The sequence below is a fragment of the Medicago truncatula genome, chromosome 5, assembly GCF_003473485.1.
Source record: "Medicago truncatula cultivar Jemalong A17 chromosome 5, MtrunA17r5.0-ANR, whole genome shotgun sequence".
Taxonomy (NCBI): domain Eukaryota; kingdom Viridiplantae; phylum Streptophyta; class Magnoliopsida; order Fabales; family Fabaceae; genus Medicago; species Medicago truncatula.
In genome coordinates, this window is record NC_053046.1 from 2299242 (window position 1) to 2581477 (window position 282236).

Here is a 282236-nt window from a genome sequence, read left to right on the forward strand (position 1 = left end):
GTACTCCAAAATAACATCAGGCAAAAGATTAAGGTAGGAGGATATTACACATCCACTTGAATCTACAAATTGTTGATTGATAATTATGTGGTTCGACTCAAATGATCAATGAACTTCGGTTATAAGGAGTAAGGACAAATCGTTCAGGAGAATCGGAATTCAAATCTTGACTGAAACAATCAATGGTCTTGCTTTAGTTAATTCTTTGTCAAACTACAGATTACCAAAGTCTCTTCCGATGAGAATTGAGGGTTAAAACAAACAAAAAATTGTTGTAATAAAACCACCTTAAAAAATCATTGGAATGTGATCAAATTTTGATGAACGCGCATCCAAACACACGCCTATATGTATTTTGAGTTCAAAAGCATTTACTTTTACATTTTAAAATTGCAAAAGGGCAAACCAATCATACTGGTTAAAGCAATTTGTGGTATTTCAAATCATGTGTAGCACACTGGTATAGCTGTTTCACAAGAAAGAATATTGTGCACCTGTTTTGGTTCTTCTGAGCTCTTCAGAATTTTCAGAACAAATTTGACTCCCAAAAGACTTAGATAATTCCCTCAAGTGGCGCTTGATCATCCTTTAAACATGGGACAATCTAAAAGATTAAGTTCAAATGTAAATGTCCTGCTATGAACTCTTCATTTTCTCTGTTATTGAATAGGAATCCTGAAATTAACAAGTGAAAACACACATGACAAATTAAAAGGGAAATTAGTTTTACATTGATGATATTTAGTGAAAATTTATCATTTTACGGCTATTTTTAACTTGGAGTTACAAAAGTAGCTTGTTTGACAATATCTCGAATTCCCATTCCATGCATGCATTTGATATTATCAATGCCCTAGTCGAATCCATACGAAACAAGCACGGAATCTATATAAATGGTGATGAATACACATGAACATGTATATCATCACCATTCTCAAAAACGTTTTAATCTACAATCAATTGAATCTATCTTAAAAAAATTAGTCACCATTTTCTGGTCAGCTTTTAAAAATGACAAAATGGATAGAAAATCATAATAGAAATTTAAGTATTTCATGAATTCGTCAATTTTCATAACCTCAAACGTTATACATTAACCACCACTGGTCAACATATAATGTTACCACATACTTTTGTTACATATTACATTATTCATTCCGTGTTTCATATGCAAAAATTATTCCAAGCAAATGGGAGGACACATTTCCTTCGACGAAATGTAAATTAATGAAGCATATGACATAACAAATCCAAATAAATTTCCTATTTTAATCAGATATATAGAAACAAAATGAAAATTGTTACAGTACCTGGGAAATGGAAGTCGATTTCCAACAACCCGATTGGATTCAGAAATATTGAAAAGAAAAAGGATAAAATAGATGGCAAATAAAAAAACCATATTTTGTCAACAAACAAAAAAAAAATCATAAAAAATTGTAAAAAAAAAAAACAGTAATTTTGGGGTTGAAATAAAATAAAGGGGTTTTTTTGAAAGAAAAAATAAAATAAAAGGTTGTCTAATAAAGTAAAATAAGTTTAAAGTTTAAATTAATTTTGCTCAAAAAAAAAAAGTTTAAAGTAATTTTACACTCATATCGATATAGAGAAAATACCACAATCGATGTGTTTTCAAACACATTAAATAACAAGGCGACAAATTATGTATAAAATAACTTTACAGCGTGCATATCAATTAAAATCATCGAAAAATTATTACGGTTGGTTCCTTCGCAAAGATGCCATGGTGAAATTCTTGTTTTTTTCTTCAAATAAATTTGGACCGATAAGATTATAATATTAGGAGTATTGATATTTAAACATTTAAAATGTGACAACTTATAAAATCACACTCAAAACAACTCTAAGATTTTTATAATAATTTCCCTTTTCTCTCACTTAACCAAATTAACACTTGGTTTTATAAATTGTCCAATCAGTTGTACAATTTTAGATGTTCAAATATCTATACCGAGAAGAATAACAAGAGGCAAAATAATTTCAGTTCAATTAGTGCTTGCAAGAAATCCAAACATGTAATGTTTGGTATACATGGCTCCTACACTTCGATCAAACCTACAATCACCACGTAAATGGGGAAGTGTTTTACAGAGGTTATAAATAGGTAGCTCACAAACAGAGATAGTAACCTGACATTTTATTCTTTAGTTTTGAATGTTATTGCTTTGAGATTAGGCCGTGCAATAATAGATACCACAACCCGTGAATAGAAGTGAAAGCATACAAACTTGCAATTACCTTCAGCAAAATCAACCAGCAAAAAAATCAGGTGTTTAGAATCTAAACATGTAACACAGTAAAAGTTGTAGTTATGAACATATGTACACTCAATGATTGACTTTTGGTACCGACCTTTCATTTCACAATTTTAGGAAAGCAGATTTATCTCAAATGTTGTTCTCTGTTGCGTACTTTTTCTTAAATAAGAAACTACATTTCTGTTACAAACTTTAATAACCCAAAATTGACTTAGCTGCTTAACTTAAGCTACAGTATTTGCCGGGTTATAAAAGAATGGAATCATGCCAAGCTACAAGATACTCTTATTCATTAGACAATTTTTGCTTCTTCCATTTGTAAGCAGCTTCCATGATCTTGAGATTGGTTGTATGCGTTTCCTCAGGGAATAGATAGTCGATAAATTCTTCGATTCTGCAAAATCAAATTGAGAAGAATGAAGTAGGAAAAAAAACAAAAAGAAAAACTAAATTGTTTTATTAACAAATTTAACACAGGATATCATAGTCAACAAGCCAAGCCTAATGCTAATGATACCCAGAAACTAGCAGTGACCAAATTGCAAACAAGGCCATATAAACTAACCCTTGGAAACCACTCAAAGACAAACAATGAGTTAGTTACATACCTAGAAGAACCATCTTCAGTAGAAACTTGTCTTCTCTTCTTGAGCTTCTTGGGCAGCTTAGACTGGACTAAGCTGACATCACCTAGCTCCCCAGATGAAGCCTCCAAGTTGAGCCATTTCTCTAATAGCATTGCCCTTTCTTCTTTTAAATCCGGAGCTGATGATCTGAAGTGGTTTAGAGCATCCTCAAACACCTCTAAACAGGCCCAAAACAAAATATGAAGAGAATCAGAAAATTATTACGTTGCAGTTCAAACAAAACATACAATCATGATTTATAGCGTGAGCATAAAGCTGTGATCACATACTTCTCGCACGCTGAAGGCACTGCTCCTTTTGTTCTTGTTCCGATAATTCTAAACTCTCATCTATAGCTGTTGCTTCAAACTCTGCATAGCTCTGCCATACCTTCAAGTGCTTTGTTCGATCAAGAAGCCTTTCATAAAGCGCTCTTGCTCTCTCAAATTCACACTCGGCAGTTTCAAAATCAATGTATGCCTGTTATATATTCACAATTTTACAGTTAGGTTATGACCAGCATGCATAGATGGTTCATAGATATGGTATGCATCAGAAGATGACAACAAAGGAGAAAGAGAAATCACATTAAGGCACGGCACAACTATATTAGAAGCTTCCATAGGATAGAAATGCTATGGGAGGAGGGGTGGGAGTGAATTGGTAATAAGTGCTGAGTTGGCAAGTTCATTAGGCCATGCAGCATTAGTGGGGAGGGTGAAGGATAGGAAACTAGTAGAGGTAAGAGTTGAGATATTGACATCTATTTTGGTGATAGCCTGATATTTGGCTCTTGTACAGTAAATAAATAAATAAATAAATTTTATGTGTACCTTCCACAACAACTCAGGCATGTCCAATGCTGGTTGGGCAATTGCAAGCTCAAATATTGCTCTAGCTCGTTCAGTCTCAGCTAAAGATCTCTCTAGTTCTGCATACTTGCTCCATGCATAGCAATTTTCAGGTGACCACTCCAAATACTTTTCATATAGTTTTCTGCATCTATCTATATTACCAAGCTGCAGTTCTATCTCTATATACTTCTTAAATATCTGTTGACAAAGATAAAAGGCATATGTGAAGTTAACTAGGCAGCAATGAAAATAAGCAGTATAATACTTTCATCTAGATAGATATTAGTATGTTACCTTATCTTTAGGAGCCTTTCCAATAGCATTCCCTAATATTTGACGAGCACCTGTGAGATTCAGCTGACGTATTTCAAACTGGGCTGCTAGAAGCCATATCTTTGCAAATGAGAACTTCTGGTGAGGTATCTGGTTGAGACACTCCCTAAAGAAATGAAAGTAGTGTCAATACTTAGTAGGATAATACTGCAATGATAAATATAATAATTTTTTCAAGTTAATTTAGTAAAAGATGGCAATAGAGCTGGACCAGAAAAGGTTAAACTATAAAGTCAATGGACAAAGATAAGAAATCAGAGTCAAATGTGATTGTAGAATCTAGAGTAAAAAAGTAGTACAGAAAATATATCTTGAATACCCGTGATGGCAATAGAACTCAACCAGAAAAGGTAAAAAAAAACAGCAAGTCAATCTCTGAATCAAATGCGGCTGAAGAATCAAGAGCAAAGAAGTTGTGCAGGAATCTTACATTCAAGTCTAAAACCTAGTCCAAGTCTAAAACCTCTCCAATCTCCTCCTAGTCTTAATATGCACTATCCACTATTCTATCCATCAAACTGTTGATAGATTTTTTATTTTGAAAACTCGGTATCAAACTGTTGATAGATGGTCAACAAAACTTGATAATATGTTAATTTCTTTAGAAAATTAATTACTAACATGTGTGGAGCAACAGAAATTAATAATATGTTGATTTCTTTAGAAAATTTATTACTAACATGTGTGGAGCGAAGTTCAACAGAGAGGGCAACTAGGATGATGAGCACTAAGCCACATATCAAGCACTCAGAATGATAAACATGCTGACATTCTGTTAACACCTTCACCATTTCATTATCTCGGAAAATACTCAAACATATGCAGTATTCCTTCTTAGTCTCAAAACCAGTACCATCAAAACCATAAAGTTTCAAATCAATCCCAATGCTCCCAGCCAATGCAAACCAAGCCCAATTTATCAATTCAAGAAAACCAATGTACTATGGAATCCCACCACTTACGTTTTTTGGGAAAACAATTATAGGGTCTATTTTTATGGATCACGCTACAGTTATGACTAAAGCCCACAAGAAATGTATCTTACCACGTTGAGCATCTATCTTTACTTAATAGGTGAAATAAAAATAGGAATTGGAGAATGAATAATAGGGTCTCATCTTAATATTTTACTAGAGGAAAACATAACTCAAACATAAAGTCAAGGTTTTAAATTTTGGAGTCACCGCTCTAAGTTGAGAGCCTTACCTAACTAACTACTACTTGAGGGTTAATCAAAGACAAATAAAAAACAGCTAATGTGTTATATATTAGAGTAAAAACCAATATTTTATCTACACTATAAATTAGCCACTACCCATCTTTTTCTTCTGAAAATATGCACAGATTATAAATCATCTTAGCACATATCAACTCCGAGCATGAATTATTAATTCAATCGGCATTCAACAAGCAAAAACCAGAAGCAATTATAGAAAAAACCAACACCGGTCTCCAACTCTATTTGACACCTTTCATTCCAAATGAACACTCCAGTATCCACACTCCTAAATTTGATTGATTAAAGGGATCGCATAATAAAAGGCTCCAATATCAAAAAAGCACAGCAAAAATAGGTCCACAAGTACAGCAAAACTCAAAAAGCATTGCTTAACAAAGAAAGCAATCACAGTGACCAACTGAATCACAAATTGAGAGAAATTTAACAAATAAAAAAACACTTAATAAAGAAAGCAGTTGCAACTTTGATATCTACCTTGTAAGAACGCTAGACCTTAAGGTACATCACTAGCACTTCAACTTTGGATCAATTATAGTTCACAAATCTAATTTAGAACAAATAAAAAAACACTTAATAAAGAAAGCAGTTGCAACTTTGATATCTACCTTGTAAGAACGCTAGACCTTAAGGTACATCACTAGCACTTCAACTTTGGATCAATTATAGTTCACAAATCTAATTTAAAACTAGTATAACTGAACTATAACAAAATTTTACATAATAGCCAAGAATTGCTAACAATCAAGTTGAAATAACAGTAGCACATATTCTCTTAACATCAACCAGGTACCTATAGTCATTATTAATATGTAATAAAAATTAAAAGTGAGCGTAATTAAACCATTCTAAAATAGGCTATTTTAATATATGCAAAATCATTTAGCCCAGAAAAGAAGATCATAAAGCTCTTGCATCAAATAAAGAGGAGGCAAAAACAAAACCACTGCTCTAAAAACAGTATCCCAGCCTAAGAACCGTGAATGAATCAAAACCCACAACCTCATTGGTATAAAAACCCGTAAGGGCTTGAGAATGATCTGGCAAGCGGTTATTTGGGCTTTGTGGAGAGCGAGGAATGATTGTATTTTCAATGCCGGTATCATTAGATGGGACGAAGTGGTGGACGAGATTAAGGTTTTGTCTTGGAGGTGGCTGTTGGGAAGGTTCAAAGGACCGGCTTGTATGTTTTACGAGTGGGAATGGAGCCCTTCCGATTGTATGATGAGATGATTCTCTGAAGGGAGCTGCTCTTGGCCTGTTGGTGCGGTGCCTGTGCTGGGTGTCTGTGTTTGGTGCTGTTCGCTTTTGCTGGTTTGGTTTTTCTATACTGCTGCTGTTTGGTTCAGCCCTGCTGTTTGTGTGTTGCGGTTCTGGTTTTTCTTTCCTGCTGATGTTTGGTTGCTGTGCGTGTGTTGCTGGTTTTTTCTGTGGTGCTGTTTGGCGGTGGGGAGGTCTGTTGTAGCAGCAGTTTGGTTGGCCTTTCGAGGTTTTCGTGGTTGTGAGGGTGGCTGTTTTAGGTGTTGACGCAGGGGTATGCATGCGGTTTGTCATATGTATATTCCCGCGTCATTACTCTTTGGGTTGGTTCTTTTGTTTAGGGGTGGTTTTTTAAGGGGTTTTTGTTCGAGCCGGTGTTTTGTTAGGCAACCGATTTCCCCTTCGAGCCGCGCTTGTTGGTTATAATATTTTGCCGTTTCAAAAAAAAAAAAAGTGATTTTCAGTGAACAATATACTTACTATTAGACTAGCAAGATTTCCAGGAAAGATACCCCCGTAAAAAATATGCTTGCAATACAGGAAAAGCATGGATAGAAAGTACTACAAATCCAACAAAACAGAGATTTAAACACAATGCTTGGAAGTTCACAAAAGGCTGCTTACTTGTACACGTCTCTTGTTCGCTCCATGTCTCCAGCATCGAGTTCTTCATAGAGTGCATAATTAATCCTAAGTTATACACAGACAAATAATAAATACCACAAAAAAATGCAAAATCAATAAATAATAAATAAACAAACAGATAACAAAACAGAATTCAAATCAAACATACCACAAATAAATATAGCGCTGCCAGTATCGCTTCTCCTCAGCAGGAGGAACATTGGCTATAGCTCTCTCATAAACCTCCCTAGTTCTTTCCTTATTCCCAACACTCTCTTCCAATCTTATATAATCAAACCATGAATCATAATTCAACGGATTTTTCCTCACTTCATCTTCATACTGAAACCTTCTCTTCCCAACAATAGCATCCTCAATCCCTTCCCTATCACCATACTGTTTCTCAAATGCCACAAACTTCCGATACAAATCCTCAGCCCTCCCCTTCGGAATATGATCAAGTGCAAATTTATAAATACACCTCGCCCGCTCAGCCTCCTTACACCTTTCCTCAAACTCCGCAAAAGCCACAAAAAGCAGCTCAGCTTCCTCATCATCCGCAAGCTTCTCCACCGCTCTTTCATAAACATTCCTCGCCTTAGGAACCTCGCCATTCTTCATCTCAAACTTCGCATAACGTATCCAAGCACCAACCCTAGGATGACACAATACAAATCTCTCGAAAATCCCTCTAGCTCGTTCAATCTCATTATATCTCAGCTCAAATTTTATATAAGATAGCCATCCTTGCTGATCCGGCATCCATTTCATCCATCTCTCAAAAACCTGTCTCGCCCCCGCAACATTGCCAAGCATCTCCTCCATATGAATATACTTATACCACAACTGATCCACTCGTGGCAAAAGAGTAACAGCGCGATCCCAAACATTCCTCGCATGGTTAATAAACTTATTCTTCATCTCAACTTCAGCATACTTCAACCACAAAGTATGATTCTTATAATCAACTTCCAATGCTCGTTCCCAAACCGAACGTGCACGTGTAAAATCTTTCTGCGACTCTTCCCACTGTGCATACTTAATCCAAACACTGACATTCCACCGAACTCTCCGGATTAAATCCTCGAATTCCTTTCTTTTCCGGAGACGATACTCGCCGAGTTCTGTTGAATCGGTGATTTTCTGCTTTGGAGGACGGATCTCAGCTTCTTGACGCTCCCTAGCTTCGCGGAGAATCTGCTCCGCTGTGATTTGAATTGGAGCGGGGGTTTTGTTCTTAACCCTAGTTGGACGTGGAAGCTTGACTTCGGTATCTTTTCGAGTGAGGTAACCTAGGGTTGGGTCTGCATCTTTGGAAGAAGACATGGCTAGGGTAGAAAGACGATACAGGAAAAGAAGAAGAATGTGTTTTTGTTGAAGGTGTAAATCTGATTCAAAGAGGTTTATTGATGGGTTTTTGGGCTAAAAAAATATGTAAAGGTTAATTGGGCTTTTACTCAAACTTAACGAGAGACCTAATTCTTTAGATTATTACTTTTCCCAACCTATGCCACCCACACTCACGCGCCCTGCAAAAATGACCAACATACCCTTTGGATTACGTAATCGGAAAAATACGAAATACAGTCCAGATTACGTAATCTGGACAACTTCGATATATAAAAGAAAGTTCACCCCTCCCATTTTATAGTTTCACTTTTCACTTTCTCTCTCTCTCACTTATCCCAAAATTCGAATTGCACAAATCGGTTCAAATTTTGAGTTTTTTTTGCTCAAAATCACCGCATTTCAAGCCTTATCAAACATCAAATTCCTTATGCATGCAACGAGTTGGTTGTGTTTGAGACAAAGGAGTGGGAGTATAAACCTCATGCTCTGATGTTTCAGAGACTGAAAGGTCAAGAACATCAATCAATGCAACATCTAACAAAATTATTCATGAGACTCCTAATCTAACAACTTAAACATTAAACAGTTCTTTTGGTTTGTGATTTGGTTGAAGTTAACCAATTATTTTGATCACCCCTACCTGTAAGTTACGTTTAACATATTAATTCTATCTTCATTTATCTCCTCTAATAATGTCTTCGACATGTTGCATGGGCGTATGCTTGTTGCTATGAAGCAATGTGGAGACAAATTACTGTGCAAAATCGAAGCTTTGGATGATATAATTGTTTGTTGTGTAATGATAAAGAAAACATGTTTTCATGAATTTTCAAGTCCCCTCAACGAATATAAAATTCAGTTTTAAATAGTTTTTTAAACCAACTTTAGTAATATGTGTAATATTTTTATTTTATTTTGTATTGTTTTATAGTTCATGATAACTCTTAAAAGTCTATATTATCAAAATTAAAGAAAAAAATATGCATTACAAGTTTGATTATATTAAAATATACTACAACCTTTATTAAAAGTAGGTGAATATAGATTTTGACCCAATAAGGATAGAGAATGTAATTTAGCGTGTGTATGGTTGTGCGATGGATAAAATTGATTTTGATAGAATTGATTTCGATTAGAAGTGAGTTGAGTGAAGAGTGATTTATGCTTGGATATCTTTACTATAGAAGTGATTTACATGAAAAATATTATTTGGCTATTTTGTGTCAAAATTGATTTTGGTTGTGTAAACGACCAAAATGTTTTTTTTTTACATGTGTGCATTTAAAATATATTTCATTTATTATTTATTTTTTTACAAATTTCATTTCCATTTTAGTTAGTTCCGCAATTTTATGTTTCATTATTAAATTTATACAATTTAACACAAAAAGTTTTTTTTTTCCAAAAATTGATTATTAAAAAAACTATCGGTAACTAGTAAAATTCATTTTTACTTTATCTAATTTACTAAATAAAATATAGTCAGATAAATTCATTAAGTCACCTTTTTTTATTATATAAATAACTGATAGAATACAAAAATATAAAAGTAAGTAGTAATCGATTATTTTTTAATAGCAAAATAAAAAGGACAAAGTCTTCTTCTCAACCCTATAACCCGTAGGGTATTAAAAAATGTACAAAATGAATATATGTATATAGTTTCAACAATATATATCTTACTTTTAGTTTTTTTTGAAAAGCATTGTTAATATTCGTCGTTTCTGTGGTGATACAACAACCGTCATGAAATGAGGTGAAGAGTTAACTTTAGTGTCGCAGCTCGGTGAAGTGAATGTGAAGGAACACAACGCAAAACATAAAGGTTTGGATGCAAACTTTTTAAGATTTATTTTAACCAATCCATTTTATTTACTAAATAAAATGTTGTCAAATAAACTCATTAAGTCGCCTCTTTTTATTATATAAATAATTGAAATAATATAAAAGTAAGAAGTAATCGATTGAATATAATCGACTCTTTTTTAATAGCAAAACAAAAAGGCCAAAATATTACTCTCAACCATATAACCTCTAGATAAGGGAACTTGCAACATGTAACAATATAAACGCAGCAGGAAGAAGAGGGTAGAATTGCCGACTATCATGTGATATCAATAAACTTGATTTTAGCTAACGCAAAAGCTACCAAGAGTAACTTTGAGTAGAATCGATTTTAAAAATGAAGAATCACGTTGTTAACTGATTGTCAAACATCTTTTTAATACCACAAAATCACGTTTAAAGGTGATAACGTGTGTTTATGGTTCTAAACGCAAAACCAAACATGGGCTTAATCTTCTCTTACTAGAGAGAAATGTTATTTTCTCTAATATGTTTGGCATACAATAATATGAAAGTTTGTATTTTATTATAAAGAGTAGTGTAATTTAAACATCTCTTGGAGGTTGAAAAAAGTTGTATACTTTACATTTTACCATATACATCCTAGTAGTCAAATAAAGAGATCAAGCATTATAATTATTATTGATCAATTTTTGTTTACTAACTTGGTTATAATATAAACGAAGTTGAGAGGAAAATTTATAAGTAATTTATATGAGATTGATGACGAAAATAAGAGAAAAATATTGAAATATAGTTTATCAGAACTATTTACAATTGTGTCACACAATGTTGTCAATCTGAAATTACATATATTTAAGCATTTTAAACATTTGAAACATACAAGAATTAAAAGACAGACAATTATACACGGGTACTATTATTTTCAAGACTTCCTTGTTTCAAAATTTTAATTATACAACTTTTGTACATTTAGTATTCAATTTTGATTGAAATGCTATGATAGATAAAAACTCATAGGTAGAATCTTCTTAGCATTATCCTAAAGAAATACAGAAATAAGTAGAGTATAAGTCAGATAATATAGTATTGAAAAGAAATTTGTTAAGAAACGTTAGAAAAATAAACATACATTGGTTGGTGGGAAACCAACAGACAGACCAATGACTATGCACCTAACATTTTGTTTAGCTATCTGTACACAAAATTGTTGTTATGTTAAATTAAAATAGTTTACATTATTACATGCAGGTACCTCATTGCGAAGTTAAAATGCCAAATAAGACGGGAGGCTTCATCTCGTTCTTTCGACTGATTTTGATTTGATCATCTTGATTCATTCTTAGAAGGCTAAAAAAAATGTTAAGTTTAAACTAACTGTCCATATTGTAAAGAGAATTTAATGATGTATATCACTACATCTGAATATAGGTGGTTGAACTTTCAACCCTAATTCATAAAACGCAATGTCAGTCCTTCTAGTCCATACATCCAAACCCATGATTTTCGCATGGTAAAATTTAACAGCATACCGAAACAAAATAGCAAGATCCATGAACTTCATTAATCAACATCGAGGATCATTGTTAAGATTTGGAGTAAGTATATAGTCTTACTCTTGGATTCAATATATCATTCATATATATATCGTTTGTTATATCTTGTTTTATTTATGATGATTAAATCTCGTATTTTCACATTTTTCTTGTTGTTGCGTTACATTCCAAAAGAAAAGAATGAAAATAGTTGGGTGGTTGAAGTAGGTTGTGCAACTATTTATTTTTCGATTGAAACCAATGTTAAACTTCAAATTTTCATGTTATGAAGTTCTCATAACTGCTACGTTGACAAAGCAAATTATTGAATGAGAAATAAAAATAAGATCACTAGGATTCTGAATTGTATATGTATTAAATAGGATTTCAGTTTTATTTTTATTATCTCATTTAAAATAGCATTTATAGAGAATAAATTTTCAGACTTCTAATTTTAGTTGATTGTACAAAATTAAATTCATTCTTCTATTTATACTCCTTATGTAATCAATTTCAGTATCAAGTGAATAAACAATCCTTTTTCTATACAAATTCTTTAGATGAATACGTGTTTTAAAAAAACTAATGCTCTCTATTTCAAAATATATTTGTTTGCAACTAATTGAAAAAGAAGAAATATGTCACTTAATCATTTGGTTAAATCTAGATGATAGAACTTTGTAATAATAAAACAACAAAAGAACACATGTATTATGTTGTGAATTCGTTGAGAAAACCACACCAACAAAACTTGATGCGTGGAGTAAATTAATACCAAGTAATCAAATCAAGCGGGTAGCAAATAATCCAAACAAAACAGCAAGAGATAAAAAGGAAGAGAGAGAGAGAGAAAGAACACAAGATATTTGTTTACCTAGTTCGGTCTAATGATGACCTAGTCTGGGGGGGAGAGCAGCTCTCCGATCCACTATAATGATATGAGTTTCTTTATAAAGAGATAATGAGTTTCAAGAATCAGTCTTCAAACCTAATTCTACCCAAGTCTCAGCCTCTTCCCGTGACCAAGAGACTCAATCCTAATAGTGTTTTGTTCAAGGTGAATCAAAACAATCCCAACCCTAGAGTTGTTGCCAAGAGAGATTCTCTATAAACCCTAGTTTGTATGTTGGTTTCTAAACCTTGTTTTTCTACACACTTTTATCATATGATACAAGGCTGTATTTATAGTGGAAAGTAAACCCTTAAAAAACTAAAACAAATCTAACTGAAAATACGTTTTATATCTTCAGCGCGACCATCGTGGCACGACACGGCTTTATCATGGTACGATTTTTCCAGTAGCTTCCTCAGAATCTTGCTTCAACAGTCGTGGCGCGATGCTTCTCCATCGTGGCACGATACTCCAGATTTCTGATTTTAAGTTAACTCTCACATATTACAATCACATTTTATTAAAATAATTTTTGTAGCATAATATCATGCGAAAACGTCATCTGTATACATGGAGAAAATGTTCGCTATGCCTTTTTGTGTCGCACACTTTCAATAGAATATGTTAAAATGAGTATAAAAACTGGGTCAAGTTAAAATGATATTGTTTCTGAACAAAAAATGGAACGAGTGAGTATGCCTCTCTCACCCTCTTTCTCTCCATTCATAGATGTTTGTTTCTTAAGATATTTTCATAAACTTCGTAAAAAAATCGATACTTATAAAAGAATTTAATTAACTCTAGATGAATCTATTAGTTGTCTTTAAGAGAATTGAATTTGTTAAAATTGAAGAATGTCATGTAATATATATAAGGTTAAATATGTTTATAGTCCCTACAAAATTACAAGCTTTTAAGTTTAATCCCTATAAAAAATTTATTCACTTTTAGTCCTATTTACATTTCATATGAACTATTTTGAAGGACTAAAATAATAGATATAATACACTAATATGACTAACCATATCTATCATTTGACATGAAAATATTATTGAGAGAAAAAAAATTATCTAATTTGACACGTTTCGTTTCTTAAATTATTACCGGTTGTATCAATTGTGTGCAACAATGTTTTGGTATATGATATAATATTAGATTATTGTTGCTTTGATGCAAAGAAGTGCAAAAAGCTCTCAATCATCCTGGTCGGCTATATATGGGTTAAATATGTGTTTAGTCCTTACAAAGTCACAAATTTTTTAGTTTAGTTTTATAAAATTTTAATGGTAATTTTAGTCTTCCACAATATTATGGTGTAGTTTGTAAGAATAGTGCCTAATAGACACTTAGTAGTGGGGTAGGGTGTTGAATTTTATTAAACAAAACTACACTATTATAGTGAGTAAAAGTTAAATAAGTGTTAAATTATTAGATGGAAAAAAGAGAAGATGATGTGGAGTGCAAAAAAAGTTAAATAGTTTTGTTTAATAAAATTCAACACCCTATCCCACCATTTTTATTTGATATTCTTATTTTCTTTTATGTTTTTGTTTTTGTGATTATATATTAATATCAATTATTGATTGAAATTAAATTAAAATAATTAAGAGTTAAATAATATTTTTTTAATTTTATATTCTTAATTATTGTTATTTTCTTGCAAGTAATAAAGACGAGATACAAAGATAGTCATTATTAAAACAAATTAAATTACAAAAAACTTAAAATACAATACAATACATTAAACACACAACACACCTAAAATGAAATACACATAACTTAATTAGTACAATAGACTCAACTCACAAACAATCTATTTAATCATGAAACATTCTGAACCTTGCTCATATGTGTTTGACTAGATATGCTTGCAATTCACGATGTACATCTGAACCACACATCACAGATCTAGCATGCACATTATTCGCAAAATACAGGTAGCACCTCAGTTGAAAATGGCTCCGGTGTACTAGATCCACTTGCCTTAGATTCGTTCTGAGATCTGTAAGTATTGGGATTTGGGTAGTTGAAAGGGTGATTAGTAGAATTTTGGATGTTAAAAAGGGTTATTGTTGAGATCTATTTCATTAAAAAGATGTTTAGAGCTACAAACAAGGGTTTATTGGAGGCTAAATAGCAAAATTAAAGGGAAAATAATTGATTATTTTTTTTTTGTGTCTAAATCAAATGAACCAAATCTCTATTTATAGACAAAAAAAAAATTATGAATTTTGGTGAAAAATTGATTTACTTTGAAATAATTGACACCAAATAATTAGGATGAGATAAAAATTTGAAAAATCAAAGCAACCAATAAGATTTTGCCAAATGTTTCATGTGGCCTCCACTTCCTCCTCATTCAACATGTTGAATTTTTTCAACCCCAAATAATCCACCTCACTTTCAACACTCCATTACATCCATTCAACAACTCTATTGTAACTAATCTAATATTATGTAAAAAAACAAAAACAACAATGTGTTTTTCTATTTAAAATAATCTAATGTCAAAATTCACACATCTTAAATAAAGATTCGAACTCGTGTCCAACACACAACATATTTCCACAACATCATATTTACTGCACATATGAGAAATAAGATAGAGTGTGTTTGTTTCAACGATCAAAATTAAATATAGTGATTACCTAATTGATGAAGTTAAAAAATTCAAAACTAAAGTGTGGATGAAGAATCAGTAGATGAGGGAATTAAATTATAAGTTGTTGAGGATTCACGTCATAATAAAGATGACGACATGTATTCATTGAAAAACAAAACCCATAAAATCCTAAATCCAATATGAGGTTGTTGGTAAAACAACTACATCACAACATCCATATGCAATAGTCGAAGAACTAACGGTAAAAAGTTATAATGATTCAAGTTTTGATATTGAAGAACTAAGTTGAATTGTACTGCACAATCTTGCGTGCACCATCTCTTCATTTTTCTCTATCTAGGTGATTTTCTTCAACATGTGAGCAAAGAATTGTAAAAAAAATTGTCGGAAATCAGATTGATAAAGGTGTTGTCCTGTCGAAAACATGACAGTGCCAATTATCTTCTCCATAAAAAAATGACATGTTTTGGTCTTTATAAAATTAAAATTCATGTAACTATACTTAATTTTTTTTTCCAGAGACAAGTTAAAAATTCATTAGGTATGATTGCATACATGGATACAAAACAGGATCAAATAACTTAAATATTAAAGCTAACTGTTAATTGTTTGCCATTAATATCTTGAGTCAAATATAAGAAAAAAATAAATATAAATTTTCAAGTTAAAGGGGCATTTTGCACATAAGTGTAAAACTTCATGTGATGTATTTGTAAAACGTCATGTTGACTAACAGAAGAATTTGACGGATGAGGTAAATTGATCAACGTTGTGTAATTTCAAGAAGGTAATTGAAATTTTGTTAAAGGCAGGATGTAATTGACGAAATTTAAAATTTCTGGGAATAATTGCCTATTTTTTTTTTTTGGTCAAGTAGCCTAGTGGCTAGAGCTCACACAATTTAATTGTGGAGAAATGGAGTGTCCGGGGTTCGAACCCCGGCTCCTGCATATAATTGCCTATTTACTAGGCAAATATATAACCACACTTGTTCATTCAAATAAAATTAAAAAAGTTTTGCTAACGAGTGCACATTCTTTAATTTTTTTTAATTAATACTAGTAAGATATTTATTGAGAAAGTCAAACAATTCAATTTTCAATACATTTAATTCATTAATTTATACAAAATAATTACTATTTAAGATTGCTAAAAAGTATCTTTTTGAAAAATAAAACAAGAGTTAAATAAGTTTTTCGTCTCTAAAAATACAGCGAATTTTGGTTTTAATCCCTAAAAAGTTAAATAGAGTATTTTCGTCCTCATAAATTTTTTTATTTTGTTTATGGTTCCTAATGATCAATTTATTATAATATGAATGTCAAGATTATGAGTCTTTTATGTTATGTTTGTTTATTATGTTCAACTTTTCTATGTTCATATTATGTTAAAAAAATGTCAAGAACACGTCAAATTTTTTTTTTGTTAAGGACAAAACACAAAACAAAAAAATTTATGAGGATGAAAACACCTGGTCTTATTTGATATTTTTGCATCGACAAAAAAATTATTTTATCCAAGAATCGAATTGGGATGATCTAGAATTAAAAAAGAAATAATTTTGTTGAGCGAGATAGGAATTATAGACGGGTCGGATCAAACCCGACAATAAAGCCGGTTGAAATGAGTATTGTATGTATATTGCCACATATGACTTCACCTTTACCAATCGCTATTGTGTTGTGTTGTAAGAGCGCGTGTTGTTGCTTCTCCAACCTTTTCTTTCCAAACCGACTTTTGTTCATGTAAGTCCTTTCCTTTCAATTCTCACCATTTATTTCTCTAATTCCATATCTCTATTGCTTAATTATAATCAATGTTAATTCAACTAACTTGTTTTTGTTTTAATTTATTTATTTGATTTATCCATGGACAGTTTTAATTTTTGTATTGATAGCTAAATATGGAAAATACTTAATTGTTAAAGTTAAGGCATGGATGAAGAATTAGTTGATGACAGAATTCAGTTAGAGGCTGTTGAGGATTCACAGCGTCAGAACAAAGACGACGTCCTCGTAAAATCCCAATATGATGGTAAAAATGTAGTTGAAGCAGCAGATACATCACAACATCAATATGAAACAGTTGAAGAATTAACAGTGAAAAGTTACAATGGTTTTAGTTTTGATATTGGTACTTCTACTACACAAGTTCAACATAAACATTGGCAAAATCTTTATCAGATTGGAAATAATTCAGGGAATGTGAATTCAATTAGTGATATTGGGTTGATTAATAGTGGGCCTGCGGCTACGTCTAGTGCTTGGGAGGATGTTGGATCCACCTCGTTTCCGGAGTTATTAGCTAGAAAATCGCATAGTGATGGTCAGAGTAATGTTGTTGAACATTTGGCGGCTGCGGAAAGTAAAGAGGGAGTAGGACCCGCAGGTGATGTTCGTCGAGGAATACGGACAAAGATGATATCCAAATCAGGGTTTGCTGAGTATTTTATTAAAAATACGTTGAAGAGTAAGGGTGTTGTACGTAAAGGTCCAGCTTCGGATCGCGTATATGTCCAACCTAGAGAGCAAAATCAGACAAAGACGGGCGGTGATGCAAATCAGAATTGGGGTAAGATTGGCGTTGGCGCATATAAGAATCAGATGAAGACGAGCATTGATACAGAGCAGAAACAAATAAAGACTGGTACTGGTGCTCAGTCAAACTGTAATGTATCAGTGAACCGTGGTTCCAAGACTGCAAAGTTTCCGATTCACAGTGATGCTGCAGTGCCTAAATCTAGCATGACTGAATGTGACGGTGTAACATTGAGAGAATGGTTAAAATCTGGCCAGCGCAAATCAGGCAAAGTGGAAAGTTTGAATATATTTAGGAAAATTGTGGATTTGGTGGATGACTCGCACTCTCGGGGATTTGCGTTGCATAACCTTTGTCCATCTTACATTAAATTTCTACCATCGAATCAGGTCATGTACATTGGGTTACCTACTCAAAAACAGACGGCAGGTAAAAGGGTGTCTGAGCAAGTAACATCTTCTGTTGATATGGGGTCCAAGAAACAAAAATTTGACGAGAGTGGGAGGGTTACTGGGAGTGACTTGTGTCCTGAGACTGCTAATCATCATGAAGTTCAAACTCCTTCAGTTGGATCACAAGATTATCGTAATGGATATGAGGAAGATAACCAATTTTCTGTGTATAATTTTGGGAGAATGTCTAGCATCCCTCGTGTATCTAATTCAGGTCAATTGTCATCTACTTGTAATTCTTTATGTGAAAGATGGGAAAATAAGTGGTATGCGAGTCCTGAGGGAGGTTGCACAACATCATCAAACATCTACTGCCTCGGTGTCCTCCTTTTTGAGGTGTGTAGATCAGTTCATGATACCTTTGTTCATTATTTAAATGCAGTTTTCTTATGTTACCTGATAATATGTTTTTACACAGAATGAGATATGTTTTTACACAAAACTTGTATAGTATGTGTTTTTACATAGAGCTTGTGTAGTACAGTTGAAGACCTGCTTCTGTCTATATATGTTTGAGGTCAACATGGCTTTGAGGTCTTCTAATGTGTTTTTACATTAGCGTTGTTTGGAAATTTATGAGGTTGATTTTTGTCCCTTTGGTTTTTCCCTATACTGAGTGTTAGCTTTCTGACATCCTCCCAGTAAGACTCCAATTCAGATATGACGTACATTTCTTGGTAACGTGACTGCCTCGTTTCAGGTTGATTAGAAGACCCATGTGGGTGTTTAGTATAGATCTTTCTAGTCAATAAAATTAACTAATTGGTATAAATGGAAGTAACTTAATGTGCAATAAGGTTTGACAAACCTTTCAATGAATTAAATTATTTGATGTTGTTCTCAATCATTCTCACTGGAACAGTAAACATCAAGTCAGAAGCTTATTTATTTATTTTCATTTCTCAGTTACTAGGTCATTTTGACTCTGAAAGGGCGCATATTGCAGCAATGTCTGATCTTCATCATAGGATTCTTCCTCCAGCTTTCCTATCAGAAAATCCTAAGGAAGCTGGATTTTGTCTCTGGCTGCTGCATCCTGAACCATCATCACGTCCAACAACAGGGTACTATTGAAATATTTTCTAGTGTAATTAACATGTGATTTAATTCAATTAAAACTATATGTAAAAATTAGTCATTAACATCCGATCTACAAATTTATCATTTGTTTCTTTTATAAAATTGTAAACATGGAACAATGTCTATTTAAATCATGGCATACCCTTATGTTGGTGGTCATAGGTATTGTTGAGAGACTCACATTAGATAGCAATATGGCCTGAATTATAAGTGGGGCAACTCTCCACATTTCCATTTAAGGAGACTATTGAAGTTTTATTTATGCAGACACATGGATTCTTTTTTCCTTTTCATAATTATTAACTAAAATGTGTACTTCTGGCAAGCTGCTATTATATAGATGAAATCTTTGTTCTCTAAGATTTCTGCTTCTCTATTTGATATTACTAACTGCCGAAATGAGCTTTATTAAATAATATGCATGCGATTGATTTAATGATTCAGATAATTTTTTATTTAAATGTTCTTCTCTTTCAGTCTCTGAAATATTTTGGCATATTTTTGAACTATATGCTGTTAATTCTATAATTTGGACCACAAATGTCATACCTTATTGATATGATTTCCCAAAGCTTTAACTTCTGTTGATATGTTTCCCTAAAGTTAAAACTTTTGTCACATAACACAGGGAAATCCTACAATCTGAAGTGATTAATGGATTACAGGAGTTGTGTAATGAGGAATTGTCATCATGTATAGACCAAGAAGATGCAGAATCAGAATTGTTATTGCATTTCCTCATCTCATCGAAAGAGCAGAAGCAGGGTGATGCCTCCAAGTTGGTTGAACAATTAGAGTGCTTGGAATCAGATATAGGAGAGGCAGAGAGGAGGCATGGCTTAAGAAAATCCTTGGTTTCATCTGGCTGGCAGAACAATTACTCTTGTCAGAAAGTGATTTCGCCTCTTCAAAAGGAATTTTTGAGTGTAGAAAGACCGCCCACAGTGTCCCCAATCTCCAATACAAATGAACTGAGATTGATGAAAAATATAGGCCATCTTGAAAGTGCTTACTTTTCCATGAGATCCAAAGTTCAGATTTCCGAAACAGATGCCACAGATCACCCAGATAAAGATATACTAAGAACTCGCGAGAACTGGTCTGTGACCCAAAAAGGCGAGGAGCAGCATAATAGTAAAGATGCTTTAGGAACCTTCTTTGATGGTTTGTGCAAGTATGCACGTTACAGCAAGCTTGAAGTGCGGGGTATACTAAGAAATGCAGATTTTAACAATCCTGCAAATGTTATATGCTCTCTGAGCTTTGACCGGGATGAAGATTACTTTGCTTCTGCTGGGATATCTAAGAAAATAAAAATCTTTGACTTCAATACACTTTGCAATGACTCTGTTGATATCCATTATCCTGCTGTTGAGATGTCAAACAGATCAAAGCTTAGCTGTGTTTGCTGGAATAGCTATATTAAGAACTATCTTGCTTCTACAGACTACGACGGTGTAGTGAAGGTATACTTGCAGACACCACCTGAATTATTGTTTTATCATTGAGAAAGACATTCTTTGCAGTATCCCTCAGTGATATATGTGGAATTAATGTATCTGATTCAAAACAAAATGGTTTACTTTAGAGGGTCTACTCATCTTTTACTTGAATATTTGGGTTATAACGCTGCCCCTAAATGGAGAGAATAGTTGTAATTTTCTCAAGAGTGGCTGGTCTTGTTTAGAACTTCGCATGCTAACATCAAATTTTGCATCATTTGATTAGTGGCAAGTTGTTAGTACATTGACTTATGATATTGGCTTCTATGATTCTTAGAAGTTACACATAGGATTATATTATTTATGTCACTGTGTGTAACTTTCTCCTGTCTGTTTGAGTGGATTGCTTTCTTAACTTTTGTAAAATAGTACTCTGAAACATTTGTATTGGTACTGGACATGCATATCTGTTATACTATGCATAAATGAAGTTATTTATGAATTTAGTATGCTGGGAATAATTTTGTTATATCATTTGATACAATTCATTCATTGGATACAATTTGGGGGTTAAAAGCATTTTGCTTGTGGACATCGATATACTTTATAGTTACAAAATTCTCATTAATCATCATGTACCAGTAAAAAATGGGGACTTCTATAAACTTGCATTTATTTTTTGAAAACAAAAGAATAGATTAACCGTCTAGGTTGAAATTCCTGTTCTTTTTCTTCTAAGATGTTCTCAAATAATGTCATTTTATTCTGTGACTTTGTGCTATTGTACCAATATCATACATGGAATATATCTACTTTCTTGAACCAAACATGTGCTTCCTACATTGTTGTAGGCCAGCCAAGCTTGTGCGTGGCATGATTATTTAGCATGAAAATATAGAGTTGCGATCATCATTTGTTTGCTTAAATTCAGAAGGGCATTAGTTCACATGATTGTACCCTATGTTGACCAATCATCATTTGTAAAATTGCGAATATAACTATATATAATTAATTGTCATACTCTGATTACCAGAATTATTCATGGTATGAATATTTCGATGCATTTTCAGTTATGGGATGCTAGTACAGGTCAAGAATTTTCTCAATACAGTGAACATGAAAAGAGGGCTTGGTCTGTTGACTTTTCTCCGGTATGCCCTACAAAATTTGCCAGTGGAAGTGATGATTGTACTGTCAAGCTGTGGAGCATTAGTGAGGTAAACCCTCTCCCATGCACTGATGCACACACTCACACACCGGCACACATGCATGTAAGCATGCAATGTGCAGATTTCACCTGACAAAAACCAATAGCCCACAAAAAACTAGGGTTACAATGTAGTTGTATGTTGCTTCTACTGAGTTTTTTTCTTGGTATTTATGACATTATACCACTGCTATCAAAAGTGGAATATGGTGGCCAGCCAAAAAATAACATGACCCAGCTGTCTGTTGTGGATATAATAGGTGTTGTGCCTGTGGCAGCGGGCACAAAATCCGCCATGCCATAGCGCCGTGGTGGATGAAAATTTGACAACACAACATGAACTTCAAAAGTTTTGATAACCACCATTCTCTGAAACACCGGTACTCCAATTTGCAAAACGTACCCGTACCGGGTACTCCGCGGGTACTGGTACGCGTATGGTACTCGCACTGTACGCACCCATGATGTACCAATTTTTTTTTGTTTTTTGTTTTTAAACCTTGGTACGGTTACGGTACGGCAGTGGTACTCTCAGGGTAGGCATAACCGTTTATTTTTCTTGAGAAAATGAGGTTTTTCATTTAAAATTAAATGTGAAGGAAAAGGAAATAATGCAACCTGGAACTGCAACTATTGCAATATATCATACAAGGGTTCTTATTTTAGAATAAGATGTCATTTGCTCCGAGAAAAGAAAAAGGGATAGCTATTTGTCCTAAAGTGACGAATAAATATCTTGCTGAGATGAAAGAACTTGACAGAATTGCTAATGAAAAAGCAAATCCAGCACAAGTTCCTTTTCCTACTGGAACTACAAGTTTGAATCCGCCAGTTGAGCAATATAATTTCCTCATGCTATGTTATTTTAATTTTTTTTTATCCTAACGTACCCGTACCTTTGTTTTTTGACAAATGCCGTATCCCGTACCCGCACCCGTGCAACACAGCCACCATTCATATGCATCAAAAACACGATTTGAAAATTCCTCCCTGTAAAGAAAAGAAAACCAATTAAAAAGAAGACGTAAAAGCTGGCGACCTGATAAAAGGGGCTATTAGGAAGAAGAAAAGAGTATAAAAACAGAAAGAACATGGACAGAACATGCAAGTTCGAGTGTTGGACAGGCAAGGTCGAGAGCTATAATTTCATGACGCAGTAGATAAAAGTGGTTGTTGTACAGTATGGATAATTTGTAATTAGCAAGTTAAAAGAGTGGATTCCATCCTATATACTCCAAATTGGAGGGGAAGAAAAATTAGGGAAGAGGAGGAAATGGGATGGAATGGATCCCATCATATACCACTCCATTCCATTCATTTTTAAAAAAAAATCTAAACAATGGAATCACATTCCATACCACTCCATTCCATTTCATTTCATTTCACCCTATTACATCAATTGAAACAAAGCCTGAGAAAAATTCAGTCTTTGTCTTTCCATCAGCAGAGTGACAGATATTTAATGGCCATGAAGCATAAATTTGCATCAGTGTATTTTCCCTTCAGCTCAAACATACAATATAGTTTCTTAGCAATAACCATTGAAGAGCTAATATAGTGCAAATTTTTAACAGAGAAACTCTTTGGGCACAATCCGGAATGTTGCTAATGTCTGCTGTGTTCAATTTTCTGCTCATTCCTCTCATTTGCTGGCCTTTGGATCTGCGAATTACTCAACTTACTGTTATGATCTTCGCAATCTAAGAAGTCCCTGGTGCGTATTGGCTGGCCATCGTAAAGCGGTAAGCTATGTCAAATTCTTAGACTCTGAAACACTTGTTTCTGCATCTACTGATAATTCATTGAAGATCTGGGATCTCAATAAAACCTCTTCGGTTGGTACATCCACCAGTGCTCGCAGCCTAACCCTGTCTGGACATACTAATGAAAAGGTATGATTTTAAATTTTCTAACACTGAATGAAATTTATGTTTGTGAAACTTGTAAGGTTTGTTTGTCAGAGCCTTTTAAACTTCCATTAGAGAACTTTCCTTATTTGGGCGTTAAATGGGGCTTCAGATTGTTTCCTTATCTGAATGGCTAGTCAAATTTATGAAATGTGCACTCCTTCGTTTGTGATGAACAGCTACTTTGGTTCAGTTTGGAATTGGATTAGATTCTAGCTATAGGAACTTTTCATTGAAATAAGTATTTAGTTTATAGCTTATAGGTGTTTATGGAGAATATAAACCAGAGAACTTTTGAAAAAAATTGAGGTGCAGAAGTTGAAATCCACTCATGAAAGAAGCTATTACTTAGAATGCTCACGCCTATTAGTTAGAATACCCATGGTTATTGCAAGATAGTTTCAAACAATTTTTTCTTTCTTTTTTTTAAAATGTAAAATAACCTTTTCTTTTTTTACGAGAACTCGTAGAAAAGTTTATTCAAGTTAGCTCTATATCTGGATCAGAAATTTGACCTTTGTTTCTTTTTTGTGTTATTATTCCGACCAATGTTTGTTTATGGTTCTATCAAATTGGTTGACTGAAATCCTCCACCTCGCTTTGACAGAATTTTGTGGGTTTGTCTGTTGCTGATGGATATATTGCATGCGGTTCAGAATCAAACGAGGTATATATTACTTTGCAGCAATGTTTATCTGTTTAATGTTACTAATTAAAAAGGATTTAGAGCATGTTATTACAATTAGCAGTTTTAGTTAATTGCACTAATGTAAAATTGTAACTATTGACAAACTCTAATACATGAGTTCGCAAATCCTACCATGCGGTAATTTTGTGACGATATCTTTGACTTGCAATCTTACGTTTGCAATATTCAATGAAAACTTTCATTTTGAAAGGAGTTATACTGAAAGCCTATTTAGAAGGACTATACCAAGATGAAGGCCTGAGTTTTATGTAGAAGTCATATTCAAGGTTGTTTAAGAGCAAGATCTAGATCATGAGATCTTAAGATCTCACGCGTTTTTCTCTCTCCACCGCGCCGGAACGGTACGAAAATCGTTAGGGATGCCGGAGCGGTGAGCGTGCAGAGGAAGATCTTAAAATCGTGGAAGCGGCACTTTCCCTCGTGCTGGTTTCAACATTCTTGATCCGGTTTTCACATCTTGACCCGACTGACACGGAATTTGATCCGTTTTTATCGCATGACAGATACATTGAACTTACACTTTTTTTGGGACTCGGTGGGTTTTAAGTGAGAAATTACTCCCCACCCAACTTGGGAATTTCTCATCCTTTTTTTGGGACTTGCTTTTATTTTATTTTTGTTTCTTTTTTGTTTTCGACAAAAGGTATTTTTTTTAATATATTCCCTTCTCCCATTTAAAGGTAATCAATCCATCTTTACAATTATCATTCCGTGGTGCAAATTAATAAAATTAATAAAAAGATTCTGTTATTTTTGTTTAGAAGTCTCAGAAGTATGATTTTTATTTTGTTAACAACTCATATGGTTAAATCAACAAAAAAATTATGTTAAGGTTATTTTTCTTTGTTATTCCTATAATTTTGTGTATTTGGTGGGATCTTACGATCCGTGTTACGATCCTGCGATTTACACTTTTTCAATACCCAAACGATCTTTGATGGAATCCCGAGTTTGACAACCATGGTCATATTCATTGGAATTGCATTTATATTTTCTCGCAGGTTTACACCTACTATAAGTCGCTTCCCATGCCAATTACTTCACACAAGTTTGGATCTATTGATCCCATCTCTGGTAAAGAGACTGATGATGACCATGGTCAGTTTGTTTCAAGTGTGTGCTGGAGAGGGAAATCAAACACGCTTCTTGCTGCCAATTCAAGTGGATGTATAAAAGTGTTACAGATGGTTTAAGGAAAGTTTTCCCTTGACGATGGCTCTCCTACATTTTTGCCCCAGTCGCTCGGGCCATTCAACTTGCTGGGGATTGTAAGAAACCCTTTATACATCTCAAGTTTTGGTTTAAAATTTGACACAGGAAGGTACAATCTCCACAATACTTGAATGGAGAAATAGATTTGCAATCTAAATCCTGGCCTTCTTGAAGTTGGATTCATCGCAATGAGCATAAGCAAGGTCAGACTTTAAACCAGAATTCCACACTGTCATTATGTCATATTTAACAAAGGCTTGTTATACATAATTTTTCCTGGTATCAAATATGGAAAAGATTGAGACTTCGTAGTTGGAGCGACATATGCTCAAATGTCTGCAAAGTGCTTGGCTTAGCCTATGGAAATTGTACTGTGGTCCTTTTCATTTTTTTTTTATTCATAAAGGACTAGCAATTGCAGTTTTGTAGGAAAAAAATGATTGTTTGTAATTGTAAAATGTTAAAATAGCTTCGCCACCATAAAAAGAGAAGCATTTAGTTTCAGTTGTAACGCCTCTCTCTATTTTTTTTCCTTTTTTTTTTTTTTTGTCTCTAGGGGCGCACTCTGCACTCAATGGTTGTATATAACTACATATAACTGTAACATACCTGGATGTTATTGGTTTTAGGTTGCTATTCAAATGCATGTAAATCAAGCACAGTTTTTCTTTATAGCATAAACTATGTATTGTTTTGATTTAATCTATTTTGTTGACATCTCGTCATTGTTTTGCCATTTAAGACAAATTTTGCTGTGTTATTGAACTTTTTGTGTCATTCTCTATAACTGCATTGCCAATCAATGATTCTAAATTGCCTTTTTTCTTTTCTTTTCCGAGCATAGTTCATGTTCTAGCACTTAACTTGATGAGCCGACCTAGGTTGCTTTGTTGGCATAGTGAAGCAAATAGTACTTCGTCCGTCTTATTAAGTGTTGTTATAAGTTTTTTTTGAAAGAAAGTGTTGTTATAAGTTATAATTTGTCAATTATACCTTTCTTAATTAGTCAAATTCTTTTTCAGAATAACTAACTAATTTTATTTGGAAAATTTGAGTTTGTTATTTTTTTTTAAAACAAATTTTTGTTACCTATGATAATGATCTATCATACTCCTATCTATTTGGGTAATTCAAAGTTTTTTTTTTTAACAATTTTTGTTATTTCAAACAAACTTTAATTTGTTACATATAATAATGGATGTAGAAATTCTATAAATAACATTGTTAAACAATTTAAGTGCAAATTGGAAGAACAATTTTGATGAACAAAATTTGTTTGCTATGAAAGAGATAAATTGTGCAAAAATGGAGTTTGTTAGAGAGAGAATATCAATTGTTTGTTAGAGAAGAAATATTTGGAATCAAAACAAAAGGGGTTTTGAAGCTTCTTCTATCATTCTCGGTATCAACAAATTACCTCCTCGTATTACATATTAGGAATTTATTGTTGGATTAAAATGAGTGTATAATATAAAAAAACTTCAAAGATCTCCTTCCTTAAATTTCACGCTACTATTCTAGAAAGACGGTTAAATAAAAACGAATGGACTAGATTATCACACATTTGTTAGGACGAACACTTAACAAACTCACCATATCGTAAATACAATCCGTATGTCGCTTTTGGTACAAGTTTGGCTTTTATGCGAAAAAATTATTTTTCAATAAATTGATTCTAAAAAATTGATTTGAGCTAAAAGTGACTTTAAGATAAAATGATTTATGTTTACAATCAGTTATATATATATATATATAGAACATATCTAGTGAGAATGAGTTTGTTATGTGAGAATATGAGAATGTTTTATCAGCCATTAGATTAAAAATAGATGGTTGAGATTAAATAATAACATTCAAATGCTCATGTGTCTCTCCATAGTCTATTATATTTCCAAAATCCATTTCTCTTTCTTCTTCATCGTGACTGGTAATTTCTTTTCACCTTCTCACTCTTTGGAATCCAATCTTTGATTATGTTCTCTTTCCTTCATCTTCACCATGTATTCTTCTTTAATTAATTTAGGTCATATTGATTTTTTATTTTTTTAAATTTCCAGCAAACCAGCAAAAGAAGAGGAAACATCAACCAATTGCATCAATAACACAGGAAGTATTCATCTCTAAACAAATGAAATCTGAAAACAGACGAAAATCCCAATTTTTATGATTTCAATCCAACGCTAAACCAGTAAGGGATCATAAAAGGGGTTGTCTCCAACATGATTTCCAATTTCCATTTTTTTTCCAAAGAAATTGTGTTTATATAGATCCAAACAAACAAACATAATTGACCGTGAATGGGTGTAGGAAGGTGGCGGCGGCACCTCAAATCAGTGGTAGAAAGGTGGAGACGGCGGACTTTGCGCCGGTGAAGGTTGGGGTCGCCGGAGAAGAGGGTTGCCGACAGTATGGGTGTAGGAAAGTGGTGGTGGCACCTCGAATCACTGGTGGAAGGTGGATACGGCGGACTTTGCGCCGGTGAAGGTTGGGGTCGCCGGAGAAGAACATAGTTGTTGAGGGGGGAAGAAGAAACAGTATCTCCCTCCAGAAGGAAGAAGAAAAATCTCAGGAAGAAGAAAAGCTAACTAATAGAATGAAAAACGTAAAAAGAATTGAGTGAGATTTGGTTAACATGCTCACTTTTAATCTCAACCTTTACTTTTTAATCTAATGACTGATAAAACATTCTCACATTCTTACATAACAAACTCATTCTCACTAGATATGTCTATATATATATATATATATATATAGGATCCATTGACACCAGGTGTCAACAGATTCATTGACACCAAATCTTAAACGTTCATTTCTCTTAATCTAAAGGTCAATAATTATTCATCAAAATCTTAATGTGGGCATTTAATATTTCCCTTTCGTAAAAATCATCTTCTTTCCTAAACGAGACTTGTCTACCAGCACCATATTCTACTTTTTTTTTTTTTTTTACAAAAGCACCATATTCTACTGTGTTTGTGTTCTTCCTCTCAATATCATACAATTGTCGTTTTTAATTTTAATAATTGAATATCCCCTTCTTCAAAAATAATAATAATTGAAAATCTAATTCATAATAAGCATATACTATTTGTCCTAATTAGTTACACCACCATTACCTTTCAAACCCAGTATTCTTCATTTTTTTCCATCGAAAAAAATGGTGAATCATAGAAGATTTTGGATTGGAGATGATTTAGGAATTTGATATTCAATTTGGGGATATTAAATTTTGGTTCAGGGACCAAAGTGACCAAATAGAATTCATATGTCGTTTTTGGTACACTTAGTGTGCTTTTGGTTTTTACGCGAAAAAGTTAATTTTCAATGAATTGATTTTTTTTTTGGGTAGAAACAATGAATTGATTTTATAAAATTGAATTGAGCCAAAAGTGAGTTTAAGGTAAAATGGTTTATGTTTATATATATTCATGTGAAAGAGAGTTGATTGATATATTCAAAACAAAAAAATAAAATCAATGCTAGAGGTAAAAGTTATAAATTATGGCTCTAAGAATAAATTCTAAAAACAAAATCAATTTAGTTGTGAGTAACTAAACAAGTCACAATCAATTTGCTAATAATTTTTAAAATTCTATTTTACTAGGTATTAAAGTGGAACCAAACATGTGATTAGCAAATGTACATAAAAATAACTTTTGTAAAGGTAAGGTCCTAAAATAGTATCCATTTACTAGTAATGACTAACTTTTGACTAAGAAAAAAAGCATTGATAAAATTCTTCATATCGACGAGCAATTCAACAAGTTCCATCTCCATAGCAGCAGCAGCATGAAAGGACTATACGACACTAACATGTACCTCAGAAGAAGAAGAAGAAGAAGATGAGGAAGGGAATCCAGGGAGAGAGTCTATCACTGCTTGAATAACAATCTCTCCTGGGAGAGTCGTAACGGATGTCTATCCAGAACAATGTTATATACAAAAGAATGTTACAATGAGATATATCAAGAACAATATTATATATCAAGCTCTCAATGTTACAATACAAAAGAATTCAATCTCTCTCTCTCACGTGAATATTTTTCATAATTTATATTCAATGTCTTTCGATATGAATATTTATATTTTTTTCTGGTCCTTTTATTACTTTATTTATTTCAGTCATATATTCCAGAATTCTCTAGTCCTTTTATTTAACTTTATTTTAAAATTTAAATATACAATATGGAATTCTCCGATCCTTTTATTTTTAATTAACAAATATTTTTATTTGTTTAACTCTTACCAAAACTTTCTTGAGTATATAAACTTATTTAAGTTTGAGGAATAATTTTTAAAAGGGTCACAATTCAAACCCCCTTTCCACTATCATCTTCATCATTGTTATTTCCACTTTCTCCAAAGACATAATCAAATAATCTAGAACTTCTTGGTGGTTCTATTTTTGGTAGTCATATGAAGAATTTGTTGATGAGTCATGGTGGTAATTCACCAACAAAATCACAATCACAACAACATATACAATCAAAGTTCTAACATCAAAGTCCCAATTTTTTCTCTCTAAAGTTTCATCTAGTATTTGTTACCTAAATACTCAAATTAAGAGTGTCAATTTAAAATTACATTGAACTTAATAAATAAAAGATTTTTTTTTTTTTGTGGTGATTTGAACCCAGACCTTGTATTCTTGTGCTTTTTTTTAATATGAGATTCGATTCCTTTTCTCCGGTGATTTTTGTTCTCGGCGTGAAAAGGTCCAAAAACGATCACGGTGGCTGCTGATACCGTTTTGTAACGGCCGCAATCCCGGTACCGGTCCTGTTTTTGAAACCTTGGATAAACCCTTAACCTAGTTCCCCATCATCAAGTCTATTTTTTTTTGTAGTCCACTTAAAATTTAATCTATAATTAATCTGTGAATTGATGAAAACGTTGTTAATTGATAATGTTGGAATGAAATTGAAGGTGTAATGGGAAGTAAAGATGGAGGAGATCCATTCAAAGGAGTGGATTGGAAAGCCGTTGGCGGTGAGATGCAGCAAAACCCTAATGTCAAACCAACTATTGCAAAACGACTCCCCAAGAAAGTTAGGAACATACCAGACCACTATTTCCTTCCCAGATATCCATTATCACACACTTTGTTGTTCTGTGGTGCTTGTATTGCCGCTGGAGTTGGTGCCGGTATGCTAGTAGAATCCTGGATCGACAAGAAAGTTAAGAGTGTGTTTGGATGGGGGAATGTTTTGAGGGAATGTAATATTTTGAGGGAATTCAACTACTTTAAAGGTGAATTCTATTGTTTGAATTCACCTCAAAGTAGTTGAATTCTCTCAAAACATTACATTCCCTCAAAACATTTTCCATCCAAACACACTCTAAAGGTACCAATATCTATGCTTTTTGCTCCGAAATTGATTGATATTGTTTTGTTTAAGGGACCAAATTGTTGTTTCACAAATTTGAGGGGCTAATTTATCAAACTTTAAATTCTTATTTAGTTTAAGGGACTAAATATGCATGTTTTGGCTCTAATGCTAATTACTAAGACTAATTTTAGAATGTGTTTAGATTGATAGAAAGAATTAAAACGAAAGGGATAGGAAAAATAAGTAGTATTGTATGTGTATCCTATTGTGATTGACAAATAAAGTAGAACATGATAGAATACACTCTTTCTTTTTTCTTTTTTAAATTAAAAAGCTTCCTTCTTGTAAACCAGTTCTAATTTTCTGCTATTGTTAGGGTACTATCAAAATTGGTTTGGTACCATACTCGCTGCTTTCATGGAAACTACCTCGACCTCGTGAACTTTTCCATCATTGTTCATCCACATTAGTCTGTAATAAATGAAATAAGCCAACCAAAAATGGATTGGCACCCCGAAGCCTTAGTAATACTAGACAGGATTGTTTAGGTGTTGCAATAATTTGATAGTTTTTTGCATATTACTTTTTATGCAGACGATGCTTCACTGATAAAGTTCTTCGCATAATATTGTAGTTCTTTGCATCGTTTGTACGGTAATATGAAAAGCATTATATTTTAGTTCCTAAAAATTTAATGGTTATTTTCCTTGCATATTGATAAAGTTATCTGCATAAGAAATGTTCAAAAAGAAGAAGAGTAGACGAAAACAAATCCCCTTTGCAAGATATGATAATAAAATTAACCCAAGAAAGAGTCTGAGCTCATTGATTGAACTACCATGCATTTTACTATTCTGCCCTAATGTTTGAATCTTGTGTCCTCGATATGAGAATTTTAAGAAGTTCTGGACATCTTTTATAATACATAAATAATTTCTATTCACTTTACCCATTCAAACACTAAATAAATAAAAAAGTTTAGTTGTTTGAAAACCAGTGGTTTTATTCTTGGTTGTTTTTAAAATTTGAGATTATATATTGTCATTTTCTTTTACTTTTGTATTGCAGTGTCACATGACTGCCTCTCCAGTCTCCAGCACTCAAGTCACAAATTCATTTGCACTCAAACTTATCTACAGTTATTAGTTTAACAAATAAGGGTGATACAAAAGTTTTTGTTCTTTCTTAGACTCCGTTGATCGGGTGGTAGGTTATTAATTGACATATTTCCTCCTTTAAAGGCAACTAGATGTGACATGATTTATGGTATACATTCATTCCTATTCGATTATTTTATGACCCTTATTCATTTTGCTGATTATGATAATTGAAAAGGTTAGAATTTGAGTATCAAAATCTGCATTTATGATTACTACCTGGTCGTCTACGTTTACTCTATTAGTTAGATCTATCATATTGTAGATAGGATTCTAGGAGTGGGACAGTCATGACATGAGGTTAGCTTTTGAATTTTCAGAAACATATACATGGTTTAGGTTTAGACTTTAGAATGCTTTACATACTTCAGTAAAAGAAAATTCATTCCAGTTTAGATTTGCTTTTCCCCATGATATATACATTATCAAGTAAAATTTGTAATCATTTATTTTAATCAGTTTTAGAAGCCCAAACCTGATACATCAAAACTGTAAGAACTAATGTAATGAATTTGACCTTTTTATAAAAAGTAAATTTGAGATAACATTCTTGTTGTGCAAAGCACTGCGATGCAAGGGTGCTTATACTTGAAGACTATACTATTTTATGCAAATTGAGGATAATTAATCATGTTTAGTTATTTTAATTTTAAATAAATCAACTTGCCATAATTGTCTAAGAAACATGGATGTGTGCTTCGTGTACTCATGCAATGTACGGATAAATTATGAGTGAAAATATAATAGTTCTACGGTACACCCGCAAATTAAGGTGTACCGGTACTCCTACTTCAAAAATCTTTAAATTAATTATTATTTTTTATGGAATAAAGAGCTATTTGTTGATATTTATATTTTAGAAAATGTCATTTTGTAAGAAAAAAACGTCATTTCATTGTTTATAAAAATCATACTAATTTTTTTTACATTTTATTGTAAAAAATAATCAAAATTCTCTATTACGAGTACTAAAAATTCAGAAAAATTAAATTTTATTTCGTCGACGTTTTTGGTTAATAAGATTTAATTAGTATAATTATAGGTGATGGAAAACAATTTTTCTCTTCAAAAAATAACACATTTAACTATTAATTTGTTGATTGGGTGTACCAATACACTCAAATTTTTGGATATACCATAAAATTTGCTAATATAATATATTATGTATTGTTTAAAAGTATATATATCAAGCTTCAAATAATACTTAAGACAAAGCTGCACAAAAAAAAAAAAAAAACTAGTTCTTCCGGCAAACTTAATCGTTTTTTTCTTTTTGAAAAGTTCTCAATCAATACTTGAAGTATCATTCTCTCCAATTTAGTCCCTTCCCGTGGGCTCGAAAAGGTAATCTAGAATCTATTATTTTTTAAAATGCTAACAAATAAGGGAATAATTTTTGGTTGGTCATAACCATAAATTTTGATCACACCTATAAAAAAAAAATACATCATTTAGTTATTTTAATAAGATTCATCTCTTTTTACCTCTTTTCTTTTATTTATGCGAGTATGTTTAGATAATTTAGATTTTGTGACCACTTGCATGTTAAGGACTTTTGTTAAGAAACATAATATAATATTAGGGTGGCATTTAATTTGGGAAAGGCTAGTTTTTTCCCACCATGGGAAAGCTTTTTCTGACCATTGGATCTAATAAAGAACACATCTTTATCATGAACTCTCAGTATCAAATCTCCCTCACTTTTTCTCTCCACCTCCTCCCAACAACAAACTTCCTTCCACACCATCGGTGGCACCTACTCTTCCACCACCACCACCCCCTTCCCCAATAAATGGATCAACCCAATAAATCCATTTCTCTTGTGGGTGACGCCATCCATTGAAATGGAATTTCAAAGGCCACTCATTTGGATCAAACACATAAGACAATGATGATGGGTTAAAACCAAAAGGTCATGGTTCATAAATGGAATTTGAAATGGGTTTTAGAAAATGAGCCATTCTAAGAGTTGCTTCACTGTGACCAGTTGGTGAGATCATGAAATCTTCCCTCACCTCCATCAATGGCTGCTCATTCATCATGGATACCACTCTGTTCTTGAAAAAGCTTCAACCTTTACTGAGAAACAAGGATGAATGAGATATTTATTGGGTTGATCCATTTATTGGGGAACGGGGTGGTGGTGGTGGAAGAGTAGGTGCCACCGATGGTGTGGAAGGAAGTTTGTTGTTGGGAGGAGGTGGGGAGAAAAAGTGAGGGAGATTTGATACTGAGAGTTCATGATAAAGATGTGTTCTTTATTAGATCCAATGGTCAGAAAAAGCTTTCCTATGGTGGGAAAAAACTAGCCTTTCCCAAATTAAATGCCACCTAATACTAGTAGTATTTTATTGAAGATTGTATAGTCAACTTTTTAAAAGTTCGATTATCCTCTTTTGAACACAAAACTTTTCTTTTATGTTTCTTAGCAAATCTCCTTATGATACTTGTCGGCATGACTCATTTTTTAAATATTTGGATTTTTTTTTCCAACAACGATTAAAAAATTGTTTAAATATGCATTTCGTCCATGTAATTTAGGCGTGTTTTGATTTTCGTCCTTATAAAAAAAAAATTAAAAAATCCCTGTAAAAAAAAGTTGTTTTAAAAAGGTCCCTGACCCCACTTTTTTGCTGACATGGGATGGTTTTGGCCACATGGCAGTTGTTGACTGTGCAAATTTTGCCACGTGACAGTCCACGTCATTTAAAATAAAATAAAAATTAATTCTGAATTTTTTTTTAAATTAAAAAAAATCATGAAAAAATTCCAATTTTTTTTAAAGATGAATAAAAAATTGGAAATTATTTTTTAAATCTGGAAATTAGTTTTTCGAAAAAAAAATGTAATATATAATTTTCAAAAATTTAATTTTCACTTTTTTTGTTAAATTTTTTAATTTTAACAGTATTTTTTTCCAAATTATTTTTTATGATAATTAAATTTATTTTCATATTTTTTAATTTAAAAAAAGAATTTTCAGAATTTTGATTTTTTTTAATTATGTGGCATGCCACGTGGCCAAATCATAACTGAAGTGGGGCCAGGGACCTTTTTAAAACAAAAAGGTTTTTACAGGGATGTTTTCAAATTTTTTTTTTTACAAGGACGAAAATCAAAACGCGCTCAAATTACAGGGACAAATTGCATATTTAAGCCTTAAAAAATATATGGTTACACACAAATTTATTTAAAATTTAGTCATAATATTAAAATTGTCCTGTCCATATACATTTTCTAAAAACTTTTTTCATCTCTCACTCTAAATCTCAACCTCTCTCACATAAATATTCATGGATATGTGTCTAAATTGGAGAGAATATGGATATTGAAAATTTAATTTCAAAACTGAGATAGGCGTAACAAGTTTTTTAAGGGACGTGACCAGACAAATTTAAATATTTCATATTGAAAATGTGAAATTATTAAGATATAAGAGAATTTGTTGAAGTGTAATTTCTACATTTACATTTATACTTCCATAGAAAATATTCATTTATATGTAAAATTCTTAAGTAGATGCACCCGAAGTAGTCTTTTAAGATCATGAAAGCAATGCAAGAAACCATAAAGTAAACAAACCAAAATTAAATTTATTGGTTTATTGTAAGATTAAAAATATAGGTAAATTCCACTAACTTGTTGATTCAAAAGAAAATCAGAATAAACATTGTGATGTGTGAAGCATAATTTGTTTGCAGTGAGAATACGAGGAAGAAGTAGCATTGTTGAGAAAGAGATAGAAGGGTCATCATGTTGTGTACTATAAATGTCACCCTATTTGTATAGCCATGTTATTATAAACACAGTATTTAAAGACTAATTTTACCAAGGTCTGAGGAATATGTTGAACATGCAATATTCCTTGAGTCCCTTAATTACTTATATAAAGTACTTGAATCCCTTAATTACATGTTGGTTGTGATACATTCTGAAGAGAGATTATGACAGCAAATCTTTGTCTACCAATCCCTGCCCACACCCGTTGAGATCAAAGAGGTTAGTCTCTAGTCTAGCCGAGAGTTGGGGGCTTTGGTCAAAAGAAGAACATACCTTAGATCTGCCAAAAACAGTATGCAGGAAAGACTATAAAAGATGAAGAATAAATTTTCTTGGAGAATTCAATCTATGAATTATAGTATCATGCCCTTTACAATCAATAACTGGAAAATGATGAAATTACAAATCATGTACATCATACATAAGACAGATGTTATGAAGCACAAACTCAGACACGAACACGTCGACATTGATAATAATTTGAGAAAAAAACATATTCAATACAATTATATGTGTTGTGTCGGTGTCAGACATGATACATGTCCGACACCAAGGAACGCCTAATCTAAAGAGTATATTTGCTTCATACTCCCTTGATTATACACAAATAATAAGTAATTTCTAGAGTACATAAAATTTGTCATTTTAATCCCAAAAAGTATATAAAATTCAGTTACCTTAGTCCAAAAAATCTTAATCAAGAGAGACTAAAGTGACAAATTTCATATAATCTAGTGACTAAATATTTTATTTAAATTATTTTGATTTAGGGATTGTTTTTTTGGTGGTCGCCGGGGTTTGAATCCCAAACCTTACATATATCATTGTTCATACCAACTGAGTTAAGTTCACGAGGACCGATTTAGAGATTGTGTGATACTTCAATGACTGAAATTGAGAGTTTCTTGTTTTATTACATGCTCACAAAGGGGTTAAGTGGGATAAAGCTAAATAAACGTGTTTGGATTTTTAATCTAATCAAAATATTTTGATTTCTCATTGTCTCAACCGTGTTTTATCCACTTGGGTGTTAAAAAATGTTAACCGGTTGCCTTCAGATATTTATAGCTCTTAATTATAGTAGAGATTAGAATTTGTTAGTTAGTTAGACAAAGTTAGTTACAATTAACAGAAACAGTTATGCTTAACAAAAGTTTTGCATTGATCAAAATTAATAATATTTACTTCATTTTGTGGGCCCACGGGTTTGTTTTTAAGAATTTAGTAGTATAAAGTGAAAGGAGTTAAACTTTCTTATTAGTTTGCACTCTCAATTAGTCTTCTGTTATTCTGTTCCATTTCCATAGAAGTCATAGAAACGTCCAATCCACATTGTGCTATTTTTCTTGATTCACCACTGATCTGGTATGTCATCTTCACCTTCAACTATTCTTCTTTTCCTCTTCTGTCATATGAATGTTCTTGTTTTTGATTGCCATGCAAGAAATACAATCTTGACTATTTTTACTTCATTGCTCACTTGAGTATGGAATTCAATAAGCATTGATTTGGAATTCTATTAGATGTTCTCTTATGGCAATGTCTTTATTTTGGTCTTTTTTCTAAATGAGTATGATAATGGTTGTGATGAAAATTTGTTCATTAAGCCAGTTATTTTACAATCTTTGTTTTTATATTCAATTTGTCCACTGAACATGACAATGCAAATTAGATAAAGAGATTTCTAAGCATCTGTTTAAATCTTGTTTTTATGGCAATGTCTTTATTTTGGTCTTTTTTCTTAATGAGTATGATAATGGTTGATGATAATTTGTTCATTAAGCCTGCTGTAATACAATCATGTTTAATATCCAATTTGTCCATTGAACATGAAAATGCAAATTAGATGATGAGATTTCTAAGCATCTGTATACCATATCAAAAGATATATGTAAATAAGTTGGTTGTGTAATTTTAAGACTATTAGAAGAGTGCTTGATTGTGTGTTTTTCCTCATTACGTTGTATGATCTTAAGCTTACTTTTCATTATACAGTGAATATTGTGTGATTTCAGGAACATATAGGAGTGTGCTTAATTAGTGTTTAACATGAATTTTTCAAAAAAGTAATGATAACTGAGTAGCTGTTACTTAATTATCTAAGCTATGAATTTTTCAGCGCATAATGGCCAACTTGGAAACCTTGCTTGAATTCAAGCCAACCGGAAAAGTCAAGAAGAGTGGTAAGACTGTTATGGGAGTTTATGCTGACCAAGAAGTTCTCGATAATCTGCGTGATCTGTGTCTTGGAAATTGTCATTCGTGTAAGTAAATTAATCTTCTTATTATCATGCATATCCTTGTGATATTTATAATGTTTGAGTCTTGATTAATCTTTTTTCTATTCTTGTGCATATATATTGTTTCAGTTGCGCCATGCACTGATATAGGGGAAGCCGAGCATTTCTTGAAGAATAGTGGTAAGGGTTATTATGATCCGATCGCAGTTGATATTAGCTTGGCAGAACAAGATGGATATAAGTTTATCAAACTTCTTAAAGCTGATCAATTCAGGAACGTGAAGGTTTATGGTACGTATTGTAGTGCATTTTGTGGTATATGTTTGCATAATTTACCAAATTTTTCCTCATTGTGCTATATGTTCTTAACCTTACCTCTATTATACAATGATTGTGAGATTTTAGGACTATAGAGTAGTGCAATTAATTAGTGTTGACATAAATGAATTTTTCAAAACAAGAAAAGTAATGATAACTGAGCAGATGCTACTTGATTATCTAATTGCTAAGAATTTTTGAGAGGCATAAAGCATGGTACTTGATTTACCAAGTGTTTCCATATTTTGATAAATGCTCTTAACCTTAACTCTAGTATACAATCATGTGTGTGATTTTAGGACTATAGAGATTTTTGAACTAAAGTGGAGTGCTTAGTTACTACTGTTAACATAATGAATTTTTGCAGTGACGCATGGTGCAGATTTTGCAAAAACAAGGCTAGATGAAGTTCAGAAACACATGTGGGGTAATGCTTTGCTTGTCCAATGGCCTAAAACCGAGGCTGGGAGCTCCTCACAAGCAGCTAATTTAGGTGTTCTAGAGCCTAAGAATGTGTGTCCTAAAACCCAAGCTGTGAGCACCTCAGAAACAGTTGATTTTGGTGTTCTAGAGCCTAAGAATGTTCCTTCTGAAACCCAAACTGGGAGCTCCTCACAAGCTGATTTGAGTGTTTTAAAGGATCCTACATACAATGATCCTGAAGATGCTATTGTTTCATCTGATCTTCAACTGGGATTACCAGAAGATGATGATGTTTCAACTAAACTTCAGTTGGGATTCACAGCCAAGAGAAAGAGAGACACTAATGATCCAGAAGAGTAGTGTTTAATCTCAACCCTGAAGTTCATTTTCCTTGTATTTCCTTTTTAGATATTTCAGTTTTTGTTTCCTTTGAAGTTTCAAATTGATAACTTTTGAAAAGAATTCTTGCAGTGAGTGCATGAGATCACCATCTTTTCATTGGTGTAAACTAGTTTATTTCTTTGGATATATTTTTTATCACGTCTGTGTCACTAAGCTCGGTAGTGTTAAAATGTTCACTTCAATTTGCGAATGTACGGTAATACTAGATTGATGCTCTCATATTTTATAGCTAGAACACATTATAACCTACAATGTAGGAGATTTAATTTGAACTCGATGAGAATGCTTTGTTTTTTTCAAGAAGAACTCGATGAGAATGTTAGTACTAGTTTTGATTAATTCTATTTTGTATGGAGTTCTATGTAAAAGGAAGATGGTAAGAGCGGAATTGCACACACTAAGTTTAAAGAAGAGCGGTATTTTACTATATGAACATTACTTATAATATGATATGATAAATGTTAAATAGTGCCTCCTAGACACTCTTTTAAAAATGTTAATTGATAAATTTTTATGAAAATCTGTATATTTAACATATTGAAAATTGAAGTATTTGATTTATTTTTTAAATTAATTTCTTAATTTGCAATCTTTAAAAAGTATCCTGAAAACTCTTTTTAGCAAGATCGTTATGATATAAATACATTACTCGTGTGTGGAAAATGATATAGGTAAGACATAATAAACACACACCTCAAAAACATTCACACACGTATAGCAACAAAGAACATAGGAAAAAGATTTTCACTTCATTAATACATAATATTAATATAATATAGGCAAAATTATTTAGAGGTCTTTTATCTTATTTATACGTAATATTTTGGTCATTCATCTTTATTTTTTTTCCCTCTCTAGTCCTTTATTGCAAAACATACACAAATAATTTTTTTTCTTCATTTTATATTCAAAAAATGTTGAATTGTCATGCCACTTATGATAATCCTATTTTTTTTTTTTTAAATTATACCAGAAAAAGGATGAACATCATCATCATCTTCAAACCCACAAAAACCTAATTATCAAAAGAGTATGATATTTGTACAACTCTTTGATGCAACTTTTATGATAACTTTGATTCTCTCTCTTTCGATTGGTCACAAATCCAAATTGTATTGGCTAAAGATTAAAACCCATAAAACCTTAAAAAACATGCATCAAAGTGTTTCCGAATCACAATAGTAACATAAATAATTGTTATTTAGCTAAGGGAAATATAAATAATTCTATTACATCATTATTATACAAAGAAACGTAACAATGTCGGAGTACGTGGCAATGAAATTAAACTGTTAGTGTGAAGACATACTTCAAAATGGCCCACATCAATGTCTCCAATCTTTGTCAATTGCCTGGTATTCACATTGTAACCAAAATGAATGTTTTTAATGTCTGGAGATGTATTTCCTATTTGATTTTGACACTGAGGTACACGAAAGATAATTTGATTGTTGATCCACAAGCAAAATCTCACAAGATGGATATAAACCTCATGACCACAAGTAGCCACATAATCAAATGGTCCCATCTCATGATAAAGAGACAATTTTCCTGAATCAAAATTCAAAATGTAGATTTGAAATGTTCTATTAAAATCATTAGACATAATGCAAGAGAGGCGATTACCCAACATTAAACAATTTTTAGCCAGAATATTCAACTCATTGGGAAGTGGATATTCTCGCATAATAATTTCCTTGTCAACATTCATCACAATCACTTCCTTTTCTGTTATCCAGTAAAGATCATTGTCTCCACTATAGAGTGGCCGGCATAAAAAAAGTTGTCGAAAGGGAGCTTCTTTTCTAACTATCTCATTCCATGTATAATCTTTTCCAATTCTTAGCACATAAAAAACATACCAGAAAGCATCCGAACCCTCAACAAAATCTACAAGGAAAAGCTTGAATTCGGAAGTGCCAGGAACCCGTGCTATAGTACATTGCATACTAAATATCATAGGTTGTCGAGATATGGGAAAATCAGGAATCCTAAGCCAACACTTGAGGATAGGATTCATGACAAAAATTTGTTCATAAATATTGCAGAACAGCAATATACCATTACAAGTATCGATTATATCTCCCATTATTGAAGGTATTCCTAAATCAGTCCTTTCAAATTGGTCGTTCACATAATCTTTAAATTCCAAGAAATAAGAATTGTCCGGTTCCATGCAATTTTCAACATAAAGACCAAGTTTAGAATGTGCATGGCGTTCGTATGCTTCAGCAAAATGGGAGCTGCCAATAGTAGCAGCCCACAGTTTGTTTACATACCTTGCAGAGTTAAGCAGGCAATTAAGAGGAACAAAAGTAAAGATATGAAACCTCAAGTCTTCAAGTAGAAGCAACTTTGAAATCATTTTACAACTCTTAGTACTATTTGAGTTTTGGTTCTTGTTCTTCTTGACTTGATGACGTGAGTTAGAATCTGAATCACATAATTGACAACTGCATATAGTATAATCAGAGCAAATATATTAGTTAAACCGTCAATTATAAAAGTAAGAGTTCTTTTTCTAATAAAAACCATCAAATCATCATATTTTCTTATCCATAGTAGTCAATCTCGGATGGCGGTGTACGACCCCAGAATAGGATAGCATGATAGCATATAGTGGTCACCGATATTTGATTATTTTTTGAACAAATTAGATGAAAAATGCTATAAAGTATAAACAAACTTATATATTTCTCAACAAAAAAACTTATATTTAATATAAAATTATAAAACTCAAATCTCATGAGACATTCATAAATCAAAACACCAAAAAACAAAAGATAGAGGAACAAATAAAATAAATCATAAAATAAGAGAAACCATAAAACAAGAGAAAACTGAGGAGAAAAAAAAAAAAACTAATTTGGTTTTAAAACCCCAAAATGCCCTAAAAATCAATTTAGAAATTTGGAAACCATACAAAGTGTATTAAAAAAGGGACAAGTTAAAAAATTTCAACTAAAATCAAATAGCTGCTGAAGCGACAGCTATCTGTCCCGCCCCGCTATGCCGCTATAGCAGCTGAAGGCGGCCGCGCTAACTGATTCCACACCACTACCACGAATTGCGGAGCGGTTCGCAACCGCTATACTATTATGATCATATCATGGACTCAGTTGACAAATATCATATACCATAGAGACTAAATTGAAGAAAATGGTATAGGTTAACGACTGAAAAGGGATTTCATGTACATGATCAGATAAAGCAAAGAAGGAAATTGTTAGTATTTTTGTTTTGTTCCCTAATTGGATTAATAATACTAATAATTGTCGACAAAAATTGAGAATCATCATGATATATATTAAGATAAAATATACAAGAGAGATAAACAACAACATTGAAGAAGAGTGATAACTAGGTGATACCTTCCATGATCGCTGGCGTCCCAAACCTTAACCTCGGTACTCGCTATGTCGTTCATCGTTGCTTTCTTTTGAAGACTTAGGGCAATGACCTCTTTTGTGTTGTTTTATTGTTTATTTTATTTTTTTGTTTTGTTGTTTGCGTTTGGTTTCAATCCCATTTACTATAAAACCTTTTTATTAAAATCACATGAATTTAGAAAATGGATATTTGCATTAAAGTTGTTAGTAATCACTATTGATTTTACAATTTTATCCTTTAAGAGAGAGTTAATTTATGTTTGTTATTTATTATTAATTGAAGAAAAAGATGGGGTAAAGAAATAGTTAACGTAATTGAAAATAACAACAAAGGGTCTTATAAAAAATGGCAATCCCCGTGAGCTTAGCTTAGTTGGTAGGGATATTGCATATTATATGCAGGAGCCGGGGTTCGAACCCCAGACACTCCACTTCTCCACAATTAAATTGTGTCTGTCAGCTATAGCCACTAGGCTACTTGACAAAAAAAAAAAAAGGATAATTTTTTTTTTCTTTCAAAAAATCTTATAAGTAGGGACGGAGGTAATATTTTTTTATAGTTATGTTAATGGCTTAAAATACCAACATTAATGTAATATATTGTTATCTTTGTTTAAAACCAATCAACGTTTGACCAAAAAAAGAAACCAATCAACCGTTATTTAATATTAAATTAAATATAATATTCAAATCTCATGAAAATTCATAAATCAAAACAACAAAAAAAACAAAGGAACAAATAGAGAAATCAAAAAACAAGAGGGACAAATAAGACTTTTATCAAATTACCCTTATTAAGTATTGCATATTCACCATTAACATAAATGCCAAGTAATATTAACTTAGGAGTGATGTAAGTAGTATTAATTAAAGGGTACAGTTGAAAAAAAAAAATATTAATATTGCATTGAAAATCGATAGGGACAAATTTCTTTTGTAAAAAGGTTGATTTTTGTGGAATGGAGGGAGTAATGTTTAAAGGTCTTCCAATTGATGTCTAATATTTGTCTTATCTTAGAACAGAAAAACAAATTATCCATCGAGATGTGAAATCATCCAAAGCTAAAGTCGCTGATTTTGGATTTGCTAAGCTTGGTTTGGTCCTGTAAACAACGACCATACACACATTTCTACCAAAGTGAAGGGAACAGTCGGCTATTTGGACCCTCCTGAGTATATGAAAACATACCATCTCACTCCAAAAAGTGATGTTTACTCATTTGGAATTTTGCTTTTAGAAATTCTGACGGTGGAGCTGAAAAAAAGTGCTGAAGAGCGAGTTACATTAAGATGGGTAAGCTCACAATTTTGATGTTCCTTACATATATTTTCTTTATAACAGCCAAGTGATCCTGTAAGTTAAGACTAATTTCTGCCCGTCACTTCAGAAAAATAGATAATTTTTGTCGTTATTCTCGTTGGGAATAATTTGATATGAGAGAAAATTGTGATTGGAATAGATTTTGTAAGTTAGGCTCACAAAACTGACATGTAAAGGGATGATTATCCAAGACTTATAATCAAGACTACTTCATATCTCTAGTCAATGTGGGACTCTATGCACACCCTCTCACGCCTAGGACCGTACATTTCGAACATGGACAAATATGGATGGGGACGTGGGGTAACAAAAATCTTGATCCAAAAAGATCTATGATAGGCTTTGATCCTATCCTAAAATTTGGGCTTAGGGTCTAACTCAAAACCCTATAAAATCGATCTGTAAGGGAGGACTATCCAAACCATAATAAGAGATCTAGGAGTGAGTTTGATACACAGTAAAATTTCTCAAAGCTGCAAAATTGGTTTAAAAATGAGGATGGTCCAAGCCTTATAAGTTACAAGCACTACTTAGGTCATATCTCTAGTAGAAGTGAGGTTTTCAACATAAGTAATTGTAATTTCCCATTTGAAGAACTGTAGTTAATTACAAATTGTTCTCTTTGGACGTGTTTACGGGCATTAGCAACATGGGCAATATTTACTGAAAAGCATTATATATATGCAGAATTTTCTAGTGAACTAGTAATCGTGGGATGGGGTTAATCTTCTTGCTTCTCAGTAATGACTGCAGTCTGCAGTAGTAATAGATGAAAAACTTGGTTGTTGTTCCTCTTCATTCTTAAGCACTCAAACTAAATGATTCTGATCTTTTTGCAGGTCTTCAGGAAATATAATGAAGGAAGTGTGGTGGCACTGCTTGATCCTTTAATGCAAGAAGCTGTAAAAACTGATGTTGCTGTGAAGATGTTTGATTTGGCATTTAATTGTGCAGCACCAGTAAGATCAGATAGACCTGACATGAAAACAGTGGGTGAGCAATTATGGGCAATAAGGCAGATTACCTCAAGAGTATTAGTAGCACAACTTCAAGGAGAGAATGATTGGTGAATTTGACCATTATAATGATATTCTCAAGTTGGTTCTTTTTTAATTTTGCTTTTGAAAAAACAAAAAAAAAAAGAAGATATTTTCAGGCATTTTGACATGTTAATTTTCATTTGGGGTTTTAATCTAGATGGATTTCTTAAGTTAATTCAACCATAAACTGCAAAAGTCATTTTGAAGTTTAGATTGTGGGAGATTTTTTACTTAGAAAATAGCAACATGTTGACTCTGTTCCACTAGTGTGTTTATCTCTACCCCTTGACTCTATTCTACTTGTTGAAATATTTTCCTTGTAAAGTAGAATGTGGATTTTGGTTCCTTTGGATCAGTCCATGAAAATTCCTCAATCGAAATAAAATTATGGCTTGAATAGGTTATACAAGTAATCACTGTTGTCAATATTATGTTTTGTTTGTATAAAACATGTTTTGTTTTTGTTTGATCCTCTAAAAGTTTTCTTGTCATCTTATGTCAATATTATTTTAATCACTGTTGTCAATATTTTTGAATTAAGTGATAATGTGATTAACAAAGATCATCCCATTACCACATGAACCACCATGTGGCACTCAACGAATTCTAATGAATAATGACATCTCCTTTTCACTGTATAGTACCAAACGTTGAATTCGTTAACTACAATTTGCATGACTATTTGACTAAGAATTCGTGTTGTTTTATACTAGTAATAGTTTCAACAACTCCAATTTATGTAAACATTTTTGTGCATATCCAAAGTACGATGCCTTCAATGCTGTTACTATAGCAAAAGTACAATGCTGTTAAGTGCTCTTTTTCAAAGGACCTTTTTTTTACGGCGAGTTTTAGCATGGGGCAATTGTGAAATTGCCCCAACTTAGATCAATTTTATTTTATTTGCTATTATTTGTATAATCTTATATATGCTCAAAAAAAAAAAAAACATATTCAATTATAATTTGACTCAAATTAATTTATTTATGAATATGTTATTTTTTAATCTTCTGTTTAAAAATCTAATACATCCAACCCATTCTTAATAATCTTTTTAATTTGAAAACATAGTCTTAATATTATTTTTTTAATTTGAAAACATAGACTTGATTAGTTATGGTATAAAAAAAAATGTCGTAAATATAAATATATATATATATATATATATATATATATATATATATATATATATATATATATATATATATATATTTACTACATTATTTATAAATAAATCAATTTAGTTTGTATCTAACTTTGTAATATTAATCCCTACAACAAAACTTTGTAATACTAATTAGGGTTGAATAATTTTTTGGTCCTTATAAATATAGTAAATTTTTTTGAAGAAGTTAAATTAGCCCACTCAAATTGACATAGGGAGAATCAAACATGAGACCTTGAGAAAAAACACACTCCAAGATCCCAAGCCAAAGTGATATGTTTTTGTCCCTCTAAATTAGCTCACCCAAAGTGACATGTTTTTGTCCCTCTACAAAAACACAGCACACAGTTTTAATATTAATTAAAAGGGGACTAAAAATTTTGGTCTCTATAAATATGACGAAATTTATTTTTAGTTCTATAAAAATGACATGTTTTTGTCTCTCCAAAATATTTTAGTCCTTATTAAATTAAAATTAAAATTAAAATTGATATATTATAATTAAATAGAGCTATAAATTGGAATATAAAATTGTAGGATGTACAACTAATAGCAAATAAAACAAAATTGATTTAAGATGGAGCAATTTAACAATTGCCCCATGCTAAAACCCGTCTTTTTTACAGCCTTATGCTATTTCTAAATAATCCACTTTCTATTTTGGGTCATCTGAAAATAATATTTCTATTTTGGATATCGAATGGATAAAAGTAATAAAATATCACAACAATTTCATTTAGATGTTTCTTTTTTGATAAAAAAAATAAAAGTCAACTAATACCACTTGGAGGAAAAATGAATGAAGAATTTCTAGTCACACTTCTAAAAGTCCCAGTTACACCTAAAAATAACCAAAATACATTTAAAATGAAATATAATTCAAGAATCTTTTAAATCATTTTTCTCCTTCCCATAACGCATATTCATCTAAAACTAAGTTTATATAGCCTACGTAAACTCAGTTTACATATTCATATTCTAAATTAACAAGGAAAATTTCAGTATTATCATCAAATTTAATTAAATTTGGGTGTAACCAATTTTTTTTAGGGTGTGATTAGAAACTTCAAATGAAAGTTAACTTCTAAACTAAATAAAATACATTTCATCATTTCACTTTATTTTACAATTGAAACTATAAGTTATAACATCACTTTGCCTTTGTTCTATTGGTTTTCCATCTATACGAACATAGCCTTGTTGTTCTGTGTGGGAGGGAGGCATTCATAAATAATATTTGGTATAATGAGCTTAATACCGTGCAGCAATAATTTACAAGCCAAAGAGCTCATTGTGTAACAATTTGATTTTCCTTTTGGAAATGTGAGTATAATAATTCGGACCTTTGAATTCCATCAAATTATGAGGGAAAAAAACCATAATCTTTTCTAGAATGTGTAAGCTTAATTAAGCTTGCTGGTCTTGCTCAGATGCCAGAAAGAATTTTTTCTAGAAAAGTTTGCGAAAATCTTAATCTTTTCCACCTGCTTTTAACCGGAAAAGGATGCATACCCAATATATGTTCCGGTGTAAAATCATGCCGTGTTAATATGGCCACCACGGGCGATCTCTGTGGTCACCATGAACAAAATAAAACTTAGTTTAGTGAACTGCAAAACAAAAATAATAATAACAGTGCATTGCATTTAAAAAGGATTTCTTTACAGGAAAAAACTAACGAAAACCTTGGGATTTCTTTACAAGAATTGTATAACAACATATAAATTTAGCACCCTAGTTAACTTTCTGAATAAAAATTGAAAAGCTGCAACATGAAATAAGCAAATTACTTACACCGGGTATCACGAGCAAGTGTCTTAAACCGACCTCTCGAAAAAGTATAAGTGCCTTTGCCAGTGACATTGTTTCCACAACAGTGTAAGGCGAAGCATTAGTTTCTAAATAAGGCAAACCTTTGGCTTTCATTATAAGGTCATATACATTTGCATTGAAAACATTTGCTACACTCTTGGAGACCACAAGCACCATCATTATTAAGGGAAGCAATAACAGGTTATTGGTCAGTTCTAGCATAATTACACACAGAGAAACTGTCGTCCTCATAGATCCACCAAGAAGAGAAGCGGCGCCAAGTACAGCATAAAGGCCATTGCTAAGATTGGTCCGTTCTCCAACCAATATTCCAACCAGGCGCCCATACGATGGATGCACCAGTCACGATAATTGGCACAAACAGACCGGCTGGGGCAACAATTCCACAGCTAAAGATACTTAAAAAGAGACCTATGATAAAAAAAACCAACATTGACGAAAGCTCGAATTCATTGTCAGTGTGCATGCTAAATAGGTTTCTGATAGCATCGTCATTTGTGTTAAAAATGAGACTGGCAAGGCCATTGTAGTGATTAGGAGGGCATTGGAATTTCTTGTAGATTAGCTCGATTTATATGATTTTTTTTTTTATTTTAACATAAGATGACGTGTCTAATTTAATGATTTTAATTGGTTAACAGTGTAAAATACTTTTACACCGTAAGTCTATTATAATTAATCTAATACAATAAATATAACATTTTTCAAAAAAAATATAACAAATATAATATAAATTTTTATTTTTTTTAATGTTACCAATAAAATAACATTGCTATGGTAAAATTTGCTTAAGATATAATTGAAAGTCTGAAGCATTATACTTTCTGTATACACCATCTCATCACTATTATAAGTAAAATTTACATTTTAAATTCATTCAATTTTTTCTTTTTGAATGGCAAAATTATTATATATAAGGGGATTAAATCGCAAGTATCACACCAAGAAAAGAAAGAAAAAAATACCAAAAACCCCCCAAAGAAAAACCACCAACACCCTCAAAATGCTGAAACCCCTAACAGTAGCTCCTCAAAGAAACCAACACCGCCAATGAGTGATCAATTAGACATCCGATAGTGATAATGCTTCCAACGCACAGCTTCGACCACCACTCAAGTTTCGGTAACTCGAGGAGACATCACAACAGCCTAAAAAGGGAAAAATAGAAAAATATAAAAATAATCAATTAAAAAGGGGAAACTAATTAAATACCATTCCTTTTCAAAAAAGAAAACGCGATTTTTTCAGTGATTAAATACAATTACATAATGATAGGAAAAAATTACTGTAAACAATAATATATAAATAAAGCCACTGTATTGTATTTGCCGCTATCATTTAGTTGAAAGTTTGCTCTCTAACTTGATGACCTAAGTTTGATACTCTTGTGTATCCATTATGGTTGTCTCTTTCAAAGTCTCAAAAACTGGAACTAGGTTTCGCCCCAAACCCAAACCTATCCCCATTCCTCTTCAACCTTCTCAGGATAACCAATCTCAGGTAATCAAAAGTTTTTGAATACTAAGTCTTGCTATTTTTTTTATTTTTATTTTTATTAAAGTTTGCGTTTTTCTTGTTATGTTTAATATATTATGGTGTTTCTAATAGTCGTCGTTTTTTTTTTTTATCTATGTGATTTTAGATGAAATAAGGCTATGAACATATAAAAATTGAATTTTTTTATTGTTTTTGTTTTACTTGGCACTCAAGTTAGGGTTTAGGTTTTTACTGATTGTTAAGTTTCATTATTCTTTTGTTGTTGTCGTCAATACAGAGTGATGTTGTTAAAGCCGGTGAAAACATTGATCGGACGCTTAGCTCATCTGAAAAACTTTCAGCAATAGGTTAGTCATTAGAGTTTATTGGTTTCTTAATTTGTGTTTAAATCATTCAATCCTCCTGAGTGTTGTTTAGACATGACAGGCAAGGAAGCTTCTTTTACGCTGAACCTGTACCCGGATGGTTATTCTATTGGAAAACCCTGCAAGGTTTGTCGAAAACCTATTGACACACACCGACATAGATAATAATTTGAGAAAATGATGTAAGTCAATGTAATCGGGGCACACATAATTTGAGGAGTGTCCGTGCTTTATAGTCAAAAACTAGTATAAATATTTTGCTATTGTGGAATCTTTTAGCTCACCAGTTAAGTTTCTATGTTGTGTGATCTATGAATTTTCAGTATGATGCTGCAAATCAGTCGTTACCGAAGTCGTTACTTCCGTATGATAGGTCATCTGAAGCCCTTTTCTCGGTAATTCTCTTGAAATTTAATAATTGTCTTTTGTTCTTTCAGTCTAAACTTTTCCGTTCTAAAACATTATAATTTAGACAATTTTTATGCTACAAGCCGTTTTTATGCGACAGTTTCTGACGAACATTTACTTCAACATATCATATGAAGTGGGACTCAGAAACAAAAAACGAAACAGCTCTTTATTTACAAAACAAGTATTATTTTTGTCACTTCACATTTGGAATATCTTAAGCTGCCTGCTTAAAAAATTCCAATGGAATGGAAAACGGTTTTCTGCAAAACTATAGGTATACAAAGGACTCATAAACTAGAAGATATATAATGCAAACCGTAGTTTAAGTTTCAGTTCAGCTTTTCCATGTAACAGCTAACTAGAATATGTTACTAAGATATAAAAGTATGCTGTCATGTGCAATGATCATGCATAACACAGAGAAAAGGAAAAAACTAGTTCAGTTATAGTAGTTAAGAAGAAAAACATGTACATGTCTCTCATACTTTCCAATGCCAAAAATGTGAAAACTGAAACCTGGTAGCGATTTATTATTTTACTGGTCCAGAAAATAAATAAATACGCAAAAAAACGTCTTTAATACTGCTCTACCATGTAGGGAAAGTACTCTATTTGGCTGATATGCTGTACTCCTTTCAACAAATCGACCCCATGTATCCCACCGCAAACCAACATCAAGTTACTGATACCTATCAGCATAAGAAAGATCTTCAACAAAGAAAACACCAATGTTTTCTTAATTGTTTATCATTTTTTATTTGTCTGCATATGTTAAGTATTTCGTGTATGTACTCACCTTCCTATTTCTGTCATTGTGTGTTTGGAGGCCATTGAGTCAGGTCATTTGCCTGGGGATATTCTGGATGATATACCTGCCAAGTATGTTGACGGAGCACTTATATGCGAGGTGAATCTTATTTATTTTTGGCAAGAAACTTTAAAAGACAACATTTAAATATCTATCTAATGTTTTGTTAAAATTTTAAAAAATAATATAAGATTGCACAAATTTTCCACTGGCATTTAATTTCTTTTGTAGTGTTGACTATTTCAGTTATGCAACACTCCTTGTGCCAGAGGAGCTCTTTCTTATTGACATCTCTTTCTTTTAATTTTGTTTTTCTTCTTTTGATTGTCAACAACTTTAATTTGTCATTTTGTACTCTTAGCATTTTTTTTCTATGCAAATTACTTCTTATTTACCAAATTTTATCACCATTCTATAAATACTATTAATGTTGCATACTGTTTATAAGGTTGAGCTTTGTATCAATTCTGTAACACTCCAGGTGCGTGATTATCGAAGATGCTCTTCTAAAAAGCGAGCTGGCATTGTGTCCGTGGAAAGTTCTCCTACTGTGAATAAAGTATGCCTCAAGATGTCGTTGGAAAATATTGTGAAGGACATCCCATCTTTTACTGATAAGTCTTGGACATACGGAGATATAATGGTGAGTATAGTCACCAATCATGAATGACTAATTCGTATAATTTATTATTTTATTGAGTATTGATCTCACTTAACTATATCCTCATTGATAATAGGAAGTTGAATCAAATATAGTGAAAGCATTACAACCAAACCTTCATCTAGATCCTACTCCAAAGTTGGATCGACTGTGTGAAAATCGACTTCCAACAAAGGTATACAAAAGTTAGATTCTCCTCTGATGTATTTATTGTGTGTGATGTATGCATCCTAATGATTTTGAACTTGTGTTTCAGCTCAATTTGCAGAGGAAGCGATTGAGGAATATCCCAGAGTTTGCTGTCGCTTCTAGTAATAATATCCATGGGATAAAAGTATACATAGATAGAGTGCAAGAGAACACAAAAAGCAGGTTGAATGATTCAAGAATCACTACATCAAATGCTATTGTGAAACAGACTCTTAAAAATTTAGCAGTGCAAAATCTTAATCCAAGCATTGCCAAGAGATCTAAGAAGAACATCCCATCTCTTACTGACAAGTCTCAGACATATGGTGATACATTGGTAAGTGCAATTCACCAATCATGAATTACCAATTCGTATAATTTATTATTTTATAGGGTATCAATCTCGCTTGACTATGTTCTCATTGATAACAGGAAGTTGAATCAAAGATACCGAAAGCATTACAGCCAAACCTTCATCTAGGTCCTACTCCAAAGTTAGATCGACTGTGTGAAAGTCGACTTCCAACACAGGTATAAACAAGTCAGATTTTCCCCTACTGAATTTATTGTGTGTGATTTATGCATCCTAATGATTTGACGTTGTGTTGCAGCTCAATTTTCAGAGAAAGCGATTGAGAATTATTCCAGAGTTGGCCGTCACTTCTAGTAATAAAATCCCTGGGAAAAAAGAATGCATAGATGGTGTGCATGAGAACTCAGATAGCAGGTTCGGTGAGTCGAGAATCACTACATCAAATGCTATTGTGAAACAGACTCTTGAAAATCCAGTAATGCAAAATCTTAATCCAAGCATTGCCATGGGATCTAAGAATATTGTACCATATTCTTCCATTCCAGGCGTTTCTATGATGTCCCATCAATCAAAATATCCAATGGTCGTCGGAACTCCAAGAAGCTTGCAGGAGCACGGTTCAATTTCTGGTATAAAATCATCTGGGGCTTCTGCTGTACAATATGCCATGCATTCATACGCGGATAATCCGAATGCGAGTGTCTCTCTTCATGTAAAAAGAGAGAGTCCAGATAGACAATCATCACGTTTACCGAATATTGCAAAAAGAATGAGGTCTGCTTCCACAGGGGTTGATGCAATGCAGCAAATAGGCTCACATGGTGACGCTCTTCAAGGATCGGATATGAATTGGCAGGATAGATTATTACAGCAACAAGCAATAGCCAGAGGTATTCAATATATTGGGGGTGGCATTCAGAAGTTTCCCCAGCAGGTTTTTGATGGGGGTTTAAATCAAGAGACAGGGGCTATTCAATTTTCTTCTGGTCAGCAAGGCATGAGGTTAGTTGATAAGGTAGACCAATTTGAAATGGAAAGAAAAGATGGTGCAAGGATAAACCGCATTAAAAGTGAGTTCGAAATGTATGCAAGAAATTTATGGCTTCAGCAAAGAATGCCACAACATGCATCCATGAGACCTAATTTCCCACAGAAAGAAGCAAAAAAGGAGGATCAGCTTCAGAAAAGGAAACAAATACAGAGTCCTCGGTTATCTAGTGGGACATTACCTCACTCGCTATTATCTTCAAAATCTGGTGAATTTTCTAATGGTTCAGTTGGACCAAGTTTTGGACCATCTTCAGTGAACAATGCATCAGGAGCATTACAAAAAGAGAAGGCAGCAATGGCTTCACGTACTGCTGCTGTTGGAACTCCATCTTTGACTTATATTGCTAATGATTCTACTCAAAGGCAACAACAGGCACACCTAGCTGCAAAACGGGGATCTAATTCCTTTCCCAAGACCCCATCAATGAGTGGAGTTGCTTCTCCTGATAGTGTTTTTACTGACGTCCTATTCAATGCAAATAGTCCCTCAGTTGGAACCTCAGCTTTTTCTAAGCAAGGTCTTCAAAATATGTTTGAAAGGTTCTCAAAAATCGATATGGTGACAACGAGGTATACTGCTTACATATTAAAACAGCATCTCAACTCAATATTGTTTTTCGTATCCCATGTTTATGATTTCCATTGATTTTTTAAAAGAAAAAAGTAAATTCAAGTATTCTATGGCGGTGATGGAAGGCTTTGACTAGCATTTTAATAAGACAATGTTGTATGGGACAGTTTGGGTTGGGAGGTAGAAAGCCAACACAAGAATAAACTCAATGTAGTATGGATGAGAGTGTTGCATTGGATGACTGTAAATATTAGACGAGGGGAGACGAAATAGGATTGGAGAATGATAACATTAGAGAGAGTTGGGGAGCACCTTTTTTATTTTTAGAAAAAATGATTGAATCTCAACTTTGTTGGTTTAGTTATGTGTGGAGGAGATTCATAGGTTGTATAGTAGGAGAATTGATTATGGAGTGCAGCCTAATCGCTAGAGGCAGAGGAAGACCAAGAAAAACTATAGGCTAAAACTATTAAGAAAGATTTATATTTCAATGGTTTAGTTATTGACGTGATCGATCCATCTAGCCACTCACCTAATGGGATACTGCGTGGTTGTTGTTGTTGTTGTAGCCTTTGCTTCCACTATTGATTCAAAAGTGTTGGGTTCTTATGTTTTCAAATTTCATGATTTTTTTTTTTTACTCTTCTTACATATAACATATGGACTTTTTTTTTGGAATAATATAACCTATGGACTTTTATCAGACATAAACTTCACTCCAAGATGGAAAATCCAGATCCGCCCATTGAAAAGCAGAACACGTATGCACCACAGCATGTGGCATTTCATCTTGCAAATGCAACTAATAACGAGGGATTGATAGATGAGTCCAGTTCTTTGTCAAAGTCACTTATAGTTGGTAGTATGAATGAATGCAAAATGAGAGTGTTAAGCTTCATTTGGAATGAGCGTGTAGTTAAAGGTTTGTTGCAATTTTTGCTCAATCTCTTATTCTTGGCAATATAGTTCTTTCTCTTCCATGTCTGACACTCATTTTCTTCTATAGGACATGTTGTTAATTTAGTTCCCAGGTTCCGAACTAGGATGATAATGGCTGAAAGTCCATCTGGTGGCACAGTAGCTTGGCATTATGGAAACATAGATGAAAGTGATTTCAAAGGCGCAGAAGAGTATCTCCCTACATTATCGAATACTGTAAGATTCATGGCATACATTTTTTTGTGTTATATGTAATTGAGTATTTACATCTGAAGTTAGTTGAACACAAAAGTTTGAGCTGTCATTTACCTTTTTCCATGTGGTCCTCTGTTAAGTTATCCAAACATTAATTTGCTATCTATATTTCTCATAGCATTTATTCTTGACATTGTGGCTTTGACACCTCGAGAAATCCTTTGCCATTTTATCTCATTGTGACCATCAGTTTCATTTCTCCATCTACATTTTGGCCATAATATTTACTTTCACTTCGTCAGCATCCATTTCTTGTTAAAAGGCATAGTTTATTCCCACTTTTTTATTTTGGATACACAGTTTTTGTATGTATCATTTCCTATTATTGTCTCAGCATTAACATGGTGGTGTGTCGGTCATTGTCGACCATGAACTATGAAAGCTATTATAGCACACATATTTGAATTTCTTGTCTTCAAATATATAATAGAAAGGAGTTTCTGCAATTTTATTGCACTGATTTATGTAACCAATTTGTGGACAGCCTTTTGCGGATTTACTTGCTGACCAGTACAGTTCACAGGTATGTTACTCTTTCCGAGAATGAAACATATGCAGGATAAATCTGTCAAATTGTTCTCAGTAGTAAAATATTTGCCTCTTGTAGATGGAACGTGAAGGATATGTTAAGGAAGATGACAGAATCCAACTAAGACCAAACCTTGTGAACCTTCCGTTGGAGCAATATGGAGGACCAATTCCTGAAGGCCCTTGGGCCTTGCAGATGTCCCAAGAATTTCTCTCTGGTGTCTTAATTGAAAACCCTCAGGCCTTGCATATGTCAGAAATTCTCTCTGGTGTCTCAGTTGAAAACCCTCGGGCCTTGCAGATGTCCCAATCATTTTTCTCTGGTGTCTCAATGGCTCAAAGACCACATCGACTAGACTCACAACAACAAGCTGTTCAGAAGAAGCATCAGCTTCAACAAAATCAACACTCGCTCCTTCAACAGCCAAATCCACCGTTCCAGAGATCTTTGCTCAGTGCAAATCAGCTGTCGCATTTAAAAAGGGTTGGACAGAATTCAAACATGCCATTAGGTAATCGCTAGTTTCACCGCCACGGCTCTACCATGGGAGTTCCATTGTTGAGCCAACAAACACATCAGCAAGCAAGCCCTCGGCAGATGAGTCAACGAACTCCGATGAGTCCGCAACAAATGAGGAGCAATTCATGGCATGAGTACTGGTAACCCTGAAGCTTGTCCAGCAAGTTCTCAGTTGAGCTCTGAGGCACTAGGGTCTGTTGGTAGCATAACCAATAGCCCCTATGGACATGCAAGGTGTTAGTAAGAGCAATTCTGTCAACAATGCACAGTGAAACTGCCCAGCCTAGTAGAAAGTTCAAAGTAAATGGATGAAATGACTTGATTATATACACATAAATAAAGCATGTGTTGGGGGAATTAGTTTATGGTGATCTAGAACCAACTCAAGAAGGAATCACATATATTCTGTCGGTTGTATATTGCTTTCTTAATTTTCCCCTACCCTTGTTGATCATCACAGGAATTTTCGGGATATTTAGTTCAAAGCTTAGCACGGGTTATTTGTACTCTGTAGAGCGAACTAAGCATCTTTTGATCATACTAGTAATGCACACAAGTAGTTCAGTAACTTTGCTCACATGTTCAATTTTTAGTTATCTCTTGAATGATTATATAAGTTTAGTTAAGTTGTAAACTTTGTAGCACGGGTATCAATTGCAGTGAAAGCTTGCGATATAAAACACATAATCATAACTTTTAATGAACAAACTGAGCTTGAGTTAGCTTATGATGCTTTCAGAAATGTTCATAAATAGAATCTTTATGCCTGGTTTTTTAACTAAAAAAGCTTTGACTAAGTTTACATACTATACACCAAATCCCGAATTTCGATTGTATACACCCGAACGACTAAGCGGGCAAGATCTGTGAGAAAACCAGTAAAGCATTATAATGTATTTATATCTTAAATAGCTCCATATTGAACTTTTTTTCTGATTGATTTTCATGCTATCCACTACACACTTCGAATCTAACTTGAAGGTCACATTGATTAAAATAAGTCAATAGTCTAGGGAATATCATATAGAAGGGGAACTATTCAAAATCAACAGTTCCTTTTCATGAAGTAGGTGAGTGTTTTTAAATATCATATTATTGTGAGAATTATAGATTCTAAAGTCTTTATGATTATAGTAGTATTGTTGAATGTGAACCTCAATTAAAAGAATATTAAGTTGTAGAATCAATGAAATTTTCTTCCGAAAAATATTAGGAATACCATCCATGTTGCTATTTTAATTTAACGTCATATGGTTGTTTCAATTCTTTCGTTGTGAATCGTTTACCATACATATACATATAATTGATCTTTGGTGTCATCTTGCAACTAATAAAAAGGGATTCATAAATGAGTCTAGTTCTTTCTCTTTGTCAAAGTCACCTATAGTTGGTAGTATGAACGAATGCAGAATGAGAGTGTTAAGCTTCATTTGGAATCAACGTGCAGTTCAAGGTTTGTTGCAATTTTTGCTCAATCTCTTGTTCTTGGCAATATAGTTCTTTCTCTTCCATGTCTGACACTCTTTTCTTCTATATATAGAAAATGTTAATTTAGTTCCCAGTGGCTATGCATTATGGAAATATAGATGAAAGTGATTTCACAGGCGCACAAGAGTATATCCCTACATTATCGAATACTGTAAGATTCATAGCATACATTTTTTGTGTTATATGTATATTGAGTATTTGCATCTGAATTGAGTTGAACGCAAAAGTTTGAGCTGTCATTTACCTTTTTCCATGTGGTCCTCTGTTAAGTTATCCACACATTAATTTGCTATCTATATTTCTCATCGAGTCATTGCTTTTCTTCTTGACTTTGTGGCTTTGACACACCTTCAGGAATAACAAAAAAGTCAGACCAACCTCCTAAACGAGGCTATTTTCTTTATATATAGTATATATAATTATTGTGACTTTTAAATTATAACATTTCATTAATAATAATATCAGTAATACAATGATGGATAATAAAATAAATGTTGGGATTAACCGTTAACACTTAACACAATTTCTTCGGCTAAAGCATGAGCTACCACATCTGCTTATCGTCTGTTGAACTCCACCCGAGAGTTTGTGAATTGTGAAATTCTTATATTTTTTGACAACACCATATAGGAAAATTATTGGGAAAATTGTTTAAGGATATATAATTAGAATAAAAAAAGTCATCCCAAATCTCTTATCCCATTTAATAAGATATTTTTATTAATATTTTAAATAATATTATTTAAGGATAAAATAGTAAATAAAATAGTTTAAATAAAGAGTAAAATAAGTAAGAAAAAAGCTAGTGTAAACTCATTTTTTTTAAAGAGGCGGTGTAAGCTTACGTATTCTCTTTATATATACGAGTTTGAGACAGAAATATTGTCTACTCTTTTTATTGCATAATATGTATAAATTACAAATAATAATTTTATAAATTTTTAATTTTGATTAAAATTATAGGTAGATATATTTTAAACTTTCATATTATAACAAACTATACTTATCTTTTTTCAATGACACAAAACCAAGAACCGAATATTTATAAAAATCAAAACTAAATTCTTCAAATAAAAAAATCAAAACTAATATGGGTTGACAATAATATAACGAATACAATAGAAATTCTTATCTTTTTGAATTACACCAATAATATAACATTTTTATAGCTAAATTTATTTAAAAGTATAATTAAAAGTAAAAAAGACACTCTAAAACATGTATTCTCTTTGTATATAGTATAAATACAAAGTAACTTGAGAACATGTGGTTCCGGTGGCAATTAATGCGTAGTCAGACAAAAAAATTATGGTTAAATAAGTAAACAGTCCCCCTTAATATATCATCATTTGATTTTAGTCCCTTAAAATATTCATCTATGAAATTAGTCCATGTTCTCAATGTAGAGCAGAGATTAATTTAATGGATAAAAAATTTTAAAGGGACCAAAAGACTAAGGAATATGTTAGAGGAACTAAAATAAAATGTTGGTCTATTTAGGAGGACTATTTACTTATTTAACCCAAAAAATTAAATCATTTACCTGAAAATCTATCTTAATTGGATTCCCTCAGTATGGTTTCTAAGAGCATGTGTTTCTCAATGCAGGTAGACCGAAAGGGAGAAGAGATAGTAACTTGTGAGGTGTAGCTGTGTGTAACGAGTGTTTATGCAAGATTTTCTTACAAGCTTAATAGACCAATCAGTGTTTTTGGATAATGAAGAATATATATAAATAAGACTATACGTGAAGAATTAGTTGCTGTACTAGTGATAAAAAATTGTAGTGAATTTTTTGGAAGTAGTTTCTTGAACTCTCAATGTTGAATTCCTTTGTCTGTTTTCTTTTAGTATTTTGTTTTTATATTAAACAATCCTCACATAATGATTATTTCAAATAGTTGATAAATTATTTTCTATCTTTATGAAGAATTGTAAAACATGAAGAGATTGAGAATATGATATAGCTTGAGGAGGCAAGTATAAAGAATTCATTGTAAGTTGATCAACTTGGTGAAGAATTCTTCAGACAAATGAACTGAATGGATGGTTGAGTGTGTGAACCAAGATGAATATCTTGTCATTTTTGTATTCCTTAATCTCTTTAGTTTAATGTATATGTTCTGTCAGCGTAAATTAATTGTATACCGACATTCAATATGAATCAACTACTTCTTCACGTCATATATACCATTAAAGTGGGGTGTAGTGGAGTGATTTGACGGAATACACAGTTGGTATCGAATGACAAGTGCAAATTTATTTTGCTGTTTCAACGAGGAAATCCTAATAAAGAATGTAACATAATTAAACATGGCAAAAAGAAACAAAGGAAAATAGGGAAGTAACCTCCAAATATGAAAAATATCCACCCAAAATACAATTGCAAAAAAAAAAAATAACAACTTCTGAAAGCACAGGAAATATCCAATAAAAATTAAATATAATACAACCAGCGACAAAACTAGAACTTCTAAGTAACCTTCCCATAAAAGCTACATTTTCTGGTTCTCATTTACATTAACAAAATACATGCCCCGTGTAAATTAAAATCCTGAGGAAATCTGTTTGATTCTAAATGGTCTAATAGCCTGTTTGGTTTGGCGGTATATGTGCTAAACTACGTCTCAAAGAGCAATAGCCGTGAAAAGACAGAAGCTAGAAATCATGGCTTTCACGTCAATGTGATTTTCTGCCGCGATTTCTCATATTGCGCCACACCAAACACTCACTAAGCCTCTAAGGACTAGTAATTCTGCTAAAGAACATAAAGTAACAACCAATCTTCCACCCCAAGTGCTAAAAGACATAAAAGTCCTTAATCTGAGACATGACCATATGTTGTTCTTACATAAGGACTCAAAGGGCTCAATGCTAATGGTGACAAGCTTCCTCTTCTATTCCTTTGATTGCTCACATATGGACTCAAAGGACTCAATGGAAATGGTGACAATCTACCTCGTATCTTCAAAGAACTATCCATATCCGAAGCATGGCAGCATCTTCTGGCGTATGACCTTGAAGGACTCATTGGAGGTGTTGAAATGAACCCTTTTTGCATCCTCACAATGCTGTTGTTAGTACTATTGACACGTCTTATTCGTGTTGGACTCGAAGAAGAATTCATCGTTAGTTGTGATTTTTTTGTCTTTAACCTGTTAAATGGTGATTGGTCTCTTGTTTTCAGATTTAAACTAGGCTTAGAATCGGAGACATTGCCTCCATGTATTTTTTTTCTAACTGAGCTTGAAGTTGACACTGATGCTGACTGATTCCCTTTGTTAATATTGGATTTCCTCTCAGATTCTGAGACTTTTGGAGGCCTTCTTTTAACTGGGGTTATAAAACTTGATGTCAATGATGACTGGTTCACCTTATTTGTCCTTGAAACCCGACCAGATAATGTTGGTGGTAATGATTTTGTTGCTTGCAGTTTAGGCGTTCCTGTTTCAATCAATTCAATACATAATCAGTTCATGACATTCACCACCATTAATCTAAGTATCAAAAGCACCATGACACGACGTAAAAATAACACTTAATCCTAAGCATTTCCACGTTTCCAAAATCTATTGCTTTTCTAACGCTGTGTCTTGTGTCTGACACATGACACATGTTGGTCTCTAACTAATACCGACACATATAAGTATATTCAATGAATTCCTTTTTCTCAAGTTTTTATTGGTGTCGACATGTTGGTGTCATATCTAGTATCCATACTTCTCAGTTTCTAATCTCTTATTGGCACGAGGACTATTAGTAATAAGCATAATAATGCATAGCATAAAAGGCCATTCGAAAACTATATATATATATATATATATATATATATATATATATATATATATATATATATATATATATATATATATATATAGCAGGTGAAAAATTGAGATAACAATAAAATTAAACTGACCTTGGTCTTTCTTTGGCTTCATTTGTGATGGTTTCTTTATTGTAACTTTCTTCTTTGATGGGGCATCATAAAAAATAGACTGTGTGTCACCAGAAATTGATTTTGGATAGGTTACCAGATCTTTAATTATGGATGCATCAATATCTTCAAAAACTGTGCTTTGGTCATCACTTTCTTCGCTACGAACAGTAGCCACATCCTTTGTTGGCTCAGACTCACTACCCTTATTATCTATAGTTGGAATAGTAATATTACTCATATTCTGATTATTAATCTTCCCTTTTTCAACAACTTTATAAGCAAACATTTCATAAGGTATTTGTGAAACAAATGACATATTATATGTCCTCTCCATTGGAAAACTCTTGAGAAAAATTCCTTCAATGTCACAACAATCTACAGGTGGGTTCTGAAGTTCAAGCTGATTTAGTTCAGGATTGATCAAAACATACTCAGTGTTCATTGAAAGAAACTTTTTGATGTAGCGCAAAATCCTACAAATAGACGAGAAACTAGGACGCTGAGACGGATCAGTTTGCCAACATTTTTTGATCAAACTCACAAGATATTTTGGCGAACGATATGGAAACAAAGGTCTCTCTCCTGCTTTGATATTTTGGTTGGTTCTAATCCCTTGAAGATGATTGTCCTCAAAAGGAATTTTCCCTGTCAACAACTCAAAACATATCATACCAAAGCTATATGCATCGGCTTTCTCTGAGTACTTACAAGAGGTAAAAGCATTTTTCATTTGTTCTAGCTCAGTTAAAACCTCAGGTGCATACCAAATTATAGGGTTAATCTCTTCACCAATTGGATTATGTGTCGGTGAGGATCTAGAAGCATTATAAATTTCACCATTTTCAACAGATGACAACCCAAATCCAACAACTTTTGCTTGAAAATAACCTTCTTGTGAGTTTCTAGCTCTTAGTAGGATATTACATGGATTAAGGTTTCCATGGTAAATGTTTTTGGAGTGGAGATATTCAATGCCTCTAGCCATTTGAAGCATGAGATCAACCACTACAGGTATAGAGAACAAAATCTGTCTCCTTGGACCACAATTCTCTCTCATGTATGTCCACAAATCCTTGTTCATCAACTCCGTCACGAGAGAAAACTCTTTCTTCTCTTCGTCATAAAAACCACATAGATATTGCAATATGTTTGGGTGAGAAAGTGATAACAAATTGGAAATCTCATTTTCATAAGCTTCTCTCTCCCCAAGAAAATGCCTCAGAGCAAAACTTTGTCCTAACCATTGAATTTCCTTAAATTCCTTCCCCCTTCCCAATCTTCTCCTCACTTGGTAATCTTTGGATCCTAACAAAACACCAATTGGCCACAATACTTTATCATTACTGTTTTTGTGATTAGTTTTATCTGAATTACCATTCATCAATTTCTTCAACAACATATCTGCAAAATGTTGATCATTCTTTGAATAAGTGAGTTTGGAAGAACCTTTTTTCTCTCTGAGTGCTTCTATGAGCCTCCACCTATCTTCTCTCCAAGCATTCTCCAATTGCTTGCAAATTTCTTTTGGAACCAAATATTGTTTGCCAAATCTCCACTGAAAAAGTTTTGGATCATTCCATTCCACATCATATTTTCTTGCAAGCATCAATTTCTTCTTCGAATTCTCATCCTGATCCAACCCTGACATCTCCCCGGCATTTTCAATCGCTTCAATAACCGCAGGGAAATAGCAAAGCAAGTTGTGAATGTGAAACTCAACACATTCTCTGTTCTGAGAAAGTGTGAGTGCTTTTCCTGACCAATCTTTTGAATCCAAACAATGCTTAATGTATAGTTCGCCTTCTTTGAAAACCCTTGATAGCTCTCTAAGAGGACATTCAAGAGGCTTCCATTTTGTAGTTCTGTCTTCAAGCTTCAGATTCTGCCTTATCTCATCTGCGATTGTATCGAATGCTAGAGTAAATATGTCGTGGAGCAAACAACATTGTCGTTGATTGATTTGAATTTCGTCGCTTAAAACCATTAGCGCTTTTAGACTTCCAAGAACCTCACCAATGTGCCGGAGCTGTTCCATTCCGGCACTTTCAATTTGTTGAAAATCAAAACAAAAACCTAAAATCACCAAGCAAAACCAAAATCAACAAAAAGCATCAATATATAAACATGAAAACACACAGTGTATATGTATATTTTTAATGTGATCATGAATTTGACTCAAAGTTAGACACGGTTAACGTTTTAAATAAAAGTATGCAACTTTTGTGTTACCGCGACGTATCAAAGCATTTAATATATCTATGATGATTGCAATGTAGTTACGATTAAGGCCGCATTTGACTGCAATTCTATACAATTTCAATAATTACAATTGCGACCGCAATCTAAAACCTTGGACGTGATGATAATGAAAAAAATTATGAATCCATGAAATAGTACCTGGTGTGTGAAATCTTTCGTTCGATATGTGACCAATTCGAAAAGTGTTTAATAACCTTGATGATTGTAGAAGATTTGGGAATCTCAAAGAGAAGATACCAAATTGAAGCCAATCTAATAAAGGAAAAAGCCATTGAATTGAAGCGTGAGATAAAAGAAAAGAAAATAATTGAAATCATCACAAAATAATATAAAAACCAAATACATAAAAAAATATTACCCTTTGTTAGATGGTAAATTAAAGAAGGAAGAAAAGAAGAAGAATGTAAGAGAATTAAGGGGGAGAGGAGAGGGATTAAGATTTAGAACTTGTTTGGATTGCAAGGTGGTATGACGAAGAATTTGACAAGTTAAGCTGTACAAGTCAAAATATATAAACAAACATTTAAGATAAAAAGGAAAACGGAAAATTTGTGGCAGGTTTGTTGAGGAATTGGAATATGTTACTAGAATAATAATTTAATAATTAATGTTGATGTAGCCAGCAAACAAGGATAATGAGGCAGTTTTGTTTTTGTTTCATAACGTTGTTGCATGGAGAAATGCAAATGGGGGTTGCATTTCTCCGTTGTTCCCGCAAGTTTGGTAGAAATCACATTGATTCATATATATATATAATGCCATGCATAATAAAATGTGGATGTGGTGGTCGTTGACTCATTGAAAAAGAAAAAAAAAATTAGAATTTTGATGCTACTTTTTCATTTAACGCCAGCTTAGACAAACCGCCAACAGATATGCACTTTCTCCCTCTCAAATCTCAACTACGTCGCTTTCATGCTCATATTGTCTAACTAACAAGAGAAACATTAAGCCAAGATAATTTGAATGAAATAGGGAAATATCTCTTTCTGCTTGGTTAGGGGCCCAAGATTTGAATTTAAATTTGAGAAAATAACAATATTAAATCTATTGTGTTTTTACACAACTCAAATTATTAGTGTCTGCAGTTATGCAAAAAAAATATTCAGTTCACACGAAAAAAACATCAAGAGAAATATTTATGTACTGTTACAAAACAAATGTACTTCTCTAAAATAGGGGTTATCGAAAAGCAATTTGGAGATTTCGAGACAATATTATTTGAATAAAAAATAAAATCATATATTGTTCGGTTTGGATAATTTCTTTTTAAAATTCGATCGGTTTTCTATTGATCCAAATTACTATTGCAAAAATTTACATTAATATTATATACTTTCGGCAAAATAACATATTTGATACAAAATGTAACATATAGTAAACTAAAAAAAAAAATATTGATACAAAATAACATTTATACTTTACTATTTCTAAACAAATGTACTTCTTTAAATTAGGGTGCTCGAAGTACATTTTAGAGGTTTTTAGACAAAATATCATCTGAATAAAAAATTAAATCACATATTGTTCGGTTTGTATAATTTCTTTTTAAAATTGCATCTATTTTTCAGTTGGTCCAAATTACAACGGTAAAAAGTTATATTAAGACTAATATAATAATATTATAAAGTTTCAACAAAGATACACATTTGATGCTGATCTGAAGTGATTAGAAGAACGACTTCCGTGTGCAATGTAATTTGTTTGGAAATGAGGTGGTATCCTGTAAAAGGCACTCTGACGTTCAAGTCAGTACATGAGGAAAAAGAAGAAGTTTAAGGTAGAATAATCCTATCTTGGAGGATGTTGAGAGTCCTCTTTTATAGTGAGAAAGTGGGGATCCCCAAAGTAAAGAGTGAAGAGTCGTTGAAATGTGGTCACAGAAGACGGAATTTGTAACCATCAACGTTGGTAGTTGTTCCCTATGAAGTGCGGGAAGCGTTATGAATTGTAGGAATTCTAAGCTCCTATTTGTCGGAGTTCCGAGTTCTTAACAGAGGGTGAAGATAGTACTAAGGACCAAATGTGTATTTTTTGGGGCCCAACATATGAGAATAACAAGCACTGCACATATATTTCTCTTGACATTTCATATTACCACCCTTCAAGTTTGCAGAAGACTCTACGCAATGCTTAAGTTAACTTTAGTTCTCTAGGTGTGTTTGGTTTGCAAAACAGCAAGTACTGGACAGAACAGTACAAGATAGAACAGTACAACACAAGGCAGAACAACACAGGATAAATTTTTTATGGCATTGAGTAATTTTTTGTTTTGTACGATTTTTGAGGGACAAAATGTTATTTTGGTATTTTAGACAACTTGTACGTGGGACAAAAAGTTGTGCTGTGGTTTGGTGAGGGACAAAAATATGAGTTTTTGTCCTGTCACTTGCCTCCAGTTTGTCCTATACCTTAAACAGTTTTACAAATCAAACACTGAACAACTAGAGTTGTCCTGTCCTGTCCTTCATTTTTTAGCAAATCAAACGCACCCTAATATATGTTTAGCCGGTGATTACCGAACAATACTACAAGTACAAAATTATTCAAATTTTATATGAGTAGTATTTTTTTTAAAGAATTACGTATGTAATAATGTTTAACGTCGATAAAAAAAGTGTTCAAAATCGTACTAAACTCTATCTACTCCGATTGTGGAGGTGCATTTGAATTTAGCACCATTGTTTCTAGCGTGACCATACTAAAATAAAATAAAGGTGATTTATTCTTGAATATTTTTTATTTTATTTCTCATTTATTAAGATTCTTTTAATTAAAGCAAATGGTAAATTGTGCCCTTAAGAACATATATTAAGAAACTCATTATATAAATAAACGTATCAAAAATCATACGTTTGACTTTTTAAAAATTAAAATGTTAAGTTTTTCGATATAAAATTGTTGTTTTTTTATTCCTTAACATGTAGCTTTAGAGAATAAGTTAACATAATTATGATCAAAGATGGGTTAATTAATGATATGGGTTCATTTTCTCTGTAAAAAAACACTATAAAGCGGTCAAAGATGATTAATATGTGGGACTGATTTCTGACTATGGTCACAATTTGTGAATGAAACAATATTGATTTAGCTGGATAAGACGTGTCAAATGGGGACCAAACCAAATCACCATGTTGACACTTGCACAAACAAAGGCAAGAAATCATTGGACATATGCTACGTGTACGGCTAAGATTTAATGTTCAGGGGACCTCAAAATAATAGAAAATCCTCCGTATTTTTGGCTTTTTCCGGTTTTGTGTACGGGTTAGGGTGTGTCATGTGTAACGAGTTGATCATTACCTTGTGACATGTTTCTTATTGAAAGAGCAAATTAATTAAGGCATCAATTTTAATAGATACAGTGTAGGGGACCAAATCTGGTTGAGAATGTGAATACTGTAAAAAAAAAAACCAACACTGCTTAAGTAGTAAGCACCAAGTGGGTTTGATTATACGTTAGAGTTTAAAAAATCTTAGTTGTATTGTAGATAAGACAATTATGCAGGCCAGGGTTTTTTCTCAGAATATATCAAACATCCCATCCTCGATCTACAAGAAAGTGACATTACATATCAAATGTGGCACCGATGTAGACATGCCACAATAGGATCATTAACTATCATAACTTTGCACATGATGACTTTAATCTGTGGTGTAAAACATATGTTTTGCAATGAGAGATTGCATAGATTTGTCTCAATGAACAAAGAAAAAGACGTATGTGTCGAGATTGTAAAAAGCATGTTTGCTAAGTGTGTGGATCATGGTCCATGCATGCAGGATGAGGTGTACAACTGCGTTCATGGATGGTATTGAATGTATATATCACCTATATGGAGGTTATTACTACATAAACTGAGATATTTGTGTGGTGCTGAGTCCCCATCAGCGGAACATATCTTTGCATAGAGTATTTTTTTTGCCTAGAGAACCTAATGAAAGCTATCTTCCAACAGGTGTTTTCACTAAAATTTGAGTAATGCATGGAACCAATTATCTCTTATATTAGGAATCTTTGAAGTAGTGCATGAAAGCTATTTCTTTTTTCCTTAATTAAAAATTCTTAAAGAGTATGTTTAAGTTTTGCTTGCGAGTTTGGAGGGAAAAGGAAGGGAGAGTTTTGAAAATAAGGAAGAAGCGAGACTTTGGAAGGTTTGTTTTTCTTCGTAACATAAAATTATCCTCATTTTGTAAACTAAAAAATTGTGTTAGACGAAGGTTTTTAGAGTTTTGGAGGTTTAATATTAACTATTTAAAATTAATCTATGTTGTTATAATATTCTTCAAATAAAAAATACATTAATCATAGTCATTAATTTATCATTCTATAAAAAAAAGGGACTTCTATGGTACACCCGTATAGTATCCACCAACAAATATTTTTTTAAATTGCTATGGATGCTGGAATTTGAAAATAGTTGCAGTATTTGAATTCAGTATTTTACAACAAGATCGATCAAGATTTTAATTTTTATGTTTAGCACAATTATAATAGATAGATATTGTTCTTGGACAAATATAAATATCTTTGTAATCGTTTGTTAAGTTCGAAGATCTTCTCAGGTTTGGATTGCGGAACTATACCCCTCAACATAAATGTATCTTGTATATAAAAAAAGATATTGCTCTTGTCATTAATTTTTTTTTTCCATTTTTAAAAATTATATATAAGTTAGCCATCCACCTTCTGAGAAACATGAAAACACTCATGAACTCCCAGCCTAGCATGGTCCACAAAATGAAATATTCATATGCCATGCTACTAAGAATTTCTGCTTTTCTTTGAGCTAGTGCCATAAAAAGTAGTATCATGTTCAAGCATATCATCGTGCCACTTGCTCCCTTCTGCTGGTGTCAGAAATTTGGTTCAATATCCAAAGACCGAAACGATTTTCATGTTGCTTTCAGTCTCAATTCCATGTGCCACTTGACTTGTTAGAGATCCCTGTCTTGTTTTTTCTTTTGCTTTTATTGGGAGCAGGCCTTAAATTTGGCCAAAACAAAATATAAAGACGCAAAAGGACCTCATTGGTTATTCAAGTTTTGGCTTTTGAGGGAACCAAAAGTTCTGGCGTTTTCTTTTGTTTTATTTTTCTGTCCACACCCATATTAGCTTCTTAATTACTAGTTCATCACAAAATTAAAAAGGAGAATATCCTTTTCATTTTAGTTTTTTCGTACTAACTTGATGTGATCGGAACTTTTAGGAGCCTAAAGAAGAAATACGTTTCATCTTTCAAATGAATCCCTAACTATATTAGTCGGTGAGGATGGACTATGTCACAACTCACGATATTTCAAAAACAAAATTCGACATCAACATTGCATGTATATGTGATCTACGATTTTCATATTTTTTCTCTCATTCAGCAATTTTTACACCACACATTCTAATTATATTTTATACAATGTCAAATATGATATTTGACTTATGTACTTATATATTGTTTTCGATTTTAATCATGTTCTCTCTCTTCCTCTCTCATCAATTTTGAAACCATACTACACATATTTTAACTACAATGTAATATGATGTACAACTCAGACACACACACACACACACACACACACACACACACATATATATATATATATATATATATTTTAATATTGTTTTGTTTTGTCTCATCAATTATAACACCATACACACGCAAGTTGTATTTTATATGATGTCTAATTTTAGTGTGTTTAAATATCACGTCTCATTTAACTTAGCCATGACAAATAGACAATGGATAATGTTGAGGGTGAATCTTTCCTCACATGTCCACCCTCAAATCCATGTAAAGTTCTCTATTCTTTCCCCAAACTATAATCAATCATTAATATCTCATTTAAAAATTGTTTAAGTGTTTTAATACTTCATCTTAGAGTTGGGTATATGTATCGGGGCACGCAAATCGACCCATTTAATCCACGACTTGCATGGGATAGAGTCTAATTTTGTTCATCCATTTACATTTTAGTTCACCTGGATTGGACAACAAGATTTGCAGTTTATATTTACAGAATTGTGGATTGGTTTGCGACTCGTATATCCATTTTTTTTAATTTTATATAAAAAAAATCTACTACACTCATTGTCCAAGATTGTTTGTTATATTGAGGGGAAAAAAAAAACCCGAAGGTTGTACAAAAACCCGATGAGGATTTCGCAATCCATTCGTCGTAGATACATGAAAGCTTGATAGTTCTACCCAAAAACCACGGTTTATAGGAGAACTTTATCTAATTCACCAATTACTAAACATTTGTTGGAGAAAATAACATCATTAAGCAAGTTCTAAATCAATCACACAACCGAATATCAAATGAATGTGAACCCTTATTGATGCAAATGTTCATTATCAAAAGACCAAAATGCCAACACAACAATTCAGCGACACAATCATTTTCCACCTTATCCACCTAAATATATACTCCATCTTGTCCTTTTTATAAGAAACAAAAAACATAAATTACTATCAAAGACCAAAGAAACATCTTGAAAATAATTATTTTCATTTAATACTCATATTAATTACACAAATGAAATTTAACATTTATATCAAAGACCAAAGAAACATCAACTCATTTGCTTTTAGTATTCTCTCTCATACTAAATAATTACACAAATGAAATTTAACATTTATATCAAAACCAAAGACACATCAACTCAGTTGCTTTTAGTATTCTCTCTCATACTAAATAATTACACAAATGAAATTTAACATTTATATATATTTGAAAATTGGTCGATGTTTCTCATAAAAAAGATTAAAAAAAAATGCAATACTTTTATTTCTTAAAGAAATAAGTTTGTATAACACATGAAGGGCGAACTCACAAGTTATAAAAAACAGTGAAATAGTTTGTATGGCACATGGTTGCGAAGGGATAGCATTTGTGTGACATAGAGTTGGTGACATTAGGCAATTACAATGTTATAATGCTTGTGTTTCTCTCTTTCATAAGCATTGTGACATGTGATTGGCCAATGTCACCAATGTCATCCAACTCTATGTCACACAAGTGCTACCCGTTGCGAAGTACTGTAAGCAGGCTACATGCAAAGATGGATTTTCAACTATCTATTTGGAGTTGGTTTTTAGGTCTCTATTTACGTTACTTTGTATTTTTTTTTTCTTTTCCATTTTACATGTTTTCCAAGACATGCAAACAGAGGCATGGCTCTTGGTACTTCTAAGTAAACATCGTTTAACTTTCAAAAAAAAAAAAGTAAACATCAGTTTAATTTGGTACGTAGAGGGAAAAATACACATGCACTTAGCATATGCTGGACAACTATTCAAAAACAGTCTCAATAGAGGGGCATGGAGAAAGAATCATTCACATAAACTACGAGACAACTTTTGCAAGAAGAAAGTTGAAATTATTGTAAGCAATAGGAACTGAACCATTTACACCACAAAAATTTTCGACTTCCCTTTATTCAAAAAATAAATTAAATTGACTCCCTAAAAATGCAAAAAGAATGACACGGAGTCAAAAATTTATTCCACCACAATTATAAACATTATATTTAAACTGATGGCATGATATTTTTATCTCTAAATAAAAAAATGCACACCGGTGAAAAAAAAGTTGCACACTTGTTAACTTAAACTTTAATGTTTCTCGATTGGTCCAAGTTAGCAACAACAAAAACAAGTAAAAGACTTGTGTTTTCACACGGATCACGTTACATTACGGTTATTATATAAAGAAATTACATTATTACTATTTTCAAAATTCTTGCATAATTTTATAACAAATTCAAATTTTATCCTAATTTGACTACATGGTATCAAACTATGGTACCAATCAATAATCGAAGCTCGGATGGAGAAGTGTCTATAGCTAGTTTCTGACGATACTTTAAGAAGAAACTGAACTATATATCTCAGGTATAGTATCTATGAAAAGAAGAAAATGACTATTTTAACCAAATTGATTTTATTTTTATTTTAGATTTATTTATAAAAGAAATGGCAAACATCATACGAAACACATAACCGTAAGATTTTAGATTCAAACTCAGTTAGAGATGTCCAACATAACATAAATATTAACATTGTTAGTTGAGAATTTTATTTAGATACAATTGATAGTTCTGAATTATTTGTTGTAAATCATGATGGAACAATGTATGAAAATTGAATGAAACTAACACTTAAAACTGTGTTCAATTGAAGAAGATGGGATTAAAATTCTAGGGTTTCTATGATTTTGAGAGAAAGGGATATATGAGTAAAAGACTTGTAAAATTTATTGAATTGAATTAAAATTTACAAGAATAATGAAGTATGTATACATCAAGTGATGTAACAAAACCTCAAACAAATTCCTAACAAGCTTATTACTTCACATGCAAGTAACTTGAGTTAGTTACTTCAAGTGCAAGTTTCTAAATAAACTACTAATCAAAGATAAAACTAAAACTAACTGAACTGAACTACTAAACTAATAAATCATTATAAGTTTCTTTGCTTGTTGTAACTATTTGTTTGGATACATGATTTTTCTTACTTTTTTCTCGAGGATCCATTTAAACTTCATATGAAAAATTATAAGCTTTCATAATAGATTGAATGAATGAAAATATCATGTAAGAGAGTTAAATTAAGTGAGAGAGAGATGGGGGGGAGGAGGCTACAAAGAATTGGAGAAAGAGTGAGGATGCAAAATAAAATTACGGGGACAAAATTAATTAAGTGTGGTAAAGTAGATAGATTTATCTCGTGGAGGGGTAATACTAAAAAAAAACAATGTGTAGGTAAATACATAATTGAAATGTCCTCGACTACTTGGTTCTTTTGATACTTGTGTACGTACTTGCAAAACGAATTAATGCTACTCTGTATATATCTCATCACGTACACTCTCAACCATATTTATTTCTTAATCAATGGCTATGTATAATTTCAGAAGGAAAAAAAAAAAAAACTCAGTTTTTTTAATGAAGTCCTCTCTTCAATATAAAATTAGAATATATTGCTGTTAAGAACTATAATATATCATTCATATCTAAAACATTATATGATATACCAACAATTAATATTATAGATTTTCTTTGACAAACTTACATTTTTAGATTAGGGAAGTCAACATGCACACCTCCATTCAAAGAAAGAAACAACCACCAACCCGAATGAAAAATTTATCGTGAAATATATATATATGGGGCATATCACATGAGAATGGATATCTTATGTGAGAATGATGAGAATAAATTACACCCATCAGATTAAAAGCAATGGATGAGATTAAAACAACACTTAAGTGACTCATGTACCAAACATGTGACCAATTCTCTCCCTCTTTTCCATCGATATTTCATCTGCTTCGACGTTTCTTTTTCCTTCCACAGTACTGCTTCACGTTTGTTCTTCCTTCCCTCAAACATTGATAACATGCAAGAATTGTTTATTTGTTTTTGATAGGGTTATTATTATTTATTCCTTCCTTCAAACGTTTTAAATTGTTAATTTCTTTCTTTGTGTCTTTCTTCCTTCAAATGGTGATAGGGTTATTATTTTATTTTTTTAAAAGAAAATGGTCATAAGGTTATTGTCTACTTGCAACAGAACCATGAAAATCAAAATCGAGATTGTGGCAGATGAAATAGAAACGCAGGACAGATTGATTGCAGATTGAAATTGAAATAGAAAAGAAAATCCAATCCCTAAATCCTAAAAAGAAATCAAGTAATTAGATGAAAATTGTCAAAAGAGGATGAAAGATGGTATAAGAAGAATCAGTGAAAGATGGTATAAGAAGAATCAGTGAAAGATGGAACTGCAAACCCAGAAGAGGGAGAAGAAAACCAGTGACACACATGAATGAAGGAAGCGCGTGAACGATGGAAAAGAGGGAGAGAATTGGTCACATGCTTGACACATGAGTTACTTAAGTGATGTTTTAATCTGACCCATTACTTTTAATCTGACGGGTGTAATTTATTCTCACCATTCTCACATAAGATACCCATTCTCATATGATATGCTATATATATATATAACCCTGTAACTATATTGAATTTCTAACTATTTATGTAATCACAATTGATAACAATATTATTATATATTTGTTACACTAAGCCATTTTTTATTTTGATTTAATGTCATCAATATCTAAAAATCATGCATATACCCATGCATGTAGCAAAAAAATTGAAGAAATAAAATAACGAGCTAAGAAGGAGAATCAAAGTTGTACAAATTAGCATAACCATGTTTAGTCCTTTTAATCAAAATATTTCCAATAATCAAATTGATTACAAATTATGTGTATCTATATATTGTCTAAATTTGCAATACATCCAATTTCTTAGGACGACACAAACTTTGTGTGCCCATAATTAATAAAGATAAATGTTTTGTTGATTTCTTTGTTCTTTTGCTACAGCAACGTTGCTTTACAGAGAGGTAGTCTTTAGGCTACCTTTTAGAACATATAATTTTGAATTATAATCAAATTAATTCAATCCCTAGTTCAAACAAACTTTGGTTGAGTTCTACTTAACTTTTGGTTAAATACTGAATAAATCAGACTCTTTTAAGAAAAAGTATGAAGAGCCTAATTTTAGATTTACAATACCCAAAACTAAGACAATATTTGCTAATTGAAAAAACGAGTATTATTATTGAAATGAAATACAAAGTTCTGAAATATAAGCAAAGGTTTTATATATCTTAATTATTATTCTCTAATCACTCTAGCATAAGAGTGGGGTTGCTACCATGTTAGTAACTTTTTTCCCAACTTCCCACCAATTTCATTTGGCGGATCCTGTTTGAAGGACCCCCCCCCTCCACGATTTCACCAAAATGGCCAATATATACAGATATGTTTACATACTCTGAAAGCATACTGTCCACTGAATTGAATGCTAGAAAATATTGCTTCCATTTTGGTGAGAATATTGGAATATTTACATAGTTAGTAGTACTAAATTAGAATTCAAATGAATCACCTTAATTAAGAGGAAATGAAAACTATTTAAGTTTATCAGTATTGCAGGGATTTTAAATTGAATGCATGCATCTTAAAATGAAAACTTATTGGACATAAGGAAAAAAAAACTTAAAATATAACCAAAATAAATAATAGGCAGATATTACAATTATAATTAAACATTAAACAAAATTGTTACAATCGTTCAAACCTTCAAGGACCAAGCATGAAGCAACCATATTACTAGTACATTACATTAACAAATACCACAAACAATTTAAAAGAAAAATAAATTAATTAGTGCTTAATACATTCTCGCCGGTACAAAATTTGCCTGTTAAGAAGGCAACACAACAACGAGAATCCTAATAATAATTATAGTTGTTAATTAATCACTTAATTATTATTATTATATAACTAAACTCACAAAATTAAAGAGCAAGAACAGTAGTATCTGAAGCAAATAAATCATCAATATCTTGAAAAAAGTCTTCATCCTTATGTGTCTGCAAGCTTTCTAACCCAAAATCGAAATACTCAAAACCAATATCACCATATAACATGCTCTCTGAGAATCCATTGAAGTTGTAAAATGCATCATTTGCTTGTGAAGAATCTTGAAAATCAAACTGTATATCACTTGGAATTGAAAACATTGATTCAGATTCAGCTACTTCTTCAGAAGATGAACAACATTGAAGAACTGAAGTAGGAGAAAATAAACTCTTATTATTATTGTTTTGAGATTGAGATTCTTCACCGGAGTTTGCCGGTAACGGTAATGACGAAAGAGGAATTTCATTTTCCGGTGGTGGTGATGATAACTGACACGTGGCAGCTGCACTTACAGGTGGAGTTATGAAATTAGTTAGCGCGTCTGGTCCACGCAACTTAATAGCCGCGTTGTCGTACACAATAGCAGCTTCTTCAGCCGTTTGAAATGTACCAAGCCACACACGCACTCCACGCGCCGGGTCTCTTATCTCCGCCGCCCATTTTCCCCATGGTCTCTGCCTCACTCCACGGTATTTCTTCGCCGGAATACTAACCGGAGCTCTTGTTTTTCTTCCTCCGGTGGTTCTGTTTCTGTTTCTTTTCCTCGAAACGACGCCGTTACCGTTGCCGTTGCTAATAGTGTTATTATTCTTGCTCACAGTACATGGCTCTATGATAATCTCATCAACAAACTTTATACCTCGGTTACGATCTAAGAAGTGCGTGGTGTATGATTCTTCTTCGTCGCTGGAACAATCTGTAGCATCATTGTCTGTGACAGTTATTCTTACTATTTTTGGAAATGGTTGTTTTGGTGTGTTTTCTTTTGTAAGGTTAAGGAGGTGAGTGTTTTTCTTTGTTGTCATGATGAATATGAAGCTATGTTCTGTTTTTGTTTGTGTTTGAGGTTTTTGAAGTGTTGTTGAAAGTGGAGAGGAAAAAAAAGAAAGAAAGAAAGATAGATAGAGATATTCGTTGAAGAGAATGAGAATAAAAGAAAGAAAGTAAAGGGAGAAAGATAGACACGTATTAATAGTAGTAATGGAGTGAGAAAAGACAAAAACAAGTAGTTAGAATTTGAGAGAAGAATTTCAAGGAAAGTGTGAGAAAATGAAAACAAAGAGAAGAGAGTGAGGGAGAGGAGGAGGCACAAGCAAGTTGGGTTGGGTGGGGAGGGGAGAGTGAAGAGGAGCAGAGAGGGGACAGAAGGTACGAAAAAAAGTGAGTGAGACTTGTGAACTGTGTGGGGGCAGATAAGAATGCTTTCAAATTTTAACGAAAGTTCATGGGTGAAGAAAATTTTGAAAATAAAACAGTAACAAACGTTGTTTTTAATGAATAATTGTGTCTTTTTCTAAAAATGAAAAAAACCATGAATTTTTTATGTGCTGTGCTGGGGACTCACTGCCACTACTCAGTCCTTTGCACCGTACTAGTTTTTTTTCCCTTTGAATGGCTATGAAATGGTAAAAAAAATAACGGCAATAGTACTGATAAGTTCAGGGAATTCACTGAGTGTAGACAGTGATGTACTAACTGGGTAAAAATGAGAAGGGTGAAAATGGAATCAAGCACTGAAAAGGAAAAGAAAAACTGGACAGCTAATATCTTGCAAGGTAGTGAGAATTAAGAAATACTAGTAGTAGTACTCAAGTCGGTGTGGTGAAGAACAAACCAGTACTGCTGTTATATTTTTATACTACATAATGGAACAGACCTGTTCTGACCATTCAATGAATACGGTTAATAAATTACTAGAGATTAATATTTTTAATTACTCTTATGAGAGGTTCGAGAACCGACTGTTTTTTAGTCATACTAATGTTTATTTTGTTGTTTGAATTAAAATTTTGAAGACTAGGAAGAAAGTTAGTAGACTGAATCATTGTAAAAGAATCTGGTTTACGTTTGATTTTAACAAGTGAACATAAGAAGCACATACACTTCTTGTATGAGGTGTGTTCTAGTGTTGGACATGTGTCGTGTTTAATACTGATACGACACTTATACATATAATTATACTAAATTATGTGATGCTATCAAAATATTAGTGGTATCGACGTGTTTGTATCATGTCTGAAGTACGTATTTATTGATGAAACCTGATTTTAGTAATAGTGTCATTAGTTTTTTTTAATCTTCGTGAGCTTAACTCAGTTGGTAGGGATATTGCATATTATATGCAGGGGTTGGGGTTCGAACCCCCAGACACTCCACTTCTTCACAATTTAATTGTGTGAGCTCTAGCCACTAGACTACATGACCAAAAAAAAAAATTGTAAATTTTAAATCATTTTAATGACTCATTAGTATTATTATTTGGGTGGCATAATTTGTTCTTTTTGTTTGTCAAATAGTTTCTCTCAACTTATGATAATCTTATGCGTCAAACATTGATCATTCACAACATTGTGAGTTAAGTCTCTTTTATTGGACTATAAATCGTCAATGGTTTTCGACATGTTGTGTTTTATTTTAGTGGGTAAATATATGATTATTGATTTAACATTTAATAGTATTATTTTGGGGGTGATATTTGTTCCGACCATAAGTCTACCATACCACCTTTTTTAAGATATTGTTTGCTTGGAGTATAATCCCTTCACAATTTTGTTATTTGGGATGTATCGTTGAGTTAAAGAGTTTAAATGTTGTTTATAAACTATCATTGATTTTGATTTTTAAACAATGTTAAACTTTTGAACATACCAAAAAAATCACTTCCAAATTCTATCGGCCATCGTGTGTGGCTTAGACCCTAGATTCTTACAAGCAATGGTTTAGGGTTTAGGACAAATCCTCACAAACCATATATCAATCATATCACAACGTTTTTTTAGGTATTGTCTATTTTAATTAGATAAATTATTTAAGCCCTTCACTGATTTATTATTTGTTAAAAAGTGATTTCACTAAATTGAAGAGTGTGGATATTGACTATAAATATATCTTAATAATTATGATATTTTCTTTGTTTGAAAACTTTTTATAATAACGACCTAAGAAAATACGCCAACTCTTCATTTATTTCCTTTTAAAATGTGTAAATTCAGATCATTAAGCTACTTGATTCATAAAAAAAAAAGAGGGAGTAATTAGTAACAGTATGATACTCTTGATAAATAATTTCTCACTATTTAATCAGTGATACTGGCATTCGGTCGGAGTCACCCGCATGTACTGTAATTAGTTAATTAATTAATTAATTAATAATTAACAAATTAAAAAGGGTCATGTGGGAAGGACGCACGCAGGCAGGCCAGTCCAAATCCAATCCATTCACGTGTGGTGAGATACGTGGAATCAGATAGGACCTCCTTTGACTGAAAATAATAAAGTCACAAACATTACTTTACTTTAATTAAATTCAAATTCAATTCCCATTTTAAAAACTACCATTAACGGTGGCCCAAATTCTATTATGTAACCGTGCATGTCCATGCTAAAGCACGTAACGGCTAATATGTACCTAAAAGCATACATATGATGTATCTAAACAAGTTTGTTTTTTAATAAGCTTTTTTTCTTTGTTGAGAACTATAATGTATAATGTGATGATAGCAAAGAAATTGATGAAGTAATGTGAATATTCTATCGTTTTTCTTTTTGGTTACATAAATAATCTATCATATCATCAAACAAGTCTATTAAATTTTATTCATTGATATAAAAGATTCCTCAAAAAAGAAAAATATACCTAAGAGTGTGTTTGTTTCATGGTTTAAAATCTCAATTGTGAGAAAATTATTCCTTGGAACATTATTATTAGGAATTTTATTTTTATCAATGTGTTTTGTAAGTGAATTAATTTCTAAGAATTATTTTTAAAGAAGTTAATCTAAAAGATTTTAAATAAATAAAATGTGTTAAAATTATGTGTCAGTGAGAAGTTATGGTTGATTATCTCTTATGCTCATTGAAATGCAACATTCTTAAGAATAAAAAATAGATAGTCACAAAACAAACATGATAATATAAGATTATTCAGATGAGATTCTTGAAACTGAAAATAAGTTTGCATTTCATGAAACAAATTAAACATGTAGATAAATGTTCTCATAAAGATGAAAATAAATTCATGTGTAACTGTTCATCATCGTTCCTATTATAAAGACTCTCGATAATACTATTAAAAACTAGTCATAGATTTTTTTTAAAAAAATTGTGTGTTCAATACATTAAAAGTTTAATTTTTATGTTTTCCATACAAAAATTATCTTTTAATTCCCTTTTTAGCTTCTTAATTTATGTTCATGACTCATAATATAAATATAACCAAGCATATTTTTAAAAATATTTAGGATTGAAACTCGCATTCTTATATTTTCAAAAAAGTTATTCTAGAAAGTCAAGCATTTTTAATGTCTTTTATTGAATGTAAAAGAAATGCTCAAGAGTAACCCTAATTAATTTCTACAAAGACTTATCAAGATTTAATGGTGGGTTTTGTGCATTATGGTCTTCAAGGATCCTTAATCAAACTTAGTTATATCAATTCTAAAAATATTTGAAAACTTCATTCTTCATAAAAAAAATCAGAGCAAAAACTAAATTAATTTTTTTTTTGGTGAAGATTAGTACAAGGGACAGATTGAACGCGAATTGTTGAGTAGGTTTCATATTTCTTTCTTGGGTACTCCCCACTGACAATAGTTGTGTGAACACAAATGTGACAAAAATTAGAAACAAAAACAACAGGTGAGTAAGCTAAGCTGGACAATTTTTCCAAGAATACGACATGACCGTATCTCTAAACCTGTTAATCAATGACAAATTGCTGTATCATACACGTTCCTTAGGTTTTCTATTATCGAAGTACGTAACATTTTTAATATTTAAATGCAAGTAGTAGTAAGTGACTATTACCGTTAGTATAGTGAGTATGTACACCAAGTCAATTAACATCGTCTTCTAGGTGCATTTGTATACAAAAATATGGTGCCTTGAGCCACAAAATACAGAAGAAAGAAGCTTTGGTACTTGTCCTTTTGAAGATCAACCGCACTCATATGTTTCTTTAGAATGGAAGTCAATTAGCACTGTGGCCAAGACGTGCTTTGTTCCAAGTTATCATTGATTGCACTATCATATTGTCTTTAGATGCAGCCAAGGATTCCAAGTTTTTTTTTGTACAACAACCAATATATACCTCCACTATCTACCAATGAAATGAACAGTATATTTGTAAGAAAATTGTCTGTGTTGTGAAATAGGCCAAGACCCGATGTGTGAAAAATACATAATCTAGCTAAGTGAGCATTATGGATACGGCTCTATACGCCACCTGAATTGCTGAATCCTTAAAATAAGTCAATAAACAATTACAATAATAAAAAGATAAAAAAAAATAATAAAAAAAAATTGATCGAAAGTTATGTTATGATAGGGTTTGTGGGATAAGGAGTTACGATCCGATAATTTAAATAAAAAAATTAGCAAACTTGAGGGGACCATCAGACAATTCTCGAACATTATTGTATTCCATTAACACACTAGATTTTTCTAATATAATCCATCCGATTCTATTTATAAGAGAAATTTGGGTCAACAAGAGTTCATGTATTTGGTTAAAATTTCAGTCCAAATACATCAACTTTTATTAACCAAACTTTCTCGAATAAAATATTTATTTGTAGTCTAAAAATAAATCTCACCGGTGCCACAAAAATAAAACTTTTTTCTAACAATGACATGAATAGGAGGCCCAACGCAATTGCCATGTGGATTGTGGTTAAGCCTACTTAGAAAGAGGAGCAATTTTTCACCCCACATTTTAAAAAACCACATGATTTTGAAAATTTCATTGAACGAAATATATTACTATATTTTTGTTTGAATACACATGACAAAAAAAATTGCTCTTAAAATGCGTATTTTCCAAATGACTTGGGGGTAAAAAAAAACTCCCAAAAAACTGGTGTTATCTCTAGGATTTGGACCATGCTTCAGAACTAAGATTATAAAAGAAATTGAAAGTGAAGGGATATTGTCATTTTTTTTTTTTCAAGTAACTAGTTACAAACCTGTGTTTCGCACGGGTTGAATAACGTATCTTGTAAAAAAATTATTCTAAAGGAAAAATGAGCAAATTAAGGAATATTGCACAAATATTAGAAAGATTTATCAAAATATTTAACAAAGCCTTATCAGGTCTTGATTCATGAAAAGAGCATATATTTTGTTCATGAAATAAGGAAAACAACATAATTGTTAAGATTAAACTAATTGGAACCAATGAAGGAACCAATGATGTGGAAATTACAATTACATTTGCATGACACAAAATGAACCAAAGAAACATCATTTTCAAGTTAAGATAGTTTTGGATTAGAGTTAAGGGTAAGTCCAAAGTATTATACATTCAAGTACCATACAGGCTAGAGTATAGGAGTTCATGAAGAACAAGATGAGTAGCAATCAAGTAGGAAAATAAAAGTATATCTAAATTGACAATGATGAAATGAATACTCATTACCATGTTCGTAAACTCTTTCTTCAAACAAAGAAAAACAAAAACAAAATTAAAACCCTCAAAACCCTACCCATCATTTCTTCACTTCATATCATATTTTTCTTCTTTCTAATATTCGCTTCTTCCTCTTGCTTGAAAATTAGTTTTAATTACTTCCTAGCTCTCCAAGCTGTTGTTGAAAACAAAGACCTGTCATGTCAGCAAGTTACTACACAACCATTTTCTTCTCTCCAGCACAATCTCAAAATCTCCAACAGAGTTACACTTGATTTTAGCGTTAAGTCCTGATAATTTGCTTCGCCAGGATCTAAATTTTGAACGGGGATAAGACTGGATGTTGTTAGCACAGAATCTAAAGACCCTGCTATTTCCAGAAACCTGAGGCAATTGAAGATATGATAAAATTCAATGCACAAAAAGAACAAAGTTGATGCACATGCCAAAAACAATATATTAATTTAAAGAAGATGGAAAGAAATCCAAAATAGAGAATTTAAAGAAGAAGGTCAACTTACCCAATCTAGAAGATATATAAAATTCTCCTCTTTTGTGCTATTTCCCTTTCCATCATCGCCTGCTCATTTGTTTGCTCTTCATGCAAACATAAAATATGAAATTACTTATCAAAGCAAAACAAACATTGAGGTGGAATAAGTTATGATATCGCATCGTATAATAATTTTATGCTACGTTACAATATTATCTACACAAAAATCCATAACATTGAAATCTACCACCAATAAGGGGGAAAGAAAATAAAAAACGATAAATAGTTTCAATTCATCCCCGATTTGAAGGGAGAAATCATCAACAAATATATTAACATTTCACATCACATGAACTTAATATTCTCTATCCTAAACAGCTAAGTCAAGACAAAATATTCTCTATAATTTATTTTTTTATAAGTAAGCTCTAATATTTTAGGTTGAATGCAGAACTTTGAATAGGCAAATAGAGAAACCGGTTTTTTCATAAGAAATAATTATATTTGAAACATTGTTGGACACTATATATGAACAATCTCTTAGTCGATATTTGAACTTTAGTTTGCCATGTTGGATTTTGGCTACATTTCATAAGTGTATTCTAATACTTATGCTAATAACATAATACTACCAGAACTGTTTATGTCACACATAAATTGAGCCTAAGCAAACTTTCACAGATACCCTCTTAATCATCAATCCTTTACTCTGCGCCATATGTCAATTGGAGCATTTTTTAGTAGATACCTAAGGCTGAGTTAGATACTTAATTATAAGCCTGAAGCTGAGAGTTTTCACGCTATAATAAATAGTATAGATATAAGAGTACTCACAGAATTCCAAACCAGTTTATCTATTCTGCATAAATAAATAAAATGAATACAGAAAATGAGAGAAAGTAAAAGGAAAAGAATGAAAGAAGCATAAAGTATAATAGTGATGATGATAAATTGAACTAACTGTTGGGATGATTTGGTACGGAAAGTCTGTACGCCGAAAGAAAGACACGCAATCCATTTGCCCTTGAATTGCATCTCCGTGCAAATGAGGGCGAAGAGAGCGATTCCGATGAAGTTGGAAGTAGAGAGTAGTTTGTTAGTACTACCTTTCGGAACGGAGTATATCCTACAACAACAAAAAAACCAACTAAATAAAACAAAATCAAGAGCCCTGTTTTATCTCTTCTCAATCCCTTGCATAATGGTGTTAGAGAATTGAATTCACAACTTAAATAAAAGGATTCATTGAAGAATTTAACAAGACTTGGAGACAATTTCAAATCCTAAATATAAAACGCACATTTGTAACCCAAAAAGAACATGAGTTGTAAAAGTAAATCCATGAGGCATTCAATGAAACATGTAAAATAAGAAATAATTAAAGATGGAAAAATTACCCAAAAGTTGATGAATCCAAACAACATCTTCAACAGGGAAATTAACATGTCTTTGCATTTCTCCAATTCATGAAAAAGGGTCCCAAATAGACATTATAACATTAAGCCAAAAAGAAAAAAAACATTCTTCAAAAAGGATTACGGAGACAAACACTACTAGAAAAATTGAAATTAGAGACGGGAGAAATCTGTCTCTAAAACCTGTAATTTCCGTCACAAAACAAGTTAGAGACGGAATTAGAGACAGATACAGTTCCGTTGTTATTTTCGTGGTCTCTAAAGTGTTCAGAGACGGATTTTGCTCTCCGTCACTGGTCAGAGACGGAATTTGTCCGTGTCTATCCTACATCCGTCTCTAATTCCGTCTCTATCAACACCCAATTATTTCCATCTCTAACCTACTGAATTCCGTCTCTAATAATAATAATTATTTTCTGTAATTAATAATTATTATATTTGTCCTGTTTGCAATCAAATGATTACATAATTTTCTAAATGCTAATTCATTTTTCTTACTATAACTACCTCTATAAGGTGACAATCAAATTTCAATCAACTCCAAATTTGCAATACTTAATCAAAAGCACATGTAATTTCTTTATACAACAAAACATGAACAAGTGCGCCAATAGATGATATAAAATTTAAAGTTCCATAGAATAAAAAAGATCATAATATTTGATCTAATAAAAATACATAAATTAAAGTAACCGAAACTATAGCCTATGAAGTCAAGTGTTGCATTGCATCTGAGGTCTGTGAGGCTTGTAAAGCTTAACTTGGTTCCCTATGCAAATGCATCCAAAGGCAGCACATCATAGCATATGAAGTCCAGTGATGCTAACTACAATAGAAACGATTATGACAATCATTAAATGACTAACAAGCAGCACCAAAATAACTTGGTGCTCAAAAATGTAAAAAATTGAAAGAGGGGAAATGTATGGAACATGAAGAGTTCATATAAGAGCTTTATTAGGTCCGTAACATCATTGAAGTAAATGAAACAAGAATGACAACATCAGCAAACCTGAGATGAATAATTAGTAAATACGTTTGGCTTGCAGGTAAAACTAAGAGCATCAAACATACTGATGGATTCTTTAGGTTTCAATGGACATAGCAGTCTGGCAAAGAATACTTATAGTTATCCTTTGTTGATTGATCCTGCCATTTGCAGTAACCAAAATGTATCCCTTGGGAGCAAATATTTTATCACATTATGTAAACCATATGAACAATGAAAGATAGAAATGATTAAGTTAAAACTATGGTTTTATTGAATGTTTTTTGGCACATTATATAAAGAGTTGTGCTGGCTGGAAACTATTGTTTCAAAATAGAAACCACAACAAAAATTTAAAATCTTAGAAATACTTTAACAAAAACAAATAAGTTCAAGCCACAAACAAATATCTTTAAAATTAATACACCATGTATTCAGCATGGTAAGACAAAATAATATCTAGAAAACAAAGGCCTGTCTCAAGAAATAAATGAGTCAAGAAGAAACCTTTGTTCTTTATCTTAGGCTTAGGATGTCTTTTCCTTAATACTCACAAATGGGACTGCCTGAAGCTTGATTGATCTAACTTCTGTTAAAAAGGAAAGTTGGCGAATAATTATGAAAAGGTAGCTTGAGGCCAAACTAAGGTAGATGAAAAAAATTAAGGCAACCAAGTGCAGTTAGGAACAAATAGAACATGCTCAAATTATTTTGATTCAAGTCAACCCATGAAACCAACCTTGATTACTAGGAGTAATCCTTTTGGGTACAACATGAATCAAATTGACAAAAACACTGCTTAGAAAGTAACAAAGAGACATTCATAACCATATGAAAGAAGTTGACACCTATATTTGTCCATGAGTATTCAATTTGTCAAACACACACATGACTCCTCTTTAAGAAACAAAAATGGAAAGGATGGTACGTATGATGAACATAATACCTTGGATAACAAAATTGTACCTCCTACAATTGTTTCAAAGCATCCCTGCCATTATAAGCTAATTAAATTGGGAATGAAAAACAAAACAGAACATATTGACACCAAATTCATATCAAATATCACCACCAAAAAAATTCATATCAAATATGCTCTGTCTTATATTAGTATTTTCTAATTTTCTTAATTATATAAATGAAATGGCTCTCACATAATCAGGAACATAAACAACAAACCAACACAATGGTACCACCTATATGGATTCAACACACAACCAGCCATAATAATAAAAACTACAACTCAGCTACTGACCCAACACCACCGCATGTAATTAGATTAAATTAATTCAATTTCAAATTATTACGGCGACGATGTATGAATATAGTATTTGTCAAATGATAAATATGTACACATACACAAATTCCAAACCTTAGAAGCTTTCTAACCAAAACCAATGAATATTCAAAAGTCAAAACTATGAAACAAACATCACTTTTTTAAAACTATTCACACAACAAGTGCTTCACCTTGATTTTTTTTGTGAACACTCTTCACAGTGTGAGGGCTAACATGAGGCTTTTTACACTACAAAGTAAATTAATAAATAAACTATAATAATCCAAAACGAAAATAAACAAAAATTAATCAACAAAATATAGGGGAATTAAAGAAATAAACTGTGTTTAGAAGTAACCCATTTGTTCTTTGTCTAAGCTACAGGGATTCCTTTCTGTAAAACCCATAAAAGGGTCTCCCTCAAGCTTGATTGCTGAAATGGGTATCTAGGTTAAAAGCAAGGCATATAAATAAAGGGGTAATTAATGAAAAGATTTGGAGTGATCTTTTTGAAGAAACTAACCTCAACCACAAGAACTGCAGAAAGGTGTAAATGGGTCGAAATGAAGGAACTAAAGGAACGAACAGGACGGGGACAGTCACCTGAGAGAAAGGAAGAACAAAGTGAAACAAGCAAGAAACAGTAAGGAACTGAGATGGACATATTCAGAGAGATGAACGGAACTGTTACCTAACGATGTCATACAACGCGGGTAATCGGAGATGAAAGGATTCGAAAATTCCAATTTAGGGATTTTGTGAAATGGGAGATGGAGTGATTTTGATTTTGTGTTTTGGTTATTTTAGGGATTTGCTGAAATTTGAAATGGAGGGATGAAAAAATTTGGGGATTTAGTTAAGATGAGATGATAAAAGATTTGGGGGAAATACAGGAGCCAAGTGAAAGTGAAATTAGATTTTGGAGCTCTTTAAAAATGAGATATGACTCACACGAATAGATTTAAAAATCTCACTCCAAGTCAGAGACGGAAATAGAGACAGAATAACTTTGGGTAGGTAAAATCCGTCTCTAAAGTCTGTCTCTAATGTTAAAAGTTTAATTTCGTCACTATTTGTAAATTTCCGTCTCCATTTCGGTCTCTAGGAGAGACGGAATAAATTCCGTCTCCAAATTCCGTCGGTATTTGAGACTTTTCTAGTAGTGAAAACAAATCAAATAAACACAAAATTACCAAACAACAAACCCAAAAACTTCAATATTGGAAATTCACTTCTAATTTAATTCACCTATGAATCAATCCCCTTTTTTTGAAAATTAAACTTTGAATCCCTACAATGAGTCTAATATAGAGAATCATCATTAATAATATGATTCAATAATAGATAATATTGGCAAGATATGCACACTAAAATCTTACCTTAATGAAACCAAGCCTTAATGCCATATAGTCCAACTTTGTCATAGATCCATAAAATTGCTTGAAAATTTATTTCTGAAATAAAAATGCAAAATTAGGCACATACAACAAACTACTTTGTAAAACCAGTAAAATATAATTAACTACATATAATTAACCTACCAAGCACCCCATTATAGCAGAATCATTGCCAAAACCAGTAAAATGATCCTTGATAAAAGCATGTTGATGAACATGAGTCACCGTATCCATCCGTTCGGGGGCTGCATTAGACTTGTATGCATATTATAAATTTTAGACTAAAGTGCACTTTTCACCCCTTAAGTTTTAAAAAGTTGCGATTTTAGCCCCATATGAAAAAAAGACAAACGTGACCCCCTATGTTTAAGAAAATATGCTCTTTTGACCCATAACATAAGGGAAATATGATATTATGACCCCTTATTTTCTCAAAAATTTGCGATTATGACCCCTTTTTGGGGACACGTGGCGTCTTCTTAGCAATTTTGGGACGACAGGGGCCAAAATTGTCCTTTTTTTAAATAGGAGGCCAAAATCGCAACTTTTTGAAACTTAGGGGTTGAAAAGTGCAGTTTAGCCTAAATTTTAATGATTCAATTGTAAAATTCAAAGAGATTAGTGCAAAATTAGGACAAATATAGTTGTAACTTCAACTAAACACTACCAGAAGGAAAGGACATCACAAAATTCTAACCTACCAACTACCTAATTCAGTGCCAAAAACAATATTTATAGAAAATTGAAACAAAATCATTCTTATAAATTTACAAAATTCTCCTTTTTTTATCAAAAATAAAAATAAAAATCATCAAGATGAAGCTTACAATGTTCCACGTCAGTTCTATCACAAAATTAGACATGAAGAGAGAGAATTTCACAGTAAAACCTTAATAACTAACAATGCATTCATTTGGGGGAACGAATCACTAAAACAAACCTTAAATCAAACCCAAAACCAAGAAATCAAACCCTAAAATCACTAAAACAATTTTCTGGAAATATACAAGCAAAATTACAACAGAAATAAAATAAAATCTGGAAAAAAGAAACCTAATTATAGGTTATAAGAGTGTCTAATTACCTATAAAGTTTGATGATGATGATGAATATCGAAGAACGGTGGATATCTATGTGTTCGATGGCGAGGTCGACAGCGGCGACAGCGAGGTCGACGGCGGTGAGAGACGAGTGTTGCGATGAGATTTAGAGAGAATGCCACTACACCACTACAACAATTCTATCATGAAAGAGGAAATATAAAACAAAATACATATGACCTGGCAACAAATAAATCTCAAAGGGTTATTGGATTACGAAATTGCCTCCAGAAGGGAAAAATTGGAAAACCACCCTGCCATATTTTTTATTGTTAGTTAGTAGATAGTAAGAATGATGCGCGACTTGTTTTCAATAATAGGTCGCAACTGTATACTAATTGCCTGCAAAAATAATGACAATGCAATTGATCCTATAACAAAAATAAAGACATAAAACATGTAGTAACATGCTTTCAACCTGAATCATGCGAGTTTTGTTGAGTTACGTCATCATTTTTCTTTGAAACAAAAGAATGAAATAATATTAAAAAACATAAACAAATATTAATCTTTTTGCATATTTGGCTTATTAACATATAAAACAAATTGTGAGGTGAAGTAATAGAGACAATTTTTATAGTATCAAAATTAAAATACAGTAAAAAAGAAATTAAATTCTTAAAGCCTACAAATTTCACTAAGAAGAAAATAAGATACATCATGAGAGAAAAAAGGTAGCAAGATGAATAAAATAAATTTTGAAATTTTAAATCGAATTTGAAAGTGAAAAAGAAGAGAAATGGAGGGAATAATACCTTGAACTTTGACATATGAATTTGAAATCGAATTTGAAAGTGAAAACGAAGAGAAATGGAGGGAATAATACCTTGAACTTTGACATATGAATCCCGACAACTATCTGGTACATATGTATGCGAAGTGAATTTAGATATTTTAGTGTTCTTGTACTCTATTTTCTCAATATTTCCTCTTTAATTGTCTGTTTCAATTACTAACATTCTTTACCAAGGTTACTTTTATCAACTTCAAAATATATATATACACTCCTTCAAAAAAATTTAGATATATATATATAAAATTATGTTAAAGTTACGAAAGTATTAAATGAGATCACAAAGAACCTATGTGGAGCTTTAGCATGAAAATTCCATGAAAGTTTGATGAAGTTTGGCATGATTAAGGTGGTGAGGGTGAGGGTTGAATTTTTGGTGTAGGAGGAGAAATGGAGAAAGAATTGGGCTTGGACCATTAAAAAAAAATCTTGAGTGATTTTTTTTTTTTGGTGAGGTGGCACTCACCTAAGTCTAAAAATTATAGAATTACTAAATTGCCCCTCATGAGGACAAAAATGTAAAAACATAAGACATTTTTTTCTCTAATATAATATATATATAGTAAGTAGATAGACTAAGTGACTTCACTCGTCAACTTTCTTACGGCTATAAATTGAACTGTACACAATTAACATTTTGATTTTTTTAAAGAATGGGTCTAAGTTCAACATAAAGAAAAGGCTTAAGCGTACTATTTACCTCCTAAGATCATCTACATTGGAAGGGTCTTAACTATTCAAGAATTGGTACCTATTAGGTATCTTCAATGGGGACCCGCACTCTTTTAATATTAAAAAATTAAAATATAATTATATAAAGTTATTGATAGTTGATTAGTGGGTCCCATTTAAGAACTTTGTGTGAGATTTGAGGTTGAGTGATTGAATGTTTATTAGGTACTACTATTAAAAAATTATAAATAAGTGACACGTGAGACTCATTTAAGAACTAAAAAATGGATGTCTCCATTGTGAATGTTCTAAGTTTGCAAAAGTAGCAATTTTGACCCTCTTTTAAAAAAATGGCAAAAATGATCCCCATATATTTACCTCCTTTTGCAAAACCTCAATTTTGATCCCCATATTTACCATCTGTGTATTTATTTAATTTTATTATTATTTTTATTCCACGCGTATAAATAGCTAATAAAAAAAACAAAAAATCACCAAAGAAATAGCCTGGCACGTGAGAGCTTCACCATCCTCTTCTCCTTCCAAACCAAACCAAATCTTCCTCTTCCAAACCAAATCTTCATCTTCTCCTTTTATTTTTCCAAAAATTGAATTTATTTCTATTTACGGTGTAACCTTTATTCTTAGTTCTAGAAATTAAAGTAGTAGAAACCAGATTACAAGGAAAAATGCACAATTGAGGATGAAATAAAAAGGTATCCTAACTTTTTCAATTTGTTCTTCAGTGGCCAAAATTTTGTTGGTTCTTCAAGCACATACGCATAACACATTTCTCTACTATTTGCAGGTCGGATTTAAAGACTATTCATACACATCTGTATAACACATAACACATATATGTTGTTCCCAAAACCTAGAAAATTGAAATTGATTTGGATGACCCTTAGATTGAAGCATTAAGAAAAACAACGATTACGTACTAAATTGAAGTGCGGTTGGAAAAGGAATTCGTGTGTTGAGAATGGAACATCAGATGGGATTCATTGATGAAGAACAAGGTTGAGAAGCAAGAAGAGATAAAGAAGATTTGGTAAAAAAAACCTAGAATCTATGGTTTTGATTTCAAGTGCCTCTTCACTCACGTGCCCACTCTTCTTAATTTTATTTCTTTAATTATACACGTGGAATTTATGGATTAAAATAAATAAAAAATATCAGGTGGTATGACACGTATGATTGATTGGGTCAAAATTAAGGTTTTACAAAAAGGGTAAACATGGATCATTTTTGCCATTTTTTTAAAAGGGAGTTAAAATTGTTACTTTTGCAAATTTAAAGGGTAAAAAGTGTGTTTAAGCTTAAATAAAACTACATAAAAATTCTTCTAATATAATGACAAATTGACATGATTTTTAAGGACCAACCACCATTTTGATCTTTGGAAATGTAACTCATTATTACTTTGATATCTGAATATAACAAAATTGTAAACACATCTCTAGTGTCTATTTTTTTAATAATTTTATGGATAAAATTTACCTACGAATATCATATTAGAAGACTAAATTCATTACCTAAGAACATATTTGAAAACTAAAATGACTAATAAATGAGATACTTGTGAATTCGTTTGAAGTTATGGTACAATCAATGACCAATGTGACATGAGTTACACTTTCAAAGATCAAAATGGTTGTTTATCTGATTTTTGCAAAATTTATCTTATAAACTTAACCGAAAACATAAATTGATTAGCAAAGATCACATTGGAGCATTAAAATGACAATCTAAAAATAAATTTAAAGACTAACATGACTAATAAATGAGACAATATGGATGTGTTAATAGTTTCTACTATAGAGTCAATCAAGACCAATGTTACAACAAGTTTACTATATTTTCAAGGTTAAATTACGTGAGTGACCTTTAAGTTTGAGTGATAAAAATAACTTAAAGAACTAATCTTTTACAAACTTCAAACTTAAAAGGCTCATATGTAATTTAAATTATTTTCAAAGACTAAAATGATTGTTGGTCGGATTTTCGCGAGTTCTATCCTATAAACTACTCCCCGAAAACATAATCTCGTGAATCTTTCACAAATTAAGATGCGTACGGCGTATGTACATATAAAATGTTGGGATTTTCACATAGAAAGAAGATATTATAAGGGAACCCATGAACCATAGTAAGATCCAGCAATGCATTCATGATATCGAGATGTTTGTATATTGGAAAGGAAAAGACAACCTACTAAATGCTTCAAAAGAATAAGAAAGCATTTTCTCCTTCAATCGTGTACTAATAAACATATTAAATATAGAATATTGATATAAAATTCATTTAAATATTCAGCCTTAAGTGATTAGTGTCAGATCAATCCAATTAAATTAAGCTTGGAGGTTTATCAAAGTCCTTAACACCTTTGGTTCTTGGGGTAAGAGTAGGAACATGTGGTGTAGGAAGTGAATGGAGCGGCATAGGTTGTCCATTAGCGAGGTTAATAAATTTCAGCAGGACCATTGCTGCACCTTCTGCTATGGTACTAGCAGCCCCAGTTGGAGCTCAAACCGCATCAAATGGCACCACATAATAAGCACTTTTTTTAGAGGCATGATAAGCACTTTTGGCTCTGCACGAAACTAGTAATTTATATAGTTGGAAATTTGAAAAATGTATTATAAAACATTATTAAAGAATTTGTTAAGGGTGTTTTATATTTAGTGATAGAACTCAAAATTATATTTCATTCTACATGGTGAGCCTCTTCAACACATTATTGGATCATGTACAACATCTAGTGCCAATGGATACATACTTGGATATGGTTATTAGATATAATTTGGAGATTCTTTAGAATTAGTTTGATATTGGTTATAGCTATAGTTAGTGCTTTTTTAGGAAAGTTAGCTATAATTAGTTGTGAGTAGGTTATATCATTTACTTTAGAATTAGGGTTATGCTAACTTGTGTTCTAATGACATTGGTTAAGAAATTTGTTCTGGACTAAACAAATGCTCTGTCTACTCATTTCATAAGTCCAATCCAAAAAAGGTTCAAATTCGACATTTGAACCTCCTACTCTCAACACACCTCCCTCCCTGTGTGGGGTGCTCGGAGCAAACTGAGATTCGTTCAAACTGATCGATAACGTCTTTTCCCATGACTCCCACGAATCTCATTCGACGGTTACAATTCCCACGAATCCGTAACCGTCGAGCCTCACGTATGCCTTACAACGGCTCCACACTATATAAAGAGGACTCTCAACAGTCCTCAATGTTAGATTTTTTCCTACTCTCCTAAGCGTCATATTATACTCTCCACCGTTCCAACCAAAGCAACTGCTCACAACCACCGTCTAGCACCGCATTGACAACCACTTTTCTGATCATGTACGATCAAAACCCAAAAGTAGAAACATAATCTTAAATTTTATGCATTCAATTAATCAAAAGTAAAATAATGGTCGTTAAAATGCATTGATTACAACTTAATATTTTTAATCTTGACTCATTAAAAACATTGTAGCTATAAACTAAGCTAATAAGCTATACACAATTTTCATCAATTACCCAATTAATCATATTGTATTTTATTTTTTTGGATTGTACTGTTCTTTAAAAGTTGGAAATATTAGTCTCACTTCCAAGTTGCAGGGTCCGTTAGATATGCATGGATCGTAAGAATTAGTTTGATATTGATTAAGGTAATTATTAATTAGTTATAATTAGTTGCTAGTTGGTTATGGAGTATTAGTTACTTTAAAATCACTATATAATAAAGTGCAATATACACACTTTATTTTTTTGAAGGATGCAATATGCACACTTGTAACCAACAATTTCGCTCTATTAATTACAAAATCTAATATTTATTTCTCTTATTTTAGTCTTCTCTTTGTTGGGTTCAACCATATCTCTCAGCAACATATACCATGACATGTTAAAGAAATAATATAGCTTAGAGATATAAAAGCAAAAAGAACAGATATATTTTCGAGTAGTTATAAATGGACATCTCTAATTTTCATAAATAAATTGAACACGTCATTTTTTCCCTAAATAGGGGAAGGACTCAATTGTAGACGATCTTAGCTTCCTATCCTAACACTCTTATATGCATTTTTAGTGTTGATTTTCTTCCTGGAATAAGGCCATTTGAGGTCAGACATAGCAAAATGCAATCAAACCCTGGTTGCCGTTGTCCTTAAATATTTTGACGCAAAATGCAGCAATTGCTCTTGATATTGGTATGAAACAAGTTTGTCCTCAAAACAGCCTGCCAATTAGTAATGACTCGTGTATACTGAACGGAGTAAAGTTTCGTATGGCGGATAGTGGTGAATGCAGCAAGGATTCATGGTGGAACTCCGAAAACTGCGGCGAAGCGCACAATGGCGTTACTTGCAAGTACCCCCAATGTCTTAGTTAGCGATCAATCTTAGCAAAAATAAAGCATATGAAAATGACAAATGTACTTTGGCTCTGATGCAATCAGCTATTTACAGGTACACCAGTTGAGCATTTTGGTGGGAAAACGTTATGCGGGTAACCACTTGGAGCGTTGTGCTTCTATTGAGATGAGCTGCGATGAAGTATTGAATGGTTCGTTGAATTCAAATTGAAGTTGGGAAATTGCATAATCTGAAGCTCAATCGATTTCAGAAGGGTATGACAATTCTGTAAACCCTAACACGATGGGGATCGGGGAAGAGAGAGTCATGCGCTTCTTCTGAGGTTTGTTAAAACGCTGAGTTTCAATCCAATTTGTTTGTTTTACAATTGTTTTTTACTTTTTCAATATAATTTTACTAGTATTTGATTATGAGTCTCTGTATAATCTCTGTGTTGCAATTCCATTTAAGTTAACAGTCTTTTTTTTTTAAATGAAACAGTTCGGTCTGAATTGTCCTATTATGGTTCTGTTCAGTTCTAACAAACTGAAAAACAGTTTGGTTCAGACTCAATTTTGGATCTGAACTGAACTTTGCCCATCCTAAATTGTGAGACACAGTTTTTTTCTTTTTTAATTCTTTCTCTTATTTGTTTTAAATTTTAGTTTTAATTTCTAGTTACAATAGAAAATGAGAGATCAGCAGGTGTTAGATATCGCAGAGAAAAATAAACAACACAACACAACACAAAAACAACAACATTGGAATTTCCTCACCCAAAATCGCTTCGGAGCTACCTAAGATCATTTCATTGTTTTTCTCACATGTTCTTTTCGCTTATGCATGCCTCTCTTGATTTGTAAATGGCAAATGCATCTGGGTTATTCTCTACTCTCTCTACCACTCATCGATTTCAAAGTTTTTTGCTCTGGAACTATCGAAGGTGCTGCTTCCACTCCCCCCCCCCCCCCCCCCCTTCTAAATCTCCAAAACCCAGGTCACAGGGTATAAGTTCATAATGTGTCATATTTAGGATAATTCTTCACATTCTGCTGATGTCTGTCTTTAAGCTTAGATGATTATTTTTTATTTTTTTTAACATGGCTAAAATATATTGAACAAGCTAAACTCTGCCCAAGACGAGCAGATAAGAAAAACTGATTGCTGTAAAGACGGCAAAACCAAAACAGAAAAACGAGCCATTAAAGGCCAGAACAGCAGCAAAACGAAAGCTAAAAAGCCACAAACTGGCACAACACACACAAACAGCAGGTGTGAATGAACACATCCACACCCCACTGTCAACACGAACCCCGCCTACACAAAACAAACACAAAAACTGGCCAACAGAAACAAAGCCTAGCAGCCTGCCTGGCGAACCAGCCCCACTCAAAACCAAACATGAAGAAAGAAAAAAAAACAATCGCCGGGGTTCCAACACTGATTAATCCGTTGCTTTGCTTTAACACCCTCTAAGTGATTAATTGAGTACTTGAGAAATTATGATGCTGCAACATCCCTTTGAAGTAATGAACTTATTCCTGTGTTGGTATCTTTCTGAGATTGGCTATATTGTTTTAATCTTAATTATCGTATGAGTTGCAGATTCAACAACAACTTGGCTTCACAAAAAATCCATGGAGTTATGATATTACGGCTGCTTGTAGTGGATTTGTGTCAGGTTTACTATCAGCGGCTTGTCACATTAGGGGTATGAATTGGTTATTTTGTTGATTCAATGCCCGCTAAATGTGGTGAAATTCATTTCTCTTTAACTGTCTGGATGCAGGGGGTAGATTCAAAATGTTCTGGTTGTTGGAGCTGATGCGCTTTCACGATATGTTGATTGGACAGACAGAGGGACCTGTATTCTTTTTGGTGATGCTGCTGGTGCTGTAGTAGTACAGGTGATTGTTTATCTTCATGACATTGTCCAATGCGTAGCAAATATCAGTTAGTAATTTGAACTTGTTTCTTGACTGCAACTATTAGTTTGTTGGCCATGTTTGTCTTTTCTCTGTTTAAGATTAAGGCAAAGTATTGAGCCTCTTTTGTAAAATTTAAGATGATAGAAAACTGTTGTCCTCATCCTTTGAACAAACTTTTCGACTGCAAATAAAATACTATACAAGTTCGGAGATAGCTGTCCTTATATTTTCACAAGATATGATTATTGCTCAAGAACAACAGCGAACTGATTATTTTTTATTCAACAAGGAGAAGTTCTTTATGGTGAAGAGATATAAATTGATTTCGGTTGTATTATCATTGCATTGCAGGCCTGCGATATTGAGGAGGATGGTTTATTTGGTTTTGATGTGCATAGTGATGGTAGTGGTATAAGGTACGCGTTTCTGATATTATTGAGAAGAGTTATTTTCTCCTTCATCTTAGCTATGTAATTAAGCACCTACTCTCTTCATGTAGGCATTTGAATGCTGGCATTAAAGTTGATGAGTCAAATAATGCATTTGATTCAAATGGTTCTTTGTGGGGTTTTCCTCCCAAGAAGTCCTCGTATTCGTGCATTCAAATGAATGGAAAAGAAGTCTTTCGCTTTGCTGTACGATGTGTGGCACAGACGATCAAATCTGCCCTTGAAAAGGCTGGTCTTCCTGTATCTAGTATTGATTGGTTACTTCTACATCAGGTACAAAGAAATTCATAAAACTAAACTCAAGCATGTGATATTCTTTTGTATACAACAATTCATTAGCTGCACTTATGTTGTGTATCACTCTTCTGATTGGTAGGATAAATTCTAGTTGAAACTTGAAAGTGAAAACAAAATGTCATTTGAGTTAACTTGGGAATTTTGTGGCATACATGATAATAAATGCAGGCAAATCAAAGGTGATATCGAATTTGGCTGATTATGGTAACACAAGTGCAGCTTCCATTCCCTTAGCTTTAGATGAAGCAGTTAGAAGTGGCATGGTTAAGCCAGGACAAACTATTGCAGCTGCTGGCTTTGGTGCTGGTCTTACTTGGGGTTCGGCAATTGTTCGTTGGGGCTGAGTCGCATCTTTCACATCAACATTGCATTTTCAAATTGAAAAGATTTTCTAGTGCACAAGTGCAGCTTTATACGTAACCTGATTTCTCAAACATACATGTAGAAATGGGGTTTGGTGAGTTTGCATGCTTCTATTTTTGGTGCTGCAAAATTGAGATTATTGATCTATTGAAGTGAGAGTCATGGAGAACACAAAACTTCAAAGAGAACCAAAAGTATGTCAAAAAATTCTAAGAGTTATACACTTCGGCCGCTGTCACTTTTTTATCAACTTTTTTTTATTAGCCGATGTAATTACGACTTGTATTTTTTCTGGTAGTTTTCATCAATTACTTTTTTGAATTGTATTGTTCATTAAAAGTTCGAAATATTAGTCTGCACTTCCAAGTTGCAGGGTCTGTTAGATATAGTTTGATATTGATTAAGGTAATTACTAGTTAGTTATAATTAATTGCTAGTTAGTTATATTAGTTACTTTAGAATCACTATAATAAAGTGCATTCTACACACTTGTAACCAACAATTTCGATATATTAATTATATATTAATTACAAAATAAAATAAAATATTTATTTATCTTATTTTATTCTTCTCTTTGTTGGGTTCAACCATATCTCTCAGCAACATATACCATGATGTGTTAAAGAAATATTATAGCTTAGAGATGTAAAAGCAAAAAGAACAAATATATTTTCGAGTAGTTATAAATGGACATCTCTATTTCCATAAACAAATTCAACACATTATTTTTGATCTAAATAGGGGAAGGACCCCATGGAAGATGGTCTTAGTTTCCTATCCTAACACTCTTGTATGCATTTTTTGTGTTGATTTTCTTCTTGGAATAAGGCTACTTAATGTCAGACATAGCAAAAATGCAATCAAACGCTGGTTGCTGTGGTCATTAAATATTTTGACGCAAAATGCAGCAATTGCACTTGATATTGGTATGAAACAAGTTTGTCCTCAAAACAGCCTGCCAATTAGTAATGACTCATATATACTGAACCGAGTAAAGTTCGTATGGCAGAGAGTGGTGAACGGAGCAGGGATTCATGTTGGAACTCCGACAACCGCAGTGGAGTGCACGATGGTGTTACTTGTAAGTACTGGAATGTCTTAGTTAGAGATCAATCTTAGTGACAATAAAGCATATAAAAATGACAAATGTACTTTGGCTCTAATGCAATCCTCTATTTACAGGCACACCAATTGAGCATTTTGGCAGGGAAACGCTATGCGGGTAACCACTTGGCGCGTTGTGCTGCACAACATCCGCCGCTATTGATCAAACAGTGTATTCTTGATCAGGATCTGTGTCATGTCTTTGCGGAATAGGCCGGTGTTTGATCTTTGAGCCGGTGTTGCTAGTTCCAAACCGGGAACACATACAATGTAATATTTCAAGTCAAAACCACATAGGAAAATTCGAGAATCTGTAATCTAAACAATTATAATAGAATTTCAACTTTGAAACATGTTAGAATATAAGTGTCATACACAAGGATTACAAAAAACAAAATGCATGAAACACTAAATCAAAAAGATTGCAATCAAGAATTGCGTAAAAATGTTTGCCACTTTCAAAGGGCAAAGGACTGTTCTGACTTCTAAGTGTCATGTTAGCCCTGAGTTTCATTTGAGAGAACATCATAACTCTAGCAATTGCATACTTTCCCTAGTGAACTTAGAACTGTTACTACTTCGACTCATTGACGGTTTCAGTTTTCCCTCTATAATACGCATGAAAGGAGGCAGCTAAAATATTATTTTGAAATCATTTTAAAGTCATTGTGATTGCAGAAATTTTGGGAGCTTCTGAAAATATGAAACAGAAAACATAATGTTGATCAAACTAAGGATATCTATGACATTATTTCAGATACCAAAAATATATGGAGAAGAGCATTTTCATAAGAAAAAAAAATTGCCCTTTGTTCAATATCTGGAGAACAGCATTTTCAGATACACTCAAATGAAGCAGCTTTCTATAAGTCACCTCCTTCTTGGGTAGGGGGTGGACTTTCAGGTTGAGAGATTTGGTGCTGTGCTGCACTTTCAGCTTGGTTCTCAGATGATGGCCGATTCTCTATATCAAGCTGCCTTACATTTTCTATCATCTTTACAATTTCTGACATCATAGGTCTTTGATCAGGCATCCTTGTAGCACATGACATGGCTATCTGTAACATCTCTACCATCTCTTCTTCTATATTAGGACATCGCATAAGCTCTAAGTCAAATACTTCAGCTGTCCACTCCTCTCTCACAACTGAATGAACCCATCTCACAAGGTGGACAATCTCATCCCCTCTAGTTGTGTGAATAGGTGATTTACCGGTTAAAAGCTCTAGTAACACCACACCAAAGCTGTAAACATCTGAAGGCTGTGTGGCTTTCCTGGTGTCTGTAACTTCTGGTGCTCGGTATCCGGATGCTCGTGAGATGGGCTGGACGACTGAGCTCATTATGGTTGCCAAGCCAAGATCAGAAACACACCCGTATTGCTTAGTGTTAAGAAAGATATTTGAGGATTTGACATTGCCATGTACAAGTTTTCCACCATTTTTGGAATGGATATGAGCAAGGCCTCGTGCAGCACCTAAAGCTAGTTTGATCCGAGTATTCCAATCTAAAGCCACCCTGTCCTCTCCTCTTTTACCTGAAATTTTCAAAAAGCAATAAGGTTTATACATACATAGAAGGATAATATAGTTGTAAGATCGTAGTATACGAAAGTAAAATATTCAAGACAGCTTGTTTCCGATTAAGTAATCATTTCGTCAATTTGATCTTGCCGAATCATCCTATAGGCATTAGTTTCCACCTTGCTTGTCATGCATTAATACTCTTCACATAACAGTATTCAAATATAGAAAATGATCAGCCCTCCAGAGAGAAACAAAAGATATTTTTCGCATAGGAACTTGCAAGATAGCCTAACAACTAAATTCCAAAATCCTAATTTTATACTATCTACTCAATTTACTCATATCTGATGATACAGTCAAGGTCAAGAAGCAACAAACGACGTCAATGCACAAAAAATAAACGAAAGATTTTTAACAATTGAGTATCAATAATAATTTTAAGAGCAGTTGAAAAGGAAAAACAAATTCAAATTTATGCCTCATACCATGCAACAAAGCAGAGATGCTACCCTGACTGAAATAGTCATACACAACCAGTTTCTCATCTTTGGAATAGTAATATGCCTTTAGCTCAACCACATTCTCATGTTTAAGACTTCCAACAATATCCATGTGTTGCTCAAAATCCTTCTTCCCAACAGCTACCTCCTTTAACCTCTTCACAACAACTGTGGTTGCATCCTCTAATACCGCCTTGTACGCAGCACCAAATGTTCCCTTACCAAGTACCTCAGCAGAAGCCCTTAATAAATCCTCCAAATCAAAAGCATAGTTACATCCCTCAAAGAAAAAAAGCTTATTATTTGCATCTTGGTTTCTTGAGACCACTTTTTCAGGAGACATTTTTCCTCCTTTCTCCAACTTGCCAACAAAAACATCTCCATTCTTCTTTTTAGAACACAACACAAAGATAAAAACAATGAATGCTGCAAGGCATAGAAAACTACCAACAACAATAATACCCAACATTACTGTTCCACCAATCCTTCCATGTTTCTCAGATTTAGAACAATGTTTGGAACAAGGTAGAGTTACCGGAGACAATGTACCAATAGAAACATTGTTTCCAACAAATGCTGACTTAGGAAACCTCTGAAAAGAAACAGGAACAACCCCTTGCAAATTGTTGTTAGCCAAATTCAACTGTTTCAACAATGGCAAGCTTATATCAGGAATTTCACCGGAAAGCGAGTTGTTTGCGAGATTCAAATAAACAAGGTGACTCAAATTGGAAAGAGATAAAGGAATTTCACCAATGAAACGGTTATTAGACAAATTAACAACAGATAAATTCTTCCAAACAGCAAAATCTGGCAATGGACCTATGATATTGTTGGATCTAAGGCTCAATTTTTGCAACCCTTTGATTTTACTAATTGTATTAGCAGGAATTGTACCATTAAATCCAAACCCTGGCAACCGAATCGCGATAATTTGAGACCTATCTTCACTACAAATTACACCATTCCAACTAGTACAAATTGAAGAATTCACATTCCAATTCAAAGGCTTAAAAGGTGGTAATTTTTGAACAAACTCTAACAATGCTTTTTTGTCTTCAAAAGGTTCAGCATTTCCTAGATATACTAACAAACCAATCAAGTAAACTGAAAACAAAAAAATGTTTGGAACAAAATTACCCATTTGTCTTCAACAGCTTCTGCTACACAACCAAACACAAAAGAAACAAGTTGAGTGTTTTAAACTGTTAAAACAAAAAACAAAAAGACACAAACTTTACCTAATTGAGAAAAAGAAAAGATGAAAAACTAAAATGGGTATGAAAAATTGAAAATGAGAAAGTTGTGACACAATGTCAACGGAAAAAGTGTGTGTTATTTAAGGTGTAAAAAGCATGATGTTGTAGTTGGTATCAGGTAGTTAATGTTTTTCCTAACTTATTTAATGTAGATCTGACCAAAGAATGTAGTGTAATCTATTAGTAGTAGTACATAAAGTAGGGAAGTAATAATGGAAATAAGCGTTATGATTATGATTAATGAGAAATCATGGTGATAGGTGAAAAATGGGATCCAATGTTAAGGTAACAGTGAATAGAATAATAGTGTTAGCTAGGGTTGTTGGGTTGGAGATTATTGGAGGTGAAAACACGAGTTTTTAACCGTTCATTCATTACCTCAACGGTGGTGTACATAAGTGTAAGTAAGGTAACTGAAAAATGTGAGTGAGAAATAGTACAATGCCATGTGATGAGTGAGTGAAGTGAGAGTCAAATTTAACTGTTTACCTGTGACAGTGAGAGGAGAGAGAACCGTTCATTCATCATTAATTGACTTAAAACAAAATGATTGCACTACTATTTTTTTCTTATTTTATTACTTTAAGTCATTTTAGAATAAACTATTTGTGTTTTATTATTTGACAATGTAAATTTGCATACCTAATCTAATTGAAAGTGAAAGGGTGTAAGTAGCAGAAATGTTCTTTCTTTTACATAAAATTTTAAGTTTTAACTATTTTATATCATGCATAGATTCTATTTGAATATGTCACTACTAGCAAGCTCACCTCTTTACTTCTTTATATTTATAAATCACAATCAATTTTTCAATTTTCTTTATTTAGCTCATAGAGTAGAGAGAAGAAACTCATTTAATTAAATCACTTTAGTTTCATGATTTTAGCCTCATAATTCTAATAGTTTGTGAAAGGAAAAAGGAGCTTCTGGAACAAGTCTTGTGCATGGTTGAATAAATTTGACAAATAATATTCCTACCATTGTAGCTCTTGATGATAATTGGTTCATATTAGGTTAATCAATAATCCATGAAGGGAGGAATGAGAGACCAAGACAAATGAGTATTTGTAGGAGTTGGGTTCCTGTCAATTTTATTTTATTTTTCCTTTTTTTAAAGTTAACTACAACAATTTCATTTACATGACTTGGATGTTTACATTAAATGCAAAGCTAACTACAATAAAGAGGAAGAAAAAAATCTTCATAGAGTCATAATATTTCTCAAGTTAACCTCATATACATCACTAATATGTGTATATAGTTGAAAAGTGGTTGATCTTGAACAGCAACACATGCACCTCTTCTTATTGATATTGCTCATCATTTTTAGGCTGCAAAAGATTTGCTAAAACAATAACCAATGCTTGGTGGTTTATTTATGTTAGTATTTTCTTTCAAACTGCACATTGAAGTCAAGTCATGTAGAAGGAACAACGGAGAGCTCCAAACGGCCGGTCCATTCTTCTCCCGGCTTCAAGGTTATTGGCTTTCCAACTGCTGCACCATCCACGCAGAGCATTTGCTTGTACTCTTCATCCCCAAAATCCACTATTGACTTTGATTTTTTCTCCCAGGGATTCCAAACAACTATTCAATGTCAAAGTTGACATGGATGGTTAGTTTTAATTATCTTTCATGTTTGTGTAACAAAATGACAGAAGTTTTTCCAATTATAGTGCTTAGATTTTGGGTCCGAAATGTCATTTGTTTAGAATGAAAGACACTTACCAACATCTGGAAGACCTTCCTTTCGTATCACAAATGTTCGCTTCCTCTCGTGATCTAGAACGGCTACCATACTGCTAGAATCGAGATAAACTCGATCCACCTAACACAAATAAGAAGACATTAGCATGTTGGTAAAATTTCAAGGATTGCCGATTAATTTAACTTACAAATATAAGGATGGGCTTGGATTAAAATCATCAACTGCCTCACCTCAGATTCAAATGTTAAAGCATCTCCTTGTTCAGTGAAGCGTTCCTTCTGGTGTAGGTTATCCAGATAGTCAAGAGTTTCCAACCCTTCTACCCTCACTTCGCTGTCAATAATCGGAAAAATTTAAGGTTAAGTTAAAAACTTATATGCGAATTCAAAGTTTTGCAACTTTATAAAATTTAAAAATAAACAAAAGGACTCGTGAAAAGAAATTAATATTTCAGAACAGATTGATTCCTTGATAAAATAATTGATCTTGATCTTATCTTGAAAGTGTTGGAATAGCATACAGACCTGATATCGGATATCGAGAAATATGTATGAAATGCAAAGGAGAAACTGAAAGGCTTGCCATTGACATTCCGGATGCGAGATATCATATTCAGACGGCCATCTGCTGCCAAACAGACCCTTAGGCGAAACTCGAAGCTGAATAAAATAATTTAGTACATAAAACATTGTCATCCAACAATCTCAATTCTCAAGATACATGAAATATACATGTTACTGTATAGGAACTGGGGTATCTAGCTACATGCTTCTGGAATTTCTACTCTCTTGGATGCGATTCATCAATTGTCCTTTAATGGTTATATATATATATAGCCTCTCAATTTATCTCGGTTATTCTTCTCAGTCCCCCAAATTCATAAGTAAAATGCTGGCTGTGATGTTAGTAAAGTATAGAAGATAAAGCGCGTCGCACCTATGTGGCCATATCTTCATATCGTCTTCAGATGGTTTGAGCAGCAAGTCGATGCAAGCTTTTCCATTTGAATCTGTGGGCAGCGGTGGAGGATTTTGATCAATAACCCATATCTTATTCCTTGCAAATCCATGTTGCTCTAGTGTTCCACGGTTTCCAAACTAAAAAATCACACCAACCAACCTTTTTATCTATCTATCTATCTATATAGATTTGTGTAATTCAGGTGTTAAATAAATAGTACTGCTATCTAAAATCTAAAATTACCTGTGGAAAACAGATTGGAATTCCTCCTCGTACTGGTTTTGGAGGAGTGTAGACGGCCTAATTGGAAAGAGAGAGAAAATGTCATAAAAATTTGTTACATTCTCTAAACAAAATTAAGGGTAATTGGTAATATTGTTGGGAAATAACCTATGAATCACTATCACATACATCATACACAACACCGATACTGACACGCAAATACTAATTATAGAAGTGACCGGACATGCCTTTAATCTGAAGTGTCAGTGCTACATAGGAAATATCTGACACGAAAAACCTCATTTACCTTGGTACTAGTGAACAATAACTCTTCACCGCGTTCTGTTTTCCATGAAAGAACTTGCCCTCCATGCAAGCTAACCTGAAAAAGTCACACACACAACGCTAGCATCAATCAAATTCAAAAGAGTGGATGAGGTAGTTGAAATTGAAATCGAAAGAGTTGAGAAAATGTAACCGTTGCTGAAGCTCCTCGAACGTTTCGAAGAACAACTTGTTCTATTCCATTTTTGTCCTTGATAACTTCAACTGATGTTATTTTATGATCACTTTCAGCTCCAGAATGATTCATCTCAAAAATCTACTTTGAGAGTAACAATTCAAGGAAAAAAAAGAAACTGTATCTCTATTTTTTCCTCTGTTTCTAAATTCTAAGTTATGAACACCAAAAACTGATTTATCAGAAGTTAAGAAAACCAACTTTGATGTGACAGAATTGGTTCAGCAGATGAAAAATCACAAGCTTCCCATGACAACTTTCTTGTGACAGACAAAGTTTTTTCGTGAAGATTGAAAATGAAAGGCCAATTTCTTCCAACTATATGTATGTGATCTAGAAATAAAGATTGTAACTGTTTATCTATTTACTAAGCAAAAATCAAGAGATACAAAGAGTTATATATTTTTGGCACCGTTAGGCCTAATAATTCAGTTATTATCTGTAACAGTAACAGAAACAAATATGGAAAATCTTATTGAAAAGGGAAGAAATAAAGTAGATAGTTACAACTCAAGAGTCAAGAACAAAATATTGAGGATAAAATGGTGTCTTGTCGATTTTTTGTATTTGAGGTAAGCATGTCTTTTTAATTTTAATGTGGACGGATTTTGAAGAAACAGTCACATAATAATGAAGATATCATAAACTTAATACTTAGACAAAGAAAATATGTGATCAATAACTAAGCGGCAAAGGATTTATGGTATGCGTTAAATTTGAATTGAATGGTTTGGACTTTCAACGCATATTGTGGAATTTAATATGAAAATTGTTACTTTGGTCAAAAAAATAATATGAACATGTGACTCAGCAAGCAAGCAATACCAGAATAAACGACCCAGTTGACAATTCAGAGTTATATGTTCTTTCAAACGGTTAAAAGTTAGACAAATGAGTCTAATATACTTCAAACCTTAATAAAGCTTTAAATGGAGGAAGACTTGGTAGATTTTGGACCTTTCATTTCAGGTCAACAAGGCCTGCTACTACTGTTGTGCTGAGACTGGGAGAGAGACAGTGGATAGATAAGATAATCTGCAAACCGTTAGTTAGGGGTCATACAACACTCAAAAGGAACAAAGACAAACCATGTCATACAAATTTAACGGTCTTTTTTTATATAAAAAAATAATAATTGAATTAAACTATGATAATGTGTGTCTTAGCTGATCTTTACGTTATTCGAATCAACTACAGTTATGCGTAAAGATATATCGTTTGCACAAAAAAAAAAACTAAATCACTTTTACTGGGAATTTACAAATTTTAATTTAATCTAATGGACTCTTAGTAAATAACTAATTTTTTTTATTAATTTATACGGTATATTTAAGAAAATGAAGTTTATATTTATTTGAGTTCTTTTGTCCTTTTGTTCTGCACATATATATGACTTCTTATTTTATTTTCCTAGTGCGTTGAGTGATTATTCTATATACAGCTTTTTATTTATTATTTTTAAATATTGTTTGTTAATTTTCTTTTTTAACCATTCAATTCCCATGAAAAAAAATTGAATTTGGTCAATAGATAAATAAATTCTAGCCAAAATTTGTTTTAACTAGAATTTGAACTCGAATTTTTCGTCTTTTATCGTAGTTCATTAACTAACTATTTAAAGTTAATCATGTGATTAATATTGCTAGCGATCCATGATTCTCAAAGAAAAGAGTTGTGATCATTCAAAATTCGATCACCATTTGTTATGGAGTCCATTAAACATTTGAGCTCAATCTTTTTATTATATTGTTAGTTAAATTTGAGCATAGCTGTTCCAATTTTTTTAGTTTATATGTTTTAAGGAAATAGGTAAAATACACATATCATTTGATTTTTTTAATTACTTTTCTTTCTATATTACATCAACAGTTATAAAGGATATATTTTTATACGGTTGTTAATCAACTTGTACTCCTCATGAATGATGACGTGAGTTTGAAGTTAGAAAGAAGAGAAGCAATGCAGCACAGAACGGTGATACCTTATCATCAAAATAGTCGGTGCACTAGTTTATATATGTCAAGAAACATGAATGAGATTCCCCTAAAGAAAAACATGAATGAGATTGTCAACAACAAAAGAAAACGTGAATTATATCAGAGCTGGGAAATAAAAAATGTATAAGAGAAATTATAAAAATCATTTCATCAATGTAATTGCATGCAACTAGAACTATTAAATCTTTAAACGAAAACTTATCTTCAGAGTTCAGATAGTCCGACAGCGCCGGCCATTTTAGACAAAATTATGTAATATTATTTTATCTAGAATAATATATCTTAATAAAAGACAAAAAATAATATACCAAATGGTTAAAATAATTAAGGTGTGACTTTCTACTTGGCTAATTTTGTTACTTCCAATTATGATATTGTTTGGATTGGAGAAACTCCTAATTGTATTTAAGAAAATCATTAGAAAAGATTTAGAGGTCAATGAATTAGACCCAAATATAGTTTCTAATAGAATACTATGGTATCATTTGATCCATGTAGCCGATCCCACTTAATGGGATAAAGCTTGTTGTTGTTGTTGTATGTTTGCTTTCGATTTGAAGTCAGTCTATATCTAATAAAATCATTTTCCAAGTTAAAAAGTAAAATAAAAGATCAAGGTGACTTTGAAACTGAATATAGGATTAAATTATTGTGTATTGTTATGAATCGGATTCAAAAAATTTAATAAGTGGTAACAAAATCATATAATATAAATAAATGTTTATGTAGAAATACGTCAACACAAACGTAATTCATTTAGATGTCGAGATAAATGAATTCTAATGTCTCCGTATGCTTAGCTCAATTGCATAATATATGTATAGTTGAGATTAGAACCCCAGACATCCATCCCACTTATCCACGTTTAAAATATGTGACCTCTAATCATTAGAATGACTACTTGACAAAAAAAATGAGCTCTGACAAAGAAGTTTAGGACCAGTAAAAAAAAAGCAAGTTTTGGACTTAACTCAAACTTTATAAACTATCATAATTAATTAATGGGTTAAATATATTTTTGGTCCCTATAAATATGTCAAGTTTTCGTTTTAGTCCCTCTAAAATTTTCCTTCAACTTTTAGTCCCTATAAAGTTTTCAATCTTCACTTTTGGTCCCTCTTTTAAAGTAAACTTATATGTATAATTCATATTATTTTATAAAATTTTCCAGAAAAATTCAAGATATTATAAGAATGACTCTAAAAAAAATTAAGAATTTTTTAACAAAACATGAATTTAATATGAATTTTTATATTGTTTATGGTTAAAAATTCATATTTAATTTGTGTTTTGTTAAAAAAATCTAATTTTTTTTAGGAATTGTTTTTAGAATATTTGACACATTTCTGCACAATTTCATTAAAAAATATAAAAATTAAATTAAAAATAGGGACCAAAAGTAGTGATTGAAAATTTTATAGGGACTGAAAGTTGAAGGAAAATTTTAGAGAGACTAAAACGAAAAATTAACATATTTATAGGGACCAAAAACATATTTAATCCTTAATTAATTTAATAACATTTGCACATTAAAATGAAACAACAAAAATACATAATAGAAAAGGTACAATATAAGAAAATGGTTATTATTAGGACTTGGAGTAGTCTTTTGTAACTGTTTTCATTTGCAGACGGAAGCGTAGAGAACACTGTCCTTAATTATACTAGCTTTTTGAGGAATTTCCCGGAAGTTGCTTCCAATCCAACAACTTTTGTCGTTCTAAATTACGATGGAATTATAATGATACAAAAGTCAGAGCGTACAAATGTATGAAACTTCGCAAATATACTAATATACTGTTCCGAATGCAAAGGCTTGGAAAGATAGCTTATCGGAAGCGATAACTTCCGATAGACTATTTCCAAACAAAAAGAGTAAAAAATAGCTTATTGGAAATTATCTTCCGATAAAGACTGGCTTCAGAGCAACACTGGAGAGAGCAATTTTCAAATGTTTCAGCTTAAAACATTCCGTATGTGACATGTTTCAGCAATTTTCAACTTTTAATTTTCATTCCGGAGGTGTTTTGCTCCATTTAAGAGACCTCCATTTATCCCTGTTTGCCTCTTAGATATGTGACATGTGGAGTTTTTTTTATAGGTTGAAAAAATAAATCAAATATCCTTAACTTTCAATAACGCTTATAAACAACTGAAACTTTTGCATTATCTCAATCCACAAACAAAATAGAAGACTTTTATATTTGTTTTAGGCACCTTAAGGAATTCTATGTAAATTGTTTTTCTGCAATGAAATGCTAAACACAATGAGCAAAGAAGAAGAATTAACAACAATATTTGGATTGTTTTATTTAGCTTACAATTCTTTAAACTAATCAACAAAAAATTAAATTTGCATTATATCCTCCACAATATCAAGAATTTTTCAAAGGGATCATTCTATTTGTATGGCTATGATGAGAACTCATGTGTGTCGATGAAGATCAGCTCTACGGATAAGTGTTATCTATAGAATTGGTATTGCCATTCATAAAGCCTCTAATAAAAAATATTATTATGACTACAAAACAACAAATCAGCAAAGCAGTTTAGAAAAGAGTGAAACAATAATTTTTACCTAAAGAGGATTATGAAGAGAAATAAATCTCAAAAATCTGAATATAAAACAATGAAAGATTATGTTATAGTTAACATTCACACATGCAGCTAAATGTCTGGTTCATATTCATACCCTCTGTCGAAGCATGCACTAAATATATTATGTTGTCACATTTCCATCAATTGATAAGAACTTACAGGTATAAATTAAGATAAAGAAGACATTAAATGTTAACAACTAAAAAGTGTAACATCAAAGAGAACAAAATGCGGGACAAAAACATTGTTAACCAACTAAAAGACAGAAACAAATCCGTTGTAGTTAAGTCTATATAATTTCTATAAAATATAGCATGATCACTTTTCACCACCTGCTAGAAGTTTTCACAAAGTGAAAATCAAATCAATGTATATTTTCTGAGTTATAATCTTAAATATTGCAAATGAAAGTTATATTTATAAAATCTCCTTACCAAATGAAGAGACTAAACTCTTACTCACCCACCAATAACATTAGCAATTGTTGCATTGTGAGGACCTGCAACTGCACATGATTTTTACTTCAAGATAGGTACTATCTGAGTTATAATCTGAAAAATTGTAAAATCAAGATTAAGAAAATAAGAGACAGATGTTGTAAAAAGAGAAAGTCCAATTTGGAAAGAGAATAAAATCTGGATGCTTAGATTAAAATTATGAAGAGAATTTAGCAAGATTGATACTTCATTACATTGAAAAGCAAAAACTGAAGAATCAAATGTTTGATTCAACAACTGAAAATAAAGCAAAACGATGGAGCAGCAAACACTCCATTATATGAATCTGGATTATTAACCAAAGGACATGTTGCATCAATACAGTAAAAATAAAAAGTGTTGTAAAACATCTTTAAGCATGAAAACATACACAAAAATCAGACCATAGCATCAGATATACCCATTAAGTAGTGATACGACAACAACATTTTTCAATATTACCACTTGATATTCTTTGAATGAATGATTGAAGGGAGAAATTCTCTGAATGAATGATTAAAGGGATAAATAATGTGTTTTATTCAATTATGTATGGTACACATTTATAGTGAGAAGGAGAATTGATACGTGAAAGTGCTTTGGAAGATTTGATATGTGAAAGTGCTTTGGAAACAGCTAAATTTGTGGGGAGTTGGAGTCTGGGTCGTGGTTAATATTAGAAGGGAATTTGAATTTTGCAATCGCAAAAATGGGAAGCCTGATATAATGGAAAGCCTAACAAATTCTGATTAAATCATCCCTTAATTAATGCACACGAATTGGAAAATGTGCAACAAACTTACAGGAATTTGTGAATTTGTTAGGTTTTTTTTTTTTTTTTTGAAAAAGGAATTTGTTAGAGCGAAAATAGGATTGGATTGGATTTAGTAGTGAGCTGTTGTTTTTGATTTCATAAGCATTTGAAAATAACACTTTGATTAAATGGAAATAATAGGAAGAATTTGTTAATAAGAGTGATTTTTTTTTTTTTATGTTTATCTCTTTATTGTTGTGTTGAAAACAAAATAGGAGGAAATTGTTTGTTTTTTTTTTTGTTTTTATGTTTATCTATTTATTGTTGTGTTGGAAACAAAATAGGAGGAAATTGTTATAGGAATAAGAGGAACGATTTTTAAAGTTTATCTCTTAATTAAACAGGTTTAATTGAACATGTGGGTAATAACGTAAAAGTCATCATAAAATCTAGGTTAAAATTAGGTTAAAAATTGGCTTACGGGTTAACTTTTATATATAAAGATATTTGGGTTCAAGGCCTTGCGTGCTCTACGTCTGGAAGATTTGTGAATCCCTGTTGCTTATGTTAAAACTTTCCAAGGTCCTCCTCACGGAATCCAAGTTGAGAGAGATAAATTGAACAAATATGGACGTCCCCTATTGGGATGTACTATTAAACCTAAATTGGGTTTATCCGCTAAAAATTACGATAGAGCAGTTTATGAATGTCTACGTGGTGGACTTGATTTTATCATCCCTTAATTAATGCACACGAATTGGAAAAGGTGCAACAAACTTACAGGAATTTGTGAATTTGTTAGGTTTTTTTTTTTTTTTGAAAAAGGAATTTGTTAGGAGCGAAAATAGGATTGAATTGGATTTAGTAGTGAGCTGTTGTTTTTGATTTCAGAAGCATTTGAAAATAACATTTTGATTAAATGGAAATAATAGGAAGAATTTGTTAATAAGAGTGATTTTTTTTTTATGTTTATCTGTTTATTGTTGTGTTGGAAACAAAATAGGAGGAAATTGTATTTTTTTTTATTTTTATGTTTATCTGTTTATTGTTGTGTTGGAAACAAAATAGGAGAAAATTGTTATAGGAATAGGAGGAACGATTTTTAAAGTTTATCTCTTAATTAAACAGGTTTAATTGAACACGTGGGTAATAACGTAAAAGTCATCATAAAATCTAGGTTAAAATTAAGTTAAAAATTGGCTTACGGGTTAACTTTTATATATAAAGATAACAAAAGTCATGCGCGTTTCATCTTTTGTTCTCTCTCTGATACAACAACACGCGCCTTCCTTCTTCCTCTTCTCAAAATCACTGCTGCATCTCCCTCTCCCTCTCGCCGGCGCTGCCGACGCCGCATCTCTGCCACCATCCACCGGCGGCGCTATCGAGTTCATCAAAAATAACAAACTTATAAGGAATTTTCGAAACACTGTTTTAAGAATCGAAATCCAAAACATCAAAATCTTGTATTTTCTTTTTCATGGTTTAAATCAGCTTCAAAGGTGTTGTTTTTCATCCCTTAAGACTCGTTTTTTTAACCTAAAGGATTAAGAGGATTGTCAATTTAAAATTCATTCAATCCCTTTGTTGTGATTCTAATTTTAATTAATTAATTTGTTCTTCAATTTTAGAAAGATCCTACGTTATGATTAATCTCGTCAAAATTATGGTTATGGATTTTGCAATGAAACTGGAAAATTGAAAGGGGAATGAAGGAGGTGGAGGAGAAAGGGATCAGGTGACCAAGAGTGAAGAAAGCATGTGATGATGTCTTTTAATCTCAGCCTTTAGATTTGATTTTACCACATGTCACACATCTGTAAACTAAAAAGAGTAAATGAAGCAAACAAAAATGGAGCAAAGATGAACTCATTCCGTATAGAGTACGCCGAAGGGAAGGGAGCACAATGAAGTTGGTTTGAATTTTCTAAACTTACTAGAACATTCATAAAGTGTTGGCCTATTGGGCTCTTGTAAAATGAGCGATTCACTTTGAAGTTCTAAACTCATATTAGATACTCCCTCCGTTGGAAAAAAAAAAAAAAATTATTCCTATTTATCTGTCACTTTAACACTTTATGGATACAATTAGTCAAATATACCCCTAACCTCTCAATTACCACTACCTACACATTAATTGTATACTCCATTATGCTATGCTAAATTAATTCATGAATTCCAGTGCCATTCCGTTTTACAAAGGCCACAGATGCTTTCTAGAGAACTATTGGCTTAAGATTGGCTCGGTATTAACAAAACAAAAAGTTTGTTTTCAACAAAAAAAAAGAGGCTTAATATTATTGTTCCGTTCCATCTGGCGTTTAACATGGGCTGCAAGTTAAACAAATACATGTGTTGTTATTATGGATTAAATAAGGGTAAATAAGGAAATAAAAGATTGTTTGACCTTTGCCTTGGTTGCAGTGAGTTGACCTAAAACACACATATAGAGGAACAGAGGGAGGAGTAAACTAAGTGATATTAATCACTAACTAGACTTTCCACCCGTGCTGCCGCACGGGTCATATACATTGTAGATATAGTAGACAAAAACAAATCTCAATGCATATCAAAGAGAATGAAATATGTGGTCCCAAATATATGCAGATGTTGGAATTCGAACCTCAGACACCACGCTTATTCACCAAAAAAATATTAATTTTTATCAATCGTGTTACTTCATTCTTTTGTTAAAATTATATGTCAATATTATATTATTGGTATGTTACTTCATATTTTTCTTCTTTTTTTTGAAAAAATGTTACTTCATTCTTTTGTAAAAATTATATGTTAATGTTATATTATGTACCTAAAAATAGTTCATTCTTAACCTCAACATGTAAAATGTTTTATTTAAATAATTTTCCTTTTATCGAATATTTGGCCTTTACCGTAAATGATACCCTTTAACTGTTTGTTGAAATGTTTCTTCCACCTGTTTATATAGATTGCAAAATTCAGGTGCATTTTGTGGTAAATATTTAACAAAGAGAGTTCAGTTCTAATTTGGATGAAAAGTGTAATATTAACAAAAAAAATGTTGCTATAATCTTTCAAAACCCTTTTATTCCAATAGGGCGATTTGTTTTGTTGAAGAAATAGGGCGATTTATTTTGAAGAAATAGGGGAAATAAAGCGATGCCGATTTGCTTTGTTCATGAAAATAGGAGATTAGGTGTGAGCATTAGCGTTGTTCATGAAAATAGAAGATTAGGTGTGAGCATTAGGGTTAAAACGGTAAAATTATGCAACAGGGTTTAGGTTAAAATTAGGGCTCATGAAAATATGAGATTAGGTGTGAGCATTAGGGTTGTTCATGAAAATAAAAGATTAGGTGTGAGCATTAGGGTTAAAACGGTAAAATTATGCAACAGGGTTTAGGTTAAAATTAGGGCTCATGAAAATATAAGATTAGGTGTGAGCATTAGGGTTGTTCATGAAAATATAAGATTAGGTGTGAGCATTAGGGTTAAAACGGTAAAATTATGCAATAGGATTTAGGTTAAAATTAGGGCTTACGGGTTACCTTTAATATATAAGAAGATTAGGTGAGAGCAATAGGATTGTTCATGAAAATAGGAGATTAGGTGTGAACATTAGGGTTAAAACAGTAAAATTATGCAATAGGGTTTAGGTTAAAATTAGGGCTTACTTGTTAACTTTAATATATAAGAAGATTAGGAGAGAGCATTATGATTGTTCATGAAAATAGGAGATTAGGTGTGAACATTAGGGTTAAAACAGTAAAATTATGCAATAGGGTTTAGGTTAAAATTAGGGCTTACATGTTAACTTTAATATATAAGAAGATTGTTCATGAAAATAGGAGATTAGGTGTGAACATTAGGGTTAAAACAGTAAAATTATGCAATAGGATTTAGGTTAAAATTAGGGCTTACTTGTTAACTTTAATATATAAGAAGATTAGGAGAGAGCATTAGGATTGTTCATGAAAATAGGAGATTAGGTGTGAACATTAGGGTTAAAACAGTAAAATTATGCAATAGGGTTTAGGTTTAAATTAGGGCTTACATGTTAACTTTAATATATAAGAAGATTGTTCATGAAAATAGGAGATTAGGTGTGAACATTAGGGTTAAAACAGTAAAATTATGCAATAGGGTTTAGGTTAAAATTAGGGCTTACATGTTAACTTTAATATATAAGAAGATTAGGAGAGAGCATTAGGATTGTTCATGAAAATAGGAGATTAGGTGTGAACATTAGGGTTAAAACAGTAAAATTATGCAATAGGGTTTAGGTTTAAATTAGGGCTTACATGTTAACTTTAATATATAAGAAGATTGTTCATGAAAATAGGAGATTAGGTGTGAACATTAGGGTTAAAACAGTAAAATTATGCAATAGGGTTTAGGTTAAAATTAGGGCTTACATGTTAACTTTAATATATAAGAAGATTAGGAGAGAGCATTAGGAATGTTCATGAAAATAGGAGATTAGGTGTGAACATTAGGGTTAAAACAGTAAAATTATGCAATAGGGTTTAGGTTAAAATTAGGGCTTACTTGTTAACTTTAATATATAAGAAGATTAGGAGAGAGCATTAGGAATGTTCATGAAAATAGGAGATTAGGTGTGAACATTAGGGTTAAAACAGTAAAATTATGCAATAGGGTTTAAGTTAAAATTAGGACTTACATGTTAACTTTAATATATAAGAAGATTATGAGAGAGCATTAGGAATGTTCATGAAAATAGGAGATTAGGTGTAAACATTAGGGTTAAAACAGTAAAATTATGCAATAGGGTTTAGGTTAAAATTAGGGCTTACTTGTTAACTTTAATATATAAGAAGATAGGAGATTAGGTGTGAACATTAGGGTTAAAACAGTAAAATTATGCAATAGGGTTTAGGTTAAAATTAGGACTTACATGTTAACTTTAATATATAAGAAGATTAGGAGAGAGCATTAGGAATGTTCATGAAAATAGGAGATTAGGTGTAAACATTAGGGTTAAAACAGTAAAATTATGCAATAGGGTTTAGGTTAAAATTAAGGCTTACTTGTTAACTTTAATATATAAGAAGATGAGCAAATTTATAATTGATCCTGCATGTAAACAACTTCGAAAAGACCAACTTCAACTGATATCATTTTGCTATTCACCGAAGAAATTCTGAATAAATTTCGATTTATTTTGATTTTTCGACCGAAACGCATAAAATCATAATAAAAAGCAGCAAAGCTAGAGGCAGTTAGCTGCCTCTGGAGGAGCCAACGGCAATTAACTGTCGGCGCATATGTCAACGGCAGTTAACTACCGCTGGGGTAATTTGGTCATTTAGTTGTGTCAACAAGAAGTATTCAATGTCAAAAAAGCAATTTTCCTTGTGACAAAAGGGTTTATAAAAATTTGTCTATAAAAAAGGGGGAGCTGCATCGTACCCTACAACATAGATTGCCTAAGAATAGCCAATCTAAAATGAAGAATGAATTCAACATGAAAATCTCAACTCTTCTCTTTCACAACAGAAATCTCAACTCTAGTAGTAATTTTTTTGAAGTTATTCTAACAAATACTTTAATAATCTCATGGGGAAAATGTTAGTTTAATGGCCGAGAGCAATTTATATTACATGATTCAATGGGGGAAGGATCAGTTCTATCAGACAAACACGGTGTCAGTTTCTCAAAATCTTTGAACAATCCCAAAAAGTATGTATGTGAGTATCTAACTATCTATTGTCACAAAGGCAGAGCTCATAACAAACAGTTTCTGGTCTTCAACTTGAAGAATAACGTCTGGCTCTAAAGTTGTATGGGGGAGGAAAATCACCTGAAGCAAAAACGACGATGGTCCAAATAACAGTTTTCTGTTTCCTATACATCCTTCATATATCACTCAAATTGTTGGTGACAACTGACAAGTTGTCATACGGATGCACAAATTGCCCCTGAAAGATGGGAAGAAAACATATATAACACGACCGATTTAATTAATTTCAATGGAACTGTGGAAACGGCAAAAGCTAATCACCATTTGTTTAATTGTTGTGATCATGTCAGCCTTAGCTTACTTAAACTGAATTCATTTAAAACAATCTGATTTAAAAAGTCCAATCGCAAATTTGTAATAATAGTGATATCCCATAAAAACAAGGACGTGTGTAATTTGAGAATATGTTAAGGATTGCAATTTTATTAAAAAGGATAAAATGCAATTTTTTTATTACTTGTACTAAAAACAACAATTTTTCAGTTTCTATATAAACTTTTTTGAAACAAAAATTAAATTAAAAACAATATGAAACTTCTATATTTAATGAAAATACAATACAAAATATCAAATATTTTCTTCTCATATCAAATGTCTTGGTTTATCTTTTGCTACCAAAAAACTATCATATGTCTTAACTTTAAATTGGACGGATAAGATCCTAACACCTAATCATATAGTAAATTCCAAACATGTGTATGTGATTGTGAGGGGATGGAAAGAAAGAGACCTGTGGACCAGGATGAGCAGCAAAACTTATTTTCATCAATGTGCATCACGTCCAGCCCAATAAACCATGATCCGGTGCTTACATCATCATGTGCATATGTACGAAGAATAAATCTGTGGAGCAAACATATAATTTTATTAGGTATTACAACCATTTTTAACACAATTTCAAAACAAATAGAAAAACCACAGGAAAAAAAGGACACAATACTATACCTATTTATTGAAATAAACTGAGCCAATGCTTTTGAAATGGCATAGACCTCACCTGAAGCATGTCGAAAGTACCTATACATATCAGACAAACACTAATATATGAATGCTGTCATAGAAAGGCCAGATGGAGAGAAGCAAAATTATGGATATAGCAGTATGGCACCATGATCTGGAGAGTAATTTTAGCGTGTAAGAAAAAGTTGAGCAAAAAATGGACCAATATTTAGGAAAACTGACTTTTTATTCAGAAAACAAATCAAATTTATTAATCATTATATCAAAATTCTATTGCTGCTCAAGCTCATGAAAAAATTCATACCATGTGAATGAAACATCTTTTGATAAGGAATTAAACTCAAACTATCAGTAGATCGAGTAATTTTCCTAAAGATGAATTTTGAGAGATGGTATCATATAGACTGGCGCGCTAAATTAAAAATAATTTGGCAATTCTTCTCAAATAAAAAAATGGCTATGGTAGTATCATAGAAAAGGACAGTTTTAGCTTTATTATCAATGCTCCACCATAAGCAAAAGTCCTGTCAACTAATCTTGATAATTTAAAAAAAAAAAAAAAACTACACTTACTAACACGGACTTAATTTTGAAAACCCTAACAAGTGCCCTTTGTTAACAGTTGTCAGAAAAATGGGTGTTGGTAATCGGTGTCTTTAAGACACTGGTTATAGAATAAAAAATTGGAAAAAATTCTTGAAAATCACAGTATTCAGTAGCTACTTCCAATAAAACCTCTACTATTGATTCCTGTAACCAAGGTTAATGGTATTTTCCAAAAAGAAAATGACAATTGAGTCTGTATTACTCACGATTTTCCATCACCAAATTTCCACCAGTCTGGCTCATGCCATTTATGTGTCCTATAAGATTTAAACAAAATGAGAAAAGGGGGAAATTAATACCAAAACAAACAATTGTCATTAGTCAAATGAAACATGGAAGCATTTTTACAATACTCACGGGTCAGAGAAAACTTCACCCGATTTCATACAACCAATATATACACGGGGTTTTTCCAAATGAGAAGTTATCACTCCTCCAAAGGCATCTGCAGAATAAATTAAGTCGTACAATCAGTGACACATGACACATCCTTCCGGTTCCAGTATGACATCAGCAAACAATAACAATGTTGGAAACAGTCCTAGTAAAGCCTATATCATAACTCTTAGCAAACTAAAATACTGATAAATTAGCCCTTCTAAAAGTGTTATCAAGCTAGTTGGATCACAAGCGGGCAAGCAGATTTCATTTCCCAGTTTCCCTAAACGCCTGTTAGAAATTTTTAGATACTCTGGGTCAACAATCAAACAAATAAATTGTCTATGACAACAGTGAACTTTTCATAGTCGGCTTGTTGGCCAGGTGGGCAAGCATCCTGCCTTGGCAAGGACCAAGGTTGTTGAATCTAAGTAAGATCAATATGGAGTTTGGGATGGTAACCATAGACAGAAAAATTTGCACTTAGAAAGGTTTGCACTCTGGCTTTAATCTATAGCTTTAAGCTTGATAAGAACTTGATCCAATATATGGCATAAAGGCCGAGATCACATTTTGATGTGGCCCTTAGATAATAAACTTAAGCGACAGATTGTGCCTTGGATTGTATACTTTTACCTCAAACGTCAGATATAATTTTATTCGACAGGCGGTATAGCTTTCTAGATTTTGAAACACTCCTAAAAATCCTTGGAAGAAAATTGTCTATCTGAAGTTGCATTTGCATAATGACAATGTGACACAGCAAAAGTAGTCCAGTGAATTAACAACTAGAACTGGAAAAGGACTTGTATATATGAACCCTACTACGTACGGATAATCTTCTTGACCATTAATCCTATTGGCTTTGATCAAATGCCATCACTTCTGATTTTCAGTTTTCTAGGAATTCAATAAATTTATCTAATTTGGGGGAGGGGCTTGTCAAGAAATTCTAGCTCTTCCGTGAGTGATCAGTACTGATAATTTCCCTTGTTATTTTTCACTAATGGTACATTCTTCAGTCCCTGAAACTAAACTGCAAACTGTGGAATCTTGTATATGATTTCTTCTAATTCTTAAACTCTGTTTCATGAAGAAACAAACCTTCTGTTCATATATAACTAGAGATGCAATATCATTTTCATCAAAAAAAGTATTCAAGAACCACATACCAAGATTAACATAGACATCATCATTGACCTTAGCATAAAACTCAGCATCCCAGTTGTCCACAGCATAAATGAAGAACGACTTTGTCTTTTTTGCACTCTCTTCAACTGCCTCTACTTGATCATCCTGTGAAGAAAATAATAAAGCTAATGATGCTAGGATATTAGCTTGTGATAGAACTCAAGAACGAAGAAAAAACTGAATTGTATCATAACTGGATCAATTTAAACAAGGGATAAATTCCAATATACAAACAGTGGCAGCAACTGTGAAATAAACCGATTATGGTTATGGATGATGTGAACTCCTTACAGCAATGAAGAAAAATAGAAAATACCGAGACCTAGTGTTACCCCTTTCCTGAGGAAGAAACCTTTCTTCACACAATCTGGCCTACCCACTTCCTTCAAATGTAAGAAACCCTCATTCAGTTACAACTCCTTCCCATATAACCCTCTCTCTCCTCATTTTGCATGATCCTCACATCCTCCTCTCCACTCACATGATGCCAGCTGTCATCCCGGTTATTTCCCACTCCGTCCTCTTTTTTTCCTTCTCACCCTCACCGGGTCCACTACCTCCCCCGCCTATTCCTTCAGTTTCTTCCTCCCCTTTCATCCTATATACTTGTGTGATGGACCTACCAGCTTGTTGCGTATGTTAAATTAGAGGAGTCAGGAGTGCTAAGAACACTCTTGGAAACACTCATTCTTTTATTGGGTGAAATCTATGTGGGTTCCACACTTTGAAGATGGCACCCACATAAAGTAGTAGGACTCATGTTCATTTCTTCCAATAAGAGAGTGAGTGTTAGAGTAAGTATTGGAAAAAGAGTATTCCTAGCACTCCTCATTAATTATGTGTATAAAACTACATGCCATGCATCCAAATATCAACCAGTCCAGAAACAAGGGGAAATTACAACTATTGGCTACATAAGGTCAACTAAATGAATCAAACAACAATATGATATCTTGTTTTGGATTGTATGTAATGATTCATGACTGACAATTTAAATCCAAAACCCAAGGGTTTAACTTACAGTTCTCCTGGTTTTCCCCTCACCTCTACTCTAACTATCGGGCTGTTCTATATCTAGTCTACTCTCCTTACCGTTGCTTCTACAGGTCTTCTCAGAAAAACTGAAGTTTGAAAACCATAATTCTATTACACCAAGACTTTTTTACAATGAAAATCATCTTAAATACAATTATCATCCATAGAAGAAGTTATTATATTTTATTTTACAACTTATCAAAAAAAATTGCATCAAAACTATTAATATAGAAGTCAACATACAAGAATGATGAAGTCATTGGTCTGACTATTTTCTGTTTCAATCTCTTTGTCCAAACTGTCTCCACGATTTGCACTGTATAGAAGACATTGCCAGTCAAATAAAAAAAAGCAAGAAGCAGATCATTTAATAAATTTTAATTTGAACCTCCAAAACTATACCTTCTTCCTATTACAAATCTCACAATGATGCCTTTCTGTTCTGCAAGATTTTTTATAGATGCACCTGCAGAGATAGGGCAGCAATATGTTCAGAAAATGCTTACACAAAAAGACTAAAATACAGAAGCTAGATTTGAAATTTGTAGAATTTCAAATAACAAATAGTGTGATTTATTACGAAGATATGGCTAATCATGCTTACATTTATAACCCAAAATAAATTATAAAACACAGAAACTTTTAAATCAAAATAAACTATAAATCACAGAAATGAGTAATAAAGGTTGTTAGAGAATAGTGAATAGTTTGAAACTGAGAAGTGATCTACACCTAGCTGTCAAGGAATGCATCCTAAACCCAGTTATAACTTATTAGTCATATTTCGTTCAGGTACAAAATTGGAAATGATAAAACTGAAAAAAACCAAACCTGACAGTCATGAATTTTTACTAGTAGCTACGAGCTAATAATCTCAGTGAGCTAAAACCAAACTACAAAACCTAAGCCTACCCTGAAATCTTTGTGCACATAACAAGGCTTCCACTGAATAAAACTGAGAATTCTAAAATGCATTGATCTTCCTAAATGAAACCAAACCAATAAAAAATGTACCTGTTGGCATCCATGCCTTACGGATTGCATCTCTGTTCTTTTTTCTACCAAAGGTTGTCATTACTCCAATAACCGAAAGAATCTTTTTTGTAGGTTGCTTCTCATTGTTCACTGACAGTTGCTTTGGAACAAATCCTTCCTTTCTAGCTGCAGATAACTCCATCTCTAGGGCAGACAACTTCTTTTGTTGTTCCCTGAAAATATGGTTATGTTATAATAGCCTCAGGTAGATGTTAAACATAGCAAGCAAATTATTTGGCTGCTATGTTTAAATTTGAATTCAGTAACCAAAGTTAAATTGACAATAACACGCCTATAAGAAAAATTACCTGCAGGTTATGATTTTCAATGTATCATCAACAGATATGGCAGATTGACCCTGAAATCGGATGAACTATACTGCTTCATTGATATCCTATGACGATAACTTAAAATTAAAAAGAAATAAAAACACAGGCAATTGCACTCATGAATACAGAAATTTACAAAACATGATATGCCATTAACAAAAACAAAAGGACGCCATATTCAATATCGTAGTTTTTGTTCCAGACTGGGCCAAACCCAATCCACCAAAGGAACAGGTCGCTACAGACCATGCTATAGAGATTCCCTAGAGGCACATCCAAGCGGAACCGCAATTAGGGTCGTATAATGATGATCACATCATCATCTGTCATCTGAGAAACCCTAAAGTTCTCCCTATAACAGCTAACTCAAGACTCAGGTTAAGGTATACATTCTCTAAATCCTAAAACCTAACGCTCTCGGATAATCATTGACTACATCGTCAGAGTACTTTCTAGGCACACACACACACACCCCTCTGAGGAGCTGCTTCTGTCTTCATCCTCAAAACCGTCTCTCAGGTCGTAGATCAAGGTTCACTCCGGATCAATTTTGATGTCAAAATCAGAAAATCATTTATAGCATCAATGTCAAAACACATACATATATGCTATGTAACATATGAGTACGGCCTGTGAAGCACTCACACATACACACTCAACGGACAATGGACACAACATTGATACTAACACGAAGACACCAATAATAATTTAAGAAAATATAAGTATTTGAATATAACTAACTACAGATGTTAGACATCAGACACGCTTTAATATGAAGCATCGATGCTAACAGATTCAGCGGCGGATCTTCTCGGGAGCGGAAGGGAGCTGCGGCACCCCCCACTTTTTTTTTTTTTTTTTATATATACTCCAACTGCAGTGCTCACCCTGTGATTGTGAGCATCTTCTCTCTCACGGCACCCCACAACTTTACTTCCTAAACCGTCCACACCAATTCCTTCCGCCGCCGATCTCAAATTTCCGATCGCCGCAGATTCCAATTTCAATTCCTTTCCGTCCTTAAGCTCTCGTGGCTTCTCTCTTTCGTTATCGTATCAGTTACGGGTGTCGGGATTGCGATTTAGTTTGCAGCAGTCACAATTGCGACTTGAGTAAGAGAATCAAATTGAACCTTTTGCATATTCAAAGAATCAAATTGAGTGTTTGGAGAAAAGGAGGTGAAGAAGACGATGCTTCTATCTACCTGCAAAAAGCACAAATGTAGTGTTGTGTTGTGGTTGTGGGTTCTCTGTGTGTGTTTTTTTTTTCATTACTTCAAAACAAAATCTGATAGTTATCATTCAATAATATTACTCATCCATGTTTTTTTTTAATAAAAAATACATTACATAGTGGCTTGCTGGCTGCTACGACGGTGGGAACTTGTTAGTACTCATCCCTTGTATACATATTTTTATTTTGTTTTGTGTTAATATTATTTTGATTTTTTATAAAATTATATATGCCTCTAATAAATTTCAATTATAATATTTTAGGTAGTATTTACGGCTCCCCCTAACATTTTGAGCAAGATCCGCCACTGAACAGATTACAACTGCTACAATGAAGAAAACAAACATTATACCTGAGAAGTTCTTTTTTCAAGCTGTTCTATTAAATACACCCTACTCTCTGCATCCTGCCATAGTCTGCAAATGCCATGACATACGATGATGATAATTAATAACCCCGAAAGAGAAGTTCACAAGAGAGAGTAATGAAGAAGAACTCAGAGAAGTAACTAACCGGCCGGCAACATAAATAGTGGCCATGGTAGCAATCATGGAAAAGATGAGAGCAGAAACTCGAGATCCAAATGAGTTACCATTTAGCCGGTTTTGTGATCCCCGGCTACGCATTTCTTTTTCTTCTTCTTCTTCTTCGACAATATATAATAATGTATCACAAAATTATCGATTTCAGAATCAATTCACACTGATTTTCAGATCCACAGAGTTTTAAAGGACGAAATCGATGTTTGAGAGGCAAAGGTAAACTGTGTTTGGGAGTTTGAGCTATGAAGACGACGTAATAACCGTTTTTTTTCAAGGTTCACGTAATCTACTTTTTCGGTTTCGATTTGAAGTTTCAATTGAAGTTGAGAGGGAGAAACACTGGGCCAATAAATAACGAGGGACGGGAATGAGGGAAATTAAATATTCAATTCAATAATCAAGGACGAATGAGCCAAAACTTTGGGTGAAAATGGAAGGAGTTATTCACCAGAGGTGATTAGTTCATTTTCATTGTCATTTAAGTGTCACAGTATAATCTCTAGATATAGTCCAAGTCCCTGTGTTTGCTAAAAAAAAATAATAATAATAATAAAAAGTGATGCTGGTGTGGTTAACTTGTCAAAAGGCAATGGTGTCCCAATGAAGATTAGTTTAATCGGTAAAATGTGGCTGTGTAAGTTAATTTTCGTTGTCGATTTGAGGATATACTTAAAAGCTTTTTTTTTTTTTTTTGACAAATTTAAAAGCTAATTTGTTACCGTAAGTATCATTATAAAACAAAATTAATCTTAAATTATGTTTCGGATCTTGATTAACATAGAGATTCAATTTTTATTTTTTTTCATATAATAATGCATTGTCCTACCGACTCACGGAACCATAGAGATTCAACTTAATTAAAAAATTTCAATTAGTATGTAAATAAATATTTGAATTTGATTTTTTTTTTTTTGTGATGACCGGGTTTGAACCCCAGACCTTCTATTATTATATATTATTCATACCAACTAAGTTAATCTCTCTCTAATCAAATAAATTTAGTCAACATCTACTTTCCGTAGAATATTGATCATTTGTTGTTTTGGATATGTAAAAATAGTTTCAAGTCGCAAAGAATATTTGTGTTGGTTTTTTAGAGGAAGAGAATTTATATTAGTAATTACCTTTTTATAAATTTGGTCAATAATTATTTTTTTTGGTCAATAAAAATTAATGAGTGTCTATATATAAATATTTTATGCATTCAATTGATAATTGTTTTTTTAGGGATTCAATTAATAATTGATTATTTTAAAAAATATTATAATTGATTTTTTTTTAGAGAAAAAAAATATAATAATTGATTGTCAAGTCATCTTACTCAGTAAGTATAATGATCGTCCCCTCGAAAAAGGTATAATATATCGTGTGAAAAATATTTTCTATGTCATGTAGCATATATCATGCAATGAGAAAAACATATATAATATAATACACGCCCCTAAAAAAACTGTATGTAGCAACAACAAAAAAACAACACAACTCATTTAGATTGATGTTGTTGTTATCTAAGTGTGAGTTATATGTCCTACATTGGATAGAGAAGTAAAAGTTGAACATCTTGTAAGTAAGAGAACCCATAAACTTATTGCCTTAAGGTTTTGAGTAAGAGTGTAGTTTCTCTATTACTTGAATGATTGTTCTAACCTCGATATGGACGGTCCCCCAAGCTCCCCTTGTGATTCAACAGTTGTTTTGGTTTGAATCTTGAGTGTGCTTATCTTAAAGTCACATTTAAGCGTGAGTGTGATTTCTCCTTTTTTTTTTTTTTTGTTAGGTAGCTTAATTGCTAGAATTCACCATATAAGATGAATAAGTGGGGTGTCTGGGGTTCGAACTCCGGCCCCTGCATATAATAATACATTGTCCTACCAACTGAGCTATGCTTACAGGACTCCTTTTACTATGGATATTGGTTAGAAGATATACGGCTTAGACACAAATTCAAATAAATATATTTGGGCAAACACACAAAATCATAAAAAAGAATTAAATTGAATTAAAAATAAATTATCAAAATTACATTTAAGACTAAAAAAATGGCGACTAGCATAAAAAATGGTCGCCTTCACTAGAGGGCTACCGTGTTCGTTTGTCGTGACATAAAATCAAACTTTTTCACTTTTTGTTGATTTTCATAAATCTGCACCGATCAAATCACTATCATAGTTGTAAAAACGAGGATCCTCGTGAATTTATACACACACTGTCATTAGTCGGTTAGAGTTTTGAGTGGTTTATAAGTATGAGTCTATTGTGAACAACCTCTCAATGTGGTTTACCGCATAATTTGTCATAATCTACGGGGCCGGACCTTGGGGTGTGCAAAGAGCTCAAATGGAGTTAGCCGTCAGAAAAAAAAAAAATTATAGTCCAATAGTGCTACTAAGTACTACCCCACTAAAAAAAATCATTATTCTCTTTCTCTTTGATACCACGTGTTCCATCACCATCACTCCATCAGACTTTCCTTTTCTTCTTCCCCAATTTGATTTCCTTTTCCTCTTATGTTGTCTTGTTTTAGGCCTATTAGAATTGAGCACTCTTACTTTTGGTGTTAGGCGACGTTTTTTAGGGAGGGTGGTTTGAGGTTCCTCATGTATACAGTAGTGATTTTCACATTTGGATGCATCGCATATATACGACACTTTGTATTTATTTTTTAAAAAATTTAAATAGAACATTGTTCTTTAAAAAAAAAATATTATTTTATTACGGACCTCTTTTCACTTACAGAGCCTTGCCTCCGAATTCGTAGAAACAACCCTCATAATCTATATAAGAAAATGTATAAAAATAAAATAACACATGTATCGAATCATATATTTTTTAGGGGATATATCCAATAACATCTTATTACTACGTCGTTTTTTATATGTATGTCTCTAAATTTTCTCAAAAAATATGTATATCTATGAAATATAATCGAATCTGTTTTTTAAAAAAAAATCTAAATTGAAAATACATTGCCTATAAACAAAATGATTAAAAATTCACGCCTTAAGAGCATTTCTGATAGAAATATCTAAGTGAGTTTAGTTTGTTTTTTTATTGGAATAATAGTAGTGATGTAGCTGCGTTTGCGTGGGTAGTAAATAAATGGTTGAATCATACAGCGAGCTTAGTTCCATCGTTGGTAGGCATGGCAAAAAAATTCATAACCGTTGTTATCCATCTGAGTCAAATTCAATTTGACGGATTTTCCCCATTTTGATTGAGTTTGGGTATGGGTTTGAATTTTTCCCAATTTCAAAACACGGGTATGGGATAAATAACGGGTATATATGTACCCATCCTGAACCAATACCCAAACTCGTCCCGTATGCAGAAAATTACTTTATATTGATATGTCATGTTATTTTGTTTGATAATTGTTGTGTCATAAAAACTACAATTGATATTTAAAGGAGCAACTAAATTAATCGGTCTAACAAATATTAAAGTGAGCATATTGTTGGATAATGCACTACAACATTTCTCTAGGGGTTGCGAAAAAACATCTAATTTTTTATTAAAAAATTATTCAATGCGGGGGCGGGGATACCCGAACGGACCCGTCAGGAACGGAGATGAAGTTCAATTTCTCATTCCCGTTGGATATGGGTAGGGTAACAGATAAGTATATAAGAATCGGATATGAGGACGGAGAATGTAAAACTCGTCCCCACCTCCGCCCCATTGTCATGCCTAGTCATTGGAGACATTATATTATGAAATTAATTAGAATAGACTGACAGTGTAAAATAAATTTACATTGTCGATCAATTAAAATCATCCAATTAAACACCTCGTCTTGTGTTAAAAAAAATAAAAATCAAATAAAATCTTTATAATAAATGCATTATATTCAGTTTCTTATTTTTAGCATTTGATTTCTTGATTTTCAATCTGCATTACACATACTATCCTGTCTCGCCAGACCTAACCTTTTCCTACCTTTGATGCATTCTAATGTTCATGTTGTAATAGAGTCTTTGTTCAATGCTCAATGCCAGAATCATTCTGATTTTTAGCCTCTTTTATCCTGCAATAGTTTCTCTTGTTTTGCAGGATTTGAAGTGATGAGGAAAAGTACAACACAGTTTCTATTAATAATCATTTAAAAGATTGATGTGGTTTCTTTGAGCATTGAAAACGTTCGAGGTTTTTTTTCTTTCTTGCATATTAGCAAAGTTAAGTGGGGTAATTATTTCTTTTTTAAAACTCAGGTTAAATAGCACATCAACCAATAACCACTGTGGGCATTTTGCAATAATCTCAAACATAATGAGGGAAATTACATATACTAACTTAAAAATTTAGCTTCCTCTCTAGTATTTCTTGTGTTTAGGCAGCATGTTTCGCCTGCCAGGCTTTCAAGTTGTTTTTTCTCTCGCGTTCTTCCTGTTTGACTGAGTTTCTCTGTGGAGATGTGACATTTATTATAAGGCAAGTTCTATGGTAGACTCAATAATTTGAGTGTATTGGTACACCAAATTCTTAAATTAATAGTTAAATGAGTTATTTTTAGGAAAAAATTATTTTCTATCACCTATAATTATAATAACTAAATCTTATTTACCAAAAACATCAACGCAATAAAATTTGATTTTTCTGAATTCTTATTACTCATAATAGAGAATTTTGAGTATTTTTTACAATAAAATGTGAAAAAATTAGTATGATTTTTATAAAAAATGAAATGATGTTTTTTTCATATAAAATGATGTTTTCTAAAATATATATGTCAACAAACACTTATTTTCTTCATAAAAAATGATAGTTAATTTATAAAAATTGTAAGTGAGAGTACCGTTACACTGTAATTTACGGATGTACCATAGAAGTCCCCTTATTATAAAGATTTTATTTGATCCACTTAAGATGAGGTGTTTAATTGAATGATTTTAATTGGTTGACAATGTAAACTTATTTTACACTGTCAGTCTATTATAATTAATCTCTTATATTATATATGCAATGATTAAAGTTGAAACTCTAAATTCTTCACATATTCATCTTAAAAGGTGAATTTTTAATCAATAAACTATTTCATTAAAAAATAAAAACTGAATTTGAAGCAATTCAAATAAGCTATCGATCATCAAATTCAAAGTTGGTTTATTTCTTCATATTAAAAGTTCCTGGTTAAAATAATAATTAAAAGTGAATTTTATAAAAGTTGCATAATATTTGTATTAGCAAAATATGTTTTTGTTACAAAATAATGATGTGGCAACTTAAAAGCAATTTAATTTAATAAAATTGTATTTGATGGTACAACATTCTAGGAGATAGTCTTAAAAAGACGTAAACAAAGTAAAATTATTTGGATACACACAACAATAAAGGGATTTTAAAGATAAATCAATTAGTTATATCATTCAAGATCATTAAACCATTTTTTAAAAGAAACATTTGTATGTGTGTGCCGAAATTTTTAAAATTTGGTGTCTCTAAGTAATTACTAATCACGCTTTGATTCCCATGGTAAATGGATCGTGATAATCAAAAATTCGTCTAGAAGGTAAGGAAATTTTGATAATGAACACATAAGAATTAAACTCAAATTCTTCCATACAAATTGTAATTTAAAGCTTATTAATCGCTTAAACTTAATTGTTTTGTTTGTAAAAGCCATTTATTAGTGTTTAGAGAATCAAGTTAGAGTTTCCTTCGTCATCGTAGATGCTCTTAAAAAAAATAAGGGTCTTGCTAACAAGTGTCATAAGGACATTGCTTAAAGAATCCACAAAAAGAATATACTCCCAAACAAATATAAGAGTTTTGCTAACAAGTATCATAATAATTGTTTTAATAAATATAAATTTGATAATTTGCTATCTCTTTTCTCTTTCTCTCTTGTGAGCCGTCATCAAAACCCTAGTTTAATTTCCTTCATCCATCAAAGATAGGTGATTTAGGGTCAATTTTTGACCCAAAATCACCCTTCTAACTTGTTTTTCTTTTTCCCTTTTATTGAAATAAGTGATTTTCATATATATTTCATTTTTTATTTTGTGATTTTGTCGTCTTCATGCGACGTTGGTTTGTTCGTTGTCTTTGTGCGACATTGTTTGTCTTTTTTGTTACTTTCAGGTATTTGTTCGGTTCAGATTGTCAGATCAGCTTCGATCCAGTGCAGATTCAATCAACGACTTTAACTTCATCCACGTTGCAGATCCGAAGACATGATTATTCCGAAGACATAAATATAGTCATATATGTGTAGGCATTTATACTTTGTCGTTTTATGCTATTAACATGGATGTTGTGAGTCTGTTCACAAATTCATCCTTTTTATTTTTAGTGAATTTGCATTACATCGATATACTCTATCAATTTGAATGAATGAATATAATTTATTTTTGTCAAAAAAAAAAACAACGAATTGATATCCTCTCTCTCTAACAAACTATTTTTTACACACTCGATCTCTCTCGCATAACAAACAATTTTTTCCATTAAAACTGTTCTTCTAATTTGCGCTTAAATTTTTCAACGATGTTACTATAAAAAGGGATGTTAGGTGTGAATAAATGTTATTCAAAATATTAATTATGAACCAAGAGTACATCAGTATATATAGTTACAGATATTGAGAGAAAATCTAAAGTTTGTTACATTTACAAGATAGGCCACAATAACTAATTATGAGACTATTACTGCAATAGTTACAATCTTATTTATAGAATTTATACGCTTCATGCTTCCATTGTTATAAGTAACAAAAGTTTGTTAAAAAATTAACAAACTTGAATTTTCCAAATACACACGATTAATTAGTTTTATTAAAAACTAGATTACTAACCCGTGCGCCGCACGGGTTTTATGAGATGAAAAACATTCGTTAACAATTTTAAAAAAAATGAACATTACATTATATAATATTGTCTCTCATTATTATAGATCTCCGTGAGTAGAATAAGATGATGAAATGATAAAAGAAGTCAAAAAACCAAATATTATTATTTATAGGCGAAAATTACGTAAAGAATAAACAATAAACAACATAATAAAAACTCATGTTCAATGACATGATAATAATAATTTGAATCAAAACAAATACACTCATGTTCAATGACATGATAATAATAATTTGAATCAAAACAAATACTTTAGTTACAACCAAACAAAATACTTACTAAGATATTTAAGAAAAAAGACTATTATTGATCATAAGATAAAGAAAAACGATTGAGCCTCACTAAATTTATTTATATCAAGTACAATTTTTCTGTTTCTTATTCTCAAGGTATAAACTACATATTTTAGCCATACAAACTCTCAAATTTAACAGCACTACACACAATCCTTGACTACTTCTATCAGTTCATTTCTTGAGTTTCTAATAAGGTTAAACAAAGGAATTTAGCATCATGGTTAAAATAGTAAATTTATGCAATAGGTTTAGGTTAAAATTAGGGCTAAAATATGTTTCAGTGTTAACTTTAATATATAAGAAGATATATAAGAAGATGTATCGGAAAATTGAGAAGGGGGAAAATTCAATAAGCTTAAACAAAGGAATTTAGCATCATGGTTAAAATAGTAAATTTATGCAATAGGTTTAGGTTAAAATTAGGGCTAAAATATGCTTCAGTGTTAACTTTCATATATAAGAAGATATATAAGAAGATGTATTGGGAAATTGAGAAGGGGGAAATTCAATAAGGTTAAACAAAGGAATTTAGCATCAGGGTTAAAATAGTAAAATTATGCAATAGGTTTAGGTTAAAATTAGGGCTAAAATATGCTTCAGTGTTAACTTTAATATATAAGAAGATATATAAGAAGATGTATCGGGAAATTGAGAAGGGGGAAAATTCAATAAGGTTAAACAAAGGAATTTAGCATCAGGGTTAAAATAGTAAATTTATGCAATAGGTTTAGGTTAAAATTAGGGTTAAAATATGCTTCAGTGTTAACTTTAATATATAAGAAGATAAGAAGATGTATCGGGAAATTGAGAAGGGGAAAAATTCAATAAGGTTAAACAAAAGAATTTAGCATCAGGGTTAAAATAGTAAATTTATGCAATAAATTTAGGTTAAAATTAGGGCTAACAAACTATTTTAATACACACTCGATCTCTCTCGCATAACAAACAATTTTTTCCATTAAAACTGTTCTTCTAATTTGCGCTTAAATTTTTCAACGATGTTACTATAAAAAGGGATGTTAGGTGTGAATAAATGTTATTCAAAATATTAATTATGAACCAAGAGTACATCAGTATATATAGTTACAGATAATGAGAGAAAATTTAAAGTTTGTTACATTTACAAGATAGGCCACAATAACTAATTATGAGACTATTACTACAATAGTTACAATCTTATTTATAGAATTTATACGCTTCATGCTTCCATTGTTATAAGTAACAAAAGTTTGTTAAAAAATTAACAAACTTGAATTTTCCAAATACACACGATTAATTAATTTTATTAAAAATGGATATGTGTAAGTGAAAAAGGTTATAATTGACAACGACAAATAAATAAAATCCGAGGGAGTATATTATGGATAAAAGATAAACACAGTTTAAAATTTACATACATCTATACATATATTTTAATCAAAATCAAAATTTAATTAACAAATTATCAAAGTAAAAATAAAAGAGGTGAAGAAAAAGACGAAATTATTAATCTATTTGCCAAGGTGTACAGTATAGTAAAAAGGCTGGAGTGTCCCAATCATATACTTCTCATCCACAAACCACGATCGACGAAGCTCTCTTTCGTATATCCTCCCCTCCCTTCGAAACAGTTTCTCTTTTCCCTCTCTCTCTCGATCTTCTCCGATTCGATTCCAAACCCCTCCCTGCAAAATGAACGACGCAGATGTCTCCAAGCAAATCCAGCAGATGGTGCGGTTTATCCGTCAAGAAGCCGAAGAGAAAGCCAACGAGATCTCTGTTTCCGCTGAAGAAGTACATCACTTCATTCCGATCCATTCCTTAATTTCACTATTTTAGTTCAGATCGTTAATTTCTTACTTATTGATCCATGTTTTGCTTATTAGATCGTTAATTTGCTGAGAATTACGCTGTTTTGTTGTAGGAATTCAATATCGAGAAGTTACAGTTGGTTGAAGCTGATAAGAAGAAGATCCGTCAAGAGTATGAGCGCAAAGAGAAACAAGTTGATGTTCGTAAGAAGATGTAATGCCTTTTACATATTTTTTATTTTTATCTATAAATTGATCACAAAACTTATATGGATTGTTATTTACTTATGTGAATGGTTTATAAGTTATGAATTCTCACTTTAATTCTCAATTGTATAAGATCATCAAGGTTTTCATATTGTTTTGGATTTATTTGGTATGTTTGAGTCACTGAATATAAGCTTTTCTTACACTGCCATTCAATTATAATAGTTGGATTTGGTATTAACTATTTAAAACTCACAGATTCAATTGGTTGTAATTGATTGACAATGTAAAAAACTTTACACCGACAGTGCATCCAAAGTAAACTCGTTTTGGATGCTCTGTCGGTGTAAAAATCTTGTATACTGTCCTTCAATTACAATAGTTGGATCACCGAATATATTTGAATTTAGTATTAACTATTTTAAAAGTCACAGATACAATTGGTAGCAATTGATTGGCAGTGTAAAAAGTTTTACACTGAACTGTACATCAAAATTAAACTCTAGATTATAATGACTATGATCTTTTCTCATAGACCATCGGTAAAGTCGAACAGATCCCGCCAGCACTAATCATATAGTGCATGGTGCACCCTAGCGGTATTATTTTCTTCATTTTGAAATATTGGTTTATGTCACATATCGCTGATTAATAGAATTTGGTATTTTGCAAAGTATGATGATTGATGAAATTTCTTTCTTATAAGTGAGATTTAGAGTTTAGTTTTGTACTTTTGTTGAGTTTTTTGTTTTTCTTAGTCAAATGCTTTGTATTTTTCTTTTTCTAACTTGAAAATGGCGGTAGTTGAGATAATTTAAATTTCACACATTTGTTTGTTGCAGCGAGTACTCTATGCAGTTGAATGCTTCACGGTTGAAGGTTCTTCAAGCCCAAGATGACGTGGTTAATAAAATGAAAGAGTCTGCCGCCAAGGAACTCTTGAATGTGAGTCGTGATCATCATGTGTACAAAAACCTTCTAAAAGATCTCGTAATTCAGGTCAGTTAAAATTTTAATATGGCAGCTTGTAGTTGTTTACCTGATTTTTCCAATTATATTTTCAGTAGGATCCTAGAATTTTATAAGCATATGTAAAAAAGAGTTCCATCAATTACAGAATAGATTGCAGAACTTTAAGGGTTTACAGAATAGACTGCAGGACTTTGAGAAAGGGCTGTGGTATTTAAGTATAGGGCTATGAAGCACGGGCATAGACACGGACACTGATAATAATTTGAGAAAATTACACAATTCAGTGTAATCATGTGTCAGTGCCGTGTTGGTGTCAGACACCGATGCGTGTCCGACCCCGGGACACACCTAATCCGATGAGTGTCCGTGCTTCATAGCCCTATACTTAAATGCCACGGCCCTTTCTCAAACGACAAGACAGTCTCCTTCTCATCCTTTCTTATTATTTATATCTTTACTTATTCCACTAACCATAAACCCCTGAACTGACACACCAACAGTATTGCTTCAAGAAGCAATACCACTGATGTGTTTAATGTCATGGGTTCTGTCCCTATCATCCTGCTTCTCTTCCCTTTTTTACTGGTCTACAAGGCTTCTCATTAAGTCTACTTGGAATATAATTTTAGGGTTGTAATTGACAGCCCCCCCGCCTCCACAGTCCATACACTCCCTCCTCCCCCCAAAGAAACCTAACAAATTTTACGTTATTTTATGTGCTACTTACTTCGTGTATGTAAACTTGGAATTAAATATAAGGATTGTATTTTACAGAGTTTGTTGAGGCTGAAAGAACCTTCTGTCCTATTGAGGTGTCGGAAAGAGGACCTGAACTTGGTAGAGGATGTTTTGGATTCAGCTGCTAAGGAGTATGCTGAAAAGGCAAATGTTCATGTACCAGAGATCGTTGTTGATAAGGATGTCTATCTTCCACCTGCCCCCAGCCATCACAATCCCCATGATCTCCACTGGTAATGTTACAGTTAAAACTAAATCCTAAATAACTGTTCTTGATTAAAACAATCCATTATATGCCGGATTTCTGGGTAGGGAATTGTTATGTAAGTGTCAAGTCAAGGGCTTGCATCTAGTTCTCACTGGTCTAACTTGATTGGTTGTGATATTATATTTATGTTTAAAAAAAGAACTATGAGTTTCAAATCTTAAACATTACTTGTTTTTACTGTTTCTATAGTTGATTAAGGATGTTTCCTGATATTGTATTATTTGTTATTCTTCAGCTCTGGAGGTGTGGTATTGGCTTCTCATGATGGAAAGATTGTGTTTGAAAATACACTTGATGCGCGTTTGGATGTAGTATTCCGTAACAAACTCCCACATGTAAGTTTTTGTTATAAAATAGACTTTTTGCTCAATAGCATTTTGCATAGTGTTTTTTTTGTTGTTGGTAGTTTTGTGCCATTTATGGTAGATATTTGTTTCTTAATTGTCTCTGTCATTGTGATTCAACTAGAAAGCTAGTTTCAAGAAGACCATTGTTCTTCTATAATCTTCAATGTTACAAAACGTTGGACTTTGATATTGAAATGAAATACTTGAGAGTTTAGGTCAATTATGCACTGTGAGGGACAACTTGGGCATGTAGCAGGAATTAGGGAGTAGGGACTGTATAAAGGGGCAGAACGGACTTAAGGATTAAGGTTGTGTTGAATAGAGTAAAGGGTTGAAATTCTTCAACCAAAACTCTGTTAACTAACTATCAACCATTGCTCAGATTACTTCTAGCACTGGTGACCTGCGTTTCTTTCTTAATTTTTTTTCTTCCTTGGGTAGTATCCGCACTTCATTTCTCAATATTACACACTTTCAATATTTGCAATATAAGTTAAAATGTTACTGCCGTTGATGATAACTTGTACTTTATTTCTCCTTCCTCAGTAGATACGCCCCCCCGCCTTAGCATTACTACCCAACTTCCTTCCCCTCCTATGCTTGTTAATTTTTTTCAGACTATTTATTTACATAATCTGGTACCTTTTTAGAGCATTATCTGTCGCAGTGGATTTTTGAACTGTGAATAGCTGGGTAATTTTACTTAGATGATTTTTGATCGTCGGCAATTTTGTCTCAACATTGATCAATATCTGTAAATGTGTTGGATGCATTGTGCAAGTGGTTTCAGTGGGTGAGAGTTTAGGAAAAGACGTGGATTTTTGGATGCAACTAATTTATAGTGTCTTGTTCCTGAAAATATTCAAAGTGCATGTACTCTTACACAAATACTAATACCTGGTATTTATAGTGTGTTTGGGTTCACAATAGAGGTTGTCAAACATGATTCTTTCTCCCTTCAAATGTGATTGTTAGTAAAAGAACTATTTGGTTATTCTCAATCAATGAATTTTCCTCCAACTTGATTAGAAGTCATAAACAGTAGTTTTTATACTAGGTAGTTTCATATTAATTTATTGAAAATTTGTTATTTGTTTCTTACTACAGATCCGCAAGCAGCTCTTTGGACAAGTTGCTGTTTGAAGACCTTGGTTGTATTGTTCCATTTCACCTATAATATTTATAATTTACTGCAGAGATTGTTGTGAGCGGAAGATATGTCGTGCCATTGCTTTTGTAAACATTGTATTATTGTCCCTTAGTTCCTTCATTTTTTGTGTCGCTCATTTAACTTTCGTATTTGATGGGGCATGCAATGCTCTAGAAGTTATAGCGATAACTCTTCTCAGCAAAATAAATAGTGCTTGTTAAAGCTTATTTCTGCTGTTAGCTTCTCTGGTGGTGAAGTAGCAAATCTTTGGACATTGCGTGATAGAAGAGCAACTGTTCTCGTATTATTATGTTGTTTATCGTGCAAATAAATAAAGTGCATGAAAAATAAGCGAAAACTTTTTCTGGTTTCAGTTCAATATGAATTTTCGTTCACATTTTCCGAATCCTAAGTATGTTTCTTTCCAGAGCAATATATTTTCATGTCTTTATCTCTATGTTTAGAACCGCAGTAAGAGGTAGACTACCATGTGTTGGGAGATGAATGAACGCCAAAAGGACTTGCATCGGAGTAGTCAAGATTCTCTCCATTTCTTTACCCTATCTTGTTTTTCAATTAGCAAAGTTTTGGGAATATAAAAAATGTGATTTTTTTGACAGAAAATCAATTGTGATTTTTGGGGGTTTCAATTATTTTATATACATTTCAAAACTATAATAATGGAAATTAGGGATGGTCGTGGTTTGGTTTGGTTTGGTTTGGTTTGGTTGACTTTTAAAATATAATCTGGACCAAACCAATGCAGTTTAGATTGGATCGGTTAGTGCGGTTTTTCACACAATACAAGTTTTTGTTTCTAACATTAAAATCGAGTTAAAAAGGTAAAACACGACATATTTTCAAAAATGTTTACGACAGTGTTTTTAATTCATTCTACATTACAATTTCATTACCACCAAACAACATAAGCCAGAACAACATAAGCCAAATTAAAAACGTGGATAAAAAGTAATTATATTATGTAAGAAATGTAGAAAACTAAGATTTTATTATTCTCTAAAAGTTTAAATAAATACATTTTTGAAAAGAAAAGCAAATAAAAATTTAACAAGAGAAAATATATGTCATTTATAAAAGTTTCTATTGAGTTTTTATGAGTATTTGTCTAGGTGACATAGATTTAATTAATGTTTTTCTTATGTTGCGGTTTGGTTTGGTTCGGTTGGTAAAATGAAAACCGCAAATCAAACCAAACCATGTGGTTGAGGGAAAAAGTGATCAAAATACATCCAAACAAAATGCGGTTTTTTGTGGTTTCGATTTGGGTTGATTCAGTTTGCAATTTTTCTATTGGATTGGTTCGCTTTTGAACACCCCTAATGGAAATGAAAAATGAAAAGAAAAAATGAAGATTATCTTAACTCCACTATCTCTTATAATATATTTACGTCCTTAATGCTTTAATAACTATGGGCAATGGATAGAAGAGCAACTGTTCTTGCATTAAAGGAGATGTTGAAAATGAAAAGAACGGCGGTGTTTGCGGTCTAAATTTAGGCATATGTAGTAGGATTGCTGTTAAGGAAATGAGGAGCGGGTATTAGTGGACGTGTTTGTTTGCCTGTAAGGAAGAGCAGTTGAATTAGTGTGCTTTTCTTTTAGATAACATTTTTTTGCAAGACAATGTCGTGGATAAATGGATTTGGTATCATAGTTCTTCTTAGGGGGTATACAGTTAAAGATGCTTATAAGATCATCACCCAAATTGAGCAGTCTCACGATGACGTTCATTTAAGATTAATCTTGAACAAAGTTGTGCCTTTGAAAGTGTCGTTATTCGCTTGGAGAATGTTTTAAAAAAGGATTCCAACAAAGAATAATTTATTTCGTCGTGGTGTGTTACTTGGAGCTCTGTTATTATGTTCTTAACGGTGTGGGAAGGAGTAATCATCTTTTTTTAAGGTGTGATTTCTACGACGATATTTGGAATTTTCTTCTCAACTTGTTGGGAACTTCATCAGTTCAACCATCTGAAAATGGGGAGCATGCTTTACAATTCGTGACTTGCATTTGTTCAGGAAGGATATAAGATTTTGTCTTCAGGTTATCTGGCTGGCGTGTGTTTGGAGTATTTGAAAAGAGTGCAACACTCATATTTTTAACAAGGAATTGTCGGTCTAGCTATTACTAGATTGCATTAAGCTTCCTTCGTGGTTAAGGAATCCGAAACAATATTTGTTTGACTATTAGTTCACCACTCATTTTCAAAGTCTAACGATTCCACTAAAATCTAGACCTAACTCCCGGTGGTCACTTTAATGTCTTTTATTAGACTTGACCTATGTTTGTATTGAGTACTCCCTCCGTGCTAAAATATAAGCAAAAATTTGTTAACATAAGCTGATGTATATGGTACAAATTTTGAACCAAATACATTAACTTTTATCGACCAATTTTTGTTTATAATTTGGGATGGAGAGAGTATATAAGAATCGCAGTGATCCACCGTAATTTTGTAGAAACTATAAAGTGTAGCATTTGAAAAATCACATTGAATCATTGTGATTCTGACATACCCACCATAATATCAAATACACACGTAAAAGTTTTTCCTTTAGCTTCTAATAAAAATTATTTTTTTTGTTACAACTTATAATAAAAATGATTGAAGAATTATTTTATTTTTTGTCAAAAAAAAAAGTATTTTATTTTGATTTCATTATACTCCCTCCACACTCCACTCTTAAATATAAGTAAAAAACAGGTAATTATCTCCTGTAAAAAGAAGACAAGTACTTATATAAAATATTTAATGTTTTATTTATATTTGAAGTCCAGAGAAAATATATATACAAACAAAATTAAATTATATTTCTATTCAAAATTATATTATATTAGGTCATGTATTCCTTTCTTTTTCATTTGGGCTGAGCATCAACCTTCTTTTATTTCTTTTTGTTTTAAATATAATTCAAGTTCGACACTCTTCTCATGATGCAGAAAACTAATTGGTAGTGTAAGAATGTATTGGACTAATCACTAATGTTATGGGGCAAGGAGAATATGAATAACTTCCTTTCCATTAGTAAAAAATAAATAAATAAATAAATTTGGTCATTTGTTTTGGTATGGCTTCCCAGTTGATATTTTGTGCACTTGAAGACTATTATTATCCTTCCTTAAAAAATATTTATTTATTTGAATTTATTTTTTTTGAAAAGTTATAGTAAAATAAATTTTGTGATGAACCTGTAGAGCTAGCTAGGTTCCTATTGTGAGCTTATAAAAAGGCCCTTTAGTTCCCTTCCTTGCTACTATGAACTAGCTACTTGTTGGACAATAAGGTTATAGTTCCAATCTTCAAACTGTAATTATCTTTCAAAATCCTTCTAAAATAATTATGGTGAATATCAGTACTACAAGGATGCATGATCCAATATATATTAATTTATAGATGAATGGTAAGAGAGCTTTCTTTAGTCCACTCATGGGTGACAATAAGATTTCAATTAGCTGCTGACTCATTCATCCAAATGTTGAGTAAAATATATAGAAACATATACTCATCAAATGAGTGAATGATGCGGGAGACAAATTGAATCTTAAGTTTCCTATACTTGGACTGAAGGGAGCTCCCTTTTCTTCCTTTCTCTCTATTACTATTTCTTCTTCTACTTCTTCTTCTTTCTCTTTGTATTTGGACTTGTCTTGTATTTCACTTTTTCAGCTAGGTTCATCTTTTCAGCTATGGATATATGCGGGCTAAGTAACTTGCAGATCCTTGATTATCGAGTTTGTTCCAGTACTCTTCCACTTCTACAAGTAGCAGCTAAAAGTGTCTGAATGCAAGTATCTATGACGGTCAAGATTCAGTACCAATGCATATACTCATAGTAATGTTTATTCCACGAATCGTTTTTCAATACGTACCCAATTATTTTCAGTATTTTAATCTTGTATTCTTTTTGCGTTTTCTTAATTTGTATGATATGAAGTTGAAGATTGATTACAGATATATGTAATTATAATTTTGTTACCTCCAAATATATATACACGTGCTTAATTTCCAGCTGTTTCAAGGTGCCTTCTTAGGCGTAGATAATTAACTTTTTATTGACAGTAGTAAAATTTTAAGAATTAATCTAGTATTTTCTTGGCAAAATTACACTTTTAGTCCCTTAACTTAATTTCAGGTAACAGTTTAGTCCTTTATCTTTTTTTCATTTCAATTTGGTCCTTTTTGTCCATTTTTATATACATTTTTAAGTTTCAAATCTAATATTCTTATGCAAACATAGACGAGGATCATAGATTTGAAGATTGAAAGACCATAAGAAAATAAAATCATGAATTTTAAACTTAAAAATTCATATGAAAATGGACAAAAAGGACCAAATTGAAATGAAAAAAAAGATAAAAGACCAAACTGTTATCTGAAATTAAGTTAAGGGACTAAAAGTGTAATTTTACCTATTTTCCTTCTCTCTAACTTATGAATACAAAATAAGAAGAAAACCCTCAAAAAAGAAGAAAAAAAAAAATAAGAAAAGCAAAGAAAAATGGAACTAGGTAAAATTTACAGGTACAATTGAAAGGAAACAATCTCTTTCAATTTTTTTTTGAAAGAAAACAATCAAAATCACATTAAAAATAACTAAAAATAACACTCTTTTCAAAACAAATAATATACTAACTACCATCATAAAACAGTTAGTACTACTTGACCAAAAAAAAAAAAAAACAGTTAGTACTAAAAATGGAGAACTAAGTTCGACTCTCAAATGAAATAATTCAATGCTAGCAACACTCTCTCAAACAATCATTTTTTTTATTGGTTTAAATTGAGGTGAGTTTCGCACTTTGAAAATGGATTCCACTTAAAAAGATAGAACATACATTAATTTCATATATATAAATAAGAGAGTGGGTGTGAAGATGGGTTCCGCTTTTCAATACAAGCTTAATAACAGTTTTGACCCCCTAAGTATTAGGAAGTTGAGATTTTGACCCTCCAGACTAATTTTGACTAAGTCAATGCTGATGTGGACGTCATGTGTGTAATTTTTTTAATTATTAAAAAATAAAAATAATTATTTTTTTAATTAAAATAAAAAATAAATAAATAAATTACACACGTGGCGTCCACATCAACATTGACTTAGTCAAAATTGACCTGGCGGCCAAACTACAAAAGGGACAGTACTTAGAGGACTGGATGGTATTTTATTTTGTTAGGGGGTCAAAACTGCTATTAAACCATCAATATAATGCAGCGAGTGTGAAGATATAAATAAAAAATTAATTGCAATAATATGAATCTCTATAATCTGCAGCACTGTTTGGCATTTGTTTCTAAGTTGAATATGAAACATGGCAAATATCACACCATGGGAAAGGAGGCTAACTATTAGCGGCATGTGTTCTGCTTTTCAACTCCATAAACTCATCAAGTCTCTATTGCAAGATTTAGTGGTCTCTTTCCCACTCATACAGAATCTAACATCACTTTCTTCATGCTATCATTATATTCATCACTGCTCCATCTTTAGCCAACACAAGAATCAAATTTGTTTGTCATTAATTGCTAACTAAAGATAAATTAAAACAATCAAACATCCAAATTTTTATGTATTTGATCATCACTTACACACTATTTAAGTATTATCTGAACATCAAAATACATGACATCGTATATGTTTATTATCTCTAGTTAATGACAAGAGAGTATACATTTTACGATGAGTCAAATAAAAATACTTTTGAAAATACTACATTAACCTCTACTAATAACCAAAAGGTATCACTATAATTTTCATTTATACCACGAGCACAAAAAATTTCCAAGGCATGGCTCAAGCGATTGATTTAAGACATTAGAAGAAGTTTGAGAAAGAGTATCGGGATTTAAAAGTTAAAACCTAACCATTAACAAAACATATAACGATCAATTTAGTTCTTAAATTATATATTTTTTTCCATCAATATGGTACTTAAATTAGAGCTAAATATAATTAGCCTTAAACCATATAAAACTTGTTGTAACCAAAAAAAAACCATATAAAACTTGTCCATTTAGTGTTAATAACATAAACCGAATTCACGGGTTTCATATATTTTAAGAACTACTTACTCTATTTATATAATTTATGGACAAACTTGAAGGAAAAAGTGATAATTTAAGGATTAAATTGATAGTTTGTTTCTATTAGCACATAATATTATTTGTCTAAATAAAACATCACAAAGTCAATAAAACTGGCAATACATAGTTATTTATGAATGTTGAGTTTTTTTTTTTTTTTTTAAACTCGATATCCAATCAAAGAACCGATTAATCTGAGTGGTTCAATCTTACCGTCCACTGAATAGACTTCAATATCAAATTCTCCTATAATTGATGTTGTACCAAATAGATTTATACTGTGTTTGGTATGACGTTGGAACTTGTAAAAGCACAATGGAAAATCACGTTTAGGTAGAAACCATGTTTTCCAGCTTCTGCCACATCACGGTGAAAGTGCATTGTAAATTGGTTTTGGACTTCCAAACTTGTTTCCAAACACACATTTACTTTTCTTTTCATGTAAGAAATAAAGCTATTTTTTTTTTCTTCAAGAAACTCTTCTTCCATTTAGTTTGAGTTTTTGAATAATACTCATTTTACACAAGACTCACTATATACACTTCAATGTCAAATTCGCCTATAATTGATGTTGTACCAAATAGCCTTACTCTTTTTTTTTTTCATGCAAGAAATAAAACTATTTTTTCAAGAAACTCTTCTTCCATTTTGTTTGAGTTTTGTTTTGAAGAAATTTCATTTTACACAAGACTCTCTATAACTACTTTAATGTCAAAAAATGTTATTGTACAAACCTTGCTTGAGATTTTACAATGGAATTTAGCATTGTGTTTGTTTGCAATATATTTTTAAGAGAAATGATTTTTGTACAATTATTTTTTGATAATTTTTATGACAACTTTATCTTTCATATTTGCATTATATTTTTATTTTCTCTATTATTTTGGATTTTGTGTCAATATATCTTTTTCTTTGTAAAATTATAATTGTCTCAAAAGTTGTCAATCAAATGACTGTTCGTATAACACAACTCTATTTTTAATTTTTGTAAAGTTTGATTTACCTTTATTCTTGGGGCCTAGATGTTTCCAATTCATGTGGAAAGTGGTACGAGAGTCGGTGAATGAATTTGTTTGTCATTATCATAAAAGCTTATTTTCTTTGATTTATCATAAAAAAAACCTCTATTATCATCTACATAAAGAAATATATAAATCACTTGTACACATTCTATTCTACCCTATGCCATTAACATGTTAACTGTGGCCTGTGGGAGCTAGTCAAATTTAAATGGCTAATTAACTTTCACGTCCTCAAACAAGGACTTAGATAACATTCATTTTTGATGTCTATATATTTCTATCTTTCTTTAAACTAATTATTTCTCTAATTTAATCCATCATTTTCTCTCATCTAAAATACACTAAAAACACAAACGATATAAAACATCAACGATGTCCAAGTAAATTTCAATGCAAAGTTACAACATAATGAATTTAACAAAGAGTTTATCTTATTTGATGTGACAATAATAACATTATCATTGTTTTTCACTTTATTAGTGGAGAACTTAAGGAAATGTTTAATGATACATATGATATCCTTATTTGGTACTTAATTGCTAAAATCCTGCTTTAGCTTACTGCATGTCATTGGTTATCTTGCATGTCATTGAAGATGCCTCCAACATGGAATGATTCATGCCCATCCAATTTTCAAAAAGGAAAACAGCACTTGCTTCAATTCTGATTTACAAATGTGAGATATTTATTTGATGAAGAAATTAAAATAATATCTACACTCTGTCTTTTAGATGTTTTATATAGGTATTTTAGGAAATCATATTTTACAGAATCTTGATTCCCTGTAATAATAAATGCATGCATTTACAAAATGACGACGTCTGAGACTGTTTGTTTGAGATCAGACAAATGTCATTTTACATGTCAAAATTTTGAACTTTTTAAATCAAAATTTGTTAGAAATCATCATTACCCGATCTTTATCCAACGGTCTCCAACCTCATATAGAATTGTGTGTAATACAGACTTTGCCAGATTGCATTGAATCTGCGTTCTATCACAACAGACTAAGTGTGTATTTGGTATGGCGGTGGCGAGAATTCATTTTGATGGAATTGAGTTTGAGAGAATTGATTTTGGTTAAAAGTGAGTTGAACATGAATTGATTATGTTTGGATACACTTCAATAGAAGTGATTCTTATGAGTTGATGTTGTTTGGATAGTTTGAATCAAAATTGATTTTGAGTGTGTAATGACTAAATTATCCTTCAAATTAAAACTAAATATCTCATTCTTACTTAAAATAATTATTTTAACTTATCTAAAATCATAAATGGATTTTTATTGGTTCACAAATTTATTTAAAAATAATTTCAGATTATAAGAGTTTTTTAAAAATAATTTAATATTATAAGTGTTTTTTATTGCTCCAAAAACATACTTATATAGGCAAAATAAAATACATTTTTCTTTCTCCACCCTCTTAGATATTTGCAAAATAAAACATCTTTTTATGCCGGCAGCTTCTTAGACAAAAGTAACATTTGGCCCAGGCCCATAAGAAGATACATACACTTAACCCTAATTATTTTGTTGCTTATCTCTAACAGGAGAGTAGCCGTCATATCCTCATCTTCTATTGTGTTCTACTAGTTTCAAAAGAAAACCAAATCTGTGCTCTTCTTCCTCCTTCGTGCAACACCTCTTCTTCACTTATTTTTCTTCATCTTTTTTATTTCTTTGTGAGAAAGATGTTCTTTTTAAGGGAAATTGGAGAAGAAAAGATGGGTATATTGGTAACTATAGATGTCATTTAAATCAAAACCGAGTTTCACAAACTCAGAAGCTAGGAATTCCTGCTTTAGCTGTACCGGCGTTTTGGTCTCAAAACTGAGTTTTTGGAAGCGCTTTTCATTCATCCAAACAAGCTGAAATCTCTGAAAACGTGGGTTGAAAAAGTAAACGGTGGTTTGGCCCTTGAAAACGTGTTCCCAAACACACACTAAATGGTTTCATTAGACTTTTATATAATTATAATGTTAGTGTATACCAATAAAATTAATTCAAAACATAATTTTAAAAGTGAATTTTCTTATGTTGGATCTTGCCTTGCAAATATGGTTACCAAATTGGTTTATTTTAACACGCTATGTAACCGTAAATAATCGATAATTCAGCCTGCAAATTATAAGGGCCAAAAGCTTGAACTGAGATTCTTGTTCTAAGTTCTATCCCGTGAATTCATGTCTTGTTCCAACTTAGTATATACTATCTATGACAAGCAATATTATGCTGTGCTGAGATTAGTGAATGGACTCATTCAAATATTTAATAATATTTTGTTTGAGGCAACTTCATTTTAAAAATTCCAAAATCTAAGCCAATTTAGATGAGAAGGCGATGTTTTAAAGTCACCAAAACTAAAAGGCACTCAAGTATTTTCCTCCCAAAAGATGGTTGATCCTTGTCCACGTTTATGCCAAGCCATTGAACTGCAGACACTTTTATACAGAGTTTTACAGAAGTTTACATACGTCTTGTTATCCTAATGTAACTGAAAAATTCTAGAATTATTCTTAATTAGAAGCATGTTGCCAATTAGCACTCCATCTAAGATATTACTAGTTTACAGTGCTGAAAGAAATGCCAGGTTCTCACGAACTATATACAGGGTATTCGCAATGCAAATAAATATTCAATGATTTAGAGGATATTCCAACATCTCCTATTAAGGAATGGAAAGGACCAATCCCAGAAGGTAGGCTTGTGTCACTTCTTTGCCTTGCTTTACTTTTCTCAGCATCAAAATATAGTGACTTAATTATGCACTTGTTGCAGTTGAAACTTTTCTACAAAAGCTGTCCAAAAAATTAAAGGGGATTTCCCGTCACTTCTCCAATGATATTCCGTCTTTTAAATCTCCCATTGAATGATTTATTTTGCCTTATTCTCAGGCATGTTGCTTCACACGCAAAGTACTGCTCTTATTACTATTAGTATGGACAAAACAAAACAAACATTATCAATTATTATAGGGAATCACAAGAAAAAACATTTCACATAAAAGGAAAAGAAGCAACAAACAACTGTGTAAATTATATTATAATTTCATTAAAAGGATAACCTGATGCAATAAAGTTCTCGCATACGTAGGATACGGTAAGGGGTTCCACCATTTTTGGTGTATTATATGCACCCTTGCCTTGTTTTTTACAACTGTTCCTAAACCTTGAACCCGTAACATTTCAGTCGCGTACAACAACTTTACCGCTGCGCTAGGGCACCTCTCAAATTACAATTTCAATAGTTAAAAAAAAAAATGATACTATTGGTGATAGTGAATCTCTTCAGGTATCTTAAACAGGTTCATAGAGGCCTAAGAGATGTCCATCAATGCACCTCATAGCTGCAACCTGTTCACAAGATAAATCACATCAAACTTTATCTTCTTCAAAGTACTACTAATTATCAATGCTGTGAATAATTTCCAAAAGTAGTAGCATTGCATTGCATGATTTGATGACAGTACCTTGCCATGGACTTCATATTTGATAGGTCCATCAAGTTCAGCTCCTAATGCCATTAGCTTAGTCACAGTACTATTGATATCAGTCACTGTAAATGAAAGAAGTGAACTGTATCCCTTCTGCGTGCTTTGGTCACTGTCAATTTCAATTCAATCACAAACAAACTCATCACTCACTCCACATAAAACACAATATTCCAAACAAAATAGTAATAACATGTGAAACGCAGACACATACACGAACACGGATACATCGACACCGCTATTAGATACAATATCAGTCTTAGTAGTTAGTAAGACTAACTAGTTAGTTGTTCGGATTGACGGTACAAGTTATATTGTATTTCTTATTCTATCAACAATTCTAATACCGATAATAATTTAAGAAAATAAATTAGTTAAATGTAATAACATGTGTTATTAATGAAATGTGGCTGATACCACGAGACATCACCGGAAGTGTTGGTGTTACGATACTATAGAGGTGATAAAACCTTCAAAATTAGAGTAAATATTATAATTACAAATAATCGAACAGGTGGAGGGCATTGTAAACGTGAAGAAAGTTATTACATGGGGGAATGCATGAGAGCAAGCTTAAGAGGACCAGATTGAAGTTCAGCCCAACGGAGAGTGCAAACGTTGACTGTGAAGTCTAAGCCTTCTGAATAGAAACGTGCAGCTTTTGGAACATCTTTGTGTAGTTGTAATAACCACCTGAACGACGCTGCCATCAGCGACCGATCTCTTCGTGTTTCGAATTTTTTTGCATTGATTTGGATTTGTATCTCACTCACTTCGTTGCTTTCAAATTGGATTGGGTTACTATTTAAATTTGGGCCTGCAAAATTTGGGATCCATGTTTTCGTCAAATTGCTCTTTAGGCACCTAGAAATTACTCACAATCACCTCGTCTTATTTTTATAATTTTATTGTATTTTTAATATTTATATTTTTGCTGTACTTTTAATATTTTATTAAAAATAACGTTCTTCTAGAGAGGTGTTATTGAAATAACTAATTGCAAGAATCTTGTAATGATTTTTATTGCTATGAACACAATCCCACAATTAGTTGTCCCAAAAACTTATTCAATTCACCATTCATATTGCCCCTCTCTTTTGTAAGAAGTAAGGTCTCTATTTTATCAAGCTCAAGTAAGGTGAAATTAAGCCATGGACTACCATATTCCTGAATCAGGATTTCTGGTTAATTTGAGACACGCATTGTTGGTATCCAAAATTAGCATGTCAAGGATGTCATACAGAAACAAGTTAGCATGTCAAACTGAAACAAGAGGTGAACGAAAAAGAAAAGTACTAATGAAAGTAGGTGAAGGTATCCAAAATTGTATAATTGTCTTTACTTCTCATAAGTCGATTCGATTCTTTTAGCTACATATCATGACAACATCTACATAGTATACAGAATAAACCCCCAACAAGAAATATGTTACAGATACACGGTTAAGTTATGAACAAAGCAAAAACTCCACAAGGAAGGAAGAGAGACACAAGTAGAGAATGCAGAATTGTACTCATAATGACGACCCTCAACAAGATTCAAGTTCTGGCCAACTTATTACCAAATTCTCTGATTTCTTAAACCCCTAAAAGGACCCTTTGAGGGTCCTCAAACGTGATCGTTGCCCTTTTGATCTTGCTTCGAGAAGCTTTGCTTTCAATGTATTGTCTTTTGATCCGGAATGAACTTTGGAAGCCTCGGATATATCAAGACTTGCCATCCACTGCCTCACAGGGCTAGCCTGATTCCTCCATCCAGCATTGCTGCAAGATGCTTCACCATAATTATTATGTTCGGCATGTTTGTTATTTTTACCACTCTCTGATGCCAAAAGTTGACCCCTTATGAGATTATCAATAATGTGATTTTTACTGGTGCTGTGCAATTCACTTAAGTTGTTTTTTCTTTCAAAACCACCACTTTCACTAATTTCAAAGTGTTCAGGCTCTTCAGATATTCTAGTTCCTTCGACTAGCCTTATATTTGTGGTCAACCCCTCCTCGGCATCAACTGACTGGGACTTCTTATTTGAATTAGATGGGATATGATTTTTAAACCCTTCTCCTGGAACTGATTTTTTCTTCTTGACATTGGATTTCGACGTCTCATCGAGATTTTTGTCCAGGATCTCTTCTTTATGTACTTTAGCTCCCATGTGGCTTGGCTTGTTCAACTCAAAACAATGTGAATCACTGCCTACAGAATCGTCATCATCATCATCACCCATAGCTTGTGGTGCACTAACGGCGTCATTCAGTGGTACAGACTCTAATGAATTTCGGCGATCCCTTATCACTTGATTTTCTGCACTCCTACTATTTTGTTTAGCTTTAATAAAAGTCTCTATTTCAAGGCTTAATTTATCGACTATGGAATTTTTATCCATAAAACCATTCTGAGCTGCTTCCAGTTGCATTTGCATTCGTTCATCCAGCCACGATTCAGATATATGGAGTACTAAACGATCATGGTCAGCTCTCTGAACCCAATCCTTCTCTGACTTTTGTTTCAGTGTATGCACCTCCTGCTCGTATTCATTTATCCCTCTAGCGAATTCATCACAAAGGTCCTCTAATAATTTTCTTCTTGTTCTCTCTTGCTCCAAGTCTTTTAGAGCACTAGTAAAAGAAGACTTCATCTCAGAAAGCTCCCGAGCAAGTTTCCTATGTATGCTCTCTGACCGTTTTCTTAATTTCCTCTCATCCTCGAGTTCATCCCGCACAGATTGAACGGCGGCATGGAGTCGGTCTTGTTCCTTACTCTTCCTGACCAATTTATCCTCTGCAATTTGTTTCATCAGGTCATCAACCTCATGTCGATCCGCCTGTCGATCTCGAAGCAACTCTTTGACCTTGATACGCGTACGATCTAGCTCCGTTTTTAACGCTTTAATCAATGATATGTTAGAAGAATGTTGTTCTTCCAAGCTCCATATTCTGTTTAATACTTTTAACAGTTCTGTTGACGTTTTGAGACTATAATGTGGCTCTCCAATCCTTCCCTTGAAGTCCAAGGAACTATTAGGAGTGGCTGCAGGATTATAAGGTGTCATCTGCAAATCAAGAAAGGGCAGACACAAGATGTAATGAAGTATTGAAAATTTAACAAACCAACTACACACACAATAAATCTACAAACACAGTGATTTCAACTTTGAAATATTTAGATCTGAATTGTTATTTTTTGCACCAAACTAACAGCTGTTATTGTTTTTTTTATCTTGAAAGAAAAAACTATTACAGACTGAACTTCTCAGTATGAGGGTACTTGCTCAGGCATAAAAAATTTACGACTTACAATTACTCTATTTAATAATGATTCAGAAAACTCGTAATCAATCTTAATTTGGAATTGTGACTGTCTGGGATCCATGACGTAATACTATAAGATACCAAAATGGTACATCCCTCCAAAAGAAAAATCGTGTTTACTTAGATGGGAACAGTCTCGTGCCTTCTTAAATTTTTTGTTCTATAATCGTTGGTCACGAAAAAAATAAAAGGGGGAAGCAGGGGTTGAGGGCAGGATTGATGCTTACCTCCATGGAACTACCATAACTTGCAGGAGACAGGGGTTGTAGTGCATGGTTGTTTCTGTCAATTGCCCGATGATGTTGCATCAGTGATGTTGCAACATGTCTCCTCAAACTGCTTGTGCTAGCTGGCTGATGAAAGAGCGGATATATATCAGATTAAGTGAACTCTATGTCTATCAGAATGATCGTAATGTCGGCTAGAAAGCGCAAACAAGAAGTGGGAGACAAAAACAATATATGCAGACACGAGGACAGCACAAAATTTAAAACTAACATGAAACCAACACAATTATAATGCAACACTTGAAAAGGGTACAAATTAACATTAAAAAAATATATGAAATTAAAAGAGATAATTAATCTCTAAAGGTCATCTTGCCTATACTGTTATTTATTTATCTAGTTATAGTGATATTTTCATCTATACACCGGTAAAAGTTTGGAAAATAGAAGTAAAACAATTGAAATGAATACTTGTTCTACACCGATACAATTTTACTAGTCCATGCTTCTTAGAATGTCAATGAGAACTCTCAGCTTCGTTACATGCTTATGATTAATGACAAACTGACAATGAAGGATTTCTATTACCGCCTAAACATGTCTCGGTACCTATGAAGCACGGATACGGACACCGGACACGACACTGACACGCCGACACCGCTAATAATTTGCAAAAATCACATAATTCGTTGTGATTATATGTGTCGGTGTCGTGTCCGACACCAAGACACGCCTAATCCGAGGAGTGTTCGTGCTTCATAGCTCGGTGCTTATAGACGAAATACAGATTAACAAGATCTACAAGAAATGCAGGCAGATGCATAAAATATGGAAGAAAATGAAACTCTTAGCGGACATTGTCCATCGATTGCCATCTTCATGAAATGGGCAAAACTAGCACACACATCAAGCTACATTGACTAAATAACTCTGTCCTTTGAAACAGTCAATGATAAAATCCTCAAATAAAGAATGAATTGCTGATGCCTAAGCAAAATTTAAGGAATTGATATAAAGTAGTAGTAGCATAGAAGACAAGTCAACAAACATATTCAACAGATAAAATTATAATTTCATAACCTAAAACAACATAAATAAATCCCTTTGAGATTAAAATAAATAATACAATGAATTTACCTCAAGTAGCAAATACCAAATAAAAAAAAAAACAAATGAAATGCACGGGATCAGATAATAAAGTATCAAATTAAACAAAATGCAGACTAAAAAGTAAATACTGAATAGTATAACCCTCACAAGCCAATACACCAAATCAGCTAAGAAATTTTACTTTAGAAAAAGTTAAAAAAGAAGGTGGAACCTGATCAGGAGAACTAGGAGAAGCATCAACTAGGAAATTAGAGATATCATGAGCTTTGTCTTTGTGAAGTGTATAATGGCGGCGGAGAAGTCTCGAATCGGCGGCACCACCGTTATGCATTTGGAAGAGTGGGAAGTAATGGTTGAATTCCCAAAGAGCCGCCGCGAGCTTCCTAGCAGAGACGGTGGTGGGTAGTGTTTGATAACGGTGGTCTTGAATAACGGCAATATTACTATTACTATTATTAGGACCCAAAAGCCAAAGTTTAGAAGAAGAGTGGAATGGAGTAGAAGGGCCTTTACTTTTCCCTACCAATACCTCTCTCTTCAACTTTTCTACCAATTTTTCCTTCTTTTCCGCTTCCCCTTCCCCACCTTTCATCTTTTTATTTATGGCTGTACCGTGATTTCCTTTTCTTTCTCTCTCATCAATCAACTTCGTTTTACCCTTTTTTGTTCGAATTTATTATTTTCTTTCCGTTTTTGTTCTCTGCTTAATTACACGTGGATCTTACAACACACAGTATGCTCGTTTTGTTGGTGTGCGTAATAATGTTTGTAGTGTATGTATTTTTGGGAAAATACTTTTTTTTTTTTTTTAAACAGATATCCTCCACGCACAACTTCGGAGATTAAATTTGAGAACATTATGTAAATCTTAACACTGTTGGATGCTTAAAGCTGAATTTGAACTTAAGACCTTAGTTAAGCTAACAGTAGGGGTGTACGTACAAAAATTTGTTTAACTAAACTATATCGCTAAACTAAACCACAAATTTAAACCAATTCACTTAATCAAACTTCAATTAAAAATTGATTTTAACTTATTTTGAACTCTTTATTATTTTCTTTTACAAATTTTTTTTGAGAGCATTTTCTTTTACAAATGTTTAACCAAAATTTAATTTTAAGAAAAATTACAAATGTATACAGAAAACAAATTTATATAAAAATAATTAAATAATCATCACATAAATCATATTGGTGTATTGGTTAATTGAGCTTGCATTAAACTAAAGATGATGGGTTCAACTCTTTACTTAGATAATTATTTATTTAAAAAATAATTTAATCTAATTGATAAGTGTCTGCCACCACATCATCCTATTGGCACCGCCACCACCGACCTCGCCGGATAATGTAGTATTTTTTTTGCATCAAACAATAGTAAGTATTTATATCGTCTCCTCAGGGACTAGTGCGATATCACAGACCGTCCGATACCAAAAATCATTATAAGTTAAAAGAAAATTTGTTGTTTGTTTTAGTAACTAAGTTGCGAATAATAAAAGTGAGATTAATAAGGCGTGAAACTTGTTAGGATTAGAGTTCCTTAATCAAGCGTCACACGTAACCTAATGACATGCATGGATTCTAGCTTTTCTTTGATATTATCATGTATCCCTCGACAACATCATTTGTGTCCAAACAATATTGTGAGATCAATTGTATCATTCAATCGTCGATGTCTCAAACTATTGAATGATTCAAGAGCCGGTCTTATCATTTAATCGATGATTTTTCAATCTATTGAATGATAAGAAAGCTTTAAGTTTGGATAAAAAAAGGTGATTATCAAGACATCAATTCCATGTCTAGAACTTATGTTATGATAGATGATTATTTTAAAACTAGATTCAAAAGTATTTCTCAATCACAATTAAATCAAACAAAAGCATTAAAGTGCAAGAATAACATCAATATCAAATCAAATGTTAGAACCATATATTTATAGATTAAAAGATTACATGTTAAGCTAAGATCAAGTACCTCTAATCCGAACAAAGGAGATTTAGCTACTCAATGTCATGGAAGCTTTGCAAGAATGAATTGAAAGAGAATGATTCATTACAAACTTGTGATTTCTCAACAATTGAGGAAGAATCCACCTTCTATCACTCTCACTCTATGAAGAACAAGCCCTATCTCTCTCTAAAAGTATTACAAGTTAAAAACTATAAAAAACTAAGATCTCATGAAAAGTTCAAGTAGGCTATTTATAGAATTCCTGATTTGCATCAACTCGCCTCGCGAGTAACTCCATTCGCCATGGTGAGTTGATGTTTCTTCACCATTAAGTTTGAGCCACGTCACCTCTGAGGAGTTTAGGGCGCCCTAACTTGCCTCGCGAGTAATTTCACTCGCCATTGCGAGTTGCTCGCCTCTGGTTCGCCTTTGCGAGTTGGTGGCTTGTGAAAATGGGTGCTCTCTGGAATTGCTCGCCTCTGAAGCTCGCCTTGCTCTCGCCATTGCGAGCTCACTCGCCATTGTGTGTTTAGTGTGAGTGAATTGGTCTTCCTGCCTCTTGCTCGCCTTTCAGCACTCGCCACTACGAGTTGATGGCGAGCAAAGTGGTGCTTCTGCCTCTTTTGTACTTTTCTTTGTTTTTCATCTTTTCTTGGTGTCTTGAGTTAGAATCCTGCACAAATGGGTAAAGTAAGATAGATAAAACGTAAAAGGACAATAATCACTTATCTCTCGGCTTTTCCCTCAATAACTTGCAAAACAAGTAACAAAAGTGCTTTGAATATTCATTTAAAATACAACTTTCTAGCACTTATCACCGGAGAGCCACCGCGAACCACCACACAATCATTGGAGCTCTGCCGTTTCCAAAAAAAAAAAACCTGAACCATTAATGTGGTTCAAAATACTGCTGAAATGAAATAAATTTAAAATAAAATTTTAGCAAAAATAACTAATTTAATAATATATAAATAATTAAATTACCGAATATATATTTTTTAAACAAGAAATTACCAAATATTCAAAATACTATTAGTTAATATACGTTGTTTTATGTCATTTTACATATATCAGTTAGTTGAATTATTAATTTAAGCAAACATTTTAATTGTATTACTCCATTAGTTATAAGTTATTAACAATTAACTATTTATCCTCATCAGATAGATAGTTTATCAATCGCATGTTATTTTTACCAAACATAACCTAATCGACTAATTTGATGTTGTAGGGCAAGAACACCATTCCATTATCATGTGTTGCTTCTTTGCCCAATGCTCAACTAGACATCCATGGTCACTACAAAATTATTGGCGTCTACACTTTGTCAAGTTAAGAGAATAACATGAAAGAAAGCGAGTGAAAAGAAAATGAAAATTGAAAGGAATTTTTAATTGTTTGGCTCAAAGGAGAGTTGGGTTAACCCATACCTCAATGAAGACTAATTAAATCTTGTCATGAAAAGGGAATTAATGTAAAGGAAGTTACCACTCTTCGTTTCGTTTAATCTTTTATTTTTGGACGTAAACCCTCTTTTATCCAAAATAAATAAATCTTGTCATAAAAAAAGAGCACTAAAATGTGGTAATTTCTAAATTTTGTTTTTACTAAAGTAACATTGACAGTAAATCAAGACTCTTAAACTAAGTGATTAAGTTTAAATAGTTAATCTGTGAAGAATCATTTATTTGAAAAAATTGAGATCGGATTACTCAAACTCCTTTTCCCTAGCAATCGTTTGGTTAACAACTTCAAAATTACTTGAATTCCGTTTTGATAAGATTGTTTTTTTTTTCTTCATATCATTTTCATAACATTGTTGGGTTAACACCAAAAATAAAAATACAAATTAAGACTCTTATTTATTTATTGTTGGATTAATCTCCCCTATAGAAATTTATGAATTAAATTCATTTAAAACTATTTTTTTCACAAAAAGAAAAAATTTAAAACTAATCTAATAATAACACCCATTTTGAATTTACGGTTTCTTTATTTGTTCTCAAACTTGAACCCTTCATATTGGTTTGGTCCTTTTAACATTCTTTATTTGTTTGTACTTTAACTTTAGATCTCAAAAATTAAAATAAAGAAAAGAAGACGTTACCAACCAGCTATAGTAGTATTAGCTTGACGTTGACGTGATAATCAAACAGAGTAAAAAACTATACTAGTTTCCAACGAAGCTTCCCACCCTTAAATAGTAAATATGTTTAGCATATGAAAAATCAATAGTTCATCTTCAACTTCATGTCATGGCTCTATTCCATCCAACTGTACAAGCATGAGTCTGCCACTTCTTTTGGATTAATTAAAATTAAAATCAAGATAACGGGACTTAAAAGATTAAATCGACTTCGAGGTGTGGCCCCTGAAGCTGACTTTAGAGGTTCAAACTTGATAGAAAAAGTTCTTTTTTAAACATTTCCGAGTTTGCGATTGGATTCATTCATTCATTCTGTTCCTTATTCCACATTTTCCTTCTTATATTTCTCTCCTTCACTGCAATACTATAAACTACTCCAAATCTTCTTCTCCTTCTTTCACAGGTACTATTTTCTAAGATTTCTCAGTTTTCGATTAAATCATATGCAAGAATCAAGTAAGTCAGTGGTAATTCTGCGTCTCTTTTTTAGCAAGCTTTCTTTATGTTTAACCAGTAATCCCATGTTTATCATTGTTTTTTATAGTATTAATCAATCAAATGTTTAACACCATATTTTAGTGGTTGAAAAAAGAATCATAATAACAAACTAATGACAAATGAATCCTAAGATCCAATCTAAACTAGTTAAGTTGTTTTATTTTTCTTTTTTTCTTCATGTTTAGGTCTAAACCGAACCAAATCAAACAAACCCGACCAATATCAGTTTCACGTCATTCAAAAATCAAAACCGATCAATCTAGAACTGAAACAAACCATTTTATTTTATTATTATATTATTTCACACTATATTCATAGTTTAATCGTAAAAAATATGTTGGTTTAATCTATTTTTTACTGTAACTTATGTATTTATTTATTTATTTTAATAATGTAAAAAAACTATAATGTTTGATTTTTTATTTATTTTTAGTTTTCAAATTTTTTTAAAATATCAATCCGATTGAACCAAACCAAACCAAACCGTTTTTCATCAGTTTGGTTTGATTCGGATTCCCGAGAAAATATTGTAAAATCCGGACCAGACAAAAGCAATTATTTTTTATTGTTTCGGATTTATTTTCTCCCAAAAATTAAACTAAACTGAACTCTTACTGCTTGTGTAAGAGTTAGTAGTATCATTAAGTTAGTTTAAGTTTGTCCTAGCCTTATATGTTCATCAATAGTAACACAATAAGTTAAGTTGGTTTAAGTGTCCTTTCAATTTTTATTTTTTTTTGGTATAAGCGTGTTGCAGAACAGAGTTGTTCATGTTTTTGTGAGTGATGTGTTGGTTTTGGATGTGTGCTTGGATGTATTATTGTGTTTTTGGAGCTTGCATTGCATGTTGTCATTAACTATTTTCAGGTCTTGATTTTAACAGTTTATGATTTATTGGAAACATGTCTTTCATTCTGCAAAAAATAAATAGGGGGATCCGCTGTTTAGCAGTGGAATTCGCATTGTCAAAATGACTTCGAATACAACAGCTGGAAATGTTTGCCCGCCACCAATGAAGTCCACATCTAATGGTGTATTTCAGGGAGATCACCCTCTTGATTATGCACTTCCCTTGGCTATTTTACAGATATGTCTTGTTCTTGTAGTCACAAGGGGACTGGCCTATCTTCTAAAACCTTTAAGGCAACCGCGAGTTATTGCAGAGATTGTTGTAAGTTCTTTTATTATTTTCGTATAAATACGACAACTACAACCAAATTTTATTCCTATTTTAAAAATAAAAAAAAATTATCCCACTAAGTGGAGTCGGCTACACAATCAAATGCCGGCAGAATGAAGTTATTTTTTATTAATTAATATAAATAATTGAATATTAGTAAGAAGCTTATTTTATTTTTCTTTTTGGTTCTAAAGGATCTCTTTGGAACTAACTCTCTGATTTAGAGGGAGCAATAAGACTCACTAGGGATAAAATCTGCCATCCTTTGCTTTTCAGACAAGCAAAGAGTCACCAGGCCATTTCCATGCAATACAACAATAAGAGTCTTAGTGTTCGATTTTTATATAATTTTACAATTTTAGTCTTTACTGTGTTCCACTTGTCCAAACTCAAAACAAGTCTAATATTTAGTCAAATTTTCGATAAAGAATGCAATGACTATAACCAATTCAATGTTCTTGAATCAACATATATCTTAGAGAAACATGCACATGTGTAAGAATTTAGAATTGCATTGTTTGCAGAGGAATGCTAGCAACACTCTCTTTTGAGCACTCTGTCTAGAACTCGCTCTTTTATTTTATTTTGCAAAACAACTTTCTATACTGAGAGGAAATTAAACAATAAACACACTTGACACTTCATTTAATTGACACATAGTTTTACAAATTTCCCTCTAAAAAAGCGCAAAGGTTTTTGCAACTTGTATTACATAGAGCTTGAATGGGAAAAGGAGGGGTTATTACAGTATATGTTTTATTTTGGAAGGGAGGGAGGGCTTACAAGATACATTACAAACTACTTTATGATTGTAATGTGTGTCATGGCTGGCTGCTTATTGACAGGGAGGAATACTACTTGGGCCATCAGCATTTGGACGGAATAAAAGCTATCTACATGCAGTTTTCCCACCCAAGAGTCTTCCAGTATTAGATACTCTAGCAAACCTTGGCCTCATATTCTTTCTATTTTTAGCAGGCATAGAGTTGGATCCTAAATCTCTGGGAAAAACTGGAGGTCGAGTCCTTGCAATTGCTATGGTCGGAATAAGCTTACCCTTTGCACTGGGAATTGGTTCATCATTTGTTCTGAAAGAAACGATTGCCAAAGATGTAAATACTTCCGCATTTCTTGTATATATGGGAGTTGCTCTCTCTATAACTGCTTTTCCTGTATTAGCTCGTATTTTGGCCGAGTTAAAACTTTTAACCACCAGTGTCGGACGAATGGCTATGTCGGCTGCAGCAGTTAATGATGTAGCAGCCTGGATTCTTCTTGCTCTAGCTGTTGCCTTATCAGGCAATAGCCAGTCTCCTCTTGTTTCACTGTGGGTCTTCTTAGCTGGGTGTGGTTTTGTCGTTTGTTCGATCCTCATTGTCCTTCCAATTTTCAAATGGATGGCCCAACAATGCCATGAAGGTGAGCCGGTCGATGAGTTATACATATGTGCTACATTAGCTTCTGTTCTGGCTGCTGGGTTTGTCACAGATGCTATTGGAATTCATGCCATGTTTGGCGCTTTTGTTTTTGGAATTTTGGTTCCAAAAGACGGACCATTTTCTGGTGCTCTTGTGGAGAAAATAGAGGATCTTGTCTCTGGTTTATTGCTCCCACTTTATTTTGTGTCAAGTGGATTGAAGACCAACATTGCTACCATTCAGGGGCTGCAATCTTGGGGTCTTCTCGTTTTTGTCACATTTACTGCTTGTTTTGGGAAGATTGTTGGGACTATTGTTGTGTCTCTTTTATGTAAAGTGTCTTTTAATGAGTCTTTAGTGCTTGGATTCTTGATGAATAGTAAAGGCTTGGTTGAATTAATTGTCCTCAACATTGGTAAAGATCGAAAGGTATTTGAATTTTCTTGCTCTCACTATTTCCTATATAGTATAATTTGGTTCATGTTCACGTCCTATGAATCACTATGATGGATATTTGATGCATGCATCTGCAGGTTTTGAATGACGAAACCTTTGCCATTATGGTTCTCATGGCTCTCGTTACTACATTCATGACCACTCCTCTTGTGATGGCTGCGTATAAGAGGAAAGCAAAAATATCTGATTACAAATACAAAACAGTTGAAAGGAAAAATGCAGACAGCGAGTTGAGGATTCTTGCCTGCTTCCATGGTGCAAGGAATATTCCGTCGGTGATAAACTTGATCGAGGCTTCAAGAGGAATCAAGAAGCGCGACGCACTTTGTGTGTATGCAATGCACCTTAAAGAATTTTCCGAGAGATCCTCATCGATACTAATGGTACAAAAAGTAAGAAAAAACGGGTTGCCATTTTGGAATAAAGGTCACCGTGCAGATTCTGACCATGTTATTGTGGCATTTGAGGCTTACCAGAAACTAAGTCAAGTTTGTGTTCGTCCAATGGTAGCAATCTCCTCAATGGCTAACATTCACGAAGACATATGTGCTACCGCTGAAAGAAAGAGAGCCGCAGTCATCATTCTCCCATTCCATATGCAACAAAGATTAGATGGTTCACTAGACGTTACAAGAAATGATTTTCGATTTGTTAACAAAAGGGTACTCGAGCATGCACCATGCTCAGTTGGAATTTTTGTTGATCGCGGACTTGGTGGTACATGTCATGTGTCTGCAAGTAATGTTTCTTATTGTGTGGCTGTGCTTTTCTTTGGTGGTGGTGATGACCGTGAAGCTCTTGCTTACGGAGCTCGTACGGCCGAGCACCCTGGCATAAGATTAGTGATTATTCGCTTCTTAGTGGAATCTACTATTTTAGGGGAGATTAGCAGCGTTGACGTTGGAGACTCATCAATCGGTAAATCAATCTCAGAGGATGAGGAGTTCCTTGCGGAATTTAAGCTGAAAACAGCCAGTGATGACTCCGTTATCTACGAAGAGAAAATAGTAAAAGATGCTGCCGAAACAGTTGCTAGTATCCGCAAGTTTAATTCCTGCAATCTGTTTCTTGTGGGTCTAAGGCCAACCGGTGAATTGGCCTGTGCTCTGGAAAGAAGGGAGTGCCCGGAACTAGGACCTGTTGGTGGCTTGTTGATATCCCAAGATTGCCCCACAACAGCATCGGTTTTGGTGATGCAACAGTATCATAATGGGGTGCCAATGAATTTTGTCCCAGAAATGGAGGAACATTCACATTCACACGAAGGAGACACATAATCTGCTTAACTATTCTGTTATAGTATAGTTGCGGAACACAAACTTGGGATGGGAATAAGATTTCTAATCTGCATTGGACCCGATTCTACATAAATAAGAAAGTTTATTTGACTAAAATTTGTTAGGTGTCCAACAAATTATTCCACTGAATTGAATATAAATACTCTATATTTTTGTTACGATTATTGTCTACTTAAAAGCTTATGTTTGTTGGTTTATATAAATACTTGGGCTTATATTGTTACATTCATTTTAGAGGTATGTTTGTGTGATAGGTATAAAAACAAGTTTCTACAATGTTTGTCAATTGGAAAAGGGACTAATTGCCTATTTGGATTAGCGTTTTCAACTCGTTGACTCAGGTTTACAAGCCTTCACCGTAGTTTTTACAGGTTGTTTTTTCTCAAAGCAATTCTTGGGTAAAAAGAAACTATGAGCACCTACATCGGTGCTTTTTGTGTGTCATTCATTGACCAATGATATTGTGTATATTGTGTCATAGTTAAGCTACCCACTTTCTTTTACTTTTGGATTAAAAACTTTGTAAAATTAAAATTTGGAGTATATTTTGAGATTAATAAAACCAATTTTAGAGTTTTTGATGAATTGTATAGATATTTAAAAAATAGTTGAAATAGTACAAAAGTACTCAAACAGTGTTTTTATGTAATTCATTCAAAACTTTTACCATGAATTTGCAAGCAATTTGATGTCTCTTGAGGCCACACAGTTTTTCCTCTATGGTTGAATATACATTTTTTTTCCCTGCAAACAGTTAATTTTCGTTTTGACAAGTGCAAACAGTTTCCAACCCTTTTATTAAATTAAAGCAAATAAAATAAAGGCATCCATTTTAATAGGTCATCCAAGGAAGAGTCCATGCCACCACCTCCTCCTCACTAAGAGGAAGAGACAAATAAAATATAGAGAATCCTATGATAGTACTATTTATTAAAAGAAATATTTGTTTTCTTGTAGCCTCCAATATGCTTCAAGTACAGTGCAATGAGTACATTATGCCAACTTCTCCTCCTAAGTGAGATACGTGAGAAACCTAATTCTTCCACTTGTTAATTGGATCATTTAAAATTAAGACGGTGGGACTTAAAAGATTAAATGGGGAATTATACCTTATTCCCCTTTTAGGGGTTTTCGGCGTGTGGTCCCGAAGCCGACAATTTTGAAACTTTTTTTTATTTTTATTTAAACACCTCAAAACCGACTTAAAGTGGAAACATTTCCTAGTTTGTGTGATTGATTCTGACGATCGCTTTCTACATCTTTTCCTCTTATTTCTCTCCTTCACCACTACAAGTTAAATAGGTGCTTTTTCTAAGCTTTTTTTTTTTCTTTTGCTAAGCTTTTCCACTTGAAATATTTCACACCATATTTTAGGAAAATGAATGATGCATTTTCCAACTCAGTTAAGTTAGTTGCATGTTATTTTGTTCCTGGAGTTTGAATTGCATGTTGTCATTGGCTATTTTCCAAAACACTGACACCGGATACACGACACTGATACAAACACGTTGACATTGGTTAAAATTTGAAAAAAATGAACTAATTGAATGTAATGGCGTGTGCTGTTTCGTGTCTGACACGTCTCAGATACCGGACACACCTGTGTCGGTGCTACAATGCTATTTTCAGGTCTTAATTTTATCAGTTACTGATGTCTGTGTAGTTGTGTCCTTTTTGCAGAAAATATTTGAATTAGAGGTATCGGAATGACTTCCAATACCACATCTGGAAATGTTTGCCCGCCGCCGATGCAGCCAGCGTCTAATGGTGTATTTCAGGGAGATCACCCTCTTGATTATGCACTTCCCTTGGCTATTTTACAGATATGTCTTGTTCTTGTGGTCACAAGGGGACTGGCCTATCTTCTAAATCCTTTAAGGCAACCTCGAGTTATTGCAGAGATTGTTGTAGGTTCTTTTATTTTTATTTAAGTATTTACTTAATCTTATGAAGTAGTTTTTTTGTTAACTGATACTAATAATTGATATTTGTAAGAAATTTTATATCTTAGAAACAAGTGGGGAAATTGGCAAACAATACAACAATAAGAGCCTTGAGTGTTCCATTTTTATACGATTTCACAGTTGAGTTTTAAATGTATTCTACTTGTCCAAACTCAGAAACAAGTCATTTAGTCAATTTTTCATGTAGAAGTTAGAATGCAATATGACTATAAAATATTCATTGTTCTTAAATCAACAATAGATGTTAGAGAAATATATATACATGCCAAAATGTGCACATGTGTAAGAGAAATTAAAATTGAATCATATGCACAACTACTTTCTATGTCGCAGAGAGTTTAAACAGACTTGGCACTTCATTAAATCCACATTTGGCCAGTCTTGCTAATTGCCTTCTAAAATAGAGAAGAGGTTTTTTCAACTTCTATTTTTGTGTCTTAAGATTGCTTATTGATGATGACAGGGAGGAATACTACTTGGGCCGTCAGCGCTTGGACGGAATAAAGGCTATCTACATGCAGTTTTCCCACCCAAGAGTCTTCCAGTATTAGATACTCTAGCAAACCTTGGCCTTATATTCTTTCTATTTTTAGCAGGCATAGAGTTGGATCCTAAATCTCTGCGGAAAACTGGAGGTAGAGTCCTTGCCATTGCTATTGCCGGAATAAGCTTACCGTTTGCACTAGGAATTGGTTCATCATTTGTTCTACAAAGAACAATTGCCAAAGGCGTAAATACTTCCGCATTTCTCGTATATATGGGGGTCGCTCTGTCTATAACTGCTTTTCCTGTATTAGCCCGTATTTTGGCTGAGTTAAAACTTCTAACCACTAGTGTTGGAAGAATGGCTATGTCGGCTGCAGCAGTTAATGATGTAGCAGCCTGGATTCTTCTTGCTCTTGCCGTTGCCTTATCAGGCAATAGCCAATCTCCATTTGTGTCATTGTGGGTCTTCTTAAGTGGGTGTGGTTTTGTCGTATGTTCGATCCTCATTGTCCTTCCAATCTTCAAATGGATGGCCCAACAATGTCACGAAGGTGAGCCGGTTGATGAGTTATACATATGTGCTACATTGGCTGCTGTTCTGGCTGCCGGGTTTGTCACGGATGCTATTGGAATTCATGCCATGTTTGGCGCGTTTGTTTTTGGAATTTTGGTTCCAAAAGATGGAGCGTTTGCCGGTGCTCTTGTGGAGAAAATAGAGGATCTTGTGTCTGGTCTATTACTCCCACTCTATTTTGTGTCTAGTGGATTGAAGACCGACATAGCTACCATTCAGGGGCTGCAGTCATGGGGTCTTCTAGTTTTCGTTACATTTACGGCTTGTTTTGGGAAGATTGTTGGGACTATTGTTGTGTCTCTTATATGTAAAGTACCTTTCAACGAGTCTTTAGTGCTTGGATTCTTGATGAATAGTAAAGGCTTGGTTGAATTAATTGTCCTCAACATTGGTAAAGATAGAAAGGTATTTGAGTTTATTTTCTTGCTCTCATTATTCCTATAAATTAATTTAATATGGTTGCATGTTCACGTCCTACCGATCATCGTGATGGATATTTGATATACGCATCTGCAGGTTTTGAATGATCAGACCTTCGCCATTATGGTTCTTATGGCTCTCATTACTACCTTCATGACCACTCCTTTTGTGTTAGCTGCGTATAAGAGGAAGGAAAGAAAATCTAATTACAAATACAGAACAATTGAAAGGAAAAATGCAGACGGGCAACTAAGGATTCTTGCCTGTTTCCATGGTTCAAGGAATATTCCATCATTGATAAACTTGATCGAGGCTTCAAGAGGAATCAAGAAGCATGACGCACTTTGTGTCTATGCAATGCACCTTAAAGAATTTTGTGAGAGGTCCTCATCGATACTAATGGCACAAAAGGTAAGACAAAATGGGTTGCCGTTTTGGGATAAAGGTCGCCATGGAGATTCTCTCCATGTTATTGTGGCGTTCGAGGCTTACCAAAAACTAAGCCAAGTGTTTGTCCGGCCAATGATAGCAATTTCATCGATGGCGAACATTCATGAAGACATCTGTACAACTGCTGATAGAAAGAGAGCCGCAGTCATCATTCTTCCATTTCATAAGCAACAAAGAGTAGACGGTTCACTAGACATTATAAGAAACGATTTTCGTTTGGTTAACAAAAGGGTACTAGAGCATGCACCGTGCTCAGTTGGAATTTTTGTTGATCGTGGGCTTGGTGGTTCATGTCATGTGTCTGCAAGTAACGTTTCCTATTGCATTGCTGTGCTTTTCTTTGGTGGTGGTGATGACCGTGAAGCTCTTGCTTATGGAGCTCGTATGGCCGAACACCCTGGCATACAATTAGTGGTTATTCACTTCTTAGTGGAACCTAATATTGCAGGGAAGATCACCAAAGTTGACGTTGGAGACTCTTCTAGCAATAATTCAATATCAGATTCTGAAGATGGCGAGTTTCTTGCTGAATTTAAGCTGAAAACAGCCAATGATGACTCAATTATCTATGAAGAAAGAATAGTTAAAGATGCTGAAGAAACAGTTGCTACCATTCGCGAGATTAATTTCTGCAACCTATTTCTTGTGGGTCGAAGGCCAGCCGGTGAATTGGGCTTTGCTCTTGAAAGAAGCGAGTGCCCAGAATTAGGACCTGTTGGTGGCTTGTTGGCATCACAAGATTTCCGCACAACAGCATCTGTTTTGGTGATGCAACAGTATCACAATGGGGTGCCAATAAACTTTGTCCCAGAAATGGAGGAACATTCACGTGATGGAGACACGGAATCTTCTTAACTGCTCTGTTTTTACATTGTCCCGAATCGCGCATGGGGTGGATGGTGCTACATAAGGGTTTGGAATAAGTGTTCTAACCTGCATTGTACCCAATTCGACATAAATAAGAAAGTTTATTTGACTTAAATTTGTTAGGTTTACAACAAATTTATCTATGAATTGAATATAAATAATCAAAGATTTTGTTGTTATGATTATCATATTTAATTTTCATCATGATGTCTTGAAATTGTGTTGTCTATTTTTCTTTTTTTCAAAATTGTTTTGTTTATTTAAATGCTTAGTTTTGTTGGTTTATATAAATACGCTGGCTTATTGGTACATTTAGAATTATGCTTGCTAAACCTTGGTTTATATAAGCCATGCTAACGCTAACTCAAGACCAAAATTTCCCTGCAACTTGCCGAACACAACCAACACTAGCTGCTGCCCATTACTAAATCAAGCACATCAACATACCAATCAAAGAGAGTAGACTCCAAGCCCACATGCATCACATTGCTATTAGCAGAAACGACCAAAACAAGCAACTCAACAATTAATCACTAACAATTATCCCCCCACCCAAACAAACTAGCAAGCTGATTATGCTTTGGAGAAAGGGTGGCAAAAAATTTGGTTGAAACTTATTCTTTGGTTGCAATTTATTATTGACTACTAAAATATATTTCAGAGCTCTAAAATATATTAGATTGCCTACCAAAATATTACATATTGTGTTCTAAAATATTATAGATTACTTCCAAAACAACATTTTAGTAAATTTGGGGACTAAGAAAACACTTTCTAATAATAATTAAATTAATTATTTAATTTATCATTTCTAAATAATAAAATATATATCAATATATATTTTTTGTCAAAAAAAAAATATCAATATATATTTTTTCTCTAGTGCTTACTTCGTTCACATAATTATGTACCCCTATTAGAGGTATACCTTCATTATATAAAGTATAAACACTACTAATGTGTGATCCATCCGATATGAGACTTCCACTTTTTTTCAATTCATACTACATTAATTCTACCCGTTATGGGAATTTGTGTTTAGTCAATTACTCAATTTTCCACATATTTTTCAAGAATAGTGGAAAATATTCTTTGTCCGACTCATTTTAGGGGAATTCTCTTCCTGACTTTGTCAGAAAATAATTCTCTATAGGTAGATTTAATTTTTCTATTTTCTTAGTTTTGTTTGGTCCCCATGGTGTGAAAAATCATTTCCAAATGAGGTAAAAAATCATTTCTGTAGTTTGGCCAAGCTTTTTGTATATTTTTTTTCTTCATCTTTTTGTAAATAAGAAAGTTTATTTGATTAAAAGTTGTTAGGTGTCTGATGATAATCAGTCATACACTATTTTTAGAGTCTTTTTAGTTAAATGTTTGATCTATTTTTATTGGTTTAGTATTTAATTTAAAGTATTTTTAATAAATAATCGTTTTTAATTTATTGAGTCAAAGAGTATATTATTATCATCTATTAGTACGGCTAAATGACCAACAAAAAGAGCCACAACGTGGCACACCATTGAAGAAAAGAAAATGTGTTTCATTGGCTTTGAAATAGAGAAAAACTAGCATGTCTCCTTACATATATATTCAAGCAACGTGATGCATAAGTGAGAAAGGAGAAAATAATGGAATGGGCCTTTGACCCAAATTTGCCTTGGTTGACCCGAGAATAAAAAGAAGGATTGGCAATTGTTATAAAGGCTCGCACAGTACAGGAGAAGAGCCATTCCCGCTTTGGCACAGGAATCACCACGTGGAAAAGAAAGAAAAAGAGCCGCACGCACCGGAGAGAAGGGAGAAGCACATGGAAATAGAGAGCAACAACACTGATTGAATTAGATTGAATAGCAACACCGGCAACGACGGAACTCTATGGATTTATTTTCTTTACTATGTTGTTTGTTTCTTTATTAATGTCTAGCTAATTCCCTTTGATTGAGCCATGATGAACCTATTGTAATATATGAATTAGTAGTTGAAACTCTTTTATTATCAATATTATTCAGTCTTTATTCAGAATTATTTGTATTCATTGCTTTTCATATGATTGCATGACTATTAACCCTAACTTCTTGCAACCACATAAATTGATTGAATGACTACTAACCATAGGAACCTAGAGATAGGAAATTGAGGGTTATGACACATGGATTAATTTTCTGACATCGCTTCCACGGTTATTCAATCGGTTTAAGAGATTAAAAAGTTATAACTTAGGAAAGGGTTTTGAGTCAAGAGATTGATCAAAACTAATTAGTTAATTTGTCGTAAAGATTGAATAAGTATTGAGAGTAAAGAGAGATAAGCTATTTCACATAAAGAAATAGAGGATTCACTAGCTTGATCATCTGTTTTAATCCAATTATCAAACCATTTTATTTTCTGTTATTTACTTTTTATGCACATAAACCTACTGCCTCAGGCACTTATAAAATTTACATATCCTAAATATTAACTTTATTGCTAAGTTGAGATTAACACAGTCCTCGTGGATACAAACTTATTTTATTACTTCGATAGTTTTAGTACACTTGCTAAAAGTTTATCAAGTTTTTGGCGCCGCTGTCGGGGACTTTTGAAACATTTCAACTTGACAATTTTGTTTTTGTTTAGGATTTCTGTCATTTATATTTATTTATTTTTTTGTATATATATATATATATATATTGGAAAAAAAATTATTTATGCTCTTCGTTTTCTTCTCGTTGTACGGTTCTACTAAAATGTTTATCCAAGTTTTGCAGCTATGATAGACAGGTTACGCCTCTATGACACAAAAGAGATTTGGTCATTGCAGGATGAAAAATATATGATATCTTTGAAGATAAAATATTTGGACAGTAAAATCTCGCTATTAAATGAAAGGTGTGACAGTTATGAGGTGGATCAACCAAGTAGTAATTGTGAAGAGAAGAAAGAGGTGATCAACATCGATTACAATACTCAACTTCAAAATATTTTAGATGATTTCTTGGTGTCAAATCAAGTTTCATTTGATAAGTTTGATGTTCAGTGTGGTGATCTTGTTGAGAAGGCACATGAGTCTCAAAGGAAGTTGGTTAAGATGGAGACAGAATGTCACAAGGTTGTGGTGGAAGAAAATCTCAAAGTGAGGAGTGTTGATATTTGTCCGAAATCTGAACCAATGGGGGTTAAGGAAATCATTCTTGTGCAAATAGATGCATGTCCTTCTCTAAGGTGGGAGAGTTTATATTCCAAAGGTTTAACAGTGGGTGCATGGGAACATCTACTTCTTTGTGCTAACTTCATAAAATTCCTACCAAACAAGAGGAAGAAGAAGGGTGATATATTCCTTCTATCATTTTTTTCCACCCTAACAGTGGTTGAAGCGTCAAGCTCAATGACGTAAAAGAAAGCGCTTGGTGGGAGGCAACCCATCGGATCTTAGATCCGCCCAGGTATTGTTTTTATTTTATTTTTATTTTTATTTATTTATTGCATTTAAAAAAAAATTCCAATGTCTGCTACGAACGTGGCACGAAATTTCCTTAACGTGGCACGATCTAACAAACGAAGAAACAAGTTTGCCACTGGAAATTTCGTGGCACGATTGGTCATCTAGCATGGTACGATCTGAAAAGAAAAAAAAAAGATGGACGAAAAAAATAATATAAAAAAAAATCAAAGTCCACATAAGTTCTTTTTCAATCACCCGTATTTGTCAGAAGTCAGTTGTGTCAGTTGAACTTTTAATTGTTGTGTTGTTATTTGGATAACTCAGTTGTACCCCCTGTTATGTAATTGAATCTGAACTTGTTTATTATTGACGAATTTGTTTGTTAGTTGACTTTTTTCAGTTTAGTAACAATTGCTTGTTCAAGTGGTATTCCAAAAGTTCATAAGGAGGTAGTGACTTGTATTTCAAAGGCGAAGTGTACGGCATGTGTGATAGGTAGTCACAACTCCCAGAAATCTAACAGCGTAAGGTTCATAGCCAAATATTTGTTTTTTTCAATTTACTTATATAGAGTGTTCCGTGCAACTACATTTCTAGAACTTGCATTGTTTCTTTATTGTTGATTGATCTTTGTCACATACACACTGAGGCAAAAGTGCTTGGTCCTGTGAGCCTTTTGAAGCCTACCCTGATTCTAATTGAAATTTATCCTTTTTGAAATCCAAATTGAGCCGGTAGGTTTAGATCTTTTTGTTCGGTGACAAGCTACATATTGAGCCTAGAGACTTTTAGAATTTGACCAAAAAATGTTATATTTGAGTTAGGCTATGTAGGGTGTTGCTGAAGAATAAGTTTGGGGTTGCTTTTGGAATTTGCAAACAACTAAGTTTGGGGTGGAGGTACTAGAGAACAAAGAACAAATCATGAAAAATATACACTCAAAATCAAAATGGTGTATCAAAAAAAAAATGAAAAGCAAGGGACAAACAATAAAAAATCTTGGTAATTTTAAACTCGATTGTCCCAACAAGTTATAAATATTCTCTAGTACCTTTACAATTGTTGTTTCAAGGGGTGAATGAGGGATTGAATCCATGCTTTAATTTTCGTATGAGTGCCTAACTCAAATTTTGTGTAGCCTATTTATCCAAATAATATCACACCTTTACCTAAGCTCCGTTATAACCCTTAAAGACCTCAAAGTGTGTAATGACATTGATTTTGATTGACGTTTAGAAACTTTTCAAGCGTATGGTAATATGTAGACCAGCATGTCGACTGTGTGTGAACCCTTATCAAATTGTTCAGTGGAATTGTGTATGGTGGATGCAAGCAAGTCAAACTAGCTCATTTTTAGCTAGTAAGGAGATCAACTTTTGGATACTATCGCTTGATTAGGTAATTGTTATTTTACTGTCGATTGTCAACATTACAAGTGAATTCCTCGAGGACAAGGAATGATTCAAGTTTGGGGTTGTGGCGCCGTTGAATATAAATACTCTATATTTTGTTAGAGAAATGATATCTATACAACTATTTTATAACAATTTTTTGACAACTTTCTATCTCATACTCACATTATATTCTTATTCTCTCACTTTTTTTTTCTCTCTCTATTGTTTTGGACCAATAGAAAGAAAGCAACTGATAGTTGTCATCAAAATTGTCACACATGGTTGTACAAATAGCACTCCTCATTTTGTTATGATTATTGTCTTTAATTTTTATTATTTATGTTAGAGGTATGTTTGTGATAGGTCTTCAAAAAAAAAGTTTCTAGTTCAGAGCAACAATGTTTGTCATATGGAAATTGCAATTGGGGTTATTGGTAAAACTGGTGTAACAATTGATGGTGGAGATAGTGTCCAAACTGATTCAGCCATACATCATTACATCATGCGAACAGTTGGTGGTGGTAATCAAACTGATGCATGCAGCCATAAATCCTATGAACAGGTTACAATAGCTAGATAGTTGCTAAAATAAATAGAATAATGTAATTTTAAACCTAAAAACTTGACATCAAATTTTGACAACAAATTAAATTAGATGGTTAGATTAAAGAGATTAAATTCATTTTGTATAAGGATAAAGGTTAAATAAATTAACTTAATAGTTGAAAGAGTTAGAATAGAAGTCTTGAGTTTAAATCTGGTCTGCAACTTTTCATATATTAGTCCTCTAGATTCCTTGATTTTTTTCTACATTAACTTTCAATGGAGATTCAACTCTTCATTGAAGTTGTATTAAAGTACTATATTGCTAAGGTTTTTGAATCGTTTGATGTGGTTGAACATACTTATTTTTAAGCTAATTTTTTGAGAGTGAGGTTTAAACCCATTTAATATAATATCAAAATATTTTTTAGAGCTAGTTTTTTGGGAGTGAAGTTTTTTTTGACGTAAAAAGGGACTAATTGCCTATTCGGATTAGCGTAGGTTTACAAGCCTTCACCGAATTTTGATATTTTACATTATGTTTGGCTGTCTTTTCTCAAATCAATTCTACCAATTAAAAGTGATTCAAGCTTAAACTCAAATTTGGAGCTTCAACGACAGGTGTAATGGATTATGATCATATTTCTCTGGCATAAATATACCTTTTACTAGTTACCATTAATTGCCCTTATAAACTAGTTATATTCATGAACCATTTTGCTCTCAAATGACAGATTTGAATATAATTTAAACCCGTTTTATTAATTATACATTCAAATATAATTTTAATTCAATCTTTTCAATAATTTGGTTCTCTTCAATCTCAATTTCGATAGACCGGTTTAGTTTTAAAAAAAAACAAAAAATTCAATTTACCAAACAACATAAGTGGGTAAAAATCAATTTTATCTAAATCTAATCTAAACAAATCAATTTAGTTCAACTCACATTTTATCAAAATCAATTTTACAATACTCAATTTTAGTCACCCCATACAAGTGTTTTTATGTTTGAGAGGATCACACTTCAAATGTCTTCACGTTAACTAATGATATTGTGTCGTGAAAGTATGTATAATTGATAATAAGCATTATAGTATATTGTGTCAAAGTTAAGCCACCCACTTTCTTTTACTTTTTAGATTAAAAAATTTGTAAAAATAAAATTTGGAGTATGTTGTGACATTAAGAAGACGGTGCCGTTTAATTTGGGAAATGAGACTTTTTTTCACCATGGAAAAGTTTTTTTAAACCATTAAATTAAAAGGGAACATTGATTTTATCATAGGCTGTCCGCACTATATCTTTCTTCTCATTGTCTTCAACCTCTCATGAGACACCAATAGACCCACCACCACCACCACCACAACCGACTCCAAGAACCACCATTAAACAATTGATTTCAGCCTAAATCTTTTATGCTCCAGATGATTATTATTTGAGCTACATCTGGACTCCACATCATTCACAAATACTACCCTTTTTAACCTTAAAATTATTAATTTGTTGGATACTTCTGCATTTAGCATGTTTAAACGTATTCATATATGCAAACAAACAAATATCCAAATATTTTTTTTACTCAAGTAATGTGATTCATCATGTAGCAATAACATTCACCAATCCAAGCTTGTTCTATGTCTATTTAGAAGTCTAGTCAGGATATTTATTTGGTGGTCATTGAACGAGTTAGCAATCCTTAAGTAGATCTTAATGTTTTTCTTATCAATCCTTAAGTAGCTTCTGGTTTGTAGCAAATAAGAAAGGAAAACAATGATTTCAGGAATGGAAACAGAAAGCTACGCGGGTCAATAACATTCAGAGGTTGATGACAGAGAAAAAACATATAGTGTGGACAGTCTATAGTAAGATCAATGTTCCCTTTTAATCTAATGGTTTAAAAAAACTTTTCCATGGTGGAAAAAAAGTCTCATTTCCCAAATTAAACGGCACCTAAGAAGACCAATTTGGAGCGTGGCCTCGAAAGCCGACAATTATGAAACAATTATTTTTTATTTAAGCCGACTTAAAGTGGAAACATTTCCTAGTTTGTGTTGTGATTGATTCTGAAGGTCCCTTTCCACATTTACAGGGGTACTTTTTTCTAAGCTTTCAATTTTTTTGTTAAGCTATTCATTCCACTTTCTAGGAAAATGAATGATGCGTTTTTATTTCACCTTTTGTAAGAGACTTAACGGTAACAGAATCAGTTAAGTTAGTTTAAGTGTGTTGCAGACCATAGTTCATGTTTATGTGTGAGTTACATGTTATCTATGTAGCAATGATACTTCTAGTTGAAGACTTTCAATTATGACTATTTTTTTTCTTCCAAATAATTATTGGTATCCTTGTGTCTGTGTCAGTTTCATGTCCGGTGTCCGTGTTTGCCTCGGTACTTCATAGTATGCTATTTTTGAGTGTGTACTTACATGTGTTATTTTGTTTTTGGAGATTGCATTGCATGTTGTAATATTGACTATTTTCAGGTCTTAATTTTATCATTTTCTGACGTCTTTGTAATCTTGTGTCCTTCCTGCAGAAAATATTAGGTGGATTGGATCCACTGTCAGTGGACTTCGACCTATCGGAATGACTTCCAATACCACATCTAAAAATGTTTTCCCCCCGCCGATGCAGCCAGCATCTAATGGTGTATTTCAGGGAGATGACCCTCTTGATTATGCACTTACCTTGGCTATTTTAAGGCAGCCGCGAGTTGTTGCAGAGATTGTTGTAAGTTCTTTTATTTTTGTTTAAGTATTTTCTTAATCTAATGAAGTTGTTTTTTCGTTAACTATATTAATGATTGATATTAGTAAGAAATTTTATATCTTAGGAACTAGTGGGGAAATCGGCAAACAAGGCAACAATAAGAGCCTTGATGTTCTATTTTTATATAATTTCACAGTTGAGTTTTCACTGTGTTCTACTTGTCAAACTCTGAAACAAGTCCAATATTTAGTCAAATTTTTTATGTAGAAATTAGAATGCAATATAACTATAAACAATTTATTGTTCTTAAATCAGCAATAGACGATAGAGAAATATACAGGCCAAAATATGCACATGTGTAAGAGAAATTAAAATTGTATTATATGCACAACCACTTTCTATGTAGCAGATAGTTTAAACAGACTTGACACTTCATTACATCCACATTTGGTCAGTCTCACTAATTGCCTTCTAAAAAAGAGCAGAGGTTTTTTTCAACTTCTATTAGATGTAGGCTTGAATAGCAAATTTGTCAAAAAAAGAGCTTGAATAGGAAAAGGAAGGGTTATTACAGTATATTTTTGTGTCTGTTAAGATTTCTTATTGATGATGACAGGGAGGAATAATACTTGGGCCGTCAGCGCTTGGACGGAATAAAAGCTATCTACGAGCAGTTTTCCCATCCAAGAGTCTTCCAGTATTAGATTCTCTAGCAAACCTTGGTCTTATATTCTTTCTATTTTTAGCAGGCATAGAGTTAGATCCTAAATCTCTGGGGAAAACTGGAGGTAGAGTCTTTGCCATTGCTATGGCCGGAATAAGCTTACCCTTTGCACTAAGAATTGGTTCGTCATTTGTTCGGCAAGGAACAATTGCCAAAGGCGTAAATACTTCTGCATTTCTCGTATATATGGGGGTCGCTCTGTCTATAAATGCGTTTCCTGTATTAGCCCGTATTTTGGCCGAGTTAAAACTTCTAACCACTAGTGTCGGCAGAATGGCTATGTCAGCTGCAGCAGTTAATGATGTAGCTTCCTGGATTCTTCTTGCTCTTGCTGTTGCCTTATCAGGCAGTAGCCAATCTCCATTTGTGTCATTGTGGGTCTTCTTAAGTGGGTGTGGTTTTGTCGTATGTTCGATCCTCATTGTCCTTCCAATTTTCAAATGGATGGCCCAACAATGCCATGAAGGTGAGCCGGTTGATGAGTTATACATATGTGCTACATTAGCTGCTGTTCTGGCTGCCGGGTTTGTCACGGATGCTATTGGAATTCATGCCATGTTTGGCGCGTTTGTTTTTGGAATTTTGGTTCCAAAAGATGGAGCATTTGCCGGTGCTCTTGTGGAGAAAATAGAGGATCTTGTGTCTGGTCTATTACTCCCACTTTATTTTGTGTCAAGTGGATTGAAGACCGACATAGCTACCATTCAGGGGCTGCAGTCATGGGGTCTTCTAGTTTTTGTTACATTTACGGCTTGTTTTGGGAAGATTGTCGGGACTATTGTAGTGTCTCTTCTATGTAAAGTACCTTTCAACGAGTCTTTAGTGCTTGGATTCTTGATGAACAGTAAAGGCTTGGTTGAATTAATTGTCCTCAACATCGGTAAAGATAGAAAGGTATTTGAATTGATTTTCTTGCTCTCATTATTCATATAATTAATTTAATATGGTGCTTGTTCATGTCCTACCGATCATCGTGATGTATATTTGATATACGCATCTGCAGGTCTTGAATGATCAGACCTTTGCCATTATGGTTCTCATGGCTCTCATTACTACCTTCATGACCACTCCTCTTGTGTTAGCTGCGTATAAGAGGAAGGAAAGAAAATCTAATTACAAATACAGAACAATTGAAAGGAAAAATGCAGACGGCCAACTGAGGATTCTTGCCTGTTTTCATGGTTCAAGGAATATTCCATCGGTGATAAACTTGATCGAGGCTTCAAGAGGAATCAAGAAGCATGACGCACTTTGTGTCTATGCGATGCATCTTAAAGAATTTTGTGAGAGGTCCTCATCGATACTAATGGCACAAAAGGTAAGACAAAATGGGTTGCCGTTTTGGGATAAAGGTCGCCATGGAGATTCTGTCCATGTTATTGTGGCGTTTGAGGCTTACCAAAAACTAAGTCAAGTGTGTGTCCGGCCAATGATAGCAATTTCATCAATGGCGAACATTCATGAAGACATTTGTGCAACTGCTGATAGAAAGAGAGCCGCAGTCATCATTCTTCCATTTCATAAGCAACAAAGATTAGACGGTTCACTAGGCATTATAAGAAATGATTTTCGACTGGTTAACAAAAGGGTACTCGAGCATGCTTCATGCTCAGTTGGAATTTTTGTTGATCGTGGGCTCGGTGGTTCATGTCATGTGTCTGCAAGTAATGTTTCCTATTGCATTGCTGTGCTTTTCTTTGGCGGTGGTGATGACCATGAAGCTCTTGCTTATGGAGCCCGTATGGCCGAACACCCTGGCATACGATTAGTGGTTATTCGCTTCTTAGTGGAACCTAATATTGTTGGACAGATTACCAAATTTGACGTTGGAGACTCTTCTAGGAGTAATTCAATATCAGAAGATGATGAGTTCCTTGCAGAATTTAAGCTGAAAACAGCTAGTTATGACTCTGTTATCTATGAAGAAGAAATAGTAAAAGATGCTGCAGAAACAGTTGCTACTATCCGTGGGATTAATTGCTGCAACCTATTTCTTGTGGGTCGAAGACCAACCAGTGAATTGGCATTTGCTCTGAAAAGAAGCGAGTGCCCGGAATTAGGACCTGTTGGTGGCTTATTGGCATCACAAGATTTTCGGACAACAGCATCTGTTTTGGTGATGCAACAGTATCCCAATGGGGTGCCAATAAATTTTGTCCCAGAAATGGAGGAACATTGACGTGATGGAGACACAGAATCTTCTTAACTGCTCTGTTATTACATTGTCGCGAATCACGCATGGGGTGGATGGTGCTACATCAGGGATGGGAATAAGTGCTCTAACCTGCATTGCACCCAATTTGACATAAATAAGAAAGTTTATTTGACTTAAATATGTCAGGTGTACAACAAAATTTGTTGTTATGATTAATATATCAATGAATTGCATATAAATAAACAAAGTTTTTGTTGTTATGATTATCATATTTAATTTCATCATGATGTCTTGAAATTGTGTTGTCTGTTTTTCTTTTTTTCAAGATTGTTTTGTTTACTTAAAAGCTTAGTTTTGTTGGTTTATATAAATACTTTGGCTTATTGTTAGTAGCAGAAATGACCAAAACCAGCAATTCAACAATTAATCACTAACAGTTATCCCCCCACCCAAACAAACTAGCAGCTGATTATGCTTTGGATAAAGGGTGGCAAAAATTTTGGTTGAAAGTGATTCTTTGGTTGCAATTCAGTCTCTTTTCTGCTGTTCCTTGTAGATTAAGAAATAATTGGAGTAACTGTTCTATAAAACTTATAGGAATTCAATTTGGCTATCCTCATATCCATAGCGGATAGGTTAACTAACCTTGGTCACTCTTTGTCCGGCTCATTTTAATAGAATTTTCTTCCTCACAAAAGGAAATAATTCTTTCTAGATAGATTTAGGTACCTTTTGGTCCAACTTTTTTTTAGCTTTTCTACATTTTTAAAGAGAAACTAGATCAAACACAATATCAGTAAAGTACCTTCGAAAAAAAAATACTTTTTTTAGATATTATATTTCAATTTATTTCGCAAGCACTTCTCTTCAACTCGTTCAGACAACCTTATCTTTTTATTTTTTAATATTATATTTTAATTTGTTTTTTTCTTCCATTTAATTTTTTTTGAACCGGTCCATATAATTTTTTTTAAAGGAAGATCAATTTAATTTTATTATCTATTTTTGAAGGAATTTTATTATCTTTTTATCACTTATATATTTAATTTTAATATCGTTTAATTATCACAACCTCACAAATATTTTTATTCATGCTGTCATTGAATGACACCAAATATTTTTATTCTCTTTCTTCAACCTCAAATATACATAGACACATTAGCGTTTATAGTAATATTTTATGTCTGTATGTCTATTTTTTTGTTACGCTAATGCGTATAATTTTTTCAGTGTTGCGCAATGCGTACAATTATTATTTTTATAAAATTTTGATTTTAATTAAAAGTACTAGTATAGATGCCTAAAAAAATTATACTTATATATATTTTACACATTTATATTGTAACAAACTATGCATATCTTTTTCTTATTGAAAAAACTAAACATATCTTTGTCAATGACACCAACAATGTAACAAATATAATATCATATAATATAAATTCTTATCTTTTTAAATGACACCAAAAATATGATATTCTTATAACAAAATTTGTTATACAGTATAATTGAAAAAGAAAAAACAAACTATTTTCTAGCTTAACTCCGTTGATATTGACAATGTATAAATATATGCAAGGTCACGGATTCAAACTCCGGACACCACAAAAAAAAAAATTCAAAGTTTTGTACAATATTTTGTCAAACGGTACCTTAATTCAAAGAGCTTTATTTTAAAGTAGCTTTTAGACCAAAAAAAAGTCTGATCAAACGGTACTTTAATTTTCCTATTTTTTATTTTTCATTTTTCTTAATTTGGCTTGGGTTTGGTTTGGTCCCTCAAAGCTTTTTGTATTTTTTTTTTCATCTTTTTTTAATGAAATATTAAATAAGTTTGTAGCAAATGATCTTTCTTCTTTTGGGTTGTCAACCTAGTTGGAAAATCAAATTGACAAGTTGATGCATTACAAGCTCTTAGGTTATCAAATAAACTAATAAATCATTTAGTTTTGAATTTTCTATAATTTTTGAAAACTCAATTTTAACTTTTTTGACATGAATACATTTTAGATATCTCAATTTTGAGTTTTTTAAAAGATCAAGGAAACTCAAAATTGAGTTATCTGATACAACTACGCTTTCATAACTCAAATTTGAGTTGTTTGAATTGTCAAAACCCCAAGATTGAGTTATTCAATACCAATTAAGTTTCTTGTAATTGAATTTTGAGTTTTTTTTTTGACAAAAAAAAAAAAAAAAATTAGTTGAGTTTTCCATAATTTTTGAAACTCAAATTTAACTTTTTTGACATGATTGCATGTAGTGGAGTTTTTATGAACTTAGTAAACCAAAATTTGAGTTATTTAATAATTTTTAGAGTTAAATTTGTGTTTTATCCACGTAAATATTCACATTTTTTGTTTTATTTCTCTAAAATTTTCTTTCAACTTTTAGTTTCCCAAAAATGTTGTCTCTACTTTTGTTAAGTGTTTTTATATCAAGTCAAATATACCCTTTAAATTTTTGAATAAATTTTTATATTAATGTTTATTAAAACACAATAAAACCTTTTAACCAAACATAAATCAAATATAAATTTTTAAACGCAAAAAAAATATATTTATATTTAGTTAAAAAGTTATCTTTAGAGACTATTATAATATTTTATACATGAGCTACATAAAAACTAGAGCAAATAGTCACTTTAGTCACTGATTCTGCAGCTCGCTGTCATATAGGTCCATGACTCATGATTAAATACAAATAAGTCCCTAACTCTGCACTTACGTTATCACTTTAGTCTCTGACGTTAAAAAAATTTGTTAAGTGATGATGTGGCGCATATGAGGTGTCACAGGGACCAAAGTGAAAGTAGAAAATGGTCACTTTGGTCCCTGAACCAAAAATCAATATCCCCAAATTGAATATCAAATCCCTAAATCCTTAAATCTTAAATCCTTAAATGTCATCTAATTATCTTTTTTGTTCAAAGTCAATCTTCCATTAAACACCAACCTACTGTTAGGTCCCTGACTGTGCATATTTACTATCAGTTAGGTCACTGACAGTAAACACGAAATTTCACTAAAGTCCCTGGCTATTAGTGACATTTTTGGCTTGAAAGTTGATCATGAGGCAATGACATGTTGTGCTTAGGTTTGGAGTTTTATAGTAGTGTCATAGTGTTGTGGTTCAGTTACCTCTTTCTCCCTTTAGTATATAATGGCATCAAGATTACATATACAGATAAATGAATTATGAACGGTGTGTTTAATTATAATCCATGTAAGTATTTTAAAGTCATAGCTTGATTTTTGATGTGTCTTCAATAGCAATATCCAATTTTTGATGGAGAGATTTGAATAACTAATGCATAAATTCATTTACTAAAATACATAGGCTTGAAGTTGCCTGTTGTGATTATTATTACCATAGTTTAAGACATTGTGGGTAGACAATGACATTCAGATTTGTACAAGAAGGTGATTTGTACAAGAAGGTGTTGATTCGATAATATCAAATATCATACTCATGTTATTAAGTTACATGAAAGAACTTACGCTTTAGTTGCTTTAGTTTCTCATGAAAGAAAAAATTAAAGTGAGAAATTTGATAATAAACTTGGAAACATAAACAACTTATATTAGATGTAGCACTAGTACCTACTAAGTAGAACAAATTTTGAGTTAGAAATTATGTTAAAAGAAATTCAATAGAAATGAATTATCATTTGTATATATCTTGATCTCTTGATTATTGTATGCTCAGACCTACGGGTAGAGCTGTCAAAACGAGCGGCCCGGCCCTAAACGGGCCGGCCCTAGTGGGCTTCGGGCTTTAACGGGTCGGGCCAAAAAGCCCGGTTGACAAAACGGGCTTGAAATATACTACCCGAGCCCGGCCCTACACGGGCCGCGGGCTAAACGGGCCGGCCCGTATTAAAAATTATATATTTTTTTATTTTAAAAAAATACTATAAAACACTACTATAATTTTTTTATAAATAATATTTTTAATATGTTTAAATAATGTCTAGCACAAAAGTAAATTGTAAACATTTTCGTACAAACGTCGTAAACTAAAACGACGAGAAAAATGATTTTAAATAAATTAGATATGTTATGGTTATAGATATTTATATATTCAATCTTTAAAACTATAAATAACGAAATGAATAAATATAATTTTATATTACATTTATATTTGTGTTAATTCATTGATTTTTCACTTTTGTTTTTTACTTTGATAATCAACTAAGTAAATAATTATTTGAAAAATATATATAATTTATAGAATTTTTTTTTGTTATGCGGGCTACCCGCGGTCCATTCGGGCTAGCCATAACGGGTACCGGGCTTTTAAGGGCCGGGCTAAAAAGCCCTATTAAAATTCGGGCTCAATATTTTAGGCCCAAGCCCTATATTTATTCGGGCTAAACGGGCCGGGCCGTTTTGACAGCTCTACCTACGGGGTAGAGATATGAATTATCATATGAATATAACAATAATCAACAGTAATAGATGCTAATGGATTTTCTAATTCATTGTCAAGGACATAACTGATAGTAAGTATGCACAGTCAGAGACCTAACAATAAGTTGTGTTTAATGGAGATTTAATTTTGAACAAAAAAGAGAATTAGATGACATTTAGGGATTTGAGATTTAAGGATTTAAGAATTTGATATTCAATTTGGGAATATTGAATTTTGGTTCAGGGACCAAAATGACTATTTTCTACTTTCACTTTGGTCCATGGGACACCTCATATGCACCGCATCATCACTTAACAGATTTTTTTTAACGTCAGGGACTAAAGTGATAACGGAAGTGCAGAGTTAGGGACTTATTTTTATTTAATCCTGAATCAATGACCTATGTGATAGCGAGGTGCAGAGTCAGAGACCAAAGTGACTATTTGCTCTAAAAAATACGATAAAAAATGGTGATAGAAAATTTGTAGAAGACTAAGCCAACAAACAATACAACAAAAATATAAAGTGAATTGAAAATAATTAGTTTGGGGAGGTATTCTTGCATGGTCATAAGACCAAATCAATAGTATTTGGACACAAATATAAAAGGCAAAATTACATTTTTAGTCCCTTAACTTAATTTTAGGTAACAGTTTGGTCCTTTATCTTTTTTTAATTTCAATTTGGTCCTTTTTGTCGATTTTCATATGAAATTTTAAGCTTAAAATTCATGATTTTATTTTCTTATGGTCTTTCAGTCTTCAAATCTATGATCCTCGTCTATGTTTGCATAAGAATATTAGATTTGAAGCTTGAAAATGTGTATGAAAATGGACAAAAAGGACCAAATTGAAATGAAAAAAAGATAGAGGATCATATTGTTACCTGAAATTAAGTTAAGGAACTAAAAATGTAATTTTGTCAATATAAAAAAATTCTCCTTAAAATTCTTAATCATCTTTTTTATCAATTTTATTTTATTATCAAAAAATACTTCTTCATATATATGTGACCAAACATTATTTCTTTGATCTTGTAAGCATATTAAATTTCTCTAGTTTGGGTCCAATAAGGATGAGTGTTATGTTAATTTAGGAGGGAAAGAGATAACAAAGCAAGGTGAGGTGGTTGGTTAATGTGACGCGGGACTTATCCAAGAAATTGGAAAAATAAAAACAGAGAGCGAGCTGCGAAGCATAGCAGAGTTGAAGCAACGCAGAAGAAGGAATTAGAAATGCAATCACACTTTTTCTCACATTCGCTCCATTCGTTTCCAAAACCATTTAAGAGCCAGCACTTTTTATCTTTCACCACCTCACTTATATCCTCTTCCATTTTTCCCCCTCCTACTCCTCGCTGCAATCTCAAATTACCACCACGCTTTCAATTCACCAACATTTTTCGGTCTACAACGGTAATTTCCTGAACCTATCTTCAACTTCATTTCATTCAATTCAATGCCTCAAATTTATTTTCATTTTCGTATAGGGATTCGTTCGTGCTTCCGAGGATGACTCTGTTGCCGAAAATTCCGATTCTCAATGCCAATTGGCAACACAGAATGTGTCTTCTGATGATGCATCCATGACAGTTTTGAAGTTTATGCTGTTCTCCGCGTTCTTCGCACTTCAAGATGCTTTTCCGGCAGTTGCTGCTTCTGATTTTGCTACTGGTTTGAATTCAATTCCTATATTTGGAGATGTCGGTGACTTAAGCACAGGTTTTGCTTCAGTTAGGAAAATCTCCCTGTTACTTTAATAATTACAATTTTAATTTAAGATTACCAATACCAATATTATTACAAATGAAAATGTCAACTCTGTTAGTTTGTTATTTCTGCTGTAGTTGCGGTCATTTATTTAGGTCTTGTTTGGATATACACTTTAATTAAGCGCTTATAGCATAATGCTCATCATATACATGGATTGGATATGTATAAGTGTTATTTATATAACAAGTCAATTTGTTTTCATAAAAGCTGTAAAGTTCTTTTTATAAGCTATCCTGAAGAGTTTATGGAAGTAAGCTCAAAACAGCTTATGGACATGTCATAAAATTGTTTCCATAAGTTCTCCAAAACAGTCTCACTAGTGTCGATTAAGTCAATACAAACAGACCCTAATGAGGAAACTGTTGTATACTTTTGCCATTATAAGTAAGACTATTTTGATTTGACTATATTGATATTCAAAGACTAATATTGTTCTCTTATTGTTTTATGCTCTATCACAGGCATTTTTGCTGATATTTTTCTCTGAACTGGGAGACAAGACTTTTTTCATTGCAGTGAGTGCACATAAATCACTTGTTATTGTGATATTTTTCTCATTTTCATTCTTTTCAAACCAAATACAAAACAATGAAGAAATCAAACTGTGATATTAAAAAACAATAACCTCCTTTCTGTTAAGATTTATTTGAAGAATTTGGTTATTGATGAGATAAAAATGAAGGGGGAAGCTGTTGAAATAAGTTTGATTTGAGTGTTTGATGTTTATGCAGGCATTGTTAGCAGCTAGAAATTCAGCCAGTGTTGTTTTCGTTGGGACATTTGGCGCACTTGCGTATGTTTTAATGTTTCCTGTGATTTAGATTCCCTTGTGTTATGTTCTTTGTTTTGAAGATGTTTTTCATGATTAATCACCACGGTTGATAAGTTGATGCAATACAAGCAATTGTGGTTGAAATATTTTCACAACTTAGAATAATGAAATTGGATAATTAAAAGTCTTCACAGAGCAAGCTAGCCAACAATATCACTAGACTTCAATGGTTTTCTTCTCATACATTCTGAAATTTACTCAATGTGATGCATTTGTACAAAACTCTTCAGGCTTATATTGTGTCTAGAGGTCAACATCATGAATGATAATAATTTTTTTTAGAGGAAATGATAATCATTTTGTGCAACCTATTTATTTTTATTATTCAAGAATCTTCAAATCAATAATATCAATTAATTTGCTTGTTTTTGGCAGGGCAATGACTGTCATTTCTGTCGCTCTAGGTCGAACTTTTCATTATGTCGACGAACTCTTGCCGTTCAGGTTTTTCCTTATTCTGTTTTTATTTTTTATTGGCAAAAAAAATGTAAAACTTAACATGAAAAGGGCCCAACCGGGTTCGAACCGGTGACCTCTTGATCTGCAGTCAAATGCTCTACCACTGAGCTATGGACCCTTGTGTTATTTTTTTCTGGTATGAATTGGGCATATGAAAAGTGAACATGGAGCAATATAATGAACACTATTGGCTACATGTTTGAAAATGACTTACAATATTGTTTTTCAACGCCTTTTGACCAACCATATAACAGTTTTATCATAATACAACATCAAATTCTTTTGGGAACACAATTTTAATCATCTGCAAAAAGAATGAATTGATTTCTTTGTGATGCAAAGATGTCTTTCGTTTAACCAGATTCTATGTTTTCTAGAAATATTATCACTTTATTTCTACTCCTTCCTTTGGATTTATATTTTATTGTATTTGAAACAATGTAACTTGAAAGCCTAATCTGACCATCTGATCTGACTAATCTTCTTAGGAGAAAGTATCACAAGTTATAAAGAATGACTTCTTTCGAACTCATCTAATAGGTTACTTTGCACAGGTTTGGAGAAACTGATCTACCTATTGATGATATTGCTGCTGTTTGCCTATTGGTAAATTCACCTCCATGTTTATCTAAACGCCGTAGTATTAGGTAATTAGGATTGAGTTAGTGGTGAAGGACTAAGATAGTTTATGTAAGGTCGTATGTTCAAATCTCATTACTATCATTAGCCCAAAAAAATTGCATTTGTGTTTGCTATGGAACACAAATTGATCATTTACATTTTCTGTTTTAAAATTGAACACGTGGTTAAGATTTCAATTGACTTCAGGTGTACTTCGGGGTCTCTACCCTGCTGGATGCCTCATCTAGTGATAGCCAAAAATCAGATGATGAACAGAAGGAGGTAATATTTGGTATTTGGAGCATAACGTGCCAGATAGTACTTTTTTAATCCCGTTTTTTTTTTTTTATTTCTATTCACTTTAAAATTGTTGACAATGTTTTCTATGCAATGGTTCCTACATTAACCAGGCAGAGTTAGCAGTTTCCGATTTTTCTGGAGATGGTGCTGGAATACTAGCTGCTGCTAGCACAATTGTCAGCACTTTTCTCTTAGTTTTTGTTGCTGAGTGGGGTGATAAATCATTTTTCTCCACAATTGGTGAGTGCTGAAGTTGGAATTGTTGTTCCGTAAACTTTCTCAACCATAAAAACATCTAGCTCCAAAATCCCTATCAAGCAAACTGATACATGAGTGAATAAAATGTATTGTTATTAAAAAACTGACTTGAATAAGTTAATTTGGATCAGTACAATATTAGTTTATCATTAACTTGTTAAATTTTTAATGTCTCAAATTGCAAGACATGTTATGCTGATTCTTGTCATGCACTTAACTTACCTTCAATGATTCTGAACTATATTTTCCTCCTACTATTTATAGCCCTTGCAGCAGCTTCTTCGCCCTTGGGAGTCATAGCTGGATCACTGGCTGGTCATGGTGTTGCAACTTTGGTAACTTCTTTTTCAGCAATGAATTGACGCATCTTCTAAATATGGGGATCTTTTCTTTGAAATTAAAATTAACATAGTAGTGTTTTCATTACGCTTCGGGAACTGCAAGTACAAATTTGGATTTGCCAAAATGGCCAACTAAAGTGCAACAAAAATCTTCCAAGTGCTTTATAAACATTCTAAAACATTTTAGTTTTGAAACTGCTTAAAAAGTTCCAGTGAGCTATCTCTTCGCCGATGACCTAAATTTGGTACCCCCAACAAGATCAAAAAACAAAATTAAGATGAAAATAAATCTACATGAGGAAAACCTTAACTATCATGGAAAGTTTAACAGATAATATTTATATTCGTAGAATCAACTATCTTTTTCTTTCTTATTGTATATCTCTAAATAACTTTGGGATTTTCTATTCTCCTACCTTTAATATGCAGATAGCCGTACTTGGTGGCTCTTTACTGGGGACGTTTTTGTCGGAGAAGGTAACTTCTTCTGGCTTGTAGCATCCGTTCTTGATATGCTGTGGTTTGTTAGTTTCAACTTCTTGGTTTTTTCCATTTCAAAAATGGACCAGAATTCGTAAATTGGGGTATTATAGAGGTCATGGAAATCTTCTGTGGATAATTTTCTGCATGGGAATTTTATTAAAATTGTAAGGAATATCGAGACCTAACTCATCCATACAAAACCGGCTTGTACGGTGAGGAGTGCCTCCTCTTTATAAACTCTTCTCAAAAACCCTATCTATCCGATGTGGGACTAAATCCCCTCGAGTGTTGGCTGCTAACAAAAATAAGTATGGCATCTATGAACAAGAGCAACATGTTAGATGTTCCGGAGTTTTCTGCGAAAGAGCATACTCTTTTCACTAGGTAATAATAGAAGACGTGAAGTCTCCCTGTTGGTTGGGGTTATCAAGAGCAACTTATCATAGCCATATGAAAATTTTAATGCTATGCTGACCACACTTATATTCTGTAGATAATACTTGATAGTGCCTTGCATTTGAAGCATGGAACTGCATTTGTGTATCTGTTTGGAATGTTGCCTCATGTAGCAACAAACTAAAAGCAATATATTTTCATTTCTTTTGAAGGTCATTGCCTACATTGGAGGAGTGCTCTTTCTCGTCTTTGCTGCAGTAACCGTGTTTGAAATTGTACAATAGATGTTTCAAGAAATGCAATATAAGTATAAGCTCTGTACAAAGGCATCAAGAATGTACGGACTTCCACAATTTTATCTGTACCCCCCTTTACTAAAATTTGTTAGCGACGGTTGTAGAAAAAAAATATAGGCTTAATACATGCTTTGCTCCCTTAACTTATTTTTGAATTTCATTTTGGTCCCTTAACTTTAAACCGTCTCAATTTGGTCCCATAACTTTACCTCCGTTTACCTAACAGAAGGGACCACTTAGGTAAACGGAGGCAAAGTTATGGGACCAAATTGAGACGGTTTAAAGTTAAGGGACCAAAATGAAATTCAAAAATAAGTTAAGGGACCAAAGCATGTATTAAGGCAAAAATATACTATCATTTGTAGTAATAGTTGATCTACCTTTCATTGTAATCCTCATAAACTATGTCCAGTAAGTTATTAACAATTTTGTTATTTTATTTTTAAAGAAATTTTTAACTAATACATTTTCAATTTTAGCTAGTTGATTGATCAACTGCTAACACCACTACTAGAAAAAGCAAAATTAGTGAAGGAAATTAGTGACGGAAAAAATGAAATTCCTCACAAATTCCTTGGTCGCAAAATTTAATGACGGAATTAGAGAGGGATTTCATGTTTTCCCTCACTAAATATCCCTCATTAATTTTTGTTTTTTTAGTAGTGCACGTGTTACACCAGTCAATGATTTTTTATTTGATATAGAACTAACTGCTGGATTGAAAGCAGATAATTTTTTATCATTAAAAATTTAAATTCTCATTGTAAATTCTTACATAATAACACATTAATCTTTACGTTACCCTCAGGAAAAAAAAAAAAAAAAACTTTACGTAATTCAATGACATGGAATATGGAATGACTTCATAACAAAAATTGAAACTCTATTGGATGGTGAAAGTATTTTTTATTTTTTATTGAAAATTCGATATCTGATCCAACAATCGACTAATTCGAGGTGATAGATGTACATAGAATGGTGTGAAGGCATGTCTGCACAAAGTTTTCATAAATATATTTTTTTTAATGATATAATGTGTTTTTATACTATGAAGAAGGGTCTTCCCTCACACCCTTCACATGGTGAAGCTTTCTTTCTTAACTTAGCCAATCACACAGGTTTTTTTTTTAGGTCTAATCACAAGTTAAATTCTACAGGTTACTTCCCAATATAAATTAAGTCTATTCAAATAAAGAACAAATCGTCAATTTAGTCTCTAAACTATCACTCTTTTTAAAATGGAATCTCTAAATTATGTAATATTCGTTGATATCTGTTATTGGGATGTTACTGACTAAATTGATGGATTTTATATTATATACTTCAGTGACTAAATTGACGAATCTCATATAAATTAAGGATTATTATTATTATATTTACGTAGTTTATAGATTAAATTGAAAAATGAATAATAATGTATAGACTAAATTGACGGTTTATTCGTTCAAATAAAAACAAAATACAGACAAGTACACAAATATTACAAAACATAGAGCAATATGCCTACTAGTTTATATAGATGGTGCCCCCTATTAAAAAAAAATTGATCTGTCAATGAGCCAAAGTAAAGCTTTGTATAGACTTGTCCATCGAAATTGACATCGGAGGAAATCAAACCTGAGACATTGAGATGACAAACTCCAAGATTCCGAGTCACCACTGTAACACCTCCGCTTGGTGGGCATGTAACGCCCGAAGCTGATGAGGGCGGGGAGTGGTCCGACTCCTGGCATGCTTTTAGGAAAAACTGAATCACATCGGAATGAGAGGGATCCTAAGGTCGTACAGGCATGAGACTGCATGGTTGAAGGAAGGCTTATAAGAATTGTTTGGTACTGCCTATATCAACAAGATGCATCTTCTTTTCGGTAGCTCATTCCATAAGAACTCCACAGTTAAGCGTGCTTGACTTGGAGCAATTTTGGGATGGGTGACCTATCCCGGTAAGCGTGCGAGTGAGGACAAAACACGCTGAAAAGACTCGTGTTGGTTTGTGGGGTCAGTCGGCAATCCTAAAAGCAGTATGGGATGTTACCAATGGTATCAGAGCAGACCTCTCCCAGTACGATGTGGTTCGAGGACGAACCAAGCGGACGCTGGTGGGCATGTAACGCCTCCGCTTGGTGGGCATGTAACGCCCGAGGCTGATGAGGGCGGGGAGTGGTCCGACTCCTGGCATGCTTCTAGGAAAAACTGAATCACATCGGAATGAGAGAGATCCTAAGGTCGTACAGATATGGGACTGCATGGTTGAAGGAAGACTTAAAAGAATTGTTTGGTACTACCTATATCAACAAGATGCATCTTCTTTTCGGTAGCTCATTCCATAAGAACTCCACAGTTAAGCGTGCTTGACTTGGAGCAATTTTGAGATGGGTGACCTACCGGAAAGTTTCCCGGTAAGCATGCGAGTGAGGAAAAAACACGCTGAAAAGACTCGTGTTGGTTTGTGGGGTCAGTCGGCAATCCTAAAAGCAGTCTGGGACGTTACAACCATTATGCCAATCCAAATGAGTTTGGATGGCGAAATAATTCAAAAGAAAGAAATAAGAGAGGTGAGTTTAGCTTAGTTGGTAAGGATATTGCATATTACATGCAGGGGCCAAGGTTCGAACTCTGGACATCCCATTTCTCCATATTTAAAACGTGCAAGCTCTAACCACTAAACTACTTGACAAAAAAAATGTTCATAATAATTTGATCATTAGCAAATAATGAAGAAAAGAAAAGGGACAAAAAGTGTATTATTTTTATCTTAAGAAAATTGGGCATGAGATTTTTTATTTTTTTTATAGGCCTCAACAAAATATTTCTCCCTTCATTTTTGTTTACTATTTAATGAGTTAAATAGCTTCATCATTCTTTCAATGTTGATTTTATTTAACAAATCGATTGAACTCAAGTAGTCAATTTAATAAAAAATATTTGATTTTAATATTTTATTAGAAGTCTAAGATACCGTTTGGCCAGACTTTTTTTTCGGTCTAAAAACTACTTTAAAACAAAGTTAAAATAAAGTTCTTTAAGAAAAAGGCTAAAGCTATTTGGTTTCTTTATTTTTTTTTAGTTCTAAAGTTATTTTTGAGTTAAAAGCTGTTTGGCAAAATATTGTACAAAACTTTGAATTTATTATTTTTTGGTGGTGTCTGGGGTTCGAACCTGGGACCTTGCATATATTTATGCATTGTCTATAAATAAAAAAAACTTTGAATTCATTATGAATTAACATAATAAATAAAAAAATATCTAAAATATTTTTTGAAGGGAAAAAATGTTTAAAATATAAAAGATATATTTTTACCAATACTATATTTACTCAATGACGTTTATTTTGTGTAACATGAATATAAATTTGTACAATATCTTTTCCAATTATACTCTATAACAAATTTTGTTATAAGAATGACATATTTTTAGTGTTGGTCAAAAAGATAAGAATTTATATTATATAATATTGTATTTGTTACATTGCTGGTGTCATTGAAAAAGATATGTTTAGTTTTTTTAATAAGAAAAAGATATGCATAGTTTGTTACAATACAAATGTGTAAATTATATATAAGTATAATTTTTTTAGGCAACTACACTTGTAATTTTAATTAAAATCAAAATTTTATAAAAATAATTATACGCATTACACAACACTAACAAAAATTATACGCATTAGCATAACAAAAAAAAAAACAGAAAGAGGAACATAAATTATTACTCTAAACGCTAACATGTGTGTATTTCCGTGGTTGAAGAAAGGGAATAAAAATATTTGGTGTCATTCATTGACAGCGTGAATACAAATATTTGCGAGGTTGTGATAATTAAAAGATATTGAAATTAATATATAAGTGATAAAAAGATAATAAAATTCCTTAAACAAAATAGATAATAAACTTAAATGGAACCTCATTAAAAAATTAAATGGACCGGTTAAAAAAAAAAATGGAAGAAAAAAGCATATTGAAAAAATAAAACAAAAGGTTGCAGGCGGGAGTTGAAGACAGGTGCTTGTGAAATAAATTGGGGAGAAAAAGTTTTTTGAAGTAGCATTCAACAACTTTTGGTTAAAGCTCATTCCATTCAATTTTATGCATTCTAAAAAAAGTACTTTTTTTCGAAGGTACTTTATTGTAGGGGCGGAGCCTCCCCCCAGCTAGCCTGGGCTAGTGCCCAGGCTCAGCTCCAATTTTCTTTGTAGCAAGTCCTACCATTACTAGAATTTTTAGCTTTTCCTGCGGATTTTATCAAGGATTTAGGTTCCGCAGGAAAGATATATCCGTAGGAAATGTGAATTTATCTGCAGGAAATGTGAAATTATTCGTAGGAAGGAAGTAACGTTTTGCGATAAATTTTTTGCCCAGGCTCTATATAATTTCTGGCTCCGCCACTGCTTTATTGATATTGTGTTTGGCCTAACTTCTCCTTAAAAATGTAGAAAAGCTGAAAAAAAGCCGGACCAAACGGTACCTAAAACAACCTTAGATCTTACATCATTATCGATCAAAATTTAAATCGTAAGTTTGCACTTATCCAAAACTGGAGAGATAAAGACAAACAAGACAACATGGATAAAGACAATAAATATCTATTTATTTTATGTATAGTGTTAAAAGTGACCTAAGAGTATTATTTAAGGCATAACAATAAAAAAAAAATTGTAAAAGAAAATTGTTTTAAAAATACAAATAAACTTTTGTCAAAGTAATATAACTATCTTATTTTTCTATACAAAAATTGTATTTTTGTGTTTCCTTAAACAATCTAAAAAAAACAAAGATATGAACTTAAGGTGGCTCCATAAGTCACGGGTTCAAGCTCCACTGGTGTTTTTAAAGAGGTAAATATAAAGAATTTTGTTGTGTTTTTTAAATCCCGAAGATCTTTCCTACCTTGAACAGAGGCACCACCCCCCTCGCCTTAAATTTTTGTATAAAATAAAATAAAATCTCATTCTCCCTTCTCTTTTAAGTCTTATAACTCTTCATCTCTCTTGTAATCTTAGAATAAAGATAAGTTCACACTCTTAATGTGTACATCCATTTGTATCTCTTTACCAAATATATGGTTTGTGTGACCACATTTTGTTAGTTGCGTGACACATGCGCGTGGCCACTATTTTTCGACTTAGTTAACCAAATAAATTCTGTAAAAATAGTGGCCACGCAACTAAATAAATGTGGTTACACATATCACATATTACATATTTGATTAACTTAAATTTTTCAAAATAGTACAAAAAATGTACACGTTAAGAGCATCAATCTATCATTGCTCTTGATCTTACTCTCTTAATTATGTTTTCTTTTTAATGAGGTTAGAGAGTAAAATTAAGAGAATTAGGAGAAGGACTAAGGAGGGTGAGAAAATAAATGAGGTGAGACAGTAAAATTAAAATTAAGAGAGCTAGGTGAAGGAGGAGGGTGAAAAAATAAAGAGCAATGCTATATATCAAGAAAGATTTTATCAAGAAAATTTTAAGAATGACATGGCAGAATAATCACCCTTAGATTTTATCAAGAAATAGTCTTGAAATTAATGTTAGTCAATAAAATTTCAGCCTGGCCGGAAATCATGGGGTGGTGGGTGTTATGTATTTTTTTTTTATGAAAGATTAATAAATAAGACTGAAATCTAAAGGTGATCATTGTGCCATGTCATTCTTAGATCTTTCTTATAAAATCATTCTTGATATCTAGCATTTTCCAAAAATAAAAGAAGATGATTCATGCCAATAAAAACTTATTCAAAGATATTGAACAACAAACCACAAAAAAAAATTGTAAAAAAATCATAATTTTAAATTGTAGATGAACAAAAGTTGTGCATCTGATTAAAGATAAAAGTAAAACTGAGATCATAAATAAAAATTATTTCTTTGAAACAAACATCTGAAAAAATATGTACTGTTTTTTAAGCAAAAAAAAGTACTCATATTTAAAAAAAGAAAATTATTAGTAAAATAGAAAAAATTAATTAGGACAAAGCTAGAAAGTCACACGTTACACACGAGTCAACGCAATTGATATCGCGTCAATGTCCATTTCCACCTTTTTCAGACACAACAACCGCGTTTATAGTCTCAACTCAAACCCTCTTCCAAGGAAAAACCAGCACCCAGCACCACCATGGGCAACCGCATCAGCTCCAAACACAAACCCTCTTCCGATTCCCAAACCCGTTCCAAATCAGAACCCTCACATTCCACTCCCACTTCCTTCCATCCTCCTAATCGAACCCCCAAACAATCCACTCACACCCCCACCCCTTCCTCCTCCCCCCTCGGCCGCGTCTTAGGCAAACCCATGGAAGACGTCCGATCAACCTACACCTTCGGCCGTGAACTCGGTCGCGGCCAATTCGGTGTAACCTACTTAGTTACACACAAACTCACCAAAGAACAATTCGCCTGCAAATCTATAGCCACTCGGAAACTAATCCGCCGCGATGATCTTGACGATATTCGCCGTGAAGTTCAGATCATGCATCATCTCACCGGTCACCGGAACATTGTTGAGCTTAAAGGTGCTTATGAGGATCGTCATTCGGTTAATCTTATCATGGAGCTTTGTGCTGGTGGTGAGCTTTTTGATAGGATTATATCCAAAGGTCATTACTCTGAACGTGCTGCGGCTGAGCTGTGTCGCCAGATTGTCACTGTTGTTCATAATTGTCATACTATGGGTGTTATGCATAGGGATTTGAAGCCTGAGAATTTCTTGTTTCTTAGTAAGCATGAGAATTCGCCGCTTAAAGCTACAGATTTTGGTCTCTCCGTGTTTTTCAAGCCCGGTTAGTAAGCTCGTTTTAGCTTAACTAAGTGTGTGTTTAGTATTGCGATGACAAATAATAATTTTAGTACATATTTGGATTTAAAGTTATTTTATCCTGGTGAGTGTAGTTTTTTTTTTTTTTTTTAAACTCACGGTGACTCTGTGATTTCTACAAACCCACAATGATTCCAAACATAGTTTCTTAAAAATTGATTATAGTTAAAAGTGAGTTAATGTTGAGTAATGTATGTTTGGATATGTTCACGTTAAAGTAAGTTGAACAATTCTACTTGGGAGCAACTAAACATGTCAATTTTGCACTCAACTTTGTGTTGAAAAGAACATTTTTATAGACTTTTAAAGAATTGACTACGCAAGCATTATTCACATGGGTTGGTGGTTGTTCGTCAAATTTCATTTAACCATTATTCACACCAACAAGCAGTTCTCTTTTGTATAAACTATATGTTGTTTAATTAGCTATCCAGCGGCATCACAAGTGAAATAAGTCATTTCAAACACAGGCTCAGTTAATTTGTTAGTTCCATTTTTACTGATGTTAATATTTTCTTTGAAACACTTTTTGAGAACAGAAGATGTATTCAAAGATCTTGTTGGGAGTGCATATTATGTTGCTCCTGAGGTGTTGCGTAGAAGCTATGGACCTGAAGCTGATATTTGGAGTGCTGGGATTATTTTGTACATTCTCCTCTCTGGTGTTCCTCCCTTCTGGGCAGGTATACTTCCTTTCTTTATTGTTTTTGAATACTCAGTCTCTCATGCATACTATTGTGTAACTGCATGAAGTCATGTAGATTCATTTGTTTACTGGGTGAGCTTTCTAGAAGTGATTTTGAACTTCAATTTAGTTAGATAAGGTGTTTGTGTATTAATGTGCAACTTTGGTTGTCATGTCTCAATTGTTTTGATAATACCTTATGTAGAATTCTGGCGGATCATCAATTGCTTAGTTAGTTAGGATAAGCTTATGTTGGTAAATCTTAATCTGTTATATCTTTCTGATTATTTTAGTTACTTGGATGTTGAAATAACTGTTGTAAGTGAGTGAACTCAATGAGGACGTAGGCGACAATTGCTCCAAAGCTCGATAAACCTCGTGTTCTCTTCTTTTCCTTATTCTCTTTTACTCTTATTTCTTTCTTCTCTTTATCAAAAAACTCCTGAATTCATAACATCTTACTTTGATTACACTTTAGTATATGCCTATATGGTACCTTTCTGATCTTTCTCACACTTTCGTCTTCTACTTTATGTGAAGAAAATGAACAAGGTATCTTCGATGCTATTCTTCGTGGACATCTTGATTTCGCATCTGATCCTTGGCCTAAAATATCGAGTATTGCTAAAGATCTGATCAAAAAGATGTTGCGAGCTGACCCTAAAGAACGAATTTCAGCTGTTGAAGTCCTTGGTAAGTTTTACTTTTCTTATAAATGCAAATTGTTTTGTTTTACATCATAAGGGTTTGTATTTTACTTGAATCATATTGACTCTGTGGATCAGCTAGGCATTGTTGGTCTCTAACCATATCTTTGAGAGATATGAACTTTAGGATGTACAGTAAAGTGAAAGTGAATCTGAATAACTGGCAGGAAAAAGGATATTAATTTTGAAAGAAGCTATCACGTATCACTTGATTGATCCATGATATTGCTAAGAATAAGTAAGTAGCATGTGCATACACACTTCGATCCCCTTTCTAGAATAACAGAAAAGATAGGTGACGACATATGCATATCTGCCAAGTGTCATATTTCTTTTTTGTAAAATTCATGGACGTTGCACTACTATATCCTCGACAAATGCATTGTTTCTTCTAATTACTTGACTTGATATTTTCTCTTTGCTTGACTTCTTCATCTACATTGTACTCTCTTTTGCCTCTCACCACAGCCCCCTTATTGCATTTTTCTATTTTCTCTGAATGAGTAGTATGCATGAGTTTGTTTTGTGAATATTTCTCTGCTTTGAAAGTTACAACTACCTTTGCCTCCTTGGCTCACTTTCTTTCGATATTGTAGTCATATGATTGGGTTATGCTACTTCCTGGTTAAATTGGCTTGCCCTAGGAGTATGATAGTGATAATGTGTTTATTTTACTGTTATGCGCTCACATACACTACATGGTTTCTCTAGTACTGTTCTCTTTTCCCTTTTCTCTAGCCTGGACCATTTGAGCTGTATCATGAAAATTCTCTTATTTGTGTCAACTAAACACAATAAATTGTTATATATACACTCCAGACCATTCTTGGATGAAAGAAGATGGAGCATCCGATAAGCCTCTTGATATTGCTGTCTTAACCAGAATGAAACAATTCAGGGCAATGAACAAGCTAAAGAAAGTAGCTCTAAAGGTAAATAATCCTTTACAATCATTTTGTTATATAAATCAAGGCCTCATACTCAAGCTTTTAGTAAAGTATCTAGAATTATGATTATTTTTAAATCCTTGAGGATAAAAAATGGTAAATAGTAATAGAAAGTGACAAATTAAGAATTAAGTAAACGACGGTTAAAAAAAGTAACTAAATAGGGAGAAGAAATTCATAATGGAACAGGATGAAAGGATAATATCTGAAAATTCTAAATGTTTTGCAGGTTATTGCTGAAAATCTTTCTGAAGAAGAAATTATAGGCTTGAAGGAAATGTTTAAATCCATGGATACAGATAACAGTGGAACAATCACTTTTGAAGAGTTGAAAGCTGGTCTCCCCAAACTAGGTACTAAGATTTCGGAATCTGAAGTAAGGCAGTTGATGGAAGCGGTAAGATTTCTTTTACACCATTACTTATCTGTTACAGTTTATTACAACTTGTATTTCTGATCCAATAACGTAATGTTTGATTATAGATTACTGTGTATATTTAGTGACAGAGACACGCACACAGACAAACACACACTCTTGCCCATCTATACAAGTAGTACCTGCAGAGTTATACTTTTGTGGCTTAACCACTGGAATTTAATTTCCGTAGCTAACTCTCTGCATATGTCACATGTATCGGATAAATGTATTCTCTGCAAGTTCGTCCCCTTCGTGATGATTATTTGTATCCAAATCCTGATTGGTTGTTGTAATTAACGTAACGGGTGAGGCCTGATTTGCTGCATTTATAGAACACCCATATTTTCCATTGATATTGTATTCATATACGTATTAGGGTGCTAGGAAAATAGTTGAATACTATATTTAGAGCTGTTTAATATTGTGATTCCAAGTTTACCACTTCTCTTGATTTCACTGATTTTTTCTCATATATTATAATTTATAACATATCTTATTTGCAGGCTGATGTTGACGGAAATGGAACCATTGATTATATTGAATTTATAACAGCTACCATGCACTTGAATAGAATGGAAAGAGAGGACCACCTATACAAAGCTTTTGAATATTTTGACAACGACAAAAGCGGGTAATCTCTTTTTAGGATTTTTTTTTTTTTTACCAGAGGCCTCTCTTATTATAAATGAATTTGAACATGACATGGTCCTGCTATATGAATGAGAAAAGGACACAACTAAAATTAATGAATCCCACATAAGTAATGGCTGGTCTTACTATTCTTGTGCCTTTCTCACCACACAGACATAACCTTTTCAAGCTAGTTTGTAACATGAGAGGATCTTGGTCTTCTTTTTACTTTTTCATTCACATTTTTATCAACACATCTGTATTACCTTGGTTGTTGAATAACATTTTGGTCTATTTTCTTGCTCCTATTTTCATAGGTATATTACAAAAGAAGAGTTGGAATCTGCCCTTACAAAGTACAACATGGGTGATGAGAAAACAATAAAGGAGATAATTGACGAAGTTGATTCAGACAATGTACCCACTTTCTTCCTTCTTTACTTTTTCCTTTGTCTCGGCGTCTCGGGTCTTATTTTCGTTCTCCTTGATAGTTATCCAGTTCTAAAACAAAATTGTAAATGTTTGTATGTTATTGTTTAGTTGTTCATTGCATCCAAAATCTCTTGCAGGATGGAAGAATTAACTATGAGGAGTTTGTAGCCATGATGAGGAAAGGCAATCCAGACTTGATAACCAACAAACGTCGCAAATAATTAAGTTGACCATACATCGCCTGTTTCACTGGGTTCGGAGGCAGAAGACTCAGGCATGCTTTGCTAACATGGATTGATTTACATTTAGCACTCTTCACTCACCAGCTCTCACTGACAGACTATTTTTACTTTGCCTTCTTTGCTTGCTATTTGCTAGGACACTTGCATTGCATGGTTGTTTGCTCTTCCCGCGAGACAATTTTCTCTCTACTGCTTGTATTATGACATCTGCTATCATGTAATATGTATTGATTGTTCCTAATTTCACTAATTATATCATAACAAATCGTTGCCCCATTGTTTAAAATTAATAACCATAATTACAAACTTATAATTTGTTGGTCTCGGTACGCCTTAGTTGGGTAAATGATAACTAGATGAGTTTAGAAACCATTTATAGTGTCACAGTTAGCACCTGTGTTTTTTTGCGTTTACATGGCACCAAACGTGTGTCATATGTAAAACTACAAATCGTCATTTCCTTATTTTCACGGCAAGAATACATGGGAACGCGAGAATTTTAGTTCTACTTCTGTTCCAAACACCCTCTTAGTGGTTTTAGTTCTGAACTGCTAAACAAAGTAATATTGGCCGACAGTTAGCGTGTGTTTAGTTCTGCGGTGGAGAAAATTGATTTGGACATAATTGATTTTGTTGGAATTGATTTTAGTTAAAAGTGAGTTGAATGTGAATTGATTTATGTTTGGATAACTTTAAGCAAAAGTGATTCTTATATATTCTTGTTTGGATAACTTGGATGAAAATTGATTTTGAATGCATAATTACCAAAATGGTTATTACTATTTTTTGAAGATTAGATTTCATTTCTATTTTATATAGTTTTTAAAATTTTATTGCATTATTAAATGTATAATTATCAAAATGGGTTTTAATAGATGTATTTAAAACTAGATTTTATTCAATTTTTATAATTATTTAAATTCAATTCTTATCATTAATTTTTATGGTTATTTATAGAATTGTTTTGACAAAATTTTACGTAATAAAAAAGTCAATGAAAATGTGAATTCAAACTATTCAAAAATACATAAATAGACTTTTACAATGCACACTGTCAAAATAAATAGGACTGAAGCTTAATCGCACAGAATAAATTAACAATTTTTCTCCTAACAAATAATAAATCAGCAATTCATGATTTGCCAGAGAAAAACTATTGCACTCCAAAATAAATTGTTGAGTGAAAACGATAAGTATGTAAAATGGTGACAACTAGGATACCCATGGAAGAATGGTGGGTAATTTACTCCAACCAATACACATTAGCCACATAAACACATTTTTAAGTAGTATCCATGAACTATCTTGACCCTACCAACAAATTGCTCATTTTCATTGGTTGGTGGGTAAATTATCCACCATTCTTCAAAGATAATCTAGAAAAAAACATGTAAAATAGAGAGCACCCAGTTATAAAACAATAAATTAATTGTGATGAATTCCCACCGTGAACACAAAAGCTACCCATAGCAGCTTCGACTGAAATCACTTTTGGGGGTCAAACTCAATTTTAAAAATAGCTACCCAAACACCAATTTTTTTAGCAGATTCACTTTTAGGATGGCTAGACTCACGTTTGCAGTTCTCCACCGCATAACCAAACGAGTACTTAATAAACACTTCTGAGTCTGTCTTATTTTATTTTCTTACTCGGACAACCAGACGCTACAAACTGCTATTCATCGTGGAACTTTTAAAATTGATTATAGAAGTTAAAAATATTTTACAAAAATAGCATTTTTTAAGAAAGAAGTTTAAATTTGTACCAAAAATAAAAAGAAAAGAAAGAAGTTTAAATTTTCTCTCAAAAAATAAATAAATAAATAAAGAAGTTTAATAGATACGTATGAAACTATGGATTGTGTTAAAAATAAAAAACTAGTATTTTTACCCGGTTACTTCCGCCGTCCCCGTGGTCCCTAACCTAAATATAAGCATTCATTTGATAAACTCCCAATTAATACTAATATGAACAGGCCAAGATTATGTTTTTCTTTAAGGGACAAATCAAGATTAATCAGTTACTTTACATGCGAAGAGTATTTTAGATACAAACCAAGTTGTTTGGACTCCAATGGCAAGGAGCTCATTCCAAGGACGTATTCAGGGAATACTGGGTTCGATTCCTAGGGGAACAACCCTGGGCCTGTGCGCATGCCTCTACGTATGAGTCGGATTAGTCGCTCACCTTTGATGGGTCGGAAACCGATGCGAAAGTAAAAAAAAAAAAAAAAAAGTATTTTATATACACATATACGTAAAATGGATAAATTAACTACTCTCCAATTTTTTTTAAGAAGAATGCAATATGCAATATGTTCTTATATTAATGGACAGATGAAATGTATTTACCAGTGTTAATTTTTTTTTTATTAATTTTTAATATGCCTCATCAAATTATTGTATTGTGCACATGATATCTCATCCCATTTAAAAAAATGTTTTTCACATAAATTTTTGAAAAAGAAAACGGCGTGCATTTTGAAAATTTTCTTATCCACTTGAGTTATGGGAAAAAAAATGTGTGAGGGAGCAAAAAACTGCCAAACCAAAAAACAAACCGTTAAGAGAGAGACACGTAAGAATGCATGCATGAGTCAGCACTAGTCTCCATCATTTAAACTTGAATAAGAGAAGAAAATAAAGACCGCACCAGAAATAGCGGGAACTCTCATAAGATCACCATTTCCAGAAATCAAAACACACATTACCTTAATACCATGAAAACAAAGGACATGATTGATCCTTCTTCCATATCTCTCTAAAATTTTCAACATTCACGTATTGGATACATATTCATTCAGTTTTTACGGTTAATTTTTTGAAAGTAAATTAAAAATGGAACAGAAAGGAATGTTGATATCAGCCGCGCTTAGCGTTGGTGTTGGAGTTGGCCTTGGCTTGGCTTCTGGACAAACCATGTTTAAACCTAATACTTACTCCTCCTCCTCCAACGCCCTCACTCCTGACAAGATTGAAAACGAAATGCTACGACTCGTTGTTGATGGTAGAGAAAGCAATGTCACCTTTGATAATTTCCCTTATTATCTCAGGTATATTATCGATTCATTCTCCTTTTATTTTCCTATTTTCCATCATACATGCATGCGAATTTGTTTAGTTTCCGGTACATTTGTAGTAATAACCATATTAATAAAGATCTCATTCTCATTGACTGTTTTCTTAATTACATGGTTGCTGTATGACATACATTTGTATTCATATTATTATTCGTATAAAGCAAACCATATATGATTTTTTGACAATTTTGATGTTGAATACCGTGTCATTTGATTTCTGTGTTTATTTTTTAAATGTGTAGACTTGTAAGGATAAAATGTAAGAAAAAGATGGAGATAAATAAACACATTGGTGTCGCCTACCGTGTCTGTATTTTGATCTAGCAAATAATAATGACGACTAGCAAATCATAATGTTTGATCTCTAATTGATTTTATTAACACGATTCAATATTGGTTCTGATAAGATCTTTCTCATTGTATTTATCATGACAGTGAGCAGACACGCGTGTTGCTTACAAGTGCTGCTTATGTCCATTTAAAGCATGCAGAGGTTTCTAAATATACACGGAATCTTGCTCCTGCAAGCCGGACTATTCTGCTCTCGGGACCAGCCGGTTAGTCTGAATTTGGTAGTTTATAATGAGGGATTGATAAGCTTTTATGTTTCTACTGATTCCTTGAAGCTAATTCAAAACTTCCCCTGTTCATATCTCGCAGAACTTTACCAACAGGTGCTTGCCAAGGCTTTAACTCACTACTTTGAGGCCAAGTTGCTTCTCTTCGATGTAACTGACTTTTCATTGAAGGTGAGTTGGAAAAAAAATTGTGTCATTTGAAAATTTCTTATGTTTGTCATGCACATAATGGCTGGTTGTTATCTTTGCAGATTCAAAGTAGATATGGTTCTTCCAATTGTGAAACTGTAAGTTTTTCCTATTTTATCTTTTATTACTTTTACTTTAAACATCATAGATTTGCATGGTGTTCTTGCTTGACCTGATATTCTGGCTTCCGATGTTCTTTTACCGTTGTCTCTGATTGCAGTCCTTCACAAGGTCTACCTCAGAGACAGCTTTGGCGCGGTTATCTGACCTATTTGGTTCATTTGCACTCTTTCCACAACGAGAAGAGAATCAAGGTACAAATCGATGAGCATTTTCTACTCAGGGTGGAGAACTTTTACTTCATAATAAGAATATTCGTCGTTAATCTTGCAATACATGATTATTCAACCTTGATTGGGTTTTATTAATAAGTTTTATAGGAGAAAAGTTTTATTGATGATGCTAATTTTTACTTGGTGAAGTCATGCTGCATAAGTTTTCAGGTTCTAGATTCTAGATAGGGTAGATGGGTGCAAGTAGCTTTAATTTTGGTTCTTCACGTTTATTAAATTCTTATATATCTTGATTACTTTACTCTTCATTGGTACATAAGCATTCTACCTGATGCACATTTTCTTATTAAACGGCTTACAAAATCATATCCCTGACCTGAAGCCTTTAGTTGCAGGCAAAATCCACAGGCAAAGCAGTGGCTCAGACCTCCGACAAATGTAAGAATACTGGATACTCATCAGTTAACTATGGAAATACATTTATTTTCCTTTTTGAAGAAGTGCATTTATTTTTCTACAAGTTTATTTGTATAATATTTGAAATTTTGCACTTGTTTATGTAGGGAGGCTGAAGGATCTTATTCTAAGCTGCGTAGAAATGCATCAGCCTCTGCAAATATTAGCAGCATTGGTTTGCAAAGCAATCCTACAAACTCAGGTTACTTCAATAAAATATTTTAAAAGATCAATTAGGATTTTGAGGTTTTGTTTGGTTTACTTGTTGTTACCATCTGCTGGTTATGTATTGTTTGGTATGGGAACCTGATTTAAGAATACATTTTCATCATGTTTTCTTGAATGGCATTCTAAACTGTACCCAAATATTTTAGTACACATACATCAAAGACGATTTCTAATGTGTTATCACAATTTGATTGTTATAGCATTGGTTTAGCACATATGTTAGATTCATATTCTTTTTGAGTGAGAGCTAGTACAAATATACAAAGTAAAGTCAAATTCATATTCATGGAGACCAAACTGTCATCATTCATACTTTTGGACATTGTTCTCGCTTCTGATTCCTTGTATCCTTCAATATTCCTTCAGCTCCTGGGAAACACATAACCGGCTGGCCTTTTGATGAGAAGATTCTTATACAGACTCTTTACAAGGTATTGTCACTTTTGATAGTATCACAGATTTCAGCATCAGCACATAAATGTGTTTTGGATAGTAAGGCTATACATCTCAACAAAAGACATTGATTTGATGATTGGAAAATTCACTTGCAGGTTCTACTTTATGTGTCAAAGACCTATCCCATTGTTCTATATATGCGGGATGCTGATAAGTTGTTGTGTAGATCACAAAGGATATATAAACTATTCCAGACAATGTTAACGAAACTATCTGGACCAATTTTGATTATTGGTTCGCGGATTTTGGATTCTGGTAATGAATGCAAAAGAGTAGATGAGATGCTTACCTCTCTCTTCCCTTACAACATAGAAATCAAACCACCAGAAGATGAATCTCGTCTTGTCAGCTGGAAGTCTCAATTTGAAGCGGATATGAAGAAGATACAGATTCAAGATAACAAGAACCATATCATGGAAGTGTTAGCAGCCAATGATCTTGATTGTCATGACCTGGATTCCATCTGTGTAGCAGACACAATGGTTCTCAGTAACTATATAGAAGAGATTATCGTGTCAGCAATTTCGTATCATATAATGAAGAACAAAGAGCCTGAATACAGAAATGGAAAACTGATCATTCCATGCAACAGGTTAGACCGGCAAATTTTGCTGCATGAACAATCTAACTTTTATATACTTACTTAATTGTATTTCGAAACAGTTTGTCCCATGCTCTGGGAATATTCCAGGCGGGAAAATTCGGTGACAGAGATTCATTGAAGTTAGAAGCTCAAGCAGTAACATCTGAGGTTTGCAGTGCTTGTCGTTATTGTATTTAGTTGTGAATAATATCTACCAGGTACTGATATAATCTGTGTGTCCTTTGTCTCTGTATGTATCATCCCGAATAAAGAAAAAAGAGGAAGGAGCTGCTGTGAAACCAGAAGGAAAGACTGAAAGTCCTGCACCTGCTGTAAAGACTGAAGCAGAAATACCAACTTCAGTGCGCAAAACTGATGGTGAAAATTCAGTTCCTGCATCCAAAGCTGTAAGCCTTCTCTGTTTTCTAATTGTTAGATATATTACAATTTAATTTTAATAGTGTTGAAATCATACCGCAAGTGGCTTATTCAAACACAACACAATCTCTTCACTTGCAGGAAGTTCCTGATAATGAGTTTGAGAAGCGAATAAGACCTGAAGTAATCCCAGCAAATGAAATTGGGGTAACATTCTCCGACATTGGTGCCTTAGACGAGACTAAAGATTCACTTCAAGAACTAGTAATGCTTCCCCTTCGAAGGCCAGACCTTTTTGAAGGAGGCCTTCTAAAGCCTTGTAGAGGAATATTGCTATTTGGGCCACCTGGAACAGGAAAAACAATGCTGGCAAAGGCCATTGCAAACGAGGCTGGAGCAAGTTTCATTAATGTATCCATGTCTACCATCACTTCTAAATGGTTTGGTGAAGACGAGAAGAATGTCCGAGCTTTATTCACACTGGCAGCCAAGGTCTCCCCAACTATTATATTTGTCGATGAGGTTGACAGTATGCTTGGGCAGCGAACAAGAGTTGGGGAACATGAAGCCATGCGGAAAATAAAGAATGAATTCATGTCCAATTGGGATGGACTTACCTCGAAATCAGAGGATCGTATTCTTGTCCTCGCTGCAACCAATAGGCCCTTTGACTTGGATGAAGCAATTATTAGACGATTTGAAAGAAGGTACCTCTACTAGTTCGACATGTACAATGAATTTTTTGTGCTCTTTCTTAGTACCTGAAGAGTGCTAGCAATACACTTTGTACCATACTTTTCAACACAATCTTTGCTATTAGTTCAAATTCATGTGGACCTGTTTTCAAAACCCATTAGTTTTTCAATCAATGATATAGGTTATGTTGAGAAAGAGTGTCTAATAGTGTGTACTGTTAGCATTCATACTTTTTTTTTTGTGGTGGGGCGAGGGGCACATAAAAAATCAATTTGCAATATATTGTTTTGATGGCATATTTGTGTGTACACAACAACAATCAGAATACCCTGAAATTCCATAGTATTTTAAGCACGTTTAATCACTATATCGTTCATCTTTGATTACCAGGATTATGGTTGGGCTACCGTCCGCAGAGAACAGAGAAAATATATTGAGGACCCTTTTGGCTAAAGAGAAGGTGCACGGGGGACTTGATTTTAAGGAACTCGCAACTATGACTGAAGGATATAGTGGAAGTGATCTGAAGGTTTTTCTCTATTATTGTTTTCCTATGGCCGTAACTTAACTATCGTGTTACAATCTACAAATGCTTTTCTTATGTTTAGTTTCTGATGTCTTAATGCATTTTCCATTTTCATTAATTGTTAAATGCAGAACTTATGCACAACCGCTGCTTATAGACCTGTTAGAGAGCTAATTCAGCAAGAGATACAAAAGGATTCGGTAACTTGGCAATTTCTCTAAAGATTTACTATAATCCTATTATCCTATGATTATCATGCTGATTGCTATATTTGTTTTCGGCAGCAGAAAAAGAAGAAAGATGCCGAAGGACAAAATAGCCAAGATGCTCAGGATGCGAAAGAGGAAGTTGAGCAGGAAAGAGTTATTACCCTTAGGCCTTTGAATATGCAGGACTTCAAAATGGCAAAGAGTCAGGTAAGATTACTTTATAACCGGAAAAGCAGTATTTTATTATAGTAATCCGGTAGAATTCTTTTTCTTTAATCTGCATTTGAGCCTCTCTAATGATATGATTAATCTGCATTTGAGCCTCTCTAATGATATTTGATTAGGTGGATCTTATTATGCCATGTTGCTTTTAAGATTTCAATCACATTTTAATCTAATAGTGCAACTCCCGCGACTCTATCATTTTTTACTCCAAGCGTTGAGATTTGATGGAGTAAATCCATATTTTTACATTTAAGCAAAGGTTCTTTATGCAAAGGCAGCTTTAAACAATCATGTCTACCACATAAACATGTTCCAATGGCGAAACACAACAAATAACAGTTAGTTAAGAAGCTTAAAAACACAGAAACTCCCAATGGGAATTGCTCTTAGCATTTTATGTCTCTGAACTAGGTCGCATATCCGGGGTTCCTTTCCTAATTCAATTTGTCTTATGTTTCTTTTGCATCTGATATGTATGTAGAATATATTGCTTAATGTAAGCACCTTGTAACACAGGTTGCCGCGAGCTTCGCAGCTGAGGGGGCTGGAATGAATGAGTTGAGGCAGTGGAATGACCTGTATGGAGAAGGCGGTTCAAGAAAGAAAGAGCAATTATCTTACTTCCTATGAAAATTGCCGATGAAACTATTTAATGAATTCGTAGTTGCATCCTTCTGGTTGGACTTTGTGATTCCACTGAAGAGATTTCCAAAGGACAATCAGTATTTTCCAGTGATGTAGTATATAATTATACGTGTGTATAGTTTCCGGTGGTATTTTCCGGCTTCATACTTGAGCACAGGTATTGCATAAATAACAATGTTGTAAATGTAATTAATAGTGTAGCTTGTGTTGTACTATACCTATTATTATTACATAGTAATAAGCCTTTTATAGAAGAAATAGCAGTTCCTACTATGTACAAAATATGAAAAATAGGTCTGCTATTCAATATTACTGGCATAAGCTAGCAATTATTCGATATTAAAGTGTTATGGGAAAATTCCAAAAAAAAATAAAGTTGTTCACTGCTGATCCAAATAGTAATGACACTTATCCATTTTCTATTTCATTTTATAATTTGTTCGTAAGATTATAAATTCAGATTCAAAACTAGATTGCAAAATAATGCTTTGTAGTTTGTATATATTTGCCCAAACTCTGTAGCACCTATTAAAAGACTGTTTAACTAACTAAAATTCTCCATGAATGAATGTTAGAGACAAGATGACAAAAGAAGAGACAAGATGATGAATGGGGTGAACTTTTATCCTAAAAAGAAGTTTAGTGGATGTGATTACCGTCATCATTTTCTTATGAGTTGAGCATTTGAATGTGAATTTTTTTTATAAAGCAAAAATTAGAGTACAAAAGCATCACATGACAGCTTTGACATAAAATATTTAGTATATAACTCAATTGTAATTAGATAATTTCTACAAATAGTTGAAAGAGACTTTCAAATTTTGGACCACATATTACTAAATTGAGTGCAGAAGACAAGCTGATAGTGGCAATTAGCCTGAGAAATAAAATGTACTGAACTACTTTGTTTCCTTTGAAAAGTCTAAAGTTCAAGGGAAGAAAAAGCTTTATTAGACACTAGTCTTTTGTTAGAGCTAAAATAGACATGGTGAACTTTGTTAGGGTCGATAAATTTTCAATCATTTATATACTCATTCCCAAACATGTGAGTACGTTAAATGCCAAGTCTTAAGAAGAAGAAGATAAAATCTAAACAAATCCATTTTCAATAACTAGTATTTTCCGGCCTAATTCAATAACTATAATTACTTATTCATGATTTTATTTTCTTATGGTCTTTCAATCTTCAAATCTATGATCTCGTCTATGTTTACATAAGAATATTAGATTTGAAGCTTGAAAATGTATATAAAAATGGACAAAAAAGACCAAATTAAAATGAAAAAAATAAATAAATAAATAAAAGACCAAACTGTACTGAAATTAAATTAAGGAACTAAAAGTATAATTTTACCTATTATATACTATTGTTTTATTTACAATATCTCTAGCAATAAAGAATTGTCTCGCCAACAAGATTACATATTCCTATGGCTAGCCTTATTGACGAGGACCATTAAGCTCGAATATCAGTTTTTACATCTTAAAATTCTTAGCCTATTCTTATGATTAAAACCTTTTGTTACCAACAACCTACCTTCATTTTCATCCATCAGAAGGTTGCCTGATATTAGTTTATTATGATGTTTAAGATCTTTTCATCTTCTCAATATAAACTTCAACTCTTGTTCCTTTGTTGATAACATCGACAAATGATTGTTAGATTTTATTGTGCTTAAATCAATCTAACTTGGTTAAATTAGATGAATGCATTTCTTAAATAAAAGAAAGGAAATAGAGGTTATGGAACGTTTCTACGGCTCCAAAACTCGAATTTTTTTTTCCGACCCTATTCCCAAAAAAAAAAAATCAAATCTGACATCAAAATGATCCACTTTCTATTTTTGTTGGTTTTTTTTTTTGTCGTTTTTCTCATTCCCGTCATTTGAAATAGCGGGAATGAGCCCCCTTCCCTGACATTTGTCTGCGCGTGACAGGCGCGACAGGTTTGACTATTTTTTTTTCCATTTGAAATGATGGGACTGAATTTTGATTTTTTTTTTTTTTGGGCAACATATGTACATTAAAAACACAAATAATAATAATAAATAAAATCATATTAATTTATTTGAACACATAATACATAACGTTATTAACTACCGGTTATTTATACTCGGACAATTTCTCTTAATATGACCGTATGCCGACACAACCAACACTGTCTCGGTATCGGAGTCCTCTCTACCACCTCCTCGTCCATTTCAGTCCTTATGCGGGTACTATTGGGTCGACCTTTCTTTAGTCTTCGCATGTTTGGATTATGGCAAAGCACGGGACCGTCGTATGGGAGCCAATAACTCTTGTCCTGGACTACTTTGAATGTTGTGTTGTAGATGGAGTAAACACTCTCGTTTTTTAACACACCTGGAATAAGGGTTGTGTAGTCATGGCGAAATGAAGAACACGCGGCTATGACATGGGAACAAGGTAAATGTAAAGCTTGAAATTTCCCACAATCACACCACCCCGCTCGTAGGTCCACCTTGAAAGTTCTCATTGGCCTTCCCTCCCTGTAGTTGACGATCTCACGGACTGAGAAGGTATACCTTTCTCGGTTAAACTGTTCGACATGATGGGTGTTGGACTTAACAATGTCATCTTTAATCGCATTCTGGCAATATTCAGTGAACAAATCTCCTGAACCTACCCTTACAAACCCTTTTTGAGCCCTATCGGCAAAGAAACATGCCAACCTATAGTAGGTTGATTGAACTATAGGTGTAACAGGTAGGTTGCGTGTTCCCTTAAACACAAAGTTCCACGACTCAACGATGTTGCTTGTCATGTGGCCCCATCGTCGACCTTCGTCATATGCTTGAGTCCAATTTTCTTTCGGAATATTGTCCACCCAATCTAATGCACGCTGATTTGCCTTCTTGATTACACCACGATAGTAATCGAACAAGGGTACATTTAGGGCATATCTTGCACGTTAAGAAAAAACAATTAGTTAGATAGTGAACCTATTTAATAATAACACGATATAAAAAAATTCGTAAGATAATATGCTTACCCATATTATTTACAACATCCTTAAGATCTCCATCCTTGATTGTCCTCATGAAATTTTGCTTAATGTGTCGAATGCATTACACATGAGTTGAACCAGTTTCTTGCCAACCATTCCTTGGGTCATTGAATGCGCTTTTAATTTATTCATGTTTGTCTGAAACCATGCAGACAGATATTCCTTTTGTGACGTGCCTTCTTAGATTTTTCAAAAAAAAACTTCATCCCTCCTTTGTCTCACCTTCGACAAGCGCAAAGGCGATTGGAATCGTTTTGTTGTTTCCATCTTGTGCTACCGCAAGCAACAATGTCCTTTTGTACTTGCCATACAACCACGTCCCGTCAACATGGACAACTGGTTTGCAATACTTAAACCCATGGATGCATGGATAGAAGGCCCAAAATAGACGATGAAATTGTGTCTCTCCATTCTCGCCAATTTGCGTTTTTAAATCAAAGACGGTCCCTGGCATTGTCTCCTTCATCACATTCAACCATTGAGGAAGATCATTATAAGTTTCCTCCCATTTCTCGTAAATAGATTCGATGGCCGCGTTCTTTGCTAACCACGACTTTCGATATGTGGTTGTGTAGTTAAACTTTTCTTAAATGTGCGCAATGATCAATTTTGGCGTTACCGAGACATCTGCATGCACAAGTGTTTTTATGCTTTGGCTTATAAGTTTGTAGTTAAGCTTGTGATGATCATGTGACATTAAAGTCGGTGTGCAATTGTGTGGACCCATCATGGTCCCAATCTTCCATTTGCCACCCTTTTTCTAAAGGACGCTCTCAAATTGAATTGACAAGTCTCGAGGGTACATTGAATGACATATCTTCTTGGATCTCAGTGTATAACATCGTAATCCATCGATTGTCGGATGTAGAAAGACTTGATTACATGCAAACAATCTTCTTTGCTGTGAAATGTCATTCCTTGCTCAATAGCCCCATCGACAGGAACATTCGTATTCAAGTGATCGTCGGTAGGCAGAGCATCATATGCATCAACGTCAACGTTACACATATGCAGCGGGGGACAGTAAGCGACTCTGATCGGCACTGCCTGTTGCGGTGGTTGTGTGCTAGACATAATGTTCCTCCAACAATTATGATCAGGTATTACATTTTTTTTCGTGATTGCTTTTTAGTCAACAATTGAAGACTAATATTCATTATTTTTGAACAGTTCTCTTAGAGCCTTATGTCAACTTCCATTACACCAACGAAGAAGAAAGCCAGATATGGTCTGCAAAACATATCTCATTTGGTTTCAGATTGTCGAGAGACATCAGACAGACAGAGTAAGACTTCAATTTGGCTTACCACAACACCCACCTGCCTTACCAGATAATTTGAAAGATTTCCACAAAATTAATTTGAAAAAAGATAAAATTAAAGGCTCGTGGAGAGATAAGCATCATCGTCAGGTCCAACACTGGAACCAACGTCATCAATTTGCATTTCACTGCGTTCGGTATAACCATGAGGTTTATCCCAATCGTCAATATTTTGCATGGTATTGGGAATTTTTCGGAGATCATCTATGGCTTTCTAGAGAAGTATTATTGACAAACCCAAGGCAAGCATGTGCAAGAATTTTACCAGGATTGTCGCGTGACTATCCTACAGCGCCCGAAACCTATACGGTGCCAGATGAAAATATATGGTCAAATACACCTCCACCCTACAACCAATTGATGACACCTCCACCCACTAACTTTGACCAAAGCTTTAACCTATCCACCAATTACAACTACAACCAAACTTACCAATCACCGCCACAACCCACAAACCAAATATACATAACACCCCAATCTCATATCCAAGCTATTCTCAACAAAGTCATCATGGAGAAAGCTCTTGAACATCAAACTATTCATTTGATGACTTCAATCCAACTCAGTACACCACACAAACCAGTTACCCAGATCAATCACAATACTCCTCATTCAACCTACCAACCCCTCCACACATTGTAAACTATCCCCAAACAAACTATGCACCTCAATGGCCAAATTCACAAACTAATACCATAGAAAGTCTGGCAGCAGGGTTTAATGACGATGACTTCGTTAATGAAATCTGGACCAACTTAGCTTCACAAGTGCAAAATGAAGTCACTATCGAAACTAATGATGATGCTGAAATTCCTAACGAGGATGTGGAATAGGAAGAGCACGAGGAAGAGGAAGAGCACGAGGAAGAGCAAGACCAACGACTCGTACGAAATAAAAAAGATAAAATATGTGCTACAGGAGGTCATAGTTTACATTGGCGTAAATGGTTGCCGCGGAGAAAGTAGTTTTTGTTTTTATTTCTTATGAATAAAATAATTAGTGTTTTTAAATTAAATATATCATCATTATCATTAATATGTTTTTATTTATTATTATTTGTGTTTTTAACGTACATATGTTGCCCAAAAAAACAAAAAACAAAAAAAAAAAATCAAAATGCAATCCCGCCATTTCAAATGTCGGTAATGGAAAAAAAATTAAAAAAAAAAATAGTCAAACATGTCACGCCTGTGCGCATACAAGTGTCAGGGAAGAGGGCTCATTCCCGCCTTTTCAAAAGGCGGGAATGAGGAAAACGACAAAAAAAAAACCAACAAAAATAAAAAGTGGGTCATTTTGGTGAATAAATGTGACAGGGGTCAGATTTAGAATTTTTTTTGGGAACTGAGTCAAAATAAAAAATCCCAAAACTCAACAAAACTACTCATTCTCCATAAGGACGAACTTAACTAAATAAAATAAAGAGAATGCAAAAAGTAAAAACAAGAAAACTACACTGAAATGATAATGGAAGTACAAGGTGTATTTGATGCTAAATGGTACCAAACCAAAGAGAACACCAGCCTATTTATTGGGGAGAAATGAGACAATAATTGATTACATGGGTCTATTTGGTAAGACACCTCAACGAGCTTATAGCTTATAAGCTCGTCTAACAAAAAATGCTCTATTTGGTAATGCTTTTTCACCATGAGATTATAACTTATTTCACGAGCTTATAAGTTATTTTTCAAAAGCTATTCTAAATAGCGTTTGAGCTTATAACTTATCATCTTTTATTAAATTTTTACCGTTATTATTTTAATTAAATTCCACTTTTACCCTTAATATTCATTTATTACGTATATGATATATAAAATAAAACGAGGCTAGCTATTAAATTAACGTGTACATTTTAGTTTTGAGTCTATACGAACAACATCTCAAGTACGGTACAGGCACTTCAAAATTAATAATATACGATCTTTTTATCGCAATTTCTTTTTCTAAAAAAAAATTGTTCTCAGTGTGTATATATACAAACTTGTCTGTTCAATATTCATAGAACTTCTCTTTGTTTTTGTTCATTTAGCACTTTTGTTTTTTTATCTTATGGGTGGATTATGTTGTATTTTGTTTTAAAATAAAATTGTATACTTTTTTTTTTTGAAGGATGTATACTTTTCTTTTTTATAAAGTATAAAAACTAAATAAAAATAAATTCAAAATAAAATTTTAGCCAAGAAAACTAATTTAAAAGTCTTCAAAAAAAAATGTATATAAATACTTAAATTATCGAATAATTTTTTTTTGAACAAGAAATTACCAAGAAACAAGAAATTTTTTTTCTGAATATTTATAACTTTTATTAAGAATCAAGAATGTTCTTTTATGTCATTTTACGTTTATCAGTCAGTTGAACAGCTGATTTTACCAAACACTTTAATTAGCTTATCAGCTATTAATCATTAGTCATAAGCTATCAACTATAAGCTACCAGTCATCAATCATCAGCTATAAACTATCAGCTAACTTATCAGCTATACGTTATTTTTATCAAACAGAGCTCGAGTACTATACACTAAGGCTTATGTAATCAATGATAAGAACCAACTTGTCTAACTAACTAGCTAGCTAATGCGTAACTAACCTTTACGTATCATTATTTTTGGTGGTGATACGTATCTTTATACATATACATATAACATATTTAACACTATTCATATTTTGTTTTAAAAATATCAATTGTAATTTTTAATAAAATAATAATTCGCAAGTCTTTTTTTTTATAATACTTTATTGTTTCTCTTGACACTAATATTGATTTATTTGGTTAAAAAATTCAACCAACTACGTCTATTTTGTTTAACTTTTTTTTGTTATATACAAGATCGAAGTATATAACACCATTGAAGTAAGTTAACATTGAAACCCTAGCTCGATGCACCAAATCAAGACGATGCACTCGTAGTTTTTATGGTCCATTTAATGGTAAGGATAGAGAGACGTGATATGATATATTAATCATATTCTACTTAAATATCATGTTTGATGCACCCAAGAGATATGGTAAAATAAATCATTTTTCTATCTTATCTTGACTATTCTTTGTAATTTTTATCCTGAATATAGACTGAATTAGAACTTATATTATAAGATCATTCTTGATTTATTATCATTATATTTTGTCATTTTTAAAATAATGATATCATGTATTTGTTATTTAATTAATTACATGCCATTTTTCAATATTTAATTAATTATGAGAGTAATATCCAATAGTCGACTATTCCGAGGGGACCAATCTCACCGTCCACTTTCAAGGGTCCCATTTAAAGCCAGAGTAAGGCTCTATATGGACTTGCCCATCGAAATTGACAACAGGGAGAATCGAACCTGAGACTTTGAAAGGAGCAAATTCCAAGATCCCAAGTCAGCCACTAAGCCAACCCCAAATAGGTGGTAACACATGATAGGATTGATACTTAACATGTTTATATCATATCATGTCTCTGTCCAACTTCATTTCATATCTCTGTTTTATCATTATCATCAAACAAACCTTAAAGTTTTGTTGAATACGAATACATGGATGATAGTATAGGAGGGAAATTCTTTCGTGGTTACAACCCTAAATGAAAAATATTTGAGCACATTCACATCAAATAAAAAAAATAGAAGTGTGCCCATAGAAGAGTTTCAAAGTATATGAATCAGTGTTTTAAATCCCAGACCCAACTGATCAGTCATGTCAGTCCGACCAAGAATCGGAGGGGTGGCCGGTTCAGTCTGCATATTTGACTGGGTTTGCAGACAGTCCGATGAAACCCGGTGTGACCCGGTGATAGATATTTGGCAAGTGTACCAAAAGATATCGAAGTAGTAATAAAGTTCGTATCCACGAGGACCGTTGTTAATTTCTACTTAGCAAGTTCGTTAAAATAAAGGATGTAGTAAATTTATGGGTTGCCCTAAGCAGTTGGATTTGGTTGCATAAAACTTAATACAAAGTAAATAAAATGGTTTGATAATTGGATTAAAATAGATGATCAAGCCTTTCAAATCCTCTATTGCTCACAGTGAGTAATTTGCCTCTCTTCTCTCTCAAAGAAATTAACCTAGGTCTACGACAAATTAACTAAGTGGTTTTGATCAATCTCTTGACTCAAAACCCTTTCATAAGTTATAACCTTTTAATTTCTTAAACTGATTGAATAACCGCGGAAGCATGGTGAGAACGTTAATTCATAAGTCATAATCCTCAATTTCCTATCACTAGGTTCCTATGTTGAATTAAACAGAATTACTATTTCAGGATTAAAAGCTAGGGTTAATAGTCATTCAATTCCTAAGATCAATTTATGTGATTGAAAGAAGTTAGGGTTAGTAGTCATACAAACAATCATAAGAAAAGCATTAAGCACAAATATTTCTGAATAAAGATTAGGTTTTCATTGATGTCAAAGAGAGTTCTTAACAAACTACATGCTCACAGATCACAAAAATTCATCTCATGGCTTAATCAATCTAAGAGTTTAGCTACTCATAACTAAACAATCAAATACATAGAAATAATAGAACATACATAAATCACAACCAACTATGAGTTGGGTGAGATCCACTGCGTGTTCTTCAGCTTCCTGGTGTCGTCTATGCTCTGTTTAGGTCTCCAAAATCGCACCCCAAGCTTCTGGTCGCTTCTCGCTTTTATAGACACAAAATTAGGGTTTCAGAAAGCCCACCATCGTGCCACGTTTCGAGACCATCGTGGCATGATTTGCTCATCAATCCTACGTGGCAGCAAATTTACTCAACCATCGTGGCACGTTACACATCCATCGTGCCACGATTTTTCCGGCATCTTCATGTAAATTTCACGCTTCAAACGCGCCACGATTCAAGTCCATCGTGACACGATTTTTCCAGCATCATGTAGCTAAATTCTTGCATCATTCTCCAATTTGTGAAAACTTCTCTTTTATGGATCTGAGCTGATTTATCCATGTATACAAGCATTTGACTCTCAAAACATTACAAAAACGACGCAAATATGACTAAAAATTAGTGTTAACGTACTGTCATCACCCGGCCGAATCGATGGTCTAACCGGTGAACCGGTATAGCCCGGACCGACTGGCTGGTTCGGTCTGGGTTTTAAAACACGGATATGAATGTATTTTAGACTGGAGTAGAAGTAACATGTCACCCATTAAAAGAGTACATTATTTTTGGGGACTCAATTGAATGTCAGGATTCTTTGTCACGGAAAAAATTGGTGTTTTGAGTCATTGAATTCAATAATGAAAGCTACTCTACTCTACTGTCCTCCAATATTTACTCTCTCCGTATTTATCTGACCGCTTTCACATGACTACCCTGCAACCAAGCATACTGACAAACACACTGTACTACTCTGAATTTTCATTTCATTATTCAAATTTCAATAAATTTTCTTCTGTCACACCCTTCACTATTGCATTCCCCATCCAAAATAATATTCACACTTTTCTCTTTCTTTCTCCTTTTTCTTCTCACATTTCACTGTATTTTCTTCTCTTTACTATACTATACTGGCTCTCCCAACGATGGAAGCTTTTAGCTTGCTCAAATACTGGCGAGGTGGTGGTGCTGTTGTTGGTCTCTCTCCTTCTTCTGACTCCACAACCACCACCAACGTTAACACCACTACTATCCTCACCACCGCTGAAAGCAGCGACGACAATGATGATGAAGGTCCTTTCTTTGACTTGGAGTTTACTGCACCTGAAGAAGAAGAAGATGGTTTTGAAGAAACCAACCATAAAAACCAACAACAAGAAGAAGAAAAAGATGAAGATGATGATGAAGATTCTGATGATGATGATGATGATGATAGTGGTGAGACTGAGAGTGAGTTTAAGATAACACTTTCTCCTTCAAACAATGAAAGAAGTGATGCAAATCTTTCACTGTCACCTTCAGAGGATTTATTCTTTAAAGGAAAGCTTGTTCAGCTGAAATCTTCTTCCTTCATTCTCAACAACAACAACAACAACAGCAGCAGTTCAGAACCAAACAACAAACCACAATTTACTGCTTCATTGTTAAAATCAGCAACCAAGTTTCGTGTCTTCATGTCTGGTCTCAAGAAACCAAAAACCGATTCTGTTCTTGAAAAGAAGCAACACAAACCAGAGAGAATAAAATTCAAAGTTGAAGAAGTTCCTATTGTTTCACTTTTCACCAGAGACAACAGTTCCAAAAACAGCAACAAATCTCAAACAAACCAGAACCAGAAAGTTGAACATGAATCATCATTATCACCTTTGGAAGAGAAACGTTTCTCAAAGGAAATAGTTATGCACAAGTATTTGAAAATGGTGAAACCTCTTTACATAAGGGTTTCTCGTAGGTACAGCCATGGTGATAAATCAAGCCCTAGTGAAAAGGTTGAAGCAGAAACAGCGACGGAAGGTGAAACCGTAGCTGAAAATGAAGAAAACAATGCTAAGACTCAGAGTCAGAAACAGGGGAATAATATTCCGGCAGGGCTTAGAGTTGTTTACAAACATTTAGGGAAGAGCCGTTCTGCGTCGTCGGCAGTGGCGGCTTCTCCGCCGGTGTTAGTGTCGTCGAAACGCCGTGATGATTCGCTTTTGCAGCAGCAAGATGGAATTCAAGGAGCCATTTTACACTGCAAGAGATCCTTCAATGCCTCTAGAGGTGAATAAAACGAATTTACCATCAATTTAAGTCCTGTTTAGATTGAGCTTATTTTCAGCTTATGCTTATATTAAGTCATAAGTACTTACTTTCAAAACATTTATTTGGATAAATTGATTATTCATAAACTACTTTAACAAGCTCATGAATAATAAATTAAAACTTGTTTATTTGTATAAGCTCTTTTGCATAAGTTCAATTCAAACAGACCTAAATTATTATGTTTTTTTTATTTTATTTTTATGTAGAAATGGTCGTTAAAGGATATAAAATCCATCGATTTAAATTGACGGACTTTCATATACTTTAAATATTAATTGATGATATTATATAGTTTAGGAATTCAATTGATTATTATTATTTTTAAAAAAAAATGTTATGCTTGTAAATATCATTTTTAATTAATTTTGGTAGAAATGGTTTTAAAAAGAGTTTTGACTTTTTGTTTTGTTGAAATAGAGTGTGAAACTTCTTCTCAACTACCACGTTCTGTGAGTGATCCATTGCGGGAAATTTCACCAGAATTGTCAAGGAAATCTAGTGACAAGAGACTTTCAGGTTGAAGAATGAAGAGAATTGAAAAATGATTTTATTTTAGATTTAGATTTTGCACTTTGCAAAGTGGAGAGAAATAGTCAAAGTAGACAGTAATGGATGGGGGCATGTATGTAGCATGAGTAGAACTGTTAAGATGAAGGAAAAGCTCTTTCTTTTGTTGAATGCCTCTTTTCTTTGTTTACCTTGGTAGTGTAAAACTGTAAAGCTCTTCTTTCCAATAAAGTGAAGGAAGAATCAGATCTTTTTCTGTGTATGTAAAATGTATTGTACTAATTTAATTTAATTTAATTTAATTCAATGTAATGTAACACTTATTATCTATGTGTAGCCAAGATGCAATAGTACATAACCAACCACATGAGGAAATAGCTTTGGTTGCGGCCTTCAATTTCATTCATTAATTTCATAATTTGGACTAAATAGTTGGTTGGTGTTTTAATTTAATGATATTATCTGTTGGTCAAGGTGTTGGTAGAAAAAATGGTTCAAGTAATAATAATATGGAGTATCATAGTTGTTATACCCCGTTTTTGGACCTAAAAATACCAGGGCCCAATTTCATTTCAAACTTTGTCAATTATCAAATTTCAACTGCACGGTTCAATTTGTCTCTGCCTCGCAGTATTTTCAATCACAATTTTACCTATGTTTTTCTTGCATAAAACCTTTTAAAATGTCTTTACTTGTCTTGTAAGTCATTTAAAAGTGTCTCTGAATCATTACATTGCTTTTTTTCTACAGTTTATTTCAAAATTTGCAAAAGGTCATACAGAAGGGTATTTTGGTCATTTCCTGCAGTGGGACCCATTTTCATCCTTGTGACTGTCTCTGAGTCTTTTCAAATTCATTTTTAACTTTTCATCAGTAAACCTTGCTAATTTCATTTCAAACTTGCATCTGAGTCAGTGTCGAGTCAATTTGGCTCTGTTTAGGTCATTTTTAGCCCTAGGGGCATTTTGGTCATTTCACATAAAATTTTGGCATGGGGAGGTTACTTTGAAGTACCTCATTTAGGCCATTGGTTCGTTTTAGTCCGTTTTGTCAGTTTTATTTGTTGTTTCACTTTACGTTTGGTCAAATTACGTTTTTTTTTCAAATTTTATTTTATTGCATTTTGGTCCCTCAATTGAGGTCCCAAAATTGCATTTTGGTCCAAACTTTTTTTATTTCATTTCAAGTTTTTTTAATTTTGCAGTTTAGTCCTCAATTTCTCTGTTTTTGCAGAAAGGTCCAGAATCCATTTTAAGTCCAAGCTGCGCCATTTTCATACAAATCCAGGTGTCACTATCCTATTGGTTCCAATGCACACATGTCAAGCTATAAAAGGTGTACAGTGCCACACGTTTTTCCATTCATCACACGCCAACTCATAAACACAAAACAAATTTTCTCTTTCTCAGCAATTAGATCAAAAACAGAAAATCCTCAGAATTTCTCAAGAACACCAAGAACACAAAACCCTAACCGTTTTCCAGAAAGCAAGAATCATCAAAATTCGTTGGATTTTCCATTGATTCTCAGAGATTCCTTAGGAATCATCATCATTGAATCATCTCCTTCGCAATTCAAGGCACGGATTCACTGCAGAAGCAGCAAATTCCAGTACCGATCACGAAGAAGGTTCAGCGAGAAGAAGAGGGAAAGAAACAAGGTTCTAAACCGGCGAAGAAGATGAAGAAACAGAACCGGTGAATCACCGATTTATTTTCGGTCCAAAGAACAAGCAGAAGCATCAAAAATCAGCAAGAACAGAATCAAGTTTTCTGAAGAATCTCACAAAATCTCCAATCAAAAATTTCAGGTAAAACTCAGAATCTTTTTAAAAAAATATAATATCACAGTTGAACCTGTAAAAACATGCAAGCAACACAGATCTAAGATTTCCAGAATTCAAAAGCGAAGCCGTAACCGTAAACACAAAACCTAGATCCATAAGGATCTAAATTTTGAAAGCAAGGACGAATACCAGAAAAGTAATCAAGCGACGAAACGATGTAGATCTTTAAAGATCTAAATGCTTTTGTCCAAAAATCAAAGAAAACATTTCAAGACCGTATGAAATTTTCTAGATCTGCGTCGTTTCGAGCTGCTTTTGAAAAGATAATTGCCAGATTCTTGATTAGGGTTTAAAAACGAATGGATTGGTGAAGAAATTTTGGCATTCTGGAAATTTTAGGTCACCGGAACTCATGAACTCGCCGGAGAAGATGAAGCTTCCGGCGGACCTTCAAGGTCTCCGCCGTGGCTTCATCCTCACCGGCGGTGAGGGTTAGAGAGAGGCGAGAGAAGAGGGAAGCTTAGAGAGAGAAAGAGATGGAAGAAATGGACTGGACCGGCGTCTACGTCCTTATATAGACGTTTGAACCGGTCTGGTTTATTTTGCTTCCATTTTGAACCGTAGGATCTAGGGTTTCTTTTGTTGAATGGCTGTGATGCGTTGTTACTGTATGCTTGATTTATGTTACCATGCGCTGCGTGTTTTGAACCGTTAGATCTGGATCCGGATCAATCCAACGCCTCTGAGGCCTTTGGATGATCCAGGTCCAGTCTGTTTTGGGTTTTGGTTTGGGCCTCAGTTTTCTTTCACGTTTTTTTGCTTTTTTTACTATTTGCACCGTTTTTCTTTGCTATTTGAACCAATGTCTTGATTAAAATTGTGATAAAATTCCTAGAAAAATTCATACATGTTTCTTGATATTTTCTTAGTGTTTTTATGACATTTTTGCACATTAAGGATCTATGAAATTTTGGTATAATTAATTCATAGCATTTTAATTCTCTTTGGATTATTTGTTATGGATTCTTCTTCACACATTTGTCCTTGATGTGAGAATATGTGATAAAAGCTACTTGATGTGTTAATATGAGAGATTTGTGCCTATAATTTCATGTTGATTTGCTGTTTTGATTTGGTTCATAAGTTCTTGATTTTATGAACAACATATGCATATTTTGAAAGATATAAAATGCCAAGTTTATTCTAGAAAATATGGCATGAAACCATGCTTGCATGTTTCCAATAATTCCATGCTATAACTTGAGATAAAGAAAACACTTTCAAAATTTGTTAAAGCATGAGAATTAGAGGCCAAGAATGCTTTAGGTTTCATACCTAAGTTTTTAGGGTTTAATGTCATTTTGTTAACTTTTTGTGCCATCTTGCATGCTTTTATTTCTTAGTACTTGTTATGTTTTTTTCTTTTCACTAACAAGTTTATTTCCATGTTTCATGCATCTCATTTAGCATTCCCTCCACCTTCTTTAGCCTAGCATTTATTTTTGCAAGTTTTAATTCGTTTTAGAGATGTAATTTGTCACCATTATTTTGTAGCTTGGCAAAGGGGCCATAGAATGTATTTAGGCAATTTTTGTAATATGGACTATGGACACTATGACGCACCGACACGCACACACTCACCTTAGATGTATGCATAGGATTGTATGGTTAGATAAGCGTTTAGGTTTAAACACTTAGAGAAAATCCATCTTTTTTTAAGAAAAAACAATTGAACTTCACTTCAAAAAATTTCATAATAAATATGAAGTCAACACTTCATTTTTTTTTCCTTTCTTTTTTCTTAAGAAAAATTCAATTCATCTTAATCATTTAGACTTTCTTTTTAATCACTAATCAAACCTCACTTTTTTTGCTAAATCTAATGCTCATGAAGCCTCCCAATCTCCTTCTTCAAAACCTTTTTTTTTTTCAAAACTTAAAACCAAACAATTAAAACAAAAAACAAGTCTTTTTAGCAAGAACTACGCCGGTTTTGATCCCGTAAGACGGTACGTAGGCAATGAGTCAAAACTCATCCAAGCCGAAATAAAAATCGAATTCTACTTCTTCTCACCCCCATTCTTAACTAATCACACTTTCTTTTTTGCAAATAATCAATAAAATTAAAGCGTAGAAATAAACTTAGGAAAGCGGTTCTTATGGAATACCATAATCGCTCCGGGTGCCTAACACCTTCCCGTAGCGAAAACGACCCCCGAATCCGGAAACTCAAGGGTTTTTCTCCTTTTACCCTTCCCAAGAAAAAAGAGAGATATCAACGGTCAAAAGGTTCAAGTCCAATTAATGGCTTGGCACCCAAAAACCATGATAACAGAAATGGCGACTTCATTGGGGACGTTTTTTAGCGGGCACGCCTAGTTTTCCTTAGTTTATACTTACGCTTTGTTTTATTACTTGCATATGAATACTTGTTTATTTTCATTTGACGTGTGGGGTGAGAATATCAAAAGTCCTATACCCGGGCTGAGTGAACTTATGTTTAGGTAGAGATATAATCGACAATTCGATCCGGGGGTTGCCTCGTGTATTGGATTATGCGATCAATCTCACATAGCTGAGGCATTTTGAAGGTGATATTGTCGGCGTGTGTTGTCATGCTTAGGCACTTCACTTTCAATTGTTCGACGAAGCTATGAACCGTAGTTACCAAACCCATCCTAGCCTTTTTAGGACGTAGTGCGGTGGCTAAATTGAGTGTTGTCTCAAACTTTAGTCGTCACGCGATACTACACTCAAACTAGACCTTCTCACAAATAATCATGGAACGGGTGTCGTCCTGTACTACCATGATATATGTGAGAGAGGTTGCAGTTTGGGAACTGTGTTAGAACCTTGGTTACTACTATCCAAAGCCTTAGTTCACCGGACGCCGTGTCCATCCGTGGCCCCGTTACCTTGAAACTCAATCCACTTTTAACAACACAATCATGCATACATGCATTCATGCATAAACATTTTTCATGCATTCATCGAAGGGTTTAAACAAATGAGAATTTTTTGTAAATAATCACAGGTATGAAGAAGACTAAGTGCTACAAGTTCAAGGAGGTGGATTTGGTTAGTTTGAGAGAGTTGGCACTCAAGGTCAAGAGTCAAACAGGGTTCCGACTCCGATATGGGGGATTGCTTACTTTGCTCCGAACCGATGTGGAAGAGAAGCTAGTGCACACTCTAGTGCAGTTTTATGATCCGAGCTTCCGTTGCTTCACTTTCCCGGACTTCCAGTTGGTTCCTACTCTCGAGGCTTACTCCAATCTAGTGGGTTTACCTATAGCCGAGAAAGCACCTTTCACCGGTCCCGGGACTTCTCTTACTCCTCTGGTTATTGCTAAGGATCTCTACCTCAAGACTTCCGACGTCTCCAACCATCTTATTACCAAGTCTCACATCCGGGGGTTCACTTCGAAGTATCTTCTTGATCAGGCTAATCTCAGTACTACTCGTCAGGATACACTCGAGGCTATTCTCGCTTTGCTTATCTACGGGCTCCTTCTCTTTCCGAACCTCGACAACTTCGTGGACATGAATGCTATCGAGATCTTTCATTCCAAGAACCCGGTTCCTACTTTGCTAGCGGATACTTACCACGCCATTCATGACAGGACTCTCAAGGGCCGTGGGTATATTCTTTGCTGCATATCTCTTTTGTATAGGTGGTTTATTTCGCACCTTCCGAGTTCCTTCCATGATAACTCGGAGAACTGGTCCTACTCGCAGCGGATTATGGCCCTCACTCCTAATGAGGTCGTCTGGCTCACTCCTGCCGCTCAAGTGAAGGAAATCATTATGGGTTGTGGAGACTTTCTCAATGTACCTCTTCTTGGTATCCGTGGAGGAATCAACTACAATCCCGAGCTTGCTATGAGACAGTTTGGTTTCCCTATGAAGTCGAAGCCCATTAATCTTGCTACGTCTCCAGAGTTCTTCTTCTACACGAATGCTCCTACCGGACAAAGGAAAGCTTTCATGGATGCTTGGTCCAAGGTTCGAAGGAAGAGCGTGAGGCATCTAGGTGTGAGATCCGGTGTTGCTCATGAGGCTTATACTCAGTGGGTGATAGATCGAGCTGAGGAGATTGGCATGCCTTATCCAGCTATGAGATACGTGTCTTCATCTACTCCATCTATGCCTCTACCTCTACTCCCCGCGACTCAGGATATGTATCAGGAACATCTAGCTATGGAGAGTCGTGAGAAGCAAGTGTGGAAAGCTCGGTACAATCAAGCCGAGAATCTAATCATGACTTTGGATGGTAGAGATGAGCAGAAGACTCATGAGAATCTGATGTTGAAGAAAGAGCTAGCTAAGGCCCGGAGGGAACTAGAAGAGAAAGACGAGCTGCTTATGAGGGATTCCAAGAGAGCCAGAGGACGACGAGACTTCTTTGCCAGATACTGTGATTCAGATTCCGAGTCCGATGATCCTCCGACTACTTCCTATGCTTGAGGGCTTCATTTGTTTATCTTGTTGAAATTTCAAAGTCTTCCTTTTGAAAATACTATGTAGTTTTGATTATTTGCAAAGATTTCTAATTTGTTTAAAATTCCTTCGATGAAAAAATAAGTCTTTTGCATTTGCATTTGCATATCATGCATCATATGCATCATGCATTGGTCACAAAGGCTTCCAAGCGCTCACTATCTCCTGGTTTCTCTGCCTCAGTGTGAAAAGTGGCTCGTGCTCAGAGGATTTACGAACCTGATAGAACCGATCGAACCAGAGAATACAGAAGAAAGAAAAGGGCTATGGAAGAAGAGAACGCTCAGCTTCGCACCGAGTTAGCCTCTCTAAAGGAGGAATTGGCTAAAGCTAATGACGTCATGACTGCTCTACTAGCTGCTCAAGAGCAATCAGCTACAGCTATCCCTACAACCACAGCTGCACCAGTAACTACAAGCGTGCTCCCTACCACTTCTGCAGACAATCGCTTTACTATGCCAGTGGGGTTTCCGTATGGGCTTCCACCGTTCTTCACTCCCGTTGCTACAGCAAGCACCTCGGGCACTGCTAACAATGTTCTGATCCCTGCAACAAATGCCGCCTCCATCATTGCTACTTTGCCACAAACAACAGCAGCTGTCACTGAGCCTCTGGTACACACTCTGCCTCAAGGTATTAACATCAACACACAGCACAGAAGCATCCCCGTAACCAAGACTATGGAAGAGATGATGGAGGAACTTGCTAAAGAACTCCGTCACGAAATCCAGGCCAACCGAGGGAATGCAGACTCTGTCAAAACTCAAGACCTTTGCTTAGTGTCAAAAGTGGATGTTCCTAAAAAGTTCAAGATTCCGGACTTCGACCGGTACAACGGGCTAACTTGTCCTCAAAATCACATCATCAAATACGTCCGGAAGATGGGTAATTACAAAGACAATGATTCCCTTATGATCCACTGTTTTCAGGATAGTCTGATGGAAGATGCCGCAGAGTGGTATACTAGTTTGAGTAAGAATGACATCCATACCTTTGATGAGTTAGCCACCGCTTTCAAGAGCCATTATGGGTTTAACACTCGACTGAGGCCAAATAGGGAGTTTCTCAGGTCCCTATCTCAGAAGAAGGAGGAAAGTTTCCGTGAATATGCGCAAAGGTGGAGAGGGGCGGCTGCCCGTATCACTCCTGCTTTAGATGAAGAAGAAATGACCCAGACATTCTTAAAGACCTTGAAGAAAGATTATGTTGAGAGGATGATCATCGCTGCCCCGAACAACTTTTCAGAGATGGTCACTATGGGAACCCGTCTTGAGGAAGCCGTCAGGGATGGAATCATTGTGTTTGAGAAAGCTGAATCCTCTGTGAGTGCATCAAAGAGGTATGGTAATGGACACCACAAGAAGAAAGAAACGGAAGTGGGAATGGTATCAGCTGGAGCCGGTCAATCCATGGCTACCGTTGCTCCTATCAATGCAGCCCAAATGCCTCCGTCATACCCATATATGCCGTATTCTCAGCATCCGTTCTTCCCACCGTTTTATCATCAGTACCCTTTGCCGCCGGGCCAGCCTCAAGTGTCCGTCAATGCAATTGCCCAACAGATGAAACAACAGATGCCGGTTCAACAACAACAACAAAATCAGCAAGCTAGGCCTACTTTCCCTCCGATACCGATGTTATATGCTGAGTTGCTTCCAACTTTACTCCAGAGAGGGCATTGTACAACTAGACAGGGCAAGCCTCCACCTGATCCGTTGCCTCCAAGGTTCAGGTCTGATCTCAAATGTGACTTTCATCAAGGTGCCCTAGGTCATGATGTCGAGGGGTGTTATGCTTTGAAGTATATCGTGAAGAAGCTCATCGATCAAGGGAAGCTGACTTTTGAGAATAATGTTCCACATGTCCTTGACAATCCGCTACCAAATCATGCCGCTGTGAATATGATCGAAGTGTGTGAGGAAGCTCCTAGGCTTGATGTCCGCAATGTCGCAACTCCTCTGGTGCCTCTGCACATCAAGCTGTGCAAAGCTTCTCTGTTCAGCCATGATCATGCCAAGTGTCTAGGATGCCTCCGTGATCCTTTGGGTTGCCATGCTGTTCAAGACGACATCCAAAGCTTGATGGATGATAATCTTCTGACTGTCAGTGATGTTTGCGTGGTCGTGCCAGTTTTTCACGATCCGCCTGTCAAGAGTGTACCTTTGAAGAAGTGTGCTGAGCCTTTGGTGATAAGGTTGCCAGGACCAATTCCTTATGTTTCGGACAAGGCAGTGCCATACAAATACAATGCTACTATGATAGAAAATGGAGTAGAGGTGCCTCTAGCCTCCTTTGCCACAGTAAGCAATATTGCCGAAGGGACTTCTGCAGCACTAAGAAGCGGGAAGGTCCGTCCGCCGTTATTTCAGAAGAAAGTAGCTACACCGACCATTCCGCCAGTTGAAGAAGTAACTCCAACCGTTGTTTCACCCATTGCTACAGATGTGAACCAGTCAGGCAAATCTATAGAGGATTCAAATTTAGATGAGATTCTGAGGATAATAAAGAGGAGCGACTACAAGATCGTTGATCAGTTGCTGCAGACTCCTTCGAAGATATCTGTCTTGTCATTACTCTTGAGCTCTGAGGCTCACAGGAATACCTTGTTGAAAGTGCTGGAGCAGGCATATGTTGACCACGAAGTTACGGTAGATCGGTTTGGTGGCATAGTGGGAAATATTACTGCTTGTAACAACCTCTGGTTCAGTGAAGAAGAGTTGCCGGAAGCGGGAAAGAGTCACAATCTGGCTTTGCACATCTCGGTAAATTGTAAATCAGACATGATATCAAATGTGTTGGTGGATACCGGTTCCTCCCTCAATGTAATGCCCAAGACAACTCTAGATCAGTTGAGCTACCGTGGGACCCCGTTGAGGAGAAGTACTTTCTTGGTCAAAGCTTTTGATGGATCTCGAAAGAATGTGCTGGGAGAGATAGACTTGCCGATAACCATTGGCCCTGAGAATTTCTTGGTTACTTTCCAAGTGATGGACATTAATGCATCCTACAGTTGCCTGCTGGGAAGACCGTGGATACACGATGCAGGTGCGGTTACTTCCACCTTACATCAGAAGTTGAAATTTGTGAAGAATGGAAAACTCGTTACAATCCATGGTGAAGAAGCACACTTAGTCAGCCAATTGTCTTCTTTTTCTTGTATTGAAGCAGGGTCTACTGAAGGGACTGCTTTCCAAGGTTTAACCATTGAAGGTGCAGAGTCTAAGGAAGCTGGGGCTGCTATGGCTTCATTGAAGGATGCTCAGAGAGCCATTCAAGAAGGTCAGACTGCCGGCTGGGGCAAGGTGATACAGCTCTGTGAGAACAAGCGTAAAGAAGGTCTCGGGTTCTCCCCGTCATCAAGGGTTTCCTCGGGAGTCTTCCACAGTGCAGGGTTTGTTAATGCTATCTCTAAAGAAGCCACTGGATCTGGTCTCAGGCCTGTATTTGTTACGCCAGGAAGCATTGCGAGAAATTGGGATGCCATTGACATTCCTTCAATCATGCATGTTTCCGAGTAATGCGTCTTGTTGCTTTAGCGCTTTGTTTTCAAAAATAACAATCCTCTCGCTCTGCCCGAAGCGACAATGATATTTTCTGTAAGGGCGTGTTTGTTTCGGCATTGCCGTTGATTAATAAAAATTGTCGTTTCTTTCACGACTGTTTTTTTAGTGCCTTTTTCTTGGAAAAAATGGTAATGCCAGAAAAAACCAAAACGTTTGTATTTTCTTATTAATTTCAAAAATCTGCATAAAAAAAAAAAAAAAAAAAAAAACTCTTTCTAAAATCATCCAATCATTATATGCAGGTTGAACCATAATAAACCCGTTGAACACAGTAATCCTGCGGTTCCTCCGAATTTTGAATTCCCTGTGTATGAAGCCGAAGATGAGGAAGGTGATGACATACCATATGAGATTACTCGGTTACTTGAGCAAGAAAAGAAAGCCATTCAGCCTCACCAAGAAGAGATTGAGCTTGTCAACATAGGTACCGAGGAGAATAAGCAAGAAATCAAGATTGGTGCTACTCTAGAGGAAGGGGTTAAGCAGAAGATTATCCAACTCCTCCGGGAATATCCGGATATTTTTGCATGGTCCTATGAAGATATGCCAGGTCTAGACCCTATGATCGTGGAGCATCGGATCCCTACCAAGCCTGAATGCCCTCCCGTCAGGCAGAAATTGAGAAGGACTCACCCTGATATGGCTCTCAAGATTAAGAGCGAGGTTCAAAAACAGATTGATGCGGGTTTCCTAATGACAGTTGAGTATCCTGAATGGGTTGCCAATATTGTGCCTGTGCCAAAGAAGGATGGTAAAGTCCGGATGTGTGTTGACTTCAGAGACCTGAATAAAGCCAGTCCAAAAGACAATTTTCCATTACCTCATATTGATGTGCTTGTTGATAATACTGCTCAATCTAAGGTGTTCTCCTTCATGGACGGTTTTTCCGGTTATAATCAGATCAAAATGTCTCCTGAAGATAGAGAAAAGACATCTTTTATCACTCCATGGGGTACTTTCTGCTACAAAGTGATGCCATTCGGTCTAATTAATGCTGGTGCTACCTACCAAAGGGGAATGACCACTCTGTTTCATGACATGATTCACAAAGAAGTTGAGGTATATGTGGATGACATGATTGTGAAGTCAGCAGATGAGGAGCAGCATGTTGAATATTTAACAAAGATGTTTGAAAGGTTAAGAAAATACAAGCTGCGATTGAATCCCAACAAATGTACATTTGGTGTCAGGTCCGGAAAGTTATTAGGCTTCATTGTCAGCCAAAAGGGCATTGAAGTCGATCCTGATAAAGTCCGGGCCATCCGAGAAATGCCAGCTCCACAGACAGAGAAGCAAGTCAGAGGTTTCTTGGGACGTTTGAATTACATCTCCCGATTCATATCTCACATGACCGCAACCTGCGGGCCGATCTTCAAGCTACTCAGAAAGAACCAGCCTGTTGTATGGAATGATGAATGCCAAGAGGCTTTTGATAGCATCAAGAGTTACTTGTTGGAACCACCTATCCTTGTCCCACCCGTGGAAGGAAGGCCTTTGATTATGTATTTGGCAGTATTTGATGAATCCATGGGATGTGTACTTGGTCAACAAGATGAAACTGGAAAGAAAGAGCATGCTATCTACTATCTAAGCAAGAAGTTCACCGACTGCGAAACTCGGTATACAATGCTTGAGAAGACTTGTTGTGCTTTGGCCTGGGCCGCTAAACGCCTGCGTCATTATTTGGTGAATCACACAACTTGGTTGATATCCAGAATGGATCCGATAAAGTATATCTTCGAGAAAGCTGCCGTCACTGGAAAGATTGCACGCTGGCAGATGCTTTTGTCTGAATACGATATTGTGTTCAAAACTCAAAAGGCAATCAAAGGTAGCATTCTTGCCGATCATCTTGCCTACCAACCTCTTGATGATTACCAACCAATTGAGTTTGATTTCCCCGATGAAGAGATCATGTATTTGAAATCCAAAGACTGCGAAGAACCGTTGATTGACGAAGGTCCAGATCCCAATAGCAAGTGGGGTTTAGTCTTTGATGGTGCTGTCAATGCTTATGGCAAAGGAATCGGGGCAGTCATTGTATCCCCGCAGGGGCATCACATTCCTTTTACCGCCAGAATCCTGTTCGAATGTACCAACAATATGGCTGAGTATGAAGCATGTATCTTTGGGATCGAGGAAGCAATTGACATGAGAATCAAACACCTCGACATCTATGGAGATTCCGCGCTCGTCATCAATCAGATAAAGGGTGAATGGGAGACCCACCATGCTAAGTTGATTCCTTATCGTGATTATGCGAGACGTTTGCTGACATATTTTACAAAGGTTGAGCTGCACCATATTCCTCGTGATGAGAACCAAATGGCTGATGCTCTTGCTACTCTATCCTCCATGTTTCGAGTAAACCATTGGAGTGATGTGCCAATAATCAAAATGCAACGCCTTGAAAGACCTTCACATGTGTTTGCTATTGGGGATGTGATCGATCAGGCTGGTGAAAATGTGGTTAACTATAGACCCTGGTATTATGACATCAAACAGTTCTTGCTAAGCCGTGAGTATCCGCCGGGTGCTTCCAAACAAGACAAGAAGACCCTGAGAAGATTGGCCAGTAGATTTCTGTTAGATGGAGATATTCTGTACAAGAGAAACTATGACATGGTGTTGTTAAGATGTGTTGATGAACATGAAGCAGAGCAGTTAATGCATGATGTACATGACGGTACCTTTGGGACCCATGCTACAGGGCACACTATGTCAAGAAAGTTGCTACGGGCAGGTTACTACTGGATGACTATGGAGCATGATTGCTACCAGTACGCCAGAAAATGTCACAAATGTCAAATCTATGCTGATAAGATCCATGTGCCTCCGCATGCTCTCAATGTTATGTCATCCCCATGGCCGTTCTCAATGTGGGGCATTGACATGATTGGAAGAATTGAACCGAAGGCTTCAAATGGTCATCGTTTCATCTTAGTGGCAATTGACTACTTTACCAAATGGGTTGAAGCAGCATCTTATACCAATGTGACCAAGCAAGTGGTAGCTAAGTTCATCAAAAACAACATCATCTGTCGATATGGTGTTCCCAGCAAGATTATTACTGACAATGGTACCAACCTGAACAACAATGTGGTGCAAGCTCTTTGTGAAGAATTCAAAATTGAGCATCATAACTCTTCTCCCTATAGACCTCAGATGAATGGTGCAGTTGAGGCCGCCAACAAGAATATCAAGAGAATTGTCCAAAAGATGGTAACCACTTACAAGGACTGGCATGAGATGTTACCCTATGCTCTGCATGGCTACCGTACTACTGTGCGCAGTTCAACCGGGGCAACCCCTTTCTCTCTTGTATATGGTATGGAAGCAGTTCTTCCTTTGGAAGTGGAGATCCCATCCCTCCGTGTGATCATGGAAGCAAAGTTATCCGAGGCTGAATGGTGCCAAAGCCGGTATGACCAGTTGAATTTGATTGAGGAAAAACGTATGGATGCCATGGCTCGTGGACATTCATATCAAGCCAGAATGAAGACTGCTTTTGACAAGAAAGTCCATCCTCGAGAATTCAAGGTAGGGGAACTTGTATTGAAAAGGAGGATAAGCCAGCAACCCGACCCAAGGGGCAAGTGGACGCCTAACTATGAAGGTCCTTATGTTGTCAAGAAGGCCTTCTCCGGTGGTGCTTTAATCCTTACACACATGGATGGTGTAGAACTTCCAAATCCAGTGAATGCCGATATAGTCAAGAAATACTTTGCCTAGAAATGTGAAAAGAACAGCGTGGTAGGTCGAAAACCCGAAAGGGCGGCCTAGGCAAAAATGCGCTTCCCGGTGGATCGAAAACCCGAAAGGGCGGTCCAGGCAAAAATAAGGGACAAAAAAAAAAACAAATATGAAAAGCTCGCTGAGATTATACACAACTCAGGCAAGAATGAGCGTCTCGATGAGCCGAAAACCCGAAAGGGCGGTTCATGCAAAAATGAGATTGAAACCAAAGGCAAGTAACTATATCTGGCCAACCACCGTCCCCCTTGGGGCATCTGCAGCTGTCAATGCCTATCTTCATCAAAAGCTTCTGTACTTGTGAATTCAAAGTTTCTAAGAACTGTCATGATTACTGTGTTCAATGTACCACCAACCAATAAAATTACCATTTTCCAAGCTTTGTGAATCCGTGGAGTCATGCCCTCGGCTGACCACCACTCTTATACATCAATTTGAGCTTGTGCTTTTGTTTGAGATTCTATTTTCTTCTACTTTCAAAGCTATATACAAAACATTTTCTTTCTATTTTGATAATGATAATGCTTGAAACAAACATTTTTTTGAAAATTGAAAACTTTTTGTCTATTTTGAAAAGCAAACCTGAGCAACAGGGTACATTCAAACGAAACATGCATGAATGAGAGTATGTTGATGTCTATTTCAACGTGTGTTACAAGCAGGTTCTCCTCCAGGATAGTCTGTGGTCAATGGCAAGAATGAAAAAACAGAATGAAAATGCATGAAAATGAATAGGCTCGCTAAGTTGAAAACCCGAAAGGGTGGCTTAGGCAAAAATGAGCACCCCGCTGAATTGACAACCCGAAAGGGCAGTTCAGGCAAAAATGGGGCATTGAAAAGAATTTATTTCCCCGGTGGATCGAAAACCCGAAAGGGCGATCCAGGCAAAAATGGGATGCAAAAAAATGAATGATGAAATTGAGAATATAACATGCAAAAAGCATTGACCACAAATGCGACGTCCACGATACATCCGGCATTATCCCCAGTAAAGTCTTTCAAGATTCTATCTCCAGCAAGTTGCATACCTGCCTGCCCTCAGCCGTGGCTCCGGTACGTCTCCCAACGACGTCATCTCCAAAGAGGATTTCCAAGAATGTGTAATATAGCACGAGCCACTACGTGCCCAATACTCTAATGTCTTGTCTTCCCCGTGAAGTCGTGCCTACAAACTGCCAACAGTCATGCATTACAAGCATTCATACATGCATAATCATGCATATTACGTGCCCATGCATTTAATGAAACTGTTATATCATCCGTGCATATTGCATTTCCAATGTCAACATCAGTCTCAATTCAATACTCATGTCAGGTTCTCTGTCAAAACCTTGTGAGCCAATAATATCGGTCAATTTCTACCTTTCAATCAAATCGACGTCAAGTCAATCTCAATCTATATTTTGTCAAGCAAACTAATCCCCAGTGAATATGTTTCTGTTTGGTCAAGTGGCTAGTTCAAGTCCAAGAACAGCTTGTACCTATCAATTTGCTTATGTTATCGGTCGAGTGCCCAGCTCAATCCAAGAGCAGCTTGTACCTGTCAATATGTTTCCGTTTGGTCAAGTGGCTAGCTCAATCCAAGAGCAGCTTGCGCCTGTCTATTTTGTATTTGTCTCCGGTGGAGTAACCAGTTCGCATCCGAGAACAAGCTCGCACCTGTCTATTTGCCTTGCTTTCAGTCGAGTAACCGATTCGAATCCGTAAGAACAACTCGTACTTGCCAATTTTCTCTTTTTCCCAGTCGGGTCACCAGTTCGAATCCATAAGAACAACTCGCACTTTCCAATATCCCCAAGTGAGTTACCAGTTCGAATCCATAAGAACAACTCATGTTTGTCCAGTAACCTCTATCCCCTGTGAAGTGACCAGTTCGAATCCATAAGAACAACTCGCAGTTGTCTGTTTGTTTCATCCCCGGTCAAGTGGCTAGTTTGAATCCAAGAACAGCTTGTACCTGTCCAACTTATTTCTAGTTTCCCGTTACTCTGATATTCACTACCTTTGTCAATGTCTACCAATCCCGCAATGGATACGACATATTTTGTTAATTCCAATCCCCATGAGGTCTTGCATTCATAATCCAAATGATGCATGGCATGCATATTATTTGAAAATGGGTAGGCGTATTTTTTACGTCCAAACACAGTGCAAATGCTAATATTTAAGTATCTTCGTCCTGTCAAGCCAAAGACTCCGTCTCTTGACTCTCCAGACAAAGAAACTTAAATAGGGGCAGCTGTTATACCCCGTTTTTGGACCTAAAAATACCAGGGCCCAATTTCATTTCAAACTTTGTCAATTATCAAATTTCAACTGCACGGTTCAATTTGTCTCTGCCTCGCAGTATTTTCAATCACAATTTTACCTATGTTTTTCTTGCATAAAACCTTTTAAAATGTCTTTACTTGTCTTGTAAGTCATTTAAAAGTGTCTCTGAATCATTACATTGCTTTTTTTCTACAGTTTATTTCAAAATTTGCAAAAGGTCATACAGAAGGGTATTTTGGTCATTTCCTGCAGTGGGACCCATTTTCATCCTTGTGACTGTCTCTGAGTCTTTTCAAATTCATTTTTAACTTTTCATCAGTAAACCTTGCTAATTTCATTTCAAACTTGCATCTGAGTCAGTGTCGAGTCAATTTGGCTCTGTTTAGGTCATTTTTAGCCCTAGGGGCATTTTGGTCATTTCACATAAAATTTTGGCATGGGGAGGTTACTTTGAAGTACCTCATTTAGGCCATTGGTTCGTTTTAGTCCGTTTTGTCAGTTTTATTTGTTGTTTCACTTTACGTTTGGTCAAATTACGTTTTTTTTTCAAATTTTATTTTATTGCATTTTGGTCCCTCAATTGAGGTCCCAAAATTGCATTTTGGTCCAAACTTTTTTTATTTCATTTCAAGTTTTTTTAATTTTGCAGTTTAGTCCTCAATTTCTCTGTTTTTGCAGAAAGGTCCAGAATCCATTTTAAGTCCAAGCTGCGCCATTTTCATACAAATCCAGGTGTCACTATCCTATTGGTTCCAATGCACACATGTCAAGCTATAAAAGGTGTACAGTGCCACACGTTTTTCCATTCATCACACGCCAACTCATAAACACAAAACAAATTTTCTCTTTCTCAGCAATTAGATCAAAAACAGAAAATCCTCAGAATTTCTCAAGAACACCAAGAACACAAAACCCTAACCGTTTTCCAGAAAGCAAGAATCATCAAAATTCGTTGGATTTTCCATTGATTCTCAGAGATTCCTTAGGAATCATCATCATTGAATCATCTCCTTCGCAATTCAAGGCACGGATTCACTGCAGAAGCAGCAAATTCCAGTACCGATCACGAAGAAGGTTCAGCGAGAAGAAGAGGGAAAGAAACAAGGTTCTAAACCGGCGAAGAAGATGAAGAAACAGAACCGGTGAATCACCGATTTATTTTCGGTCCAAAGAACAAGCAGAAGCATCAAAAATCAGCAAGAACAGAATCAAGTTTTCTGAAGAATCTCACAAAATCTCCAATCAAAAATTTCAGGTAAAACTCAGAATCTTTTTAAAAAAATATAATATCACAGTTGAACCTGTAAAAACATGCAAGCAACACAGATCTAAGATTTCCAGAATTCAAAAGCGAAGCCGTAACCGTAAACACAAAACCTAGATCCATAAGGATCTAAATTTTGAAAGCAAGGACGAATACCAGAAAAGTAATCAAGCGACGAAACGATGTAGATCTTTAAAGATCTAAATGCTTTTGTCCAAAAATCAAAGAAAACATTTCAAGACCGTATGAAATTTTCTAGATCTGCGTCGTTTCGAGCTGCTTTTGAAAAGATAATTGCCAGATTCTTGATTAGGGTTTAAAAACGAATGGATTGGTGAAGAAATTTTGGCATTCTGGAAATTTTAGGTCACCGGAACTCATGAACTCGCCGGAGAAGATGAAGCTTCCGGCGGACCTTCAAGGTCTCCGCCGTGGCTTCATCCTCACCGGCGGTGAGGGTTAGAGAGAGGCGAGAGAAGAGGGAAGCTTAGAGAGAGAAAGAGATGGAAGAAATGGACTGGACCGGCGTCTACGTCCTTATATAGACGTTTGAACCGGTCTGGTTTATTTTGCTTCCATTTTGAACCGTAGGATCTAGGGTTTCTTTTGTTGAATGGCTGTGATGCGTTGTTACTGTATGCTTGATTTATGTTACCATGCGCTGCGTGTTTTGAACCGTTAGATCTGGATCCGGATCAATCCAACGCCTCTGAGGCCTTTGGATGATCCAGGTCCAGTCTGTTTTGGGTTTTGGTTTGGGCCTCAGTTTTCTTTCACGTTTTTTTGCTTTTTTTACTATTTGCACCGTTTTTCTTTGCTATTTGAACCAATGTCTTGATTAAAATTGTGATAAAATTCCTAGAAAAATTCATACATGTTTCTTGATATTTTCTTAGTGTTTTTATGACATTTTTGCACATTAAGGATCTATGAAATTTTGGTAGAATTAATTCATAGCATTTTAATTCTCTTTGGATTATTTGTTATGGATTCTTCTTCACACATTTGTCCTTGATGTGAGAATATGTGATAAAAGCTACTTGATGTGTTAATATGAGAGATTTGTGCCTATAATTTCATGTTGATTTGCTGTTTTGATTTGGTTCATAAGTTCTTGATTTTATGAACAACATATGCATATTTTGAAAGATATAAAATGCCAAGTTTATTCTAGAAAATATGGCATGAAACCATGCTTGCATGTTTCCAATAATTCCATGCTATAACTTGAGATAAAGAAAACACTTTCAAAATTTGTTAAAGCATGAGAATTAGAGGCCAAGAATGCTTTAGGTTTCATACCTAAGTTTTTAGGGTTTAATGTCATTTTGTTAACTTTTTGTGCCATCTTGCATGCTTTTATTTCTTAGTACTTGTTATGTTTTTTTCTTTTCACTAACAAGTTTATTTCCATGTTTCATGCATCTCATTTAGCATTCCCTCCACCTTCTTTAGCCTAGCATTTATTTTTGCAAGTTTTAATTCGTTTTAGAGATGTAATTTGTCACCATTATTTTGTAGCTTGGCAAAGGGGCCATAGAATGTATTTAGGCAATTTTTGTAATATGGACTATGGACACTATGACGCACCGACACGCACACACTCACCTTAGATGTATGCATAGGATTGTATGGTTAGATAAGCGTTTAGGTTTAAACACTTAGAGAAAATCCATCTTTTTTTAAGAAAAAACAATTGAACTTCACTTCAAAAATTTTCATAATAAATATGAAGTCAACACTTCATTTTTTTTTCCTTTCTTTTTTTCTTAAGAAAAATTCAATTCATCTTAATCATTTAGACTTTCTTTTTAATCACTAATCAAACCTCACTTTTTTTGCTAAATCTAATGCTCATGAAGCCTCCCAATCTCCTTCTTCAAAACCTTTTTTTTTTTCAAAACTTAAAACCAAACAATTAAAACAAAAAACAAGTCTTTTTAGCAAGAACTACGCCGGTTTTGATCCCGTAAAACGGTACGTAGGCAATGAGTCAAAACTCATCCAAGCCGAAATAAAAATCGAATTCTACTTCTTCTCACCCCCATTCTTAACTAATCACACTTTCTTTTTTGCAAATAATCAATAAAATTAAAGCGTAGAAATAAACTTAGGAAAGCGGTTCTTATGGAATACCATAATCGCTCCGGGTGCCTAACACCTTCCCGTAGCGAAAACGACCCCCGAATCCGGAAACTCAAGGGTTTTTCTCCTTTTACCCTTCCCAAGAAAAAAGAGAGATATCAACGGTCAAAAGGTTCAAGTCCAATTAATGGCTTGGCACCCAAAAACCATGATAACAATAGTTAATCGAGAGAAAGGAGAAAACGTGGTCGGAGAAGTGGGAAAGAAAGATAAGAACATGATGTGATTTTCAGGTTTAGCATGGGAAAGGGTAATTGTTTTCCATCATAGGAAAGTTGATTTCGATCATTGGATTAAATCTGATACACACTATTATCATACATTCTCATCACTATATTTTTTCTTTCCATACAGTTTTTCTTCACAATCATTCTTCTCTCGATCCCCACTAGCTGTCACTCTCGTTTCTTAAGGAATTCTACGATTCTTGTAGTGAACCACATGGATATGTGATGCCTTTAATATGGAACAAGTTACTGTTTTTGCAAACAATGAAGTATGAACTGAGGGGAAATACTTAGGAGCTTAGCAGACTTAATATTTGGAAGAAAATCAACGTTTTTTCTCTTAAAATTAAAAAAACTACCACATTCATCATCAATGCATTTTATTTTATTTTATTCTAAAAAAAAGACCAACAAATTTGTCCTTTCATGAATTCCAGATCTGAGTTTGTTATGTTCTTGGTGTGGTTGAGCTTGATGCGTTGATTATAATGTCTCTATGTATTTAGTATGTTTGAAGATTAGATCTGAACAAGTGATTAGGATTTATGGTAGCTGAAGCTCCTAAGCAATGGGTGCCTATTAAAGTTTTTTTTGGAGTAAAATGAGCCTTGGCTTGAGTTTGGTGGTGGTGGTGAAAAGGAGGGTAGGATGGTGGTGGTGAGGTTGAAGACAAAGTGAAAAAATATATAGTATAGACAACCTATAGTATGATCAATGTACCTGCTTAATCTAGTGGTAATAAATCAACTTTCTTATGTTGGGAAACAATTACCATTTCCATACTAAATGTCACCTTTCTTTCTGGATGGATGAAAAAGAGAAAGAAAAAAAAGTGTATTTGACTGAGGAGAGTTGAAATGGAGTTTCACACTGTAGAGTAGAGTGGAAAAATGCCAACAGCTTTCCTTTCCCATCCTTGCATGCTGATTTGGGTCTTATTCTGTGTCATGACATGTGTGACAAACATATTGTGTTTTTATTTTCTTTTTTTTATCTTATTTCTAGCTTTTGTTTTTATCCAAAAAATAAAATAAAAAAGAAAATAAAAAGTTGTCCAAAAAATAGTTTATAAATAGGAAAATGCTAACAAGTGCCTCAAGGGCGCTTGATAAGAAACTTAAAGCAGTAACTTTATCTTAGAAATTATGCATTCAACTTATTGAATTAGTAAAAAGCAACTTTTTATACATGAAATTTCACAATTATTTCCTTTTTTGATTCTTTAACCACTGTCTTAAGAGCATTGGTTAGAAAAATCCTTATAAATATATCTCTTTATGCAGATGTTGGAATCGGTGAAGTTGTGTTGTTTATTTTTTAATAATTAATTTGAGTGCACTGATACCTTTGTGCCGGAGACAACTTAGGATATTAAATTTGTCTCTTTGTGTCACATTTGGACTTGAACCCCAAGATACCTCTTCTAAGGGAAGTTGACCCTACAAATTTACATGAGATGATTGATAATCATGTTGGTTTTTTGGGCATTATTTAGAGTTTGGACCCAGTTGAAAACTCATTCATCATCTCTTGAGTCCTGTGGACATTCAATTAATTATCTTTGTCTCATATTCGTTTGTTTTAGAAGGGGACAACTTATATTAGTGTAATGATATGATGGAAACAAGATTAATTGTAATAAATCCAGAACATGTTACTTCTTCATAGAGAATTCAAATTGAAGGACGTTTGAAGATAAGTGATGGGGAGGGAGAAGATGAGGACAAATTTGACCTTTGATAGTTGAATTGCTTATGTTTCTCTTTCTAAGATGGATAACTTGGTGGTTAAACACATCTTGACACTGATGATTGATGTAAGATATCTCCAATATTAAGCTAGAACATTTTCAACATGGACATTGTACTCAGGATACGGTTGGTCATATTCGTATAATAAGTAATGGTGCATGGTGAAATTCTGTGGCAGCTAAAAATGCATACATGTTGAAATTTGAAAGTGAGGATAAGCAAATAATTAAATATCGAAACTATCACATAAAAAATAAAAATAAAAAACGAAATTATGTATATCAATCAATATGATCTTTATGTATAATACTAGCACATACTAGTGCTTCACTATTCATTGTAAAATACAATTTATTTGGTTAGTATTTTCTCCCTTTTTTAAACAATCATTAGATATGTCATCGTGAGCATAACTCAATTGTCAAGGACAATGCATTAATATATACAAGGTATGGGATTCAAATCCCAACCACCACAAAAAAAAAAAATCATTAGATATGATTTGAAAATGTGTATATAAATGGTGAAAAGTATTCGTCTTATAAATCAATTTTGTATGATTGGGTTCGAATCAAAATTCTAATATGATGATACATCTACTATTCATTGGATCACCTATTATTAAGTCGCCCCTATCGACTGTGTTCTAAATGTCCGGTCCTAAGCATGCATTAGTATGTTAAGAGTGGTACATTTATAAAAAATAAAAATAAAAAAAATCGGTATTCGATCTAAGGACCGTCTAATTTAAGAGGTCTAATTCCACCATCCACTTGTGGAGCCTGTTTAAAGTCAAAACAAAGTTATATATGAACTAGTCCATCAAAATTAACACCGAAGAAAATCGAACATGATTTTTTAAGAGTTTATCGTGGTGGTTCCATTTTCAAGAGCTATTAGTTTCAACAACATTTTAGAACCACAAATTCCCAACTTGAACCTAATTTATACTTTTTGCTTGTTTATTTATCAAATTTGAATATTAAGTTGTTATAATTAATTATTGATTGAATCGTTCTGGTTTTGTTTCATTTTCTTGGGCGAAGGTTTTCCTCAAGGTTTTGACATTAATGAAGATAATGACCCTAATGAAGAGGAAAAGAAAAGGGAATTAGAATTTTGTATTTAAAGAATAGAAGAGTGTTAGCAACAACACTCATTTTTTAACACTCTCTTTAACACTCGTTTTTTTATTGGATGAAATCAATGTATCTATCACCACTTTGTGTGATTTCTGTTTTCAAAGTGTAAATACATAATGATTTAAATTAATAAGAGAGTGAATATTATATAGAATGTTTAATAAATAGTGGTGCTAGCACTACTCTCGCGGGGTATACTTAAAGTTAAGAGGACGAGGTATGACTTCTTTATAACTTTTGAGATTGTTTTAAGGCTTTATATATGCTTTTTAATGCTACCATGGTACATTTTTTGAAGGAATCTTGCTATACTATGGTACATATGGATTTATTTTGAGGTGTTTTTTCTTGGTTTATATTTGAGCGAAAAAAATTATACGAGTTTTGTTTTTTTTAGGAAGTTTTGCAATAGTGGATTTCATTGGACCTATTGCCAAATTTTGTTAATTTTTGGATTTTATTCTCACTTGACATCTTTGCCTTGTGCTGTGCTTGCTATATTGTGGTACAAATATTCAAGTTGCTGATTTCAGTTTCCACAGAAAGCTAAGAAACAGAGCTGTAGTTATTGTTCAGACAAGAATCGTCAAATTTGTTAGCCTTCAATGTTGAAAGAATCCTTTAAGTTTTAGTGTTTGTTTGGTTTGGCTTTTTTCTTGCAAAAAGCACTTCTACAACACCTCAAAAGTGAAAATTGAGTTTTCTATCATGTTTGGTTTGGCTTTTCAGAATTGCTTCTACCCCCCAAAAGCAATTCTGGATGAAGCTACAATTCCTAGCTTTTGAGTTAACTAGAATCAATTCTCCATTAATTTTATATTTTGATTATTACAACCCATTATTTTCCTTTATTGTCCTTTATCAAAAAAAAAAAATTATTTAAATTGAGGACCAAATTTAATCAAAAAATTTAACGAACCAAATTAGCCCCATAAAATATTTACGGACATGAGTTACCAAGTTGTGTTTTTTTTTTTTTATGTTATTTCCATTCAGATTTTCTGTATTTTTTTTCTTTTACGCTACATTTTATCATTTGTGCCAAACATCTCTATTATTATTTTCTTTAAAAAAAACTCTATTATTATTTAACTTAAATATATTTTATCAAAAAATATAAAATACATAGAACAAATATTTTGTCAAAAAAATTTGGTTTAATGATCGTATTTATTATTTTTTAAATTAATATATAGGAAAAATTATTTATTTACATTAAATAATATATCTACCTTTAGTATTGAGCTGCACATACATTCAACTATTATGTTCATTTATTTTTATTTAGTTATGTCTATTTTAGTAATTATACATTCAAGAGCAATTTTGATCAAAACTATCCAAACAACATTCATTCTGTTTAATCAATTCTCTCAAAATCAATTATGATGGAATCAATTCTATCAGAATCAATTCTGTCAGAATCAATTCTATCCAAAGCTGAACCAAACACACCCTTAGTAAAGTTGTTGTTACCAATTCATGACCTTCCTTCACTTAAAAGAGCATAACTCCCTCGTTTCAAGTCCAATTAAGACTTGTAATACCTCTTTGAAAAACTTATTCAGTGACCTTTAATTTGGATCAAGGGAAACATGAAGAGTTGGGAAAAATTTAGAGACATGATCAATTGTTAAATCAACGCTAAAGAAACCGATTTTTTTTTTCCTTTTGAATGGAAGGACATTGAAATATATAAATATTTCGGGGGTACTATGTGGCAAAAAATAGCAATCTTTTAATACGAAATACATAGAATAAATTTTAGAGAAATATTATCTGAACATCTAAAAACTAGCAACATATTCTTAAAAAAAAAAAAAAAAAAAAAAAAAAAAAAAAAAAAAAAAAACTAGCAATATATATTTGACAAAAAAGAAAAGCAAATCTATCTGCATCGTATATAAAAAAGTATGGTTGGAGAACAAAATTATTGACCAAACAATGTTTCTCTTAAATTTATGCAGGCGTAAGTGATGAAAGTCGAAAACACGGTCGAAGATCAAGCAGCAGAGGATCAGTGTTATTATAAACACAAATTCTTATCAACAATGAATACCCTGAATTGCATGTGATGTAAAGTTGAGATTCATAATGCAAGCCATTTCCAATGTCTTTCTCTTATGAAAAATCTTCATCAATTGGACAATACCACTAAATTTCACATAGCTTGTAAGATTCAACATACCTGAACCAATGTCACTAGAAAATTTTTCATTCCCATTAACTATTAACTTAAGAAAATTCACATCCACTGTAACATTGATATGTTTGGTTTTTCTTTGGCTCACTTTGTCATTAGGAATTTTCGTAACACCCACTTTAACACCAGAATACAACACTTTAATATTGCTATACTCGTAACTGAATATTCCACCGTAATTGGGGTTCCAAATACTGAAATATGTGATGATTGTTGCGTTGAAGAAAGGAGACGGTGAAACATCGTTATAACCAATTCCATTCAATGTAGTTGATGTTAACTTCAACTCTGGTTTCTTGATTCGTAAGATGGATGCAGAAATTAATAAAATTGCACAACAAAAAACAAATGCTGCGAAAACGTACACGAAACATTTGTTGCTACTTGGTTCCTTGCGTACGGGCTGATACATGATGCGGTGATTGTAAAACAAGAAACGACGATGCAGTATTTGAGGGAACTTGGTGTATTTACAATTATGTAAATGGAAGAAGATGAAGACGAAGGATTTGACAAAATTTATTATATGGGAGGTGAAAGAATTACCACCGAACAGCCTCAAACATGAATTACGTAAATCGCAAGCCTTGTTGTTGGGGTAATGAAGTATGCGAGATCTCCTTTTATAAGGAGAATTCACAACTGATTTAGAGAAAAGAACTCAAGTAACAAAACAGATTGGATATGCTTAGAGCTCCTCAGCGGATAAACGCACAACATATTTGTTATATATTTTTTTTTTGGTGGTGAAACTGTTTGTTATGAATGCACTATACTTATTATTATGTATAAGAAAACTACCCTCAATTTATTCCTTTTAAAAAATATCTTCAATTTTCAATACAAATAACACATATAACAAATTGACAATAATAAATTTAAATATTAAAACAAATGTAACAAACACGATATATATATATATATATATATATAGGATTTGCTAGAACACATCCACTAGTTTTTATGTGGGAGTGTTTTAGCAAGGTATACCTTAAGGTGCATTTAACTACTTTTCAGTTATAACTTGCTAAAACACACCTTCTAAAAAAATAAGTGGATGTATTCTAGCAAATGTCTATAGGAGTTGCTAACATACACCCACTTATTTTTTAAGAATGTGTGTTTTAGCAACATTCACCTTAAGGTGTATTTAACAACTTTTTAATTATAACTTCGCTAAAACACACCTTAATAAAAACTAGTGGGTGTATCCTAGCAAACTCATATATATATATACTGTTTTTTTTCTTTTGTCATTTAAAAAGTGTAACAACCTAGATGATTTAAGAAAATTATGGATTTAAGGAAATCACGGTGAATTTAGTTAAGAACCACACGAAAAGCACCTAAGAAATTGTACCGTTTGCCCCGGCTTTTTTTCGGCTTCTCTATACTTTTAAGGAGAAGTTAGGCCAAACACAATATCAATAAAGTACATTCGAAAAAAAGTACTTTTTTTAGAGTGCAAAAAATTGAATGGAATGAGCTTTAACCAAAAGTTGTTGAATGCTACTTAAAAAACTACTTCTCCGTAATTTATTTCACAAGCACCTCTCTTCAACTCACGCATGCAACCTTTTCTTTTATTTTTTAATATTATATTTCAATTTATTTTTTTCTTCCATTTAATTTTTTTTGAACCGATCAATATAATTTTTTTAAAGGAGGATCAATTTAATTTCATTATCTATTTTTGAAGGAATTTTATTATCTTTTTATCATTTATATATTTAATTTTAATATCATTTAATTATCACAACCTCACAAATATATTTATTCATGTTGTCGTTGAATGACACCAAATATTTTTATTCCCTTTCTTCAACCTCACAAATACACACACACATTAGCGTTTAGAGTAATATTTTATGTCTGTTTTTTTTGTAACGCTAATGCGTATAATTTTTTTATTGTTGCGTAATGCGTACAATTATTATTTTTATAAAATTTTGATTTTAATTAAAAGTACAAGTATATATAGATGCCAAAAAAAAATTATACTTATATATATATATATATATATATTACACATTTATATTGTAACAAACTATGCATATCTTTTTTTTATTAAAAAAACTAAATATATCTTTTTCAATGACACCAACAATTTAACAAATATAATATCATATAATATAAATTCTTATATTTTTAAATGACACTAAAAATATGGTATTCTTATAACAAAATTTGTTATACAGTATAATTGAAAAAGAAAGAAAATAAATTATTCTCTAGATTAGCTCAGTTGATATAGACAATGCATAAATATATGCAAGGTCGCAGGTTCGAACCCCGGACACCACCAAAAAAATAATAAATTCAAAGTTTTGTACAATATTTTGCCAAACAACTTTTAACTTAAAAATAACTTTAGAACTGAAAAAAAAATAAAGAAACCAAACAATTTTAACTTTTTCCTTAAAGAGCTTTATTTTAACTTTGTTTTAAAGTAGCTTTTAGACCCAAAAAAAGTCTGGCCAAACCGTAGATTACTGTTGGTGTCATTAAAAAAAAATAAAAATATATTATATTTTTTTTTATTATATTGTAGATGTCATTGAAATAGATAATCACGATTAGTTTGGTTTGTTATAATTTAAAAGCAACAAACATTTATATTTTTAGTTTTAATCAAAATCAAAATTTTATAAAAAATACACCGTTCATAATTCTCAAACATTAACGCAATAAAAAAAAGCGGAAAGACAGGCACATGATTGCTCGTCTTTTCGCTAGTAAAGATAAATTAATTTATCACTTTTTAGTGATAATAAAAAATAAATATCTTGTGGCTCAAGCTCAAACTCAATCCGACCGCACGGCAATGTCTCGTCTGATAATACATTTTTCAGAACCTCTCTCCGCTCATAATAGTGGGTGGCCCATGGGTGTCACCCTGATGTGTTCTATAAACATGATTTTTTTTCCTTCAATTCACACGATACTGGTTCTATCCGACGTGAAGTTTGATATGTATTCTTCTGGTTTCTATTTTTCACTAATGTTGCAACAAGTTTGTCTATGAGTGTTGTTGTAGGGCCGCTCCTACGAATCTGAAGGTTTGGCTCTGTAAGTGAAAAGAGGCCCGTAATAAAATAAAAATGTATTTTTCTTAAAAGAAAATGTTCTATTTAAGTTTTTTAAAAGATAAATACAATGTGTCGTATATATACGGTACATCCAAAGGTGAAAATCACTACTGTATACATGAGGAACCTCAAACCACCCTCTCAAAAGGGATAATACTTAGTAGTACTACTGAACTATAATTTTTTTTAGGCACATACCTTGAGGAGTCCTAGCTCCATTAAGCGGTTTGCACACCCCAAAGTCCGACCTTATATGTTGGATATACCAAATTGATCAATTGAAGAGGGATTAATGGTCATAATTTTATTTGTTGTTGTTAATCCTCTTATTCTCAGAGAACAAAGGTATGATAATTTGGAGTTTGAGCTGAAGTAATGAAGCATGCGAGTTCCCCTTGTTTCATCTAAGTCCTCTCAATAACCCGTTTGGATTAATTTATTTTAGAGTTTATATAAAACAACTTATGCAAATAAATAAGTTGTTATGTATTATTTATAAGTTTTTAAGGTAGTTTATGAAGATACGATTTTCGTTAACGAGAGTTTATAAATAAAAATAAAAAACTTATTTATTTACACAAGCTATTTTACATAAACTCAATAAGTTCAAACTAAACGGGGTCCAACTTATTTAACATTTGATTTTTTTATTTTAAGAATCACTTAAATTCAATTGTTTGGTTGGATGATTGATATTCTTAATTAATTGTAACAAGGTTTATTTATTTTCTTTTAATTAATTTTGATAGGGTGTTGTAATTAAGTTACACATTCTTTTAGTTTGGCGTTTTTCGGTTTCCAAACCTTTACCCATGTATAGGTCTCATTCATTCAATCATCAATCTAGTTTAATTTTATTAAGTCAATCGGTTTGGCGTTTTGCCTCACGTGATCAGAACTTGATGCTTGAAATAATCTTTCTCTTTTTTTCTTTCTTTCTTTGAATGTTATTTTTTCCCAGTCACAGTCAATATGAGCTTTAATTATAAAATGATGTCGACTGTTAATGTGAAATCGAATCATAACCCAGCTTAGTGCAACAGCACCTACTTTGGAGAGCATTCAAGAACGGAAATTCACTATCGATAGTGTTAATTCATAATCTTATTTGAACAAACTTTGTTCATGGCCTCCTCACCTAATATTATCCGGAGAATTGTTGTTCCCACATTACATAAGGCTGTGCCACACAAGTAAATGACGTTTTTGCTCCTGCGGTAGTTAACTATCGAAGTTTGGAACCGGCTGCAATTAACTACCGAAATTCCTTCGGCAGTTAACTGCCGACGAAAAACGAATTTTTTTTTTTTATCAAGGTACATATTACATGAACTCCAGCTTCCTGCATACACCATAATTAATGAAAAAAACTCGTAAACAAATAAAGATAATTTATATCCAAATAAATAGCACGTATATGATGAATGACAAAGAAAGTAGGGTCTATCATCAAAAGCAAGCAAAGAAATTAAAATATCATATATATAAAGATTTGTCTGCATTCAGCAAGCATGGGCCAAATAATAAACTTTTTATCTTTCACTTATGCTAAGAGAATCTTGAAGAAAAAAAAAATATTATGAGTTCTTCGGCACTTAAGTGCCGAGGTTTTTTTTTTTTTTTTTTCGTTTTTTCGTCGGCAGTTAACTGCCGAAGAAACTTCGGGAGTTAACTGCAGCCGGTTCCAAACTTCGGTAGTTAATTACCGCAGGGGTAAAAACGTCATTTACTCGTGTGGCACAGCCTTATGTAATGTGGGAACAGCAATTCTCTATTATCCGTGTATTTTATATTGGACTTCCCCCTAAATATGAGAAACTCCTCTCACTTTTTATATTTTGCTATCCACGAAATATATATTTGACACCAATTTTCTAGAGACACAAGATATATTTGAAACAAATCTTTTATATTTTCGACACCAATCTTCTAGAAACACAATATATTTGCATCATATCTTCATTCTATAAATATATTTGCATCTTTCAAAAAAAAAATTGCATCAAATTCCTTTTAGAAACATATGGTACAAAAAATTGCATCAAATATTCCTTCAAGAAATATGCGATAGATTGAGACGCACAATAAACACCTAAAAACACACGGTATTTTAACCGACGTAAAACGGTCTTCTAGAAACACCAAGTAACTTGGAGCACAAGAGAACATACATCGTATCTAGAAATATGCGATAGATATGATACACAACCTTGATTTATGACGTCGTACTACATGCTAGAACATCTTGTACCACATCTTGCCTGCATGTACTGTTTTAACAAAATGAAGTTAATCAACATTCAAAAACACAACACATCAATTCATTGTCAATGATTAAGGATGTAAATGAGTCCGACCAGTTAACATGAATCTATGTTGAATGATATTTTTATTTTTTTAAGGGTGAATAATAATTCTATGACTATTATTATTATATTAAAATGTATGCTTTAAATAAAATTTGATATTCGTTAACTTTTGATTAATTTAAGTTTTATAGTTTACATTAACTTTCATATATTTAAATGTAGGGAAATGTTAACGAAGGTCTTCAATAGTAACCTAAAAATAAAGGAGAATCATTCCACCGTTGAGATGTAAAGCTAGGTAATCCAAGATCATTCTTCACCAAAGCGTCACCCACTTGATTCCCTTCCCTAAGAATACGAGTACATATAGCGTTTATTTGCTTAGCCAATTTCTTACAATTGTTCCAACGGACGCGGACAATCCACGAAACCTTACCATTTTCGTTGAAGGCCCTAACCAACAACAAGGAATCACTCTCAAATCAGACATTAGTATGTTGTAATAACATCGTTCTTTTAATAACGATCATAACTGCGGAGAGCTCCGTAACAAACACCGACATGACCTAAGTTTTGCGAAAAGCCCCCAAGGAAGGTACCACAATGATCCATAAAAACACTTCTTATCGACCCTACATAGAAGGACCCATAACAAGACCCATCCACATTAATTTTAATCCACCTTCTTATTAGTTGATTAATCTATTTATACATATATCAAATTATTTATTTAAATATGATAATTTAAAATAAGATTTAAAATTGACTAACGTATCGTATCAGACATTCCAAAAGTCAAATTCATACTTAGAAAATAATCTAGACCACCTAAAACGCATACCACTGAGTATTCCGGAACAAAATTCGCCACATACATCAAATCTTCCCCATGTGCCATATATTTACATTTGACCATTGACCACCGCAATTACTTGACTAGAATTTCCACACTATCAAATCAGCGGTTTTTCTTTGTTTTTATTGTAAGAACATTCTAGGACCACTATGGAAACGAACACTTCGTCGCCGTTGTCGACGCTACCTGAATCAGGTGCAATGACTGCTACCGCAAACCCAGTATCGCCGTCGCTAGTCAATTTGTACAGAATCACCAAAGTTCTCGAGCGTTTGGCCACACACTTTGTACCTGGCAACCGTAGCGATGCTTTCGAATTTTTTAACTTATGTCTCTCCCTCTCCAGGTATTTTTCACTCTTCACCTTTTTTTTTGTTTAGGTTTTGAATGTGCTTGTGTTTTAGTTTAGGGTTAAACCTAGATTTAACGTAGGTGATGCTGCATTCAAGTTTCTATGGACCGAAAATTTTAACTCACTGTTTTGTCACTACACGATTTAGCATTAAATTTGAATCCCTTTATTGTAATGTGTCGAAATTAACAGAGAGACTAATTTGTCACCGGTATGAAAATAATGTGGGTACCATTTTTAGTTAGAGACCCAGTTGGGCCGTGAAAAAATTAGGAGAGAACAAATTAGGTTTTTGGCCTAACTTTTACCATCAAGGTAACAATGCCAAATTAGGTTTTTTACTATTTAAGTTTGTGTGAAATCACTATGTGTGTATTTTTTCTATTAACTAACTGCTAACATACATGTGCATACGGCGTCAATGTGCATTTGTTGATGCATTTACTTTGATTGATATGCAGAGGGATTGATTATGCACTTGCAAACGGGGAAGTTCCGCTGAAAGCTAATGAATTACCTATTTTGATGAAACAGGTAATTTTCACCTCACAATGTGGATTCCTTTTTATTGCTTTTCCTTTTTTTTAGGGGGCAGGGTGAGGAAGAAGAAGTTTTGTCATATTTATTTTATTACTTTCTATGTTAATAGGTTTATGGCATTTACTTTTCCTTTTCGACACAGATGTATCAAAGAAAGACCGATGATCATTCACAAGCAGCTGTGATGGTTTTGATGATCTCTGTGAAGGTAAGTTTGTTTCTTGGTGTTAATGAATTTCCATTAGCCATGTCTTATGAAACATTGCTATCTTTTTTATTTAAAAAAAATGCCTACTGGCAGTCTGTCACTGTTGACTAAGGATAACTTGGCAATTAATTTTCATAAAACGTAACCCTCCAAGGGAACTCTTGCACTGTGCCAAGAACGATTTTTTAGCATTTGTTTAAGTTATTGATTTCATGAAATTTTTCCGAATATGATTGTTTTTTAATTCTTGAATGAATTTCACTTCATATGTTCATTTGTTATTTTATTGAGTTCATTTTTAAAAGATTGGAGGTCAAGTGTGTTTTACCATGGTTGTCTAAATTTTTTTTTATCTCTAATGGCTATTGTTTGATACAGTTTGCAAGATTAGTTTTTCATGTGTATATTATTTTCATTTTGAACCAATTGTACGAGAAGAAATTTTGAATCAGTTTATGTCTATATTATTTTTTTTTATCTGTATATTATTTTCGTGTTTGAACAATTTATAAGACTTTAAATCTATTGTTCTCTTTCTCAAAAAAAAAAATCTATTGTTCTCTAAAAAAAATGACTTTAAATCTACTGTCTAATTTTGTTCAAGTGAAATATCCTTTGAATCATTTTCCTTTGAAATCCAATATAATATCAAGGAATATTTTATAATTGGCTATAACATAAACATTGTGCACGATGAAAATGCCAGTTGTATTGCAACTGCAGTGCACCTGTTTGAAAAGAATTATAGGTCTTAGTATTTTAAATGCACAAAAAATTTGTTCGCCCATAGTTTATTTAAACTCTGCAAAGCAAGTTATTTTCAAAACAAAAAAAAAAAAATCAATTTTGTGTTATACCGCTATGCCATATGGTGATAGCTTGAGATTTATACGAGATTTGCTTTATATATTTATTATGTATTTGTCTAGAATCTGGAGTTATGTATCATAACATTTCTTAAGACGTGAATTTACTACTGACACTGATTGTTATTATAGAATGCCTGTGAAATTGGATGGTTCCGGGAGAATGATTCCAAAGAACTTTTAAATATTGCTGACAAGGTTTGCTTATATGTTACTTATTATCATTATCATCATTACTATTTTTTCTCTGTGCCATTTTGTCACAATCATCTTTCAAAATGTAGATAGGAAAAACCTACTGCACGCTGGGAAATGCAATTGCCGAACCTAATTCTTGCCATCCTGCAGTGTTAACTATAATGCAAAGGTGGGGATCCTTGAAACTTCCTCTAGATATCTTCTACATCTTTTATCTTATTAGTTATTTTTGAATTGAACAATAATATTTTGCTATGTGTTTTTCTGTAACTTGTAACTATTACTGATGTTAAGTACAAGAAACTAGGATAAACCAAAAGACCTACAAGAAAAAATGTGTTGTTTTTATGTAGCTCGCAACCATTACTGATTGCTTTTATCTCTCACTATTTCTGATATGCAACAGTAATTAGTTGTCTATACGTTGACTGCCTTGCAGGTACTATCCTAATATGGAATTGGGTCCAATAATCGTGTCAATTGAAGCCAAGGTGGTTCTTTTAGATAGTCAAATTGCGATTGTCAAATCTAGTCATATTTCATATCGAGAACATATTTAATATCATTTGACCTGCATTGCAGCCTGGTTATGGAGCTTCTGCTGTTGACTTCCATATCACAAAGAATAATGTTCATTCAGATAAAAAAATTGTAAGAATTCCCTGGATTGATTTGTTTTGTTAAACTTTGTACATGTGACGAACTCCTAACTTAGGGCCCTGTTTGTTATAGTTTTAAAAAAAGTGACTTTTGCTTTATATTTCTAGAAATGATTTTTATGAAAACTTCTTCAAAAATAGTAGAAATCACATAATTTTTCAAAAAAATAGAGATCCCACATCAATCACATAAATGACAAATGTAGTCCTTGTCACCATGAGCTAGCATTTGTGGCTGAGTTTTCCTTATTGCAAATTATAAGAAAAAACGAGAATAAAAGAAAAATATGAATAATATTTGATGATATGAATGTTTCAAACTAATATCATTTTATAGAAATTTTTGGTAACCATGTTATAGGAATGAAGTGCCTATTGATTTGCCAATGATTTATCTTCATCGGAGAACCTGGTTGGCCACCTTTAATGGGGATTCCCCTCTCAACCATAATTTTTCAACCCACAAGGCTTGAACTCGAACCCAAAACTTTGCTTAAAGGATGTTAGTCGAGTTCTACTTGGACCAAACATCATGTTAGTACACCAATATATAGACATACTTGTAGATGGTAACTAACAAAAAAATCTTGTCCTAATTATTACAGGCTATCATGTTGACATTTATAGAAAACATTGTTAAATAGCGACTACAGCGCTATAGCATAGTGGAATATGAACAAATTGCTTGCTATTGTTCTGGAATACATATTTATTTAGTACAAAAGGTTGTCAAATAGCGGCGCTATAGCATTGTTGAGTAGCGAAATTTGAATAAATCGCAATTTTTCGCAATCCGCAATTGACAACGCTGTAAAAAAGAAAAAAAAAGTAAAAACTATGTTCTACCCGAAAATAACTCTTTACATATTTACAGCATTTTTTGTCAATATACATTTAAAATATTTGTTATTTGAACACACCGCATATTTTAACTGCAGTGGTTATTGGTGGCCCAAATTGATAACATTGAGAAGTCTGCATGCCTCATCAGCCCTCAGCAAGTGAAGTATGTTTTCTTTTAACTTTCTTTATTTTAATTGTGTGGAAGGGTTGTACATGGATGCTGACTGTGACTATCTTTGCATCTTTGTAGCATTCTCCTGAATGGAAAAGGAATTCATACAAGGACCAACTTTCGAATGGTCTGTTTCTTTGTTTGAATACACATTACAATTTATTTAGTATACACTGTTTTAAGGGTGTAAGTAACACCAGTTTGCTATATATATGCCATTTTGTTTCTCAGGATCCTGGACCACAGATGCCCACCTGTGTGACTGGTATCCTTAAATTTGGGACAAATCTTCTTCAAGCTGTGGGTCAGTTCGATGGTGAGCATTTAGAATAATGTTTTATTTCCACCCAGTTGTCCTGTTTTCAATGTATGCATCTAACTGTACAGTACCATTATCATTGCGAAGGGCATTATATTATACTTGTTGCCTATATGAGTGTTGGATCCTTGCCTGCGCATCCAGTTCTTCCACCAGATTATGTTCAGCCTGCTGTATCTGTTGATGCAGGTATAATTTGTAAATTTAGGACAACTTAGGTGCATTTCCTTATGTGCTTTTTGTATCGTTCTCAACTTAAAATACACATTTTCTGGTTATAACAAACTCTGAGAAAATTATGGATTTGAAAAAATCATAGGTAGTTAAGTTAAGAATCATAGGTTCACCTAAGGAAATGCACCTAAGTTTTTTCCTGAAATTGTTTTTTACTTTTTCTTATTAGCCAATCTTTTATAATCATTGTTGTATTTTGTTTAATATATCGCTCATTTTTATCATTTTCCATCTTTATGCATATAGATTCAGATATTATCGAGGGAGAATCAAAAATCTCTCTTAATTGTCCAATAAGGTATGCTTTAACCTTCTCTGTTCACAATATTGATCACTTTTTTCTTCCTTGCTTTATCTGTTGCTAGTTTTCTCATCTTTAGACTTCAGATTGAGCATGGTAGTATCATAGGTGTGGTTCTCATTTGAGTTCCATTTCAGTCTTATTCTTTCTGGGTATGGTCTATCAGAAAATATGCCCCTGACTGACTTGGAACTTGAACAATGAGGGAGGTAGTTATTCACGGTCTTATCCTTTTGTCGATGTTGAAAATTCTCTTGTCAATTGTCTAATAACGCTTTGTTATAAATGCAGTTTAATTTTTAGAGTCATTTGGCATTGTTTGTGTTGAAATTTTCTCTAGAACCACTTTAATTTTGTTTGTTCATTGTAGAAAGTCAGAAGTCAAAATCCTTTTTCAGCTGATTTCTAGTTTGAATTATAACAGTTTATTCAGTTACTGATATTTTTGTAATTTTAAACTAGTGGAGTTCATGTCTTAGATATTCTCCTTTCTTAAGGCCTTTCTGTGCTGGAATAGGGTTAGATGCTGATGAACAATGACCATGTGGTATCTAGTTATAATTACTTACTTGACTGCCAGTTTATTAATAAGTCTAAATTATTAAATATTTTTTAATTATAATATAGACTTATAATTTCTTAATGTGGTATCCTCTTTCAGCTGATTTCTAGTTTTTATTATAATAGTTTATTCGGTCAGTGTTATTTTTGTTATTTCGATTAGTGCAGCTCATGGTAGTCAAATCGGGATACGTACCGTGTATCGTAAGATACATTAACAAAAAATATGACTTACAATATCATATATAAACTCCAAAATACTTCAAATATCATATATAAACTTTAAGATACTTCAAAACTCAAGTCATAAACAAAAAGAAATAATATAAAGCATCCTTAAACATCTCTTTAACTTCATCCGGAACAGAAGCACAATGAATAACATTCTTGTTTGTCCCAGCAGGATGACATTTCATCCTTAAAGTACCACCCCAACAAGGATATTGCAATATTTGCATTTGACATAGAGCCTATTATTAGGTTCAACAGCACAACAATGATCCCATGTGATACCACGGTATCTCTTTTTTTTTTTTTTTTTTTCTGCCACAGAGCAGAGGAACAAAGAAAGATAGCAGAGAGATAGAGAAACCGAGATATATAGAAAGATAGTGGGTACTGGGAAATTGTAAACAGGGAAATAAATCATTGAGTCGTGGCCCGTGGGGTATTGGAAAGGTTACAAGTTACGATATAAGTCTGAAAGGTTATAGGAAAGTATTGAATCGTGGGGTGTTGAACAGTATTGGAAACATTACTAGTTATGGGGAAGGTAACAATTTAATTCCCTTGATAACCAATAATGCTACTTTATTGGAAAAAAGAATAAAAAGTGGTGCTGCTAAACAGAAAAATACAGAGTAAGATTGATTTCGTATGGTATCGCGGTACGTATCGTATGTATCATAGGATGCTTACTACACTAGTGGAGTTCATGCCTTAGATATTCACCTTTCTTAACGCCTTTCTCTGCTGGAATAGGGTTAGATGCTGATGAACAATGACCATGTGGCATCTAGGTCTAATTTCTTAATTGACTGTCCAGTTTATTAATAAATCTAAATTATTAAATATTTTTGAGAACTTTTCTGTTTACTCCCCTTTTCTAATTTCCTAATGAATATTTTGTGTTTAGTCTTCCAAAACCCTCTGGTCAGTTAATCTTTTCTAATCTTATCTTAAAAGCCTAATATTTCTTACCCCGTACTTTATTTTAATGTATTACTATTTGACCCTGCCCTTCTTTTTTGGCACTGCTACCTTTTTGTTAGACGGTGAGCAAAATCTTTTCAAATATAGATTTTTAGAATACTTTTTATCTGTTATGTTTCTCTTATTCTCCTTGCTTGGTAATTGGTATTAGTTCATGAACTCTCTTTGCATGCCGTTTGTGAGCAGCAAGCTTATCCAACTTATGAGTTGGTAATTGCTGTTTATGGCAACCAGCAACTTTTAGTATGGAATTTTTAGCATTAACTATTCACAATAATCTTTTAAAGTTTTTTTTGTCTAGCAAGTATGATTTTTCTGCAGGCTTCTTTTATATTTATCTTGTAGCTTGTTGTATTCTTTCACCAGAATGCTTTACTTTACTTTATAATAAGATCATCTGTTCAGTTATCCTTCAAGTTGGAATTTTTACTTTTGATGATAGTTTTTTCAAAAAAAAATTTTTTTTTTAATTAAAAATGATATCCTGTGTTCTCATCTTTACAAAACAGCCGTACGCGTATCAAGACTCCTGTTAAAGGGCATTCATGCAAACATTTTCAGGTGAGTAATTTTTGTATTAGCATCACATAATATGGAGAATGCTGGGGTGGTTGCTGATTAATTATATACTTGTTACTTACCGTTAATGACACATGCTGCTTAGAAGTCTGTTTTTCACCTTATTTAAGTTAAAAAGTAAGTTACCAGTGTTAAGTGTTGTTAAATAGCGGCACTATTGCACAGCCAAATTTTAACAAATCGATATTGTTCCGCGATACGTCTTCAGTACAAAATAGTCTTAATTAGCGTCTATAGAGCCACTATAACACTGTTGTGTAGCGGAATTTCAACAAAGTCCTATTATCCGCGATCAGCAGTTGACTGCACTGTATGTTACTTAAATGTTTGCAGAATAATATTTATGATAAAGTGAAAATCTTATGATGTGGTTCTGTGTATGTGGGTGGCTGGGCTTATGTGTATTAATATATTCCCTGGCTGTTTTCTCCCCTCTACCTTACATTTATGTTCTCTTTTCTGCAGTGCTTTGACTTTGACAACTTCATTAAAATAAATTTTAAGAGGCCATCCTGGCGCTGCCCCCATTGCACTCGGCCTGTCTGCTATACAGATATTCGTCTTGACAGAAACATGATTGAGGCAAGTTGATTTAGTTCTTTAATCTTACAGTGAAATTACCTTTTGTTTATCTTCTCTCTCCTAGAGTCAATTTGCTATCAACTTACAATTGGGAATGTATGGTTTAGTAATTTATTTTTCATGCCAATCTCTTACTCCCTCCGCCCCTATTTTTTGGTCCTTTTAGGTTTGAACATACATATTAAGAAATAATGAAGGTAGATAAGTTTAGACCCTTTTACCCTTGACTCATTTTGTAAAAGTAAAATTCATTTAATGCTTTTTGTGAAGGGTGCAAAAGGAAAAACATCATTAATTGTATCTTGGTTTCGTAAAAAACCCAAAGTTTTGGGACAAAAATAAAAGCTTAAAAGACCAAAGGTTATGGGCGGAGGGAGTACCATAATTCCAACTTCCCCAATTTTTAATAGCAAACGAAGTTGACTGTAGGGATGAAAGAAAGGTTGAAAAGAAAAATTAACCTTTATTTTCCTCTCTAAATAAAGGTCCTGGAAAAAGTTGGTGAGAACATTGTGGAAGTGACTTTTGAAGCTGATGGATCGTGGAAGGTAGGCTCAGAAAATGATCATGACGTGAATAAGATACAGAATAAGGCCTACGATTGTGAAATGGAACAGACTGAACAACAAGAATCTACTTGCCCCCCTGATACTGTTTCCAATATTGTGGACCTCACCAACAATGATAATGATTTGGACATAATGTGCACTTATGAAACTGCAGATAGAAAGCCTTTTCAGGCTTCTGCTCCTACTGGCGTTCAAATAGAGGAGGACTTTTGGGCTGGTCTTTATATTGCCAACGGTGGGTCTGGTACCCCTACAGCTGTTGTTGAGATTCCTGAACTGGCTGATGCTGTTTCTCCTGTATTTAATCAAGAAGCAGAGGGTCATGACAATGTTCCTGCCATGCATAACCAGTTTTTAGGACAGAGTAATTTGACGCTGATGAATTATATGAATTCAAACGAGTATGGGAGGTCATCCTCGGCAGCGAGACTTATTCATAGGACTCCTACAGCTATTCAGGCCCTCCCAGTCCAATCTCAGACATTAGGACCACAGCAAAATCCAGCAACTAATTTGGATTCCTTGATAACCAGCAATCCGTCTGCTGCTCCTCATGTTTCTTTGTCCAACCCTGCCTCTGCAGATCCTTACAATGCCATTCTGAGTGATGCAGAAAGACAGCAACTTTTTTCTCGATCCGCATTGAATGTGCCTCCTGTCTTAGCAGCAACACAGGTTCGTTTTATTAATGCTCTGTTGTCAATCCTTGTATTGGGTGAGAGTATTGGGGATGCACAGTCTGTTCAATTTGCATCTAAAGTGGCAACTTTCTATTTTTTATATCATTTTTCCTTGAAAAGAAAACATCACAACTGCTCATATAATAAGAAAGTGACTGAACTTGAATCCTGTTTGAAATATGGTTTTGGGATTAAAACAGTTTAAATATTCTTTTAACTAAAAGGCAGTGGGAAGACAAATTTTTTGGTTTTGTGAAAGGAGGAAACACCGGCATTAGTCTGTCTAACTTTTCAAAGAAATTATACAAGATCAAGATTTAAAGGGATCCACTAAAGATGAGAATGTGGGAGTCTTATTTTCTTTCCAGTCTTTGTTCTCCTGCTACTTGGTGAACTGGTTGATAATTTTTATGCCTCTAATGTGTTCATTTAATAATCTAGAAATCTTTAGAGCTTTTTTGTGTGTTTCTTGCTGTTTATGACTCTTGTACTTAAGTTTTGCTTTTTATTGAACTCAGAACCGAGTTCCAACAATTAATATTGCAGCCCCAACTCATAACCGAGTACTACCAGTTAATATGTCAGCTGCTACTCATAACCGAGCACCAAGTCAATTGCATAACCCACCATACAGAACAGATATGCTGAATGACTTCAGAAATTCACACCTTCAGCAAACTCTGAATGCCCATGCACACCAACCAATGCAACCATCAAATGCTCAACGATCTCACATCCAACAAGGGGGTTCACAAGCTTATGCAGCTGGAGCTACAGCAAGTAGCCAACAGGCCCGGGTTATGGCTTCATCACATGTTGCCAGACAAGGTAATTCTCAAGATGGGATTGTTTGGACAGCTGGAGCTAATGTATATAGCCAACAAGCTAGGGCTATTGCTACTGCCCTGGCTGCCAGACAGTCCCAATCCATTTCATCTCAAAATCAAACTTGTGTAGCAGCCACATATTTTACAGCTGACAGTTTCTGGGGGTTGACAGGAGAGCAAAGAGGACCACCAGTACAGGCAGTTTCTAGTACTGATGAATTGTTCAATTCACAACCAGATCAGAATTGGCGTCCTACGCGAATGCGTGGAAGTCTTTCAGGTCAGCAACTTACTGAAGATGTTAGGCAGCGATTGATTATGCCATCATCACATCAAGTTCAAAGTTCAAGACCACAAGGTCCACAACCAGGCCGACCACTGGATGCGCTCATTGCTAACAATCGAAATGCTCAGAATCCTTCGAGACCGTGATATATTTGGAAGCTTTTACTTGCACATGCTTGGAAGATAGATATTAAATATTAGAGAGCTCAACATCATTGTCTTATATGCACTGGCTGTAAATATAATCGGCAGTAGATGGGGAAAACATAAGGACATGTTACATTCAGGTATTTTGATATAACTTGACATTAACGTTTGTTAACCACGGAATTGAAAGGGAAAGGAAATCTTATTTACACCTCAATATGGGGGAATTGATTTATCAAGGTGAAGACATAGCAAGTGAAAGCAGTTTAGGGGAAAAACGACAATTACAGAGTCATTGTGTGCCTATATATGGCATTGTATATTCAATTAGAAAATGGTTTATTTGAACAAATACGAACTGTAATTTCAGCTTGTTTTCACCTATTACCTAATTTATTATAATTTTAACGGTTATTCTTTTTTCTTGGTGTTTGTTTATACGCTGCATGTTTCGTTCTTTTGTATGCTTCTTTTCAAGTGTTTGTTCGGCCGTAAGCAGGGAATGCATAATACAGAAAATCACGAGAATAATACTCAAATATTTTTTTTTTGGTTACAATAATACTCAAATTTAAGAATGATTGTTTTGATGTTAAATTATTGAAAATTGATATTGTTTTTACAATTTTATCTTTCAAGAAAGAGAATCAAAGCAAATATTTTCTGACTATTGAGGTGAAGATATTTACTCGAATAAAATCTTTGATGTAAATATTTATATATTTATTTACAGGCAAAATCCGTGTAGTCAAAAATAGTTACTTTTGAATAAGTAAAAAAATAGTTTCTTGAACATGTAAGTATGTTCGGTGACATATGTCAAAAAAAAAAGTTTAATGGTGTTTTACCCTTTGTAATATAGGTCATTTTTTATTTTCCCCCCTGTAAAATATTTTTTTTGATTTACCCCCTGTAAAATATTTTTTTTTGGAATACCCCCCTAATAGGTCATAAAAAAACGACTTTATTTTTTGTTTTGCAGATTTTTTTCGTTTTTTTATGACCTATTAGGGGGTATTTCAAAAAAAAAAATTTTACAGGGGGTAAATCAAAAAAAATATTTTTTACAGGGGAAAACAAAAAATGACCAAAATTACAGGGGGTAAAACACCATTAATCCAAAAAAAAAGTATGTTCAGTGGCTTTTAAATTGGAAAAATATCTAACGAGATGATTGAACTTGAATACTTAACAAGCTTTCGTTTAAGAGGAACTGTTTTAAGGTCTCATGTTTAAATCCCAATTGAAATAAACTCCAGATTAATAACAAAAAAAACGGAAATATGATCTATATAGATTAATGTTTGAAGATTTGTGTTGCATAAAGAAACAGATATCAATGCACAACATTTAACTTTATACGTTCTCTTAATAGTCAGAAAATGAAAACACCTTACCCTTTATCATTATATCATTGTGGGGAAATGTAATGTAATGTAACGAGAATCCTTCACGACTCAAGGCTTAACCGTCAGCAAGCAATGCCTATTCTTTTCTTGAGGAGTGATTAATATAGCTGACCTTATGGGAATATACACGTGTAATGGACACTCCATCTCAAGCCTTGGCTCCACTTTCTAACCAATTTTTTCATGCAATACTAACATTCTAAAATGCCTCTTATTATAATTAATATATCAAAAAAATTAATTATAATTAATATATATTTACCTTTTTTTGTTAAAATATTTTACTTTTTTTTTTTGCTTATACATGTTATGCAAGGAGTAGTATTATATGCATAATACATCTAAAATAGCTCCGATATGTAACAATCTCCTCAAAACTACTCGTTTCCACAAACAATCCTCAATCCCTCTGATCTAAATCACACAAAAACTACAAGGTATTTCTATCTAAATATAGGCAAGTACCCAAACGAAATTGCAAACAAAATTTGGGGAAAACTGTATGATTCAACTAATTCTTGCTCGCTCAAACGGCATGGACTTCCTCTCAATTGATTGTTCTTGAAGGAGAAGGATGGACGCGTGTGATTTTTGAAACAAATTCGCTTACTTTGACAAATCATATTTCATCCCGCCGACAAGGAGCTTAATGTGATTTATATATTTACATTCCAACATTTTAAGGGAGTTTATTAGACACAAACATGGTTACTCATACTATTGCTAAGATTTGTTGTATTGAACTTGTTTTCATTAATGATATCAGTTAAGTTGTTTTTGGTATAAAAAAAAAAGCTTAATTGCACTTTTGGACCCCTATCTTTCCAAAAGTTACGGTTATGAACCCCTAACTAATTTAAATACAAAACAGCCCCCTATGTTTTGATTTTTTGACAGTTTTGGACCCCTAAGGCAAAAAAAAAAAAAAAAATTGACACGTGACACCTCACTTGAGATGCCACGTCAGCGTTGACCAAGTCAACAATGGGCTAGGGGTCCAAAACTGCCAAAGAATCAAAACATAAGGGGCTGTTTTGTATTTAAATTAGTTAGGGATCCATAACTGCAACTTTTGAAAAGATAGGGGTTCAAAAGTGCAATTAAGCCTTAAAAAAAACAGCAAAAACAGAAATGTAGACGGCTTATACTTCAAATATAACTTTCATTTCTATTTTATCTCACTTTTCTTTCATCTTCTAATCATATTCATTTTAGAATACTCCATTCCTTAAATAATAAAATATACCTACTAATACTATCGTACCCTAACATGTGTAAATATGGCGCCATGAATTAGTTGTTACCAACATGTTGATCACCATACTTAGTATTTCCAAAGTGTTTCGCAACCAAAAAATAAAAACTAAAATTCTGGGTATCACCAGAAGTTAACCGGTAACTAAAATCAATACACTAAGAAAATAAAATCCACTTCCTCAGCAAATGCAAATTAGTCAATTCTCCCAGAAAAGTAACATATCATACAATTGATCACCATACTTGATATTTCCAAAGTGTTTCACAAATAACACTCCAAAAAATAAAAACTAAAATTCTGGGTATCATCAGAAGTTAACTGATGACTAATATCAACATACACCAAGAAAATAAAATCCACTTCCCCAGTATACAAAAAAACAAATAGAACCTAATAACAAGAGTCAGATGGCTATGCAAAAAACAAAAGCAAAATGAATCTCAACTCTCAAAAGCATAAGCAGTAATTGAGTGGTGAATCAATACTCCCATTTCTTCACCTCCATGCCTTCCGGAGGACTTCCTTCCACCTTCTTTGATCCCACTTCTTTCCAATCAGTTGAAAGCACTGTTCCATTTGACTCCAGCTGCGATGTCGCACAATTCAAGGCAAGATATAAAATGTTAGTGCTCACAAAGAAAACTATCTATGCACAAGTATAGGAACCATATAATTTAAAACAAGCATCGAGTGAATATCTTACAAAAGACTTGCTCATCGCTCTCCTCATGTCCTCGTCTGCATTTTGGTAAATATCACGGAACAATTTATTCAAAGCAGCATCACCATCAAGCTTTTCTTCTTTCTCCTGAAAGGCAGAGCACCACAATGTCAAATTATTTAAACAAGGATTATGCTCATTGTTTCACGAGATGAAACTAACATACAATTGGTTCTCCATGTATACAAAATTTTGGTTAAAACAGTACTAAATAGGTTACCATTTAAGATTGTCTAGTTTAACCTAAAATCGTCTCTCTTGAGTTCCACATTTAACAAAGTCCTACAGTTTTCAAATTAATCCACTTGTTGCTGGCAAGGAATCTTACCAAACCATCTAAACGTAAAAAAGTGAAGTAACCCATAATCATAAAATGACAATAACATCAACCAAGACATTGCAACACCTAACCAATTTGCATACATAATTGTTTTTTGAAAACAAGAACATAAAATAAATTAATTGCCTTATTCAGAACTACAATAATCTAATGGAGTTTTTATGAAATCAGATGGACCAAAATCATAACTAAACCTAAATCATCCCCTCCAAAACCCCTAAATAACAGGGCATAGATGCAAAACCTCTTTTTTCACTTCAGCTTCCAACTTATCCCAATCCTTAGTCCTTGACTTTGATGACGGATATGCAGGCCTTTCAGATTGAACTGCAGAAATACATATTGCAATGAAGAACATTAATAGGAAATATGATGAAATGCTATGCTATATCATATTTATTCATTTAACAATTACAAAAACCATGGCAAAAGGACCATTCTGTAATTGATACCTATGAAGCACTAACACAGACACGGACATAACACATCAAAACCGATAATAATTAGAGAAAATTACATAATTCAGTGTAATCATAAGTGTCGGTGTCGGACACCAACATTGATCCGACACACCTAATCCGAGGAGTGTCTGTGCTTCATAGATTGATACCGCAAACTAAAAACTACCCAAGTAATGAACTCACCTGAGGGCACGATTATCTTTTGGGGAAGCACATCCTTGCTATATTCCAGAGATGTCCAATTAACTGCTTCAGCTTTTGCCAGACGAATCTCAATTTTGGTTGACAAAACCACAACTTTGCACTTATCAGGTATTATCTGTTTTGTTCATAAGAAAAAAGGTTAAGTAACTTGGAATTCTACCGTCAAAATAGTCAATTCAAGTGTTACTGTTTGTGTTTCCAAAGCACACAGTAATATTAATCAGGTGAGCTCTTGATTCAAGTGTTGCTGTTTGCAAACACAGTAGCTAACTTTTGATATAAAATCAGTTACCTTTCCAAACAATCTAGGTTGGTAATGGTAGGCATCTTGGCCAGGAACATCAATGGTAACACTCAGCTGCAATGTTAATGTACTTAAGAGTTAGCAAATTTTCAATATCCAGGTATATTTAGTGTTATACATATAAAATGAGGAGAACAATGGAGAGCAGGTAAAGGGGAAAAATCAAATAGCATCGGTTAAAAAACATACAATCTGTTCGCCGAAGTCCACAACAACATTTTCTGCTGGTATCCCTTTTGCAAATATTGTCACAACCACTTCTTCTGGCTTCTGGTAATATTCATGCCTGCTCAAACATCATCAATTAATAAATAACCAGATCACTGAGCCAGGAATTTCAGTCTATATTCAAAGATAAATACATAAATTCAAAAGACATGGACAAACTGGAAAGATCACAAATCAATGGAATTGACATTGTTGTCAGCCACACCAACAAATTGTAGCCCATGTTTGTTGAATGCATTCTTTAAGGAAATAGTAACTGATTAACTACTCCCTTTTTTTTCCTTCAGTCTCCCTAAAAAACTTCTAATTAAAAGGTTTTTGGCCCCAAAATAAGCTTACTCAAAACATGCCGTATTATAGTCATCCAATAATAAGGTATCATGAAAGAAAATACATTTTCAATAAAAAACATGCGAGCGGAAAAGCCCGAAACATGTCATCTCACAGAACTTATGATAGACTACGGCAGTCATGATACAAGTTAAATTAAACTTATCTTTTCCAACAAAATTTAATGAATTAAGAAATAGCAGCATGAACAAAAGAAATAAAATTCAGACAACCTGTATTTTGGTCTGACTGGTGCAACTGCATTTGTTTGGGATGCAGGACTGTCTCTTTGAGGTTCTTTGGATGTTTCATCACTCTTATCACACATATGGGTATCATCAACAGACGCAACAGATGATTTGGGTCCATTTGGTGGTAGGGTGCTCGTAAGACTTTCAGATTCCTCTGAAAAAAATAAGAAACATCAGACTCACATATCATGCAGGCGTCAAACAAAAATGTGGAAAGAAATCAGTCCGAAAATCTAAAACACAATATTTGCAAAAGAAAAATTGACAAGAAAGCATAAGCAGAAGAACTTAGCCTTCACAAAAATTATCTAGTCATCAAAGGCGATGAAAAAACCTTTTCACAAATTAAACACAGTTCTCTAATATCAGATCATATAAACAAGTTGGCATTTTAGCATTCTCATTCATTAAGCAACACACAGCGTAATGAGCGAATTTTGAGGCGTTGTGATTATTTCACAACTATCTAATAACTAACTAAAAAGCACAATTTAGCAATTGCAAAAATTTGCTAGTCATCGAAGGCTATCAAAAAACCTTTTCATTAATTAATCAACACACAGTCTAACGAGTAAATTTCAAGGTGCCATGATCACTTCCTAAAAAGATTGCAGGAGTAAATATGGCAGCAATTGCAGTCAATGAAACCCTAAGAGTGTGTTTGGATGGGGGAATGTTTTGAGGGAATTCAACTACTTTGAGGTGAATTTAGGAGGGGAGGGTTTACTTTTCATTTTTAAATTACAGACACTATGATATGTTTTTTTAAACAATTAAAATAATACATGATAAACAATCATATAATACTTCAATCACACGTAATTTATTATAGAAAAACATGTTATATAGTCCGAATCTTAAAAAAGAAAAGTAAACCCTCCCCTCCCTTCCCCTCCTAAACCCTCAATCCAAACACATCTAAAAACCTCGAAACTGTGACTACAACTGCAATTGCAGGCTGCAATTTAAATAAAACAAAAAACAAGTTTCTTAATTGTTTTTTCCTTCAGCAACTAAACAAATTCAACCAATTTCACTAATCAGTCACAACAAATTAACACACAATTCCAAATAAAATTTACAAAAATCAATAATCAAATTTCACATAAAAAAGGTTGTATTCATACCAGCAGCAATGAAGCGTTGACATTGTTGAATCAAATTAGTGAATCTGGAATCATCAGGTGCAAAAGAAGCCCCCTTTTCAAGTGCAACCTTAGCAGTATGATATTCTTCAAGATTAATACAAGCAGTCCTACAAATACAACACAATTCATAAACCAATTCAATCCCAAAAACAACCCTAAAAATATAAATATTTAAAAAATAAAAAAAATTTACGCATACCCTTTGCGAAGATAAGCTTTAGACAAATTAGGGTTCAATTGAATAGCCTTATTAGCATCAGAAACAGCTTCAGTGAAAGCGTTGAGTTTGATATGCGATTGTGCTCGATCGGCAAAGAGATTAGCGTTGGTGGGATCGATTTCGATGGCTTGAGAATAGAAATCAACGGCGAGTGTAAAATCGTCGTCGAAAAAAGCTTCTTTGGCTTTGTTTTCGAGTTCTTGCGCCATTCTTCTTCTTCTTCTTCTTCAAAACCCTTTCTTCGTGAGTTGAAAATTTTGAAGTATAGTATTGGTTCTTTCACTGCTCTGAACTTTGTTTTTGTATTTATATATTCTCCAAAATAAAAATAAATCAAATCTCCACGCTTTCTAGATCCTTCTATGCTCTTTACTTTTAAAGTTACTCCCTCCCTCACACAATACCATAATAACATGACCCAATTGACCATATATATCAATGCATAATTTTGAGTTTAAATATCTTGAATAATATATTAAAAAAAATTATGAATATTTGATATTTTGAAAATTTTCATCGAGGCGAATCTAACAACATCTTATATAATATTATTTATCTTTATATATTAGTAGAAAAATATGGTTAAAATAAGTTAGGTCAAAATTGCACATTTTTAAATGGGTCATCTATTTCAGGACTGAGGAAGTAATTTTTATCCCTTTTTTTGGGGGTAGATTTTGCTTTTTATACCTGTCATTACTATATTTTTTCGTATGTTATATTTCTTTTATTTCACTTTATAATATCTTTTCTTCCTAACACTTTATTATTAGCATAATCTTTTATCTTTTCTCCATAACATTCTACTATTAGCATGATTAAAATCATTAAAAAAAAAACATAGTCATTGTATGTACTACCGAAAAGACGGGTACTCACGTGTCCGTCTTTCTACTCTTTTTACCGCGTTATCATTTGAAAATTATTAACGGTGTTTTTCTATGAAATTTTTATTGTAATTAAAACTGAAAATATAAATTTTCAAGTTATAACAAATCAAACTAATGATGATTATTTATTCAATAAGATCAACAATATAACGGAAAAAAATATAATCTAAATTCTTGTTTTTATGATCCAAAAGTCTTACACACATCCCTTAAAAAAAGAAGTCTTATACAAATGTTCTAAAAACAAAATTTACACATGCGTTCAATTATCTATTGTCACGTTAAATACTAAGAGCATCTCCAATGGGAGGTCCTTACTTAACAAGGGCCACTCTCTGTTAAGAGCATCCACATTGGTGAGGTCTTCACCATTTAAGACTTGATACCTAATATGTACCCCAATGTGAAACTTTTTTTTAGCGTCTTCTAGGACACCGGGTCTCATTTAAGATCTCAATGTTAAAGTGAACCCCAAATTACTTTTGTTTAAAATAATCATTGTGATTGTACTATTGTTTATCAATGACAATTTACCTTGATTTTTTAATGTTATTGGTGGAACCCATATAGACATTTTGTTAGAGGGTATCCATTGTAGTGGTTGAGTATCTATTAGGTGCTATTATTAAAAAATTATAAAGAATGATGTGTCTATGTGAGACCTGTTTAAGACCTCCAAATTGAGGATATCATTGTGGATGCTTTAAGGACCCCCCATCGGAGGAAGAAAAAATGAGTCCCCGTTAAGGAACGGGTAACTATATAAGGATTCTCTCTCCTAGGCAACTAACGAGTCCCACGTTTAGAAGAAGTAGTAAAATATGTATTATGTGGTCCCGCTTATAAAAGAAGTAATATTTTAATAATTAGTAGTTGTTTTGATTTCAAAAAATAAAATAAAATAAATAGTTGTTTTAAATATTATTTTATCTATTTGTCATCATTTTAAATAAAATGTAATTCATATAAATTTTATTATTATTTTTTAACGAAAAATAATTAGAGAAAGCATTAAAAAGGATTTAGATGTCAATGAGTTGGATCCAAATTTGGTGTATGATAGAACACTTAGTGGGATAAGACTTGGTTGTTGTTATTTTTAACGAAGGAATGTAAAATTTGTAATGTTAATTTTTCCATTTTCAAATTATTAGCAAATGTGGCAGAACTTTAAGTTCATGCGAATAAATAAATATTTTATAATTTAATTTTTTTTAAGGATTATAATTAAATATTACGAGGTAATTTATAATTTAATAACCAAATTATTTTTGGTTAATGATGTAAAGTTAGTGAAATATATTTAAGTACTTTTCACTGAAATCCTTATTAGTGTACTCCTATTGAAATCATTGAATCCTTAATAAGTATTTTTATTAAAATATTAGAAATAAGTGATGTGTAACGTAAAGTCCATTTAAAAAATCCTTATTAAAGAACTATCATCGTAGATATACAAGACACCATTCAATGATGTAACAAAAGTACAAAACGTTATTAAATACGTGCGAAAAAAATTGTACACAAACGATATACTATAACCTTTCTTTTTGTCAAATATGATATAACCTTCTTTTTGTCTTCTCCTCCATATTTAATTTTTATCAAGCTAGACATATTTTTTATAGTAAATTACACTCCCATCCTCTCTTATTTTATGTTAAAATATACATTTACCTTCCTTAAAAAGTAAATCTTATATTCTCCTCTCTTATTAGATGCTTGAATTACAACCTCATCTCTTAATATTTAAATATGCCCTACACTTTAGATCAAAAAAAAAAATGCACTACACTTTAATCTATTTTAACATAATAAATAAATATTTTTATAATATATACTAATTTTGAATCATCATTTAAAATAAATAAATTTGTTTCTTTATGATTTAAACGTCAATGATAATTAAATTTAAGTAGTCTGTTTTTAATTTTATAATTTGAAGTATAAAATTCTCTATTAAATAACCATAATTAATCGACTTTAGTAATTTTTCAATTTTTTTATTTTATTTTGGGTTGTTTAATATTTTATAATAGAGTTTAAAACCACATGTTAATGAAATTGTGAATAAAAAATAGCAAAATATATATATGTATTCAAATTTTGATTATATTAAAATGGACCCGCAATAATATTTTTCTTCGAAGTGTGTTGGCTTTTTTTGTTTGCTAGATTTATTAGAAATAAAAAAAAATTACTGAGGGAGTAAAGCGTAGATTTTAACATAAGTGGGGAGGATAATGTAATTCAAGCTTCTCTCAATGAATGAGAATGAAAATTTTCATATATGTTTTGAATAAGAGGGGAGGAAAGTATATATTACATAAGAGGAGAGAGAATGTAATTCAATAAACTTTAAGGAAAGGGGGTATAATTTACTCTATTTTCTATTAGCTAGATTTGGTATAACTAGATTTTATTATGAATTATTATTAATTTACAAAGTGGTTTTAGACTATATTATTTTAAAAACCAATTCAAATTATTATTTTTAATTGTGTCTCATATCATATGAGTGGAGTCGTATAGACTAATTCTTTGAGTAGACAAGAACGGTAGTTTCAAGTCGGGTAAGATTGTAATGCGTGGCAAAAATATGCTTAAAGAGATATAAGAATGTTGCATTCTTATAGGTGGATTCAACACTTTATGATCTTTGATTAAGATGAAAGAGTTATTTTACTATATCTCATTCAAATGTTTGAGTAATCATTCAAATTAATTTGATATCACCTGTATATTTTACATGGAATCTCAGGTTTAAACTCATATCACTATATTTTATTTTCAGGCGTGTATTTATTTAATTGTCTCTTAACTAGACCTGCAGGATAAAAAATACAAGTCAAATTCCTTTTAGTCTCTAATGAGTTTTTTTTTTTTAGTGTTAGCCCTTTGGTTTATATGGGAGAAAGGGACCTTAAAAATACAAAGTTATTATGAGGCAAGTTTAGTCTCACCAAGAATTATTTTTCACAAAAGTCGAATTTGAATTCTCTTAAATGATTTGTCTTTTGATGAAGTTCATTAACCAAATGAATTGAATTGTTTTTTTTTCTTGACAAAAATAGATGATATTCATTCATTCATTCAAATTGATAGAGTACATCGATACAATACAAATCCAAATTTCTTAAAAACAAAAAGGATGAATATGTGAACAAACTCACAACATCCATGTTAATAGCGTAAAACGGCAAAATACATATGCCTACAAATATGACTAATATGACTATATTCAAGTCTCCGGAATACTCATGTCTCCGGATCTGCAACGTTGATGACGTCAAAGTCATTGTCATTGATCGGATCTGCACTTTCTCAAAGCTAATATTTCAACCTGAATCAAATAAACACCACACTAAGACGGAAAATAAAAAATACACCGCACAAATACTGGAAATCAAAACAAACAGAGTCGTTCAGAGACGACGAAATCATAAAAACAAACGAAAGAAAACAAAAAAAATGTGAAATCACTTACTCTAATAAGAATTGAGAGATTAGTCACTTTAGCCTCTGAGTAGGAAATGAGTCGTAACTTTAGTCCCTGAATACAAATATATTGCAAAATAGTCTCTGAATGTAGACTCTGTTAGTCAATTTAGTCGTTGAATGCAGACTTCGTTAGTCAAATTAGTCCCTGAACGTAGACTTCGTTAGTCACTTTAATCCCTGAAATTGACCAACGCAGTCTACATTCAGGGACTGTTTTGCAATTTTTCTGCATTTAGAGACTAAAGTAACTAATTATTTCCCATTCAGGGACTAACGTGACTAATTCCCCAATAAGAATTTAAAAAATAATTCATTCAGTCCACATTAAAGTTTCTTAAAGACTACTAAATTAAATTTATTTTTTAGGGACTAAGGAATATTTCATACCTCTGTCAAAAGAAAAGAATATTTCATGCTAATAATAGTTGGTCAAGAGAAAAGAATATTTCATACCAAGTTGGTCTAACTGAAAGTCGACACAAATCTCTTGTATAAGGAGTAATGAGTGTCTTTTTGTTTTTGTTTTTCTTTGAGGGGAGGATCTCTTTTATTTGAAAGGGAGAATAGGGAAATAGTGTATGAATTCTTGTTTGGATCGAGGATTTAGGAGGGAAGAGAGATAATGATTTACTTTTTTTTTTTTTGAATAATGGATAATTTAAAATATATATTTTGAAATTGAAATAATAACATGATAAATGATCATATAAAACTCTAGTCACACTCAACTTATTTTAAAAAATATTTTATATCATCCATAATTTAAAAATGAAAAGTAAACTCTCTCTTCTCAAATGCTCAATTTAAACACACCCTAAAGCTTTTATATTGACATAATGAATTTTATTTTTTGTCGACAAAAGACACAGTGAATTCGTTAAAGCAATGCATTATGATACAAATAGAAGAAAGTTCAACTTTAAAAATAGAGTCAGCAAATTCATTAGAGAAAATAGACATTTGTCACAAGATTCCAATAATTTGAAAAATTATTAACATAAAATATTTCAACGACTTCCCGAAAATTTATACTATTGAATATATAAGAAAAACTTGTAGAGAGAAGTGAGAATAAAATTATGTCGACTCTTTTTTTAGAGGAAAAGAGGGCTAAAACACAAAAACTGTGTCAACTTTAATAAAGTTGCATAATATGTCCCTCAAAATGCTCACATGTCTCACTCAAAAAAAGTTTCTCTTGGATTAGGACTCCCAGTCACTCTAGTTCGGAAGTTAAAACCGGGGATTTTCCTCAATTTCATTTAACCTTGGATTGGTAGTAAAGGCTTAAGGTCGAATCCAAAGTACCTCTCTTATAATTCATCAACCACACTGTATTTTTAAAAAACAATTAAAAACACTCATAATTAACAATAATATACAACAATCATAATTCAACAACAATACACCAAAATTCATAGGTAAAAAAATAATTAGAGATAGAACGATAGAACAAATGTCACACAAACAAAATCATGCTTTGGTGGAGGATGAAATCTAAAAAGAAGTTAATGTTATAGGAAATTACACACATAACCTCCTTTGAGGGACTCTTTAAATTAATAACATCAAGACCCTTCTATAATTTTAAAATCAGAAATGTTACTTTTACAACAAGTTTGTTGTTCAACAACGTACACATATACAATATTTAGTCCAAAAACAAAGTACACATATGATATGTATATGCAACGGCAAAGTGGAAAACATGGTAAAATGGAAAACACTATTGAACCTTTTTTTTTTTAAAAAAAAGTTGAACTTGTAAATAAAATGACTGGATTACAATAAAATGATTGTGGACTTTATGCACCACCTATCCATCAAAAAGTTATGTTGGATAATTGAATTGACTATAAAAATCAATTGTCTATGCGCAAGTGTATTTGGAACGGACTTGAATTCATACAATCATGATATTTTATACTGCATCAACCTCGCTTGCTAAAACATTCTTATTAAGTGTAGTTCGTAGGGTAGTTAATTGAATTGAAAGAAATTCAATATGTAATGGTGTATTAATAAAAAAATGTTATATCAATATTTTAAAATGACAATTATTTTAAGATATTGAAAAAATGTTAAAGTAACAGTTAAAATGAGATGGTGGTTTTTAGATTGAAATTTGATGGTCCGGATCTAAAGTTTAATAAATAAATAAATAAAATGTAAACCATTGATTGAAATTGTATTATTGATGTATCTTTCTTTGAGTAAATTACACCCCTCCCCTGAGAGATTATGATATTACACTCCCCTCTCCTTTTAAGATTAAATATACAATTTAGTCCATTTAACTTGACACCGTTAAAGAAGTTTTTTTGTAAATATCATTTAATAAGTTTAAATTACAATAATATCCTTTCTATAAGTCTAATATTTTACGCTTCATTTCATTACCTTTCATTACCTTCTTCTACCTATGGCAAGTCCTAATCCTTATTTTCTTACTCTGTGGCAGCTGGTGCATAAAGGTTGAAACTTCTGCACATGTGTTATTTTTTTTATGCCCATTTTCTTCCTTCTTTGACTTTGTCTTTTCCTCTTTGACTCTGTGGCAGCTACTAATTCTTAAGATCAAATTTTATGAATCTATAAATCTTGTTTTTGGTAGCATGATAAAGATCGATGCATCATGCATTTCATTCATGATATTATATGTCCTTGTATTTACTTACACACATATGTTAAAAAATAGATTAATATTTAAAGCATCAGATTATTAGGTTAAGTAAAATGAATAAAGTTCTAAATAAGTTGTTATAGTCAACTACAAAATAGTGATGAACAAAATAGAAACAGTGATAAATTTCCTCCTTAAGGCTTCTCTCAATTGAATACGAGACTTCCTCCTCCACTTTTATTTCCTGCACAAATGTAAAAGAAATAAATTTAATCAGATTTAATTTTGTTTACATACATTTGAAATTACATAAATGATTTATTTGTACAACGTTTCTTATGTATGATACATAATATGATTTATAGTTGCAGTAAATACATGAAAACATGATTAACAATGTGTTGGAGGGTCCAAACCCAATGCCTACTAGTTTTGATGAAGCAAACCTTGGTCATGACAATGATACAAGTGAACCAAGCATTGAACATTTACATACCGACACAGATGAAGAATACATTGTTCACAGCAATGAAGAAATTGAAGAAAGTGAGGAAATGGATGAGCATAATTACTCTTTTGATGAAGAAAGTGATGCAGAAATTGACATGGATGAGCATAATTACTTGATCATATGTGTGACAATTATAAGGTAGGTGCTACAACTTGTAAGAATTGAAGAAAGTGAGAATACAATAACGGTGAGTAAGACATAAAAATACTATGAATCACCTTAAGCAATATTCACTCCTTAAAATGCATCAATTTGAATCACTATTTTTTTTCTTAGTGTGAAAAGCATATAAAATTGTAAGCAAAACAATCAATCTAGTAATTCAACAATTAGAAATTCAGAATACAAGCCACCAAAAGCAATTATAACAAGCAAATAAGAAAAAGATACTGACATATCAATCAGAACCATGGTGAAACGAAAACGCAGAGAAAGACGGTAGATTGGAATTGTCTTCAACTTTACGAGGAGGAAAATCATGGTGACGAAGAAAGCGAGGAAGAATGAGCTTGGTAGTATTGGGGACGATGAGCAACATAGCGAAATGCAAATGCTGGTTGGGAAAGGAGGAGGAGGAATATAGAAAGGGAAAGGAAGAAAATCAGGGACATAAGAAGTCTTGTAATAATGAAGGAAAGAGAAAAAGAGATGACCGAAAGTTATAGATAAAGGTTATTTTAGTAATACTAAAATTATTTAACAGTGCTTAACGGCTGTTTAACGAAAATATAAAAAAATGTATCAAAAATCATCTGTTGAGAGAGGATAATGTGTGTTTTAAAATAGGAGGGGAGGGGAGTGTAAAAGTAGCATCTCTGAGGGGAGGGGGATGAATTTACTTTTTTTTTGGTGAATTTATTGAGGTATTTTTGAGATAACAATTTAATTGCATGAATCCATTTTTTTTTTTTTATAAATAGATTAAAAGACAATAACTATTAAAATTCTCACACGAGTGTTTTGTCTTTTTTAACTTGAGTAAGACAGACAAATCTATCCATATTTATCGCCGAAAAACGTGGTGTTTAAAACAAGTTCAATTCATTTGTAAAAAACAAAAAACCACGTACGAGTATTTATATGATCCATGCATGTGATTTTATGGTGGATTGGAATAGTAATCACCAAACAAGTTCATTTCATTTGTAAAAAAAACGAACAAGTTCAATTCAATTTAATTAAGGTCCGAGGTTTGTCTCAACAATGATTTACGGTGCTTGCTGCAGGTATTTTCATATGGTACGTAGACACAAATACCCTGAATTTTTTTAGGACAAATACCCTGATCTCGATGTACATATTTTTAATACACTTAAGTCAAAATCATATTAAAAAACATGGAAATATGAATATATTTAATAACAATGGGGATATTTCACATTTCTAATTGTTTTCTTATTTGCACATTAATTTTATCATACTATTTAGAGACTTTATATCTTTTTGAAGAGGCCAAATTTTAGAGACTTTATATCTATCAGATTGCATATGATGATGCCCTGATATATCGAAGTTAGAGATTTGATAGTTCAACTACTTTGAATTAATGGATAAAGAGTTGAAAATATTAGATTGAATCCAGCCAAAGAAGAAGAAAATAATCTAACTAATAACTAATAACATTTGTTATAATGTCTTAAAAAAAATAACATTTGTTATAAAAAAAAAAAAGGAGAGAGAGAATGAGAGGGAGAGGGAGAGGGAGCAGTTATGAAATGTTATATAAGAACACTATAAACTGTACATTCATCCAATGCAGCAATTGAAACATTTTTTAGAAACTAATTTTGAATCTATGTAGATAAAGTCTCAAAATTACACAATCAATCAATCCCAGATTAATATTTAATGAAGCTTAAGATGGTAATTTAGTAATATAATGATAATGGTGAATTGAAAGTGTAAAACAATGCATATGAATTATATATGCATGTTTGACTTACTACAATTCTCTCCTCTCAGTCTTACAATGGAAGATGTTCGATGTAAATTTTGACGGTTCAATTGGTTTTTATAATTTTATGGAATCTAGGTAAGACAAACTAATGGCTGAGATCTCACTAGACCCTTCAATTACTAGAGAGGATTTATGTTAGTGTTTTGCGCATATACAATGAATAATTTTGATTAACTTACCCAACACTCAATGAAAAATTAATCACATACATAAATTTATGTGATATCCACAAACTAAATTTTACACCAGTTACAAATTAACTTACGTGGTTAATTTTTGTGTTTGATAACCAATAATTCTTCGCAAGTAACAAAAAAAAAGGTGGCTAATTTCTCTAGTGTGGAGATGTGCCATGGATGGTACCCTCCAAAATTCATTCTTTTTAGGAGATATATATGATATCAAGAGTGTTTTATCTTTATATATTACAATTTTCTCCAAATGTTATCAATTGTATATACCATTTAGGTTTTGTTTACAAGTTTAAAAAAAAGTTAAAAAAAAGAATGAGTAAATGAAGAAATAGATGACATTGAGAAGGGAAAGCTTTGGAGGTTCACTTTTCTTCGTAATACAAAATCATTCTCATTTGGAGGAACTAGAAAATAGTATTGAATGAAGATTTTTGGGGTTCACATGAATTCTTCAAATTTAATCTATGTAGTTATACTATTATTAAAATTTAAAATATATTAAAGAATAATAAATTAATACTTTTTTTTTTCTTTCTAAAAAATCACTCTTTCAAAAAATGTGAAAGAATTTACCATTTTTCTCTATATTTCGAATCCTCCAAAATCTCTCATTTCATTCCCCTCCAAACTCCCAAACAAAATCTTAATAACACAATGGTTGCGAGTATATGGTCAATCTCCATAGCTGTCATTTTTTTTTTCTTCCAATTAATATTATAGTTTATTATTAAAATGCGATAAGAAGATGACGTATGGGGCAAAAGGAAGCGATATTACCACTACAAATTTGTTCTTTCAATTAAATATTAACACTTATTATTAATATGGCATCAGCTAACATATTATAGTAGTCGGCAAGCATCTCTAACACGTAAACTATATGAAGTTAAAGGGAGTATTAATAATGTTAAAATAATAGAATTAAAATATAATAAAAAATATAAAAATTTAAAATATTCTTCATGATTAATGGATATGTCATCTTCATGACTCGTTTATTCTGACTTTAATTGTTATATATGCATATAGTGCCATAATGACTGGTACACGTAAACTACTCTCCCATTCCACACACTTCATAGATCTTTCTTATACACATCTACTTTTGTAAATTCCTATCATATTGGAATTGATTATAAATACAAGCATGTTTAGCTAATATATATCAAGTAGAGTACTTAATTAGGACTTAAGAGGGCCATCATGGGGTGCAGTTTGTTGATAAGTGGTTTAATCTTGTGGTTTGCCATGAGTAGTAAGAATAATGGTATATTAGCAATAATGGATGAGGAATTAATTAGTAAAAGTTCCTCATCAAGTTACAACTATGCAGATGCTCTTGGCAAAGCAATCTTGTTTTTTGAAGGACAACGCTCAGGGAAATTGCCTAAAGACCAAAGAGTGAAGTGGAGGGGAGATTCAGCACTCTCTGATGGCAAAACTCAAAATGTACATATATAAGTGACGTACGTAGCATTATTTTATAAAGAAGTGACGTAACATAAATTTACAATTTTTTATCTATCTATTATTATAGTTAGATTAGAATACGGGATTCATTGAGTTATATTTTTAATGCATGACGCTCAATATGACTATATACAAAGCAATATATACGTATTAATCATTCAGTTTATTCATGCGTGACTTTAAAAGTAATGATAACACAATCTATGGGGGCTGATATTTATTTTTTTACAAGAATAAAACTACAACTTTTTTTTTTAGGAGAATAAAACTACAACTATTATTTTTTACAAAAAAAAAAATTATGTAATATATGACTGAGATTAATTATCATACACTATCAACAAACCAAAACCACGCATTTTTTAATAATTTGATGGTTTATGATTGATTTGCAGTCTAAAAAATATTTACTCTAACATTGTATATAGTACTATTTTTTTGACCAAACATTGTATATAAATTAAACCTCATAATTGTATATAATATATAATAGTCTTCAACCATATATGTGCTTGAATGTTATTGCATGAGAGGGAGGTGTCCAACCCCTCAGCGCCCCTCTCTCAATTGTCCATGACTATGACTAATTAAAGTAAAAAAAAAAATTATGATCGGAAAATTAAATCCTTAATTACTTTACTTATGACTGATTATGTGTATTATATATCTTTGGCAGGTGAATTTGGTTGGAGGATACTATGATGCTGGTGATAATGTAAAGTTTGGATGGCCAATGTCATTTACAGTCAGCTTATTGAGTTGGGCTGCTGTTGAATATGAAAGTGAGATTTCTTCAGTTAACCAGATTGGTTATCTCCGCCGTGCTATTCGTTGGGGTACAAATTTCATACTTCAATCTCACACTTCTCCAATCACGCTCTTCACACAGGTATGTTTCTATGACCCTGTATGGATAAACAACTTAATTCGCAGCTTATGCATCAACGTTTATCATGATAAGCATATTAGCGTATTCTATAACAAAAGGTAAAACGAAGTTCAATTGTTTTTGTATAAGCTATAAACTATTTTCACAAGCTATCTTGGAGAGTCTATGAAAATAACTTATGAACATGTCATAATTTTTTTTCGAAATTATTGTAAAGCTAATATTAGTAGATAAATTCAAAAAAGTCGGTCTAAACATACTGTATCATATGATAAAGTACTTATTATTAGTGCATGATTACATGTGTATGGTACATATGCCTTGTGTTGCAGGTTAAATATTAGCTTTATAATTAGCAAGAATTGTTGTGATTGCTAGGTTGGAGAAGGAAACGCTGATCATAATTGTTGGGAGCGTCCAGAAGACATGGATACTCCAAGAACACTTTACAAGATTGATGCTAATTCCCCTGGAACTGAGGCTGCAGCTGAGGCTGCTGCTGCACTTTCAGCTGCTTCAATTGTCTTTAAGAAAAAAGATACCAAATATTCGTCGAAGCTATTAAGACATTCAAAATCTGTGAGCAATTCAAGTATTATATAGTTTATTAATTGATCAATTAGTTAAACAAACATCTAATAACAGTCAGTAATAACATATGTTTTGTAGTTGTTTGATTTTGCTGACAAGTATAGAGGCACCTACACAGGTTCTTGTCCATTCTACTGCTCGTACTCTGGTTACCAAGTAAGAAATTACAGCTTGTGGAAAAGAGAATATTTACAAACTAGTTATAACTTCTTAGTATCATTCATTTATGGTTGTGATTTTTGAATTGTGTATGAAAAGGATGAACTATTATGGGCTGCTGCTTGGTTATACAAGGCCAGTGGAGAAAGCAAGTACTTGAAGTACATCACAGATAACCAAGGTTGGAATCAGGCAGCGTCTGAGTTCAGCTGGGATAACAAATTTGTTGGAGTTCAAACATTACTAACACAGGTCTTTATATTTACACATACATATAACAAACTAATGATCTTTTACTAAACATTAGTAGTTCCAAAGAAAGAATTAACTCAATAATTTTACTAGGAATTCTATGGTGGGAAGAAGGACTTAGCAAAGATTCATAGTGATGGTGAATCATTTATATGTGCTTTGATGCAAGGAAGTTACTCTCTACAGATTAAAAAAACACCTGGTATATATTTACTTATAGGTCAATCTTATTTCAATCAACATTAATTCATTATTGATGGAATGAGCTGAATTATTATTAACTCAGGTGGACTTTTGTATACTAGAGATAGTAATAATTTGCAATACACCACGACCTCAACCATGGTACTATTCATTTTCTCCAAAATCCTAAACAAAAATAATATTGATGGAATTCATTGTGGCTCTACCAATTTCACCTCCTCTGAAATTAAAGCCTTTGCAAAATCACAGGTATTTTGTACACTAATTTATGACTCTTAAGACATTTAGCCCATTTCTTTATTATTTTGGTTCATAATTATTATAACTAAAAATTGAATGTGTACATAACATAGGTGGACTACATACTAGGTAACAATCCCATGAAGATGTCATACATGGTGGGATATGGAAGTAAATATCCAAAGCAATTACATCACAGAGGTTCTTCCATCCCTTCAATCAAAGTTCACCAGACCAAAGTGGGTTGCAATGATGGTTACACAGATTATTTCTATTCCTCTAATCCAAATCCTAATATTCATGTGGGTGCTATAGTTGGAGGCCCTGATTTTAATGACCAATTTAATGATGCAAGATCTGATTACTCTCATTCTGAACCTACTACTTATATGAATGCTGCTTTCATAGGTTCTGTCGCAGCTTTGATTGGCGAAATTAAAACCGGGACTATGTAGTTTTTCGAAGTTGATTATGTGAAGCCTAAGGAAATTGATTAGTACTGCATAATTGATGCTAATTATCCATGTTAAGAAAATCTCATGTGTAAAATTATTACAAGTGAACTAGTTAAATAATTTGTTAGGAACATTAGGTTCATACTTCAAAAGACTGTAATCTTGTCTTATTATAGATTAAAGGAAAATGCTAAAAAGTGGGCTTAGAACATTTTTAATGTTATTACAAAAAACATTTGTTAATGTAAAAAGAGTATAAACTTTGTATTTGAAATTGTATACATTATAGTTTTAAAATGTTTTTTTTTTCTTCAAGACATAATTAGTATTTATGAATTCGTTAACATATTTCTTAGGAAACAAGTTAGCTTGATCTAAAATTAAAATCTATATATAATCAAATCATACCGGCTCTAATTAAGGAGTATAGTCTATTCTAAAACACAGGTCTATCTGGTTGGACTAAAATTAAAAACTCTTAACACAGACTTGATAAATTGAATATAATAAAACTGAAAAATGAGTACAAGGGAAGGGATACTCAACCCCGCTATAACATAACAATAAAAAGAAACAAAAAAGACAAGTAAAGACAAAGAAAGGATCACAACAAAAGTCCAACAACCCATAATAGAGGGTTAACATAAGTCATAAACTAATTAGGCAAGAAAAAGATAAAGAACCACAATCATACCAACATGATACTCCACAACCAAAAAGAAAAAGGAAATAAGGATCTTTCTGGCAATGTAAAGGGAGAGTTCAATTATTCACTCGTAAAAGCTACAAAGAGACTCTAATGACTTACCTAAAAATCACTTTTAAGATGACTGATATTTTTCAATAAACTCTTTTAATGCGCTATCCTTTTCAAGGTGATATTTAAGTTTTTTCTAATACACTTCTCGTACCCAACACTATTAGGTTTTGTGGTGGATGCATTATATGTTAGATGACCTCATGGACACCGTGGTGTATGAATTATATGATAGATAACTTGATGGGTACGGTTTGATAGAGCACCCAACACTATCGTTTTAAGTTTGTTTACACACACAAATGAAACCGTTAATTTTTGCTACTTTTCGCAAACAATTTCATAGCTTTTCTATATTATCTTTAACTATTTATCTTCTTAACTTGCTTATTTGTCTCTCTCCAATAAATAAGTAGGGGCAATTTTGGCAAAACAAAATTTAATACTACCTATAGTTTCTACATAGAGTTCAAAAGGTCATGCATAGCAATGTCATGTCTCCTAGATCCATCAATGTTGTGTTTACGAGGATTGATTTTGCCATCCAAAAAGGTCTAGCGGCGCAACTTGTTGCCCACTTGCCTTATTTTCAATTGTAAATAATGATTTATATATTAAGTGATTGTTTTGAATACTACTTAACGTCTGAAAAATGACAAATAAAAATGAATAAAAAATTTATGATAAAACGACATTTAAAAAGTAACCAAGGAATAGGTGGTAAATTGAGCTTAAATCATCCCATTGCGCACAAGAGTTGATTTGTGTAGTGTGACCTAGTTACCTGAATTGACATGTGAAACGCCGCCTTATCTTAAACAAGTAAATGTGATGTTGTTTTGAATAGAATACGATTATATAAATATTTCTCAGATCTTATTTATTTTCAATGTGAGACTTTAGTTTTCAATATAATGTGATGTTGTTTGTATTGTTTGATAAATCAATAAATGTTCATGTATGATATCTAAAAAAAAGGAAAATGCTTTGTAGTATGACTACACGATCGTAAACAAATGCATCACATTTGATGTTTTTTCCATTCTCTGTTTTTCTCGTCAAACTCTTGACATTTTAAGACCAAGATTGCTGCGGTCAATGACCACGTGCATTCACGCAATCAATGATTAAGTGACCGTCCAATTGTGATTGGATGGTTCATATTTCAAACTCGATAATTTAAATTTTAAAGAAAATAAAAATCTTTTTGAGATCTTTATTAAACAAAAATTCTTCTTGAGATCTAAATCATATGATCATGATCGGACAATTATATAGTGCGTGAAGTCACTTGGTGCACCAAATTCTATTCTGATTTCTTTAAATAGATAAATGAATATATTTGAGGATAAAATAAATAATTTGAGGATAAAAGTTTAAACTCGGAAGAAAATAAAATATGGGGATGAAAGTGAGATAGTTGTGTGAATATCTCAAATGCACCTTGAAAAAAAAAGGGTTATTTAAGTTTTTGGTCCCTATAAAAATAAATCACATTTTTTAGTCCTATAAAATTTTCCGTTAGTGTTTTTAGTTCCTGTTAAATTAAAATTTGTTTAAGTATGAATTTTTCTAAAAGCCAAATTTTCAATATTATATTAATGAAAATTTGGACCTAATAATAAAATTTTAAGTTACTTTTTTGCGGAGGAACTTTGTATAATAATCTCTTTTATAAAAAATTAGAATTTTTTAACATGTAATGAATTAAATATAATTTTTTTAAAACACCAAAAATTTAAGATAAAACTAA

At 33.1% G+C, this 282236-nt stretch overlaps 23 protein-coding genes, 4 long non-coding RNA genes, 1 other non-coding gene and 1 pseudogene across 37 annotated transcripts; 15 read left to right on the forward strand and 14 right to left on the reverse strand.

The window, feature by feature from the left end:
* Positions 1-2270: 2270 nt before the first annotated feature.
* On the reverse strand, positions 2271-8608 carry LOC11426099 (crooked neck-like protein 1). The gene is made up of 7 exons (XM_003610966.4): positions 7383-8608; positions 7214-7279; positions 4054-4198; positions 3739-3957; positions 3196-3385; positions 2888-3083; positions 2271-2673 (listed from the first exon to the last, which is right to left on the reverse strand). Exons 1-7 carry the CDS (start codon positions 8537-8539, stop codon positions 2565-2567), a joined length of 2082 nt encoding a protein of 693 aa, XP_003611014.1. The 5' UTR covers positions 8540-8608; the 3' UTR covers positions 2271-2564.
* Positions 8609-17049: 8441 nt separating this feature from the next.
* On the forward strand, positions 17050-26640 carry LOC11437198 (protein SPA1-RELATED 2). Of its 2 annotated transcripts, none has more exons than XM_003610967.4 (8): positions 17050-17164; positions 17296-18745; positions 19316-19473; positions 20118-20955; positions 22002-22148; positions 23713-24030; positions 24653-24712; positions 25756-26640. In XM_003610967.4, exons 2-8 carry the CDS (start codon positions 17354-17356, stop codon positions 25945-25947), a joined length of 3105 nt encoding a protein of 1034 aa, XP_003611015.2. In that variant the 5' UTR covers positions 17050-17164; positions 17296-17353; the 3' UTR covers positions 25948-26640. The 2 variants fall into 2 exon arrangements, with proteins under 2 accessions (XP_003611015.2, XP_024638912.1); XM_024783144.2 differs by having other exon boundaries at positions 17075-17164; positions 17347-18745.
* A 14124-nt stretch (positions 26641-40764) lies between these two features.
* Positions 40765-43122, reverse strand: LOC11426913 (uncharacterized). Its single transcript, XM_003610970.3, has 2 exons — positions 42988-43122; positions 40765-42069 (listed from the first exon to the last, which is right to left on the reverse strand). Exons 1-2 carry the CDS (start codon positions 43041-43043, stop codon positions 40857-40859), a joined length of 1269 nt encoding a protein of 422 aa, XP_003611018.1. The 5' UTR covers positions 43044-43122; the 3' UTR covers positions 40765-40856.
* A 961-nt stretch (positions 43123-44083) lies between these two features.
* Positions 44084-45629, forward strand: LOC11426914 (calmodulin-binding receptor-like cytoplasmic kinase 3). Its single transcript, XM_003610971.4, has 2 exons — positions 44084-44299; positions 45166-45629. Exons 1-2 carry the CDS (start codon positions 44183-44185, stop codon positions 45394-45396), a joined length of 348 nt encoding a protein of 115 aa, XP_003611019.2. The 5' UTR covers positions 44084-44182; the 3' UTR covers positions 45397-45629.
* Positions 45630-49762: 4133 nt separating this feature from the next.
* On the forward strand, positions 49763-57105 carry LOC11427487 (protein PHYTOCHROME-DEPENDENT LATE-FLOWERING). Its single transcript, XM_024784121.2, has 12 exons — positions 49763-49864; positions 50139-50208; positions 50279-50352; positions 50550-50621; positions 51464-51544; positions 51927-52088; positions 52183-52281; positions 52907-54228; positions 54934-55151; positions 55236-55384; positions 55908-55946; positions 56031-57105. The coding sequence occupies exons 1-12, from the start codon at positions 49763-49765 to the stop codon at positions 56472-56474; spliced, it is 2832 nt and encodes a 943-aa protein (XP_024639889.1). The 3' UTR covers positions 56475-57105.
* A 3317-nt stretch (positions 57106-60422) lies between these two features.
* Positions 60423-63959, reverse strand: LOC11437199 (probable serine/threonine-protein kinase DDB_G0268876). Its single transcript, XM_003610974.3, has 2 exons — positions 61876-63959; positions 60423-61403 (listed from the first exon to the last, which is right to left on the reverse strand). Exons 1-2 carry the CDS (start codon positions 63929-63931, stop codon positions 60778-60780), a joined length of 2682 nt encoding a protein of 893 aa, XP_003611022.1. The 5' UTR covers positions 63932-63959; the 3' UTR covers positions 60423-60777.
* Positions 63960-75239: 11280 nt separating this feature from the next.
* Positions 75240-77192, reverse strand: LOC11438409 (ethylene-responsive transcription factor CRF2). Its single transcript, XM_003610976.4, has one exon. It carries the CDS (start codon positions 76452-76454, stop codon positions 75525-75527), a length of 930 nt encoding a protein of 309 aa, XP_003611024.1. The 5' UTR covers positions 76455-77192; the 3' UTR covers positions 75240-75524.
* Positions 77193-81895: 4703 nt separating this feature from the next.
* Positions 81896-84044, reverse strand: LOC11435578 (uncharacterized). Its single transcript, XR_003011969.2, has 5 exons — positions 83945-84044; positions 83509-83673; positions 83382-83406; positions 82576-82651; positions 81896-82438 (listed from the first exon to the last, which is right to left on the reverse strand). It is a non-coding gene; the product is annotated as an uncharacterized lncRNA (long non-coding RNA).
* A 472-nt stretch (positions 84045-84516) lies between these two features.
* Positions 84517-86393, reverse strand: LOC120580488 (uncharacterized). The gene is made up of 3 exons (XR_005646193.1): positions 85897-86393; positions 85458-85539; positions 84517-84788 (listed from the first exon to the last, which is right to left on the reverse strand). It is a non-coding gene; the product is annotated as an uncharacterized lncRNA (long non-coding RNA).
* Positions 86394-86425: 32 nt separating this feature from the next.
* On the reverse strand, positions 86426-87912 carry LOC112421891 (uncharacterized). 2 transcript variants are annotated; one of them, XR_005646192.1, is made up of 5 exons: positions 87771-87912; positions 87609-87683; positions 86753-86832; positions 86588-86662; positions 86426-86478 (listed from the first exon to the last, which is right to left on the reverse strand). It is a non-coding gene; the product is annotated as an uncharacterized lncRNA (long non-coding RNA). The 2 variants fall into 2 exon arrangements; XR_005646191.1 differs by lacking the exon at positions 86426-86478 and having other exon boundaries at positions 86552-86662.
* A 7022-nt stretch (positions 87913-94934) lies between these two features.
* On the forward strand, positions 94935-98086 carry LOC11442591 (3-oxoacyl-[acyl-carrier-protein] synthase III, chloroplastic-like; annotated as a pseudogene).
* A 1038-nt stretch (positions 98087-99124) lies between these two features.
* Positions 99125-102358, reverse strand: LOC11435579 (probable inactive receptor kinase At4g23740). Its single transcript, XM_003610980.4, has 2 exons — positions 100701-102358; positions 99125-100226 (listed from the first exon to the last, which is right to left on the reverse strand). Exons 1-2 carry the CDS (start codon positions 101857-101859, stop codon positions 99553-99555), a joined length of 1833 nt encoding a protein of 610 aa, XP_003611028.1. The 5' UTR covers positions 101860-102358; the 3' UTR covers positions 99125-99552.
* A 678-nt stretch (positions 102359-103036) lies between these two features.
* LOC11438410 (putative glucose-6-phosphate 1-epimerase) lies at positions 103037-106453 on the reverse strand. Its single transcript, XM_003610981.3, has 8 exons — positions 105343-106453; positions 105172-105246; positions 104886-104942; positions 104619-104779; positions 104207-104341; positions 103913-104015; positions 103703-103802; positions 103037-103561 (listed from the first exon to the last, which is right to left on the reverse strand). The coding sequence occupies exons 1-8, from the start codon at positions 105454-105456 to the stop codon at positions 103392-103394; spliced, it is 915 nt and encodes a 304-aa protein (XP_003611029.1). The 5' UTR covers positions 105457-106453; the 3' UTR covers positions 103037-103391.
* Positions 106454-116693: 10240 nt separating this feature from the next.
* Positions 116694-124732, reverse strand: LOC11436753 (hydroxyproline O-galactosyltransferase HPGT1). Its single transcript, XM_003610986.4, has 12 exons — positions 124229-124732; positions 124068-124131; positions 122462-122511; positions 122133-122326; positions 121521-121584; positions 121362-121434; positions 120065-120188; positions 118872-118959; positions 118721-118771; positions 117894-117965; positions 117679-117791; positions 116694-117126 (listed from the first exon to the last, which is right to left on the reverse strand). The coding sequence occupies exons 1-12, from the start codon at positions 124339-124341 to the stop codon at positions 117104-117106; spliced, it is 1029 nt and encodes a 342-aa protein (XP_003611034.2). The 5' UTR covers positions 124342-124732; the 3' UTR covers positions 116694-117103.
* Positions 124733-132924: 8192 nt separating this feature from the next.
* LOC11438964 (V-type proton ATPase subunit E) lies at positions 132925-137249 on the forward strand. The gene is made up of 6 exons (XM_003610988.3): positions 132925-133171; positions 133302-133402; positions 134238-134394; positions 135142-135338; positions 135609-135708; positions 136828-137249. The coding sequence occupies exons 1-6, from the start codon at positions 133070-133072 to the stop codon at positions 136861-136863; spliced, it is 693 nt and encodes a 230-aa protein (XP_003611036.1). The 5' UTR covers positions 132925-133069; the 3' UTR covers positions 136864-137249.
* Positions 137250-140155: 2906 nt separating this feature from the next.
* On the forward strand, positions 140156-140900 carry LOC112422225 (uncharacterized). Its single transcript, XR_005646429.1, has 2 exons — positions 140156-140292; positions 140577-140900. It is a non-coding gene; the product is annotated as an uncharacterized lncRNA (long non-coding RNA).
* A 6108-nt stretch (positions 140901-147008) lies between these two features.
* On the reverse strand, positions 147009-148249 carry LOC11438966 (uncharacterized). Its single transcript, XM_003610990.4, has 3 exons — positions 148036-148249; positions 147466-147598; positions 147009-147349 (listed from the first exon to the last, which is right to left on the reverse strand). Exons 1-3 carry the CDS (start codon positions 148194-148196, stop codon positions 147293-147295), a joined length of 351 nt encoding a protein of 116 aa, XP_003611038.1. The 5' UTR covers positions 148197-148249; the 3' UTR covers positions 147009-147292.
* A 536-nt stretch (positions 148250-148785) lies between these two features.
* LOC11427043 (uncharacterized protein At5g41620) lies at positions 148786-152787 on the reverse strand. The gene is made up of 3 exons (XM_003610991.4): positions 152346-152787; positions 151025-151150; positions 148786-150538 (listed from the first exon to the last, which is right to left on the reverse strand). Exons 1-3 carry the CDS (start codon positions 152724-152726, stop codon positions 149072-149074), a joined length of 1974 nt encoding a protein of 657 aa, XP_003611039.1. The 5' UTR covers positions 152727-152787; the 3' UTR covers positions 148786-149071.
* Positions 152788-156257: 3470 nt separating this feature from the next.
* On the forward strand, positions 156258-161322 carry LOC11440984 (cation/H(+) antiporter 18). 4 transcript variants are annotated; one of them, XM_024783194.2, is made up of 4 exons: positions 156258-156692; positions 157666-157905; positions 158760-159761; positions 159866-161322. In XM_024783194.2, exons 2-4 carry the CDS (start codon positions 157705-157707, stop codon positions 161063-161065), a joined length of 2403 nt encoding a protein of 800 aa, XP_024638962.1. In that variant the 5' UTR covers positions 156258-156692; positions 157666-157704; the 3' UTR covers positions 161066-161322. The 4 variants fall into 4 exon arrangements, with proteins under 4 accessions (XP_024638962.1, XP_024638961.1, XP_039690102.1 ...); XM_024783193.2 differs by having other exon boundaries at positions 156258-156639; positions 157618-157905; XM_039834168.1 differs by having other exon boundaries at positions 156258-156639; positions 157655-157905.
* A 940-nt stretch (positions 161323-162262) lies between these two features.
* On the forward strand, positions 162263-166048 carry LOC11429102 (cation/H(+) antiporter 18). Of its 2 annotated transcripts, none has more exons than XM_003610994.4 (4): positions 162263-162388; positions 162767-162993; positions 163514-164515; positions 164627-166048. In XM_003610994.4, the coding sequence occupies exons 2-4, from the start codon at positions 162793-162795 to the stop codon at positions 165833-165835; spliced, it is 2412 nt and encodes an 803-aa protein (XP_003611042.1). In that variant the 5' UTR covers positions 162263-162388; positions 162767-162792; the 3' UTR covers positions 165836-166048. The 2 variants fall into 2 exon arrangements, with proteins under 2 accessions (XP_003611042.1, XP_024638963.1); XM_024783195.2 differs by lacking the exon at positions 162263-162388 and adding an exon at positions 162411-162488.
* Positions 166049-173711: 7663 nt separating this feature from the next.
* Positions 173712-176981, forward strand: LOC11443065 (cation/H(+) antiporter 18). The gene is made up of 3 exons (XM_003610996.4): positions 173712-173937; positions 174533-175534; positions 175644-176981. The coding sequence occupies exons 1-3, from the start codon at positions 173794-173796 to the stop codon at positions 176817-176819; spliced, it is 2322 nt and encodes a 773-aa protein (XP_003611044.2). The 5' UTR covers positions 173712-173793; the 3' UTR covers positions 176820-176981.
* Positions 176982-182275: 5294 nt separating this feature from the next.
* On the forward strand, positions 182276-187424 carry LOC11442400 (protein PAM71, chloroplastic). Its single transcript, XM_003610997.4, has 12 exons — positions 182276-182619; positions 182694-182936; positions 183438-183491; positions 183708-183769; positions 184184-184252; positions 184822-184873; positions 185096-185170; positions 185299-185428; positions 185711-185781; positions 186217-186264; positions 186879-187073; positions 187310-187424. Exons 1-11 carry the CDS (start codon positions 182440-182442, stop codon positions 186948-186950), a joined length of 1056 nt encoding a protein of 351 aa, XP_003611045.2. The 5' UTR covers positions 182276-182439; the 3' UTR covers positions 186951-187073; positions 187310-187424.
* TRNAC-GCA (transfer RNA cysteine (anticodon GCA)) lies at positions 184314-184385 on the reverse strand. The gene has a single exon. It is a non-coding gene; the product is annotated as a tRNA-Cys (tRNA).
* A 5551-nt stretch (positions 187425-192975) lies between the features above and the next one.
* On the forward strand, positions 192976-198127 carry LOC11421791 (calcium-dependent protein kinase 1). 2 transcript variants are annotated; one of them, XR_003012322.2, is made up of 9 exons: positions 192976-193745; positions 194320-194463; positions 195006-195158; positions 195992-196104; positions 196349-196516; positions 197041-197168; positions 197485-197584; positions 197737-197873; positions 197978-198127. XR_003012322.2 is itself a non-coding variant. In XM_003610998.4 (8 exons), exons 1-8 carry the CDS (start codon positions 193082-193084, stop codon positions 197818-197820), a joined length of 1554 nt encoding a protein of 517 aa, XP_003611046.1. In that variant the 5' UTR covers positions 192977-193081; the 3' UTR covers positions 197821-198127. The 2 variants fall into 2 exon arrangements, 1 of the variants encoding a protein (XP_003611046.1); XM_003610998.4 differs by having other exon boundaries at positions 192977-193745; positions 197737-198127.
* Positions 198128-201727: 3600 nt separating this feature from the next.
* LOC11442618 (ribosome biogenesis ATPase RIX7) lies at positions 201728-206598 on the forward strand. The gene is made up of 13 exons (XM_039834365.1): positions 201728-201786; positions 201909-202002; positions 202364-202419; positions 202545-202639; positions 203032-203096; positions 203190-203713; positions 203785-203872; positions 203977-204111; positions 204224-204789; positions 205169-205307; positions 205436-205504; positions 205589-205720; positions 206255-206598. The coding sequence occupies exons 1-13, from the start codon at positions 201728-201730 to the stop codon at positions 206366-206368; spliced, it is 2136 nt and encodes a 711-aa protein (XP_039690299.1). The 3' UTR covers positions 206369-206598.
* Positions 206599-215973: 9375 nt separating this feature from the next.
* LOC11427575 (probable membrane-associated kinase regulator 2) lies at positions 215974-218253 on the forward strand. Its single transcript, XM_003611000.4, has 2 exons — positions 215974-217374; positions 217834-218253. The coding sequence occupies exons 1-2, from the start codon at positions 216258-216260 to the stop codon at positions 217935-217937; spliced, it is 1221 nt and encodes a 406-aa protein (XP_003611048.1). The 5' UTR covers positions 215974-216257; the 3' UTR covers positions 217938-218253.
* Positions 218254-248758: 30505 nt separating this feature from the next.
* LOC11437221 (E4 SUMO-protein ligase PIAL2) lies at positions 248759-259339 on the forward strand. 2 transcript variants are annotated; one of them, XM_024784369.2, is made up of 17 exons: positions 248759-249128; positions 249596-249668; positions 249784-249882; positions 250881-250946; positions 251033-251115; positions 251386-251437; positions 251529-251597; positions 252544-252611; positions 252699-252747; positions 252852-252936; positions 253027-253128; positions 253420-253471; positions 255757-255808; positions 256292-256408; positions 256894-257652; positions 258176-258485; positions 258657-259339. In XM_024784369.2, exons 1-17 carry the CDS (start codon positions 248932-248934, stop codon positions 258914-258916), a joined length of 2493 nt encoding a protein of 830 aa, XP_024640137.1. In that variant the 5' UTR covers positions 248759-248931; the 3' UTR covers positions 258917-259339. The 2 variants fall into 2 exon arrangements, with proteins under 2 accessions (XP_024640137.1, XP_003611051.2); XM_003611003.4 differs by having other exon boundaries at positions 248760-249128; positions 249817-249882.
* Positions 259340-261747: 2408 nt separating this feature from the next.
* Positions 261748-266088, reverse strand: LOC11436240 (protein SGT1 homolog A). Its single transcript, XM_003611004.4, has 9 exons — positions 265770-266088; positions 265550-265677; positions 264405-264576; positions 263803-263899; positions 263602-263667; positions 263289-263424; positions 262889-262971; positions 262287-262391; positions 261748-262169 (listed from the first exon to the last, which is right to left on the reverse strand). The coding sequence occupies exons 1-9, from the start codon at positions 265997-265999 to the stop codon at positions 262062-262064; spliced, it is 1125 nt and encodes a 374-aa protein (XP_003611052.1). The 5' UTR covers positions 266000-266088; the 3' UTR covers positions 261748-262061.
* Positions 266089-276638: 10550 nt separating this feature from the next.
* On the forward strand, positions 276639-279969 carry LOC11440011 (endoglucanase). 2 transcript variants are annotated; one of them, XM_024785170.2, is made up of 8 exons: positions 276639-276915; positions 277613-277825; positions 278204-278404; positions 278495-278572; positions 278675-278827; positions 278942-279029; positions 279114-279280; positions 279385-279969. In XM_024785170.2, the coding sequence occupies exons 1-8, from the start codon at positions 276670-276672 to the stop codon at positions 279724-279726; spliced, it is 1488 nt and encodes a 495-aa protein (XP_024640938.1). In that variant the 5' UTR covers positions 276639-276669; the 3' UTR covers positions 279727-279969. The 2 variants fall into 2 exon arrangements, with proteins under 2 accessions (XP_024640938.1, XP_003611057.1); XM_003611009.4 differs by having other exon boundaries at positions 276643-276915; positions 278921-279029.
* Positions 279970-282236: the final 2267 nt, after the last annotated feature.

Bases quoted from the DNA above. Each gene is read 5' to 3' on its own strand.
- LOC11426099 (XM_003610966.4), bottom strand. From the start codon at position 8,539: ATGTCTTCTTCCAAAGATGCAGACCCAACCCTAGGTTACCTCACTCGA. The intron at 7,280-7,382 runs GTATGTTTGATT...TGTATAACTTAG, and splicing joins CAGCGCTATATTTATTTGTG to GATTAATTATGCACTCTATG. The intron at 4,199-7,213 runs GTAAGCAGCCTT...TCATTTCTTTAG, and splicing joins CGAACAAGAGACGTGTACAA to GGAGTGTCTCAACCAGATAC.
- LOC11437198 (XM_003610967.4), top strand. From the start codon at position 17,354: ATGGATGAAGAATTAGTTGATGACAGAATTCAGTTAGAGGCTGTTGAG. The intron at 20,956-22,001 runs GTATACTTGCAG...ATGCATTTTCAG, and splicing joins ACTACGACGGTGTAGTGAAG to TTATGGGATGCTAGTACAGG. The intron at 24,713-25,755 runs GTATATATTACT...ATTTTCTCGCAG, and splicing joins GCGGTTCAGAATCAAACGAG to GTTTACACCTACTATAAGTC.
- LOC11426913 (XM_003610970.3), bottom strand. From the start codon at position 43,043: ATGAACGACATAGCGAGTACCGAGGTTAAGGTTTGGGACGCCAGCGAT. The intron at 42,070-42,987 runs GTATCACCTAGT...TACTATATGCAG, and splicing joins GACGCCAGCGATCATGGAAG to TTGTCAATTATGTGATTCAG.
- LOC11426914 (XM_003610971.4), top strand. From the start codon at position 44,183: ATGAAAACATACCATCTCACTCCAAAAAGTGATGTTTACTCATTTGGA. The intron at 44,300-45,165 runs GTAAGCTCACAA...ATCTTTTTGCAG, and splicing joins AGCGAGTTACATTAAGATGG to GTCTTCAGGAAATATAATGA.
- LOC11427487 (XM_024784121.2), top strand. From the start codon at position 49,763: ATGGTTGTCTCTTTCAAAGTCTCAAAAACTGGAACTAGGTTTCGCCCC. The intron at 52,089-52,182 runs GTGAGTATAGTC...CATTGATAATAG, and splicing joins GGACATACGGAGATATAATG to GAAGTTGAATCAAATATAGT. The intron at 55,947-56,030 runs GTATGTTACTCT...TGCCTCTTGTAG, and splicing joins CTGACCAGTACAGTTCACAG to ATGGAACGTGAAGGATATGT.
- LOC11437199 (XM_003610974.3), bottom strand. From the start codon at position 63,931: ATGGAACAGCTCCGGCACATTGGTGAGGTTCTTGGAAGTCTAAAAGCG. The intron at 61,404-61,875 runs GTCAGTTTAATT...TGATTGAAACAG, and splicing joins GAAGCCAAAGAAAGACCAAG to GAACGCCTAAACTGCAAGCA.
- LOC11438409 (XM_003610976.4), bottom strand. From the start codon at position 76,454: ATGACAACAAAGAAAAACACTCACCTCCTTAACCTTACAAAAGAAAAC.
- LOC11435579 (XM_003610980.4), bottom strand. From the start codon at position 101,859: ATGGGTAATTTTGTTCCAAACATTTTTTTGTTTTCAGTTTACTTGATT. The intron at 100,227-100,700 runs GTATGAGGCATA...TGAAAATTTCAG, and splicing joins CATCTCTGCTTTGTTGCATG to GTAAAAGAGGAGAGGACAGG.
- LOC11438410 (XM_003610981.3), bottom strand. From the start codon at position 105,456: ATGAATCATTCTGGAGCTGAAAGTGATCATAAAATAACATCAGTTGAA. The intron at 105,247-105,342 runs GTTACATTTTCT...TGACTTTTTCAG, and splicing joins TTCGAGGAGCTTCAGCAACG to GTTAGCTTGCATGGAGGGCA. The intron at 104,016-104,206 runs GTCTGTATGCTA...GATTATTGACAG, and splicing joins TTCTCGATATCCGATATCAG to CGAAGTGAGGGTAGAAGGGT.
- LOC11436753 (XM_003610986.4), bottom strand. From the start codon at position 124,341: ATGCGTAGCCGGGGATCACAAAACCGGCTAAATGGTAACTCATTTGGA. The intron at 124,132-124,228 runs GTTAGTTACTTC...TGGCATTTGCAG, and splicing joins ACTATTTATGTTGCCGGCCG to ACTATGGCAGGATGCAGAGA. The intron at 117,966-118,720 runs GTGAGTAATACA...TGATATGTATAG, and splicing joins AAATTTGGTGATGGAAAATC to GTACTTTCGACATGCTTCAG.
- LOC11438964 (XM_003610988.3), top strand. From the start codon at position 133,070: ATGAACGACGCAGATGTCTCCAAGCAAATCCAGCAGATGGTGCGGTTT. The intron at 133,172-133,301 runs GTACATCACTTC...GTTTTGTTGTAG, and splicing joins TCTCTGTTTCCGCTGAAGAA to GAATTCAATATCGAGAAGTT. The intron at 133,403-134,237 runs GTAATGCCTTTT...TGTTTGTTGCAG, and splicing joins GTTGATGTTCGTAAGAAGAT to CGAGTACTCTATGCAGTTGA.
- LOC11438966 (XM_003610990.4), bottom strand. From the start codon at position 148,196: ATGGCAGCGTCGTTCAGGTGGTTATTACAACTACACAAAGATGTTCCA. The intron at 147,599-148,035 runs GTAATAACTTTC...TGAAATTGACAG, and splicing joins GCTCTCATGCATTCCCCCAT to TGACCAAAGCACGCAGAAGG. The intron at 147,350-147,465 runs GTACTGTCATCA...TCTTGTGAACAG, and splicing joins AATATGAAGTCCATGGCAAG to GTTGCAGCTATGAGGTGCAT.
- LOC11427043 (XM_003610991.4), bottom strand. From the start codon at position 152,726: ATGAAAGGTGGGGAAGGGGAAGCGGAAAAGAAGGAAAAATTGGTAGAA. The intron at 151,151-152,345 runs GTTCCACCTTCT...CTCTTTCATCAG, and splicing joins CTCCTAGTTCTCCTGATCAG to CCAGCTAGCACAAGCAGTTT. The intron at 150,539-151,024 runs GTAAGCATCAAT...CTTGATTTGCAG, and splicing joins GTTATGGTAGTTCCATGGAG to ATGACACCTTATAATCCTGC.
- LOC11440984 (XM_024783194.2), top strand. From the start codon at position 157,705: ATGACTTCGAATACAACAGCTGGAAATGTTTGCCCGCCACCAATGAAG. The intron at 157,906-158,759 runs GTAAGTTCTTTT...GCTTATTGACAG, and splicing joins GAGTTATTGCAGAGATTGTT to GGAGGAATACTACTTGGGCC. The intron at 159,762-159,865 runs GTATTTGAATTT...ATGCATCTGCAG, and splicing joins ACATTGGTAAAGATCGAAAG to GTTTTGAATGACGAAACCTT.
- LOC11429102 (XM_003610994.4), top strand. From the start codon at position 162,793: ATGACTTCCAATACCACATCTGGAAATGTTTGCCCGCCGCCGATGCAG. The intron at 162,994-163,513 runs GTAGGTTCTTTT...TGATGATGACAG, and splicing joins GAGTTATTGCAGAGATTGTT to GGAGGAATACTACTTGGGCC. The intron at 164,516-164,626 runs GTATTTGAGTTT...ACGCATCTGCAG, and splicing joins ACATTGGTAAAGATAGAAAG to GTTTTGAATGATCAGACCTT.
- LOC11443065 (XM_003610996.4), top strand. From the start codon at position 173,794: ATGACTTCCAATACCACATCTAAAAATGTTTTCCCCCCGCCGATGCAG. The intron at 173,938-174,532 runs GTAAGTTCTTTT...TGATGATGACAG, and splicing joins GAGTTGTTGCAGAGATTGTT to GGAGGAATAATACTTGGGCC. The intron at 175,535-175,643 runs GTATTTGAATTG...ACGCATCTGCAG, and splicing joins ACATCGGTAAAGATAGAAAG to GTCTTGAATGATCAGACCTT.
- LOC11442400 (XM_003610997.4), top strand. From the start codon at position 182,440: ATGCAATCACACTTTTTCTCACATTCGCTCCATTCGTTTCCAAAACCA. The intron at 183,770-184,183 runs GTATGTTTTAAT...TGTTTTTGGCAG, and splicing joins GGGACATTTGGCGCACTTGC to GGCAATGACTGTCATTTCTG. The intron at 185,782-186,216 runs GTAACTTCTTTT...TTTAATATGCAG, and splicing joins GTCATGGTGTTGCAACTTTG to ATAGCCGTACTTGGTGGCTC.
- LOC11421791 (XM_003610998.4), top strand. From the start codon at position 193,082: ATGGGCAACCGCATCAGCTCCAAACACAAACCCTCTTCCGATTCCCAA. The intron at 196,517-197,040 runs GTAAGATTTCTT...TCTTATTTGCAG, and splicing joins TAAGGCAGTTGATGGAAGCG to GCTGATGTTGACGGAAATGG. The intron at 197,585-197,736 runs GTACCCACTTTC...AATCTCTTGCAG, and splicing joins ACGAAGTTGATTCAGACAAT to GATGGAAGAATTAACTATGA.
- LOC11442618 (XM_039834365.1), top strand. From the start codon at position 201,728: ATGGCTGGTTGTTATCTTTGCAGATTCAAAGTAGATATGGTTCTTCCA. The intron at 203,714-203,784 runs GTTAGACCGGCA...ATTTCGAAACAG, and splicing joins CTGATCATTCCATGCAACAG to TTTGTCCCATGCTCTGGGAA. The intron at 205,721-206,254 runs GTAAGATTACTT...CTTGTAACACAG, and splicing joins TCAAAATGGCAAAGAGTCAG to GTTGCCGCGAGCTTCGCAGC.
- LOC11427575 (XM_003611000.4), top strand. From the start codon at position 216,258: ATGGAAGCTTTTAGCTTGCTCAAATACTGGCGAGGTGGTGGTGCTGTT. The intron at 217,375-217,833 runs GTGAATAAAACG...TTGTTGAAATAG, and splicing joins ATCCTTCAATGCCTCTAGAG to AGTGTGAAACTTCTTCTCAA.
- LOC11437221 (XM_024784369.2), top strand. From the start codon at position 248,932: ATGGAAACGAACACTTCGTCGCCGTTGTCGACGCTACCTGAATCAGGT. The intron at 249,669-249,783 runs GTAATTTTCACC...CTATGTTAATAG, and splicing joins TACCTATTTTGATGAAACAG to GTTTATGGCATTTACTTTTC. The intron at 253,129-253,419 runs GTATAATTTGTA...TTATGCATATAG, and splicing joins TGCTGTATCTGTTGATGCAG to ATTCAGATATTATCGAGGGA.
- LOC11436240 (XM_003611004.4), bottom strand. From the start codon at position 265,999: ATGGCGCAAGAACTCGAAAACAAAGCCAAAGAAGCTTTTTTCGACGAC. The intron at 265,678-265,769 runs GTATGCGTAAAT...TTGTATTTGTAG, and splicing joins AAAGCTTATCTTCGCAAAGG to GACTGCTTGTATTAATCTTG. The intron at 263,668-263,802 runs GTATGTTTTTTA...TTAACATTGCAG, and splicing joins TGGACTTCGGCGAACAGATT to CTGAGTGTTACCATTGATGT.
- LOC11440011 (XM_003611009.4), top strand. From the start codon at position 276,670: ATGGGGTGCAGTTTGTTGATAAGTGGTTTAATCTTGTGGTTTGCCATG. The intron at 277,826-278,203 runs GTATGTTTCTAT...TGTGATTGCTAG, and splicing joins CAATCACGCTCTTCACACAG to GTTGGAGAAGGAAACGCTGA. The intron at 279,281-279,384 runs GTATTTTGTACA...TACATAACATAG, and splicing joins AAGCCTTTGCAAAATCACAG to GTGGACTACATACTAGGTAA.